This window comes from Patagioenas fasciata, chromosome 3 (assembly GCF_037038585.1).
Source record: "Patagioenas fasciata isolate bPatFas1 chromosome 3, bPatFas1.hap1, whole genome shotgun sequence".
NCBI lineage: Eukaryota > Metazoa > Chordata > Aves > Columbiformes > Columbidae > Patagioenas > Patagioenas fasciata.
The window spans coordinates 60,343,507-60,608,381 of record NC_092522.1 but is presented as its reverse complement, the minus strand read 5'-3'; the positions used below and the strand labels follow the sequence as shown (position 1 = coordinate 60,608,381).

At 39.8% G+C, this 264,875-nt stretch overlaps 1 protein-coding gene across 7 annotated transcripts; it reads right to left on the bottom strand.

Moving 5' to 3' along the window:
* Nucleotides 1-47,383: 47,383 nt before the first annotated feature.
* SCAF8 (SR-related CTD associated factor 8) lies at nucleotides 47,384-207,344 on the bottom strand. 7 transcript variants are annotated; one of them, XR_010651137.2, is made up of 22 exons: nucleotides 206,973-207,344; nucleotides 188,232-188,315; nucleotides 186,686-186,730; nucleotides 182,915-183,076; nucleotides 179,794-179,950; nucleotides 177,975-178,105; nucleotides 174,419-174,595; nucleotides 170,285-170,364; nucleotides 169,755-169,872; nucleotides 167,127-167,258; nucleotides 166,859-166,971; nucleotides 166,188-166,381; nucleotides 163,588-163,688; nucleotides 162,362-162,475; nucleotides 161,544-161,700; nucleotides 160,423-160,553; nucleotides 158,970-159,114; nucleotides 158,355-158,435; nucleotides 157,293-157,514; nucleotides 154,941-156,657; nucleotides 132,705-132,768; nucleotides 113,774-114,951 (listed from the first exon to the last, which is right to left on the bottom strand). XR_010651137.2 is itself a non-coding variant. In XM_065834588.2 (21 exons), exons 1-20 carry the CDS (start codon nucleotides 207,000-207,002, stop codon nucleotides 154,955-154,957), a joined length of 4,077 nt encoding a protein of 1,358 aa, XP_065690660.2. In that variant the 5' UTR covers nucleotides 207,003-207,344; the 3' UTR covers nucleotides 47,384-47,511; nucleotides 154,941-154,954. The 7 variants fall into 7 exon arrangements, 6 of the variants coding, with proteins under 6 accessions (XP_065690660.2, XP_065690658.2, XP_065690657.2 ...); XM_065834588.2 differs by lacking the exons at nucleotides 113,774-114,951; nucleotides 132,705-132,768 and adding an exon at nucleotides 47,384-47,511; XM_065834586.2 differs by lacking the exon at nucleotides 132,705-132,768.
* Nucleotides 207,345-264,875: the final 57,531 nt, after the last annotated feature.

Here is a 264,875-nt window from a genome sequence, read left to right as displayed (position 1 = left end):
TTATACCATTTGAGCTGTGGAAGCGCTGGAAATTACAGTGCAGGGGACAGGATTCAACTTCCCCTATATTTCTCACAGCAGCTTGCTACCACAGAAGACAACGTGCTTTTCTCTCTTCCTATGCAGAAGGAAGAATACTTCTTGTGAGCAAATGCAGCTTCTATGAATGTTTTCTGCAATTATAATCAGTATAGTTAGAAAGCAGCTCTCTGTGCCTGAAGATGACTATTAGGAGTTTATTTGCTTTCAATTATACCCACATTCCCTAAAAAAAGAAGTTTTTAATCTTTGCCCTGGTTCCCCTTGACACATTCAAAAAACACAGCTATGCAAACATACTAATCTGGGAACCCCACCATCCCCACCACACCCAATAATTAACCCAAATCATAACCCCAGAGCTAAAAATGTATTTCCCCACCTTTAGGCTTCTCCACATAAAGCTTCCCCCAGACTTTTTTTGGCTCTGAGAAACAAACATACGAGCTCAGAAGCCATTCCAGAGAAGAGCCTGCTACCTATATTCACTCATTAATATCATCACAGCTAGACTGCTTTATAAATGCTAGAGGGGAAAATGCCTTTCTTAAGATTAAGGTGAATGCACATACAAACAGAGCTCTACAATTGTGTGGGTGCTTCCTCCCTGGTCTTAAACTCTAAAAGCAAAGGTTTACGGAGCTTGACTTGCTAACCATATTCCAAGCAAAACTGAACAACAACAACATCCTGGTACTAGGTTTGCTTATGAGATACAACAAGGAGGTTTTATATTATGAATTAGTGGGTGATCTGAGTCACAGGTGACAGGCTTCCGTGCTGGTTTCATCTGCTACAAAGGTAACATAAACTGAAGTTTGCTACTGCCAGCCATCGGCTTCCAGTACAGTCACACTACCCAGGTTGAGATTCTCAAACATTACAGGTCAGAAAACAGCAAGTGTCATGCCAACAGGAGATGAGCACAAAGCTGTAAGTAGACTGAGCGCTATGTAACCACAGTCAGCATCAGACAGTGGCCATATACTTATTATTGGTTGCATCTTCCTAGGGAGGTTCAGCAGATTTTCCTGACTGGGAGTGACAATCTCACCACCCAGAATGTGGTAAGAGCTCAACTAACATAAACCCTAGCAATGTTAAGCTTTAGCCTAGATCAAGAAGTTACCATTATGAGATATGAACATATGCACCAAAGCTATCTCTCAGATGTTTTTTGATGCCTTTATTCCTCTGGATGGCTGTTAACAAACCTTCACTGGTAGATGTTAAGTGACCCACAAACCATTCAACCCCTATTGAACCTTCCCTGAAAATCTACTGACGAGGTAAAGGGAAGTTGATTTTCACTTCAGTAAACACGTCATCAGTTAAAAAAAAAACCAAAAAAAAACAAAAAAAACCAAAAAAAAAAAAAACCAAAAAAAAAAAAAATATTTGTCTAGATAAGGATAACATCATCCCATCAAATTAACACCACTAAGTGAAGACTTATTAAGAAATAAGGGAACTCATAAGAGTCTTCAGAGTTACCAGGAAAAATAACTGTTCCTGAACAGCAGAAGAGCTTAAATTTAAAATCTCCTGTCTATGAGAAGAAAAAGACTTTTAAAAGAAGAGCTAGAGTAAGAGCTAGAAATTAGGTAAGACCTGGAACAAGTTGCCTCACCCCTAAAGAATAAGAGCCTGAAATTTTCAGTTCTTTACAACAACACACCAGGACATGGTTTAAACATTTTCAGCAGGCCTTTCTTCAAGGAAAGGACAAAAAATTATTCAAGAAAGAAATAAGATAACAGAATATTTTATTCCTATTTGTAACTTCACAACTTTGTCGCAACTTCTTAAGACTTTCTTCATCAACAGGTTGACTGTTACCTGCACCAGTGCAGTACCTTTTCAGAGGGCATCAGACCAGCTCTCTAGCAGCTGCCTCTGGACACAGACACAACCATTCATATGGATATAAATGTCTGCCAAAGGCAGAGCTTCAAATCAACTTTACAGTGATTGACAGACATACTTGCGTAACAGGTCTTTATATGGAAAGGGGAGAGTATGTCCCATCAACTCACTAGTAACGAAGCAGGAGGAGAGACACAGTTTAGAGGTGGACTTGACAGTATTAGGTTAAGAGCTGGACTCAATGATCTTAGAGGTCTTTTCCAACCAAAACGATTCCATGATTCTGTTTTCTGCCGTGTTTCAAAACCCGGTTTTAACAAGGACAGGTAAGGCCTCCCAGCTGCAGAGCAGGACTGTGCCAGCCACCTCTGCCCGTGCATGGTGGGGAGGTACAGGGGGAGCAGGGGTAAGGAGAAAAGCCAAGGCCTGGGTCTGTACACTGGCAGCTGCTCTGAGTGTGTGCTTCATATACGCATCACTGGAGACTGTCATCAGGATTAGTGGAGCTGGGATAATGGAGAATCTGAAAGTATTTCAAAGCAATAAAAAATGAAACAGAAGCTCTCCTCATATGTATGAAATGACCAACTTCTTTTATCTTAATTGCAGATCTAGTTGGAAAAGTGCAGGCTTTGATGTACAGCAAACATGTTAGTGGTTTTTTATATCATGAAAAGCCTCTTCTTTTTTTTTTAATTTTTTTAATTGACTGAGCAATTCCTATTTTTTCTTTCAAACTACTTTTACATTCTCTTTCAACTAATGGTTAAAACATGATCCATTTTAAATGGCTTATAAGGTCTTAGAAATTGTATATAAATATCTTTCTGATACTAACATGTTCATAAATTACGTAAAGAATCAACATGCTCAGTAAATTCTTACAGGTTTGAAGTTTTAATTAACTTTTAATCTACTTTGGTTTTTAATATGAAAGTAATGCAGAATGCTAGAATGTGAACCTGCCTTCCCCTTCCTGTATGGCTGTATATAGATGAATATGTGAAGTAAATTCATGAGGGAGGCAGGTTAGCACAACATGGTAGCTGGATTAAATGTGGAGTTTCTTACTGGAAACAACTTACTGTATTTTCTAGAACTACACACTTTGGCCACATGCTTCCACAAATCAGAAGCAGATTTCTTATTCCTGCAATCTCAATCACATTCCTATTACAAAAATATACCATAATAATTATACCATGGTATTCTTGGCAGGATATTTTGTATTATATACCACTCTATTTAAAGAATGAATAACCAAAACACCACAAGTATGTCCTTTTTTAAAATAATAGAACTATTTTGCCTTAAAAATCCAATTTGAAGCCAGAATTTCTCAATCACTCATTAATCTCTTTAGAGTTACAGCCTCCTCTATTAGAAACTGTTTGGTAGCTCACAGATTAAAATCAATAGTTTTTCTCATTAAATATAAGTAGTCATTATGACACCAGACACATCGTTGCATGCTGTGAATCATATCTACATTGCATATAGACTTCTAATTTCACAATTTAAGCAAGAAGGGGAGAATTTCTTTTTCTGGTTCCTTCTCCTAAAGTAACATTAAGCCCAAGAGGTCTACACTGCACCACAGACATCTCGCATCAGAATTACACATCCCATACCTGGGACATGATTCCTTCTTTTATTCAACCAATACTTCTGGGTCCAAGACATTGGCAGCTTAATTAAATTATGCTTTATAGTTTTCAAGTTGGTTTAATATGGAAGGTTGAGTCAAGCCTCAAGATCCTTATCATATTACACTGGTGCTGATACAATCTAAATCTCTAGGGACTTATTTTTCTTTGGCAGGAAAAACAAATCTCACCATTCGTAAATGTTATTGAATTTATACACAATGGTTAAAGTGCACATCCATTTAAATAAAAGCCATTAAGTTTGTTGAAAAAAAACAGGAATGCCAACTCACATCTTGGCTTAATGCAGTAGCTGCAGTAGTTAAAGAGTTGATATGTCAAAGTGTTTATTTCCTGCCCGTGAAGGGGAAATGAACTCAGTGATCTGAAAGGTCTTTTACTCTCCACCTACTCTGGTTGTAAGCATACTGGCAGGTCTAGACACAGATTAACACAGTGTTTTCAAGGGATTTCAAGACCTGGAGCTTCAAGCAGGGAGGATGGTGTACCTGAAAGGAGTGGAGATGCTCCAACTGGGAGTCTGAGCTCTGGTCTCACTGCCTGCCCTGGGCTGTGGAGTAATGACACTTCAGAGACTGAGCTCAGGTTTGCAGACTTCCTGCCTGAGCTTAGACAAACTCCTGAAGAGGTCTCTGCCTCAGTCCTTCTTACTAGTGACAACAACAGGAGGTGAGACTGGGGCTTTCTGGCCAAACTGAGATTCTTAAATCCCCATCAGGAACATTTGCCCTTCTCCTCTTTTGTCTGTTTCAGTAGTAACCAGCTCATGCTATCAAATACAACCATAGTCAACATGCAGCTACAGGGATATTCTCTCACACATACCCACCCAAAACTGTAGTTGCCAAAATATCAGCTTTGGAGAGAGCAGGAGAAAGGTTATTTTTCGACTAGGACCCCCAGTTTACGTCACCATACCCTGAGCAGCCCCGTAGACCCTACCAAAAGGAGAAATCAAACCGCAGCAAGGATGAGCAATCCCAGGCAGGAACATTAAGCCATTCTGCCCCCAAAGACCCTTTTTGATGTAACACCTTCCAAATCTATTGGACCAACTCTTAACCCTTGACAACAGAGAAAATCTTCCAGTAGCAAATGGTAGGACAGCATGCTTCAGGCTGAGGGACATGGCCTGGGATGGCTGCATTACTCCCTGCCTGCCAACTCTTACACAGCTCGCTCCACAAGCAGGAGGTTGTAACCACGCTACATTTGCCGTAGTCTTTTCTACTTCTCAGTTTACACATTCATAAACACCTGAGGGTGTCGATTCCAAAGTAAATGCTTTCCCACCTTCAGCCCTGAGACTTCCTGAAGAGGATAGAGGATCTGGGAGTTAGACACCAAAAGTAAACTTGAAACACAGTCCCTTGGAAAATTAAAAGCAGATCTTGATTCTTGCATGCCAACAGCCCTAAAGCAGTAATACAGTTTAGGACCTCCCTTCTTGTACCCCTGTAGAACCAGCATGTTACTCATACATTAGAAGAATAAAAAAGTACACTGAGGATTACATTTCCCCACTAAAACACTTGCTCTTAGCTTCACAGCTACAGAGTGCCCTATTCAGAGAGTCCTCTCTTCCATGGTATGTGGATACCCCTTCCCTGTTGAAGTGACCAGATAAAGACAAAATTCCATCCCTTTCCTCTAACTACTAATTTGCTATACACTGTATAATGTTATCAAATCACCCAGCCTAAAGGGAAAGAAATGCATGATTTTCAGAATGAAGTCACCATTGTACAAAATTAACTCCGTGACAACACCAGCAACAAGCATAAATGAAGTAGGAAACTTTGGTTGCATTGCACAAGCAATTAATCATCCCTCTCTTAAAAAAAAAAAAAGGGGGGGGGGAGTGGGGAAAGGCAGTTCTCCATTTCATGGGCATTTCCCTCTTTTTCGTTTTTTCTGTGCCACAGAACATAGCATTTTCGCAATTTGTGTACAGTTATGTACTTAATATCTACGTAGTGTTAAAGCCCTATGTAGAAAGATCAAAACCTGTGTGGTACCTACCTCTGCTAGATGCAGAAGCTCCGGTTTTCCATGCCATCCCAGTTCAGCAGTAGTAGCAGTGCTGACTGAAACTTTTCCCTCTAACACTTCACACAAACATGTAACCCTTGCTTGGGTACCCTGTCTACTTGTTGCAAGTCACTTTAAGTATCAGTGAGAATAGAAAGAACAATAAAAAAGAAAAAATGCAGAGTGATTATTAATCATACTGCATTATGAGAGTCACTTCACTGTTGCAGAACCTGTAGCACTCTTAAACCTACTTTCTCATACTTCACCTTAAAAAAAAAAAAAATCAGCACCATTGTGGCAGAGCTGTAAAATGATCCTAGTGGTGGTTTATTTAGCAATTCAGGCAATTGAGTTTGATAGATGACCACCGAGAACTGTTTTCTGGAGGAAACCCATTCATCTTGGATGCAGCCAGCGATAGCAGAGACAGCATGGGGGCTGCGAGCCCTGGCACTGCAGCTGCCTGCTCTGCCCTCCGCTTTCAAAGGCTTCCCAAGTCTTTCTCTATTTCAGATCTCCAGGTCTGACTGGCAGCCGGCGAGCAGAGGACTGACTGCTCTCTCCCAGCATCTCCCTCCCTTGCTCAAGTCCCCCTTCCCGCTCCCACTTACCTTCCCCAGGGCATTGCCTTCAGCCTCACGGACACCCCAGCTCTGCTGCAGGGACACGGACACGCAGACACAGGGAGTCTCCCTACCCTGGGCACGCCAGGAAACTCTGCCTAACACTTCAGAACACTCAGCCGTTAGGAACTAAAAACAGATCCTGCGCGAGGCTGGATGTATTTTTGTCTGCAGGCTACACACCCTCCTCCCGTTCAATTTTTTCCATTGGTGGAACAGCATGATGCAGACTTAACCAGAGGGTGGTTTTCCACGGGCCGCCTGAAATGATTACGCGGGCTGGCCTGCCACTATGCCGGGCAGCCGCCAGGGAATACGCCATGACTGGGCTCTTGTCTGACCCCGCATTCCTCCGTTGTCAGGCTGCTTCCACAGGAAAGCTGCTCAGAGAGCTGCTGAGTAGAGAGCAGTTTGCTTGCCTGAAAGTAGCACCAGGGTCTCCTTTTTTCTTTTTTTTTTTCTTCTGATTTTTGAGTTTAAAAAAAAAGTAGCAAACAAACTTGCTAGGAGGGAGTAGGTATTCCTTATATGAGTTGCCCTGGCAAAAAACATCACTCCCTAAACCACAGCAGGAATGTTGTAGTCATGAAAACACACTCTTAAGAGCATCCTTCAGCCATGTTTAATGATCATGCACAATGGCATCACATATGCAACCACCAGCTCTGGTGCTCTCTTCCTTGCTGCTTTATTTTGTCATACTTTTTATACTGTCCTGTGGAGAAATAGTTGGTTTTTAATAACTGATAAAATGGGTCTCTTAAGATGCAAATGATGTCTCCAAGTTTCGATATACAGATACAGGCTGTTAAATCTGTAGTTAGATGCATGAATAATTGCTTTATTATCAGAAAGGCTCAACACTTCACTGATTGCAGCAACAGTTTGTGAATAAACTCAGTTGAAAAACAAAGCACTTATTCAAATACTATAATAAAACTGCAGGGTCACATTCAGGTACCAAGCATTAAAATATAGCCAAGTTACACTGCAGATGATGTATTCAATTGAAATTAAACACATCATGAACACTATAATAGAAATCATTAGTAAACCACAAAAGCCCTGAATCAATATATGTATGTCCACAAAAACAAAATAACTATTTGCATTGTAACATGGGAATTGCCAGCTAAAAGTGCACCTGTTTCACTGTGTCCACCATCCTGTCTCATCACAAGGGAAGCTCCATAATCCAGCAACTTTGGAGTGATTTAAAACAAAATTCAATTTCATCTCCAAAGTGCAGTTACAGTTAACTCCTTCATTGGAACATGATGACTTGGATGTCTTCTCAGACTTCACAGGTTGACAATATTAGCACTGAATACACTCTTCTCATCATGCCAAAGGTCAAATCCTTCTTTGAATTCCACTGGCCTCAATTAAGCGAGTTCCACAGGTTAGTTTTTGTTAAATTTAACAGAGTAGTACATGACTTATGCTCATTCTCCTAATTTTACACCTGAGTATGTCTGGAGGCTTCACACCTGCTTGTTCTGGTAACGACTTTGCTCACTGTGAAAAGCAGACTATTTTCTTTTCACTGTTCCCAGTACAGTTATATTCTCTTCACCTAGCATTGCTGTGGTCCAACTACTCCACTAACAGGCTAGATCCAAGACCTGGGACTAATGTGGAAGCAATGACAGCTCATGAGTCAAAGCATTAGACCTCTCTCAGGAGCAACAGTTGGCCTCCAGTCCCATCCCCCTTCTCACATGGAGTACTGCATTTCCTTCATGAGTCTACCTCTTAGTTGATTAATAAACCATGTTCAAATGATTCCTTAGATTTGGTTAGTCTCCAACCATCCCAGAAGCCCTTCATCATAGCCTATTTTGTCAAATTCATCTTTCTTAAAGGTGAATGTTAAGAAGTATAAATACTATTCTGAGAGATACCTCTCCAGAACCCTGCACAATAACTGCAATTCTTCCCTAACTCAACAAGATGTACCTGGGCTAACATAATCTAGGACTCAGCTGAATCACATTAGTGCCCCACAATCTTCCAGCAACAGATAATAAAGCTGCCTATTCCCTTCCTTTTTCATTTTGAGAAGGTGACTCCCAAATGTCAACAGGCATTCTTGCTATTAGTGCAAAGCACGCAATCCTGTACTTTCTCCTTCTTCAAGTTCACTGCATTTTATCATTCCAGTCCTAGGGGTCATTCAGCTATTTACTACATTATTTCTCATCTACCTGTGTATTTTCTATATCTCCCACTTTTTTTCAGCCAGTTTCACCAATGCACTCCCATTTGCTGTGACAAGCCAACCAACACTCATTAAGTTTGCTCTCAAGACTCCAGTTGATACTCCCCAGGTTTTTTTATTCTTGTTTCCACTTCTAACATACTGAACTGATTACTTTTAGCACACTGACATTACATGTTGAAGGCATACTTTTCTGACTTCTATTTGACTTACACAGAGCTTTAACATCCTCCATCTCACGTCTGCTGCAAGAGCTTTCCCCTGACCATGGGGCCTCCTCCTGCCTTGCTCCTTGAGAAGCTTTTTGGGGAGCAGGGCAGGGTGACAGGGCTTTGGTAAAGCCTAGCTTGTGGGTTACAGCATTAGTGCCCCTCTTTATTACACCCCCAAAAACTGAGTCTCCACACATCCACCTCATCCCCTTTTTCTGACTCACTGCCTTGTCCAACTTTGGACAATCAGATAAGGAAAAACTCTCTGGAGACCCACAAGAGATAGGCAAGCTCCATGCTGAACACAACAGATTAATCTTTTATTACTATGTGAAGTATTTATGTGCCTCACAATTTTCCACAAATATATCATCACAGCATTGTTAGAAGAAAGGTGCCATTATCTGCATTTTCTAGAGAACTACTAGGTCACATAGGAAATTAAAGAGTATCTCAATATAGTAAGAGAAGCTCTGTAGCTTGTGTTAATGCATATCTCTGCTAGCTTAACAGCCCTTAACATCTCTGTTTTGCAGTAAAAACAAACCACAGTTATTGCAGAGAAGTCCATAATGGAATTAAAAATAAAAGTCGTGCCTTGGATCACAGGTAGGTTATATAAACACTCTAGATAACAAGGATGTTATGAAAGTTGTATGTTAAACATGTGTTCTATAGAATGATTTAAAGCCAATAACTTATTTTTATAGATGGAGATAAATGAATTATCAAAATTAAGGAGATATATTTTAACCTATGCTTTATGCTACTTTTACACTACAAAAACATTTATATTTTACTTTGAAAGTGCTACAACACCCCATTGTCACCACTGTTTTGTTTTCTAAGCAATGGAAATCCACTAAGAAAACACAGAAAATGCACATGTCCCCAGAATTCATGCTAAGATGACAACACACCTCCTTCCCTAAAGTCAGCTCATTTTTATAAGCATATGCCACCCCTATAAAATATCTTTTCGTAGACACAGTCCAGTCTGTTTCTGAGAGGCCAGTTCTCAACTTTTGCCTCTCTTGCCGGGCTGACCTGACACTAATACAGCTGAGCTGTGTGAAAATCCCTGGTCCATAAGGTCCCTTGGCCAATACTCCACAGACGGGCACTGGATGGCCACACATGGAGAAATTTCAGTATCTTGCCAATCATGGCTTATCCAGAGACTGGCAGATGTGTACAGACACTTCCCATGAAATCCAAAACATGTTCCCATGTTTTCCAAAATGGGATATGTGTAGGAATTAAAGAACTCTGAAGCAGAACATCATGTTTCTCAAATCAGAAACCTCTAATGGAGTTCTCAAGAAAGCTGGGAAGTTGTGCTAGGCTAAGTGTAACTATAGTGCTGAAAAATAATTACATGTTATTGTCAACAGGATTAATAACCAGATATGAGTTTCAAAGCTTTGTTGATTTCATGACTAAAACATCTGAATCACGCAACATCTGCTAGAGAAATAGTCTCATTAAACTGTACTCGAGGTCCATCCTTGGCATATTTGGCCTTGAAGGGGAACTGCACAAGAAATACAGTGATCGCCCATTCAGCCAGTGATTAAGGGAAAACCTTAAATCACATGAAATTCTCCAGAAGACATCAATTCAATTTCTGAGAACTTCTCACCTTTCTGCAAACCAGTGTGCACATACTTGGCTTCCTGGGCTCCAAATGTTTGTCAAATGGAAAAGGACAAATATAATTGAGGTAATTTTTATTTAGTTCTGATTCAGAGGAGTATGGAAAAACAGTGAACAGAAGCCCATGTGTTAGCACGTTTCTTCTCGACAGAGCTCACAGACCCCAGCAGGACATTTCACTTCCCAAATGACAGCATCAACACAAGCCTTAACAGCTCTGGCTATAGGTCAGAATGCCATAGATTAGTACAATTTTATACCCTTAGTTATCACAGAGACTTACAATGCCTTAAGTGGCTACTACCTTCCTGTCAGAGGCTCCTGTTGTCCCTGTGAAATGCTGTAATACAGGAGATCAAAGGGATGCTCCCCATCCCCACCTCCCTGTGAGGCCAGCGTGCCCTTCCAAGTTCAGCAGAGAGACTCCTGCCCAGGCCCTCTCCACATGCACATCGTGATCCTCTCAAATGGGTTTTTCCAGCATCCAAAACAGGAGAACCCGCTGACATTTAAGGCATGCAATAAGCCATGCCTGATGTTTAAAACAAGATGAAATTTTTCCTTTATTTTTATGTTGCAGGGTTCTCTAGCACTGCTGTAGACAGGGTCTTACTATTTGTGGTTATTTTCTATTTTCAAGTGAGTTATATGGAATAGTTCGGGAGTCAAAGTGCCTCTGGTTACTGTCTTATTAATTTCAGTATAATTAAATGAAGAAAGACACAGCAAGATCATGTGATAGCAGGGCATGTGGCAGAGACATTACTGAAAAATGGGAAATCAATTAGAAGAGAAAAAGAGGTGAACTATGCAGCAAACCCACCTCCTCAGTTTAGATGACTAAGTGCACTGGATGTGAGAAGCCTGGCCTGCAATGACCAATCAGTAACCCTACACTGGGTCTGGCTGGGATAGAGTTAATTTTCTTCATAGCAGCCCCTATGGTTCTGCGTTTTGGATTTGTGACCTAAACAGTGTTGATAACACACCAGTGTTTGCACTATTGCTGAACAGTGCTGGCACAGTATCAAGGCTTTCTCCAGTTCTCACCCTGTCCTACCAGCAAGCAGCCTGAGGTGGGCAAGAGGCTGGGAGGGGAGACAGCTGGGATATCTGACTCAAACAGACCAAATGGATATCCTACACCATATAATGTCATGCTCAGCAAGAAAAATGGGGTGTTGTTTTGTCAAGGTTGCCATTGCCACATCTGAGATCAAGAAGGCCCTAAAAAGAGTCAGCCTCTGAGACCAAGGTGGCCTTCACAACCATTGGTAGCTACTGCTACAGACAGGGTCACCCTCCATGGCCTCAGAGGCTCACACTTCTTTATTTTATATTTTCTTCAGAACTAACGGTAAAAGCTTCATCTTTGAAAAATAAAGTGAGAGAGAAATACTAATACCCCAGGAAAAGATAGGAACTTTCCACAGGGTGTTTCCAAAAGATTGACTCAATTTCAAAGATACAGTGATTTCAAATTAGGTCCATCTCTTTGAAACACCCTCTATATCACTGCAGCAGAACTGATGCACCCTTTTTGACAAGCACCCTACTTCACTCTCTTCAATACATAACCAGCAGTAACAAATTTCTGTTAACTAGGTAACTGTATCTTCTGAGCTATAATTAAATGTTACTTTTGCCTCTCTTGCCGGGCTGACCTGACACTAATACAGCTGGGCTGTGTGAAAATCCCTGGTCCATAAGGTCCCTTGGCCAATACTCCACAGATGGGCACTGGATGGCCACACATGGAGAAATTTCAGTATCTTGCCAATCATGGCTTATCCAGAGACTGGCAGATGTGTACAGACACTTCCCATGAAATTCAAAACATGTTCCCATGTTTTCCAAAATCGGATATGTGTAGGAATTAAATCACGTTTCTCAAATCAGAAACCTCTAATGGAGTTCTCAAGAAAGCTGGGAAGGTATAAAAATGCTCCCAATTTAGGACTGTTACTTTGCAGGAACAAAAGGCTAAAACTTGGACAAATCTCACCAAAAAAAAAAAAAAAAAAAAAAAAAAAAAAAAAAGATAATGCATTAGGTTAAAAAATGAGAACTGATGCCTTCACACATCCTGATTAAAAAAAAAAAAAAAAAACACACACACATCTATTAAACATGTAAAAATATTTGAAGGTGGAGTCATTTGTCACAAGAATATACTAGGAGATCTTATAACATAAATATTTATAAAGCACAGATGTTATTTCACATTGCATTACTACCATAGCTTGTTCCATTAACTGATCCAACAGACCAGCTAATTGCTTGTGCAAGATTGACTATTTGCTATCACCCATTCAAGGTAGAAGAATAACCAGTTGCTGGAGGGCAGGGAAGGTTTAAGGGGTTGATTTCTAACCAAATATATTTAATAATTTTTCATTATAATACTGATCATTCTGTCATCAATTAAGTTAGAAAAATCTGCAGACATAAATAAATGCAACAGAACGATAAGTATGGCAAAGTTTCTAATAAAATTATGTCAAATTGGTGTTTGCTTCAATAGCATGCATCTAAAGGCATACAAAATAGATTTTGTTGCATAATGAATTTTAACTAAAGTACTCCTGCATAAACACATTAGTTTATAGGAAGTTTCAAGACATTAATGTTTCCCCTGAAGTTTCAGATCCTAGGGTTATATGAGTATACAGCTAATTCTGCTTGACAATACTTCTAATCCTTCTGTTAGTAGAGAAGCACTTCAAAACACAAAATAAGGAATTAACACAACATAAGGAATATTAAAAATGTCAAATTCAGGGGGAGGGGGGTTGTTTGTTTGCTTCTTTTAAAAAAGTCTTCATTGTGATTTCTCATTACAGCTAGCTGGCAAACCTACTAAAAGTGGTAAATTGCAATATTAGGAGCTTATTACAGTACCATTAAATTAACTAAAAGAAATACTGGAGTATAAAAGCTAAAAGAATTCTGGCTAACATGTGTTGATCATACCCATACACACTGCCTGAATAGAGCAACACACAGATCCCACAAGTGGCTGCAAAGCTACTTGCCTGGAGCTGAGTGAACAACGAGAACAAGCTCAACATCTGCCATGGTGTCCAACTGTTCACAACCATTTTTCTGGTCAGAGAGCGTATTGTTTAAGTTGACAGGTTCCTAATGGTCTGAATTATTTAGCAGTTCTCAAAAGACTCTTTCTACTCATTACAGGGGAAAACGCAAACCACTGCAGCCGGGGTTCCCTTGCTCCCCGGGAACTGATCATGCTAATTGAGGAGAACATCACAATGTGTCCCATTTTAATCACATGAGCTAAGTAGGCAAGAGGCTTCTATTATCCCCGTCGTACAATGAAAGAAGGAGGGCGCTGGCTTCCGCAAGGATACACACCATAGTATAGCGTCTCAACAGTTTTTAAAAACCTCATTTTAAACAAAGAGGACATATGCTGCTGATATGCACTGCATCTACCAAATGAAGTAAACAAGTAAATTATATTAAAGAGAAATTGGAAACATGCTGTTTCAAGCCTGAACACTAAGTGAACAACAGTAAGCATCTCAACATATGGGCAGTTATGGGGATGGAAAGGCAAAATAGCTGTTTATTTATTTTTCTTCTCATCTGCCATATGATAGATGACAGGTATAAACAAATTGATGTAGCAGCATGAGAGGTTACAGACAAATGACACTCATACTTAAAGAGCTAGATCATTCAAAGATATTCCCACATCTAGTATCTATAAGTATGAAGTGGAACAGTACTAGTAAGGAAGCAGAATAACAGCAGCTTTACTTATGATGGATTATTCCTTTGTCACTTATCTTAACAGTAATCAAACATGCTGCAGCAGTAACTCTCTCATGTAATCCTAGCTTTCCTGAACACAGGACAAAACACAACAGACTTACAATCAACAGGACTGTCTTATTTTCCTCACAGTACTAGGAGGCCTCTAAAATTTTTAATCCCTTCAAAATTGTAACACCTGAACAGAATTCCTCACATAAACTTTGTAAGGAATGTTAGTGTAGTAATTATGAATGCCTGCAATAGACCCCTATTACCAAAACACAGATCATGTGTGAGAAGAAAGAGATTTACAAATGCATTCAAAAGCTACAAAGGAAGACATGTAAATATTTAGTAGATTACCATATGGAACACAACAGATATAGAGAATTGCCAGTTTGATGGAAGGACAAATAGAAAGAGAAAACTTAAAAATTAATATTATTACTTCTGTTCCTAAGCAACCACAATGTGGATAAGAAATAGCAAAAATAAACTACCTCAATGTGTATTATAGGAGCTGGGGAAATTCCTTTCCTATTCTTTAAAAAGATGCTACAGAGTTAAGCCTTTCAATTAACATGAACAAAAAGACACTGGTTTACATTGAAAATCTATATTTTGTCATCTGCATATAAACATTTCCAGAAGCAGAAGATTAAGTCAGCTAGCTAAATAGAAAGACATTAAATATTTTGCCAGCATGACATTGTGAATCAATAACTAAAATCCCAAAAAAGCAAAGAGACGACATGATACCAGCCTATTCAGCCATAAAATTAATTTCCAATAACCACATTTTAGCATGCAGCTTAGATCATACGTAGCACTTTCCTGTTTGAGAGCATGCAAGATTGATTATAGCAGGCTCAATTGTCCCAAGCACAGGCAAACAACATGTAAGGAATAATTAAATCATCAAGATTCCCCCCACTGAGCCTCCTACACATGCTTACACTCAGGCAAGGGAGAGGTGGAGCACCTCCCAAGAAACAAAAATGTAGGATTATGTGAGAAGCCTAAGACCATCTGCACAAAGTCATGTGGCCAGGGATTTCCTCCTCTCCATGCTGTGCACGGGGTATCCTTCCCCACTTCCAGTCTGAGCCATGGGGAGGGCAGCTGAGATGGGTTTTATTTCCCAGATCAGGGACAAAAGGAAATCAAGGACCAGGGGTTTCTGAGGTCCTCGCTGCCCATACTTACTGCCTTCAAAGCTAAGCCATTTAAGGATGTAATCCTTACTACCCCAATCTGCAAAAATTCATCATGTCTGGTTTGTTGTGAAATTCTGCACATTCTGGTCTCAAGCCCAGCCCCACTTGCACCCCCTCCCGTGTGCTGCACTCCCCCCGAAGCTGAGCCGGCCAGACACAGTCACGCTGCTTCCATCCATCTCCTAGGGACAGTGTAATGGGGCTCTTCACAGTAACTAGGAAGAATGCAAGAAAGACACAAGCCTTTCCCCACACAGATCCCAGAGTTTAACGTGAATTAACAAGCAGAGCATCGGCATTTTCTGTTTCCTATTTTCTCTCAACTAATTTGAGTTCCTTTCTCCTTGCCTGAGGTAGAAAGCTAAGATCAGGGAAGGAAAAAAAATGTTCTTGACCTCAACAGGATATCTTGTTAGGGTATGGCAGCCTCAAGGACTCTTTCCTCTTTCCTGGCATCGGAGAAGTGGATTATAATTAACGTTTCTGATGGTTCACTTTTTCCATGGGGCCCAGAGGGGAATTCTATACCATTTTTCCATATATAATAAAACACTAACTGTATTGCAGTAAAGGCAACCCACAAAGCAATGTTTGGATGCTCTTTGACTTCAGTATCCCTAAGCAATTTGTAGAAGCAGACCTGTTTTTCCGAAGTGCTTTACTCTTTCTAAACAATGCTCAAGCCCATGTGAACAGGCTACTCTGAAACCATGATTTCTGAGTCCTGCCTGCTCTCTCACCTTATCAAGCTGCCTTTCAGCTTCCTGAAATATTATTGCTGACACAGTGGCATTACTAAAAGCCCAACCCAAGCCAACCACAGATAATAGAATGGCTCCCATTGACTTCCGTGTGCTTTGGATCAGACCAAAAGCAGCGGAAGCACACAGAGGATGAAGTCACATAGATCTGCTTTTCATTTCAGTATGGTCCTTAAAAATATGTCTAACTTGATTTAGTGTATTGTGTTTTTGATTTTATGCGGGGCTGGCAAGGTACACTGAACAAACACGTCAAAACATATCCCTTGCCTTGGCTTAAATTCAGATTATTACATCTCCGTTTTTCCACAAATTTGATATAATAAAGTAAAATAAATAAATAAAATCAAGAAAAGGTTAACTTCACATAAAGCAAACTATCACCTTCTTTAACTATACTAAATACAGAAAACGAACATTCTGCTCACTTAACACATGCTACATAATCAGTTTATCAACACTGACATTAGTTTTGCAATGTATAAGACAGTCTGCAACCTCTTCTTGCAGGACATATTTGTGAACTGCAAGATGACCCCAGGGCCATCCCCAGGAAATTCTTAACTCCTCTCTCTATTCAACAGAAATATTATGCAGTCATTACCTTCCAGGTCTAATCAAACTTTGTTAAACATCCCCAAGTGATATATAAATTGGCCAACCTTCCGGTGCAAGATTCAAGTCTGGACCTAGAATTTGAACAATATTCAAAAACTAGGAATGTCTGGATCTCAAAGTTTCACTTAATTGTGTCTGGAATAAATCAAATCCACAGTCTAGTTTGCATTTCAGCTCTATGCTTTCAAAGTGGTTCCAATCTAATATTTTAATTTGGACAAATCACTACTTCTAGTAATTAAAAGTGCTTGAAATGTTCCAAAAAATCACATGTTCAATAAAATACTTTTCTTGAAATGTGAAATTTTGGAAAAAATTATGTCCATGTAAAAAGCTGAAACATGTTTTGGTAACTTATTTTTCAACAACAAACTGCTAATGCTGATAACCATGAAACTGATAAATGAATACACAGACACACAGAAACATAGGCAGAGAACCTCATTTTCAATTCAGTGGCCTGTATTTGAAGGTTAAGATAAATTGTCAATGCTCAATGTCCCTGACAGGCAGTAAGTCCTCCCTAGTTGGGAGAGCTGTTAGGCCCACCAGCATCTGAAGAACTGAGTGAAACTACACTCACAGAGCAGCACATTGCTTTTAATAAATCAGATTAGTCTCAATTACATCGTTTGTAGCTGTTACAGCAACCAAGCTACAACACAAAGTGAAAACTCAGCAGTGATCCTTGCAGAGATTGCAAACATTTTTGAGTTTGTTCTTTGTTACTTCATCAACGTACACAGAAACAGATAATTTAAACTATAAGCAATTCCATTGCTAGTATATGAGAATGGTCAACTATTCAAGGGTCATGCCAGGTTTCAGAATCACAGAATAGCTGAGGTTGGAAGGGACCTCTGGAGGTGATCTGCTCCAACATGGAGCAACCTAGAGTGAGGTGCCCAGGACCACACCCAGATGGGGTTTGAATGTCTCCAAGGATGGAGACACTACAAACTTTTGTTTGGCAACCCGTGCCAGCACTCTGTCACTCTCACAGTAAAGAAGTTTCCTGATGTTCAGAGGGAACCTTCAGCGTTTCAGTTTGTGTCCATTGCCTCTGGTCCTGCCATGGAATATCACTGAGAAGAGCCTGGCTCTATCCCATCTGCACTGTCCCTTCAGGTATTTGTACACACTGATGAGATCCTCCTGAGCCTTCGTCAGGCTAAACAGTCCCAGCTCTCTCAGTCTTTCGTCACAGGAGAGGTGCTCTAGTCCTTTCATCATCCTTGTGAGCCTTCATCAAACTCTGTACAGTACATTTATCTCTCTTCCATACTGGGGAATCCAGAACTAGACACAGTACTCCATCGATGGCCTTACCAGTGTTTAGGGACAGAAGAGCAGAAGGACTGCTGCTTGGGTGTGTTTTGGAGGGTTTTTCTTGGTACTATTGCTTAAGAAAGTATTACTGCAGCAGAGGTAGGATTCAGAACTACTGACAGAAAAATATGCAAGAGAAGGAAGAGGACCAGAAATTTGTCAAAGAGCCACACCTACAGCTGCCAGACTTTCTGGGTTGTTTAGACAAGAGCAAGAACAGAAACACATCTTCACACTTTCTGGCAGCAGAAGCTGAGAACCCCTTAAGCCAAATGCCTATCACAGTTTGCAAGCCATAGGCTGACGGGAAAACGGAGACACCGGCCAGCCCCTTGGCAGGAGTCTGAATAGAGCTTTCTGGCCAACAGCTCTGCTGCCAAGCTCCTCCCAAGGAAAAAGCCCCTCTGCCTTGGTGTGGAGAGAAGCCCCAGCATCATTACGAACTGATGCTAGTAAATGTAATTCACTGGCTCAACAATATTTGGTGGCTTTTCCATGTCTGCTTTCTACAGGTTTCTGTGGTGGATACCTGATCATTACAGATGGTGGAAGAAAACAGTTGCCCTATTTGCATGCAGCACATCATTTGGCAATAACAGGCAAAACACCTTTCTCTCCTTGACTCATTTTTAAATACAAGAACTTATGAATAAACACAAATAGATGCATGTGCATTTTCTAAAGACAGGACTACAATTCAAGCTTCATTCCTGTGAAGAACATCCAGCTCCCTTTAAAGCAGTCTCTACAGAAGGCCAGACCTTACTGTGCAAGTGTAAGCTGGGCATCAAATTAGACCCATCACAGTACATACCACTTTCCTCCTGCTTTGTGCCAGTATAAATGAATGCACAAGATAGAAGGTTCTTGAGAGATGTTACTTGTTTAAATCACTTTTTGTTCAAGAATGGAGTGGAAACAGCAGATTTGGTCTTGCCTTCTCTCATTTATTCTTACTGGCTGAGAAAATTAGAAACAGTTATAACCAAGCTTGTCTGGAGTATGATTGGGAAGGGAGACAACTCTTCAAAACACTGGAAGCTGGGTTAAATAAATACCAGAGTTCAGAGCACAGACTCAGAGGATGGCATTTCTGGCAAGTGTACAACATGGACTAAGAAAATCATATTGTGTTGATAACCTAGGAAACAGAATTCCTGGTGACACCAAAAGTACCATTTACTAACTAAGAAATACAATTTCTGTGCAGAAAAGTGTTGTGTGGCTCTTCTGTTATGCACAAATTTATATTTAGAACTACCAATTTCTTCTTCCTTTCTGTATTATTGCATTTCTCATGCTACACTGAGCTTTATGCGTGTACTCCTAGGAAGCCCATAAACAGCAACTTTCTTCCTGTGCTTGGCTTATGTTGCTCAGTCATTGTGCTGCTTTTTCCTTTCTCCTCCCTGGGGACTAAAAGCAACAGCTCCTTTCACTTTCCCTTGTAATACAAGTCTTGCTCAGTATTATTTTTTTCTGTTTCCTATTGTTACTTTGTACTCTACAAGGTGATGCAGCCATTTAGGATTCAAACGAGGTGACAGATGAAACAGTAACTTTATCCCACAGGCTGGAGGCTCCAAGTTGACAGCAGAACTGGGGACTAAGGTAGAAAGAAGATGAACTCCTTCTCAGCAAAACTAAGCAAATGAACTCATGAATTCACATTTGGCTGACTCTAAACAAGGAGGTCATGTGCGAGATTTTTATTTTAAGTGTATACCGTTTTGTCTTTAAAAAAGAAAAAAAAAACCCACCACTTTTGTGGTATTTTAAAGCAATTTGGTTGGTAACACCTACAACACCACTCACATGACAGACGAAGACCACCATAATGATGCCTGACCAGCACTTTTACATCAGGAATAACTCCAACAAAATCAGTGTAATTATTCTGAAGCAAAGAAAGAAATGCTGAAGAAAAGGATAACCAGGGTGTTTCACTCTGTTTAATTCATCTGTTTCATCTAGTTTCATCCATTTCTCTGCTTCCTTTGTATCATCAGCTGAAGACTGAACCTGTGAGCACTCAGGGAAGCAAGGGAACCAAGAGACCTGCATTTCAAGACTACGTGGAAGATTTATGGGACTTATGTAAGTCAGTCAGGGAACAGTGGAGGAAGATCTGTTTCCTTCTAAAAAATGGTCACCTCAGAGAAATAGTGAACTCTGAGGTGTCGTCTTTTTTTTTTTTTTTTATCCCCTTTTGTTTTCAAGTTGTATCTGTCCTTTTAGAAGACATTGTGTAAAGCTGACAAATGGGAAAACAAACCCAATGCATTTCACGTACAGAATATTATTCCAGTAGGAACTTCATGAACTGAACAAATAGAAACTGCAGCAATCCCCCCCGGTCCCAAAAAACCTCACAACAGATGACAAAATATCAAAATTGTCTCATTTTCCCACTAAAAATGCCTGAAACCAGATGGGGTTCCCCAAAGACATATGGTCTGGGCTTCTACTTATATTAAAATTCAGACCTGATCATTTTAATCCACCATAGCTAATCCTATTTGCCTAACCAAGAGTTAAAATAACTAGCACACTTCTCCTTCCTCTGGTGATTCAATAGGTGGCATCTACTCTGCTTTTCCCTGCTCTAAGAATTCAAGATAAGTAGTTCTTAAGAGCCATAAGTCATTACTCTATAGGGCATGTAACATAGATATCTTTCTTCTTCAGCTTTTGGAAGGGAATTTCTCCATTTTGCTTTCTTATCTGAAGCTGTGCCTTAAGAGAGTGTGTCCCTGGGGTTTGGGGATTGTTTTTTGTTTGGTGGTTGTTGTTGTTTGGCTGGTTGGTTTTCTGTTTGTTGTTGGTTTTAGATTTTTTTTTTTTTTTTTTTTCCGCAAAAGCCACATCTATGGATATTTTAGTTCCACCAACAGGAGACAGAAGAGGAAACCCACACCTACAGTAACACAGGCCATTAATCTGTCCATAAACTGTTGTCAAGACACAGACTAAGTTCACAGACTGCTCAAGTGTTTATAAAGTTTTCACCAAACATCTGTAGAGTGTGGAGGGGAGTCTAAGAGCAGTAAAGACAATTGATTTTGCCAACATTACATACAAAAAGAAAAAACCAAACTAAACAAAACAAACCCCACACAAACAACCACAAAAACACACACTGGTTTTCAGACCACATATCTTAGTGCGCCTCCTTTTAATTTACTTCAAAAAAACATATTTCACCTAGCAAATTTTAACCTTTTTCATCAACTCTGTCCTCAAATACTCATCACTATCCTACTTGCTCCTTTTCTTCCCCAATAAACTCATCTTGGGCCAACATCACATGGGTTCCAGGCATCATTTAGTTGTCCCCATACTCAGCATCATTTGCTCTTTTCATAAGGAGCTGGAAGCCTGGCTGGTGTGGAAGGTGCTGGGAAGGAGGGCAGCATAGCTCCACTTCCATGGGTCTTTTGAACTTACTGGGTTTAGTTCAGTTAAACAGCTGCATATTTTTATAAACTTTCTTCATTCTCTTCTTGTAGCTATCACATTTAAGATGTTCTGGTCAACAAACTAAAATAAATACATTGTTTATCCATTTTATCCATTTTAAATTTAACTCAAATTTCCAAAAAACAGAACTTCACACAACTAACAGATAACAAGGTATGAAAATGTCATATGTGAATGTATACATGAAAGTGTCTAATTAAGAATTTGCTAAAACTAGGTACAATCATACAAATGTTTAAATAAGGATGATTCAGTATAACATTACTTACTGATATACAAAAAGATAAGTATGATGACAGCTTCTCAGCTGCAAACCAAAATTTTTCAAGGTAAACAGCTGAGTAGAACCCACCCAGCTCTGGGAAAACAATTAGAACCCAGTACAAAATAGATTTAACACATTAACTACATGTGTTAATAGTGAATCCTTAGTATGGCAGCACAAGACACTCCAAACCCTCCCATGCTGGTAAGTCCAGTTTCCACACACATAAAGGATTTAAACACTGCAAAAGCCTGCAGTCAGAGATACCAGACATTGATCTGGTTTTCTCCTACCCTAAAACTCTGGTTTACCACCAGGAAGATAACTGAAGGTTGGTTTGCTCTGCCCTCCCTTCTCACTTCCCTCCCCAGGCCACACATGAAGGTAATGCAATTGCATAATAAGAATCAGACAAAACGCCATTTACTGTTTCATGCTCGTAAAATCGCTGCACTTGGTCTGGAGCCTCTTTGCACAGGCTCTGCATGAGGAACCAACCCCAAAACCCTCCTTTTCCATGGCTGTTCCCCTACAACGGCAGGTAGATGCAATAGCACTTAACTTTGAGGCATCTTTTATCCACCTGAAGACTGACAGGTACAGCTGTCATTTTTCCAGAACAGAACAAACCCAATTTTGAAAAGAGGAAGACGGGTCACATACAGCCTCTCAAGGGAAAGGCAAAGTATCTTTACACCCATACATACAGGAAAGTGTTGGATTCATGGCACTGCTACTTGAAATTTAACTGATCATGAGTCACTTTCTAGACAAGAACAAATTATCAGTATGCAGCTAACTACCCAACTACAGAAGAGATATCTCAGCAGCAAAGAACATTAAAGGGCTCCGTCTTGATACCCTAGGCACCAATTTTGCTCACAGCGACACCAGCATTCACATGACAGTGATCCCATCGGAGTCTAAGGAAATGAAAATATTGTTATTCCAAGTAAAAAAAATTACCAAAATTGCTGAATAGAATAGCTATCCTTCATCCATGTATAGCTTTTGGTGCAATGCATTTGAGTAGGAAAAACCACAAATAGAGCCAGTCAGCAGCCAGGCTTCTCCAGGTTCTGCTGTGCACACAAGCACATGTAGCTCAAAACACCAAACCAGCAGATGGAGGGGGCTGCAGAAATTCAAGGTCATTGAGGGAAGTGCTTTTGTCCTGGCCCTGAGATAAATCAAGACAGTGCTGTCTCAGTAAAGTGATAGTTGAAAAGGGGACTTGGATGTTAAGGAAAAGCAAAAGATCAATCCTACTGCCTCCCACTGCTTGATTCCAGCTGCTTGCCAAAGGGGGCACTTTACATATTCATGATAAAGGAGCAATGCTTCCTAACAGAAATGCTTAATTCTTTAGGTCACTCCACTTCCTAATGTAAACAATCCGGATAGCAAACCAACACCAAAAGGCATGCCAGGATTTTACACACGAAATGTTACCGAGATCAACTGCTGACTTTCATTTAAAAAAATATATATATACCTTAAGGACTGATATGTGTTTGTCGGTCTGGCCTCTTGGGCCCTTGAATCCACTCAATTATGTCCCAAGAAAAGTCTTTTAAGGACACTTTAAAATATACTGGCACATACTTCACGATGGAAAACTATTCTTTTGCTTTTCATCCTTATGACAGACAATCCCAGGAAACTGCAACTCTTAAGATCTCTTGATCAGCTTCTCTTGTAATCACAGTCAAGCAGCAAGGTCAAAAAGGAAACAGTGGCTATAAAACAATGTTAATGCTACTTTTAATTTTTTAATATTTATTTTTGTTATCAAGACTTACGTTGTACAGAAAACTAAAGAAACTGTGCACAGTTCACAGTTTCTCTCAAAAGGGAAGCATTTATCCACTTAGATTTCTAAGCCTGTCCTTTATTTTTTTTGCTTTAATGTTTTTTTTCCTTCTAGAGAGCAAGGAGATGAGAAAAAAATAAAAATTTAAAAAAAAAAAAAAAATTGACATATCGTGATCCCAGCCAGCTTCCTGTCCTGGTTTGCATCAAGAGTGTCATGAAATGAAGAATGACATAATATGCAATAGTTCCCCTGGCTTTGAAAAACATTATGTTAGGGTGGCGCATACACTCCAGAATCCTGCAGCCAGAGTACACAACTGGAACACTCAGAGTTTCCATTTGTGAAAAACCTCAGAAAAGCATTTTAAGCACAAGTTTAACTTTTAACATGTCTTTATCCTACTGAGGTCCTGTATCCTGAACTAGTGCTTAAGGCTTCACCAATACTTACCCTCTTTACAAAAATATTTCTTTTTGATGAATTCTCTTCCACTGGTGAAACCCAGTTAGACCAAAATTAGCATGAGGTTGCTTACCGCAGAGCCAGGATTTCACTACCAGCTATGAATTTTCTTCAAATTATCTTGGGACAAACTGTGTTCCCAGAGCAGCCACGGTATTAGGTAAATGGTACAAAATCATGCCCTCACTGTACACTTCCATTTGCAGTCCCTGCAAGAGGGTTGGGCTGTGCAGGGGGCAAAGGCAGTGAGAAGTCCAAGATGCATTAGCTAAAGCCTGCAACTGCACAACTGAATGACAAGCATGTTTTTGCCCATTTTCCGTATAAGCTCCTACCCCTTTCTTTTTCCAATAATCAAAAATCATGAGGGAAGTTACATGCAAGTCATTGAAGAAAAACACAGACTCCTAATATGAACTGGTCCTTCTCCCTCCTCCTCCTCCCCAGGTACTGTCCCAAGAACATCTTTGGGGACCCAAGTTTTGCAGAAATCAGCACAAAACAACAAATTTCACTTCTGACAAACTTGTTTTTAAATTCTTTTTAACTATTCCAACTAGCTGGTGCTGCAGCAGTCAGCACACATGGGTTCTTACTTTCACCAGGGACAATCTTGATGTGTTTTTCTTTATTGATGTCTGAGGAGGCACAGGAGATGGCAAAGGTGGTCAGATTATCACTTTGCAGCCCTTAAACTGCAGAATCCCTTATTTTGGTATGGGTAAAATCATTTTGCACATTATTTCCCACATTATGCAGCCATTAACTGGAACGTGGAGAAGATGCAAACTGGGCAGGAGTCAGGGAGATGATAAGGGTGCTCCAGATGATGACTTTCGCATGGCTGCAAAAGTATCATGAACCTCAGTGCACGTGCACTATATGGGGAGGGGGTGACTGAGAGGAGGCGATAGCTTTAAGTCCTTCTCCATCCTGCCCAATAAATCTGTGTCTGACAGATCCCCACAGGCCTGTATATCATTCTCCCTTTTTGCAATTAGGAGACCAGCTGCAATTCTTTGGCCAGAACCCAGCCAGGCTTCCCATGCTCCTATAAGCTTCTCCAACAAATAGCACTAAAAAGCAAAGAAACCAAACACAAAACTTAGCATGCGACAAACTCTTCCATGTGTGACCTCTGTACCACGTAACCTGTGAATTTGCATCAGACTGACTTTCTGCGTAAGGTCATGACAAGAAAAAGAAAAATATCTGGACAGTCTATGAACTTCATTTCCCACCCAGCTTTTCCTGTTTTCCCATCGCTCTGCACATCATCTACCATTTCCGCTCAATTTGAAGGAAGAAAAAGCACAAATCCCAAGACAAGCATGTGCCATCTATAGCAGGACAGTTCTTTATTTCTAATGAAGGTGCAGCCAATTAAATATTTGTTGGATGGAAGCATATTGCCCCAGAAAACATTTTCATAGAGCATGAGAACTTAATTCAAGAAGTTGAGAGAGGTCTGTGTCAGAACTCACTTCCGTTCTGAATATCCAAGATAATGAAATATAGCTTCTCGTAATGCTTCTCCTTCCTTTATTCTCCAAGAAAAAAAAGTTACTCTTTCAGGGATTTGCTGATTATCTTGAGACTTGCCACTGGAAGTAGCAATTGCTTGCAAGAAGCTGGAAATGAAGAGTAAATCTAAGCTGTGCATGACAATCTGCCACCAGGGAATTTAGAAAAAGAGAACTTTAACTGCTGTCCTGTGTCTCTTCCACCTGATGCTCCTCCTATCTCCTCCTGGAACACTCCATTTAAAATTTTAAAAACAAAACAAAAAACAAAACCAGTAAAAGCAACAAAAACAAACAAAAACCCCACACACAAACAAAAACAACAACAATTTTTTTTTTTTTAATTGAAAAAAAAAAAATCCAAAACGGAAACAGAGATCAGCATTCATCAGGCACTGAATATCTGTTCTATATAGGCACCTGGGGTGTAGATTTGATTAAAACCACTAGCTCAAATCACCCTCAAAGCTTGACACCCTTTGAATTTTCTTTTTTCAGAGAAAATGTAAGGAACACAGCCTAAGAGCTGCTACAGCACTGTCTGGAAACCTCCCCAGCCTGAGCACTACCACTTACAGTGCTGCTCTGCTATAGTACCTCAGGAACCAAGTCCATGCTTTTTAGAAAGTGATAGCAGGGATGCTCCTAAACCCACTTCAAAGCTTATTTTACAGTAAGTCAGTATAGTTTCCATGAGAAGCAGTGTATTTCATCATCAGCCTAACTCTGAAAATACCAAACAGTGCTGAAATAGTTTCTTATCAGTGCAGCAAGCTGGCAGTGCAAACGTGAACAGCTGAATTCATCGCTCCCTCCTGCTCTCACCCCAAGTTCAACATCCCATTTCCTCACTGTCTCCAGTCACATCCCAAACATGTTCAGCAGGGAGCAGCACTTAATATTAAATTCAGGGCCTCTTCAAACCTAACCAGATGGGAAACAATGGGTCATATTTTCACTAAATCTTGAGGGGATCACTCAAAGGACATGAAAGGACAGTGGGAAAAAAAAAAAAAAAGTGTAATAAACAAACTTTGATTCAACTTAACCTTTCCAGATAGGGATCAGACAGCATGTTAATTTTGCACAGGATACAATAGGGTGTATCACGCTCCCTACTCCTACAGACTGGCTTGAAGCTCTGCTGTCACAGTGACAGTGTCAGTAGCCAGAATTACAGAAAAAAAATAAAAGAAAGGACTACTGGGAATGACAAGTCTCTCAACATGATAGGGAGCACATTAGTTTCCCACTAAATCATGTGCACTTAAAGACAGTCCATGCCATGACGCTTTGTTCTCTCCTATAACAAGTTATGGCAGATCACAGGTTTGCTGTAGACAGAGAATATTTGTAAAAAGAGTCTTTCTAGGTTTCCTGTCAGATGCTTTAACCTCTCCTCAAATCATGGCACAATGGTGAAATCATGTTGCTGTGTTCCCCCAGTAGGTCCATGCTCTGCGCTGGGGTACGGGAGCGAGCGGGGACATGGACAGGCTGGTCCTCTGCAGCCCCTGGATAGGTGACAGCCACACGGCAAAACCCACATCTGTTGGAGCTGCCTGCCACAGAGGTGCTGAGAGGGAATGCCACCATGGTGAGCCAGCCACAGAGCTAGCTGCCTGGCAGGGGCACCCTAGCTGGGGAGCAGAGGGTGAAAAGGCAGATGACTGGTAACACTGGTCTGCTTGGAGCACCAGAGTCATGTCCTCTCGCCACCACCCGGAGTCCATGAGAATGTATAAAGACTCCAGTTTCTGGTCTTTCTTACAAACCCTTGATCCATTACAGTTTTAGGCCTCTATAACTGTGTGCAGGCATGACAGATTACACAGTAGAAAACATTAACAAGAGCAGGCTCCTGGGGTGAGATCAGGCTCCACCTATGCCTCAGAGGATACCGGGCCCATCCAAAATTGCCCTCAAGAAGTTAGCAGAGGACTTAGGTAATCAATTTGGTTCGCTGCTCAGAGTGTCCTTTGCCCCCAGTTATTCATCACTGCCCTGCCTAATTCACCATAAAGGAATTCCTGAGGAACTGCCCTTCCGTCAGGAAGGCTCTGTTTACTCAAAGGAAAGACCAAAAAGCACCAATAATTGAATGATTTCACTTGGCACAGACTGCTTAATTTAAGCAGATTTCTCTAGCTTTGGGGAAAAAAATACAAAAGAGAACAATAATTAAGATCAAGTACAGTAAAGTTTGAGCTTTGGCTTTTTGTTTGGTTGGTTTTTGGTTTTGTTTTGTTTTTTAATTAGCCACCAGAAAACAGGCTCTGAAGCTAAGAGAGACCACGTGGAGTAAGTGGTGTATTTTGCTGCAGACTCATCAGCGTCCTTGCAGAAAGCACTTGCTGCAGCGAGAAGAACCGCCACTGGTTCCCTTCAGCTTTATATTACATTTCTGGAGTGCTGGGGTTAACTGGTGTAGAAACTGGTTCCTGTACATATCTTCAGATTAAATTTATATTCCTTTCCCTTATCTTCAAATTTCAAGATGAGGCCATTCCTGTCACAAAACGCCTGGAATATATTGGCTGGTACTGACAGAATACAAATTATTAAAACAACCCATACATTAAAAAGACAGTATGAACGCCAATGCATTATAGCGGTATCGCGATATTTCCCTTCCTCAACATTTTCTACCCGACTTTATCCCCGTTGCAAGAAACCACTCTACACATCAAAAATACTAGCTGCTATAAGGCAAGCTGTTTATGCTTGCAAATGGTATCAGAACTCAATACTTGCAGAGTTGTGGTATAAGATGTTAAACAGAGCTTTCATTGCTGGATGATTTCTCTTTAACTTTTTTATTCCCCCCTCAGAAATTCAGAAAAGGAGAATGATGGGCCAAAGTTGTAGCAGAGCCTCAGAAAGAAAAGTGCACATTTGAAGTATTTCAACTCTAACCCAGTGATTACAGTGCAAACCTGGCATTTTATTTCCCAAAACATAACACATGACAGTGAGACTAAAACTAAATAAGAGGACATTCGATAGAAAGCCAGAGAAAAATTGGAAGCATAGCCCACAAGTTTTGTAGCATAATGATAATATCTTCCTCTGATAATATCTTCCTTTTTCTTGCAAAGCCACATTAAAACACAGGTTGCATAGACACAAATAGATACTCCTCTACCACAGCCACTTGGCTTTATTATGTCATTGAGTTTAGCATTTGTCACTAGTCACATCTCAAAAAAGCATCACTGTAGGAGTTCTTTTCAAGAAATCCTTCCGTAATATGTTGTTCCTGGCCTGTACCATGTACTTAATGTCAGAGATGCAAAATAATCTTTTCCAAATTATTTGTGTGAAAGCTTCACACTCTATCAATTAAAGCAGGAAATGGGATGTTAAAGAAAAAGCCCACACTCAGATTTTTCCATAAAACCTTTGCTATTAATATACCCAGATACACTCCATGCTGTGTTTATGATTATAAGCCTTTGCGGAAACATCAGCTGGTTAATAATCATCTACATCTGTCACAACATCCCATTTATGCTCCAGCCTTCCATTGTTTTATTAGCTACCTTCGATAAATGATTGTCAGAATTATTTCCTCTTCATTTGTAGGAATAATCTGAAGATGAAAGAGAAGAAAAAAGAAAGTGATGCTGACATGAAGTACAATTGGGATGGCAAATAATGATTCTTCAAGGTCTCGCGTGTTGTTCCACCTGTAATGCAGAGTGTTTATTAACTAGATTTTACAGCCCAGCCCACCTCCCAAGTTTTTAAGGGTCTGACCTTACTAGCCCCGGGTGGTTTGCCCTTCCTCAGGGTTCATCCTGGGAGCAAAGCCCCCTGACCACAGCAGCACAGGGCATGGCTGCTTTACCTGGGGACCGGCCAGTGGTGCCCCCCACAGCCAGCAGGGGTTGATGCAGTAGGTTTCAGCAGCCCCTTAATCAAACCTCTGTCCTTGGAATATTTACATATAATTCCTGCTGACAGAGCTACCTAGCTTGCAACAGGGGCCAAGCCCAGAAACCTCTGCACAGCTTGGTTTGGTACTTTCATGACTGGTGTCACCAAAACCCCTGTTCTGCTGAATTCCTACATAGGGAAAAAAAACAAAAAAAAAACAAAAAACAAAAAAACAAAAAAAAAAAACAACAAAAAAAAAAAAAAAAAAACAAAAAAAAAAACAAAAAAAAAAAAAACAAAACAAAACACCACAAAAAAAACCCACAAAGCTCAAGACCTCAAGATCTCAGTTTTTCCACAGATTTAAATAAATTGGTGGACCAAAAATGCAGTCTGTCACTTTGACAAGAAAAGGGAGAGAAAAGGACAACATACATGTTGCAGGCAGAGACCTAGGACCACATTTATAGCCAAGACACTTTCCAGATTGATTTGCCCAACTGCAGTCCTCATTTTCTTTTTTTAAATGGTGCACACTACCCATTTTCTACCAAAGGTAATACCTCCTCCTCTGATCAGTCAGGAGCCTGGGGCTGTCCTGGTGGGCTGAGGAAAGCCCAGGAAGCCTGAAGGGGAGCACATAGGCACAAAGCTACAAAGCATTTGCTTTGAAGTCCTGTCACAGTCTGCAAGGACAAAAAACCCTCATGCCTACCCTGCAGGGACCCTTGCCCCTGCTTTGGCAAGAGGCTTGGTTCCCTTCCCACTGATGCCCTCAGGAGCGAATCAACTGGGGTGCTCTGCTCTAAGGGGTTTTGGGCTCATGGGTAACATTACCATTCACAAAATGCCATACGAGAACAACTAGCGCTATCAAAAGTTAATGAATAGCTATGATAATGGAGGTAACATTATGAGTGTCAGATGTTCTCTTAAAAAGCCAGATTGCAGAGCTAACCAGAGGCAAAACACATTTCCAGCCACCAGGTGAGAAGCAGAGGAAAGGTGGTTTTAAATACATACAATATGTGTCTAAGGGCGATCCACAATCTGCTGAAATTACTCAACTGATCTAATAAAAAGTTATTAAGAATGAGCAAGCATTGCTGAAAGCATCAGGCTGCTTGTTAGGCTAGCTTTTGATGATGCCTGCTGCATATTAAATCACTTGATGGACCCAAAAAAAGCACTAAAAGGAACGAAAACAATAGCAATATGCACAGTATTATCTGGGCCTTCATTTGTGAGCAAGATAAACACTGGTTCCACTCAAACTGTCTCATGCTTTGTTTTGCCATCAAAAAAGGCAGGCTCTACTTAAGTTAATTTTCCCAAGAGCTTTAATTAATCAAGTCTTAAACACAAACATTTGACAAAGAGAAAGAAATATTGAAAACAAAACAGCATTGTTTTGCATGGTGTCAAGCAAAAGAAATATTTGTAAAGTGCAAATAATACATGCAAGAAAACAGCACATTCTGTGCCGAGAGTGGAGGAGGAATTGCCATTTTCCCCAGCCAGTGTGGGATGCAGCCCACCCATCTAGCTTCATGCTGAGCAGTCAAGGTGTTGCTGTTTTCTAATGAAAGGGTATTAAGAACAGATAGTCCAACATGAGTTTTGCCCCATAAGTGGGGGAAGAAGAACATACTGCCTGGAGCTGGTTTTTGGGTAGGTATGCAGAGAGGGCAACAGTACCTTGCTCCTTGTGCAAACAAAAGCCCTCACTAAAACAAAAACCTTTGCTGACATACTTGAGAAAGAAAGGAAGGACCGAGGAGCAGCCAGAGGAGATGGAGTACGAGAAGACAGAACAATCTGAGGGTCTGGCCCCAGGACCCAGCAGGGAATGGCTGGTGGTCAGCAGATGGTCAGCTGCACCTCCAGACCTTGGCGGCACTGAGCCCTGTGACTGGCAAAGTGCTCGCCCCGCTGCCCACACCTGCAGGGACCACATGGTTGCTCTGCTCTTGTTATGTGTTGCTCCCTTCTGGCGATGTGTGAGTCCATGACAGCAACATCACATGCTAGGCCAGTAAGAATAAAACTGTACTTTTTTTTTCCCCCTCTTAATTGAGTGCATACAAATGTTCAATTCAATTTTTCATCAAAACTTAGATGTCACCGAAACAAATGTTTCTTGTCGTTCCCCATCCCTCCTCCTCTCTGTTCCTCCGCAGTTTAACTCTGAGCAGCTTCACAGCAGAAGGAACATGGTTCCCACTATACAAGAGCCAGCCCAGGCCAATCCCAGGCACAGAGAACTACCTATCAAGCCATGTGCAGGCAGCAACCTCAGAGCCAAGGCTGGCCACCACCTGAACACTGGGTACAGCCACGGCCACTTTTATACGAACACCCAAACCCAAGAGCCAGTTTTCGGAAAGCTGAAGCTGTCGCTGCAGTGCAGACTTCCCCAGGCTGGGCCTAAAAGCAACACAGACACAGTGACAGATGTCCAGTTCCTGACTGTGGAAAACGTTCTGTGGCTGGGACTGCTCCTCTGCACCTCACTACCCCCCAGCACTTCTGCATACTTGAGGTGACCCAGCCTCCCTCCAAGCTGCACAAAATTGCCCTAGGAGCTGCCTTGGGAAAAACTAGTCCATGAAAAACAAGACCTGGAGACTCACTGCCTATACCAACCAAATATTCTGCCTCTGAGCACCATAACCACATCATTTAATCCTTCTCTAGGATCTTATGAGGTAAGCAGAGGCAGATACATCCTACAACAGTTAAAGCTATTGTTTTGATCAGTATTTCACAGAAGAAAACAATAAAGCAACAGCATTTATTCAAACTCATTATGTCCTTGTAAGTCTCAAAATTACTCAGAAGAGACATCCAGATCCTGCACACCTACTCAAGTACACAGCCACAACAGGCAGCAGAAATTGCCTTACAACACAAGCACTTCTGTACAAGAGAATGAGAAAATATCAGGCCTTGGAGTGTCCTACAACAACTACCTAAATTCTGGTTTTAGATTAATTTCACTTTAATGAACCATGATTTGAGAAACCACAGTTACAAAAATGGAAAACACACACACAAAAAAATAAAGACTTACTCAAAAAGTCTATGCAGGAAGCAGCTCCCAGCTTTAAATAACATATTCAATACCACTGGTTTGCACCTTTGATTACATTCATCTTCTTCAACAGCAAATTGAAAATAATATTACCTAATCTATTTGAGAGGGGTTGTTAAGACTGATTAACAAGCAGGTCTAATGAGGCCAGTCACATAACTGGACAAGACCATTTCTTTGTAAATACATCAGGTAACCCCATCTCTAGGAGCAGCATTAGTTCAATAGATATAACATATTCTGCAAATCAAAGATAATTCATATTATAATTTGTACTGTGTTCACATCCATATTATAATTCATCATAAATATCACTAACTACTATTGTCCATGCAGTCTATCAAGAGGCGTCTCAACGGAAGTGTGATTTACAGTTTCACAGGAATGCTGGTGGAAGGTTTTTGTTATCACCGTGAATGTTCATAATTGTATTACTACTGAGAACAGCTTGCAGGAAAGCAGTGTGTAAGAATACTAGATGCGTTTTCTGCATCTGAAAAAGTAAAAGATTTCCTCTTCTGAGTCCACTGCAAATGTATGAACCTCAGTTTCTAATCATCAGGTTCTCATCACTTTGTGCAGGTGGACCTTTGCTGCTAACATGTAAACACGCTGCTACTCATAGGAAACCATTGGGAAACAACACCTTGAAAGCTTTTGAACTTTTCTTACATAAAGAAAAAATCCATGTTAATCAAAGGTTTTAATCAAACTCTACTGGTTAACCCGTGTAAGAAGTACAGAGTGATGGATCACAAAGCAGAAGTGTCATAAGAAAACTAAAGTAAGTCTTAACACAGACATTTGTGTGCAGTCCCTGTGTCAGACAAATGCTCTGCAGCCCTTCACACACCAGAACAATGTCTCTCAAAGTGACGAAAATGGCACCATACAAGAATCCCAGTAACATTAATACTGCAGTGTTTCCTGAAACCGCTACAAGCCATAAACAACCCTGGAGAAGGCAGCCTGAAATGACATTTTGACTCCATCTGTGCAGCAACTGAACAGTGCATGAGTACCAGTATTTGCTCCAACTCAGAGAGGGCCTGTGGCACCACCACAGAGCCCAAACCTTGCCAAAGGGCCACCCAGACACCCACCAAATCGCTCTTCTACACCCAGCATCTCCCTCAGCTAAGAGAGAGAGGAGGAAAATTCATCTTCTCTAATCTCAGTTAACTTGGTAAATTAACCAATAATCCACATTCTTGATACAGTTAGTGGAATGACCCAGGCATTTCAGAGACTAATTCATCTCCTTTTAAATAAGTGCCAGAGAGAACTGGGTGTTCATACTAGCTGTTCTCTTCTCAGTAATCTTGCAGACAGAACATTTGCACGCCTCCTCTCTTGCTATGAAAATACAAGATACAAGCTACTCTATGAGGTTGTTTCAGGTTTTTCTTTCCCCCCAATGACACACTCATCGACACTTTCAACTCCTACTTTTCCTGGAAATAAGCCTTTCCTCTTTTGTGACAAGTTGCACATCTTGCAGTAATTGAAAAAAGGAGAGCACTAGATAAGGGTATCCTGTCTGCCTTGAAATAACTCTCCTACTTCCTTTAGCAAGAAGATAAGAAACATCTGCACATACAGGCATTACTACACGAAAGCTATCTCTCTTCAAAGAAAATTCAAATAATTTCAACAGTTTGGAGAACCCTCACAGACGTAGCCTGGTGAAGCCATTCAGGTATGTTACATCTTGAGCAACGAGGGGGTGCCGTTGAGCTGTCCAAATTACTTGCAAGCTTTGTCTCTTGTTCAGAGTCTAATCTCATAGTTGTCATTTTGCTCACCAAGTAATATTTAAAACACCAACTATACCGTGTATTGATTTTCTTTCCTGTGCTTCCTGGATTCTTTTTCTAGATGTTGTTCTCCATCACTTCCTCTTTCCATCTTCCTTTACTCTCACATCAGCACCACAAATTTCATCCACTGAACATCTGTTCTCCAACCCCACACCATTGCAACTGCCTGGCTCTCACCACACCCTTATCTCGCTGCATCACTCTGCTTTTGTGACCTGGCCTTTAGGATATGGGTAACATTTTCTGTTACAGTTGCCTGCTACAAATCCCTTGTACAAGGAGAACTGAGGACATCTGAGCCTATGAAAGAGGCAGATGGCCATGCTGTCATCCGGCAGGTTTATGTGGGCTTTCTCCCACTCATATCCTTGGACTTCAAGTTCCTCTGCCCACCCCAACTAGCAGGAGCATCAACTTCTGTCATATTTCTTCATTCTGTGTCATGGCTTTAGAACTAGCTTTGAAAAAAAAAATCTTTCAACAGCTACTTTTTTCTTCCACAGATCATTAAAGAAAACAAAATTAATCTGTGAACATGAACTATTTATTACGCAGAGATGCACTGATGCTCTGAAATCAGACAATATATCAAGTTCCATTTTCCCCTGCAACATACAGTTATTTGTAGCTAGTTGCTTCTCTCCCTTCAGAAAGCCTCCCAGGCTAAATTCACTGTGACACCCATGCTGTTGGGTTTTTGTTACCCTGAAAATAGAGAAGACAGGTGAAAACATCCTAACCAGCTGAGATGAGCAGAGGGACTCCAGAGGTAATGCAAACCATCATGCAACTGCAGCATACATGCAGGTAGAGCAAGGTGCTGCCCACCTGCCAGTGCCCATCACACCAGATCTTTCCCCAACTGCTTCGAAGACTTGAACCTGGGAGAAGGCCATTGTCAGGCCCTTTTCTAAGAGCATTAAGAATGGCTCACCCAAAAGACAACCCTTCACGGACTTTGGTACCCTGCCTTCCAGGAAGGGTTATCTTCCCACCAGCTCAGCCCATCCAAAGGGCTCTCAAGTGGCTGACAGCCTTATGGGGGGAACCCCAGGAGGGACACCCTTTCCTGCAGCTGCTCTAACAGCTCCTGGCCACTATCTGGTGGCACAGGCAGACCCCAGCACCAGCTGCAGATGCCAGCAGGAACTCCACCCTGGACCACTGCTGCTCCCTGACATGCTTGATACTGCATAACCCATTTCTCAATGCCCTATTATCTTACCAAAAAAACATCTGAATACAATTTCATGTAGGAACTCTACAGAAGCACAAGGTCTGAGAGCCAAGCTCTCCTTCTCAAAAGTAAAAGGCAGAAGATTTGATTTGCAGAAGTCAGGCACAAAAATGCAAGACCCATCTTTCAATTAAATAGATTAACCCATAATAACATTTTAGAATTATATCCACCTGCCATCTTCCTTTCTTTAGCTACCAGTATCACAACTGTGTATTTGCACATTACATTGCTGAATTTAGGTGATAAACTCCTCTGAACATGTGACAGATTCTTGATCTTTACCAGCAAAACAACAGCTCCATACTGGTGCAACTCAAAACCAAAGTTAAGTCCACATTTTTCCATTTGGCTGAAAGGCATGCTCTGCAAATAAGTCACAGTATAAAACATCACTATGACAACAACTAGGAAAAAAAAGTTACGAGCTTTGAAAGTAGCTCAAACAATTTCCTTAAACAAAAGGAAAATAATTTGCATTCAGTCTCCTAATACAAATAATAATTTTTGTGTTGTTGGTTTTATTTTTTTCTTGTAGTAGATCTTTTCGGATGTGCATGGAGGAAGCAGGAATAACACTATGGCTAAAAGATACAGGCACAAAACAATATAAGTCAGCAATTTTTTAAACTAAAGTATTATTTGATTTATTAAAACGATCAAATATTATAATTATTGCATCAAGATTGTTGAAACTTTTAGAGAACTACTTTGTTCCATTATTTCCAAGAGAGAAGTGGACAATTTGAATAAATGGAACAGGAAAGACAAACTTTTTCAGAAAAGAACAAAAAATAGAAAGCAGAATATTCTTTCAGTATATAAAGGCTGTTACAAAGAGAGCTTTGGGATTAGCTGTTGGTCAGTCTCATCAAGAATAGACGAGAAATAAATCAACTTGATTTTCAGTGAGGAAACCTTTATACAGATGTCAGGGAAAGCTTTTTAAGTATAAGGACACCTAAGACCAAGCTGCTTTAGGAAGGTCACATATACACACAAATTAGCAAAAAAAGATAATGTGGAAATGACGTCTTATGCCTTACAATGGTCTTAAAAGCCTCCAGTAACTGGCTGTGCCAAAATGAAACAAAAAAATGGTTGTTGCGTCAGCAGGTTAGATCCATTTTTACAGGAAACAGGCAAAAGTAATCATTTACAAATAAATAATGCATAGCTTACAACTAATAGCTTTGAAATGTTTTAATACTGTATTTGCTTTAAAATAGCCTTTTCAGATTTAGACTACATCTTGGGAAAAATCATAGCATAAATTTTCCATACACTCCTTACAGAAGTGTTTGGAAAAAAACGTCCCCTAGCTAACAGTACAGATGTGCTTTTTTTTTTTTTTTCCTAATGAAAACAGATCTTCATGACAAAGTCAGTTTTCTGTATGACATAGAGAATATTTTGTTACTCTTTAGCCAAAAGGTAAGCTACCACTTCACAGTGTAACACTTGCTCTTTTCTTTCCACAGTCTAGACAGAAGCAGTGACTCTTATATAATGTTTCCAAATCCTTTGGGTTATAAAACCTTGGTTTTAAAATTTCACAACATTTTAACTAATGACACGGTTCTGACCAGGACTGTCAATAACCCTAACTGTTGGCTGCAGGAGGCAACGATCAGCACTACAATCAGATTGTCATCTCTGTCCCAGAAAGGCAGATCTTCCTCGAAGTTACCACAGGCAGGGGAAGGGGGGAAAAAACAAACAAGCAAACAAAACAAAACACACACACCACAAAAACATAAAACAACACACTACCACACAAAAACCACCACAACAAACACAACTACACAAACAGCAGTAGATGAATGCTGATCCAGATCTCATTGAATGTAAAATCCCCAGAGTGTCCAGAGTGTTCAGTGATGCCAGGACTTTGTCCAAGGAAATTATTACAATTCTCTGCTATCACAACCAGTTCAAAAAAATCAGGCTTTTCATTGCTGAATGCCACCTGTTACTGCCTGGCAATGCATGTTCAAACAATTACACAGGGTCATATAATCATAATGAACAGGGTATCATTCACAAATCAAGAAGTGCTGGACTGAAGAGGTTTCCTTATCCCCAGAGGAGGGCAGGGGGAAGAGTGGGAAAGACAGGGAGATGAGAGACGAGTGCACAGGTAAGGGGGCTTCTCCAGGCTGAATGGTGGCCAAGGGATAGATGTGGCTCAGCTACCTCAAGCTCTATGGCTTCATCTTTTCCTATAAGCTGCATACTTAATTCAGCAGGAAAGGATTTCACATTGTATGTTGTCTGTCAAAACACATGCAGAAAAGCAGCAGCTTGTAAAGCAATATATATTGCTTATTTCATCACATTCTAAAAGAACCTGGAGGAGATGTGGTGGGTCAGGCTCACAGGTTCACTTCAGAGAATCAGTCTCCAGCAGTGACCAGCAGCAACAGAGGTAACACAAGGTTTGGGGGGAATTACAAGAATACAGTAAACATGAAGCTGTCTATCAAGGACTGCAGCCTCTTTTTTTTTTTTTTTTTAATATGTGAACTGATGTGTCTTTAGAAAGAGAAAAAAAAAGAAAACTTTGGTCACGCAATCTGTGTTATTCAGGAAATCAAACTGGATGATCACAGTGGTCACTCCTGGTCTTGCAACATATTCATTTTTAAAAACTGTCAAACATCAAATTCATTCTCTGTGGTTTTTTTACCCATGAAGTCCAAAGAACTTATGAAAACCACCCTTCATCTCCTGTTTTTTACTATAAATCTTCCTTTACTGATTCTACAAAAGCCTTGGAAATCAAATAACTTCTAATTTCAAACTTCTGTGAATAATGAAAACTTCATTCAACACTATGGCTTTTATTCCAACACACATAAATAGCTTCTTGACTTGCACAAAACCTGAAACCACTTTAATCAATCGGCTATATATAGTCCGGATAAATACTGATTTTGAGATTCTGGGTATACAGCCAATCCTGTGCTATTTGCTAATACTTTGATCTAAACTCACATCATTTTAAGAAGAAATGAAAAATATTCTGGGGAGAACAAAGCCAACAGTAAAGAAATTACAGCCTGTAAGAGCTAGAGGATGTATACATTAGCTAAAAACTCAACTTGTTCCAAAAGCATTTCAGAAGACAGAAATATATTTAGACTTATCACAAAATGAGACAAAAATATCCATAAATTCGTTATTTTGCTACTCCCACTGGAATTCACTCTTGATTTTCCAGAAATCTACCACTATATTAAGTATGCTTAATAGCATTAGTAGACAGCACTACAGTCTCATTGCCTGTGTGCGTGCATAACATTCTGCTTCATTTTCTATGGCAGCATTATAGCACCGGTGATTTATGTCTGTGTAACAAAAAGGGCTATTCTGTAGAAATATCACAGGAAATGACACACAGGAAATAAACCAACACAGACATCTTACAATCATTTCCTAAGCTCTTGCACAGCTAACTGCTGAGCTCCTGAAACAACCCAGATGCTGCTGACGTGAGGAATGAACAAGCACCAAAAAGGCTTCCCTCTCTCAGCATGGTTTCTGGGTCCTGAGAGCAGAGGATAAACAAGGCAATGAGCTATGGAATAGTTGGTTATTTAACACCTGCGAATATGCTTTATTGGGTATTAACCATTCAGTACTGTCATGGTTCATCTACGGTGGCTACAGATGGACGGGTGGCACCTGTGGTGGCTGTGAAAACAAGAAAGCTGAAGATTAATGTCTGGTGAATACTCAAGTAATGGCTGGGGAAAAAGAAAGGCACATGGAAAAAAGTCACTGTAAGCCTCCTGCCAGAGCTTTCTCGTCTTCTCCTCATCCATCTCTCTCATCAACTACCCTTAGTTCCACTCGGGCACCATCCCATTACCACATCTTATTCTGCTATAATGCTCAAAAGCATCCATTCCCTTCCCACAAGCTCCCACTGCATCAAATAGAGTGGATGGAGTGAAAGTTCAGTCTCTGCCCTCAAGAGCACATAATTCAAGTTACAGCAAGATGTCAACAGATGTGAAGAAATATGTCAGCTTTGTCAATATGCAACAGAACACCATGTCCTGGAAGCCAGATGAACTTAATATCATTTTAACATGGATTTTATTAAGGAATAGAGGACATAGCTCATGAGGGTTTTAGTGAATGCACAGTATAGAGAACTGCTTTTCTTCTAAGGAAATGTCACCATCTAAAAATAGCCAGAAAATGAAGAAATATCTCAGCCTACTATCCCATTATTGCTCAATATTTTATTATTCCCACTCACCCTTCATACAGCCTTTTAATGGAAATTAAAATATATAAAAGCCACATATGAAGATATATATACAATATGTTAGAAAAAAAAAAACCTGACATTGCTGTCCTAGGCTAAGAAACAATATAAGACATCTTTATACTGTTATTTTCTAGGAAAAAATAGCAGACATATTCTATATGAGCCTGAATATACAGTGGTCTATACAAACTGATTACACAGACACACACTTCAAACGTAATTATTTCATGCAATTTTTATTCTGTACTCACTAAAGGAGTTAGGAGAGCTGTTTCAAGACAGCAATCAGGAAAAAATCCAGGTCATTCCATGACACTTTTTATTTTTGAGACAAGTCCTTTCCACAAAAGATCTCACCTGCAATTTTACCATTCAGTACACATAGTTTGTCTTAACTCAAAGTTAGTTTGCCAGTGAAACACCCTTTCCTGTAGACCTAAAAAAAAGTTTTGAGAAAATCAGTATAAAATTTCATGTAACCAGGTGAAACTTCACACTGTAAAAATAAGTATAACGTTCTTTAGGTAACCGAAAGAGATACCTATGCTTTCATTATTATCTACAAACCAAGGAATCATGAAGTACACTTATGCTGTATAAACACTCAAACCATCTTAAAACACTGTGGGTAAAATCTTGGTCCCATTAAAGCTGATGGCAAACTTCCCGCTAACTTCAATAGGGACAGTATTTCATCCATTGTGCCAACTCATGAAGCAGAAAAGGGTGAAGAAAAAGCTTTGAAATATAAAACTAAAACAATAAATAAGATTGCTTTAATCACCACTTCCGACGCCTTCAGTCTTCCATGCAGTTTCTGCCCCTCCCTCCGACATACCAAAAGCTGAAGGTTCAGTGCTTCAGCAGTTGATTTATTGGTCCGTGCGATCCAGGTTTGGACCATGCCCTGCCCTTACCATTGCTTCATGCCCAGCAAAACACAACAGAGCAGCTCTTACACCAGGCACATTTTAATATTGTGGGAAAAGATCCACAACATTAAAATTCAGATTTTCAGTAACTCAATCCAGAACATTGCACTTCCTAAAACTGCTCTCTGGTTGTTTTAAACGGTAGAGGAAAGTTCCTTAGCAATTGGTGTACAAGATCCCTTCTTAGTGATGCAGGAAAGTGGGTGGCACCATTTGGTTTCCATTCAAATTCTGCTCCAGTCCAAAAAGAAAGGCAGTTTTGCAATTATATTACCGCCTCTCCAGATATACTGCAGAGGCTTTAAAGGAAGAAAATTTCTGGAAATCAAATGGCTTGGTAGGTCCAAAGGGAGAAATATACCTAAAGGCCAGATGTCTTTCATAAGATACTGGACTAAGAACAGCTGTTACTCATATACAAACTACCCACTTCTGGACAACCTAAACAGCAACTGTATCAGGACATGAAAAGCAAAGCTTTCATGCAAGACCTTAATGAGCAAGCTGAGGTTACATTTAGTGGCCCAGCTACCATGAATGATAAGTTCTACAGCACTGTCGGAACTTCTACCAGATTAGTATTGTTACAGGGAAGTGCACTGAGCTCCCAAACTAATGAATTATTATCTATGTTTCCTTTTCTTTTTTGAAGTATTTTTGATTATGGTTATAAAGATTCTAAATCTAGCACACCTGTTTTGTTCTAATCCATCACTAGTTATTTTTTAAATATCAACAACACGCCAGACAGAAAAGTAAGAAAAAATTCAAGTAATGCAAATGTATGCAATGTTAGGACTGAACTAAACACTAAGTGTGCTTGTAACAGCAAATATGGAGAGGTAATATTTTCCTAAATGTTGTCTTATAGACAAAAAAAAAGTCCACAAATTTGTTTTTAGTATTGTCCACAATGCTTTTATAAGACACCAAAGGTTGTGCAAAGCATGAGCCTGTGAACAAGAAACACTGATTTTGTTTTGAAGTGAGGATACTCAATATCCATAATTTTATTTTCTGGGTCTTCTATTTCCAAGATCATTTTGGTATCCTGTATTACACAGTCAATTGTTTTGAAACATGTCATTCTCTAACGTGAAAGTGTAATGAAATTTTTAAGATATTAGCTCCATAAGCAAATTCAGCTGAAGACTGCAGGGAACATTTGATGTACATAATTTTAAGAAAAGAAAAACAAAACAAACAAACAAACAAAAAAAACACAACAAAAAACAACAAAAAACAAACACACAACCTCTCTGACATATCAGGATAAAAGACAATCTTTCAATAGGGAAGACAGAGCACGCTGTAAGGCTTCACAGAACACCAGAACGTGGGAACAGAAATGAGAGCTGTTCCTCAGCAGAAGAGCACATCTCTGAGCAGACAAAACACAGCAGCTGTCAGAACCTCAAGCAGGGATGTCCGCAGCCTGTTGATGACAGTGGTAAGACTCAGGTAGGAGAACAATGATCTACCCTGACAGTCAGCTCAGTTAAAATGACTCTCAGAGAAACACAAACACTCCTTCTGCTTCCCATGCTCACGCACAGAGCACCACTGTTTGTGCTCAAGGCCAGGCCATACAGACCAGGAAAAACCTGGTGTGATGCTTTCCAGGTATCAGCCATGCCACCTACACACACCAACCCCTGTCACCTCATGTTACCATGAAGGAGGATGAGCTCTCTGGCACAAAGGATAAGCTACATCTCACTGGCTGCAGAGCACGGGCAGACATCCAGGAGTCATCCCGCACTCCCCCAGGTTGTTATGCTCCCCTTCCCACAGATACCCCAGCAGTTCCACAGGGGAAAGGTGACACTTTGCTCCTTTCATCTCAGTATCTTGCCAGCAGTGCCAGCTTATAGAAGTATTAAACTGGATATAGGTAACAGAGAAAGCTGCCCTGTGGCTGGCAAGCTTCATCAGGCATGCCCAACTTTTCAGTGACATCTTCAGTAAGGCTGATGACCCTTGCTGACAGTGTAGTCAAGCTGTCAGACAGTGGAGGATGGGGCTGTGACAGAGAACACCAAGGCAACAGGGAAATTAATGTATGGCTAGAAAATAAGGACAGCCAGTGACTACAGCTACCCAGCTTTGGTGATACAAACATCATCTCAACTTGAAGTATTTATAGCCTTATCTACTCCTTCTAGGGTTATACTGCACAAGAATGCATATACCTGATTGACTAATTAGAAAATCAGTAACTGAGTTTACCAAGTTTATTCTCTGTTGCCTGTCAATAAGAAATTATCTCCTGAATACAGAACTTAACCAACAGGCCACAAGGCTTCCCCCAGTTTTCCTCCACTTCCTCAACCTGTTTCAAACCTTTCTTCCTCTAGACTACACCCAAGAACAAGTCACAGGGGCTTGTCCAAATAGCCACAAAACTTCTTCCTGCCATGTCCCTACCTTGTTCCACATGAAGCTTGAATGTACATTGTTGCTAATGACATTATAAGCTATTGAAAGAGTTTAAGATTGCTCTGTTCCACGGTTTATGTGAAGGCACTGGTATATGCCCTTCTCCCCACATTTGATTAGTTTCCCAGTCATTCTATCACAATTTTTTTTTTCCCCCTCTAGATCTATAGACTTCTCATCCTATCAGCCACATGAGGAAGACTTTCACTTGAAAAGGAGATAAAGAACTAAGCCTTGCTTTTCAGTACTTTAACCTAGGAACAATTTGTTGCATGAGTCTACAGATGGAGTTATGGTCATATCTTAATTGGACATCTGAGTCCACAGTCTTACTGCATATGCCAGTAATGCTGGGCAATAATTAAACAACTATTAAAGTAAGCACATAGTGACCTACTTATCTCAATCATACATCAGCTTTGCTTCAAAATAGGCTCTTCTGAAAAATCAGGTGTCCATGTTCCTCAGGCTACACTACCATTATAGACCCAGTGTCAACCCATTCCAAGAGGTACACTCTTACCACCTTTAATACATCCGTATCTCATGCTAACCAGTTCTCTGCATAAGCCAGGTTTTCTACACCTTGCGCAATCACAACAAAACACTCTTCAGAGTAACTTGAGAGCTGGCATGTAGCATGAGTGTGCATGCTTGTGTCTCTTGTGTAGTGCCCAAAGGCAGAGCAACACTTTGAAGCCTGCATGCAATGGACAGCAAGGAGGTTCTTCGGCTGCATGAAGCAGCAGCCCTCAGATTTGGGGAACCAGAACCCACTCCCCTGCCAAGGAAACAATCTACGCACCTCCTTCCAGCAGGAACTGCAGTCAGCCAGGATGGGCTTGCTCAGACAGAGCACAAGGAAGTGCCTCTTGCCAGGTACCTTCTTAGTGCCCAGCACATGCTGCCCCTTCCAAGCACACTTTAAGCTGGCACATCAACACAGGGCCTGAAGGGTATCAATACCTTCCTCAGGAGATCAAGTTTCAAGCTGCCTCTAACTCCAGAACAGAGTTTGCTGGAATACTTAGTGAAGTCCAAGTGGTCATTAACAATAAGCGAGTCAGTACAACCTTGCTCCTAAGGGCCGGTTGCTGTAACAGAATTCAGCTACAGCACAAACACAGGAACAATCAAACTCGTTACTGAGATTTACTGAGTAATTTCAGGTTGTAAACCTGACCAGATGGCACTTGTGAGCTTTATTCACTATCTTGGAGTTTTTAATTAGGTTCCTGTTCAAGGCAGTCTGCTGGTCTACAGTGGGAGACCTCAGGTTTCAAAGCAACCTTAGGAGTCCCATTGCTCTGTTTGATAGAAAACACTATGTCAGGGAACTGCTGCAGGCACGGTTCCTGCTGCTTCCACCCCAGGAACCTGTCAGCAGGTAATTAACAGAGCAGAATTAAAGGAATAGCCAAAAAATGCAGCTACGCCTTGACCAAAATGCAAATTAATGCTTTAATGTGCCACAGTGCTTTATAATTTTAGGATGCTCTGGGTACAATTATCATTAGGAATCTGTATACCATCATTTTCTCTTCTGTCTCTTCACATTGGTCTCATATTCACCTTCTGCCACTGACAAACTCACTCTGGGTTTTCACAGCTTTTTGAAAAACTGCAGGTGATCACAATCAAAAGAAACAACATGTAATGACTGTTTAGAAGCTGAAGAACTTGCAAGGCAATAAATAGTGCATCTACCCCACCGCACTGAAACATTGCAAAAACAACCAGCAGGCTCTGATATTTGTGGGACCAGATCCCTCAACAGACATTAGTTTCATTAAATTTCAGAATCAGGTCCAATACTTCATTTTTAGCAAAACAGATCAAACAAAATAGAACAAAAACAGCAACCACCACCACACCACAAGCCCACAACAGGTGAACCAACACAACAAATTAAGATTTTTTTTATGGATGCTGTAGTGTATAAAACCTCAGTGACACTTTCAACCTGAAGCAATAAAACACAGCACAACACACCAGAACAGTAAGTATTGTTTTATCAATCACAACAGCACAGCACCATGGATGTCCTTTTATCAAAACCAGTTAGAAGCTATTTTGGGGTTGTTTGTTTGTATTACTTTGTCTTTTTGAGGAGCAAAAACTCCAAAATTCACAACAGTTTCTAGACTGCTGTAATGATGTTCAACATAAGACTGATTACTCTTGCAAATCCATTTTTATTTTATAGTATATCCTGGATGCATAAGCTAGTATTAAAAATATCCTCTCTGTTTTAGAAAACACTCTACTAACCAAAGAACAACAAATGCAGAGTTTGTGCGTATTTATTTCTGTGGCACTGGTGACCTAAGTTCCTTTCAAGTGGCAGAACTCTAAAGTCATTACAAAAGGTAGCAACGCTCCATTATCTACTGATTTTAAGAGAGGTGAGTGGGTTACAAAATAAATGGTGTATATATGTATATGCACGTGTGTATATACGTATATGTATATATAAACTTTTTTTAGCTGTTTGAATATCATGTAACAATGAGCTCTAAGAGTCACCTGCTTGGTGTGTGTCAGTTGGAGAAAAACCTGCAACTTGGAGAGTTCCCTTGTTTATTCAGAACAATTCTGCCCCAAAGTATTTTGTCAGACAAGAAAAGCAATCCTGTCCTAGCATGGGATGAGACTGAATCCCTCTGAAACTATAGCTGTCGCCTGTGGATGTGTTTAAGATCGCGTCAGACAAATTCCTGGGGAATGAGGATGAACTGGATGCACTCAGGTCCAACCCTTCTCCACAGGACTTTGATGTGCAGAACTGCCTATAGGCCTGAAATTCCTAAAAAGTGGTTTTGTCAGCACTGCACATTAGATTCCTGGTACAAAGCTCAAACACAACTGAATTTTGTGTTAACTAGTAGCATACATGGTGCAGTAGATAGCACAACAGTTGCAACAATGTGGAGTTTCTCTAGTTAATAATGGTAAAAAATCCTGAAACAACTGAAAATAATAAATAGTTGCATACACTCTCTCATCACACTCTTATAAAACATCATGATTAAGTATCTTAAGATCTCTAAAACAACCCCTTTATTTCACATGACAAAACTAAAGGGGTTGGAGGAAACCTGTCCTCCCATCAGCTCAGTTACACCAAGTCTTTCAAACCTTCAAACAAAGTCAGTCTCTCTCTCACAAGCTGTATATAAGATTTGTGACTACAGCAGAAAGACATCTGGTGATAACCAGAAATATACTTTACTGTCGCTCTGTCCTTTGAGGACAGTGAGACATCAGGAGTAGGGCATCTCTTTGCTGGTAATTTTCTGTCTAATTTTGGAATGATGCAGTCTACACCACAAAAATGCTCATTCATTCCCTCTCCTTTGATGGACAGATACCTACCACATCATAACACTCTTGAGAGCTGAGCAGGGAAAAGCCCGAATCCCTCTTTCTCCCTCCTTAAGCATAGAAAACTGCATCTGTGCTATTTACAGATTTCAACGCTTGTCTGGACTGAAGTTTCGTAAACACAATCTATTTTGAAGTCAGAGGCATTAAGATTTGGATTAATGCCTTGAAAGAAACAATTCAGGTAGCCTACGTTCCGCCCCCCCCAGTGTTGGTGTTCACCACTGGTTGATTATGAAACCTCAAAGGCACCCAGTCAATATGAAACGTTAAGACCTCTGGACTAAAGCAAATTTTCATAGAACTATAAAATCATTTCAGTTGGAAGAGACCCTCAGGATCATCAAGTCCAGCCATAACCTAACTCTGGCACTAAACCGTGTCCCTAAGAACCTCATCCAAACGCCTTTTAAACACCTCCAGGGATGACGACTCCACCACTTCCCTAGGCAGCCTGTTCCAATGCCTGACAACCCTTTCCATGAAGAATTTTTTCCTAATATCAAATCTAAACCTCCCCTGGCACAACTTGAGGCCATTTCTTGTCATCCTATTACTCGCTTTCAGGCAGTTGTAGAGGGCGATAAGGTCTCCCTTCAGCCTCCTTTTCTCAGCTTCCTTTTAAGCTGGTTGTATCCAGACCTTGGCCTATAACTGTTTCATAATCAAATTTATACATTCAGAAATAAACAAAATGTCAAAATCAAAACAAACAAACCTTGCGTAACTCATTTGCTCTCTGCATGCCTCATTTCTCTGTTCATCTTGGGGTTAGAGCGCAGAGGGTGGTGGGGTGTATTCTCAACGCTGCCCTCACTGCTTCACCAGCTGAAGACTTTGTTGCTGGAAATCTCTATATTCGTAGTACTGGCAATCTGAAAAACAAAAACTGTTTTGTTAACATGCAAATCCCTAGATACATTAGAAATAAGTTTTGTTCTGAACCACTTCCAAACTAAATAATTAATCTGTCTCACACAAAGACAACAACTCACATGCAAAACAAAAAAAAAAAGGCAGCAAGAAACATCTCCGCTCAATTCATACCTCACTTAGGCGTTCTGCACAGACTGCTCATGCACAGCAGCTCAAAACCTCTCTATATACATAGGGAAGTTAGAAACCAGTAATGCAACACATTGCAAACACGTGCTTCAAGAGGAGTTTTTGTTAAGCTATCCACGTTTCTATCTGGGAAACACGCAACTAGGAAGAGCAGCTTGAAATGAGCCAGCACCATCACTGGCCCTTTTCTACAGTGGTGGCACCAACAATAAGCAGTGCCCGCACTACACCAGGACTGCAATCCACACAAAAGCACCTTCAGGTTTGTTACCATACATTCTTATTTAAAGCTTCTCATATCCCAGGCCTGGCTAAGCTACCAAATTCCAGCCAGGACCTCTGCAAAACAGCCACATGTCAGCTACAAAGATCTACTGTGCAAGTTTTCTTGCACCAGTTGAGCCAGGCTCTGAAAAACTGGTCACTGCTTTTGAGCAAACTGATACCGAGTAACCAGCTGCTCATTTCCCCACAGCACTTGAAAATGGTAAGACAGAAGGCATAGCTGCCCTTTTTGTTCAATGTGATACACTGAAGTTGGTGTCTAACTGAGCTCCCAAAAGCTGGCAAGAAGAACTTCATGATCTACAAAGTCTGTCGTTTTCATGCTGCAAAGTGTCAGACTGTATTACAATATTTTCTGTGATGTTTAAATTGGCACGGCTGATTTTCAACAGCTACTTCACGGCACACAGCACCTTGTCATAAGAAATATCCTTATTTCTACAACAGTTAAACTGACATGCTACAGCAGAATTAAAACTAAGACAAGAATTTTTATCACACTCATGCTTCAAAAAGCAGATCTTACTAAAAAGTCTGGTGATAGAGTCAGTATACAACAAAACAGATCGTCAATCAAAACATTACATACAAACTGGAGGTTACTCCTCAAACTAAAGCTGTCAAGCATACAAACAGGGCAGCATACTACTAGAAGTTTTCTTTTTATAAGATTACTCAGTGGAATTAAAGCAAAGTCCCAAACTTACTTCACTGAAAACAAAGGCTGTCCCATTAAAATGAAATGCAAACAAAATACCAAATAATAAAAGCTGGAAAACCGCCATACAAAAGGGACTAACAATGGGCTAGCAAAGTAAAGAGCAGTATGAGACTGCAAGTTACACCCAAGAGGAAATGTGAGTAATAAGGTGTAAGTAATATTTTGCCTAGTTGTTACCATAAAACCACCTGAAAAGTTCCAAATACAAATTAGATACTTGCTTTGCTGGTGGGGAAGGGTATGTATCTACGCAGAACATTTAGAGCACACACCACCAAAACCCTCCTCATCATCGGTTTAAGAGACACAGAGCCAAGAGCTACAGGGCAAGGCTGCAAGTACCACAATGATGGCATTCAAACAACATGGATGTGACCCATGTGTAATGGAACCCTTCTGTCACAAGTTCACAGCGCTGTTACCATGCCTGACCTGTACTTTTTGTCACACATACTTTTCCTACAAAATGGCACAGCACGGATCTGCTCCTCAGAGAGACACGCTTCCTTCACCATGGTACCCAGTTCCCAAACACCAGCATCTAAGACTCAAAGGGCTCAGACAGAAGCTTGCTCTCCCCCACATGATTGCAAAATCCCTGAACTGAGAAGGGTCCTTTCTCTTCCTGTGTTCCAGCTCACTGCAGAGAGCTGCTCTGGCATTTTCCCTTTCCTGATGGAACTACACTTCCAGCTCTTCACACATGGGGCTTCTTTACTGGTGCTTTGATAGACACAGAGTGAGACCTTGTATGATGCTAAATACAAGACTTATGTCAGTACACACATGTAATTTCAACAATGTAGAGTTAAACTTTGCCCTCGTGGGGCAAAACCTGACTCTTCTGGATTTTTGTTGGACCATAACTATAGGGGAAATGCAGCTGGCTGTTAGGTAATTACAGCTGTGGTGACTTCATGATACTAACACTCAGTCATCTCAGATTTGCAAATGTACAGCTAGAACATTTCAATCTGAGCAAGAATAGGCAGAAATGAGAGCACAATGTTTATAGCAGGCAGATGGTGTACTACTTTTGATGTGAAAGAACCAGTTTATGGTAAAGTAATAGAAAAGCTCCCTACCAGTCAGGTCTTATTCTGACATTTATTAAGTACAATATCTTGCTCTGTTTGAAGAAAATTTACTGGCCAGGGAAGAGGGTCAGTGTTTTTAAAGTGTTTCCAGCACTCTCACCAAGCTCTCTCTCAACAAGGTCACGATACAAAGTTCATCAAATGTTGAAGGAAGTTGGTCACAGTAAATAGAAATTTCCCAGCAATGCTCTGCCATCTCTGTGATACTCTTATATTAATCTATAGACCTCCAAATCAAAGGCACCATGGTCTCGCATACATACAGAGCTTTATCCATTTAAGTACCTTGATATAGCAGGCTAGGAGGAAACAGGCATTTTACACCCATGGTCTTAAACACTCCTCTTTCCCCTTTCCTAAAGCAAGCCTTTAAATGCCAAGGATTCTACCACGGGCAAAGCACTTCTGAAGGAATCCATCTGAAAAAAATCTTTCATGCATCAAGAAAAGAGAGAAGGGTAAAAAATTGAAATAATTAAGAGACAAAGATACTTTGTACTGAAGTAATAGTCACATAAACCTCACGCATCTCAGAACACAATTGTAGCCTCCTGTATACTAACAATGCCAAAATCCTGCACATTAAATGTGACAAAAACAACATAATAGAGTTTGCGATTTAAGTTACAGACAGACAGACAGTTATAGCTGTGAATGCCTTAACAGAACAGATGAGGCAGTAAGGGTTATGGTACCAGACCTTGATTTTGTCATTAGTCTTGTACTCACACTTCCATTTTCCTGCTGAACAAGGGGGTACACAAAAATAAACACCAGCAAATGGCTAGCTGGTAGGGAAGTTAAGACATTAGTACAATGCTACCATAGACCCTTCCAGCTCTGTTGTAAAGAGTGAATTACATTATATACTGTATAGCCACATTCAAGTCATGGATAGTTCCTCATTTGCTCTCTGGGAAAGGCTGTACAAACTCAGGGTAAGTGCCACCTGCACGAGCAGAGAGCAAACACCAACTGTTTGGGGTTTTTTTGTTGGGTTGCCAGACATCTTCAGTACAAACTATAGCCCCTGGTTAAAGTAAGCATACAATGACCAGGTACTGAGCAATTCAGGAACACAAGTCTACAAACATCTCCTTTCATTCCAGCTGTACTACATCTCTTATGTTGAAAGGGAGGTATGAGACACTACCAAACCTCAACAGGTCTGGCAAAAAGGAAGTAGAGAGGAGATACTTGTTCATATGGTTTCCCTAGAGGGTTAGCTGCTTGCAGCCAAGCTAAAGACAGCACAGTGCCCTCCTATAATGGGCACTGCAAACAGCTGTCCAGGATAGTTATGCACAGTATATACATGAGACCTTGGCCTCTCGATCATCAGACAGAAGAGATTTTAACTTATGTGCCATTTATGTTTAATCAACCACCAGTGAACAGCTTTCTGCAAAAATCCATCAGTTTCTGTGTGTGATTTTCTTGGATCCTCCCCCAACCCACTCCTTTCCCCAAAAGAAACTTGGGAATAGCCTGCACATCAGGTGTAATAACAGGGAAAGCTGCTCCTGCTTACAGAAGAGAAGAAAAAAATCCCATGATCTTTTTCAGCCCCATCGAACCTCTCTAAATGTGCCAGTGCCCTGGACCCACATATTCAGCATATATTCAGTGTAAGCAGCAGCTCAACTCCTGAGAGGCCAGGCTGCCCAGTGACACACTGAGCATCAGCTCTGCTCATGGGCAGAAAACACCCAGATCCACAGGAAGAGACCATTTACCAAGTCTGTCTGTCCAGCCTGCCCACAAAGGCAAGGCTCTGCCACAACGTGCAGCTCTGCCCTGAAGGAAGAAGCCGTCTGCACTAGGAAAGCTGGACTTCATTTTTCTGTGCATTGGTATTTGTTTCAGGAAACTTCACATTCCCAAGCAGCATTTCAGGATCTATCTTAACTGCTCTGCCAGATGCAGAACTGAGCCAAACAGGTATATATGTCTGTGATGATCCAAGGCATTTCTTTCCCCACTTTCTTGCTATTTTCAGAATACATTCCTGAAAGCACTTGAAAGTATTTTTTTTATTTTCGTTGATGATTTACATTTCAGAGGCAGCACATGAAAAAACGTGCTGACCTTTTTCTTAACCTCTGACTGATCCTATGAGAAAAAGGAACATCTTGTTAACATTATTTACCCTTAATTCACTGATTCTACACAAAACTAATGATCATCATCTAAAGCCTCTAACTCTCTACTCAGCAGTTTAATTAGAAAGATGATCATTGATTAATTCACTTGAGTTACTCCAGAGAAGGTGTGACTGAACAGAGATGACTCCACCCCAGAGAAATGTGCATTAATTAGTTCTGCATTAAACTGCCTTCCTCTTTACTCAACTTCAAAAGAACAAAACCCTACCACACAACAAAAACAAAATACCTTTCAGTGTTAAACTCCTGAGGTATTTTTATCTTACTTTATTCTTGAGGAAGCTGAACCTTTTTTTTTCCCTAGTTATTTGTTTTTACAAAATACACAAACCTAGACTAGAGGTTCAATACGATTTTGCAAAGCCTTGCCAAAGAAATGCATTAATGAATTAGTTGGCTCAGGCAAGCAATGAAGGATGACACTTATACTGGACGTAAACAGCATTACCTACATACCACAATCGAAACCAAGTATGCTGTCATCCCGCAAGTGGTTTCAGTATCCTATCTAGGAAGACAGTCAAATAGCAAACCTTATTTAAAGGTTTCCTCACCCATTTTTAAGCTCTCATCAAAATTTCTCCAACCACAGGCTGGTCTATAGCCTCATCACAAGTCTTTTACCCCTGAAAAAGGGGTAACCATTCCTTGACCATATCTGTGTGCCACAACTCATGCTGCCGTTAGTCTGGCAAAGGTCATGCCTCGCCTTGCCTTACAATTATAATTCCACCTGCTGATGTTTTGAACAGCAAGAAGGACTGGCTAACTTCTCTTTCCATGAAATTCCTCTCCTGGTCTCTACACACAAATAGAAAACATCTCCACAGTATGACCCTCTCCTTGCCCACTGCCCTGTGGAGGTTTTCTCCTTCCCCCCAGGTCTAGGGACAGAATGCCTGATCCCCAGGCCATTTCAAGCAAATAATCCTTCTGCTATATCTCCCTTTGTCAAGGAAGGTGTCCGGCCAGGTGGCAGTTAGAGCTGGCGACTCAGCTCTGTGTATGGGAGCAGCCCAATCCTTTTCCTGTCACCAGAAAGCAACATGAGGAAGGCAGACATGGAGCAGACCAGACAGCCAGGCTAGGGAGGACAGGGAGGGGGGAGCAGGGCTTTATCTTCCACATCCTAAATTAAATGCTTCATATCATGTCCTGGCATTATTTATCCATTTTCAAAGCACAAGCCACCACGTAGGACACACTACAGCCCCGCAGAACTCCTGCTACACAGTTAGAAAGAATTTTTCCATTGGCCTCTGCCAACTTAATATATAATCAATGTGGCATCAGCAGAAGTCAAGTGAGAAAACTGATCCTACACCAGCATGCCATTTTAAGAGCATCCAGAATCAATCATCTGTGAATCCCTCCTCTGTCGCCATTATGCATGCTGGTAGAAAGTCGTCTTAAATCCTTTGTTTCTAGGTTATTTCATTGTCATCAAGTTATGGAGAAAATAAGCCTGTGCTATTGCAAAGGATTGGAACTAATAAATCTTACTGAGGTTTCTGATAGCTTGTCAGCACCCATAGAGCAGTTCAATGGCACAGACTTAAAAAGAGGGTGACCAATGGGGAAGGAACACAGAAATACCAGAACTGAGCCTGATCTATGTGAGGTCCATCACAAAACAGCAGCTTTCTGCTGGTGAAGGGATTAGATCTACAGAAAGTGCAAGTACAGCCCCATCACCAGTCTGGGACTCTCAATTTCAAAACATTTTTGCAGCGAAGTAACTTAAGAACATAAACATTCCTAGCCAGACAGAGATCGGTCATAAACCTTTTCTGAAATGGAGATGAACTCTACTATTGTGTATTTGAAGCAACACTATAAACCAGGCCATATCTATATAAAGCAACACTGTGGGCTTAAAGCAACAGTGGCTTATCCTCTGTCAGCTCAGGCTGAATACCCCAGGAGAGGCCCAAAAACTGTGTTGCTGTTCAGGACCTAGGGGTGGGAAAGCTTTTCATTTACTAAGCAAAGTTTCAAAAGGAAATTAAAACCTTTTGCAGAAAAACAAAACAGGAAAAACAAGTAAAAAAGTTGGAGATGAGTTCTGTGAAATTCCCCATGAAGCCATCGAAGAAAGCCAAAAAAAGTTGCACATACAAAGGTGAACCTCAGATTTCCATAAAGCTAGCAACATTATCAACAGGTCAGTGCTCACATTTGATGGCATATACCAGATTTAAGAGACCTATATATCCACATTTTACAGATACCATGCTGTAAGGAACACTTCAGAATATACTGCATTACCTTATCTTTTTCAAAGTACTTTATCTTCCCTTTTCTAGCATATTCATCTTGTATAACTTTTTAGTCTATTATGTCATATACTAGAAAATAGCCTGATATTTTAACATTGTGTTTTTATCAGGACATTCCTAACTGATTAAAAGCAACAAAAATAGTGGGAAAAAGTTACTTAAAAATATTAAACTGAAAGATAGGCCACAATTCTGCCCTTTTGGCTTAAACATGTTTCTAAAAAAAATCAGCACATCAAAATAAACATTTAAGGGAAACACAGGAATTGCTTCTCCTTATCTCAGCACCCAAACTCCCTGGGAAGTCACTCACAACTAACTCCAACTTCTGGGCTGACAAACCTATAATTTGCCACACTGATTAAGTCTTATCTAAGATTTTATAACACAGAGGCCTTGAACTGCTCAATTGTTTTAGTTCACTCTACAATACTTATGTTTTTTTCCAAATTCAGAGCATGAAGTTGACTTAGATGATAACATTTCCACTTAGACATGTTTTAATTAATGGCATTTTTGTTGGTGATAGCATACTGAGATGAGCAGTCTTAGTTCTAAGGAACAAACATTACAGGACATACTAATAGCCTGAACAGGCTGAAAATGCTAAACAATGTAACATGACTACTGCAGGTTGCTAGGATATCCGTAGCAATATTCATCTTTGGGTGTGAAATGTGGATGCGAATCTGAAAGGTGACAAAACATCATGGTTAGTGGGGCAGATTAGGAGACAGATTGTAAAAACAACCTAGTCATTTACACTTAGCAGGCAATTATCTATTTGTTGAAATCCTGAACTCTTTCTTCGCCCACTAACTTGGCTAACGCTAGCAAGTGCTTCCCTCTCCCTTTTCACCTCATCTGCCCAAATATAAACTCTCCATTCCAGAAAAGCTCCTAGTGCCATTTCAGAGATCACAACTGAGAAAGCAAAGATCCAAAGCACTTCTCACTAGAAGTATTTTGTGCCTTCTGAGCAAGCTGAGTATTTTAAAAGGACTTAAGATGAGAAGCAAGAGTTATCAATGCCATTATGTGAAAGAACGAGAATGTGAAAGGAGGGAACCCAGACTACATGAAGCCTTGAGACTCTAACTGCAGCAACGCTGACATATCAGCAGCATCCTCATTTCCACTCTGCAGAATGACTCAGACCTGACTTTAGTCTTGCTATCAGCTTCAAGTCATCAGCATGTGTTATCCTGATTTCTTCAACAGCTTAAAGATAATATGCATTAGAGTCTGTTTTTGTTGGTTTATTTCAACCTTCATTAAATATCCCAGTAGTATTTTCACGCTTAGCTATTTTTAAATGAAATAGATTCATCACCTCTATAGAAGTCATGACCCCGAGAGCTGTGACTTTAAAATAACAAATAATTATTAGTAAAATTCTAAAACCCGGCAGTTCTAGAGCATCTTTGCTACCTGGGAGAAATAAAGACAGAAGACAAAGTTATTTTTCAAACCTTGTTCCCAAATTTGGGGCGTCACAATTCTCATCCTAGGCACTCCTGAGAGTGGTGGTATATGAACCAGAGTATAAATTCTACTCCCAGCTTCGTTAGAAATTAACTGTATGAATGATGACTGGTACAAGAGTAGTGATTTCAACTGCTTTTCAATTATTGTCTCAATTATGCCTTGGCATAAAGCTTTACTGAATTTGGAAGCCTATTAAACACCCAGATACCTTTCTCCCCAACAAAGCAGAGGCAGCAGAAACAGCAGTGCTACCCAATCCGGTGCTCTGTACCACCCATTGTATTCAACACCCCAGGCACAGACAGAGGCTGGGTGTCAGGGGGAGGGGGCTGAAGCATATTTTATAAAGTGGGAGTATTCAAAGATTTTTATCAGCAAGTCTCTAGTCTGCTCGTGGGCACGTGCGGGTAACAATTTTCATCGACTCTGGTAGGCTGGTAAATCTGAGTTAATTTCCACGGGGCTGCAAAAAGCACCCAGACTCCCCCCTCTACTCCCTGAAGATATAACAACTCTTTGAAGGAACAGCTGGCTAAATAAAGTTGACAAATCTCTCTTATTTTCTGTAATGCATTATTTTAAAAACAGTTTGAGTTCTTCTGCTGAAAACCTTTCTAAGAGGTTTCAGCCTGAAGAAAAAAAAGAAAAAAAAAAAAACACAAAACACCACCGTGGAGATTTTCCATATGAATGACTGAAGGTTGGCAAGAACTAAACACAGGTGAAAATATAATGCTATAAGACAATATAGGAGGCATGCTTAAAGACACTCCTACCACCTCCGCCTACAGTATTTTATATATAATATTGTATTATGCAGTTGGAAATGCAAAGGCATATTAAAACAGCTTTAAACTACTAATGGCCCACCATTTTTGTTGTTGTTGCTTCTATTTTTTAAACATGGGAAGGCAAAATTACTGCAGCTTTAACAATATAAAGTATGAAACATCCAGGTTTCTTTGCTGAAAAGCCCTCTCTTGGGATCTGAGGCCAGGAAGCAATCACCTGGTTGAGCCAGTCCTGCTACAAGCAGCCAAGCATTGCAGACATCTGGTCTGAAGGGTCTGTGGATCATATAATCCTAGTCCATCTACATCATGACACAAAAAACACTTCATGAGATCCAACATGAAGCCTGCAGCCCACAGGACAGGGCCAAAACATACAAGAGAGCAAGACAGATGAGACCTCACAAGGGTCCCACCGCAACACAGGATTTTCTATATTAAAGGACAGAGTTCCATTGCCAATCTCTATTACCCATGGAAAAAGAAAGAACAGAAAAAAAAGGCAGCCCACTAACTCCTAAAAGATAATTTTGCAACAAGTTTTGTAGGGCTTATGTCCTAAATCACATCAGGTCCTTTGCCTAACAGCCACATCCCTCTGGGTTCCTAAATCAGCGCACCCTACACCAGCCCTGAAGCTAATGGGGTTGGTAGGTGGGGAAGTCACAGCCAGAAGAAGACACTGACTAAAATCCCCTCAGGATATCACCCTCTCCACTGTGCACACTGAGGCTGGAAGACCAAGCTCCTCAGTAGGCATCTCAGTAGTAGGCCTGAGGTAAAACAAATCAGAGCCACGGCCTCTTTTTTTCACGTCTTTTTGAGGAGAAGGAAAAAAAAAAAAAAAAAGGATTTTTTTTTCAATGGAAATATAGTTTCAAAGGCCAATACCATGGTAAAATCTGAAAGTTATAATGAATTCCAGGATTCATTCAAGTACTTCATTCTTAAAAAACACAATAATGAAAGGCTTACATATGAAATTTAGTAGTAATAACTTTGGGGTCAAACTCATAGTGATTTCTTTGGCAAAGCTTCCACTGACAACACTTGCATGTAATTTCAGTGGGTGTTCTGCTTGATAAAGGACTTTGGGATTGGCCCACACTCTGTATATTTAAGTCACCCCAGTCCCAGTATTATACAGCGCCAACCAGTCACAAAACCTAGCATTATTTAAACCATTTGCATGCCAGAATCTCCAATTGCAGGGTGCAAAAGCCAGCAGGAAGCACTGATCATTCCCTTAGTAGTAAACAAAAATGCAATCTTTTTTAGTTGGCTTTCTTATTATATCATTTACCTTCTATAATAGTAATTGCTTTTTTTAAAACATGGATTTGCACAGTATTCAATTCACCAGTTTCCCCATATAGATGTAAATTTACTGAAATAGCTGTTCACAGAATCCAAAGCCCAAGGGTGGAGCCCTAAAGACAAATATACGTAGTTTAAGATCTTTTATATCCAGACACGATAAGAAATCCAGTTATTTTCTAGTGAGCCATAAAAGGGGAAGAATGGAAAAACTACAAGTAAGCAAGCAAACAAAAAAAAATCGTTATCTTTTGCCCTATTCCCTCAAAATTGCATGGATACTTTAATGCAATGACTTGGCTAAAAGTTTCAAATGTTGTTTTTTCAAAGTATTTAGCCACATAAACTACCCTTTGTTTCTGTTGGCTTCAAATATTCCTAGGCTCATGAATTCTTCCTTAGGTATTATTATTCACAAAAACACAGCCAACATTGCCTTTATGGAGCAAGAAAAATCTGAGTATCATTTTCCACTTAACTCTTCCAGATCTGCATGAAAATGAAATCAGCAACAGCAGTTTCAGGCCAGGTTTTCTAATCATTGCACCTAATCACTACCATTTTAAAGTATTTTATTTCCCAACTAGTACCATCGAAAAATCTGTACAATTGCAATGCAAACTTAAGTCACGAGAGTGATGTAGCACACTCTAAAAATTTATAATGGTCTATATTCTGAATAAAGAATAAACAAGAAGCAGCAGTAGGCAAGACTTACTGCCCTACTGAATGGCACAATTCCAGAAATATTTCAGACAGAGAGCATTTATTTTTTTAATTTGAAAGACTTAACTAAGGCTTTATACTGATCTCCCACCTTCCAAATGCAAATATTTCAGTGAATGTAGACTTCATTAGCACTTGGATGCTGTACTTTTACACTATCACAAAAGGGAACTTTATAATCATCACCTTCTTAATCTTTCAAGTATTTTTTCAGTTTTTTGTCCAGCTTCTCCAAACTGAGATATGAGTGACTAAACAAGCAATTCATTTCCAATCCATACTTTCCACTTATTTAACTTCACACTCAGGTGATAAATTTGCAGCATCACTATTGCTACAGCAGGTGAATAACTTCATAGTCAACAGCGGCCAATCATTGTCTAAACAAGACAATGAAAAGGCTGCTTCAAATACCAGCCGTCCCAGCAGGAATAAGGACAAAAAAAGCAGTGAGTTCTCCCCCCTTAAATACCACAGGTACACAATTTGCAGGTCTTTCCCTTCATTTCCCAAGACCTTCCTTCCTGTTGTGTTCTTCGGGAGCAGAAGAGCCAGGAGGAACTCCAGACGACTCCAAACAGAAACATATTTTCCCTTGCAAGCATCTAAGTTTCTCCACCCGAGCTGAGGAATGAATTCTGCAATGCAGCAGTGAAAATTTGCACACTGCTATTTTTCTGAAGAAGTGCTGCCCATCCCAAGAATTCCTGGATGAAAAAACAGTGCCCAAACTACAAAATCATAAGCTTACGACTTGACTCTTTAGTCAGAGAAACATCATTTCTTCCAACATTAAGGAATGTGACAATAACAGCAAATCTGCCCCTGCTTGATAAGTGGCAGGCAATTCTCCATATAAGGTGAAAAATGTGCTAGTGCAGCTCATGCAACACTGCTAATTCCTTGCCTGTTCTCAATATTCAAGAACATAAATGAACATATAAATCAATTTTGTAAGTAAACCCTCCGCATGCTTACAGCTATAAACCATCTAGACCACGCTCAGCGCATAAGGAATTTTGAACTTAACCATTTAATCTCTTTTAAACATAGAGTGCATTTACGCTTGGTATGTATACCGCAGTAGCACATTAATTAACGTAAATCTGAGCAGTCCGGGCCCCATTCAATTCCTAAATTCCCTTTACACGTTACCACTTCCTGGTCATCCCACACATCCCAGCCCCTGACTAACAAGCTTGCACATCCAGCATGCCACGAAAGCAACCAGGAGGGTGAGGAGAGAGCTGAGGTCTGGATGAACCCGGCAGCCCAACACAACCACCGCTCATTGCTGCACATCACAGAATCACAGAATGTTAGGGACTGGAAGGGACCTCAAAAGCTCATCTAATCCAATCCCCCCGCTGGAGCAGGAACACCTAGATGAGGTTACATGCCCCAGGCTGATCCATGGTAGAAGCACCACAGTATCAGCACAGGACTGCTGCTACTACTGTTCAGCATTTTTATCTTACTTCTGATTGTCCAATACTCTCTATGTAATAGCAACAGAAAAATAAGCAGCATTCATGAAATTGTCTGTGCAGTACAAGAAGCTCGCAAAGCATCGCACGCTAAGAGACTTCTGTTGATCTTAATGGGCTCTATACCAAGCTGTAACAGCAGAGAAAAACTACATGACCCCTTCCTCACAAAGCAAGATACAGTATCTGCAAAAAATTTATCGGACCTGGTAAAGAAATCCACTTGGTTTGAGAATTAGACCCAAGCCCCATTTCTCTGTTTTTTCCACAATGGTGTCAAAGCATTATGAGTTATCACAATGTTCAGACAAATTGGTTAATGAACCAGTGGGCACACCAAAGAACTCTCTCTTTTGTTTTTTTTAAGGAATGAAATATCAGTGGTCAATGTCCTTGGCTGCCTGTTCAGCTTTGGGGCTGGACATTTCATAGGTGGGATTTAGTAGGCCATGATGTCTGCTAAGAAGACGACTTCCTTTGCAGAGGGTCAGGAAAAATGACAGCTCTGAGGTAGCCAAGAGCATTGCTCACTGTTCTCCAACTACTGATTTAGTGGTCAGGAATACATGTCAACAGATGTCTTCTTCCTGAAGAGTCCATCAGCAAACCTGAGGCCATAAGGCAGGGGTGACTATAAGAGCGTGTAAAAGACAGGAGACTCAGAAAAAGTCCCCAGGGTTCTTTCAGAAATCATTCAAAGCTGATTGGATTATCAGGAGACAGAAGACTTAAAAACTAGTTGGTAATGGTGGAGGGGGAAATAAATAAATAAATAAATAAATAAATTTTTTAAACCAAAATCCTGAAGTCCATAAATTACTCTGCAGAAGTTGTACTCTAGAAGTCAATGACTTGTATGAGAGGAGAGGCAGAGAAGTAAAGTTTCCAAACACCTTGCACACATATGCATATAAAATGTGGGTGGGGACAGTAGGAAAAAAAAGGTTGATTTTCTTTAACCTTCATGAAAAGGTATGGAAGATTTTTATTCAATTATTTTAGCGACAGAATTTTTTCTACATCAAAGAAAGAGCAGGTGATGTTTCAGATTGCCAACACCTTCCTAGTTTATCTACATTCAGACAGTCTATAAAACTCCCAAGGCAAGAAAAAGTAACATGACCTGCTGAGGAGACATCACAGACTGTTTCATTGCTAGTATAAATGTAAGCTTCTATTGCATCAGATACTAACAGTCAAAAGGAGAACGTGGCCAGGAAAGAAGAAATGTATCTTTAGAATACATTAACTGTCCCAGTCAACAGGGATGAGAAGTGCAATCAGCACATGAGTTATATTAGTCTTTCACAGTTTTGCTTATTGCAGGTCCCATGAAGTTCAGGCTACTGGTCTGCAAAGACAGAGCACAACATTCTACAATATCACAAGTATCAAGAAACTCAGCAATCAGGGATGTCTGGCTATAGTGACTTATTCCAAGACGTTTCTGTCCATCTTTTAAACAACAACAAACACCTTGTCAAAACTCTTCCACTTTTCCTTTAAAACATTCATTGCCTTAGCCAAAGGACCAGCTTCATGCACTAGGCAGTCCAGCTTCATCCTCTCCCTGTGGCAGTGCCCTGACACACACAAACTCTAGAACTGAGAGGGCTGAAAATGAAGAAAATAATCAATGTGTATTTATCAGATAATTATCCTGCACTTGGCTAACTGCAGTACTACTACTGGTGCTGGATTACTTCACTGTTTACTTTTAAGAAACATTTTGAAAATTTTGCATCCTATTATTGACGCTTTTTTCCCTACGATGACTTCAACACCTAATCAATTCTAATTATTAAAATACTCAATCTAGTACACCTGGATTAGCAAGTAACTTTTGAAGGCATCACTTCGTTACTTGAGAAGTTCAGACCGATTTTCAAGATCTAACTTGTGGAATTCCACTTGAGGAAGCCCTAATGAGTCCATCAAAACCTCCCAAACAAAACAAAAAAGCCCAGCATCATTGATGTGATCATGCTACACATCACTTCACAACCTGTTTTTATTGCCATTTATGAAGAATTAAGAGCATGTTTCCTAATGCAGAAATTTGACCCCTCTATGGTTTTGTATTTCAGAAAGAGGCAAATACATAGTATAATAAAAATCTGTTAAAAAATTGGAAAAAAAAATAGGTTTGTACCAGATACCATTCCAACAATTTGCAAAATGGACTTTAATACAAAGACAGCCACTGTCTCAGTGGTTTCAAAGAATCATGAAAGTAAGTGCATGCAGCTTTAAAAACAAATACCAAGAAATACATCCACAATCATGAAAAGAAAAGATGCATCAGGAAAACTTGATGGAATAGATGAACAGTATTGGGAGATTTATAGGTTTAATACATTTCTGGGAAACAGAAAGCAAAGAAGAGATCTACTCTAATTATAATACTTATTTGTCTGCAAAACTACAAAACAAACCTATCAACAAGAACAACAGAACGCTGAAGGTGAAACACATTTCTTTTTGCAACATATGCACAACGTGTTTCAAAAAGATGGACCCAATTTGAAATCACTGTACCTCTGCAACCACAAGCCACCCATGAATGAAACTCTTACCACTTCAAAGGCTGGGACTTAGTGTTTTAAATTACTACTGCTAAAATGCCTCATTAAAGAATTTGTAATTTTGTGTGTAATTGTAACATGTTGCCATCGTGAAATACACTGCTTTGAAACTGGGTCCATCTTTTTGAGGCACTCTGTATAAAACCAATTGGGACTGCTAAACTGGATAACGAGCTGATATTCTTCTGTCACATGAGCTTTAAATCAGTGAGGCTAGAGAATGCAGACATAATCCCAGGCACAAGTCTGCTACCATCTAAATCACTGGAAATACTGGCATAATTAATGCTCGGTATATATTGAGCTCACTCAAACAACCGTTTCATTCAGCTAAAGACACTATTATACTTAAAAATATAAAAGGATGCATCGGAAAGAGTAGTTTTACGATGTGGATCGGCAGAGTGTGTCAACATTTACTTAAGGATGATTGACTAAAAGGCTTTACCCACAGCAAGAACTTCAAGGAATTAGCAACTTGCCTTCCGAGCAGTGACCTAGAGTCAAAGGCATCACTTCTTACTCCAAACCAGCTAGTGGACACAATCCTTACCCACTAAAAAACTTCTCCAGAGGCTTCTGGCTGTTGGGAACTCTGTTCTATTGTCTTTTTTTTTTGCATAGCACCTATTGCCTTGCTACGTAAAAAAGTATCAGCCTGTGTATTACTACGAGGCAGCAAAGCACTGCAGTGATATGCATCTGGATTTTAGGATTCAAGTTATACTGTTGTGCTCTGTAAAAGAAAAAAAAAAAAACCAAAATCAGGAGAATTAACTCTACACATTTAATTCTTACAGAATGACTCTTTAAGCATGTTTACAGTCATTCACATCTAAGGCTCATTCTCATTTCCTGGAACCTTATCTAATCTAAATGCCATAGAGAAGTTTTTAGTGGTATATGAAGATGCATACAAATTAACCACGCTCCAATTCATTCAGATGAAATAAAATAGTAATTTTAATAGGGATGAAACTAGAGCTGTCAAATTATATCCAAAATAACAAAAATTCTGACCTTTGTGTAGAAAATTTACTCTCGAAGGAGCTATTATGTACGCTTAATTCAGAGGATAACTCTGACGTGGCATAGCACGAACATGCTTCCAGTCGACTTGCTTTTTATGCAAGGAATGCAAAAGGGAATGTCTATCATCCACATGTGATACCAAATAACTCACATGGTTAAACCACAAACTTAGAGCTTAATGTTCAGCGCTTAAAGCTTCGGAGATTTTGGCTCCTGCTCCAAAATGAGTCCAGAAAGCATAGCAGGAAGCAGGATAAGATAGAGAGAAATTTTGCTGTACCTTTACTGACATGGCTCCCCCAAACTTCTCACGAACTTTCAAGGACACCATTTAATCATTCCTATCTTTTCTCTGCAAGACTATATATTAGATAGATCTATAAGTATTATAAATATGCATATATCAACAATATATACAATAATAAATATAATAAAATGCCAATAATTAATGGAAAAAACTTCACTCAAAACAATGACTAATAAATTATCAGTAATACTGTGTACTGTAATACTAAGTGCAATTTGGTAAACGACGTATTACAAATCCAGCTTCTACTAACAAGCAACCTCTACAGCAATTCTACAAAGAAATCTATAGAGAAGAATGGAAAAAGCCATCAGCAAAACATAAAAGTTCCCCATAAAAAGGTCTTTGGCTGTGGAAGATAACTGCACAGTAAGAACCTTCTCTCTCAAGAAGATATAGAAAATACAAGTGAAAAGAAGCTAATGTCAAGCTCCCATCCTGAGACCCAAAGCCAGTTTGCTCCACATAGCTGCTTCAAGTATTTACCAAACATGTTTTATTTGGGAGACTGTCTTCCCTATAACACAGAAGTCCCAGTGAAACACTGCAAGAAATAAAAACAATGTCAGCATGTGTATCAGAGGAAATAAGGAACTGTTTCAAACCAAAGTAAATTGTTTTAAAAGAAACAAAATGTTTAAAAGGGGCTTACTGGCCAAGCACAGCTCAGAATCTGGAAAAATCTTTTATTATAATCTTGCGATAGGGAAAAAAGTAGTAAAAGATAAGTATTTTAAATAACTTGGACACTTTCTGTGATGATTCAGCCCTATTAGTTACTCTTCATAGCTGGCAGGCTGAATATCTTAATTTCTACACCAGTTTTATACAAGTAAGAAGTAGCCACTGATTAAGAATTGTCTCAGTGTAAATTCAGTAAACGACAATTAATATCTTCCCTCCTGTACGACTGGGATTCAACATTCATAAAGTATAAGAGAACAAAAATAATTGACTAAAGGCAACTTTGAAAGCAGCAATAAGAGCCACACTTCACACTTTTTCTTAGCCCTCAATTCACACTGCCACTTACAATACAAGGTTTAGTGAATGATCTATCAGTACTGGCCTTGGGTGACATTCTCTCCACACTTATAACTGTGTGCATGGAGATCTTACACGACATGTTCTCTAATAAAAACGTTGGCTCAGAGTTTTGACAGTGACAGCTCATCACAGATATTTTCACCCCAAGCATTATACCAACAAAACCCCAAATGTTTTATGGCCTTAAATCCCCTGTGTATCATTCCAGGAAACATTTCATTACAACATCGCTGATGGCCAAATATTGCAGCCAATCCTCCTCCTGCCAGTGAAGGGCTGCCTCCCAGCAATGCATATTCTGATGTCCTGCACAGCCTGAATTTAAACATCACTAGGGACAGGGCTCTCTTCCTTTCCCCAGAAATGCTCTACTACTTCTGAGATCTGACTGTGAAGATGTTTTTGCTTTTGTTCAGATTAAACTTGTTACTAAGCTTACTACTTCTAATTTTTACCATTTGCAACCTCTCACATTGTCTGAGGTAATAGACCCTTCTAGCCAAGGGTTACAGCTTTCAGGTATGCCGATTAGTACAGCAGCCCTCTCCCCATGGTCATTAAGCTAAGCTATCCCACGTCTGCACCTCTGTTTACTCTACTTGAATCATCCTTCAGTACACAATCATTTGTTACTCTTCTAAACTCTCTCCAAAATACACACAATGTCCTAAACACCATAAATTTTCAGACTGCTGTGAACTGCCTGATAGTTCACATGTGTTATATTCCTTCCTACTGCTACGATGCCCAGACCTGAAGGCAATAATCCAGATATAGCCCTGCAGCAACCGCAACAGACCAGCAGTGTTATCCCCTCCCTGATTTCTGTAACTCAGTTTCTGGTGGTCAGACAATGTTTCCATAAAACACCAATTTGCTATGCAAGAATATTCCATGTCTTTACAACCACTACCACAACCCCCTGCGCCTGGTCCCGTCTTCTCCTTCCTCCAATTATTCCCAACTGTCGCAGTACGCCTCAAATTCAGCTCTGTCTCTTCAACACTGAGATCATTCTGAAGGATTCGCAGAGCATCTTGAGCTGTTCACAAGTACCAATCTTTTTTCTCATCCCTCTCCAGAGCTATCTCGCGCTACTTTTGAAGAACGCACTGAAGACCAGACGCATCCCTCCTTTGCCAACACGGAGGGCAACCAGTGCCTGGCACTGGGATAATGCACAAAAGCTCTCTCAAAGCCTTGTCTAAAATGCTTTCTGACACCACAAAATTAATAAACTCTTTTCCATTACCAGCGGTAACATGTGAAATCCAAGGCAGCAAAAAGGATCTGTGGCTTTATAATATGCAACTCAAAATATCTGCTGATGGTCATAAGACAGAAAGAATAAGCCAAAAAAACTGTATGATGTAGTCAGTTGGCAACTGGGGAAAATCACACACAAAATGAAATGCATTCAGCACTGTAAAAGCAGGGCTGTGGGAAATTGTTGGTTCTCCATATAAGGATCCAATATTTTTTCAATTTGCCAGCATAGCATAAAGCACATAAAATCTTAAAATAAAATTCTAAATGTTAACCATGAAGAATACTTTTTACAATATTTCTTAAGAATGTTAATTCTGTACACTCCTGAGTCCCCATTTTACAATTTGCAGCCAGCCTAAATGAAAAACAAGAATTTTAGAATTCTCCATATAAAAAGTCAACCACCTTTTTAATTGAGAGTTAGAAAAGCATAATTGAAAATTACTAACCTCAACACACTCATTAGCGACAAATCCTAACCCCAGTTAAACATGGCCCTAATAGGATTAAAAAGGCATGCAGGATGATGTATGCAGCCCTGGTATGTAAGAAAAGCTGAGGAAAAATCTGGATCCATCTGTAAAGCAGGGATCAGACAGAAAGCTCTTGGAGCAGCAGTAGGTCGGTGCCTGAGGTGCACACGCATCCTTCCCAGTATCTCCCTTCATTGCTGGAGCTACCAATGCTACTGACAGGCACTCTCAGGATCACAGGAGCTGGGAACATGCCCCACTGACACCTGCAGATACCACTGCTGGGCCCAGAATCTGCAAGGACACTCAAGCTCCCCTGGGAAGGAAGCAGGCAACAGCAGGCCATGCACCTCAGAAGGTGTTTAGTAGAGTTTAGCTGCCCTTTTCACATACTTAATGGTCCTTCACCACTTCCCCTGCTGCAAGAAGTTCTTTAACAAGTGGGCAGTTTGGGCCACCACAGGTACAAAAATTGCACATGCAGGTAAAGCCAGACCCAATCCAAGTTTCATGGTCTCCAGGTTCATTCGTCAGCATCAAAATCATTGAGCATGAGATTTCCTATTGATCACATGCCACTGGCTGCACATCTAAGGAGGCTCAGGAGGGCAAATAATTTTTTCCCAAGTCAGTTGTAAATTGGCTTCCTAAATTGTCTCCAGATCCTTTCCAGACAGCAGAATGGAAATAATTAGAGGTGGTTGGAAAATGGAATTTTTGTCCTGCGGGGAAAGCCTGATAGTCCTGTACTTATTTTTATCCTAATGCAGGCCAAAGTGTAAAAGCCTTAAAATATTTAGTAAAGAAAAATACTGCAAGACATTCTGATACATACTGAAACAGCATCCTGAACATACTTTGACCTATTTTGCTGCTAGAGAAGAAGTCAAACAGAAAGCACCTTGAGCTTGAATACACCAGTACCAGTTGGGGGTGAGGGGTATGAGACTTGACAGGCAATACCACAGATGAACACACCCAGAATGGGATGCAAGGAAGCCATGGGAGGAGGAAACAGGTCAGAGAAGCTCTCAAAACTTGAGGGTGACCTGCAGCACCAGGAAAGGGCAACTGGCCCTGCTCTCCAAGGGCTAGACAGGAGTCAGGGTCAGTGGCCAGCCCAGCAACACTGAAGGGCACGAGGGGTTACAAACAGGCACTTTACAGATTTGGCAGTGCACCCCCAATGTGGCACAGCACTGGGCTGCTCCCTGGCCCCATCACACAAAGTCATTTCCAAAGCATGGGAAAAAGCCACCACTGCAACGCCTGATGGACAAAGCTGCTCTCCTCTGGCAAGGGAAGAAGCCCCATCCATACACGGACTCACCACCAGCCCACATAAATGATTTAGTTTCCTCCTTGAGATCCTTTCTGCCCCCAAGACCACATGGCAGTCACTAGTACTGTCAACGCAAGCTCTCTGCACAGCACCTCCTCTTCCTTTCACTCTGAGTAAAAGACAGGAGGACAGGAGGAACCACATTCAATCACCCCTCCATTCTTAATCTTCTGAATACAAATTTAAATAACATATTCTGCAGGTTTGGATAAGGAGGTTCTGCTCATTAAAAAAAATACACAAAAAAACAACAACTTTGTTCTAGTCAGCAGTGGTCCATTCTAAGATCTGCTGCTTACTTTGCAGGCAACACTTGCCCGCCACCTGCATACACACCAACTTCTCCACAGAGAGCAGTCCCAGAGGTGAGAGCTGAGACACCATGGGGAAATCTGTAAAAGTCATGCACAAACTATGTGCAAGAGTAGACAGCAGTGATTACCCTCAACATCTCTTATGGAACAGAAGAATACATCTTCCCTCCTATTCTCCATGTATAGAACAATGTCTTCTGCTGCCTAACCAGAGAGACACTGTTGAACCAAGGCCATAGGTAGCTCTTAGGTAAAACTCTTTTTTCCTGACACCATGAAGATGGCTGCTTCGTGCAAGTCATCCAAGTAGGATGCCTCACGGGAAAACCTTCAGTGCCACCACTCTGTTAGGGTTCTTCTCTGCAGCTATTTAGCTGACAGAGCCATGGAAATCCTGAGCAGATGAGAATTCTGCATCATCTGGTACTTGGCTCCAACAAAATGCCCTTGACTAGTACTTCTGATGAGGATGACACCTCTGTCTGTAACTTGCCATGATTCCCTCAATGCAACTTTCCACTGTACAACTAAGGAGGCCTCCTTGGCATCTAAGGAGGCCTCCTTGGCATCTCTTCCTCTTCAGGTCATCTGGCAACTATTTCCAGAGGAACCTGCAATATGTTGTCTAAGTGCAGCTAAAGCAGACAGGGCCTGAAGCATGAAATGGCAAGACATAGACACCAGAAAAAATGCTTATCTTTCTCCAAAAGCTCTCTCCAAGTCCAACCAAGGCAGCAAGAAAGACAAAGGAGTACTTGGTTGCAGATGGCAAATGGAGTGATTGCACTGGGCAAGATCCAAAGGCTTTGCCTCTCCTAACCTTCCTACATGGAAAAGCTACTTCCAAGCAGCTTTATACCGAATAGTCTACAGGTATAGGACTCAAAAGAAAAAGGTTTGATGAAAAAGGTGAAACATTGTCCAGAAAATGTCTTTTGGTGTTTTGGACTTAGATGGCCACCAAACCAAGAACTAATTGCTTCTTCCTCTTTTACTATTCCTATGCATTGGGGAAAGCTTTGAAAGGTTAGAAATACAAATTAAAAAAAAAAAAAAATCTATTAACAAATTCAAAGGCAGCCAAAGAGAGGCAAGATACTAAAAGGCACCAGTTTCCTTTCATCAAAGATGCAGATTCACAGGATATTTTTATAGGTTATGATGTTGACAGGTTCAAACTTGTTCAGAACAGACACAAGGAATCCCTGCCCACACTCAGAGATAACTAAAAGTCTTTTGAACACTTAGCGTGGCTCTGGGCCAAACTAATAAACTCTGTGGAGCCGCAGGGACACCACGTTTAGCTCTGTGCCATTAGCTTGGGCTCGGCACATGCTGGCAAAGTTCACAGTGTTTTGTGCTGGCTCAGAGTTCATTCCTGGCTGCCTTCACCCCAACACGCAGAGGGAGCTGCTGTCACACTCACAGCTTTGTCTTCAAGTCTTGACTTTAGTCTTGGGGCCATTCATACCCATTATCAACCCAACAAAAACCATTTCTGGCCAGTTTTCGACTCAAGGGTCAATGTGTGACACAGAAACAAAGTTTTGCACCTGAAGGCGATGAAAAGCGTTGAAACAGGAACCTAACTAAACCAATACATTTGACTTTAGCTTTGATTTATTAATACACTGTTTTACAACAGATTTTCTACTGAACCTTAGGAATTTACACACTTAAGCAAGACTTTTTAAACAAAACAGCATTTTTATCCAAGTGTTTCTTTGGAAATACTTCCTCAGCTCTCCAAACAGGACATTTGTTTAGTGAGTTGAGGAGCAGAAGAAGGGACAATGAGACTGAGGCCATGTTTACAGCCAGTAGAGCTGCCAGGCTTCTATCCAGCTTTTAAGACTTACAGCCTTTGAAAGCCCTTGTGTCTGGTCTTTGACTTAAAAATGACATCTCTACAGACAGACGAGGGGTATGGGACTGTAAAACTAAAGCATATTTTCTTAACACTGCTCCAGAAATATCCTCTGCTAAACATGTAACAGATGCATGTTCCTCATTAAAAAAGTGTTGCTATACATTATGCCTTGGCTGTAGACAGATTCTGGCAAAGCCTGATACACTGTGGACATATAATTCATGTGTATAGTATGTGAACTCTGCACCCTGCTTCTCAACCTGCTGTGGATCTCAGGCTGTGGAAATCGGAGTGAAGGGAAAAAGCTTCTAGACATGGAGGACCAGCGTGAGGGTGATGCTGTAAACTGAGAAAACATCCATTCAAAGCTTTTTAACATACTCTTCCCCAACACCATCCCCAGGCACCCAGCTTTTATTCCCACATGTGTCATGAACTGGAAAAGCAGCACCAATTCCAGCTACCTTTCTTTGAAAGGAAAAAGAAATCATCACTTCATGGTGACCATTTTGTTCCTTGAGTCATCTCTCACCTTTTGTCGAAATTTAACTTTTGGTTTCTTGGAAAGGTAGGTCCTAATGATGAATTACAATATTTTTTTGGCTGATTGGTGCTTAAAACCAGACGATGCTAAGCATAACTTCATAATCCACAGGGGAGACCCTCAGTTTTATTCCTTGCCTGGTATTCAGACTTCCATTTAATTACTGGTTACTTAGATTTATAGGCAGATTTGCTAAAAACAGTGACTCTCTGTGTGCAGACAATAACCTTTTGATGGGTATGGTAGTAAAACTGAAATTCCTATCTAAACAGGACCAAATTTTAAAAGTAGCTGGTGTAGCTCTCTAATGAAATTGGCAGCACTGTGTGGGTACTTTGTCTTGGAGAATGCTAAATGGTGCACAGCCAGCATTTGCTCCATAAACTGTCAAACAAGAGAACCACAACTGTTCGGTGATTTGTTTTTCTAATGTAGTTCTCCACTATGGGAAATGTCTTTTCCACGACCAAATGTAGAAGCTGTCAGGATCCAAAAGAAATACAGAGGAAAAGGATGATGTCTAGAAGGTGTCTCCCAAAAGAGTAAAAAGGTGAGGGAAAACATTTCTCAAAAGACCCTGAGGTTTGGTACCGTTATGAAAAAGCACAATGCTTAGGAAATAACTACTTTAAGGATGCTAACATTAACTGCCAAGCATCAATTATGCTACTATAACACCCAAGTCTTTCTTTTCCTTCATTAGGCAGTACCAATGATAGAATTGTTGCATAACTCAACAGAAAGATTAAACAATAATACATGCATCTGGCAACTTTCTTCTGAGGGTCTTCTACTACTTTACAAAATGAAGCAGACCCCATCACCTTCATCAGGTAGAAAACACTAACATCCACCTTTGATTATGACAGAAACAAACACCCTGCAAGTAAGTGACACCTGAGCTACAGCTCAGCAAATAAAGTGGTACAGGAGCACTGTTCCCAGTTTCCTAGTTTGTTCTATATTCCTTTTGTCATTTCATTGCAGTTAAAGTTCCTGTCAGTACTACAGACAACAACAAATCAGTTTTGTTCATAATGACGGGTAAAAAGATAAGTATTTCCTGTTGATGAAGGGATGTTCCCAATTCAGATTTTAAAAATTAACTGATGTGGACTGACTCTATTTCAAATAGACCTTCTGGTGAAGTCCATCAATAATGGAAAAAGCAGCACAGCTCTCATTTTTCCTACTTCTGTTTGGACCAGACAAAAAAAAATCAAGAAAAAAAAAGCACACACACAACACGGATTTCATCACCTGAATTCAAAATTCATGTAGCCTGGTCCTTAAGAAGACGCACCGTATTTAGGTATTTGTGATGGATATTAAGGGGTTGATTCTGGAGAAGTAATCAGATACACAGTATTTTTACCAGGGTTCAGGCGTCTGCAATACCCAATGAAATAATCAAGGAAACCCCGAACAGACTGCAAGACTCCTCTGTATGCATAGATACTTCCCAATGGTGCAATTGCAGCTGTTAATTAGGCCTTGCTGCTATCTGTTGCATATTTTCAAGTGGCTGCCCACTACCCTACAACTTCCCTGCCTGCTGCCAGACTAGGAACTGGTTGTTCATAACAAGAGCAAAGGTAAGACAGGGCTACTGTGAGGAATTGGAGAGCTATTAGCGATAATACATCAACTGCAACAAATCTGCTCAACAAGAAGGGAGTGTCAACACGCCTCAGTAGCCTGTCTCACTATTGCCAAGAATCAAAGTTCACATCATTTTATGTCCCTGAAATGTCAAGTCAATGGCAAATTCAAAAATAATAGTTTTATCACTTTGCCAGTCATAAAATGAATCTTAATCTAAGTGACCTTGACCTGGCTTGAGACAAGGAAGTCACAGAAGCAGAGAAAACCAGAAGCCTACAGAGTAATTACAAAACATAAAAATCACAGCCATGATACATGCTAAAAATCTGTTCAATCCCTATTACCAATTGCAATCTATAATATCCTTGGGAGCTATTTCTAGATTAAGCTGCCTCCTAGCAGCATCTTCTTCTATCAAATATCCAATGCATTACTGGCATTATATAAATAGATAAAACCTTACAGAGGGGAAAGTATTGCAAGTGTCGTGCAGATATTTCCCTTTACTGCTGTTAACCACTGGATTGTGATACAACTTAAAAGTTGTCCCCTAATTCAGAACTCTATGAGCCCCATGTGCTTAGTTAAGCAAAAGTTTTTTTACTTTCAGCAAAAAAAATTATTCTCTCAAACAAAAAATACCAAAAGAGAGGAAAAGATTCCTAGCAAGACCATGAACATGATGTTGTGAAAACCCAGACAAAGAGGGAGTTTGGGTTTTTTTGTGTTTTGTTTTTTAAAAAAGTCGGCATAAGTAATTACACTATATATATATATATATACATATATATATATATAAAAAAGTAAAAACCCTATAATTATAAGAACTTAGCTTTTCAGCTGCTATTTGTGCTTTGTGGTAATGAAAGAGCATAATAGTACTTAGCACCACTTAGCATTTCCCCATTTACAAAGGATTTTGCAGGTACAGTATGCCAAATTGGGACCACATAAATGGTTAGACTGAAACCACTGTTGTCAGGTGACACTGATTTATTTTGTCAGTGAAAATGAATCTCAAACAAGCAGCAACATATCTGTTCTACCACCAGCTTCTAGCTTTAGCACCAGTGCCATCACAAGTGGAACTTCAAAGCTTGTATGCAAAAACTATTATGAAGTTAAATGAGCAAGTGCACTCCTCCTACAGAAATAATTAACTGCCGTCATTTTTTGAGAACCAAAGTGTTAGAAAAACTTGCTGTGCTCCCAGTGACAATATGCCCTCTTGCTTGCATGAATATAGCAGGCTTTCATTCCCTTTTTTGGCACTTTTCTCAAAAGCTGAGTTGAGGCTAACACGGAGAATGAAAAGCAGGGTTAAGCATCTCCCATATACCATATTTCTTTACGAGCCAGCTGACCACAACAGACAACTAGAGGGGACTGTAGAGCTGGTCAATACCTTTGTTTGGTAACAGGAAACAAAAGCTCGTGAAAGGGGAATCCCTTCAAACTGGATCCAATTGCGCCTCCAGGTGAGCAGCGGGATAGAGATGAACATCAGTCTGTACACATCTTGGAAGAAGTGTGAGGATCAAATTAATAAGACCCTTTGTGACACAATAAGACTAATTTTAGAAAGCTCACATTCAGACCAAGCCAAACCCAACACAGGCATGTATTCATTGATGATTTCAACTTAATTAGTTTACACTGAAATGCCTGAAACTAAGCAATGTTTTACTTAACCGAAAATGGTGAACATCCTTAAGCAAAGATTTTCCCCCCAGAGATCTGATAATATATATATACACAAAATTTAAATAAAACATTTCAGTTCAAATAAAACATTCCTGTTGGTTTAAAACCACAGAAAAAAAAAGTAAATTATTTTAGCAGTTTCTTTTTTCAAACAAGATGCCTTGCAGTCAGTTGGTAAAGCTTGAAAGCTTATAATTACTTAACAAAGCTTTGTATTCCAAATAATGGTATCTTAATGGTTCGAGTTTCTCTTCTTTTTTTGCTGTCATATATACAATGATCACACAAGTTAATTATAGGGAGTTAACACTGCCAAATATCTCACACTAAAATTGTGATATAGTTCAATTAGAAATCATGACAATTATACACTAATTATTGGTACCACTACCACGTTAAAGCCTGATCTCTCCGTATCTACAGGCAAGTCTCATCTATAAGCACACAAGATAAAATTTCCACCAGCTGGCCTAAAGAAACACACTGTGGTGCGAGCACGGCTACACCAACTTCATCTCCAGATCCAAGACTCAGTCTTTCTGCAGTAGACTGGATTCTTGAACTAGAATGAGAGGTAAATGTCCTGGTTTTATAGAGCTGCATTTAGTGTTTCCTTTTGAAAGTCATTTTATTAATATTGTGGTGCTTCATAAAGAAAACTAATTCCACATATGGTTAAGGCACATAAACATGCCTCCTACCTCTGAAGTTTTTAAGAGCATTTTCAAGTGACTAATGTCAAAACAAATCGGCAATTTAAACTTTACAGCATCAACTGAAGACGATATTTCGGCATCTAAGTACCCAAACTCCTCACAGTGTCCCTGCGGAACACATCTATAACTCTCATTTCTATACTCAGAGAAGATGCACAGAGCCTTTTGAATGACAATGATGCAATCAAAATGATTCAGTTAGAATAATATGCTCTAGTCCTTGGCCACTCTCTCGCTATAAAGTAGGAATTTCCTTTGGGCAGGCTCTGCACACAAGCCAAGCTGCAACTGCTTTTCCCAGCTCCAAAAAATGTAGCCTTACTTTCCACTTCTGCAAGACACCAGAAGGGCCTACTAACTTCTTTGACATGTTTCCTTTCTTTTCCAAGTCTAAGTCCAGCCTAAAAGTACAAGGAAGACAGAGGCAGTTGTTCGTATGATAAAGAGTTTAAAACATTAATGACGGCTACTGCAAAGCATGCAAGTTTGTACTGCCTTCTGGTTTACAAGACCAGACATTCATTCCTTTTCCCAGTATGGTTTTTCTTTTTTTAATTAAGAGACTTTAAAATCCGAATCTACTTTTTCCTCAGGAAGGCATGGGAGAAGACGACAAGATAGACTCTATTGCCATCTCAAATGTATCTCAAATCCCATACTTCAGAAATACTGGTTTCTCTAAAACCCAATACCAGTACTTTTTTTTATTATTTACAACAGAAAACTACTCTATACAACCTTTCCTCTACAGTGCTTTAATATAGAGAGTGACAAAGTTAAATTCAACTTATTTCACTTCCAAAAAGCAGTAAGGAAAAAAAAAAAACAAGCAGCAAGAACAAATTTTTTTGCTTTTAATTTTTTATTAATAATTCAGATTAATTTATTGATACATGAGAAAAAGTTGCTGAATTGAGTAAGCAGCAAATTTCTGCAACTGACTTCAGTGGAGCCCCAATTAATATCCTCAAAGAGAACATTTGTCTTCTCCTTCCTAACTGGAGATAAGAAGTTCACTGCTAAATTGCTTCCTAGAGACATTTGACTAAAACTATTTTCCTCCAGGCAAGAAGTAAACATCTATAAACATTTTATACTAACATTGCAAAGCAAGAAAAAAAAAAAAACAAAACACACAGACTGAGCACTATGAACATGCACTTTTTTTTCCTTCATCATATTTATAAGAAACAGGCAGCGATGCACGCCACAAGGCTGGGATCACATCAGACAAAGTAAGGCCCTGTCTAGACAGGCAAAAGTTGTCACCATCAGCAAGTGTGGTTGAAGAACTCCATGAAGATGCAGGCCAGGAAGTAGGAAACCACATTGGCAAACGACGCAGCACAGCCAGGTGACAAGGCAGTCAAGGGGTCTCCCAGCACCTCCACAACCAAGGCTCTCCTCCGATCGTTTGCAGGCCGGCACGTCACAGCAGCGCTCCTTCATCACCACTGAGTTTGACAGACTATCAACGAGTGAACAGTGGACAACTGTGTAACCCCACAGCTCTCTGGCCCAGCCACAGCATCACACAGGGAAAGGGAGCTCACAGGTGAGCAAAGAGGAGCCAGAATGCTTTTCCATGATGCTGTGCCCAGGCACCAGGCTGATCCAGTCCCAAGGTACCAAGGGCCCACAACAGAGAAGACACTATTTACTCAGCAGGTGAGCAGCTGGTTGAGGGTTTTATTCTCATCCTTAATCCCTTGGAATGATACCACTTCTGTTTGCAGAGAAGCATGCTTCCCTGATGTTAGGAATATAAGCACATACATCCTAGAAATAAGAAAACCTACACTAAAGAAGAAAGAAAAAACAAACTAGACAAACCATGAAAGGAATGAAAAATTAAAGATGAGTGACAAGAATTACATCTAAAGCAAAGCAAACTTGCTTCCTTTGCTGTGATCCTGCCCATGACCTCAAAAATGTTAAGGCTTCTCAATATCAACTGTTCGATTTACAAACCACCTATCATAGCATATTTGATTCAGTAGTAAATGGGATGAAACAAAAAACAAACAAGCAAACAAACAAGCAAACAAACAACACAAACAAAAAAAACAACCATGCAATTTATTATTTGAAGTAGAGTAATAAAGTAAGAGTAATCGACTTTAAAATAAACAAAGAAATAGACAAATCTAAAGAGAGAAAGGAGGAAATGAGATCACCTAGGAAATCGTTATTTCAATGTCTCCAGACAGTAGGAGCACTTCTAAATCCAGACACTCCAACATTAAACCATGGCACACAAGAAAGAGAAACAAAGCTCAGAAAAGTGCTCATATTTTAATTGACACCAACAGTAAAATCTATTTTCAGCTATGCTACCCCAAGCAACAAGTTACAAGCTTTACAACTGCTATTAAAGGTCTCACAAACCATTTGTTGAAGAGGAGTAAGCATATACTTCTGCAGTTACGCAATATGACACATACGCATTTGGGAGGGGAGAGGAAGCTATAAACTATCCACAGTCCACCCAGGAAAATCTTTCATTTTTGAATCAAGAACAGGCTTCATAATAAATTCCTTCACTATTATTCTATAATCTCATTGGTAGTATTTGTTCAAGCCTTTCCAGTGCATTACTTTGTGTCACTGCAATTTAGTTTACAGAGGGTGAAAAAAAAAAATCTCACAGAGAATGACAGTAGAACCAGTTGCAAGTTTTCTATTCCATTGTATTACTCTTAATATTATTATCATTATTCCATTTTCAGAAGCAACAAACATCACCTTGGCACTGTCAGGATCTTGCCTTTGTCTCTAAATCGTACCAGCAACCCAGAGCAGCATGAAGAATCCTTGCTGATGTGCCTATGCGTTAGCAAACACAAGATCTGAGATGAATTTGTCACTGCAAACATGAGTAGACAGCATGGGGACCTCATTAGTGCACAGTTAGTGGGCAGGTCACCCACATCACCCTCTGCAGGCATCTCACTGAAGGTTCAGCGAGGCCTTCAGCAGAGTTTGGTGGCTAACATCACCAGCTGAGCTCAGATCTGGCTAACAAATCCAAGTTTTGGAAGCCTATCTGCTATTAAAAACAAACAACAAATAGTCTTTCAACCAATTCACAGCCCCATGATGAGATGCTCTGTGACCCAAGGGGAAGATTGCCCAAACACCACAAATCAATACCATCAAGCTCTGTATGCAAACATATGGCCTACCCCTCTTCTCTAGGTAACAAGTAAAAAGAAATAATTATCATTTGCACTTGCAGCAACAGTTATTACTTCCAGATAGTCAGAATACTTACAACAGGGATCCAACATGAGACAGTGAGTGTTCCCCAGGACCTGAGCACCAAACAAGTAGCTTTTGCCAGCTTTTCAAGGGCCTGCAATAAGGGAATGAAAGAAGCAACTGCACTATCAACATCATCTAAAACTATACTGCACTAAAAGGGCTGGTCTCCCAGCACCTTCCATCTCTGACCATGGATTTCCACCTCCTCCCTTCAGGCCACACTATTACAAGTGTTGAAACAGGAGCAGTTCAGTCAGCATACTGATTTTTTTTTTTTTTTTTAGTTCTGAACACTAGTTTTCAGCTTGATCGTTGAACTGATCTGACTCATCCATTAGCACAAGAGACATGTTGGGATGGTGTCACCAGGAAGGGAAAGGACAGATTCCACTTCTTCTGTTGCAGCAATGACTCTCCTGCCTTATGCTGGGAACAAGTTTCTACTTTTCAACTAGCTCCAGGATTGAGAAACACACGCAGCTTATTTCACCCAGCAGATCAGCACCCATTGCTGTCATAAGCCCATGTGATAATTACTTATTACTATAATACAAGTGTCATGACAGCCTGTACGACTTTTGGCTCACCCTGTACACTCAGTGCTAGACAGACACACTGTGAAGAACAGCAAAAACCTGCAAGAACTTACAAACTCACACAGTTTTTATAAAACACTGCACATTGTGCTATGCTATCTATGGTGTTTACTGTTGTCCAAAGCAACAATTATGCAAACACTTGGGCACTTAACTTAATTTTTCTGTTACAAACTACTCCATCACAATTAATGGATTAATTTGCAAAAGCTCAGTTTTACCCAGGGAGGGAAGGCTCCCGGGGCTACATGCAGAAACCCTGGAACAGCTCCCAGGGGAGGCAGGGAAGGGGAGAGGCAGCTGGGAGCACCTACAGTCACACTACAGCTCCAGAAGCAGTTTTGGCAACGGTATCAAGTTTTGCCAGCTTAAAAAAAGCAGCCTTACCTTCCCCACACCCTCTTCCCTTACTCCCCAGTGAACCAAATCATGGAATTGATCCAGGTTAAAATTAAATCTGGTTTTTGCTCAGTGCCTTGATCCAGTTCACCGCAGGGCAGCATAAGCATTCATGCTGGTATGAACGGGGGAAAGAGGCAGAGGTAGGCAGAGGCTGCCAGGGCAACACCAGCTTCAACCACACGACGAACAACCATGCTCCAACATCGTATTTTCAGCCCTGCTACAGCCATCTGACTGTCACTGACAGTGAAGCAATAAGGGTAGTTCCCCCTCCTTGCATCTCCCTGCCCTCTCCCCATGGCACCGGGGCTCAGCAGTTTTTCCAGACCCTCCTCTGGGAAGCCAAAGCAGAAAAAAAGACTCCTGTAAAAAATGCTCAGGCTGGGTTAGGTTTTTGCTACATTGGCTCCCTGAGCTGGCTTTCCACCAGTCAGATGAACTGGAACAAGGGAGAAGGTGTGATGGCAGACCACAGCAGTTCATCCTAGTACAAAGGAATTCAGAGCAAGATGTCTGTATTTCCCCCAGCTACAGACAGCAAGCTTCTCCAGGACCAGCAGATGCCTCCCACAGGGACCAGTCACAAAGTAAACCCAAATACACAGAGAAATATTTGTAGGATTTTAAGTTTCACTCATGCCAAAAACCCAAAAGGACATTAAGTTAGATAAAAAAAAAAAAAAAAAAGTCATACAAAGTACTAGTTTCCCTTCACATTATTTGCATATACAAAGATCCCAATGGTTTCAGTGGGATTTTCTTGTACAGTTTTACTAAAAGCTGATTAGAGAAAATGACCATTAATCCCACTGTTAACTTAAACCAAAATGTTAAATTAATTTCAGTGGGAGTTCTGGATGTGTAGGGAACCTAGCATGGCACCCTGAGGATTCATATGTGAAGCTGTCTTGGGAAATGACAAGAGCCCTGCAGAGATATAAAAAGGCAAAATTTACTCCATGTTATTAAAACTTAGTACAAAAATGATCTTCATCAAGCCTTCTTCACCAGACTTAAAACTGTTTCTGCAAGCCTGAGCTTTTAAAATTGCTAACTACACAATTTCCCTCTTTACCTCTTATTTTGAAAGCTTGTCCTCCAACCATCTTTCAACCAAGATATACAGCAACAAATATTTTCATTTTGCTAAAAATTTGATCTGTGTTTTCTCAAACTGTTGAGCCCTGTGTTGCAACGACTACCTCTGACAGAGTCAGCTTTCCCAGCAAATACTTGTTGAAGAGCCGGGCACAGTCAGGCACACACACACACACACACACACACACACACACACACACACACACACACACACACATGTGGCAGCTGCCAGACCGGCTGCAGGGGCTGTGGAGGAGCCCAGGTGCCCCGCGTGTCGCTGATGGGCACCCCCAGCAGCAGGGACGGGGAGAGCGCCGGGACCCGACACGGGCGGCCGCTGCTCGGCGGCCGGCAGCCCCGTTGGCTGCTTGGCTCCGCAGGGCCGCCCCAGCTGCACCTCGGAGCAGCCGCCCCCGCCAAGTCCTGCGCGCGGCGCGGACCCGTGCGCGGCTGCGGCTCTTTGTTCAGCGGCGGCAGAAGCCGGAGCGGCCGCGCCCCGCGAAGCCAGGCAGGACGCGGCTGAAGTCCGGGAGTGCCTGCGGTGGGACCCGCCGGACAGGGCTCCGGGGGCCCGCGGAGCCGGGAGGCGGCCAAACCCCGTCCCGCGGTTGAGGAGCCGGCATCTCCCGGCTGCACAGACAAACAGCAGAGGATAGGTTTCACCACATAGACAGAGACACACACACAGTAGCTCCTGCTGAGGGTTGGCGCCCGGCCGCCCTCCGCCTTACCTGTCCGCGGGTGCGGAGCGCCGCAGCCCCGAGGACTTTGTTTCCGCGACGCGCCTGGCTCAGCGAGCAGAGAAGTTTCTGCCTCTACTTCGCTCCTCGCACCGGCGGCAGCACTTCCCCCGCCCTCCCTCCTGCAGGGGCGGCGGCCCGCAGCGCAGCCTGACCCCGCCCCGCGGCTCCTCCGGGCTGCGGCTGAGCCGGGCCGGGGGCGCGCAGCGGAGCACCCGAGCGGCGGGGGCTGCAGGTACGGCCCGGCAAGCAGCAAGGCTGCTTGGCTGACAGATGTGCCCGCTCTGATAGTGCCCAGGGAGGGGCTGAGACTGCTCACCTGTACCTCCCTGGTCCCTGCAAGGGTACGCAAAGGGTGCAGGATCCAGGCGTTGCTGCCCCATCCTCCTCCTCCTTGCCAGAGTAAGGCCTCCTCTGTTTTAGTCTTCGTTTATTTACAAACTTACTGTAATTTACCTACCCAGTTAATACAGCAGCAAGAGAAACCCAAGAGGTACCTCACACCTCTGGGGTTTTTCCCTACACAGACTTTTAATGGAAACCACCTGGGAGAGCTCTTCCAAGAGAGGCTCCGCACCAGAACAAACTGCAAATTCCCACAGCACAGCTGCAATTCTTGCAGCTGTTTGGAAAATCTGTGGCAGGCTGCTGCCTTTGTGAAGTTGAGTTATAAAAGCATGGAGGAGAAGGCACATCATCTGCAATTTTCTCCTGTGTTCATCTCTTCTAACATATTTATTACCCTTATTGCACTGTGCAAGCACAGTTCACTTGCATGTTGTTTTACGTAATTAACCTTTCATATGTTGGTAGCTCTGTCATTCTTTCCCCAGGGCAGTTGTGAGCTTGGGGAGAAGGCCTTTATTTTGGGATAGTCAGTTGGGTGGTTGTCTTTTTTCCCCTGACAATTTTTGTTTTGATTTATTTGGTTTGTTTACTGATCTTCAGTTTAAAAAATACCTACTAAAAGTCATACTTATCTGCTCTACTGTGCATCTGTGAGTTCCAATCCTGAAATGAGACCTGACTGCAGTTGCTCTGCTCCAGATTGCTCAGCCAGCATACGTAACAGGAGAAATGCAAGAATGTAAAGCACCAGCACATTTCTCATTAAAAGACTAGATCAAAATATGTTCTTTGCAATGGAGAACAGTGTGGTGAACATTGTGGTCTGTGCCACAGCTGGCCCTTAAAGTTTTGTCTCTTCCACAGGCAGGCTATACCTGATCTGCAGAGAGGTCCATTGCATCAGAGTAGGAAAACGGACTAGAAGTGAATCTCTATAGCAGGCTGAAGTGAGAAGCAGAGGATGTATGTTCCTGGGAGGCTCGGCTTCTTAGACAATATACTACGTTTGTTGGAGTTTTCTGTTGGCTTCCTGCCTGCAATTTCATTTCTGTAATCCAGTGAGAGACAGTCATCAGAATCACAGTCTGTCAGGAGAGAAGAGACTCCTCAGGCCAACAAGTGCTTTCTATCAGAAAACACTACCTGTGCATAGTAGGACGCTTAAGTGTACTGTGAGTGACGGATACTAGCAGCACTCCTGCCTTACAGACTAGCTTAGCCAGTTTTGGTTATGACATTTGAATGAAGAAATCTGTACAGTGCCTATGAAATCTTTAAATGTAAAGCACTGAATAGTTTTAAGACTAAAATGAGTGGCATCTCCCACGGGTATGGTTTCTCCTACTGAACTTACAGAGACCATTTAAGCAAGATATATGGTCTAGAGAACTAGAAATATACTTGAAGCCATCAGTACTGATGGAAGGAAGCACAGGAACGTTGCAAAACTGTTAGAGCATAAGCATTTTCCATTATGTGGGGAAAAAAAAAATCAGGCAAATATCAGTTAAAAATCAGGCTCTTTCATTGTGCTTAAGGTAAACATTTAGAAAAATAAAATGCAACGGACTTTCTAACATAAGATGAAAAGAGTCTGCTGAAGGTTATGCAGAGGAGCCATCGGCACCATGTCCTGGTTTAACCAACATCTCCACAGACAGGGGTCTCTGTTACATGATTAGGACATTTAATTTGGAATTGAGGTGTCCACCCTGTTCCACATCGCCTTCTCCTGCCTGGGGATGTTTTTCTCCTTTTTATGTTTGTAATTCGAATATTGCTTTGCCCATGTGCAACACCCCTCAATAAAGACTCAAGGGCCAGGCCTTCAGCTGATGTCCATGGTGCCGGCTCTATGAGACGAGCAAGAGACGGAGCAGAACAGAACCCTGGAGGCTGTTGGAAACAATCAGTGGCATTACCACTAATATGACATACGAAAAAGTCATACAAAAAGTCATACGGAAGCCCTTAAAAACTATTTGTTCTTAAACAGCTAGCTCTCGAACTTTCAGGATCAAGCCAGGGTTGTGATTCTGATTTACTTTTCACAGACCTGAGAGCTAACTACTTACTTTTAAAAATAAATGGAATCTTGAATTTGTCTCATATTCAAATGACCTCTGGAACCAGGGGTTTAAAAACAAACTGGATATCCTGAAAAATACCAATATCTGTGGTTTTGCTAGTACTGCAAAAGTAATGATGGAGGCATTAATGCCCCACTGAGCCCTACACCACTGTAATACATTGTGTTTATAGTAAACTCATATTAGTAGTAAATCCAGTTTGTAGCGTACTCCAAGGAGGAAGATCTTTACATATGCAAAGTGCTGAATCAGTTGCCTATCAAAAGAGACACAAGAAAGATTCATACCAGAAAACTTCATCTGCTGTGACAAATATTTATAGCTAGTATCACCATCAAATGCCGCACATTGTAAATTTACTCATAAGACCACCATTAAAATCCTTCAAAACATTACAAAATAGTATATCCCTTGTAGACTCGCATATTATGATGTTTTGCAGTCTCAGGCCTAGTCCTTAACTCATTACTCCCTCGAGTAATACATTTATTGAAGTAAATGGGAATTTTTGCATGAAAAAATATAGAAATGGGACAAAATCAAAATAGGGATAGAAATGCCCATGTCTTTTAAGGCAGTTTGGTTCCTTATGTGGACCCCAGGTTTGCTGTTCTGAGCTTAATTCTCATGTGAGATTACCAAAGGACTTCCGATGGGCCTTTACCCGGCAGCGTCCTGGCTAAGTAGGCTTTAGGAAACGCCATCTGTGGCTGTTCCTCATGCACACCAGGTTCCCAAGGTAGACAATAAAGTGCTATTTTTGTAAGAATATTCAGTTCATCCTTTGCCCTCTGTATTCCTTGGTTTTTCTACGCAAGGAACCATTGTGTTAGATGTTTCTTCAATCTTAAATGCTTTAATCCTTCTCCCTTTGGTTTGCTGTGGAGCAGTGTGTCTGACTGAGACAGTGCTTGCATGGATTTTCTCTCAGTGGTTGGTGTTCCTGCATGTCCTCCACATGTCTCTCTCTCCCTTTTAAGTAGTGAAATCCTCTATCTGTCCCCTCCTGACCTCCCTGCACGTCTGGCTTCTGGTCATCTGCTTTACTTTTGTTCTCTGCACTACAGCAGCTGTCTTTGTCCCATCCAGCCATGACGGCTGGTCATCAGCTGGTCTACCTCTGCCTGATCCCATGGGGGCTTCTGGGTTCCCCCATCTCCAGCACAAGAGGTAAAAACACTGGAGATGGTCATTCCCTAAATTTCATCTCATAAACTCATGGTATTCTGCCAGTCAGGAGCCTGGGACTCCTTAAATATTTGGGATCACTTCTATCCCACCTGCTCTTCTTGTCAACACAGTATGGAAGCATACAATTTCTAGCTCTGCTATTGGAAAATTATACACATGATGCAAATTATCAGATGGCCAATGCTATATATCCTCTGCAAATACCCTTTCTTTCAACATATTTAATGAAACACTGTCTCCAAGAGTATTTGTCTGTAATTAAGAGAGAACATGTTTTCACTGAGGGTAAATTAGCAAAGGTAAATGAAAGAATGTGAAAATGTTTCTCTTCTACTCTGCATGCACACACATGCATACACAAACACAAACACACTTGGGGAAAATGCCTATCTCTGATACATAACCAAACAAGGGTTTTAGCTTCTGTGCCCCCTCTACTGGCTAGCCTTCATACACCTTAACAAAGGTACTTTAGTAAGTTGTATTGGAATTATTTACGATGGTGGCACATTAACAAATTTAGCCATGCTAATAGAACTACTACAAAGGGTCAGGAACTTTACCAAGCCCACATAATTGTACTTTCAGAATTATTTGCTCCAAACATATATTCGAACTCAAAGTATTTTTAAAATATTAAGGTATGAGATGTCCAAAGCTGATAGAGCACTGTAAAAATTCCTAAGCCAGAGTATCTCCAAAATGCAGGAGATGTATGTGGTGGGATGCTGTATTAATTAGTTTTAAATTTCTAGTCTGTTGATGTAAGATCTTCCTCTGTTTTGTATTTTTTCACCATCAAAAACAAATTCTGAAAACTTATTTATTTATCACTCTCTATATACTATGTGTATACGAATATACATATATGTCAATATTTTGAGCTTATGCATTGAAACTTCAAGGAAAAATGCACTTTCAAAAATAAATCAAGAAAAATTCCAGAAAGTTTAAATTAAAGAATTTATACAAGCATAAATATATAGAGAGGAAAACATGCAAAGACATAAAACTTAGTTCTATTATGGCCATGTCCAGCATCTGGGAGGCCTATGCTGAAACCTGCACTGATCTCATTAACATCAGTGGGAATGTGCTTTATCAGCCAGAAGCTTTCAGCAGGAAAGCAAAGCCATTCAAAGCACGTTCAAATCCCAGAGAACCCACCAGTTCCAGTGGAGGGGCCGGGGGTGACCTAGGTGAGTAACATCTGCAGATCTTCTAAGATGTAAGAAGTCGAGCTGGGACAATCTGAGAGAAAAGAAGTAAAGATTGTCCCACTCACCAAGCAGTTTTTGTTAATTACTAGAAGAGAAGTGATGTGTGGTTCAAATAGCTGAAGTACAGTTTAATTCACGATATTACATTTAAAGAACTAAAAGTATCTGTCTTAAAATATACGTATATATAAACAGGGAGCTGTTCTGCAGCTTTATAACTTTAAAAAGAGCAGAAAAATCTTGAACAGAAAGAGGAAGCTGATGGGCTCAAAGAGCAAATGAGCAGCAGAGAGAGATTCAAGCTCCTTAAATCCCTCTCGTTCATGCCCCCATGCAAGACTAAGCCAGACAAGGCTCATGGCCATGGCATTATTCTCAGCAAATATTTTCCTTCTGACTAGGTATTCGAGACTGTTTCACCACAAGATAAAAGCCACTTCTTTGCATTGACAGTGCAAATGAAATAAATGACATTGTGCTCTTTAAAATAATCAATACATGGGCTAAGTTCTGCTAAACTTCATCTAAAATCTCTTGTGGTTGCTGCAAGCACGACCCCTCCTCCCCTGCACTCACCCTGCTGTGTGTGTGGTTTTGCTTGCCACCTTTCTTGTATTCCAGTGGCCCTGGCTCTTAATGTATGCAAACAATACAAGAAGAAAAATGTTTTCTCTGTCCTTTAGCCCTTGCACCAGCCAGGACAGCCAGGGAGCAGTGCACAGTGAAGTGTGCCTGGAGCCTCTCGGGGACCTCCCTGCCCGACACCCCCAAGCTGGCATACCCTCCCTTGTGCCCTCCCTCAGGCGGGAGAGGCTCACCAAGCCTGTCAGGTCCTCCTCTCATCAAACCCCCATCGCCTGCACAGAAAATGCCCTGGCCAAAGTCTGCAACAAACCAGTGCTCCAAGGCCAAACTGGGATGCTAGCAGTTTTTTGGCACATCAAATCATGCCCTGAAGCCCTTGTCTGAAGCCTGTAAAGCCAATGCAGTTTTATATTGAATTAAATCAGATTCATCTTAAGCCCAAAAAGGAACATTTTCTTTTCAAAAATGACCACCATGTGGGTGCATCCTCTGGTGAAGGCTGTTTTCTCTATTAGGCACTGATGGAGGGGGAAGATAAGGAAATGGCAGCCTCTGGTAAACACAAAGTCATGCCTAATTTCATAGTTTCCAAAAGCTCTCCTTAAAAGCTCACCATGTGCAATGGAAAGCCAGGCCCCTCTGCTCCTTCAAGATGCTAATTTCACTTAAAGATACCAATTATTTCTCTTTGAGATACCAAAACTTTGGGGTTTAGCAGATACTTACATTCTCAAAACATTGATGGGAAGATGACTGATGGGACTCCCTATCAGACTCTTTCTCAAGCTTTTATCACATAGGACATTATCATTTTTCAAGTTAGAAGTGGCAGAACCACCCAGACTGCTGACACAGGACCTCTCTCCTAACCAAAAGAGACCAACAACCAACGTTTCTGCTGGCATTGATAGCATCACTGGTACGAAAGATACCGCAGTCACAACATATCTTCCAGAGCAGAGTGTTTACAGACTCTTCACTTGCCACATTGTATTAGCACATGCCAACCCTAAAAAGGACTGTGCTCTCCATTGCTTTGTTTAGGTGTCAGCATTTAGTTTCTGTGTTCATTCTGGTCTTTTCTTCTCCTTCTATTGATTCCTGTTGTTACAGTGGGCAGTACGTAAATCCAGTTCTCCTGTGAATTCATTAGCCCCCTTACTACTAGGGAAAAGAAAAGGGTAATCTCCCCTTTTTCCCTCGGTAGCAGCAGACATAATTCCAAATAAAATGAGGGGGCAGATTTAATTTATTGTAAGATGATTTTGTTTAATATACAGTGCCTTTATAGAACAAGCATCCTGTTTAAAAGAATTTTTGCATAGGTACTTTCTTCATTGCAGTTTCAGACCTATATTTGTAAAGAAAGCGTATAAGCAATGACGTATGACTAATGTTGCAGATTAGTTTTCCTTTGAGTCCTCAATAGGTGTCAAGGAATGTTTAAGATATTAGTTTAAAATGCATCATCAATGCTTTCTTTAAAATATCTCTCTTTATAGAGACATGGCTTTGTAAACTAACTAGAACAAAGTCTGACTTCTGCATACAATCAATACTATGTGGCCGAGATTTTTGGCATGAACTTTGGGGCACTGTAAATATGTATAATATTATCACTCATTTCCATGGTTTTCATCCTCTACTCCTGTCTATCCCAGCATTCACAATAATGGAAGAGCCAGGCAGCTGTGACTCGATTTTCACAATGATTCACTGATGGTTCAAAAAAAAGGGTGTGTTCTAATCAGGTTCCAGGATTTAATAGACCAGAGTGTGGGCCTACATATTGTCCTGAACCAAGATGTCATCCAGACTCCAGGCCTGAGCTGCCAACATAAGCTTTGGTGCACACACATTGAGTTTCTTTGGAGGCCTCTGATCCAAACACTAACTGTCTCTGAACCTTATTAGCATGTGAAATGCAAAAAGCAGGAAAAGTGTGGTGCAAACTCTAACCACTTTTACATGTGAAGTGGAAACCTATGTGCATCTCAAAAGCTAATGGTTACTTAGAAAATTAAAAAGAAAAAACAAAAACACCCTGGCCACATATAGACAAGGGTTGAGAGATACAAGACTGTACATATTAGAGGACTTCTAGATATGCTGCGTGTCCTGGCTTAACCTAGTGTACATGACTGAACTTCTTCCTGGAACAAGAAAATTATGCTATTGCTCTTTCCTATGTACTGTAGCTTTTGGACACATAGAGCTACCCAGCAGTGACTTACTTCTTCTGTTTGCCAGCAGTTGCTCCAGAAGAGTGCTTGCACAGAGAAAAGGGTCAGCTTTTTGTGTCTGAAAGGCAGGCTGGTATCCTTTTACATAACAAGCCCGTACCACTGAATCCCAGACCACAAGTTTCTGCAGCAGGCAGATTTTTCATAATTGAATCCTGATGAGGAACAGAGCCTTTAAAAGGGTTGTGCTAGCCTGTGCTGTTGCTTTGCAGGACAAACAGATGACCGTGGAGCACAACAAGAAGGGTCTAGTTGCATGTGACCCACAAATCTAACTTTTACTGGTTTATACCAGGAGATCCAGAACTGGGTCAGAGATCCACTTTTCCTGGTCCTCCATTTTAAGTTCACAGTGTAGATGTCACTTCAGGCCTTTTAAGGGATGGCAAAAACAAACTGGCTGGTTTAGTTGTTTCCCTTCCTTCTTAGAGGTTTTATAGAGGTTTTCATCACCATGAAATCTGAGTACCTGTTTCCTTTTTGACTTTCAGATGAAGAGGGGGGCATGTGGATAATTCTGGTGGAAAGTCTGATGGAGTTCTTGCCAGCACAAGAAGTTCCTGGAGCAAAAGTCTGGCAGGAGACGAGGGCTGACAGTGGGTTCAAAGAGGAGTGTTTAGTAGGAAACTAGGGCTAAGATGGAAGCTACAACCAGTGCTGTAATTAGAGAACATCCTGAGCAGCAGCACTGGATCACACTTATGACCACACATGAAGGCCCTGTGAACGTGGCAGAGATGACACTTTGTGGCACTGACCACCTGCATTAGGTGACACTGTGGTCTTTTTTGCACATCAACCTCCACACGAAGGGAATAGTTTTACATGGAATGACTCACAGCCTACACTGGCCAGGTAATTGCACCTTCAGCATCTGAGTCAGGAGAAGGGGTTGGGATGAGAACAGTCCCCAAACGTTCAGGAGGGAAAATGCTGCTGCTAAATCATCAGACATAGACCTTTGGTAGGCAACTGCCTTTTATCTTTCCCTTATGTTCATTGAGCTTAATTTGCCCGGTTTTTGTCTCATTTGCTGTTCTAATCTTTCATTACCTCATTCCTCTGTCAACTAGAATCCTTTGAATAAGCAGGTTACAGGCATTCATTATCAGTTCATATTTCTTTCTTTCTGACTAAATTATGTATTCTAGATTAAATTTCTTTTCTGGTGTTTTCCCTCCCACATATTCATAGACAGCAAACATATCCCTCCTCGGAGAGAAGAATTTGAAAGAACTTCCTTTGGGAAAAGTGAGTTTTCCTCCCCTTTCTGAAAAGATTGACATTGCCATGAAGGTGCAGCCTACTTATCCTCCTGAAGTGGTAGAGATGAGCAGTGCTGCTGCATCTTTGACATTCCATCAGAGCTACCCCAAGGCTGAGAGAGCAGTTCAGGCCACTTTGAGGGCTTGTCAGTGAGAAGGCAGGTCATTGCTGCTGTGCCTCATCCAGGGCTTGCTGAGCACCCAGCATACCCAGAGGGACATGAAATAAGTACAATCGCTGGCCAGAAAGAGGAAGGGCTGAAGCCATGCATACAAGGCTTTTAGAGACAGAAGATAAAGCAAGGACAAGTCTATGTGGGCTGTATTTTACTTATGAGTCTGGACTATGTGAACGAGAGCAGAACTTGGCCTTCCTTTTGCTCCTTTTTAGGAACAGGGAGAAAGAATGGGCTGCAGTAAGATGATGCCATGTAAAAGAAAATAAATCTGGATTGGGCAAGACTGGATCCTGCTGCTGGTTCTCACGTGCCAGGGCTGACCAGCACACATTCCTTGTCTTTCTCTTAACCACAAGTCAGTTGAGCATTTTAATTTGAGATTGAAGGGTTTGAAGTCAGTATTAATTAGGGCACAACATCATATCCCTTAGACTGCATGGAAGTTGATGTGACAACCGTCTTATATCTCAGCACTCAACAGCTCTCTTTAGTACTATTATATTACGAAGTACACAGTAACAATGAACCCATAGCAACAACAGCATAAAGCCCAGATCTGTTAACCACAAAGTAAAAGTGAGAAGTGTTTTTTTTTTTTTAATATTTCTAATTTGTTTTCAGTCTGGTTCCTAAGGAGACAAGACTTATGTGAACTGCTGTCTATCTGCCTGTCCATGAGTTTTTCAGTCATCAGTGCTGTTACCTGCAATACCTTTTGAGCTTCAATAATTTTCAAACTGTAGTGAAAGATATCTCAAAGCTGCCCACATTTAGTGTAAATCTGTTAATGAGATAGATAAGTGGCCACATTAATGCTGCTAGTGATGGAAAGGTAGTCATCCCTTTGTGTTTTTTTCGCTCTGAAGGGATTTAGGAGAAGCAGTTGGCCAATTAACACTAATGTAGGTGGGTGCCTAAACAGCAATTTCTGCATGGCTTCTGAAAAAAGCCACAAAACACACTGCTTTCTGCTCAGCTTCAGGCGTAAGTAAAGGTAGAAGACCTGTGAAGGGTCTGGAGGTAGTGGCGAATGGACCTGAGGGAGCTGTTAGTGATACAGGGATGTGGAGGTGATGTGGACACAAAAAGCAGCTGGTCATACTGTTTTGGGAAGTGGGAATGAATGTAGGAAAATACAACACAAGTTTACAGGGAGTGTATGGCAGAGACACAGAAAATAACCCACTAGCATAGACAATTTCTCTCCTCCAGCTGCTTCAGAGTCATTCATTTGCAGAATTCCAGCAAAATCCTCCTTGATATGGACCACAGTCTCATCACTGCAGCTTGTAACTGCATTTGTTGAAAACACCTGTCAAGATTTGACTGCATATTTCATTTTCCATCTTGTACTCACTTTGGAAGCTCTTGAAAAGCACCAGTCCTAAATATTATACATTGGCTTGAGTTCAAAACCAAGGAGCAGTTTAGGCCCCTTGGAGTTTTTGCTTTTTTTTCCCTCACTCTTTCAGACTCACCTAGTGAAAATAAACTATCTGTCACATAAGTGTATGTTACTCACTTCGTTATAAAAGTTAGGCTTTGCTTCCGTTAAGTTCTCAAGAGGACTGTTAATAATTGCATACACCTATAAATATATAAATACTAAGATATATAAATGCTAAGATATATATATGTAAATATTAAGATATGATAGGTGTTGGCTTTTTTTTTTTTTTTTCAATACTCCCCCTCTGCATGGCTCTGAAAGGTTTCAGAAGGAGCTAACTGATTTGAACACGTTTTCCGCACATGAGTGAAGTTTGGTTTGACACAGGATGGCTTGAAGCAAAGACTGAAACGCCAAGTGTGTCAGCACCAGCCTCCTCAAAGGTACAGTCTCTGAACTGAGAACAGCAAAGGCCGGTGAGTTTTGTCTCCAGAAGACCCCAGCCACTGCCCCTGAGTACTTCTCGAGATAAAACCCAAATGGTAGGAGATGCCAAGGAGTAGGAAACAAATAGACAACACTCCTAACTATTTCTGCCCACTGAGAGCCTTTGATTTTCCCATGGTGGGGGGACCATGTACTTTCAGGGCAATTATAAAAACCATGGAGTCTAATTCTGCTTTCTGGCCATTCATTTTACAGGCGTGCATCACATCTAAAGGAACAGTCCCTGGAGACAGTCAGACTTTTAATGCTGAATTAAGAAAATCTAATGCTTCATGCATAGCACACAAGCAGCCTGGGGCATATTTCATTATCAGATCCTTTTGCAAATATTGAATAACCAGTTGTCACAACACTCTTGAAGCTACTAGGTGAATACAATCAATGGTTCTTTACAAATGCAGTTACTGAGACTGAGTGGGATTTTCCCAAACCTCAAGAATACGGTGTTGCAAAGTGTAATCTAAGCTCCAGACTGCCTACAAGTAAAGATCTCCAAGATTTGTGTGCAATTTGTGATCACATGGTAGATTTCTGACAAAGGGTTTTGCTACATCAATAACAGGAAAGGTCCTTCCCAAATATATAATTTACTCCTGTGACAAGTATAAAAACATCATGCTGATATGTGATTGGACAGAGATGGACTTAACTCAGAAATGCAGTGAAAAGAAACTGATTTCTAGCATTATTGACCTTGGGGTGTTGGAATCACTTCCTTTCTTTGCCCAAGTATTATACTGTACAACCAAGCAGAAGGATATAGAAAAACTGACTCTAATGAAAACCCAGCCAAAATTTTTCTTTGTTTAGGTAGGATTTTTTCTGTTGTCCTGGTATGCAATGCTAGTTCAGCAACATCATTATTCTTGGTCAATTCTTATTACTCATAGACCCTATGAGGGTACCGACAATTAAAAAAAAATCTGTGAATGTCCAGTTAATTATTTCATGGTGGTAGAGAAATGTGTAGGCATGACTGTGTGTGTATCGGATACCTGGCTCATTCTTTCGCCTTGTAAGGAGTGTCCGAAGTATTTTTTTTTTTTTTCATAATTCTGACTTGAAATGGCTGCTGGAAGTTCAAAGTCTCCTTTACGTACTGAGGTTCCCCTGTGCTGACTTGCAATATTGCTGCCCTTCCCTTGGCTCAGTGAGTGCTTAATATACTCTTCAGTACAATGAAATTGCATACACAAATGCCTTTAACACAGAAGGGTGGGGTGTGTGTGAAATACGTACATGTGAGGATGCAACTTTGCGTTTCAAAGCGTTACTGAAGGTACTGATTTATGGCACTCTTTATGGTTATTCTGCAACAGCTTAATGGACCATAAAAACAGTCCTGCCTGCAAGGAAGCCTTCTTCACAATTGTCTTGCTATCCAATATCCAATATCCATATTAACTGGAAAATAAACAATATTGTACACAGATAAAGACCCTTTGACTAGCCAACTTCCTCTGCAATCAAAATATTTCCATAGTTTTGTTTCCCTACAGTCTGTCCCTTCTTCCTCTTCTCCGCATGTTTTGTTGTCTCTCCTGAAATGTCATGACAGCAAACAGTGCATGAAAAGTCATTGATTTTTTTGCAAGTGCTCAGAAAATTTCACTTGCCCTGATAATTAGTTTCAATTGGATGACTAATCATAGGAAGTTCTGCCTCAAGCAGGAGCACTGTGAAAGGCTAATACAGAACTGCGAATAGAAGTGAAATGTGACTCACAGCCACACTTAGACTTTTCCTGCGAATATGTCAACACAATGTCCTCTTTATACATTAGTGATGGTGAATTTAGCTGCTAAAGTACAAGAATAATCTAAGTTATAGCTAAAGACACATACATACATCTTGTTAGGTTATGTGGCACCATAGTTCGGCTCCCTGTCTTCTAAGATCTGCTTCCCTGGTTCTGAGTAAAGAGCACAATCTGCAGTAGTACAGCAATGAAGTCCTACAATCTACATTGGGCCTGAAGTCTCAGGCCATGTAAAGAAGAACTGGGATTCAGGAGCTGTGTTTTGTCTTGTGGCAGAAATTTCCTCTGGCTGCACTCGTCCAGCTGAGGTAAACAGTGTCAGAGAACACTCAACTGCAGTTGGTTGCTGGGACTTCAGTTTAGTTTTTTTTTCATTGTTTGAGCCATGACCAGCACAGTTTTGCCTCCCAAACTCTCTCTGGGCAGTTAGGGCAGGCCAAGTACCACTCCCCATAGGCAGTTTGGGTGCAGCCAGCCTATTTTGGATGGCAGGAGAATTTAAGAATAGGGACACAGTTGACTTGAGGCCAGAGAGTGGTCCTGGGCATTAATTTGCTACTATAGCTGTAGCCCATGCCTCCCTGAGTCAGTGAGCACACAGCAGATGAAGAGTAAAGTAGTGGTGAGATTCATATTGCTTATCAACCTTACAGTGAATTTGGGGACATAATCTATTTAGGTGCTCTGAAGTTTTCTATCTAGATTTAAGTAGCAACTATTTGTCCTTAAATCTATTTCATATACATATATTATAGAATATAATGTCTGTTCCTAAGGAAAGGTCTTAAATGGACTGGCAGGTGCTGCTGCTTAACTGAGGTTTCTGACAATGCTTGTTTCCCAGATAAAAATCAAGACGTTTCCAAGCAGCCATACTCAGTTACTATCTTATCTTACATTTGTGTGAGCTCTTTTTTTTCTTTCTTTTTTTTTTCTTTAGTTCTTCCTTACCATGCAGAACTGTGCACAACAAAGCCAACAGGTAATTCATGAAATCACACTAAATCACACATACCGGCAGTCTCCAGCTCCTAGCAAAGGAAAAAGCAGGGCTTTTGGAAGCACTGCATAGTAACTGAAGTGAATTCTGCAGAGTGCTGTTATCTAGGGAGAGGGGAAGTGGAGAGGAAGGATGTGCATGGATCATGTGTTATGCTGCACCCAGGAAACTGGAGATAATAGTCACGCTCCTGGTGTTTATAAGGGCTCTGCAGCCCTAAGATAGGGCTTGGGCAAAGCAGAGAGAAAAAGGGAAAGGCTATTGAATGAAGTAATCAGATATTACAGGGGTGGGTACTAAAGAAATTTCTATCAAAAAATACTTAAAAGCACCCTAGGTTCTTTTCAGCATATTTTTTTTTTAAACAGCTGAGACCACTGTAGTTGTTCATATTTTGGCTTTGCTTAACATGGTATCTTCTATCGCCTCCATCTGCATGTGTTGCTCAGTTAATACTGTTGTCAAACCATTACAGAGGACTTTATGGGTGAGCTGGGGCTCACTGCAGGTGTTGAAAGGCTTAGAGCTCACATGCATTTGTACTTAAAAATAATTCCGTTAAAAGCTGGAATATAAACACAGACTTTGTTCCCAGAGAGAGGCAAATGGAACATACATAATTTGTCTGATTTATTTGGATTAATGTATGCCTTCACTCCCTTCTCCCCCATCTCAATTTGATTTTAAATCCAAATCGGCCTGGATGGGCAGATAGCATACTAGAAGCTGAGCAAAGAAACCACACAAGCCAGTCAAGTGAGAAATGGTCCAACCGTTTCCTCTTCCTTTATCAAGCTCACTGGCTGCATGGGGCCAGCCTGGAGGAATTTAGGAAATCAGGACAAACACCTGACTAGCTTTGCAAATCCAGACATTCTTCATTCTCAGGTGCTTTGGAGAACCACAATAAAAAAATAACTGGTAGTAGTTTGAAAGACTCTTTCCTGTTACGAAGCACCACATGGCATCTGCTTTGCATTCTCTTGCTTCCTCTCACTCTCACTCTGGACAGCTGTTTCTTTACAAGGAAACCACAGAATGGATACTGCAGAAGTACCTTCTTCCAAACACTTTGTGAAATGCTTTTATCCATGGCTGAGAGGTAAACGGACACAGAGCTGAGGGGGGACAATGCTCTAAATTGCCATCAGCTCAGTACAGCTGTGGGAACAAGTCATCGGTTTCTCTTGTAACCTGCACCTCCCAGGGTGATGCCATGGACACCTGACAGAGCCAAACCAGGACCTGCTGAACACAACTGCACAAGTATCATTACCATGTCTTTCTCTTCCTTGTCGTATAAATAACCTAGCTTCGAAATGCAGCATCTGGCTCTGCTCTCCATCAAGGCTGCACTTAGGAGCACCACTATTAATGTAGCAGGGGCTTGTACCTTTATCATCCACCCTCTGAAAGGCAAAGACCCTGCGTCTTCATGCTGTTGTGCTGCTTTTAGTCTGGTGGAGCCCATCAGTGGTCAGTAAAACTGCACCAATGTAAAACTAGCATAATGGTACAGAGTATCAGGCCTGCAGGCTTGAATTTGTTCTGACATAATAGGATAAAACTATTTGTCTTATATGTACTCTTAAGTGATTGTGCTGATGAAATGTGTCAGAATAAAGCCCTGGAAAGTGAAGTCCTTTTTCTGTCCATTAATCAGGCACAGAATGGATGGAAAAGCAAAAGCTCCACCAACCAGGCTATGTGCTGCTCTCCCAATATGCCTGTGCTGACACCCGGGTGTGCCCTCTCCCACATAACAGGGTAGTTTTGTTTCCTTGTCTATTTATTTCATGGCATCTCTGTGGAGATTGCCAGGGGGGACACCAGTCAATGTCAATGTCAGTTGTGATGCTGTTTTATTGTGCTCTGGAAACGCACCCAAGAAGCGGATCGGCACCCCTCACCCCACATAACAATTGGATAACCTACTTCCACTCCTTGCTGACCTACTTATTTGCACGCTGGTGACCTAGATATGAAAGGCCTCATATCTCGCTTAGGTCTCTGGGTTCTACCACCATGAATGAGCTCAGCATGTTATGTGTATGCAGATTTTACCAGCATAAATTTGGTGCTATTGAACCAACCACCGGGAGAGAAAAATCACATTGAGAGGAGTAGCAATCAAATGAAAGAAAACATTATCTTTGTATCTTCTTATAATTTTAGACAGAGGTCATTTGCAGCAACAGAAAGGACTAGTATGTAAAGAGCATCAGCAAATGGTAGAGAAGAATCAAGCAAATGTGAGAGAGAGAAATTGTTGATTCTGCAGTTTAGTAGCCCTTCTCTGATACATAGTCTTTACCAAATACTATCATGTAAAGTCTGAAGACCATTTGTTGTTGCTGACAACTCAAGTTTTCAACACTTGTAAATTATGAAGAGAAGTTTATATGGTGCAGTAACAGACCAGGTGTACAATTATGTCAGCCCATAGTTATATGATATCTGAAACAATTATATCTTTTGTTACATATTGGATTGATATAAATTCTGCAGCTACTGACATTCCTATTGTTTGGTGAGCTGCATCCTCGGGAAGTGCAAATTAATGCTCCTCCATCAGTTTGGATCACTGGGACAGTCTAGCTGTTGCTATATGATATGCAAGAGAATGGACCCATTCACAGACACTGACCTTGGAGTATTTGATATGAAAATAACAATCAATTCTATAGTCATCGTATGTATATCAGAACCAGACCCACATTAGGGTTCACAACATCAGAAGCACATATGTAAACTGAAGTCTCCAAACCTCCTGAAGTCTCATGGCAGGAGAACAAATAGAGGCTGTAAGCTTTACACAAACACATTTTACACACTGTAAGAAACAGAGGTTCACCCTCACCTATCTGCTTTCTAGGCCCTCATGGTCAAGGAGCAGGTTTTGTAGCTCATGATACATAAGAAAGTAGTACTGCTAAAGCATCGTGTCTGGCTACCCTTGGTGGCCCAGATACCCGCGTCAGGGCTCGCTGGGGAAACCATTCACACTTGAGTAGCAAGGCTGGCTTCGGTTTTGTGGTGAGGCAATTTCACTACTTAGTCACTGGACTTCTCACATTGCACTTGCTATATGAAATTTTTTTACTGCTTGTTTCCCTTGGGTTTGGAACACACTTTAAATCCATGTTCTCAGTAACATAATTTAAAACAGGAGCTGCAAGCAAGTAAACCTCAAGCTGGCCAGAATGACCTCAAGTCCTTCTAGCATTGTCTGTCCTTGTGGACTTCACTGGTGTCATGTTCATATGTTGTTCCTCTGCCTTGGCTCTTTGTATTAGATGAATAAGAGCTAATGAGATCTCCTCAGGTTGGCTGCTCTGGGATGTACACAGTTATCCATGCTACTCACCATCCTTTTGGGTTGAAGGCGGAAGAAAGCAAAAATGAACACTGCCTTTTCTCTCCCCATAAGGCTCTAGAGCCCAACTCAGAGCCAAATCCTGTCTTTTTCCCCCAACAGTAATATTTGCTTTTGACAAAATTCTACTCTGACTGACTTGCTTTTCCTGACAAGTACAGTTGCATTCTTTAGAAAAAATTTTAGAAATGATGAGGCTATTACAGCTTCTCACCATGCCACCACTGTGTAACAGTGAATGGGAGAGGAGGAGATCAGGTAGAGATGTTTGTCTTCCTGCTGCACTATAAACCATCATCCTGAATATATTATGCAGCACTTTTTCCATTGTTTTCATTACTTTTCCCTACTTTCTTTATCTATTTTTTATCTACAGTGATCCATTCACAGAATTTGAATGTGTAACCTGGGAAAAATGAGTTTTTTAAAAGCCATTTTTCCGAAGGCACCCGCACGTGCCTGTAATTTGATGTATGACTTTGTGAAAGCCGTCACACAGGTATCCTACATGCTCCAGCACTGACGGATCGGCATACTGGCATGATGACACAAATACAGGCTTTCACCATTGGCAGCACCTTTTGACTATGCATTTTAAAATCTTGACAATTAAAAGCTCTGGTTTTCCATTAGCCTCTCACATCCCCTCTGCCTGTGCTAGAACAGACTTAGAGGTATGATGAATGAGTCATACAGCAGAAGTCCAACATTTTGCAAGGTTCACAAGTGAGTAATGGGGTGGCTCTGCATCACATAGTGACATACTTTAGAATTATGTACAAGGGAAGTACTCCTACTTCTGTATCAGTTCACAGTAAGGACATAAGATTTTCTAAAATACTTTTTCCTGAGAAGCAGTGAGCTGTTGTGACAGCTTATGTTGAAAGGAAAGCCCAACAAGATTTCTTCTGCAAGACCAAAAGCTCATCACTGTGATCTCCTGTTGGGACTTTAATTCTGGTCACTACATGTTGCTCTGCTGTAGTTAATCAGATGACTGGTGTGAAATGAGGTTGTGCCCTTTGACAAAAACTTGATCTTCTTTTAACCAAGGTGATGTACAGTCCAGAGAAATCCCACAAATGCACTGTTGCAATGACATTCACTCTGGCTTGCTACCCGGCAGTCCCAGTCACTGCAAATAAATTAATGTTCCTGGAAAAAGAAGTGTTCCCTGAGCACCTGAGGTGAGGGTCCAGTGTGATAGTGAGACACAATGCAGGCTCCTGGTACTCCTGCTCCTGGTCCACAGGGACAGAAGCCTTCTGGGGGAGGCAAGTGTATTTTAAAATCGGAAACAGGACAGAGTACTGTCACAGTAGCTGGTTACAGATATCAGACACCAGATTGCTTTCAGGAAAAAAAAGAAGCCCCTGTTGCCAGAAAGTCTGTGGGCTGGTAGCTCACATTTGCACATGAAGCTTCTTGATATCAAATGCTACTGCATCTTTCCAGCAGAACTGGTGCAGCAGTAAGGGGTTCCCTTTGTCTCAGACAGACTTTACCACCTCACTGAACCAAACACAATTTCTTCCTTCTTTTCTTGACACACGCTTCTGCCTTTTTTTTTTTTTTTGTCCATTTATTTCAAACAGTAGAGAAGGTGGGTGCAGCTTAAGGAAAATGAAAATCACCAGTCAAGATGTCAAGTAAAGCTGGAGCATGGATACGTGAATAAACTTGGTTTCCCAAAAGACATTTGCAACAAAATAAACGTGAAACAAAAATCTGCTGAAACTTTTCACCAGGGGTAAACAGATATTAGTACAGAGTAAACCTATCCCTACTCAATGTCTGCAGTATGCCAGGGCCTGCATCCAGACCACAGGTCCACAGCTGGCTCCCCAAGGACTAAGCACTTAAGAGTTTCTCAGAAATGCAACACTGCCTTCACTGTTTCTAAATCAACACATCTTCCCCTTCAATTAGGTTCAGCAGGTTGACATTGCTGTTACAGAGCTTGATCCCAGCAGGACCAGCAGCCGCCACAGCCCTCCCATGCCTGCTGCTGGGGTCGGCAGCGTTGCAAGTCACAGCATCAAGCAGCTGCCAGCAAAAGCCAAGGTGATGTCAAAATCCTGATGAGTGCTGAATAGCACGCATGTCACCTCTCATGGGGAAACAGAATAATCCCAAATTGGCATTTGATAATTGCATTGCCTCGCAGGAGAAAAATATTACAATGCACCTGGCATTTATAGTGCTGCCTAGGAGCCAATTTATGACAGATGCAGTTGAAACACCAATTTACAGATCTGCACTGTTCTTGGGAAAGGAAGGGCAGTGTTCTAGTGCTACTCTGTGGAGCAACAATTATAATAGCATGACGAATAAAATGTGAAAGGAGAAGGTTTTTTTGCAATGTTACCAAGGAGAGTTTAGTGCTTAGACAGTGCTGTGGGCTGATGCAGGGTCTGTGCTCATAGCGCATGTGTTTTCTGAAGAGGATGGGCTGTGTTTCTTTTGCTACCTGCATTTGGCCGTCATTCTTGTTCAAAGGCAGGCAGATCCAAAGGCAAAACTTTTTACGTGGCTCAAGTAATAATGTCTGGCAAATCCTTCTGCTAATGGGCCAATTCTGACCACCTAAAGGGGTCATCATTGGCTGCGAAGGGACTTTCGCATGACATATTTGACAGAGAACTCTTATTCCTTTATTTCAGGTCTAAAGCCAGTGATGGGATAATTGAAAATGCTTTCTGGTCCTGCTGTCCTAGGGCAGAGCAGCTGAAAGTTTCAGTTACGCCATTTCTCTGTTAGGTGCAGAATTAGGTGCTGGAGTCACTGTCTGGTGTCACTACTGGAAATGCTTTAAATTGAGCACAGAAGTGGGGTGACACTATGTTTGACCTGAGAGAGAGTCAGAAAGTATTTTTGGTTGTCCTGGCTCCTTCATGCTGTGATGACTCTGCTCAGTAACAACAGAAGGATGAGACAAAGTTAATGTTACATATGTCAACTGAGATGAGCTTGGACCCAGAGCTCAAAATTCATTTCTGGTCCATTCTGCTCACATCCCTCGTTATTATAGTGCAGTGCCCAAGCAATCTGATGGGTGTTCAAACACCATGACAGTGTCTGTGCAAAATGGCCAAAAGCAGGAAAAGAGAGGAAATGAGTAAAGATGATCTACATCAGAGAGCTGAAAAATATACGTGTGTTAAAAAAGATGAATCTTAAACAGTAGTGATAAACGCGGATTCAAAGAATGAGAAAGTTCAATAGCAATGTGTTTCAGACTGCTACTAGCTGTAAATTAAAATTTTCACAAAGTTTCACTAAGTTTAGCGTGAGCAATTATTAGTATAAATCCTTACCATGGAAATCCACAATTAGGGTGCATTGAAATTGTTGAATACTAATTTTCATGGTCGAATTAATTAAAAATTCAACTAATTATTTTGTTTAAATGATTAAAAATTTCATTTGCAGTTTTATCTGAAATGAAAAAAAGTATTCACCTCTTTTTGTAAAGTTTTTTTTACTTCTCATCCATTAGAAAGGAAAATCCATAGGAATATAAATAATATTCTAATTGGGGAAAAAAAAACCTTCATGAAGAAATATATTTCACTTATTTCTTGTAAATAGTTCATTGAAGAGAATAACAAAGGACTTTTCTCTACATTTTTTTCTCTCTATTGCTATGCCAGTTTGTCATTAGAAAATTCCTGTAAATTAAAAAGTTTCAACAAGTTTGGTTCATGAGCATCCTTTTCAAATGGAGGGTAGCGCCAATTCCAGAGGTCGGAGGCCCTCAGTGCCACAATGCCAACACCGAATGGTAAGAGAACATAACTCTTAATAAGAGATGCATTGCCTGCAGCATTCCTATGGGTTACTTAGTAACTACCTGTGAATAACGAAGGTGTCCAGAGAGAATAAAGGTCACTTTGCAAATGCTATTAACAAGGGGAGGCTGAAATTTCTCGTGAAAGTGTTTGGGACTAACAAGTTGAAGAAGGGAAGCTCACAGCAAGCAATAAAATTTGTATTAATTAGACAGAGCGCAGGCTTTGCAAATGAACTGAAATAAACTACAATGAGATAGTTAATGGTAGATGAGTGGGATGTTTAAACAAAGACTTCATGCAAGATACTTTTAAAATGCAGTCCTAAAACAAACAGAGCATTAAGGAATTTTTTAGACCTATAAAACAGCAGCTGATTATGTACAGATTAAAGTTAATGAAACGGTATTCTCTGAAGTGCCTTCTTTTCTAGATATGGTTCTGTAACTTCCATTAGCATCCACAGAGTCTTAAATAGACAAATGCATTAGTCATGCATCAAATCACACCGTACATTTTGTTAAGTATCCAAAGGCTGAAGTGACTCATACGGTCAAAATTTATTTTCCCATGTGAATCAGATGCAATGCTTGACAAATCTCCGCTGAAAGAGAAGGCTGGTATCTTTTGAGTAATATCTTTTGCAGCACCTAAAGGCTGTAGGAGCTTGTCTGCAACTTAATCACACTGATTTCAAAACTGGGTTTTTGAAACTGTACAAAAAAGCACATTAAAATATTAGAAAGCACTTGTCAGTGACAGATACGAGGCCCAGCTCAGCATCGTCCAGCCCACATGTAGCCAATTTGCGCCACTAAACATGAGCACTCAATGTTACCAAATGGGGATGGCCATGTTTTGCAATCACGTTGTGGCGCATTAATGAACCAGACCTCAAAGGCCAGAATTAACACTGTCCTCATTCTTTTGCAAGGAGCCTGCTTTAGCTGACTTTTTCGCTTCAAAACCTCTCTTTGGTCTCCAGGTTGGGAATGAGTCATGTCATGACTCCTGAGGTGTTAAACAAATCGATGGATTCTACAGTGATTCACTGACAGTGGTTCTGCCATCTTCTGTATATGTTGTAAACCCAAGCAGTGACAATTATCAGAAGGTTTGTGTTTGGCTTTTGTAATTCCTAATTCTTATTTCTTTTTTACTTCCCCTTCCCCCAGCTTCTCAATCTGTTTTTAATTAAAATCAGACCCAGGGAAATGTTGAATAATATAAAAAAAATCACCATCCACATACCGTGTAAGAGCTGCAGAATCTGGCAGCCTTCAAGTGTGTCACTGTGTTTTTAAAAAGGCAACTGGCCTCCCCATGTGCACGTTTCATGTTCTTTGAGGAGCTTTGTGTTTTCTTGTGCAAACACAGCCTGTTAATGACGCATGTAACCCTTTCCTTCTGCCTGGAAGGGGGCTGTGGGCACCTTCTGGCAACACTTTCAGAAGATTCATGCAGGGCTCAGTAAAGCACAGCTGTGCTGGGGCCACCAGCTGCAGACCAGCAGTGAGACTGCAAAAGTAGATGTGGACCAGGTGAAGGAAATCCCTACCCCTAGGGTGCTACTGCATCACCAGGCTGAGCTCTGAGGAGCTCAAGGAGTTTCACCCACATGAAGAGAACTCACTTTGTGGCTATACTCAGTCTTCCCGGCCCTGGGGGAGACCACTGATGTATTTTCACAGCGGAAAATCCATTGAACCTGCCTTCATGCCTATCTGCTCGCAGCTATCCCTCTGCTATGACATGCAGTAAAAGCCACAGAGCTGGCCTGGCAGGTACAGGGGCTGTGTTTTTACTGATGAATGAGATTTTGTTTCCACTGAGCACAATACATGTGTATACTGAAGGCTATCTTGTACAAGAACTACAGAAAGCAACCAAAGAGTTTATACTCGTGAGTCCTCCTTGGAGCTGACCCACAGGCCCACAAATGAGGGGACTAAGAAAAGGTATTTCTGGAGAGAGGGGAAGGCAATTTAGATTCAAAGATGGAGGAGCAGGAGCATGGCAGAAGAAGACAGTACAATAGGCTGGAAAGAGAAGTGTGTTGAAGAGGACAGAGAGGAAGGAACACAAGATGAAGCAAGGCCTTGCTCTTGCTCAGCCATGAAGGAGACCACTGTATTTCTCACTCCTTGGCCTGTCCCTGGCTACGCAGCATGGAAAGTGAGTGCTACAGCTGCTGAGGAACATAAAGCAAAGCATACAGAGCCACTGATTAAATGGAAGAAAAAACAAATCTGTCCAAGCGTATGAGTATTACTACCCTGGCTGCCATGGCTGTTTCAGCTAGGCACTTCTGCTAGCTGTTTAATCTAGCCTTAGCTGCTTTGGCTTCAGCAGCTTGATGTTTCTGGTTTTTTTAGGTTTAATGCCAAAGGTAGAGGCTTTCTATATGAGACAAGAAACACCTGATAGAGGGCATCTCAGCATTTCTTTCTATTCTGGCTGAGTTATAATAGATCTCCTTGTCTGATTTTGTGTGTCTCTCTCATCTCCTGCTACAATCAAATTGGATGGTCTGTTATTTCAATCCGTCTTTGGATTGAATCTTGCCTGAAAACACAGACAGTTGCTAACCAGTATGCCAGGGACCTACATTCCTCAGTCGCTGTCTGACTGCAGCACTTTCTTTCACTGCTCACATTACAGCCTGAATATTCACACTGACTTCTACTTCTCCAAGTATGAAGGTCCTCAGGCTGTGTGAAGATGAGGTGTGGTTTCTCTTTTGGGCAATCTGCTTTTCCCTTTTCCAGTGTGAAGAGCTGTGTACAGTAACTCCCTTCCCAGTTCCCCTCCTCTGACTGTTCACACGGACAGCAAGGAGACAATTAAAGCTATCTACACACACTCACAGCTCTTGCTTCAGGGGACATCTTTGCTCATTCTCCAATGCTCCACAAGTGTTTGTGTGCTCTGCAACCACTGCATAATTTTGTGTCATCTCAGAAAGCTGCTGGATTTAGCTTCACATCCCTTCTCAGTCTTATTTTACAAACCACCTCAAAGATCATTTCAACTTATTATTGGACAGTTACATCTCAGCTTCTTGCCGTACAAAGATGTGGTCAAAATGGGCTCTTCTGTCAAGCTACATCTGCACAGCATGATGCCAGGTCAGTTCTGACCATGCTGTGCAGAGGCAATGGAAACAGTAGCAGACCTGTTCATGCACAGCTCTGCTTGGGCTAAGCTGTCCTGCTAGAAAGCACCTTTGTTGCTCTGCTCATACCAGCAAGCTCCCATGTCACGTTTGGATGCTGAAATAGAGACAAAGCTCGAAGCCAGCTGACCAGGCTCCCAGGTGTGGCTGAGGAAAGCTGGGCGCTAATTTACCTACACTTTGTCTTGGCTTCTGCATTAAGCCATTCCTCCATGGCCAGCCACACAGGCTGGTTCAAGTAGTAAGTGCTGTGAATGCCCCAGTGCCCAGACATAAAAGCTAATCTCTTAGTTTGCTGCTAATCCTCAGACCCGGCTTCAGTGTGCAGAGACATGTGCGGGTGTTTGCTTTCCGCTGGGCAGCCTGTGGATAGGCTCAACTACAGCTGAATCCTCAGGAATGTGAAAAATTTTTGCAATAAAACTGATAATGGTCATTGCAGGAGACTATGACATTTCCCATGGAAGTAATGATTGAATGGGCTGTAAAACAGAGGGCCAGAATCAAAATGACATTTTTCTGTTTATTTCTTCAGCATTTTTTTCTCCCTATTGCTGCATGAAAGGCTTCCTTAAATAACAGAGGAAAGGGATATCAGACTGGAGCTTGAAAACAGTAAACTTGCCTGTGTCCACCCTCTGAAGTGCAACAACGGTTAAAAACCCCTCCCTCCAGATTGTATTTTTTTCTTTTATTTGAAATAGTTTCGAGTGGAAAAGCACACCTCTGCGAGGACGGACAGAAACGACCGAAAAAAACCCGCTTCAGCCCGCAAGTCCCCCGGGCATCCCCCTCTCATCAGGGAGGGGACGGCCCCGGCCCCGGGCAGCGGCCGCCCCGGGCGCTGGCGGCTGCGGCCCCGGGCTGGCCAAGGGCTCCCTCCCGTGGTAGCTGCGGGGAAAAACCGCCGCCGGTTGCCGGAGTCTTCCCGCAGCCCCTCCTGGTCGCCCGACCGGCGCCCGCCGGTGGGGGCCACCCGCGGCAGGGGCCGGAGGAGTGGAGAATCTCCCTCAGGGATCTGGGGAAATGACCCTCTTGTAAGTGGCACTGGACACCCTGGACCACTCTGTAAATACAGGAAAGTGTGCCAGCCAAAAAAATAAAGGGAAAGCAAACACATCCAAAGTCACTTTGATTCTGAAAGGATAAAAAGGTTTAACAGTGCACAGGGATAAAAAATGCACTAGATTTACATCGGCCAGAAGGAAAATGTACTTGGGCAAACAGCCCTTGCTTTTGAGTAAGAGCTCTTTTGAGAGGTGTTTTTATTCAAGTCTCCCAAGGAATGCAATCAGTTACTCTGTCTTGTCTAAACTTTGACTGAATATATAATTTCATTTAGCTAGTAATTGGCTCCCTTCTCCCTTCATGCGGAGATCCAGGAATGCTGCCAAAGGGCCCTCCCGTCTGGAGTCTGCAGCGGCAACAACCCGGCTCTCGGGTTCAGCTTCAACCCATTAACTCTTGGCAAGCCCATTAGGACATGCTGCCTGCTCCTAGGCCCGGCAGGGGGACCCACCACCGCAGCCCACGGGCCATAGTAGAAAGGAAGACACCGTCCAACAACCTGCCCCTGACTGGGGGGGCACAAGCTGCCCTGGAAAGACCTTGTGGATACAAAGTTCCAAATACGGCAGAGTACTGCTCTTAAGCCCACCTAAGTGACAGCCGTCACCCATGAGAACGTAAAGCTGGCATTGAAAATCGTGCCCACAGCATGCGTGATACTTAGAAAGATGTTCAGAAAGAAATATGAAATGGGTCCCAACAACCTGGACTTTTCAAGAAGACTGACAAAAAGAGTTAGGCTGCCTGGAATTATATGTAACTGGGCATATGGTAGCAAAGGGAAAGGTGAAGAATGCTTTGCTGTGCTGCTGGAGCTCCAGCCTCAGATGCTCATCCTTTATTTACCCTGGAACATAGCAGCTGTTTTGCTAGGAATGTGCATCAAAAGACCAAAGGTGGCCACACACTCCCACTGGCACTGCTATGGCCAGTCGGCTTGACAGGATGTACACAGCTTTGCCACAAAGTAATGACCAGAATTTCCAGGATCAGTGACACTCATTAAAGCAGCAAAACTGGTCATTGACCTCAACTTCATTGCATGATCATGACTCACAGCATGGCTTTGCCTTTCCTGTGCACAAATAGAAACACAGCAAGGATGGGAGGGAGGACCTACAGGGGCCTGAGCCAGGTAAACAAGTCACTGACTTTGAAGTTGCCTTTACTAAACCCAAATGGCAGCATTTATCATTTGAAGGTCTATCACTGCTGAAGAGGTTTCATCTTTAAACTGATCTTCATGTGTTCCTATTATTTTTCATTCTTCTTGACTAAAAACCAGGAATCTTAGGGATAAGAGAACTCTTGTTTGGTCTCAAAGTCTAGTGTGCCCCTGGAACCACTGGGAACTCACTTAAGATAATAACTGAATTTTCCTTTCAAGTTTTTGAAATATTATTTCTGAAAAATGCATTGTGCCATTCTGTATTTCTATGCTGCTTACTTCTTTTGGGTTCAGTTGTTGCTAGCCTTGAATAGTCAGGACTAATTGATTTCCATTGACTTAACTGGGAAAGAACCTGCTACATCACTGAAGAGACTCATATGACATGGATGTCTTTGTCACCCAGGGCACTCTTTTCTCCCTTGAATTTTTATGTCTACACTGTCTCACAGCAAGCTCAATTACACAGAGATGTCATAATGAGCTTCCACGTGTGGCAAAGAATTGTGATTTTCTGGATAGCAGTTTCTGTCTCTGTTGCATGCTGATATATATTTACTATCCTGAACCAAGCCTTTGTCCCACACAAGTTTGTGCAAGTTTCACCATGGACTTCAAGAGGCAATGGAATTATGGGTATTCTGTCTGTAATTCTTAGCACAAATATATCCTACAAAAGAGTATAGACACAACTCTGTGCTATTACAGGAAGAGATAACAAAGTGATTACGTACAAGAAAGGCCCGGGACTTGGAAAGCAATTCATTAGAGAACTAATTTGCTATGTATAGGTTCTCCTATTGATTGCCTCTGCCACAGCACATGATGCTTTCCAAGACTGCTTTGATTCATCACCTAATACATGTTGCTTAGTGCTTCTGAAACTCCTGAATTCATGCCTATGAATAAAGTGGAAAAAAAAAATCCCTGTCTCTGGATTAGGAAATCTTAAAAACAAAACCAGAGAAGAACAATGACAGCACAAAAACTGGAGCCTCCTCATCCCAGACTACATTTTGTAAACTATGGCATTTGGGAAATCCAATGTTCTGGCCTGGAGATGGGATGGGATGGACTGACCTTAATGATGAGTCACTGCTCTGGTATTCCCTGCAGAAGCTGATTGTAAAACTGCCTGAGAAGTGGAGCTACAACTGCAATGAAAATCCTTCTCTTTGGAGATTACCTTAACAGCTAAGTAAATTCCATGCTCTTCTCATTGTAATAGTACTTGAAATCAGTTATGTGAAGTTAAGCTGCAATACTGAATGAAGAAATCATGATAATTCAAAGCTGTGCTAGCAAGTCTTTCTGTCACTGTGGTAAACACAGGGAGGCTGTGAGAATGCCCATGGAAAAAATGCTGGTTGAAGTACAGAATACACAATCTAAAAAAGAAAAAATACGTTTTATTTCCTTTGAGTGTCATCCAGACACAGATGACAAAAACTGCTCAAAGTCTATGGGGATGTTTTTACTTACGCTACAGGCCATCTCTACTCCCCTTGCTGTGCAAATGAGCTCTTTCACCAAACATAAATGACAGATCTCATCTCTGCCAACTTACGGCTGATGTCTTTGGAGACCCTTTTCCTCCAAGTCTGCAAGTGCTTCAACTCTTACCCAAGCTAAAGAAAGCCAAGGTGCCTAGCATCTCACATTGGCCATGGAGCATCAAGCAGGATTTTGTGCTGGGCAGGGCTTTTGTCAGAGAAACTCCAGCACATCACCCATCAGCTGTTCCATATCCCCACTGCTAGGGAGTGGGGGTATATGTGTGGCATCAGACAGGTTCTCCCATCTAGAAACCACGAAGGTCTCTGGCTTAGCTTATCTGGACTCACTTTTAGATTCTGGCATATATTTTGCAGTTGTTTGGTTAACAAAGAATAGAAACAACCCCAAAATAAACCAAACAGCAGATCCTAGTCTCGGCCTCGTGAGAGTTATTGATTAGAAAACCACCTAATAAAAACTGCTATAAATGAGGATGTTGGGAGGACAATTCCTGAAACCATCCAAATCTGTACCACACAGGACACTTCCATGTCACAGCAAAAGCAAGACTAGCAGAAATGTTTTATAGCGCTTACGTGATAAGAATCTGATATGGTTCTCACATAGATTTTAGGCCCTTTTTCAAAACAGAAACATATTGTACACTAACAAATAAACATACTTCTGGTTCTGGCTAGCTTCCAGAATTTTACTGAAGATGATAGGTGACAGTTTTGGATATTTAGTTTATAATTTTCCCGTTTAACTGGACTTAATAGGAAGCTGTGTGCCTAAATAAGGTTTTATTTTGTTCAGCCTGAACTTACTTATTTGAGGTTTTAAGGAAAATATCGTTTGGCCGACTACCACAGGTACAACTGAAATTGCCTTTTTTTTTGGTTAGAGCAGCTCTGCACTTCCCGCGTCCCATGGAGAGAAAGGGTGAACTCTAGTGCACACACCCTAAGTGAATGCTGGATTAAACTGAGGGTAGTAGGTGCAAAAGGTGTCTGGGACGAGATGAACAGAGAGCTTGGTATCATTCTGATCTAGCTTCAGTTCCCACTCACTGTCTGCTGTCACTACGAAGGCTGTGCTGTCCCTAGGATTAATGACCAGCGAGGAAAAGCTTTCCCAGTCCTGTCGGAGCTCATCTGCCATGAAACGTGCCTTGCAGCGCCATGGCTGTGCAGTGCCTTCTGCTTCTAAATTTAGGGACATTTAATTCAGTTATTTGAGTTAATACTGGATCTACCTATTTCCCTGCAAGCTGGAAGGTGGGAACCGCTTTTTACATTGTTTTTTCTTTTCACATTGATCAAACCATTTTCTACTTCTTTTTAATGGCAGCAACAAAAAGGTAGAAAGTCTTTTAAAGCTCTGTGCTGGCAATAGGGAGCCTTAGTGAAAAGCACAACTGGTGTGAGCAGCACATTCTCCATTTTCAGTGCTGCTTTGCAATTTTCTGACTTCACCAGTTCATTGTTTGTTTGTGAGAGAGTGCCCGGCTACCTTTCCTCTTCTAACCTAAGTAACCACATGGTAAGTTCTTCTTACGGATGGGGTTTTCCCCATCAGGTTTGCTATCGGCCTTTATGAGTGCTCTGTTAATTCTGCCCACTGCTTCAACTTCCAATTCTGCCCTGGGATTTAAGAAAGTGACAACATCTGTGAAATAAACTCGTAACTGACAGTGAGTATTTCATTAACTCTGTACCTCATACCTGACAGAGCGGCTGCACATCACCACTATGGAGGGCCTTGTGCAGAGCTCAGTTACACACCACAAAAACTCTCCTTCTTCGTAATGTAGCCAGGAGTGTGCTCTCTACCTCTGATGTCATCAGCAAAGACTGACTTCAAAACCAGACATGATCTCAAGAGCATCACTTATGGCTGGGAAGGAAAGGTGCCAGCCAAGCCAGAGAAGAAGACAGCCTTGAAATTAGTCAAGAACTGACCCAACACAAAGTACAAAAATGACCCTTCACAACAACTCCTGGGAGGCAGCTACGGTTGTCATAGGGAGTAATACAACCTAATTCTTTCTTGCAAGATGGAGAGGGGACAGGTACAGAGCTCCTGCAGAAGCTGAGGTGAAGTGAACTGCTGACAGAGGGGCTCTCATACATAGAAAGCAAACACAACAGGTAGTGAAAAAAACCAAACCTTAAGATGTTGCCTTAACAGGTTATTATTGTTTGTGTTTTCTTTTTTTATTGTTGATTGCTGTGCAGCAACTTCTTGTCAAATATCTGTGAAGTTACTTAGCTCTCCAGTGACTTGGCTTATCTACTTATACATTAGAATAAAACGTATGCTGCTTGGAAACTACTGTGGGACTCCCTTATTTAGTATTTGACAAGTATTTGGAGATTTCTAGATGAAGGTTACAACAGAGAATTTAAAAAGCAAGAAATATAATTGCTTATAAAATATGGTCATAGTTTCTCAAAAACTTGGGCTTTTTTGAGTAATAACAAACAAATAAGTGAAAATTTGATAGCCAGCTGTTGGGGTTTCCCTTGTATGAATAGTTTGAAACAACAGCAGCATGTGCACACACACATAGTTCAAAAAAAGGGACTTTAACCATAAGCAATCTAAAGCAGCTGATATTTGCAAAAGCCCATGTTACCACAACAATGCAGAATGGCAGCAGGAACAGAACTGCAGTCACAGGTAAGATTTGGTGTGGTGATCTGTAGCAGTGACATGCTTATACTTTGTCATCAAAATCCCAGCTGTGACCTGGAGAGTCAACTGTTTCTTAGATGTCTAATATCCGAACAATGCTGGACAAAGGAGCTGTCTCTAAATTTACTGTTTATTTCAGGTCTGGGCCCTGAACAGATGCTCTTGTTCTTGTCTGCTAAGGAAATAACTTAAGCCCATCTCATTTGAATGTGAACTACATATTCACATATTACATTCAGTCAGCAAAACCAACACTCTTGCCTGCTAAGCCACATAGTCCATATTAAGTATTTGTTCGAACTGTGCAAATACTGAATTGCTCCAAGTCGTCAGTCAGATAATACTGTTCATAAAGCCAGCACAATCCTGATTCAGATGCTTAAAGTTGCCAGAACATAATGACTTTTGAAACTTTCCTTTGAAGCTGACTGAAGAGGTGGATGCTCTGCAGGTCTCTCCATATTCATGTCCCTTCACAAAGAAGGGCTTGTCCAGATGCCAAGGGAAAGCACAGGGAGGCTTCTCAAAAGGGGAATTCATCCAAAGAACAAAAAGCTCCAACCTTTGCCCTTACCAGAGTGCTGGGAGGTTTGCCTGTTTTGTTGTGTTTTGTTTTTTAATCACTCCTTCAACAGATGGGCAACAGCCACACATCTCGCCAGTAAAGTTCACCCAACAGGACTGTCAAGCTTCCAGCAGCCTCCATACAGCACAGACAAAAAGCTGTTTTTCTAAAACAGACCCTGCTCTTGAAGAAACTCGCTTTGACATTCAAATTCAAATGGTGCCACAGTCAAGCTCAAGCACCTACAGTTCTGGTGGGTCCAGCTCGCCACATGCTGAGCACGTACCTCATTAATAGCTCAAGGTCTGCTAGCACAGGAGATTTACACTGCCTGGCACTGCTGCAGCACACCACTTTTGCTTCTTTTCTTCTGAAAAAGTTTTAGTCATCAGAGTAATTTGAAGGGCAATGTATTTTTCTTGTACCTCAAATACTGCCACTGCACAGGTAATTTTAAGGGGGTTATTAATTGTCTATGGATTTAATTCATTTCCAAAGCTTTATTTTCTTTGCAGTGTCACTGGATCAAGGAATACTTCTTAGCCATAAGAAAGCGATGTGCTTAGATAAGGTTAGTTAATTGACAGTCAGAGGGACCTGAAGGCAGGGTTCCTCCATCAGTGCAAGCCAACCTAAAACTAAACTACTGATAACAAGATGTTTGTTCCCACCCTCTCCCTGGTATCAGAGGCAGCACAAGAGCTCAACTCTTACATGGGGGGTGGGATATTTTCACTTGGACCAGGAAGCCTCACAAGTGTGCAGCACTGCTAGGGAGGTCGCAGAAAGGTGTGAGCAGGGCAGAAGAAAACAGGGCTGCCCCTCGCCGAGCAGGAGCACAGCCTTGGATTGGCTTAAATGGATCAGGAAACTGCACTGAGACGCTATTGTCTGACCCCATTCATGCTTAAATGCACTGGTATGGACTTCACAGCAGTGAGCACTCCACTGTCCCTATGCAACTGCATACAACACAGGATCGTGGTGATGCCCAACTAAGGCATTTCAAAGGTCAGGGATGCTCTGTTGACGTGAGCTCAGATGTTTGCTATAAGCTAAACATAGCGTCAGCAGGACAGAACCCTGACTAGAATGTAGCATGGCTATGGTAGCCTTGTCAGGACCACATTAATTTTTGAAATGCAATGTGCAGTCTTTGCTCTCACAAACTTAATTACTACATGAAGAACGTATTTATAGTTTAAAATTTTGTCTTCAAAGAGAATATGAAGGAGGAAGGAAAAAGAATCCAAATGCCTTTTAAACTGATGTACATATGTTCAGCACAATATATCACACACAGTGCAAATCAAAGCCAGCTTAGAATCAGCTTTTCTAAAGCTTTTTCCTCCCATACCTTTCCAGGACTACTAATTAATAGAGACCAGATGTCAAATACTTTAGTATGGCCTTAAATCCAGGATGTGAAGAGCCTAATCTCCTTACTGCCCTGAGGCCTCGTGTGCAAACTGAATTTAAGCATCACTATTGATTTGCCAACCTTTTATATCCCTCTGCCCCTTAACGTGTTGTAAATAATGATACAAAGGAAAACAAGATCCAACCATACAAATACCTTCCTCTCTAACATTTTTTTTCAAATCTTCTTCTAAAGAGTGATCAGCAATAGGCAGGATTCCAATCAAAGACTTGCAGATACAACATAAAAGTAGAGAAAATTAGGAGAAACAAAATTTTGAATTTAGATCTTTATTATACAGGCCCAAAGCTGTGGTCACCATGCAGTTACACCATAATGGGAATGATTTTGCTGAAAGAATCTCACTAAACAAATGTAAGAGACCACAGACTACAGCATTCCAAATAACTGGCACTTTAATTTTTGAAAGAGCGAAAAATAAATAAAGGAATGGCAAGTATGTCCTTTTCACATATGGGTGGGCATATACATATTCTTTCTTTTCTATAGCTATTCAAGAGACAAAATTAGCAAATACTGCCCCAAAACACAGACCTTTCATGTGAGGGCTCAGATAACTTTGCTGTTTCTCTCCCCTTGGTTATTGGATCAAACACACATTCAGATACGTGCATATGCCAAAAAAGAAATGCAGTGTATTTTTTTGTGTTTCATTCCAACTTCTTGCCCTTTCCTCCTCCTTTCAGGACACTAAGAGGAAGAATTTGGAGACATCCAGTCAAATAGAAGTCCTGAAACTTTTCCCTTCTGTTTTTTCATGATACTCTCATAATTTAAGAATTCATCACAAATCTAAAAATATTCAGGTGTCTCACAAGGAACTCATCATCTCTAGAATATAGATAGCCACAGTGAAGAGCTGCACACAGACTGCACACATAGTGTTATGTAAAAGTGGTTATCTTTAAAAAAACAAACAAAACCCCCCAAAAAACTCAACATTTTTAAAAATTTGTATTGTAGATCAAAACAAAGCATGTCTTATCCCCTACAGGATTCTCTTGCAACCTGTTCTTCAATTATCTGCACTAGGAGATGCTACAAATGGTATTAGTTACAATATACAGTCCACTGTCATCTTCTGGTCCAGCAGAAGAACCTGTCCCTTCGATGGATGCAAAACTGTTCATCTGAGCAGATCATCCTCAACAGCACAAATACGGTCTAGAAACTCATAGAGTTTATGGTTCTAATTTATAAAATTAAACCTGCTCCAGACAGGTAATACTGGTACGTAAGTTTGCCATCCCTGGGTTCTGTCAGAAACGGGGTACTGAGGTGCTCAGCGCCGTCTCAGTCTGCAGCGCTGGGATCCTTCTGGCACTTCAGACCCAAGAGGCGATGTGATGCACGCTAGAACACGGGCGCACTTCTCACTTAGCTCTGCAGAGCCCGGGACATGGTAAGCTGCCAGAACCTCCTTCATCTTGCCTGTTGACAAAAGGAACAATAACTAGTCATCACTGGTTGCTGGAGCGTAATTCCAATTCTTAAAAAGCCCTGCAAATGAGACTTTTTATTCTTTTCTTTTCTTCCAGGCAATAGCAAATGTTTCATAAATAATAGATTTGGTATAACATTTACAGTCTCTCTGTTAGTCACAGTTTGATAATAAGGGAGAAAGGTGTCTTATACTGCATGGTTCCTAAAATACTATCCAGGATTAAACACATATTTATTTTAAAAATATTATTAAGTTTCCCCTTCAGTGTTCAGTAGTTTAATACTTTAAAATTTTCATTAAAATATTATCTCTGTAAAGTATATTTTAATAGCAGATTTTCCAGCTAAAAGTGCTGTATTATCTCTCACACACACTGTACAGAAGATACAGTGTAAACAATTTAGAGGATTAGTAAACAATTTCTGAGTAAGAATCCAATAGATTAATACGTGGCTTATGTAAGTTTGGTGTACAAGTATCTCTAACACATATTGGTCATGCCCATTATGTAGTGATAACAACTATTAATCACAATAACTATAAATCCTTCACAAATGACTCAATGTATGGGCTTCACAAAACCCAGGGTCAGGAAAGACCACTAGATTATCTACTCTGATTTTCTGCCAATTATAATATTTCAGATAGTCTTCTGTCAAGTCCAGGCACTTTGCTTCTCAGAAAAACAAACTCTTAGTATCACAGACTGAGAAAAGGAAAGACCAAAAATATACCTCCAATATATATTTGCTGCAGAATGGGTAAAAGGGGAGGGAGAGGTACCTCTGGAATGTGATTTACCCACACCTTGGGTAATCTCTGAAAGGTGTCCATCTTTTTTCCATGGCCTATAAATAAACTGAAGACCAAACTTTCTTATGGCTAGAATTGAGTGCTTTGTATCCTGCCACAGCTATCTGATAGGTTCACCTATTTATTTCATGAAGACCATTCACAAAGCCATCAGACTCCAGTAAATTTCAATCAATAATGACACAGGCAAAATTATAAAAAAGTATAATTGGTTCAATCTAATGTAAATACAGAAGTAATGCAACTAATTGCAGAACTAATATTAAGTTTTTGCTACACACACTGGAGATACCCAAAGTACTTTTTGCACGTACAATTATTGTCACTATCACATAGACAGAAATCACGAAGGGAACAGGGCCAGCAGGTAATTTGAGAGATGGCTTTATCCATCCCTGACCTATGCCATGCCTGCTGATGTTTGTCCAACCTATTTTTAAGCATTTGCAAGGCTGAAGTTTCCATTAATTCCCCCTAAACAACCTATTCTGCAGCTACATTCTTCCTTGCCTCCTACGTTTTTTTCCCAATTATTATACTAAATGATCCTTGCTAAGATCGAAGCCTATTAGTGTTTTCCTGTACCGACAACATACACGGCAGCTAAATCCCTTCCTCTTCAGAGTCACCCACTGCTATACGAAGGCTGCTGTCATCTCTTCCTTTCCTCTGCTCACCTCTAGACTAAACAACCCTTCAACCTTTCCTTGAAGATTCATGTGCTTCAGATCTTTGAGCCCAGTTTGCTCTCTTGTTGGATCCGACCTGAGCTGCAACTCCCGCAAGATGGTAAAGCTCTTCCACTGAGGCCTTATCAGTGCTGAGGAGAGCAAAATAATTATATTTTATGCTTTATTACTCCCCTTTCTAGAACCCACAATAGTGCTGGCCTTCTTTGCAGGAGCAGAATTTCACTGATGCACGTTCAGCTCGGGATCATTATGGCACCAGTTCTTTTCTGTAGAACTGCTGCTTGGCCAGTTTCTTCCCGTCTGTATTTATGTGAAGATGATTATGTCGAGCTATATGTACAGTTCTGTATTTGCTCTAATTTCACTGCTCGAAAGCTGATACTTTCTGGGCTATTCTACAACTTTACCAAGGTCATTTTCAATTGCCTTGCTTCCAAGACACTTGTTCTGCTCTATGAATTTATTAAGAGTACTTTCTAACCTTTCATCCAAGCTGTCAGTGAGAATACTGAACAGAACCAGAACAAGGAAAAACACTTGCAGAACTGCACTTAATGGTGTATCATTAAGAACTACTCTCTGTGTATGCTTTCCAAATCATTTATGCACTCACATAATAATAATTTATTCTAGCCCAGTTTCCCTAGCACACATGAGAATAATAACAACTGAAATATTTTGCCATGCAGTCTTGTTCAAATAAAACAGATAATGCTAGTAAATATCTTTTAAAATGAAGTACTGTATACATTTCCTAAAATTAAAGCATTATGGAGAAAAGATTTCAAGTGACAATACAGTTTTGATGAAAACTCATTTTACATCCATATAGCTAGTTTTATGAAGTATGTGCTCTACTGGAATTTTGCTCAATTTAGGCTTAATTGAAGTCTTTCATAGCCTCTTAAGATTGCATTTTGTTCAGCAGAAACCTCTACTTAGAAAGCAACAAAGACATAACACTACGATACCTCTTTTGGAAATAAATCAGTTGCGCAGCTTCACAAAACTCCAAGCTGCAAAATTACTGTTTACTATTTATCTTGCATAAGTTCTTGATCAGAAACATATCAAATGAGGACTGCTACTACCAACAGGACTGATCACACTGAGCCTTTCAGAGAAAGGATTACCACTTACGTTATTATTTATGGAGATACAAGCCAATTCCACAAATATAGGAGGCACAGACCTCTCTTCTTACCTATTTTGGGTTACTTCGCAGATCTTTCCTGCTTTTCACTCTGTGATATATTCTGTTTATGCTATTTGAGCTACTCATAAAAGTGAAATAACTTGCTTCCTGAGATGGAGACAGATCACCCAGTTCCTCCTAGTGATGTGCAGTATTGTATTTTCAGTTCTGGACTGGAAAAATTGGAGGCCAGCAGAAGTTGAAACATAAACTAGTCACCAAACACAACACAAAGCCTACCTTCAATTAACAAGAAATTTGATTTGATTTGACATTTAGAGATACATCCCATTGGCTTTCCAGTGAAAAGAGGGTTTGACTTTCCTTTGAAAAATATGTGGTTACAGAGAGACAGCAGCATAACGAGTACACACAAATACTTCTGATTTTCTCCAGTGGAAAAGAAGGAAACAGGAGAAGGAAAGATGGAGGAGCCAGCCTGACCCAGGACTGCTTGTGATGTACAGCTGCTGTCTGACTGCTGAGGCAGAGAAGGATTCCCACAAAAAACACAGTTGTTACAGGAAGTCAGAAGTCCTGAGGCTGAGATAAACCAGATGTCTGTGCCTCTCTGAGAACAGCTCAAGGGACTTTAAATTATAAAGATTTAAGAGATTTCATGGAGAATTGTAGACATTCAGATACCAAAATTACCTCTGTCTTTTTGCCAGTCAGGGCTAGGATTTCCAACCTTTCCTGGGAACAAGACTTTTGCTAACAAGGAAAGGGAAAGACAGACAAACTGCTCAGTCAGAAACACAGCTGAGGGAAAACCCAGGCAGCAGTTCACTCAGGAGCAGAAGACCTGATACCCTGTTGACATGGAAAGAAGTACGCGTCATGGCGACTTCTCTCTTAAAAGATCATCATCCTTCTCTTTGTGATCCAGAAACAAAGTCTGCTCAGCCTGTCTACTTTGCAGGCAAGGAAAAGTGAACTGTGAAGGGGTGAACCCTGCTTTTTGTGCACCAGCATCATGACACAGCCATTCCCTGTCAGAGAAAGTGGTACGAGGAGGACCGCGCTGTCCTGCTCGGTGGTTGAACTGTCCTGTCTCTATGTGAATATGCAGATCTTGCCTACAAGAAGGGAACAGGCTGCATGTGTTTTGAAGAGCCCTGAGCTCTAACACGTGGATAGCATACTGCTTTGTTCCTCCAAGGGCACTGAAACCTGTATTTAAGGTCATTTGAGTGAGTTTCCCAACCCAGAAACACGGATCTGATGATATCCCTCTGGGGAAAAGCAAGGAAGAGAAGGGGCATTGGCCTTATGGCACCAGCTGGGTCCTGCCACCACAGTGGGACGCATTTCACATGCCCAAGGGTAGGGACAAGCTGAATGCAGCCAGAGCCTGTGATGTATGAGACAAATCTGGGCACAATGTCAGAGGTGCAGCCCATCTGCAGCCAAAAGAGACAAAGTGGATGGGTTGATATTACTGTGACCTGAAACCACCTAGGCTGGAAATAAATACAATTCCTCTGCAGTGGTCCAAAACCCTTGTATAATATTGCTGCATGTTTTTGAAACATCCAGTACATTATTTTCTTGGGTAAGTGTTGCTTTTCCATGGTGGCTAAAGTTGCACTCAGAGATGCAGTTCCAGTGCACACAAAATATCCTCTGACACCTCAAAGAACATGTAGGGGAACTGCTCCAGTCATGTGCAACAGGGTGGGATTGGGTACCCAAGGATGAGACTCATCTGTGCTTAGGGGTCTAGTGGCTTTTCAGATGACCTGAAGGTTTCCTGCCCTATCAGCATGGGGACCATCAGGACATCTTTCATGGCACTAGACATTACTGTTGAGGCAAATAAATTCATGATATCTAGAGCCAGTCGGTGATGAGAGGAGAATTTGTCCCAGGCTCAATTAGGTGTCTAACACCAGTGGCAGGAGCAGCCCCACCCCCACTATTTAGTGCTCACTCTACATGACAGAGACGAACCAGTCAGCTCTGCATTGTAAATGTTTTGCAAGGGCAAAGTGAAGTGAGACGAGTCCCATGCATTTTTTTCAAAAGTAGAAATAAGAATCTGTATATAAAGCAGTGTAATGTTGGCATGTTGACTGACGGAGGGAAAATTCGCAATTCTCAGTGTATTTAAGACTTAAGGTTACCAAACAGGGATTAATGGCAAATGTAAAACTTCTCCTGATGTTAGCAAGCAGAATAAAACCTTCATAATTTAACTGATTAAATTTCAGTGAAAGTATGCGGGTAGTGAGTAGACTACTGATAATGAAATACCTTCATTTGTTGGTCCCTTGAAGTCAAATGTCTTAGCATTTACAGTAAGAAAATGCTGATGATCGTGCATACTTGAATTAAATTAGAATGCTCTTGTCCCTGATGTTAGAGAAGACTCTGTCAAGGTAATAACAATATTTGGAACATCATGTAGTATTATGTATTTGGGTGCCATATCTAAAGAGGCAGTAGGAAATTTGAAAATTATGATGGTGTTTTATATGACTCAATCCAAGGGTTTTTATGGGAAAAAATGAGTAGTGATATTCAAAATCTGAGTTGCTCTATTATTTGTGTACCTGTACATAAAAATATTTTTGTAGTTCTTTTTTTTTTTTAAACAAATTAACAGGCAAACATTAAGGAGAATTATTAGAATTCATCTAAGAGCCTTGACATCATAAAGATACCAGGGATATAAGTATAAATGGAAGCTACAATGTGCTAAATTCAAATTATGCTTAATTACAATGGAAAACAAAATCTCTGAACTTTTAAAGAATTTAATTAGTAATATATTTTAAAAAGAACACGGATCTTCCACTTTAACAATCCCATTAAACAGTTTAAAAATATGAAAAAATCCCAGACTAGACAGAAATAGTAACATATACTATTCTTTAAAACCACTTAAAATCATCAGAAAAAAATCCTATATGACACAATTTAAAAATTTGCTTAACTTTAAAAGCTTTTCTGCATTGAATATGGTGGTGTATGTGATATCAGTCAGACATGAACAGTACAGTGGCACACTGCATTCTGTAGCTAACACTGATTAGGATACAAATTTAAAATCCAGTTGCCAGTCCTCAAAAACAGAGATTGGGACCCAGCAACTTTTTGTGGGAGTGGGTGAGTTCTGTGCTGAACGGTGAATTTCACAGGCTTGCAGCAGTTTCCCTGGCCTGTGACTGAAAATGCATGCACTGCACTGCACAAGCCAACAACTGTAGCCACCTTCGATCTCTTCACTTCTTCCCCCTCCTTTCAGGTAATCTACGCCTGTTTTGTTGTAGGTTTGTTTGCTTGTTTGTTTTTTCCCCCTCCATATCTTCCTCCAGCAAGAATTCTGTAATCCAAACTATATCCTCATTGCAGCTATACAAACTCCAGCCAAACTCAGTCCTTGGCTTTATGAAATCCAGTGTTGTCAACTCGGGAGAGTTTCTTGTGAGCTCTATGACGTAAAGTTTTTCTGTAAACCTTCTTTTGAAGAAAGCTGCTCATGTGAGAATCTTAGTTTTCATATTTTAGTTTATTTTTGTATGCTCATAGATGTGAGGAAAGGTGCAAAATGTGATTTTAAATGCTGATAGGCTCAGAAGAGGCTGAGAAAACAAGGCAAAATAAAAGGGATTTCCAGAGCCTTAATTTTAAGATTTCAAGATTTTAAAGCCAGTCTCATAATTTTTGAAGGCACAATTTTTGAATGTTTGACATTTGCAAGACAAGAAACATCCGAATCTGCTGTCTCCCAGCTTTGCAGGCTGAAGCAGTTACCCTGCCCTGCCTGGCCATGAGGGAGACAAAGATTTCTGTTCCGTTTGGGGTTTGTCTACACAGTGACGTGACTGAATCGTGACCAAAAGCCAACTCTTGACATACTTGCTAGAATACTTCATCTAAGTTCAAACCAAACAGTGTTCATTGGGTTGGCTGCAGTATGGCAGAGTGGGTAAGCTGGAAACTGCACCACCTCAAGGTGTTAACGAAGAGCAGCCTTAATCTCTCCTCAGCCAGGCCTGACTGCGGGAATGCTTCTGGTTTGCTTCAAGGAAAAGGCACATCCATAAACACAGCAGGGACAGTTCAAGTGAACCCTTTAGTGCTGCTCTGAAGCAGGGAGGACAGGCTCACAGCATCAGGCAGTGCCGAGAGCTGGTATCCATGGTGAGAGCATCCCCACCACACAGCTACACATCCCAGGAGAGAGCTGGGACCTGACTGCAGGACTGCTCCTGTGCTGCATCAGTCCCGTGGGATAAACCTTAAACTAATCTGGACCTCTTCACCCTGCAGGGTAGGGCAGCCTATGTGTGGCTGTGTCTGATTTAGGGGGCTGTTTGCTGCCAGTGCCCAGGTGAATGGAATTTGTCCCTAACTGTTGCTTTCCCCCAGCCTGAGCCAGCAGGGACAGGGAGTGCTCGCTGCCAGCACCTCTCTCGCCTGACAGGCAGGTCAAGTGTTGCTGCCTCCCAGTTGTGGAGCTGGTGCATTCCCGTAACTGGTCGCACTGGGACATAGTAGGTAAAAAATCATTGCACAATCACTGAATATCAGCTGGCATCAGCTAACAAATTGTTTGCCAGCAGCACAGAGCAGCTCCCTGTACTGTCTCAAAGCAGTAAGTGATGGTTGGGCTTCCAGCAATGTGGAGGAAGCAAGATGAAACCCAAATCAGCATCCCTACCCTGAAATGGACTTGAGCTCTTACACCTCACCAGCATTTGTCAGGCTGTATCACGCCAATGGCTTCTGGAGATCCCAAGACAACCAAAAAACCTAGATTTTTCTTCTCTCTCCCAGCTGATGTGTCATCTTGCTTTTTCACTATTGCATCCACCTCAGTGAATACCTACGAGTGTCTGGTTCCCAAAGGCCATCTCAGGAGCATACAAAACTTTCCACAGTCCTTTGCTATGTGGAATAGGAGGAGTACAAAGCAGGGGAATAGGAGAGAGAAAAGTCTTTGTGTGTGGGCTCCTCCTATTCCTTTCCATTAACTGGCTAAGCTTCATCCTAAAAGTTGTTTATTCTTTTCTTTTTTAATGTCTTTTTGCTTACTGTTCCAGAAATTAATTGCTCTGATGGCTAGAATATATTTTTCTGATTTGCAGCTTACATTTATTCATGACCAATTTGTATCCCTGAGGTTTGTGTCCACAATAAGCAGATTTTCTGGCTTCTTTTCGCATGTGTGCTACTTGAAGGCAGCTAGAGAGACCATGGCCACAGTCTATATCCCAGATTTTCTTTCACTAGGCTAAGTTAACATCTGTCACCATCCTCTTGCCTCTTAGTTTTCCTGTTCTTTCCCTAGTTTGCCTCTGAGTCTTCCAGTTTGATTTAATCTTTAACATGAGTGATGAGACACACTTTATCCTATAAAGACCTGTTCAGGAGCCTGGTTCACAGTGTCACTTGGGAGGCCATTCTGAAGGGCAAAGAAGTCCAGGAAGGCTGGACATTCTTTAAAAAGGAAATCTTAAAGGTGCAAGAGCAGGCTGTCCCTGTGTGCCAAAACATGAGCCAGCAGGGAAGAAGAGGATTCTGGCTGAACAGAGTGTGTTGTCTGGAACTCAAGAAAAATAGGAGAGTTTATAACCTTTGGAAGAAGGGGCAGGCAACTCAGGAGGACTACAAGGGTGCTGTGTGGTTATGCAGCGAGAAGATTAGAAGGGCCAAAGCCCAACTAAAACTTAATCTGGCTACTTCTGTAAAAGACAATAAAAAATGTTTCTGTGAAAACAGGAACAACAAAAGAAAGGCTAAGGAGAATCTCCATCCTTCATTGGATACAGGGGGAAAAATAGTGACAAAGCATGAGGAAAAGGCTGAAGTACTTAATGACTTCTTTGCTTTGGTCTTTGATAGTAAGACCAGTTTTCTCTTGGTACACAGCCTCCTGAGCTGGAAGACAGGGGCAGGCAGCTGAATGAAGCCACAATAATCCAAGGGGAAATAGTTGGTGACCTGCTACACCACTTAGATGTGTACAAGTCTATGGGGCTGGATGGGATCCATTCAAGGGAGCTGGCAGAGGTGCCCACCAAGCCACTTTCAATCATTTATCACCAGTCCTGGCTAATCAGGGAGGTCTCGGTTGACTGGAAGTTGGCAAACATGACGCCCATCTGCCAGAAGGGCTGGAAGGAAGATCTGGGGAACTACAGGCCTGTCAATCTGACCTCAGCGCCAGGGAATGCTATGGACCTGATCATCCTGAGTGCCGTCACATGGTATGTACAAGACAACCAGGTGATCAGGCCCAGTTAGCATGAGTTTATGAAAGTCAGGTCCCACTTGACTAACCTGTTTAGTGGATAAGGGAAAGGCCACGGATGTTGTCCACCTGGACTTCAGTAAAGCATTTGACACCATTGCCCACAGCATTCTCCTTGAGAAACTGTCTGCTCATGGCCAGGATGGGTGTACTCTTCGCTGACTGAAAAACTGGTTGGATGGCCAGGCCTAAAGAGCTGTGGTGAACAGAGTCAAATCCAGTTGGCGGCTGGTCACAAGTGGTGTTCCCCAGGGATCAGTACTGAGGCCAGTTCTGTTTAATCTCTTTATCAATGATACGGAAGAAAGGATTGAGTGCACCCTCAGTAAGTTTGCAGATGACACCAAATTGTGTGTGAGTGTTGATCTGCTGGAGGGTAGGAGGCCATACAGAGGGATCTAGACCAGCTGGATCATTGGGCTGAGGCTTGAAAGGAGGTTGTAGCATGGAGGGTGTTGGTCTCTTCTCCCAGGTAGCAAGTGATAGGACAAGAGGAAAAAGCCTCAAGTTGCGCCAGGGGAGGTTTAGATTGTATATTACGAAAAATTCATTCACCAAAAGGGTTGTCAGGCATTGGAACAGGTTGCCCAGGGAAGCAGCGGTGTCATCATGCCTGGAGGTGTTTAAAGGACATGTAGACGTGGTGCCTAGGGACATTGTTTCGTGATGGACCTGGCAGTGATAGGTTAACATTGGACTTGATGATCCTAGAGGTCTTTTTCCAAACTAAACAATTTTATGATCTATGACAAAGGTGCCCGAGGACTGGAGGAAAGCAAATGTCACTCCAGTCTTCAAAAAGGGCAAGAAGGAGGACCCGGGTAATTATAGACCGGTCAGCCTCACCTCTGTCCCTGGGAAAGTAATGGAACAGCTTATCCTTGGTGTCATCTCAAGGCATATCAGGGATAAGAGGGTCATTAGGGGCAGTCAGCATGGCTTTACCAAGGGTAAGTCATGCTTGACCAACCTCCTAGCCTTTTATGAGAATGTAACAAGGTGGATGGATGATGGCAGAGCGGTGGATGTGGTCTACCTTGACTTCAGTAAAGCCTTTGACACAGTCCCTCACAGCATCCTCACAGCTAAATTGAGGAGGTGTGGTCTAGACAATAGAGTAGTGAGGTGGGTTGCAAACTGGCTCAAAGAGAGAAGCCAGAGAGTGGTGGTCAATGGTGCGGAGTCCAGTTGGAGGCCAGTATCTAGTGGAGTGCCTCAGGGGTCAGTACTGGGGCCAATATTATTCAATATATTCATTAACGATTTAGACGTGGGAATTGAGTGTACTATCAGCAAGTTTGCTGATGACACTAAGCTGGGAGAAGTGGCTGACACGCCAGAAGGCTGTGCTGCCATCCAGCGGGACCTGGACAGGCTGGAGAGTTGGGTGGGGAATAACCTGATGGAATTTAACAAGGGAAAGTGTAGAGTCCTGCATCTGGGCAGGAACAACCCCAGGTTCCAGTATAGGTTGGGGAATGACCTATTAGAGAGCAGTGTAGGGGAAAGGGACCTGGGGGTCCTGGTGGACAACAGGATGACCATGAGCCAGCACTGTGCCCTTGTGGCCAGGAAGGTCAATGGCATCCTTGGGTGTATTACAAGGGGGGTGGTCAGTAGATCGAGAGAGGTCTTCCTTCCCCTCTACTCCGCCCTGGTGAGACCCCATCTGGAAGATTGTGTCCAGTTCTGGGCCCCTCAGTTCAAGAAGGACAGGGAACTGCTGGAGAGGGTCCAGCGTAGGGCAACAAAGATGATGAAGGGAGTGGAGCATCTCCCTTATGAAGAAAGGCTGAGGGAGCTGGGGCTCTTTAGTTTGGAGAAGAGGAGACTGAGGGGTGACCTTATTAATGTTTATAAATATATAAAGGGTGAGTGCCACGAGGATGGAGTCAGGCTTTTCTCAGTGGCAAACAATAATAGGACAAGGGGCAATGGGATCAAGCTGGAACACAAGAGGTTCCACTTAAATTTGAGATCTTTCTCAAATCTTTCTCAGATCTTCTTCTCAGTGAGGGTAACAGAGCACTGGAACAGGCTGCCCAGGGAGGTTGTGGAGTCTCCTTCCCTGGAGACATTCAAAGCCCTCCTGGACACATTCCTGTGCGACCTCACCTAGGCGTTCCTGCTCCAGCAGGGGGATTGGACTAGATGATCTTTTGAGGTCCCTTCCAATCCCAAACATACTGTGATACTGTGATACTGATAACTTCACTATCCCTCCTGGAGATAACTTGCTTGATACATCCTGAGATAGCATTTTAACTTCTTTTTTTTTTTTTTTAAACACAGCTGTGTTACATCAATGGCTCAGAGGCATCTCACAGCTAATAAACATACTTTGGTTTGCCCTCATTTTACTGTCTCCAAAAAAGTAATTGCAGAAACTGTGTTTATTTTTTTTAAATGCCTGACTTTATAGTTGTACTACTAAATTTCATCCTGGTCTTTCAGCATCTCCTTTGGCTGAAAGCTACCCATCTGCAGCTGCCTGCTAGGGATTTACCAGTCTGCAGAATAAATCTGTTTGCTGTGTCTTACACGCCCCTCTGCTAAGAACTGTGTTTTCTGCCTGGCTTTAGCTATGCAGTGGAAATCATCAGCTTCCTTTCCATGTGCTCTTTGCAGTTCTCACTCTGCAGGGGAAACACCATTTCCAATAGCTGCAGTGTAGGAATTGCCTCTCTGGTGAATTAGAAATGTATGAATAGCCATGAAAGGTGAACCTTGAAACCTAGAGCTTCCCTTAAACATCTAAAAATTGCCTGAAAATATCACTATGCATTTACATGTAATTATTTGGCGTTAATTAATCCCTTAAATAACTTTATTTTAGGTACAAGTTATGATCTGTCACTACTTGTGGCTTCTCTGTGACCTTAGCTGCTGTTGATCAGAAAGCCAATACTTCCAGTGCTGATTCTATCTTGTCAGGCCTGGCACTAAAAATATTTTGGCACCTTTACTTAAAATTTATAAATTATGTAAACAGAATGCCTCTTACTCTTATAATCTTGTTATTCTAAAAATATGTCTGTATTGATGGTAGATCTGTCCAGCATTAAACAAGCAGAAGATGCTCTTCATGTAGGTCGTTTTCCTCCAGATCATTAGCTCAATTTTCTAGTCAGCTGTCTCTCTGCAAATTCTAAAAACATTGGTTGAATCTGTATTGGTGTTGCCACACATCCATTTCAGTTATTCCAATCAAATACCACAACATATAAAAATACCCCAGATAATCATTATGGGGTGACAGAGCACCAGGACAAAGGCAAGATTCTTGTGCCTGTTGAAGACTATTGGCCACTATTATGCCAGCTATGGTCTCTCACTGACTTACTATTAAATCCATACTGGAGGTTTAACTGGATGAACTGTTCAATAGCTTTTGTTTCTGCATTCACTCATATTACATTTCAGACATTTCTGAATGCCTAAAACTAGCTCTTAAAATAAAAATAAATCTTTAATATCCTTCTTAATAAAAAACTGAAATAGTTCTATATAAATAATTAAGATAATTAGGAAAATGCTTAAGTAAGCAGTATGTTCACACTACTGCAATAATCAAAAGAAATCTTATTGGAGAAGACAAGAGAATTTATTATTTTACCAGTGTCTGAGCCTACCTTTCCCTTCTAAATACAGACCCAAGAACGCTTCAGGTCAACACAGAAACTTCTCCATCACTATATTCTTCTCCATTAACTCTGATGAACAAAGACTTTGAACTCTTTTTTTAGCAATGGTAGTTGCATTCGCTTGATATCACTGCTTTTAAAATGATCCCTTTTGCCACTTCTAAAATCCCATGAAGTTCCAAAGTTGTCAGGCATTCAATATTAGGTCCTTAAAAATCTAGCTTTTGCATACATGCTATTGTCAGTGGAAACTATTTTTTCAAGCAATGGGAAAAATAAAGTAAAATTCAACTTCAGTTGTGCAGAGACAATATTTCTTTTCCTAAAAAAGACAGTCACTAGAGCTAGAGTCTTTGTTCCTCAGATCCATCACAGACCACCCAATCTGCAGAAAGTTATCTATCAGCTCCAGTCAGCAGAGGAACGCCGCCTGCTCTGGATGCCAGGGATCTCCAGAGAGCAACGTAGCCAAATTCATATCATTCCTGTTCACCAAAGGATTTAAACCAGAAATATTCTTCCTAATTACTATAACTTTTTTTTTTTTTTACTCTAACTACCACCAACATTTCTGAAGAGATCTGATATTATGCAGTGTGAAAATATATTAACAAGTTGTTTGTGGCAGAGGAAGATAAAGAAAGTTCAGAGGATAGCTGATTTCTAACCAGATTAAGCTGTTAAGAATATCGAATTCAAAAATAATCTCAAGACCCTTAGTTTTGCCTTGAAGACATACTCTGTTTCTTCTTTTGAACAAAATTCAGCACAAAGGAAAATTCCTCTACTGTAAGCAAAGCTCTTACTAAATACAAGACGACATTGCAATAAAAGGTGTTTAAGATACACTAGAAAGAACTATCTAAATGACAAAATAACATTGAAAAACAAACAAAAAATCAAAAAAACCAAACCAACAGCAACAAAAAACCATCAACAATCAGGAGTGAAAAAATAGTAATTAATTTACTGTTAGGTTGTGCTCTGTGGCTCATAGCACTAATAGAAAAATCTTGCTATCAGTATTTCATTAGTAACTCTGCTATTATAAAATGAATCAGCATGAATTTTTTCTCTAATTGTAGAACATGTTCCTACAGTGATATAAATAGCTGGAAAAACATAGGTACTGCAGAGGAAAAACACATCTAACCAGAAGTAAATACATACAATATAATGGAGATAATTGAGTGAGAAGACTTACTCAATCCAAAGAACACTTTATCCCCATAGCTATGTTAATTATTGAATTCTTAAATATGTGTGCATAAGACTGGTGAGATATAATGTTCACCTACAGTATATACTTATATTTCTTGACAAGTTTCAGTCTAGGAAAATCGAGTCTGGTGCCTTTAAATACAACTTCTTTGGAGATTCCTAAGAATGTAGAAGACTTTCCAAAAATGTCATTTGCAAAGTTCTTTTTTTTTCTTTGTGAGTGCAGTGTTGCCAAATATTTTTACCAATAAAGAAATGCTATTTCAGCTGCATTTGAGCAGAGTAATAGTGGTAGCTAATGGCCTATTCAGTTAATCATAGTTATTCACTCCCTGGAAATGCCTCAGAATATAATAAATGTTTTGTTTTCTTTGTGGACTCTTAAATTACAGGCATTATATAATACCCAAGATATATAACCTATCAGTACCAATACAAACTGAATCCAAAACCACTCCTCCAAAATAATTCTAATATTTGGAGCCTCCAAAGAGAGAAAAATGCTGCTGTTACCCACAGAGCTACTGAAATAGCACTCATAGCAGGGTAAGAAATGGTTATTAAGAAAGTTCTGGTCTAGCTAAAATGTGGCTGTTTGTCATCCATTTACAGAGGTCTGAAATAACTTTTACAGAACAGTTTTTAAACAAAGAAAACAAGAAGCATGCTCAAATAGCTGAACCACACACATCCTTTCCCAAAGGAAAAAAAAGGCTGCTGATGTGGGGCTGCAGTTTGGCCCGTAAGAGACAGATCAACCATAAGGTTATAACTCTGAGACCAACACTCGCATTGGGTGTTCTGCCATAAAGAGTTTGGGTTTGTCTTCTTTACTGTATATATATATATATATATATATATATATATATATATATATATATATATATATATATATGGGGTTTTTTTTCATTCATAGAGATTGTAGAAGTCTCTGTCAGATTTAGCTCTACTTTGCTGCTCAGGGAAGATTACGTTTATTATGCTGCATGGTGACTACCTGTCACAAAGGTAAGGTCGTAGCTGGTTATGCCTCATCTCTTTGTGGCTGCCATTACACTGACGAGGCACAGAACCCGTTGTAGGTTCTTCCGGAAGCTTCTTTCAGATGTATTTTACAATGCTGCAGAACACATTTTAAAGCAACGTTAGGCTTCCATTTTTAGGCTCAGTTTTCAGCTGCAATTGCTTTGCAGAAAGGATTAGATTACTAGCTCATAAAAATATTCCCCTGAATAGTTCAAGGAGTGAAGACAACCTCCAAAACAGTCTTCTGTTGGCTTCCTGGATGGAAGAACACTTCCATGAAAGCACACAAAAAATCAGAAGGCTTTCAAAATTAGAATACAGACAAAGTTTGGGATTGAACACCTCTTATTTCTCCTGGAGAAAAAGATACTCAGGTATTTGTTGAAGAAGTAATCTGGCAGGCCATAAAGTGATAAAAGACATTGCACCGGTGGTGGTGTTCTTCTAACTTTAGCTTTGTAGAAGAACTGTTAAGAATTTAGCGATGAAAAAAAAAACCAACAAATGAAAGTGATTCTAAACCATGAGATTTCTGGGTTCCTAGGAAAGGAAGAGCACACAAATGCTGGGTGAGTGCAGGGAATGCATCTGCAGCCAGCTCCAGGGACTAACCCAGGACACCCCCAGGCAAAGGCAATCCAGGGGTGGAAGGGTTCAGACAAGAGGACGAGTTTACAGAAGGGCAGCGCTAAAGGCACAGCACCAAATTAACCCAGAGCAGAGTGAGTGAGCAGTATGCTATGCCAGGAGATGTTTAATTACCTTAATGTCCCAAAGGAGTAATTTAAAAGCTATCAGAAAGTACCCATAGCTTAGCACGTTGGGAGAACTGCAAAAAATTCACAATGCAAAGACACAGGGATAAGAAAGGATGAGAAGAAAAAACCCTACAAATACCTTAGAAAAAGCAATACAGCATAGAACAACATTGCTAGTTCAAAATAAGCTCTGCCTGAGAGAATACTGGTGCCAACATCTGGAGCTCCGCACAGGCTAATTCAGCATCTGAGCACTGCCTTTGGTGGCTGAAGTGTCAGCTACCTTGGGTCACTGAACACCGGCTGAGTGACAAGCTGAGAAAAGTTTGAGTACGTCCTATAACTGCTGCTTGCTCACCAGAGAGGTGGGCACAACCAAAGACGTTTCATCAAGTTTTTCAGAACACGGTAGTTGTAATTCTGATGCCTTGTGTATTTGAGGATCTTTGGTGATAAAAGAGATTTGTAAAATCTGACGCGATACAAAACTGGGTGACGTTTCAAGCAGTTTATAAGATTGGATTAGAATTCACTGTGATAACAGTAATTTGGATAAATGTTCTGAAATTAATGCATTAGATCCATAAAAAGAAATGCAAATTACCATAGAATGATAATTTAAACGCACAAGTATAAAAAGGAAGCTTGTTAGGCAATTAAACTGCAAAAAGGAGCTGCAGGGGAGTTACAGTGGTCTGTAAACAAATTATAAATCAGGATGATATCCAGTTGCAGAAAAAGGCAGCCTGATATATACTCACAGTAATATTGTAAAGAAATCAAGTAATTATTCTTCCCTTACTAGCAGTGGCAACACCCTGACTGCATTAGTGTCCAGCTTTGCCTACCAGGCTGTCAGAGGAAGGAGACGGTTGGATGGAGTCCAGGTAAAAGCCACAAAAAATGATAAAAGATGTAGAACAAGGGAAGGCTGAAAGAATTAGATTGTTTAGTCTAGAAAAAGTGAAGACTAAGAGAAGACATGATAACATATTCAAAATATGTAAAAGTTTGTTATGAGAAGAGGACGGTGACTAATTGTTCTCCATGTTGATCATACATAAAACAAGAATTATTATGCAGTTGCAGAGAAAAGCTTTCTAATGCAAGGATGATCAGCCTGCCAGTAGGTTATCTACAGGTATTACATGTAATGATGTCACCGGAAGCGATGGCAGAGATTGAGACAAACACCTGTCAAGATGAAAGATGATATGCTGATCCTTCCCGGAAGCAGGCAAACAGCCTGGGTGATCCCGTGCGAGTTCCCATCCAGCCTTATGCCTCACGCTTCGCCACAGAAACAAGGCACAGATCAGAGCTTTCCATCAAAGAGACTAAAAACCATTATGTGCATGACTGTCATTTGTCTCGAGATGCTTGCCAGGATGGATGGAGCCTGCAGGACAAGGGACAGACCTCCCAAATCCATTTCACTAATTAATTCAATAGGCTGTAAGGAGCAGAGAGAACCCACCCATTCACCACTGTGCACTCTTTGACTTGTTTAACTTGGTCATGCCCAGGCATAATTTTATTTACTCCAACTTTGCTGCTAACAGCCCTTTTCACTGTTATATAGGGATGGAAACAGAGTAACTAGGTATAGGCTGCTGTGCAGCCATTGGAGAAACGAGTTGAACATGCTTTAAAAGAAAACCACAGAGTGTGCAACCAGAGTGCAGAACGAAACATTTCCACGCTACCTTGTCAGTGTTTTAGCCTTAAACAAAATTACCTCTAAAAAAACCCTATTCTCCATTAAAACAAACAAACAAACAAATAAAATGGAGGGTGATGCAAACATAGCCAAAAGCCTGCTCTTATGCTTGATCACTTGTAAAGAATGGATAACATACTGCATACGTGGAAACTTTTTCCTCACATGATAATGTAGACTATAGATCTTGCCCTAGAAAAATCAAATTCATGCATAAACAGGATTAAACAGATCCTATCAATTACTCAGTTGTTCTTTCTGTTTTCCTGTCAAGCCTAACAGCTTTCTGAAAAAGTCTCTCAAGGTAGAATAACAAAAAAGTTCATACTTCTATGATTTTTAATGATGATTTACATGATTTTCCTACTATGATGTCAAAATTACTGTAATTACATTAGGTTTTACTTACAAATGTATACAACTAAGGAAACTGTACCGTTCACAGAAATTCAGATTTGAATGTTTAATGGTCCCTGCAAGAAAAACAAAACAAGAACAATATAAAAGAAGTAGTAGAGTACTGATACAGAAACTTTTGTAATGCAACATCCTGATTACCCTCTATTTCTTTCCGAATGTAGTGAGATAACATCAACATTTGATTCCCTAATGCCCTTTAAAATTTATTTAAATTTAACAATTGTTTTCAGCCTTAGCCACTTCTAGGGGGTGCACCTGTAATTCTAAAAATGACCAAAAAAGCAACAGTTTGTAAGAACTATTCTCTCCTTTGATTCCTCAGACACTCTAGAGACTCTGCAGACCACATTTGCATGGTTAACAATGACTCACGAAGGAGAATAACTCTGAAGGTGAGTTTTTTATACAACGGTGTAGCTAAGTGGGACATCACCAATTCTTATAAAATGCCTGCTTTTCTTAATTTTGTAAGATAGACCTTTTGGGCACCTACTTTAATCTCTCTGTGGGATGCCAGCACCAGCTAAATGCTATGTATGTAGTAAATACTCCTCTTTCTGCAATGTACCCTGTCATCTTTAGATTGCTGCAAGTTGAACAATTGTTACAGACCTTTATGGTGGCAAAAACACTGAAGAAACTACCCTAACTAGGGACTGAGGATACCGAAAACAAACATGAGCTTCCGAGGACAGAAAAGTTGCCTGTAACTTCCCAAATTACATCAACGCATCTTATCCTTGTCTTTCCTAACCAGTTCAGTTGAAGTCTCCCTGAAAGCATGCAGGATGTTACATGAGAAGGCATCACAAAACTTGCTGTTGCCAGCAGTGGCAGGAAGGGCCAAGTCTGTTCCTAGCACTTCTCTTACGAAACCTGACACATACAAAAAAGATCCTCAGCTAAAAGATCATGCTCAAAAGAGAAGCAATTTGTTCAGTATCACATTGCAAGCCTACAGTAAACCACATGCGATCTTAACTTTAGAGTGCTCAGTCCAGCTCCCAGTAAGCTGTAATTCATATAATGGATAATATTCCTGTGAATTAGTGATATATATAAGACAGGGTGTCAACACAGATAGAAATGCCCGATTCCCCTGATGATTCTGAAATTGTATCATTGATATATCATGTAAATGAGAGCCCTAGATCCCTTCCAGCAAGAAATAAAGCAGGGATGCTTCTCTTTTGAAATGGGGAATGCATAGCAAGGGAACAGGAGCACGTTAGTCAAAATGCTCAGGTGATGAGAAAAAAAGAGAAAAATAAAGATGCAATGAGGGATCAAGGTTTATGGAAGTTAATATCATACTTTCCTCTGATCTCTGCAAAACAAGGAGAAGGAAGAAGGAATTTACAGAAAACCAGCAGGCACAAAACTCTAACCACCACAAAATTCCATATTTTGTGACCTTACTGGTTTATTTTACAAATATCTTAGCATGAGAGCCTGAAAGATAAAACAACACATTGGTAAAACTGGCCATGATTCAAAGAGAACACAGCCTTCGTCAGCATAGCACTTCAACTATTTCAAGTTGAAATCTTTGGACCCAAAGTTAAGTACCAGCTTAAGTACCTTGAGAAATAAGGTGATGGTGTGTGCAAGAGCTGAGTGGATTTAGACTAAAGGGAAGCTTGAACGTAAGAGATATCAGACTTTGTGGGAACGGACAGAGACAACCAACATGAAAGACCATGTAAGTGCATATTTATAGGCAGGCACAAAATGCTTATTCTGTGATAATCTGATCCTAGATAGGCTGATTTCAGCACAACTACCAGGAACCATCAAACATTTTGATTCACAATATGCTTTACTTCCCAGGCGCAATTCCATCGGGATTTACACCCACCTGCCAGGGAACAAACTTTGTGTTTTTGAAAAACTGTGCCTTTACACTGTGCTCTGTATCACACTTGGGATGAACAGATGCCTCAAAAGGAAGGCAACGACAGGCTTGTGTAGCCTCTTAGGTTGAAATTGTCTTGTTTTTAGCACGAAGGTCAGATTGCCATGTCTTGTAACTGATTACCTTCGTAGTTATACAATTGTCAGCGAAAGAAACCTGATAAAGGTAGAAGCATTTGTTTCCTGTGTTGAATAAAAAAATTTTCAAGAGCAAGAATAAAATCGAATTTTCACATTGTAGAAAGCAAAAATAATTATTATGGTAGAGGAGTCCTTTTTTAATGTGATGACACATTGATTTTTGGAGGCAACTACAATGCAGCTTTATTTTGCATAGCTACTTCCATACAAATCATGTCTTTGTTTGAGTCTTCTTCTGTTTAAACACTGCAGTAATTCAATAGTACAGTTTCAAAGTTCATATAAAATAAAAGCAGATAGGGAGACAAATTAAGGATGCACAGCTATTTACAACTATATCCTGACTGTCCAATATGGACTTAAAAGCGCTGTAAATGTTAGTCTGTTTAAGAGAGTAAAGCTAAATATCATACTGGACTAAATCCAGTCAGATATCGGGAACACCGTAATTAAAACTTCAGGGATCTTGGTGACAAGATATTTGCTTAGACAATACCCAGGTTTACGGACACTCATTTGTAGGTAATAAAACACAGGTTAATAAACGTAAACAAAACATCACTAAAATCTGTCTCAGTTAAAAATCCTGCAACCTGGAAAACATACTTGCTTTATTAAAACCTAATTAAAAAGCCACAGAAGGTATAATGTCTCACAGTGCTAATTGACAATCTGCCTTCTGCTTCTATCAAAAATGTTCTGCTGAAAGCAGATGGGAAGAAAGAGAATCTCAAGAAATGATTTGTGAAAGATAATGCACAGTGTATTTCAGAAGATTAAACTCCTTTATGTGAAATATTTCCAAATTTGCCAAAGGTAACTCCATCAAGTAAGAGCTTGCTGGGGGGACAGCAGTTTCTGTATAACATTGTAACATGAAACTTAGGGAAATCAACCCAGTTCCATGAAATGTTGGGTTTTTAAAAAAATTGAATAGCATTGCACATTCTAGCATAGAAAAAAAAAGTTTCATTAGAAAAACAAAACAAAACATTTCACAAGCTCATCTACCTTGAACTACAGTGTCAGGAAAACAGAAAACTGGGAAACAAACATGAACTGAACAAAAGGACAAACTAGTGGTGTGTTTAACCGCATCAGACTTTAAAACTTGTCACTGCTCTACCAATCATGCTTCCACCAAGTAAACTAGCAATCAAGTTTACGTAAGTATTGTTTTTAAACTTATCTTTTATGTTTTACAACTGTTGCTTACATTATTTTCTTTTTCTCTATATTTGCCTTATTTATTGCCTTTCAAATAGGCACTACTGCAACTATGCAATCACATGTGTTTAAATTTAAGCATATAAGAAATTGCAGCTATTCCAATCAGACTAGTCACACTTTATAGACTTTGCTGGACTAGTATCTAGATTCTTAAATTTCATATTAATCATAAAAGGAGTCGTTGAAACAAACAGGACAATCAACAGGGGAAGCACTTCAATCCACTTTTCAAAGTATTAATGAGAAATCGAAAGGCACTTAAAGCACTGATGAGTGTCTAAATGAGCACCCTCACAGCTGCTCATGTCTTCAATGGATTATTTTTATGCTCTTTTTGTCAGCATTGACCTTCAACCTCTTCAAATATGGTTTGATTCTGAAAACTGTCAAAGATTAAATGTGGACGAAAGAAGGCATGAGAGCTTTAAATTACATACCATATTTCAGTAATGCTTAATTATTGCTTTCAGATGGCCACTATAGATAATATAATCAGTAGCTACCAAAACAACATCCATCAGCTTACACATAGAAAGGAAAAAAACATGCTGTCTGCTCCATAGTAGCATAATTTGAGCTGTCAGGAATTGGTCATAAGTTTTCTTAAATTCATCAACCTGCCCCCAACAAGGAATGGTCTAACACTTTTCAAACCATCTTTACTAGAAGAGAATCTAATCTAACTGTAAATACTTCATCTGGACTCAATTCTACCATACGGTTATTTTCCCAGCTACCTGTTTACATACTTGGGCAGTACATTTTTTCCTATTATTAAAAAAACACTTTATACTCTGGTGTAGGGGTGTCAAGCCCATTTTCACCGGGGCGGCCGCATCAGCCTCGCGGTTGCCTTCAAAGGGCCAAATGTAATTTTAGGCCCGTATAAATGTAAGAGTATTTACAGATTGTAGGAGTATTTACAGATTGTAGGAGTATTTATGTTTATATGGGCCTAAAATTACATTCGGCCCTTTGAAGGCAACCGCGAGGCTGATGCGGCCGCCCCGGTGAAAATGGGCTTGACACCCCTGATCTAATGAGCATGGACAGTACTGAGGCAGAGGCAACAGCTGGGACTCTGCTCCTCTGCCAGTTTGAGGGGTGTGTTCCCCACCCTGGGGGAAGACCGGCCGAGCAGGACAAGGAACTGGTCCTGACACCAGCGCTGATGGCCCCGTGTGTCACCAGAAATTACCGAGTGCTTCATTTGACATCAGGCAGGAATTTGAGGAACAGGTGAGGTAGACGTCTCAACAGTCTGAGAACAATTTCTATCATAACTAAGCCTTGCTCTCCATAGTGATCTCTGAGTTAATTTAAGTTAGTGGCCCTAGTCATGTTGGCATTGGATATTTGAGAGATGCTTTAGAACAACATATTTTTGTTAGGGATATAGAACTTGCCCGGAGCAACGATGGGGAACCATGATGCCCCAAAAACCACAAAACCCCCAGTAAAGCAGACCCTTTTCTTTACCAGTTCCTTTCATACTTTCACATGCAAGCTCAAATTTGCAGCATAACAGTGTAAAATACAAATGTTTCAGAGAAGACATACAGAGATCCTTCTCTCAAAACCTCATCCCTTTTCTAGGCAGTAAAACGTTTGTCATGTTGGAGACTGAGAACTGGATATAACAATAAGCAATTTTGTTGACTCCTTCCAAATGATACTATGATTTCTCCTGGGTGTCTCAGATTTTTATAAGCATTAAAAGAAAGATGGGAGAGCCATAAAATGAAATGAGAAGCAGCAGTTCCTTCAAGGTTTTTCATGTTGCCAGGAGAGCTGTTTCTCAGTAGGATGAGTCTGAGATTTCGTGTTTCAAAGAAACTCATTTGGGAAACATCACCTTGCTGGGGCTTTGTTATGGGCAGGTCCACTGGCAGATGAGCAACAGTAGGGTGGGTAGATCATAAACTAATGACATGAGCGTGTAAAAAAGAAGTATTTTCTTGATACCTTAAGTATCTTTAAGAAAGCTGACCTTTGAAAACTGATACTATTCACTGAGCAGTACATCCTCCCCTGGAAAATCCCAGGGAAAGCTTGTGCTTTGCTCTGACAGGAAGGAGAACTTTCTGCACCTGCATTTACTTGGCCAACAAAGAGGTAGACAGACAGCCTTCTCCTTCCTTCCCTCCCCACCACTACAGCAATGTGCACTTTCCCAGGACAGCCCACATCCCGAACATGGGTGACGGAGCTGCTGAGCAGCTGTATCCACAGTCCAGGCACCTGGAACAGGAACGCAGCCACCGGCCTGCAGGTGTCCCCTGGTATGGTGCCATGAGAAGGTGGCCAGGGAACCTCAGGTCTAGCATTTACAGTGTCAGGGCAAAACATGGAAAAGTAACATTAACTTTAGATAGACTGTTTAAGTTGAAATTATTTTAATTTTTGTTTTGTAAGTCATTTAAATTGGCAAAAAAGATTATTTTGTTCATTTATTTAATCTTGTGTTCATTTTTTTTGTTTTCTCCTGTAGCTAGGTTTACTCTTCCCAAAACGACCACCTAAACACACTGATAGAACCATTACAGTTCTTCCTCTGAGCATATTGTATATCAAAATAAATTTATTTAGCTTAATACATATTCAGGTCTTGATTTCTTATTTCTAACAGAATTTTAAATACTATGTATCTTATTTTCAAGGTGATAATTTTTAGTAATCTTCAATTCCCACCCTTTGAATCTATGCATAGTTGTTATTTGTAAGCAGTATTCGAAGACCTAATCAAATTTCCATTTGCTTTATGGTTACCTATGCAATGAAGTTTCTCTTTTGCTTTACACAGGCAACACGGCTTTCTTTGGTACATCCACAAGTATTCCTTCGCCTGCCACGTGAACAAAGTGACCGTACAAAAGCCCGTCCATGCCCTTATTCCCCTGACTCTGCTGTGGAGAGGGGGCTTTGTGCTCTCCCATTATGCGCCACCAGGCTGTCTCAGATGCCATCCCACTTGCCACCTCTCCCGTTACCATTCACTACACATTCAAAAGCTGCTTCTCTTCTGTCTCAATGGGAGTCGGGTAGCCTGACCCAGAAAATCCGGAAGCTGCAAAACTTTTCCTTCTCTCTGCTACAAGAAGAGTTCAGAAGTGGGGTTTCTGAGAGGTGGAAGGGACCATGTGAGATTTTACTGTACTGATATGCCCTCACTAACACAGTGGCCAGATGGTGAAGGAGCAGCCCAAGTGACAAAACAAGGTTATGAATGACACAGTTGCTACCGTTGGTCCCACACAGAGGGAGACCTGTCCAGACATGCTTGCTGGACCTACTGCACTACCCTGATAAAGGCAATTAGAGCACCAAACAAACAGCATAATCTCTATAGCAGGGATGTCAAACTTATTTTCATTGGAGGCCACGTCAGCCTCACGGTTGCCTTCGAAGGGCTGAATGTAATTTTAGAACTGTATAAACGTAGAAGTAGTTACATTCATAGAGTCCTAAAATTACATGCAGCCCTTCGAAGGCAACCAGAAGGCTGATGAGGCCCTGGTGCAAAGGAGTTTGATATCCTTGCTCTAGGGTATCAAATCTGGATATTGCTGTTTGGAAAGTACTCTTTGCACGTTCTTCACACAACCGATTCTAACAAAAGGAAATGGACTTGCAAAAGTTTCTTTCATTGTGGATATAAATAAAAGTGCTAAAATGCCTCTTTACTACTATTTGGGCAAATTAGGATTTCTGTTAAAAGACTCAATGGAAAAAAATCTACTAGCTTGTTTTTTTTTTTCAAGCAACAGTTTAAAAAAACCACCTTTTTGATTCTGTATTTGACAAGACTTGATGTCCACCTGCAAACCGAGAGTGTATTTATACTCTAAAAGCCCAGAAAGGTGTAAAACCAGATTATCCTTTTACTTCCTTTGTTTAATTCAGAGTAAAGAATACAATTTAATCCATACTCTGTAGCTGCAGAGAATAGTACAGTCACATTGTTCTTGAACAGACTGAGTAGATATTCACTACAATGTGGGGGAAAAATTAGAAATAATTAGAACTTCAGAGGAAAACATGGAAGATCTTAATAAAGAGATTAATAAGAAATTAGTCACTCACAATGACGGTTATAATATGAAAATCTCTATTTTTCTGGTGCTTCCTTTCACATTTCAACATTGTAAGAGTAAACCCGTGGGCTGCTCTTGATGCATTGAGTACAAAGCATTGTGAAAAAACTGAAATACAAAATCCAAATAGCATTCCAATGTAGTAAAGGGAACACTGGACTAAGGAAACCAATATAGATTCAACACTCTCTTGAAGGCAAATCTCAACTGACCCAAACTGTATTCAAACTAATTGTATTATGAATGAGATTCTGAGTTTAGTAGAGTAAGCAGACCTCAAAAATCACTTGCTTCTTTAAGATGCAAACTTCCTTTCATCACTCCTCCTTCAAACCTACTGCACTTGCAACTAGACGTTGCACTACCCTGCAGAATCCGCCTTGTTCAGTAAGCCAGGGTCAGAGACATCACAGGTTTTAGCTACCTCACTGGCACCTGAGTGTTCTTTAGGGCAGAAACAGTATTTATCTGGAAAAGAAAGAACTGCCGGCATTATATACATAATGAGCTGCCTAAGTCACTGGTTTCCAGCCTGTGCATCCCAGACCAATGGATTGTGGTTAAGAGAGAGATAAGAACTACCTAAGGAAAGCAAACCCCACCACAAGTACGCTGAAATGTGCTGTTTGACATTCAAGTGATCAATTAACTTTAAAACATTTTCAGGGATCTCAGCAGGCTGAAGAAACTTCAAAACTGGAGGCTATACCAGTTATATAAATCAATGTTCTCCAGGGCTGGTTTGAGATGTTCCTGCCTCTACAAGGACAATCAGTTGAGGTGGGGAGATGAAGAGCATAGAGCAATGTCTGTAACACCCACAAGAAAAGGCTTTTAGGGCAACTGCAGTTTTGGACTTCTGATTTCACATAGGAGTTACAAAAATAAGCCCCAATTTGAATAATTAAAGATTTTTCTTACAAGCAATAATACAAAGAATTCTTTTTAAAAGCTTTGAGATGCAAAGTAAGACATTTAATTACAGTGTAACTCAGCTAGAAAGGAGCTTAGCGTGCTAGAAACACGCAAAAATCAAGTCGTGTTTGATACAATGATCTTGATTCCAACAAGATGCTGGAAAAACAAGATGTTTTTGAAAAAAGTTACAAATAGGAGAAATTACAAAGCAGGAACATGTTAACAGGAAATGGAGCTAATGAGTGTATTTCAGTGATTTATGGCAGGCTAATTCAGAGAATTAGGCACTTATTCAAACAGCCAAGCATCAGAAACTCAGCCAAACATAAGGGTAAAATCGAACAGAGGATAAAAGTGCTTCACTGTGGCATAAAAAAAATCCTTCAAAGTAGCATTATGCAACTGTATCATACTGATGATAAATGTATAATAACGTTTACATCATGGAACTAAATGTAAAGATAATTATTTCCCTAAGATAATTCTTACAGAAATTAAGTTATGGTCACTTAGGTGCCATAGCTGTATGGTCCTACACGTTAAACTTACAAAGGCTCCTTTTTTGTCTTAATACCTATGATGTATTTTACATTAAGCTACTGAAACAATATGTAAAATGTGCTAGTTTTAATATAGTCAAAGTATTGAATATGTTATTAAATACTAATACATACATAGAAATAATTTTCACGTTGTATGATATCTTCATTATCGCAATACATTAATTGTTAAAATGGAGTACATAACGGCAATGGTTTCATTAAGAAATCTTTTAGATGAGTGTAGTAAAATAAATACTACCCATTTTGAGCAAATTTGTAACTGACTAAAGCCACAGGACTGTGTTATTCGTTACACTTCATCATATAAATGACCAAACACTACGCAAAAAAAATTTTAAAGCATTCCTAGTCTTTCTCACAGCACTGATATTAGAGACTGGCTTATAGCTGAAAATGGAAGATTACAGCTACTATCTCATTTCTGAACTGTTGCAATTGGTAGGATATGTGGATGGACATCACAACCAAGACACAAATGGGGTTGCACAGACAAGCGCTGCAACAGCTCTCAAGGAACGGCAGGAGAGCCCCAGCTCTGCCAGGAGCTGCTGCCAGGGAAGGGGAATCCCTGTCAGGGAGACAGGATTGGGAGAGGCGCTGTTACTGAGAGCTGCCGGACTACTCCAGATTAGTACTTGATTACGTGTCAGTACACCAATTTTCTACACGGCTGACAATCATAAAATCATTTTGGTTGGAAGAGACCCTCAAGATCATCGAGTCCAACCATAACCTAACTCTAGCACTAAACCATGTCCCTAAGAACCTCATCTCTACATGTCCTTTAAACACCCCCAGGGATGGTGACTCCACCACTTCTCAGGGCAGCCTGTTCCAGTGCTTCACAACCCTTTCCATGAAGAAATTTTTCCTAATATCCAATCTAAACCTCCCCTGGCACAACTTGAGGCCATTTCCTCTTGTCTTATCACTTGCTGCCTGGGAGAAGAGACCAACACCCTCCATGCTACAACCTCCTTTCACGTAGTTGTAGACAGCGATAAGGTCTCCCCTCGGTCTCCTTTTCTCCAGGCTGAACAGCCCCAGTTCCCTCAGCCGCTCCTCAGACTTGTGCTCCAGATCCCCCGCCAGCCTTGTTGTGATGGAAATACCCTGTCTGCTAAAATGTGTCATCAGAGCCACGTCATCCAGAAATATCTAAAACATATGAACATATTTACAACATTCCTAGTTTGGAAACAAATTTTAGCAATATTTTACTGGGTTAGAACACTCATATACTTGTGTCCAGAGACAGATCTGATCTATTATTCTAAATACATGGAAGCACATGAATGTTACTCTACAAAGAAAACTGCTCTTATTGAGGGGCTATGTAAATATAGGGGAATAATATACAAAACAGGATCAAAATGATCCAACTAAAAGCTGTGAGAAATCTACAAAGCACCTCAGATCCTAATCCCCAGACTAGAGCAGACAGTTTTAGGTAAAAGCTCTTTACCCAGTTGTTTCCAGTGACATACTTGATTGGTCTCCTTCCAGACATTATATATTATACTGTTAAAAAATAAAATAGAAAGTACTCAACATAATAACACTTACTAAACAGAAGTTAAAAGAGCACTTCTACATGTGAAAAAATACTCTGAAGATAATGAAAAGCAGATTCCCTCATCTACATTTCTGAATGTAGCTCTCCTGACCATGTTTCTCTGATGAGTAACATAAAAAGTGTTTCAGGATCAAGCAAAGCAGAAGCACTCTGACAAGAGGAGCCCAGGACTTGTAAAAGGAACCAAACTTTTAGAAGCTTTCTAAGTCCTGGAGCTATTTTGTCATGGGCTGTATAAAACAGGACCTGGGAGTCAGCAGGGAACACCAGCAGGTGGGAGTGAGGAGGGAGGGCGGCTGCCATCAGCAGAGCCTCTGCACTAGAGCAGTTCAGGGTCAGCAGTGTCAAAAAAGCAGAGAAATATCCAACCATCCGTTTTCACAGACCTTTCTCATAAGGTATCATAGTGATTAAGTACTAAGATTCACCAATATTTTTTAAAGTAAGCTTTGAGATGTGAAAATGATAACTGTGTAATCCCTGATAATCACACCAGGGTTTAAGGCCAGGTCTGCAGGAACTTGCACATTACCCTGAGCCTGGCAGACAACGGAGGGGAAAAATTCCCCCCCATTCGCAGGTGCACACACAAACTGGATGGAATTATTTCGAGAATCATATTCAAGTCATATGGTATCTCACCTGAAGAGGGCTTAAGAGGTTGGCTATCGAGTGTTCACAGATCAACACCACGGTGGGTTGTGAAGACACAGCCACGACTACGTATGCTCTGTGCCCCCTCTGCTGGTTTCACAGCAGCAAGCAACCACCTCTCTGCAAATAAAGCTAATATAGAAGTAAAATCTTAACTGCGAGTAAAAAGAGATACAAAAATTACTTTCAAAAATTAAAAGAACTAAATATTTGCAAAAACTTTTTATTTTGAAATTACAAAAAGAAAAACTATTGGGTAGCATCCCTTGCTCAAAGATGCAGGTTACGAATTACTGTCCCTTTGTTTTTACTGTAGCTTCTTACTAGTTGAAGTCTACTTGCACTTTCCAAAGACTTTAAAATAAGCATTTTGTTAGATTCAAGTGTTCTGTTCTTTTTCAAGAAAAAAGTCAGACTAATCTTAAAGATCTTAGCAAAGAAACTGAAGTCAGTGATTACTTTTTTTTTTTTTTTGAAAAAAAAGAAGTCACATATTTTCCTACCAGCTATTTCATCTGTTTTTCATTATGGCTTCCATCAAACTAAGAAAAACACCCTACTCTCATAAACACAGGATTCAGCATTTCTTGTTTTCAGAATCAGTTTTTCCCTGTTTAACATAGCTTTTTCAAACAGCATGGCCTGCAATGATCATTTCTCCTCAGTTTACATGACTCCTGTTGACTGTTCTCAGAGTTACACATGAACCTTTGTGGTCTGTAAAACTGACATAACCTAAACTCTTGCACATTTGAAATTACCGAAACCTAAAGCAAAACAAAATGTCAAATAGTGTTAAACCTCAACAACAGCCAGATAGCTGGGCCCCAATTCCACTTTATAACCAAGTGAAAACACACATAAAGCCCAGAAACTTCACTTAATATCCTCCATAAAGCCTTTAATTTCACAGTTCAACACCATGGTAATCTCCCTTTGGTCACTGCTGACACTTCTAGAACCATATTTAATCAGTACTAAAACACCAAAGGAAGGAACATCAGATCTCAAGTGCATTTCATCACTAAAAAAATAAATAAATAAAAATAAATCAGCAATTGCTTAGAAAATGTTTTAGAATATACAACATTTTGCATCTTTGTGAAAGGAGCTTCTATACTGTTTTAATTACTATAAAACCAGGATCTCTGGAAAGAAAAGTCCTGTGATACTGTCACATGACAGCTTGCTACTGCCCAGGGATTTGTTTTCATAGTTTTTGACTGCAGAATAAAATACTACATCCCTAACCACAAGTAAGGCGACTGAACTTTAAAGATCTCTCCTGTTTCTGCACACAACTCACTCTTCAGTCCTGCTAGAACAGATTTCTCAGTTACTGTGCTATTCTGCTGCTGCTTGGCAGTTTTGCATCCTCTTGGTACTCCATTGTGTTGTGATACACTCAGAGGGAGATAAAGGTAGAAAATGTCATTTTTGAGAGAAGAAAGCTTATAGACTACTAAAAAATATTTTCAAGGAGCACATTGTACATAGAACCAATGTGCAGGGATACAGGATACAAATAATAACAGTATAAAAGGTAAAAGAAAGAAACTAATTCAAACTCCTTGTACTGCAGTCTGCACAGTCAGAACATATGCGCTTTCTTATAGAAATACTGTCATACAGGCAAGATTTAACCACCACCTGAAGACAACCAATTTAATTGCACTAGTGTAGAGTATAGGAACTTCACCATATTGATTACTTCTGTGAGCAGGGGATATGCAACTCCTCTCACCACTATTTTATTAAACCAGCTCTATTTTATGCAAGAAAGAATAATTAGTGAAGGGGCGTTTTGGTTTTGAAAAGACAAAAAAGGTGCACATGGAATGGACTGTTTGCCTTATGTCACAGACAAGAGCCAGCAATACCCAGTATCTGTGTACTTCATGGGTAAGAGCAGAGATTAGAGCTTTGCTTGGTATTCCAAGTGTCCAGAACAAATACATCCAAACTGGTCACACTTCACAAAAGCGATAGCCAGCTGCTGGCCTTGTAATTCACATCAGGTCCCTGAGCTCCAGTACAGATGATAGTTAACTCAGGGAGCAACTCATCCAGCTGCCATTCTCATCTTCCTATAACCAGGGGCTTGCTGCAAAGAGGGGTTCAAAAACTGGTTAAGGTGTCCTGGCAAGAGAGGCTCACTCTTCTCACATGCTCCTCTTGCTGTACATACCCTGAAGGGCTGCTCTTCACACAAGGTGCAAATATCTTTTGGGGACACACTGGACCTTCCCTCTTAATAAGAAGAGCAACTAGGCTACAGTGGCTGGCTGGACACCACTGCTTTATGTCGATGGGGAAAGCATAAAGGAATAGCAAGAATACATGGAAACTGTTCCTTCAAAACCCATTAAAACTTTACTTTCTGACTGAAGACACTGGAAACCATGCTACAATAATAGCTTTGAAATGCTCATTGCAAAGGGCTTTTGCAAAAAAAAATGCAAGTACAAATTGGGGAAGTATTTTATCACTGCAGTAGAGATTTTGTGTCAGAAGAAAACATACCAAATTTCCTATTTCAAACTCTAAAAAACAGTGGCATCAGAAGGATTCAAAAGGCCACTGGAAGAGACCTAAGAATATCTTGGTTAGGAGAAGGGATGACAATGAGATATAGCACTTCTGTGCCCGCTGTAACCAAGCATGGTCAAGACCACATGAGGTACAGGAAAGCAAATGCAAGTGAATGGTATATTTGAGGTATCCACCTACTGCTAGTATTTTAGAAGGTCACTACTATAAAAAGTTTCATAATTTCACTCTTGGCCTTTTTGCAGATAAGGAGACCAAGAAGTAGGAATACCACACCTGTAATATCTTCAGATAGGATTCTACTTCAGAACAATCCAAGCAAGCACCTACAGTGGTTTAATAATCTCTCCTCTTGCTTGCTTGTAACAGGGTTCCTTTAAAGTAGAGCACCTGGTTCACAAATCTGACTCACCAGCAATGATTAACTCAAAAAACATATTAGCTAACTTTAAATACTTCTCCTATTTATAAATATTAACTATGTGACAAAGCTCACCATAAAAAGACTATCCTGCTGCCTGTAGTAATGCTGTGGCTTGGGCAGAAAAGAGAACCCTGATCCCTGGGTGAGTGGGAGCCTTGTGTGTATATGGCTCCAGCCCAGCCCAGCCCACCCTCCAGGCACCAGAGTAATTATGGTTTTCTCTGTCACAGTCCATCAGAGCACCAGAAGCTTTATACTCTCACATAACAAAATTGGTCATCAACAAGACTGAGCCTTTCCTATATATGCAGCAATACCTTGCTTCATCTTACTTAAAAAAAAAAAAAAAGAAAAAAAAAATCAGATCCTGAGCACCATATAGTTACAACAGTAAAAATGTGGTGTAACCAACCGAACGTTTCACAGGAAACTAAATTTAGAACCCTAAGTTAATGTTTAAATTTTTAAATATTCACCTGATTTTCAGAGATGATGTGCACTTAAATCTCGCAAGCACATGCATGTCTAACTTTGACTCTTTTGACACAGCAAGAGCGGAACACAAAACATGTCAGTTCCAGGGAACACCAGGAGTGTAACAGGTACAGCAAGAGCTCATACTGTACTTTGTGTTTCCTTTCCTGTGGTGTAGACTGTAAATACTGGGGCTAAGCTTTCCAGAAGATTCTATTAAAATTGATGTATACACATACAGCAATAGCTCAACAATAATAAGTTCTAATGTATTGTGTGTATCTTGCTGTATGTAGCTCAGGTCAACACTAGACAGTTACTGTAAGACAAGATGTGTAATTTCAAAGCTCTACAAAAATAGTTTTCAAATAGATGGCTTTCAAAAAATGCCAATCAAATGGTAAAACAAACCACAAATTAAGACTTTTCCAGTTCTCTAGCAGACTTTCCTTGGGTGTTATTTTCTTACCAATTAAATGCTAGAAATGTTTAGAAAATTTCTTTCACATATTTGTTCCTTCTGGATTTATGTTTGCTTGCTTTTCTGTAGCAAGATGAGAGACATATAGAACAAATTAATTCTCAAAGTTGTGAAAAGTGAAATTCATCATTTTCAGACAATTTGGTGGTCAAATTTCTTCACTGTGATTTTAAGAAAGACTAAAATATCTGATGACAAGGTAAGGAATAGGGAAGGGAAACGCAAGACCTGGGCATTCACCACAGTGTGCAAGTATTGCACGGGACAGATCCTGAGGTTGTTCTTACTTCTGTGTAACTTTTCAGGGTGCATTTCAGAGCCAGCAGAAACTGCTAGGTGGTGTGAAAAATGCCGTTTTAGTTATGTTCTTGAACATGCTGGAGCCAGACTATCATGACAAAAATACGTAATTTTGGATAAAAATTTTATTTCCTTTTTTTACATGTCATCCATTCTTATTTCTATTCTAGTTAATACAGAAATGTAAGAATTTTTAATCAGAGAAAATTTATTGAAGAGATAGGTATCACATTCTAAAATGAAATAAGAAAACTTCATTAACCTAATGCATTAATTTTTCTTTAAATCACTTGAGGAAAAAATGTTCTTTAAAAGACAACCTGTCTAAAAAACAGTAAGCAGATTAGGAAAAGAAAGCCAGAGGACCTAATGGATTCTAAACAAAGAACAGTGACCACGTATTACAGGGCTGCTGTACGTGCTGCAGTGAGAAGATCTACTTAGTGCCATCATTTTGAGAGAGCCAGCTTTAATTTGCTCGCTTTCTTTCACTCCATGAATTTCCTAGCACAGGACTAGACAACACCTGTAGTTTTTTTCAGACGTTTTGTACAATCTCTTCCACCATACTCTCAGAATCTCAAAACAATCTTTATTACGGGTGACTGCTCATAAATACTTAAACAGGGGAACGGGATGTGAAAGAAAAAAGAAAAAATAAAATTATCCCCCAGAAGGCTTTGGGCTTAAAAGCAGTAGAAAAATCAATGAAACTAGAACCAGATAACCTTCTACCACCTGCCTTTCTAAAGGCTGCTGAAGAAGAAACTGAAACACACAAGACAAAGCATTTGAAGTTCTGAATCCCATGAAGTCAACAGCAATATCCCGTTGGTAAACAAGCGAAGCCATATATCACATACTGGTTTAATACTCTATTTAGTCTGGTTTAGTACTAAGAGATTATTTTAAAGTCTCTGGAAATAGCCTGAAAGGTAAAGTAAAAATAATCATCAAGAAAACTGTATTTTCTACAGATAGCAGAAAGCAAATGATACTGTAGCTGGGACTTTCCAAACTGGGAAACTTTCGTGAAATGCACCTTTTTAACTACTGAGGTACTCAATCAGTAATTATCTCTGTACTGAGTAGACATTCCTCAACAGCAATGTTTCAGATTGGTGGTTCACCCAATTCTGTAATCTCCTCTTTTGATTTTTCCGAGGATTTTGCCCCACAGAACACCACTCCCAACTTCTCACTGGCTGTTTGTGTCTGTATTATAGTGATGTAATACATATGATGTATTACATATTAGAAAAAATACATAGACATTAATCAGAATATTCTCTAATCAGTGTTCAGAGTGGACCCCTGAATGAGGTCAGTATTTGGACTGCGAGATAACACAAATAAGGAACAAACAAAAAAATTGGCTTTTATAATACAGTGACACCTCAGTTCAGTACATTCCTTGCAAGTGAGATAGCTCTTTATCATGCTGTGCAGTATCTACTACCTAAAAATACCCAAATAGGTATATTAACATCTGTATTAAGTTATTTCTTCAAGAACCTTATCATCTTACAAATATTTGCACCATCCTGTTTGCTAATTACCTCAGAACAGTATAAATTGGAAGTAATTTTTTCCCTTGATCAACTAAAGCTACAATGATGGAGCTTCCTTGGACTAGTCAAAGGCAGATGTATTTTTAGAAAAGACTTTGAACACAAAGATTTTTTTCTACTTAATTCCTGCTATAATAAAGAAAAAGCTACATGTCTTATTTTCCCAGATGTAATTATGATACGATCTCTTCTTTAGCACAGAAGTGACATTCATATCCAAAGTCCCTGCATCTATGGCCTGCATGAACCCTACAAATCTACCTCTGATTTAACAATTCTATATCCATTTAATACTCTGGCCCTATTAAGGATTTTTTTTGCACTGGTTTACACACAATTTATAATGCTCAACACAATTCTAATATTACAATGCTTCAGTACACCAATCCATATGGCTGTGAAGTTTACCCTAGTTTTAAAACACACAGATTCATTACCTTAAGACAGAATTTTTCTGAACTTCAACAGAAAACTTGATACATGCTATGTGTGAACACATATCGCTTTATAACAGAGATATGTATACAGAAAATAATTTAAGAGAAAAACTGCAGCATTAAAGCATTAAATCAGGAAGGAAAAAAATCCTCAACTAACCTACCTATAGGTTAAAATACTGACTAGATTTTTTTTTTTTTTTATAGAGCACAAAATAGTCCCTTGTCTGAGATATTTAGTCTGATTTCAGCTGATAGGAGGCAGAGAGACTTAAAAACTAGCATTAGTGAGCTAACTTCAAGAGAAAAATGACAAAATACAGAATCAGATTAGTAAACCAGTGACACTGTTAATATCGGTTACTATGTAAGTGCTGAAATGTGCATTCTAAACTTCTTAAGAAGAGAAAAAACTTTCGTCTTCAACGGCACAATAGACCTTAACAACCTCTTGATTTTAAAGAGTGTTCAAATTGCTACTCCTTTCCCTCCTCCAATCTTTGGTAGCGGAGCAGATCTAAAAGATCCTAAGAGTAGTACATTCAATGAGACCACCCTTCTTCATCAAGTTCGTGAAAGATAGAAAGGAAAATAAGAATTACACCAAATACAATTTTACAGCTTACCATCTTCAACAAAACCCTTATTAAGAGACTTCCATACTATCTGATCACTGACAAGAATCACTTTTCATATTCTATATGCCTTTGCTGAAATCTATTACTCTTAAACAGATGTCATGAATTTTCTTTTTTGGAGCTCTAGTAAACGTTTCTTGACTATGAAGTATCATGTACATATGTTAATAAAATTCAAAATGTTTATTGAGTACCCAAAGAACTTGTACAGACTAAGTGGAGTGAACAACATCACTAAGACAACTCTTCAAGAAGAAATATGACTAGTTACAATTAAGAATGTCTTGCAATATTATATTCTCTTCGCCATTGCAAAGTTTCTGCTGACGTGAATTAATACAGTAAAGTAGCACGGTGGAAAGATGCTCTTGCCATTCTTGTTCAAATAAACAACTTCAAATTAAAAAATTATATTCTACCTTCATGTCTTTTATATCAATCTCTCAACTACACAACTAGATAGCTTCACAGTACATGCCTACTTGTGAAAGTTCAGCTCTTAAATGAAAATGTGACTAAAGTAAAATCCAAAGAATCAGAAGTAGATGTCAACAGCTAAAGATCCTTTCATTACCTGAATTAACAATAACAAAAAATCGTCCTAGTTACTCTTGATGACTCTTGATACTTTGAATAGGTTTTAAAATTATATCTGTTCAGCTCCCATCATCAAAAGATAAAAAAAGTCCCTCTTGTTGTTATGCTATTTTTAAATACATTACTGAAAATACAAAGAATTACATTTGGGATCCATTTTTACCAGTGTCAAATCGATGACCGAAAGTTTTGAGTTAGGGAAAATGAATCAAGAAAATGAGTACTTTAAGTGCTGGCTGGCATAAAGTATCCTTGCATGTGTTCATAACTGCTGACATTGTATTTTGACATAATTCTGCAAATACTTGTCTTATTTTATAAATAATTTCTATAAACAATTTATTCTATCATTTTCCAACTGTGCTTAAGTATTGCCTGTGCATGCCATATTACAAGCTTCACTACAGTATTCCTGTCTTGCCTTATTCAGAGTAAGAGTACCTTAACTTCATAAATAAAGCAATTTAAATCACTGAAATGACTTGAAGAATGGTATAGTACTCCACTGAAGCAAAGGAATCTAACAGAATCTACTCCTTGACTTTGTAATAACAATGGGAAGCACTATATATAAAAATGAAAGTGTATCAATATTTCACAGAAAAAGGCTTCAGCAAAGAAATCACCTCCTTATCGCAAATTAAGGCTACGTTTCATCTTTGTAATCTTTATGGATGTAGCTTTCTGCTCAAATACAGTACTGTGAAAGATGAGTGCCACAGTCTGCTTAGAAAGGTAACAGATACATCAAACTTACTAATGCATAAAGTTTTCAAGTAAATGTGCAAGCCTAATATATTGTGTTGCCTGCGAAGCTACCTGAAATATTTTTCAATATGTATGTTACTTATGCAAATAGTAAATCAGTTTCTTCAGGTGCCAGAATCAACACCTTTCATCCCTAGAGCAAGCTTTAAACAGGCCTAAGCCAGAACTGCTGCCCAAAAGCCTGGCCCCTGTCATCCTTCTGTCCCATTTTCACTCTTTGCATCAGCGGAAGTTACTACTACGAACTGCATCAGAGAACTGGTCTGGACCCCACGACTGTGCCTTTCAGTGCACATGTTAGTTTACGATGGCTTAATCTACAGTGAGAAAGCCTTCACTCTAACTCTGAAACATTAAAAAATTCCTACTGGCAAGATAAAGCATACTGTTCTGGTAATATTAAGTCCCTTCTGAGTTTCTGAATACAGCTATTTTGGTAATATTTGTCTGCATGCTACATTAATAGAAATAGAACAGTTCTAACTGTAAACGTGATGCAACTGAAGACTGTACAACAAACTTTTATTCTTAAAAAAATTGTTAGAAATTGATGGCGTAACACATATGTACAGTAGCCAATTTATTAATGCTTGAAAGGTATTAACAAAGACAAAAAAATCATTAAATAATACATTGTTTTATACCACTACCAACTAATTGTTCCACATCTCTCACCTGGCAATTACCATCATACTAATGAGCAATTTAGCATACTGCCAGTCCCAGTTTAGAAAAACAGATTAACTTTCGGTTTTAAAGAGGCATTTATCAAAATGTAAAGCTACTGCCAATATGTGTTTGAGTATTTATGTGGTCTATGACTGAAGCCTTTTCAAACTGCACATATCAAAAATAAAGAAAATCCCTTAAGTTCACAAAGTATCCTTATAATTATTTTGTGTGTTTGGACTTCCACGGTCATATCTGCCTGACCAGAATACTACTATTAGGTGGTGCAGCAGCATCAGTCAAATTCTTTGAGCTAGAGTCTGCCCATAAAGGTAATTTTACCTTAAACATTGCTCATCTCAACTCCTGAGACATGTTCTAGTAATAAACACATCAGCAAGGTCTATAACAAAGAAACAGTTATTTAATGCATACCTCACTATATCCTAATGTCTGCTACTTGCACAGTAAAGAATCATTCACTCAAGTCCACTCTTTGAAAGGGCTACCTTCATTAAGCTCACAGGTTGTTTACTATCCAGAATAAAAGTTACAGTAACTGAAAAACTGAATCATGACACAGCATGAGAAAAAATACCCTACCTCTCAGAGGGAGAGGGCAACACACGTGTGACCTGCTTCTACATTCAAAGGCATGCTGATGCTTTGCACTCATGGGTCATAATTTCATCCCTTCGGTGGAAGCAAAAGGGGCATTGAAACTTGCATGTTAATGCTTTAATGTTAAAGACCAAAATTCTAATCAGATACATGAGCAGTAAAGTAGGTGAAATGGGAGAAGAGCATTACTAATGTACCTAAGCAGCCAATTCATCTCAACAATTTAAAAAGAGGTTCTACTTCAATGTTAAGCCATCAAGACACAAAGTCCCCCTCATTTCTGTTAAAAACACATAGGATTTTTTTAGAACAACAGCTTTTTACTTTTCGTGCAACATTTCTGGACTTTGAGTCACTAAAACCAAATAACCACAAAATACTTAAACACTACCACCACCTATTTAGAGTACCAAATATATTACAAAATAAGACAATGCAAATATTCGTTAAGTTTTGGCTTCATGCATATCTGCATTTTAAAAAAGCTAAAATCCTACTGTATACTCTTACAGTATATCATGTTCCACCTTCTAGAAGTAGTAAGAACATCATAATAATGACCATGAAAAGGTAAAATAAGCTTGATGACACTGCAGTGAAATAATTTTATCTTATTACCTAAAGAAGGTGAAAGGCAATTTTTTACAACCTAGTTTCATTTCAATTTTATTGAACTGTCTACAATATTCTGTGAGTGCGTGCACATACACAGGCACGCACAGAAAAAGTGATATCTACAGTTTACACAAATACTTACATACAAATGTTATTTACATAAACTAACATGACTGCATGATTTTTGACGTAAAAACCATATGCTTCTTGCACATTAACTGTTGCATCTGTCTTACAAAAGTGATATAAACCTTTTGCAACAACTAGCTAAGCACATATTGCTGATTCCAAGTTTTTAAAGCTTGCATGTTTTTAAAAAAATACAATACCTAGAACACTGTTATCAAACAAATATGCTTTATTGGCATCTAAAAACAAAATGCACCCAACATTAAAATGTACTTTTTCATTTTTTTAAACCCACTGCAGTACGAGGAACAAATCACAAACACTTACTTTAGAGAAAACAGAGACTATAGTGTAGATTTTACAAAATCACTTTTAATCTCTGTATTATGCTCCTTAAATAACATGGGTCATTTCTTTTTCTGCCGAATTGAAGGAACATAAAATATCACAGCTTTGTCTATACTTTAAAATTCTGCAGCAGCCTAAAAACACGGACAACATACACCAGCACCTGTTTTCAAGTATAACAATTTCGATAGCCAGCCTAAGGGTATTATCTAAAAAAAATCCATTTTCTTCCATAGGAAGTCTTTGTTTGACAAGCTGTTATTTTATCTTTGTGAAATTAAAAGCAAGTGGGGGCAAGTTTATGCTTTATCAGAGAAATTAAAAAAATGTTTACCTACCATGTTCAAATTAAGAACAGTGTTCTATACAAGTCAGTTGTACAGTTATTTAAGTGAAAGATGAACATGAACATCAGATTAACTTAATTCTGGCAGACAAAAGTGAACTGCTACCGTCCAGTCAGCCATTTATCTATTACAGAGAGATGACAACTTTACAAAAGGTATCTTTTACCTACTGAGTGATGATTATGTCCCCTCAGTTTCTGTGCTTTCTACCACTGGTGCACTTTCTATATCAGCTTCTGTGTCACTCTTCTCTTTGTTTATCTCGACGGAAGATGTCAGTTTTTCATACAGTTCTGGATCATCCTGCACCTGTGCAGCTGGTGGCTGACTTTCTGTCTCTGTATTTTCACCGTTTACCTGGGGCATATTATCGGCTTTGCGTTGGGAAGTAGCCCCATCAAAATATTCAAAAACCCGTGGATGTGGAGGGGGGATCCAGTTGTTTGACATTCTGTCTCTTCCAAACCTGTTCCCATTAATTTCTCTGCAAAAATTAAAATCTCTGTCATCCCTATCCCTCTGTCTTTCCCAGGGTCTTCTGCGGTCATCAAAATCTCTGTGAGCATCTTGTTCAAATCCTCTGTTCCAATTGGGACCACTTCTACTATCAAACCTATAGTTTACATGCCGAAACCTCTCCCTGTCTTCATGGAAGCCTTTAGGTCCACCATAAATAGGGAAAGCATGGTGCTCTCTTTCATCATAATCTCCTCTCTGTCCCCAGTGCTTGTCTGAATTGAAACCAAAATGGTCTCTTCGACCAAGGTTATCTATACCTGGTCTTCCAAAATTTTCTCTCATGTCTACATGTGGTCTTGCAAAGTGGTCTCTTCCATCTACTGGAGGCCTTCCTATACCCTCTCTTGGATCAACTGGTGGTCGTCCAACAGAATCTCTGACATCCACTGGAGATGGTCTGCTAAGATTATCTCGGTTTTCCACTGGAGGAAAGCGATAATCTCTGTCTCCTTCCTGCTGAATGTTATCACCTCCAAGTGGCAGTCTTTTCTCTGGATTAGAAATGCCATCAATATTTTGTCTTCCTGGTGTCCCAAAAGGTCTTTCTGGTTGATTAAAAATATCTGCTGAAGGAAAAGGACCTCGAGGTGGCGGGTGAAGAGATGGATCAAGGATTGCTGGAGGAGGAATACTACGCTGCGGTGGCATTCCTGGCTGCATTAATGGAAACCTTGGTCCAGGCGAATGGGGCATTAGGCCTGGACGGATGTCTATGAGAGGCATTCCTGGCATTCTTGGACTACTAATATTTAGATGAGGCATGTTTTGAACCCCAGCAGGATGCTGCATTGCCAGTAGTCCAGAACTACTTGAAATATTTGGTGGTGGCACTCCCATAAGTCCAGAACTACTTGAAACATTGGGTGGTGGCATTATGAGAAGCCCAGAGTTGCTTGAGACACTCGGTGGCTGCAGTCCTGCCAGAACTCCTGAGCTGCTTGAGACATTGGGTGGCTGCATTCCTGTCAGAAGGCCAGGACTGCTTGAGACACTGGGAGGATGCACTCCAGCTAGAAGCCCTGAGCTACTTGAGACATTTGGTGGTGGTTGCACTCCAGCCATAAGTCCAGAGCTACTTGAGACATTAGTTGGCTGAACTCCACCAGCAAGAGAAGAGCTACTGGAGACAGTGGGTAGCTGCACTCCTCCTGCAAGACCAGAACTGCTTGAAACTGTTGGTGGTTGCACTCCTCCTACAAGTCCGGAGCTGCTTGAAACACTGGGTGGCTGTACTCCCCCTGCAAGTCCAGAGCTACTTGAGACATCGGGTGGTTGCCCTTCTCCAGTAAGTGCAGAACTGCTTGAGACGCTGGGTGGTGGCACTCCTCCAACAGGTCCAGAGCTACTCGAGATGTCACTCTGCACTAAAATGCAGCAACAAGAAGAATAGTTAACTGAAAATGTCAGCATAATACATAGCATTCAAAACAAAATGCAGCTGAACCCATGTTCAGTTAATGCATTCAGTGATGACACTGCTGACAAGGTCTGTCTCAGTTTCCATAATGAGCATACGTAATTTTAATCACATTGGAGATAAACAGACATTATGTCACAGAAATGAAGGTCTCTACATAGTAAAGAACGTACTGCATCTTAAAACTGACAAATCCTACAGCCAATTTATGCAACAGAAGTACTAAAATCTTCAATGTAATTCTATAAACGTTATACTACCCTACCCTCTTCTGCTTCTTTCCACTGCCACGGGGTGCAGTGGAATGTACTTTTAACAACTTTTCTAAAGGGCTCCCAGTCTCAGATTTACTTCTCAAGTCTACAACAAAAACATCCCTGAGCATAAACTGCTAGACATCAATGACCAAATGATGAGGAAGATGGTTCCCACCACTCCTCCAACTTAAAATGAAAGTGATACCCAGCCTAAAATTTCCTACTCTGTAGTTATTAGTGCAATGGACTATGATCTGCAAAAAAACCCTCACAAGTATCATGTTTCCTCTGTGCAACTGTATCAGACAATAAAGGCGTTTCTTACCAGATCTATTGTTCTCACTGGAAGAAATCTGAAGGTCTGTAAGATGTGATCCCTTTTCATCTGATTCTGGTTTGCTGATGGGTAGAGGATTAAAAACACTTCCAGCAGATAACGTTGGAGTAGCTAAACTGCTAGCAACTGTGCCAACTGGTAGAACAAGGCTACTAAAAGGAACATCCTTCATTGTTTCTTGTGCAATCGGTAGTGGAGGCTGTACTAAAGCTGTAGAGAAATAACAGAAGTGTATCACAGTAATCATATATTCAAGCCTTCAAGATTAGTCTGGCAAATAAATAAAAATAAATTAATTACCTTAAGTGTTACATTTTTTTAATAACATTTTCTTATCCTCAGTCAGCACAGTAATATTTACTTTTATTCTAGAGACCATGAACTGCAGGCAACCTAAGCAATCAGTACTCTTTAACAGATATTTTTAAATGTTAAATGAATACAGTTAAAAGACTAAGAAAAAATAAATTACTATAAATTATTCAGCGACCAACACCAACAGAGACACCTGTTACAGACAGGCTCAGATATTGAACTATGCATACAAATAAGAGACTGAAGGGAGACCTCATCACCATCTACAGCTTCCTCACAAAGAAGAAGGGCAGGCACTTTTCTCTGGTGACCAATGATAGGACCCAAGGGAATGGTAGGAAGATGTGCCAGGGGAGGTTTAGGCTGGACATTAGGAAAAGGTTCTTCACCCAGAGGGCGGTGCAGCACTGGAACAGGCTCCCCAGGGAGGTGTCACAGCCCCAAGCCTGACAGGGTTCAAGAAGAGACTGGACAATACCCTCAGACACATGGTTTGAACTGTGGGGTTGACATTCAGGGAACGGGAGTTGGACTCGATGATCCTTGTGGGTCCCTTCCAACTCAGGACATGCTGTGATTCCATGATTCTCAATACCTGTTAAAACCAGCTAAACAATAGCTTCTGTGTTGCCAGTTTCCATTATACAGGATTAATTTGCTTTTGATGAAATAACAAGTAGTATATCAAACAATTAAGCTTTGACAACAAACTACTATCAGAAGAATCAAACTTACGTGTTGGAACAACTGGTGGGACAACAGGTGGGGGGACCACAGGTGGGGGGACCACAGGTGGGACTGGGGGAGGCATAAAACCTATGTGGGAAAAAAAAAAAAAGGAGAAAAATTACTGTAAGGGAAAAAAAATAAAAGTTTTGCAGTAAAAGCTTGCCTGCATTATTCATCCTGAAAAACTGCATCACTGAAGACTAGCAAACAACAAATGTATGGGAAGAAGCAATGGTGGTTATTGCTTTCAAAAACAACCCCATCTGTTTATTATCTACATGTACATCTTAAAGTGATATCTGTCAACAATAGCTGAGGAAGAAAAGGGTTTCAAAATTTTCCAAATAAAGGAGATTCATCTTAAGGATTTTTAAAATCTTCATTTTTATCAAAGTCTTAAAGAAATTCTGCTGTAATTCCTATTCCTGACAAAACACACTGGTGAAATAATGTTAAGTTAGATAACAAACTTTCGTATTAGATCAAAATTGACGATTCAAAGGTCAACTGGCTCAAACAGTAACCAGTATCTGATGGAGAACTATTCAAAACATGATGTATACAGAAGCATACAAACTGAGCATACTCATTACATACCCAACTTAATTTTTACTAACTCACCTGGAGGTGGCTGTGAAGGGTTGAAACTTGCTCGCAGGAAGGGTGGGGGAGGAATTGCACTATAACCAGGAGGAGGGACAGACATTGTGACAGGAAACGCAGGTGGAACCAAGCTAACAGCAGGCACAACTGGAGCTACTGGAATCTTTTTTTCATGGAAAGGAAAAACAAGCATATTTAATACTTAACCACATTCAATGACATTAAAAGAGGGATAAACTGATTCGAGCGCAAATAATGTAAGCACTAAACGTACTAAAGGTTTTGTACACATTCTGGACACCCTGAAGAATTAAAACTGCATTCTGAAATGGTACCTACACTACAGGTAAACAAGGAAATTGGAATAATCCTATACTATCTTTATTCTAAAAAGAACATAAAGTACACTGTTAAACACTACTTACTCAAGAATAAAAATGCACCTATGGGAGAGAGGTCAATGTAGAAAGGGAGAGCAAGAAAAGGAAGGAAAATGTAGATGGAGTGGCAATTTCAGAGCACTTAAAAACAGTGATTCTGTTTTCATTAGAAAAAAAATACATATTTTAGAACAGTACTGAAAAGTTTTGTTTAGCGTATATAACTATAAGGCTAATAGTCCTAATGAAATTTTGAAATTTACTTAATATTTCTCAAACTTCTGTTTGAGCTACCCGTTTTGACACAGTGTAGCATAATTAAAAGTAATTAGCAGCAGAATAAAAGCAATATCTATGTATATTTAAAGATATACTGATCACAGTACACACTAGGAGACAGTTAAAATAAGATTTTACAATTTCATAAGAAAAAGCTTTTGTATTTATACTTCATAAACATATGTAGTTCGTGTACTCAGGAAACATGACATTGTATTCTTCCAGCATTCCCCAATACTTTGCTACTGATTGGATGTCCCAAAAATTCTGTTTTAGCGGAAGAAAAAGAAAAACACACAGCAGAGGATCAAAGACTCTCATAAATTACTGCATATAGAGTGCAACAGTTCAATACTTGAATAACCAGGTCTTTTAAAAATGTGACCGTCCCTATGAAAACCTGCCAAAAATTATGGAGAAAATAATTAAACTTATATTCAAAGCTGCTAAGAGGAAAAGCAAATAGGTAGAGATGCTTTGCTCTATAAGCAAAATACTTTCTGCAAGCTCATTTTAAATTATTCTTAAACTAATGTGCCTTTTTTTTTTTTTTTTGCAATTGCTCTGTCTTCAGCAGTCCTTCATTTGAGATGTCACACGAGTTTGGGATATATGTTGTGCATGAAACTAAAGATTTTCTCTCAACCATGGCAACTGAGTCCACTCTACAATATTTGAGAGGTAAGTCCACACGGAGGCAGAACTTAAGTAGTTTTAAGTACTTTAACTCAACATTAAAAGTTTATCTGTATTGAATATAAAGTTTTCCCTCCAGTTCTGTGGGGCTTTTGCTAACTCAGACCAATACAAACCTGCAGCATAGTGACTGGTTGTGTATAAGCTTCTGCCTGTGTTGTAACCACTGTATTCTTATCAGCTGCAGGACTCTGCGTAGTTTGAGCGTTTTCTTTAGCCGCTTCTGAGCTTCTGGCTGTTTCCCACTCTTTAAAAAAAGGTATATTTTTAATATAAAAAGAAGATTACCTGCAATGCTCTGATTATGTCTGTATACCAACTGACTTTTCAAAACTTGGTAAGTTTTTTCCACCAATCATTCTGTTAATAATTTGTAATAATGAGTATGCTCCAGTGTTCTAAAAACTTCTGTTGTCAACATATCTGAGTTATCAGTCAGCTACTCTACAGTGAAAGAGAAACCTCATCCCCATTTCTTCCTTCTATCATTTCCTCAAAAAGTTTTGTATTTCAAGTATAAAACAGTGAATGTATTTCAGTAATGTTCCATGTTTAAATTTTTCTGTCATTTATATTCAACTTTTACTCAAAACAAGACTGCATTTTGACCTGAAAAATTATTGTTGCTACTATAAAACAGTCTTACTTCAGTACAGTCCAATCATTTGGTGCCAGATTCGTTTCAAGAAGACACAGCGGTCATGAATCATTTACAAATCCAACAAACCTGTCAGTTAACTGGCTTTCAGAGTAAGGTCTAACACCACTTGCTTTTGTGTCTCTTCAACTTAATGGAGCAAATACTTTAAGATTCAGCTAAGCGGTGTAGATTTGAACAAGTTTCAACTCCAACTTCAGTCTTACACCTGAATATAACACCTTTCACAATCACAAGCAGATCATAATTTCTACACAGAATAGTATTTTCTATTCTTGGAAACAAGTGCACAGCAAATTCATAACTATTTTAAAAAATGCTAATCTTTATTAACTTCCTTAAATTAAATTTCCTTTGTCATTCATGCCTCATTGTCATGACAATCAACTAGCTACTCGTCTACAAAGACAATCTAGATTTCATTATCAGAGTGCCATTTATATTGTAAGCAAATAGCCAGTAAAATTTATGTAAACTGAAAAGGAGTATGTATTACCTAAGCAATAAACTTCTTGAAGATTTGCAATTAGCAATATAAATACATTTTCTAACTATCAGAATCATTGTTAATGTCTGTACCTGCATTTACTGTTTCCTGGTCAATCATGCCACCTTCAGCAAAGCCCTCTAAATCATCCAATTTTACTTTCTCCCAAGGAATATATGAAACTCCCAGATCTACATCCCAGAACTGCTTGTATTCCGTTTTCACACCTTTATTCAAAGCCCAGGCAATCTGAAAATAAAACCCAACCAGATAAACTAGTTAAATCATGTAACGTGTGAATAGAGTATTTCACATTATTTCCTTCATGTTTCTGTCTCTGCAGATCAATCTTCAGTGTCTATTTATGCAAGTTTTAGCAAGTTTTTAATTTTAAATGAACCTGTAGGAAGTTCACTTGGTCTCTGCAACAGGTATGTGGAAGATTAATTACATCAAAAAGGTTAGATTTGTTCTACATTAATTCTAATCTATATATGGGGAAATGAAAAAGACAGTATTTCAAGGATTCATCCTAAAGCATCAAAGAAAGCAGAAAAAAACCACAGCACTTAATCATACACTTAACTCTGTAAGAATACTATCAAATTTAATATTAAGTGATCCAAATGGTCAGGCAAAGGACTCAGGCTGTTTACAATTTTATGTTCATATCACTAGCACATACATAAAATATTCTCCAAGTATTTCCTAAGTCAAAATTTCATTGTACTATCTCTCATATTGACTGTTAAAAGCTGCATTTTACAAAGAAAGAAAACAATTTACACCTTATTGCTTCATTCTTCTATTCCATATTGTATATTTAAATGAACTGCTGCTAAATGACAAATCATATTAAAAGTGAACTGTATTTGAAATGGACAGCATCTTTAGATTAAAATCAACTTACCTTAATAATTTTAGATCCAATTTTATAGGACCCAGAACTAAGTTTCTGAAGAGCACGATACGCATCTTGTCTATGTACCATACAGACGTAAGCACAACCTCTTGGGGGAATCATCTATGGAAAAAAAGCAGCAGTTTTAAGAAGTAGGAAAACCCGTACTTCAGATTGTGTAACTACACGAGGTGAGTACCAATACTAAAAAAGGAAAGGCTTACACTTAGAACAATTGTTACCTTAATCAGCAATATTAACAATTTTGAGCATCAGCAAAACCTAAGAGTTATATTGGCAGGGTACTTCAGTTATAACACTTTCAAGAAGCAGCAGCAAGCATGACAAATGACATGAAAGATTTGAACAACATGGAACAGGCAAGAACTGGGAGCTATGTGATACTATGACAGCTCCAGAAAACCAGAGGTTGTTTCCTCTTTTTAAGCTTCAAAATCACTGCAAGCTCTTCAATAACCTTGCAGAGAGGCACAAGCTAGTACAGTCTTCATTCCTGAAGCGCTGTTTCCACTACCTTTAATGTTTTATTTAGGAAAGAAAAGTATGATGTGGTATGTAATCTTTGAAAGTTTGCAAATCATGTATTGCAACTGCTTAAACACAGTAATATAATGAACAAAAATGTTGAAGATGACAGATTTTAATGCAGTTCTTATAAAGATACGTTTAAGGTATACAGCAATGTTATTCTAGGTACTTAAAACTTCGTTGAATGTGTAGGATGAACTATTTACAATATGGTTTGCCTCCAAAAGGTAACAGGTAACATTATAGCTATTACATTATTTTCCTTTGAACTTTAATTGCTAATCCCTGCAAATCAAAATGAGGCTTAAATGTCAGTCTACGGGGCTTTTTTTGACTTGTGAAGCTTTTTAAAAGATTCTGTAAAGCCACAAAAACTATTCACTAGTCCAAGGAAAATGATAGCCACCCTGTCTCACATGACAAAAAGAGAAAAGACATTTTTATTTGTTAAGACCCTGGTTTAAAAAAAAGTCTGAAGTGTTAGTACTTGAAAAAAGCTATTCTACTGCTAAGTGTGCTGTCTTGAATGCTTCAAAAGACAGTACATGGAAACCAACAGGCAAATATGATAGCCAGTTTTTAAAAAGAGATAAAAACCAGTCTCCTGAATATAAGCTTAAGCTGCTAAAAGGAATTCAGAGGCTAGTCTGTAATCTCTGAAAATGCATCACAACATGCTTACTTACATTAATTGACTCTATTTGTCCAAATTCTTCAAACAAGTTAGTTAAATCTTGCTGTGTAGCCTTCTTGTCTACTTGACCTACCCAAAGAGTAGTACTGCAAACTGTCAAGAGAGAAAATATTAGAATGTTAGCTTATAAATTACTCTATGGCATGGATATAAAATGCTTTGTAATTACAAAGAAGCGACTGATATAAAAGCAAGAATAGTAAATCTATTACTTACTATACAGAGATTAAGAGCATTTACAAAAATGCTAAAGGGTTAAAAGTTACCAAACAGATGTTCAGTAAAAGTGTTCATACTTAGTTTCATTTTATTTTAAACAAAATAGTTGTTTTAAAATAAATGAAAAAAAAAAAATTCTGTAGATTATGAGCTAAGGTAATCTGCAGTAGAAATTACTTAGGAAAAAAACCCCATTTCTATTCCATAATCCATAAAAAACATGCCTCTAGGATTTAAAGACAGTTTTAACGAAGTAAGGCTAAATTCTAACTGGCTAGAAGCGTATTACAGAAGGAACTAACTACGGTATCATGCTCTGCATTTCCAACTGGAAGAAATGGAAACTATACTTTACCTTAGGGAACATCCCAGAAAGACAAACTTGGCTGAGGCCCACCACTGAGCATGAGATGTCCATGATACTTCTGACTTGTCAACTCCACCACAAGCCCAGATCCCTGCAATCTGTCTCCCAAACACCTGCCCCCATCCCCCCTTGCCAAATATAAACACTCTGACATGTGAGCTAAAACTTCCTTCTCCTACAGGTCCATGGTTCCCGTTCTTTAGTCTCTCAAATATGACTCAATCTATGTGTACAAGTCTTGACAAACTCAAAGCAGGTACTTCCACTTAACAACAGGTGATCTAAACCAGCAAGAGATTTGGTCAGTATTGGTGGTTTTCCTCAAATATCTTACTACCCTGAGTAATCCACCCATGATCTTAAAGGATCTAAGGCAGAACAAAACCAGGCAATCTTGATCTCTTGGGCCTGAACCAAGGAAATATTCTTTCTTCATCATCATCTTGATAGATCACACATCCTTCCTGTACCAATCCTGGTGCATCAAACTGGAAACCAGTGTTGTGTGCTCTTCTGTCAACTGACATTTTCAGTTGAGAGCAGTACTCAGCAGTACTGAGAATGACCAGCCTTCAGATTTCTCTTGGACAAAATGTGTTTCTCACATGCTTGTAGATGGCCCTGTAGGTTTCTCATGGTCTTAAGGCCTACGAAACAACTCTTCAGACCTCAGAAATTTAGAACAGTGGCTGTCACTGAATAAATTCCATGAAGTAAAATGCTTTCAGGTAAATTCCCTATTTATTTATATTCCCCCCAAGTTTCCACACTTCACTTAGCCTTTTTAGTATCTCCTTTCCATGAGCTGGCTCAGTTCGCAGGATCTCACCAGGTCACTTAACATCCCTGCCTCCCAGCTCCCATCCCTTCTAATTATAGCTCCTTGCTCTGTGGATAACTGGTGGAAGTCTATGCCATACAACTAACTTGCCCCTTTTCATGTGAAAAGTCAGAGAAGAAAAGAAATTCACACCTAACCTGTAGTACAGTCCTTAGTTTAAAGCCATCTAAGAATGATGTAAAATACTTATTTGAAGAGAACAGAACACTCCTTCATTTGCAAAAATGAATTTTGAACTGTTTATCTTGTCAGATAAACGATGTCATTTTAAGACACAAAATACGCAAAAACTTACATCAGAAACTGTGTATACACTATCTAAACAAGGCTAAATTCAGGAACACAAGTTCATTACAAAAATAAATTAAGTACAATTATGCATCCCAAGAATCCAGAGTTCTGTTAAAAGTAGCACTAGGATGTACTGACAGAGTAGCAGACAACCACACCAAACTTTACTGCTTGTGGCACTCATCTCAAAATACATTCCTTTTGATTTGTGCAACTCTGGAAAAATTTTCCTTCTCTATGACTTTCCTCCTTTTTAGTACATAAATTCTCTGTAGAAACAACAGCAGTGTGCAGCAGCACTCTGTAGAAGCAGAAAATCCAGTTGATTTTTGGATACTTTAAGACGTGACCATTATGGTCTGTTTTATGACAGCAAGTTACCTGATTCCCATTTCCATCTGACTCTATGTTCCTGTGAAAAGCTATTTTAAAAGAGCACTGAAGTTTTACCAAAACTGGCCTCTAACATATTCAGCAAAGAGTCCAAAGTGTGTACCACATACTTAAATGTCTTATCAGCCTAGCAATTTTCAGATCACGCGCTGATCATCTCCACAAGCCCCACAGAAGACAGCATTAAAGAGAAAGCAGATTGTAACTTCGGGACAACCCTTGCTACTCTCTGTTCAGAAGTAAAATCATTGGTGCAACAGTATGAGTAAGATCATCAGTGTAACAGTATGAGACTTGTTTCCCTCTAAGATTAAACCATGTACCTAAGTTGTAAGAAACACCAGAAATGAAACTTACACAAAAGAATATGGTTACTGTATTTTGTAACAGTACTCAAGCTACATCTTGTTCTTTCAACAAAAATCAAAGCCTTTTTCCCCTTAACACTACATTATTAAAACAGTAAGCAGCTGCCACTTACCACTTAGTGTTTTTGACCGGATAGGAGGCAATCCCTTTTTCTGACGTTCCTTTTCCCTTTCCCTAGCCCTTCTTTCACTGGAATATGACCGAGATGACTTTCTCTTTCTTTCTCTTGATCTTGAGCGTGAACGTTTTCTGTGTTTACGCTTACGAGAACCAGACCGTGATCTAGACCTTCGTTTTCTTGGTGACCTACAAAATACTTAATTTCAGTAAACTGATTTAAAAAAATAAATTTTTCATTTAGTTATCTTTTAATTACAAACTTCAAGCATGATACAGACATCTCTATTATATTCACTCAAACTGGTTCAGGAGATAAACTTAATGCCATTGGTACGAGAAACAGAACATACACCTTGAGCTTAAAGCACATTCAAAATGTTCCATCTATTTTTTTGGCATAAAAACCCACTTGTCCAGTTGGTTAGTGTTAGTTGTTTTTGTTACCTGAACAGGTCTTAAAAAAAATTTAAGTAAACCATAGATATGAAAAATGAACTGTCATACAGAAATCTGCATCTCATACACAAGTATGAAACGAACACTTTTCATTGCCAAAAACTGCTCATGAAAATTTTGAAAAATACACAATTGAGACTGATAATCACAAATTGCAACTTCAATCCAGAAAACCTCCATTTACTTAATAGAAGTTAATTATGAAACCTTGAACGAGATCTTGAATGAGTTCTCGATCTTGAACGAACAGCTGATTTCTTTTCTTCTTGTTCAAAAATCTCCTCTTCAGCAACATCCTGTCCTTCATCTATATCCATGTCCTGAGGTCAGACATAACAGATGTTCAATAACGTTTAATAATGTACCCACAATATATATGACTTTATGAAAGCATACATCCATATTACTCATTTTGAAATCATCTTAGTATGTGTTTTCCTTTCAACTTCTGTAATAAAATTTAAAATAGTTTCACCTGCTGTTGAATGTCCATTGAATCATCTACATTTGTTTCCACTTCTAAAAACTGCTGTTGACTACTCCCTTGTGATGGTGATGCAGAGTGCTCTGAACCAAAATTTCCTTCTTGATTCTCCTCGGGGCTCGCCTAAATAACAAATAATATATAATAAAAAGCCTCATAATTTAAAAATGCTCACTCTGTCAAAATGTAACACAACATGAAACAATTGTTCGAGTATCTTTGAAAAACTATTTATCAGGCTGAACTTTTTTTCCCACTTCTAACTGATGTGAAAGCTGGATGTCACTCCATTCCATTCCTTTTTTGTATCATCCTTAAATACAGAACTTTGAAATAATTAATATTCCTGGTCGTAAAAAAAAAACAATTTATTTACTGAATCAAAAAAAAAAAAAAAAAGAAAAAAAAAATCAAAGTATGTTATATGTTGTTTAATTTGGCTGGCCGGAAAATAAAAACTCACAGGACAAACCATAGTGCAGTGACACTGAAAGGTACCTACTGGTCACCCATGCACGTGCAGCAAAATGTAAAAATGTAAACTATTTAATATGTTGTTGAGATGCTAGAGTAAAAACTATAATGAGTCTGTACACTTGCCTGAAAGTACAGATTTGCAATAAATATCTGCAAGAGATGAAAGAAATGCAACAGATACAGGAAATGCAATGAAAATACTCAGAAATGGTTTCAGGACAATTTTGAAAAGTATCCAATATTGCAGGTAAACATTTCAGTGATTGTCACTACATTTTCATTTTAATTAAGCAAATGCTAGGCATTCTATCTGCCAGGAAAATAGTAGAAAGTTAGCACAACGACATGTAGTAGCAAGTTTTTTTCAAAACAGCTTCTAGTGACAGTTTGCAGAAAAATAAAAAATCCACTATAGTTTAATTATCTGCCTTCTAATGCTGTCTGATTTGTCTCATTTTACTTATATTCATTCTTCAATCTGTTTCTTGATATTAATTCCTATGTTTTTGTTGCTCCTTCTGTCTCTGTCTTCTATGCTCTCGTCCTCTCCCTCTGCTCCTTATAAGATACTTAACAATTTTGGTTTGTGTTTTATCTTTCCTTCTCTTTCCATTCATCTGTCTCACTGATGGTTAAACATAGAATTAAAGAAAATATTTCTCCTAACATGCTGCAGCCATTACAGAGCAGTTCCAGCAGAACTTTGTATCTTCCAGTTGTGATCAAGGTGAAAATAAAACTTCCTCTCCATACTGACAAGAAGCTGAGTGGACCCAAAGAGAAACAACTTCTGGACGTGGAACTGAATCTCAAATAATAAGGGGTGAATCATATGAACATTCTACTCATAAATGTATTATAACTTAATTTCACAGACGAAATTAAGCTCTAATTCTGTTAATTTTACAGTAAGGTAGGCAATTCAGCGTTTTTCTTTCCAAATTTGATAGTTACTTTTACATGTCACTTCGAAAGTTTCTAAAGCTGACACACTCTTCAAAGTTATATTCCTTTACAACATTTTTAGTGTTTAAAGCCAGAAATTGCTAGATAATCACCAACATTAAAAATATTTAGTCTGTAGGTATGCTGTACAAGCTTTCACAGTTACTGCACTTCAATGAGAAAAGAAAATGGAACACAATAAAACAAAGCAGTACAATAAGAAAAAATCTAATAAAAATTAAATTACTATTTTTCTAAAAAAATAAAACCTCAAAGTCACAAATTCAAAACTCAAATGATGTTCTTGATTTAAAGCTGAGCAACTGCACCTTTGCACAGCTGAAACTAAAATCATCAACAGATGTCTAAGTTTGTGGTCCTGTAGATTTTCTTTCAATTTAAGATTTCTATTTCACTGCGAAACTAGATACAAATACTTCGCAGAAAGTCCACTTGGTATCTGGTCAGTATCAAAACAGAATAAGCTTTTTTTTTTCCTAATGGGATCAAGAACTGGGATTGAGCAGGAGAAAAGAGCAGATAAATACTGAGGACAAATCTCAGCAGAAATAAACCAATTTACTTCAATGTAGAATAGACAGGACCCAATTCACATAGCGAAGGAGGAATCTTGGGCTGTCTCAAACAACAGTTCTGAATTAATAATTTTTTGGGAAATATACGACACTATTCTTAACTCTGATTCTTCAACAGAACGAGACAGTTATTAGCCAAGACTTAAAGCTTGGTAGGGGAAATACAAAATTATCCACAATGTCTATTCTGTCCTCTCGATCATTCTGCATTAGCAGCTTGCACCCTGCTCTCCCCTCACAGGAGCATAATCCCTTCAGTGCTCACCATCTTCTTTCTGACAGCAGAGAAAAAGCTTTTTTTCCCCGTATAAAGAGCTGACCAACCAAAGCACAGCCGGTTTGTAGCTCAGCTAAAGGGTGCTCTTCCTAAGAGAAGTAACATGGCCATCCCACATATTTGGTTGTATTTTTCTTTTTTCTGCTTTAGGAACTTTCTCCTGCATATGCCAGATACTTTGCAAGCTGCTGTTAGGTGATCAGATAGTGACAAAGACATCCATTGTAACAGAAGTGTCAGTAACAAGACAATTGTCCTGGAGTATGGATTTTCCTACCAGTGGAGAACATATTTATCACAACAGCCACAAGATGGAGTCCTTACCTTTTGAGGCTGCTGTTGCTCCAGAAGTTGTTGTCGGAGATGTTCTAAATTTTGTTGCTGTAGCTGTTCAGCTAGTTGGTGGAAAAGTGAGTTGTTCACAGATTCCGGTACTAAAGGTCTAAAATTAAAGCATTTAGATTTTAAAAAACACAACAGTTTTTCTCTTGGTTTAAACAGCTGGTAAACAGGTCTTCACAATTGAATTTCAAGTTTAACTAAAAATGTAACATAAATAACACAAAGCCAGCTCCACCTTCTGTTATCATCATAATCACATTAATGCTACGAATATAACTAACAGAGCAAAGAATGACCTAACTTTAAGATGAAGTCAACACAAATTCTGGCACATTAAATATTTTAAAAACATGTATGTTTCATTAATTTAATAAGCTGGGTTTTATCTTCCTAGTATTCTAGTATACTTAGGTTCAGAATATAACATCATTTTCCTTATTATTTAATCCTAGCGTTAAACTACTATGAGACAAATTTTAGCATTTTCCATTAGAAACATAGCTTTATCTTACAGTTGGGAAGTAGGAGTTTCCTTTTTCGGCTCTTCATTTTGTTCAGATTCTTCCCCAAAGTCAAATCTGTCCATCAACTTCTAGAAAAAAGCAAACTAAGCATTACTGAATACTCCTTATATGGTCCTTCATGTATATTTACTTTTCAAATGAAAAATGGTCTTATTCCTCAACTTAAAAAAAAAGGCAAATAACCTGAATAGAAAATTAAATGTCATACTGCTATTGCTACCAAACTCTTGAACACATCAAACACCAAACTTTGTCCATGGCTTTCTTGAGCTCTGGCTGCTGTTACAAGTACAACCATATGTTCTTTCCACAGTAAACAACAGCTAGTTCAGAGGAAGGCTTAAATAAAGATTAATTTTATGTAATGGTACCTTTTATTAGAAGAAATTACTACGAAGAGGCCAATTATTCAATCCTTTGGCAATCAGCAAACTGCTCTGCTCATATCAAGAGAAGACCTACAGCTTGATTACTTCGCAAAGAATTACTGTGTTTTCACACACATGTCATTTAGACAACCTGAATTCCTTCAAATATACTGCTCGTTGAAAACAACTTCTCACATAGTCTGCAAAAAATCAAAGCAAGCAGTTATCATGTAAGAGTAATAATCCTCCAGAGGGGTAAAAAGAAAGGTGTCTGACAGGGAAAAAGACAAACTTGGATAAACTTCCTGTTTTATCTGTAAAGGTGTCTATACTGTAGTTCTGCAGAACCAAAAAAGGTTTTTGTTTATTAATCTTGAAACAGCCCAAAAGCATTTCAGTAGCATTTTACTTTCCCAAAGGCAAAACTAATGAACAAGCATAGAAGAAATGCAACAAACGTCGTGTCACAGAGATTGTTTTTTTCAGTAGTTATTCATTGATAGAGCAGTGGTAGCAAACTCTGATCAGGTTACTCAGTACTTCATCCAGTTAAGTCTTAGAAACATCTTCATTTCCAACAACTGAGACTGCACAATTTTTCCAAGCAACTTATTCCAGTGCTTCACTGTGCTCATGGGCAAAAAGGTTTTCCTTGTACCCATTCTGAAACCTTTTGTTTCAATTTCTGTCTGTTGTCTATAACCCTGTGGTTGTGCCATGCTGCAAGAGCCCAGCTTGACCTTTTTGCTGACCTTTCCGTTGGTGCTAGGAGGCTGCTGTTCGGTCTTCCAAAAAGCTGCCTCTGCCCCAGGCTGAATCACCTCCAGTCCTCCAGAGGGCAAGTGCTCCAGCCCTGATAATTTTGCTAGCCCTCCACTGAACTCACTCCAGTTTGTCCATGTCTTTCCTGTAAAGGGGGCAGGGGCAGGAAAATTTGATGTGATACTCTAAATCCTGTCTGGAATGGATGGGATGTCTACATGGGATGATCATTTCTATCAATTGCATGGCTATAGTCCTGGTCACCCAGCCCAGAATGTTGCTGGTCCTCTTTGCTGCCAGGGCGCTCTGCTGGTTCATACTCTGCTGTTACAAGTACATCTGTTCACAAACCTCTTTCCTTATAAAGACTATAACCTCAGAGATTAAGCAACTGCATATGTGCTACTCAAATACAGGCTGCTAACAGTCTAGTATTACTGTTCATCATACTGTTCTGACGCCTTGGGTTTTGATACTTTTATCTCTAACAGTATTGTCACTTGCAACTGAGTCAGTTTTGTCAAATATAAAACTAGTGCAAGATCTCCAAAATGCATACAAAAACTCTAGAACTTCAGAGCATCATAAAGATCACTAACAAAGATCTAGATTTGTTGTCAGGAAGTAAAGCATTCCCAAAACTTTTCCTATTAAAAAGTCTGGTTGATAGTTTTTATTTTCTTTGGACTTTGTTACTAGTTACTTCGAAGCAGCTCCACTCTGGCCCTGTCAACTGAGTGCTCATGAGCAGCTGCAGCCCTTATCACTGGCTTTAGCTTGATCCAAATTAATGTACTCTATGCATTCAAGATTGCTCTGCAATGTAAAACGATATGTGGTACATGTAAACAATCACAAGCTTCACCTCAAAAAGCACGCTCCTGATTCAAACTAGAACACTGATGTAGATACTTCCTATAAAAGTAACTATTGCCTTCTTAATGCTTTGTTTATTAAGGTTGCCATGTCTAGTAAAAAAATTACAAATTAATTATATCATGAAATGGAAGAATCTAGTAAATAGAATTACATCATTATGACTCATGGTCTTCAGCTATTGACAAATGGGATTTAAGTGGCAGATTATATTGGTGTCAAGAAACCATTACAAAAGGGAAAATTATCCCCACTGCAAAACTAAGATTGCCCATTAATACATATATCTACTCTTCTATAATACCTAGATTCAGAAACCCTCAAACCTCTGAAAAAGGACAAAATAGGTATCTTAGCACCAATGTTGTACATTATGTAATTTTTTAAAAAGAGAAAATTCTAAAACGATATGTGATTTCTATGAAGAAGCCTAAATAACCTTTGAATAAAAGCCTCAATGGACTAGCAAGACATACATTATCAATCAGTTCATTCGTAGAGATGCTACAGAACACTGAACAAGGAATCCAAGACTTATTATAATCTAACTCTACTTGCATAATGCTTAACTGAGGTAGAGATCGCATACTATAAACACAATTCCACCACAGCTTACAAGAACAAATCAACACTACATACCTACTGAAAGCTTGCAATTTGTCACACTGCCACAATAATTCCTTCCATACCACTTACCTTCAAAGTCCCAGAAATCACAACCAACTACATTCACTCTGCTGACACTTTTCATGGCAAGATAACTCCTGCATGCTACTACTGGCATAAACCAACCAAAGATCATCAGACTGAACTCAGGGTATATAAACATCTCATCAGAACGCCAGTTCCTTCAATTTGCTCCAGTTAAGTTACGCAACATTCAAGACAGCCACACCTATGAGTACACCTATCCATATAAATGCTGGAACTGAAGTGTGTGGAATAAACCACAATACAAAAAGTAATTAAGAGCATGGCATTGTATCTAAATATTAAGGCAGTCCCCATTAACTGATGCATTCATTCCCTGTGATTATACTCTCTTCGAGCCGATGGTTACAGCCGTGACACAGCATGAGTACATGCCATTTTTCTCCTGACTTATATTTAAAGCTGCATTACTTTCATTAGAAATGACAACTCTTTATTCTTTCAGATATTTGAGTTCAGCTGAACAAATTCTAGAAATATAACATAAATTGTCCTAAAAGTTTAAAATCAGTACTTGTCAAGCTAATTGCCTGAAAATGAGATTATCTGGGTTAGGAAAGAAAAGGTTTTTTTCTTCTCTGACTTTCTTATTATTTATTCACTCCAGGACAATCCTACAGAGATTATCTACTCACAAGCTGTTCTTTCAAAGGTAACAGGACAAGATGTATTATTTATTTTTAAATCTTTGAGTAGTTTTGTGTTTTTTTTAATCTACTGATATTAAACTACTACTACTACTACTACTGCTGTAATCACCACTATAGTTATTGCGATGTGGTATTCAACTATATTAATCATCCTAAATTCCTGCATTCTGTATTCTTTATTAAAATAGGCACATACATTGCAACACACACAAAGTTTCTTTACTGACATGGTTGGGGTTTTTTTTTTTTTTTTTTTTTTTTACAATATAACATTTTTAACAAGTGTCACATAACTAGTTTAACTAGTCATAAACTTATTTCTTCACTTATTATCACTTTGTGACTAAGATTAGAAGTTTTCTTGGTCTTTATAATGTAAGACAATTACAAGTCAAATCAGATTTTACTCAATTGCTCAATGCTCACTGCTGTGTTACAAAGGGTGAAGAAAATCATAAAACAATTGTTTACCTTTGCTAAATCAAAACCATTCTCTTACTCAATGACCCTTATGGGTCCCTTCAAACTCAAGATATTCTATGAAATGCCACTTAGTCCTAAACTCCTATGAAACTCATATTTTCATTTATACTATTCTCTCTATACATTTTTTTAAACTTTCAAGATAGAGCATTTCACAGTATATTCATATATTTTTAAAATATCTGAAGTCAAACCATAAAATTCAAAAGACCCTTTCGCTTACATATATTTCAATAATAAATACTTCTTCAAATGTCTTATTCTACTTCTACCTTATTAAAGGAGACACTCTGTTCCAGTGGATTAAGTGTGTTAGCAGCAGCAGCTGCAGCTGTAAGTTGTGCTGTGAGGGCCTGTAACTGAACTACAAGACCAGCATCCAGGGCTTGAAGTAGTGATGGCTGAGGTTTCTGCTGCTGGATCTGCAGTGTCTGTATCAATTGCTGAAGCTAAAAGTGAAAAGATAATAAATGCATTAAACAAGATTAAAAAAAAAAAAAAAAAGGCAAAATGACAAGAACCAAACTAGTCTTTTTCCCTTCCAATTAGGAAAAAAATCCTCAGGAAAGCAGTATCATCTAACCTACGGCTATTAATTCGTCTTGATTTGTTTTCATTTATGGCAAATTTTGTTCCCACTTACTGGCTAATTTGTTTTCTGTGGCTGATAAGACATGCAGATGCTTCTTCCTCCTAACTTGCTCTGATAGGTTGCATGATGACTAGGCACCACACAGGATATTTCCTGCTTTCTAGGGTTCTCCCTTTTCTGTTTCTCCAGTTTGACTCCTTCTGACCTGAAAAAAATGTTAGCCTACTCCAGCTTCCTAAAGGCCCACCTACATTAGGAAAATCTGTATGCTGTAGCAACATTTGTGTAGAGAAAATAACTGCACTGTTGCAAGCTCCACTTTAAACTGATGTAACATGTCTACATGAAGAGCTTGCACTACTGTCTCTGGATTAGTCACAAAGAAAATCTTGTGCTGAAACTCAGACTTATGCTTACAGAATGCAATTCCCTTGCTATGTTAACAAAATATAAAAAGAAAATTAATCAGGATCTGGGAATATAGTTTGACTTCCTGCAATGGCACAGACTGGGCTCTGTAAAGCACTAACCTAGGATAAAAATTGCCTAGATGAAATGTTGAACCAGAAGCAGCATCTCTGGGGCAACAGATGTACAGTAAAAACAAAGTATGGGTAATGCCAAAAATAAAAAAGTTTAAAAATACTATTTAAAAATAGTGTTGGGTGTTTCAAATAACATTTAAAAATAGCTTTTGGGGGTGGGTGGTTCGTTTAAACAACTCCCCTTGCAACACAGGAGAGCTCGAGGATTATAATGGAATGAGTACTAAATATTATCAGGCAAGGAAATTTTAGAAGTGTAGTGAATGGACCTAAGACACTTCAGAATATATTGAGATACCCTGAGAGTACCTTCCTTCAAATTTAGAGGAGGAAAATAAAGAAAAACAGAATATCTTCCACAGGTTTTATTAGAATGTACAATCCAATCACCTGGTGTATCTTGATTTCCCCACTCCAAATTCCTATTTGCATCTGATTTTTTTAAAAGGAGCTGTCCCAGAAAAGGAAGTGAAAGACTTTTTCATCTGTAGATCTCTTAATCTGTTCAATAAAGATGCTCCCATAAAATTGTACAGATTTACCTTAAAAAAAAGGAAAAAAATACTATCCTTATGGAAAGAAGCCCTCCTAAAGTACCATGGAATTAGAGGAAGCAGTCCTTTGACCTTCCATGAGAGGTAAACCCTTGAAACTTAGCTTTGGGTATTTCTGGAAAAAAGGTTGAGCAAATCCAGGTAGTTCAAAATATACTGAGTTAAAGTCCCTGATTACCTTTATGTTCATATTCCACCTCCTCATGGGGCTCACCACTGAACTCTCTTATAGGGTTCAAATCCTCCCTTCTTACTAGGGCTCACTAGAAACTCTGCCTAAGCTGGTTAGGTTGATCTTTTCCAATAGACATCAAAAATGTATGATCCTTTTCCAAGACTTTTAGAGTTACCTTCTGATAACGTGAAACAACTCTTCCTAGTCTTTATAAACAGTTACACAGAATCCTTATACAATGGAGCCTCTGAAAATGCTTCAATTGTTGTTCTACCTCATCAAAAGCCTTCACTGATTATTGTAACAGGCAAAGCTGAAGAGCTCTCCTCACCCTTCTTGCTCAATCCACAAAAGGTGAGCAAATACGGCTGGTCTACCTTGTGCATTCCTCTGGGTAGGAAGGAAAGTGAAGAAGCAGAGATGGAGGCCCTAGAGTGGGAAAATCCTGGGTGGTCACCATTCTAGCTGTTTTCATATTCTTTTTGGTCACATCTTTCTTACTCTACTCGCTCCTATGTCTAGACTCTCAATTTACCTACATGCATTCTCAGTCATAAAGCACAATCTTAAAATGAAATCAAGGACTTTGGGGCTCAGCAGGGAGAGGACTGGCTTGGAGAACAGGAGAAAGAAAGAGATGGGGAGGTGGAAGCAAATATTGCCGTTCATCTACCAATCCTAGAGACCTGCATGTACATATTTATTGTGTATGCAGTGTGTCTCCCCACTTAAGATCATCTCTCTCCCAAAATCTATCCTCTTCCTCATTTTACCATTTTGAGCTAAATATCCAAATGCTAATTCTTTGTTATCTCCTGTCTTTAATTTCCTTCTGATCTTCATAACCTTTTTCTTTTCCTTCATGCCTCTTTTTTTTTTCCCCAGAATACTCTCTAGGTAATAATCTTTAAAATTCCCTCACTGACTTTACATATTTCTCACTCTCATTTCACATCCCTTCCTTAAGAGCTACCTTTCTTCCACATTTCAAAGTACTGCCACAAACTCATTTTGCTCTGCTTTTCAATGTCCCAATTTCTTTCAGTGTAATCAGATTAAAACAGTCACTCCACTTGATTTATGAACAACTACAGACAACTCTGCTTAGCTTAACACTCTTAAAACAAACTCACTAAGCTGTTATTGTCAGCATCAGTGCTTCCTAACACTGCACTGGTGACTGGTTCTCATTCATATGCATGGAATTTTTGTTTAGTACCCCAGCAGGTAAAACATCCCATTCCTCGGTACAAATATAAATTATAATGCCAAAGTTATGCTGGTGCCAGAGCTCTAACAGAAACTGAAAAACGATGATCTACATTTTCACAGAAAGCTGATTATGAACACTCAAACTTCTGTGGCTGCAGGTTAAGAGGAAGAGTAATTCAATGCATGCTGCACATCAAGCCACTCTTTTTGGACTTGAGCATTTAGAAACTGAGGAACACAGTCACTTTTAACACACTATGTTTGAATGCTGAAAAATAAAAACTATATTTAGCTGATGGAAAGATAAAGAAAAGAATAAACACACAATGCACTTCCAGAATGAGTACATTTTCACTATATGATTCTGTACAATGTGTAGCTTCTTGGAGCACCCAGCAGAGAAAATCCTTAAACTGGTGTTATATTTTATACCTATATTCATGAAGTCTTAATGTTGTGCTTGATTTAGTCATCTGCAGTACCATATAGAAAAGTATGTATTACAGAACATCTTATCTGAAGTCACATTCTGCAATGTTTTTAAGGAACAAAGAGGGTGGGTTACAAAAGGTAACAGGAAGTTTTCATTTTAGGTGGAACTTACTTGTGATGGAACAACCTCGTGGGACAGTTAACTCGGATAATGGACACAAAACTAAGCGATACTCAGGAAAACAGTATTTCTTAACTGCACCTTAAAGACACAAAGTATCAAACAGCACACAGTGTAACTGGCTACAAAATATTTACCTGCTGGCCTTGAGGACTCTGTAAAATCTGCGCAACAGCAGCAAGTGTATCTGTATTAGCAATCTGAGATACCCAAGGATCAGGTAAACTCTGCACGACATTTGCTGGAGTAACTGGAGTCACAGGTGTTCCTAAAAAAGAGAAAATTTACTATGCCAAAATATTTTAATATACAGTCTTCAAAACAGTGTTAGAGAAATGAAAAACAAAAAAAAACCCCACCCTTCATGACGCTGCTGTTATCAAATACTGAGAAAGTACCATATCAACATCAATCGAAACCATTTTTCTGACACACACAGCACACAGAAATAAAACAGACTCACATCAACATTCCCCAAGTAGCAGAATTACTTCGCCTTAGCGTAGCTCACAGCTCTTGCTACTACTGACCTACGGCGACTACTAACACAAACACTGACAAATGCAAAGTAAATAGGTTTCACACAGTAATCTAAACCATTCAGTGGAAACGATACATGTCAAATGATCATTTTTAGCAATGTGCTCAAAAATATGTTAGTCCGGAACGTGCTGAACTTGCACGTTATCTCCAGGAGGAGCCTTAAGGATTCTACTAAAAATTTTAAACTGCAGCAACTGGATTCACAAACATTGCTTGTTTTGTCATTTTTTCTCAAGAGGAACACTGAGACTAAATCAGCAATCTGATAATTAGTTTCATGCCATAATCCAGAAGAATCTTCCATCCCTGCAAATACTCCTGCTTTTAGTTCAGAAGCAGAGATATCCTGATGAATGCTAAATTACTAGATTACTGCTCTAAAAGACAATTTCCATCGGAATTTTAAAAAGCAATAATCATAGAATGCTTTGAGTTGGAAGGGACCCAGAAGGATCATCGTAAAGCTATGAATTCAACATTTTAAAGTAATCAAACTCACAGAAATAAGAAATATTCAGCTAGAAGATGCAGTAAATCCAATCCAAGAGCTGGAACTTTCATATATTTACAGACATCAACGAAAGATAAGGTGGATTTGCCAAACTCACTCCTTTCCAGCATGGGATCAATAAAAGGTGGGTGACAAAAGCAAGTCCATTTGTGACAAAAAATCCCCCGATTTCTATATGTAAAATTTCCCATACATCCCAATCTTGAATGAAAGAAATTTCCACAAAGCAAAAAAAAAAGTGAAAAGCCACTTCCCTGTCATCTAACCACGTAAGTAAGGAAGATGCTCAGAGCACAAAATGATCTAAGTCTGCATGTATGATAATGTTAGTGTTTGGCAACTTGGGACATACTCCATGAGCAGATTTTTGCCCACATGATTCTCCAGCATCATTTCTGGCCCACACACTTCAGATTTGAGGGAGAGGGAAATAGCCACTGGTTGCAGCTTATATTGTCACTGTTTTTATTCCCCTTGAAATCACTGTCTATTGGCCAGCGAAAGTACAGAAGCACTGTCTGACTTTATCCAGCAAGCTCAGTCCTACAGATTACAAAATGATAGTGTTCTATTCTCTTTAATTTTTCTCAGTTGTGGCACCACTAAATAACAATGATTGTATTAAGTGTTGTGTTGCATTTTTAACTCTGTCAGTGATCTACTCTTTCGACTTTTGAGTACAAAACTAAGCCTTATTGCACTGTTGCTCAATCTGTATATATTTATAATACAGAGTTGGAAAGGAAACACAACATGATGCCTCTTGTTTTTGACAGTTATTTTTCAACTACTGATTTGTCTAAAGGAAACCAGTGAGATTTTTCTGCATGTTAACAGCCAACATACCAAAGTTGACACAAGTGTTTTGATTCAAAATATGATTTTAACCTATTTTTGTTTACCTGGTGTATTGTTGCTCGTAGCAGCTGTAGTGCTGGGCAAGACAGGGGTCACAACTGGAGGAGGAATTCCTGCTGCCATATCCAAAAGAGGCTGAATAATTTCACTCTTGAACACATTATTCTTCTGCCATAAATTCAGCACTCTTACAATTTTACTCTAAAATGAAAGAAAGGATAACAAAAGACCTGAAGTCATGCTTATCTCTCTTGTTATTATCAATGGAATTCCTAACTAGCAATGCCAGTCTACCTAGATTGAAGCATCTTCAGGTTTGCAAACAGTAAGAGCCATAAGAACAGTTATACTGGGTCATACCGAAGACGTCTATGCTATGAACCTGAGGCTGGCCCTAAGCAACAGTAAAGACACAATATGCACATAGTGACAGTCTACTCTCAACAGAAAATGAAATATATTAAAACAAAACAAATCTGGTTCTTTTGTACCTTCACTCTTGGAAGACTTGATGGAAGAAAAACTATTTTAAAGAGGCATTTTAAAGCATTACTATAATTAAAAGAAGGAATTATTAGTCTCCTAAACTTTTATAGTCAACATCTATGAATGCAATTCTGATTACGATCCAAAATTATTTATGTCTGCTGAAAAATGGGCATATACTAATAAGATTGCTAAACACTTCTACCAGGAAAGTAGCTCAATATTTTGCAAACTCTTTTGATGAACTGAGGAATTTAAAAGTTTAAACTGGGACACAATTCCCTGCCTGTTGAAATTACATAGTAATATTTTAAAATGTGCATCACACAGAAATAAAGTGTCAAAATAAGGCTTCATACAACTCCGTCAAGATGTAACTCATTGTTCAGCTTTCGTTTCTGTTTCAATTCTATTCCACTGTTTTGATCTGCTCCCAAATCTTTTCTAAGTTTAACTTCTACCAAGAAGCAAGACTTTGCTTTATTTTGAAAAGATGGATAGAAATATGTGTGTTAGAAAAAGACACCTTGTTTATTTGGGAAAAAAAAATTAGTTGTATAATAAAGGGCTGAAAGTTTTTCAAAAAATCTTGTGTTTGCTGTCACGAAGATGGTTTCCTTATTTGAATTCTATAAAACATGAACATAGAGTACTTTAACCACAGTGTTTAAACCAAAGAAAAGTCTGCTTGCCCAGAACTCCAAAAGGATACTTAACTTCAATAGAGAGAAGTTCTGAATTTTCACTACACGGAAAATGCAATTTAGAGTTCTTTTAAAGAAATTTCTGAAGGCTTCCATGCAGCATTACAGTATGTGAGCCTTTCTTCTTTGAAATTCTTTTTTATAAGGCAGTCATTGACATGTCCATCAAAGGCTCTAACTTGCCTCTTCTATTCAGAACAGGAATATAAAACTATTTCTGTGCCTCAGTATCTATCTCCCCCTTGCACTTGCCGTGGCTGAGCCAAAGGAATCAGTTGGGATTTTTTTTGGTTACTTTAAAAGAAATGTCACTGTACTTTTGCTTGATTTAAAAACAAAACAAAACTCACATTCGTTTACATCAAGATTCACTGTTGTGTTTCCCCATTATGCCTTTAAATCAGATTAAACATCAAAATGTTAGAAAACAGTTCTCTCTGACAACAAATTTTTTTATTGGGTTAGATAGATGGTAACTACTTTCACAGCACAAAGACTTTGCTATAATACCGAATCCATATGCAACACACAAGCAAAACCTCTGACTGCAAAATACATCTTCCTTAACGGAGGTGAAAAACATAAAAATGAACCTGATAAGAGCTTCACAGATCATAAACAGATTGTTTTACTATCCCTTTTCACATCAAACACCTCTAATGCGATACATTAGTTGCCGTGCACTGATATACCACATGATAAGTGGCACTATTTCTTACATTACAATAAATTTACTATATTTTCTTTTTAAAGCCAGACAAAGTGAGTACTTGTGCTCATCCTTGTGTCAAGCTCTCCTCCTTCAACAAGTCAGGCTATTTCTGCATTCCCAGAGTAGTCAGCTAAATCATTACACAAAACAAACTAATACTGCCTAAGGAATACAACTAAATGAAGAAAAAGATAAGTTAACTATCATGCCTATCTATACATAAAACACCGTTGAATAGAAGTGGCACAACTTGATCATGCAGGTAACCCAAAACCAGACTGGAAAAATTACATTTAACTTAAATAACCTGTTCAGCAGCACCTCAGAACTCAGTGGCAGAAGACAGAAATTCATAGCAGTTTTGTCAACCACTTAAAATTTGCAGATCCCCGACTTCTTCTTGCAGAGGTCCTGACTCCTCTAAAAAGGCAACAATTCTAAAACAACTACAGGAGACACAATGGTTGAACTTGCCTTAATCACCTTCCATGCATGCCTTGGGTTTTCAGATCTTTGGTTGAAAAATACAGCTGTAGGAATGCATGTGACTATTTAAAGAATAACCCATCTTTTTCTTCCTGCAGTGTCCTGTCCTGCCTCACCAATTAATCAATCTATTATACAAATTTATATGGAAATAAAGCCCTTAGCATTTCCCATATTTTTGTAATTTTTCAATTCAATACTAAGGAACTCTAGCTATTTTAAGACCAGTGACAAATACGAAGGAAGTTAAACTGCCTGCACTCTGCTATTTCCAGCCAACCTACTATAAAGATAATTTGGTAGCAATCTTGACTACTGTAGTCCAAGCGAACAGCTGAACTACTGGGTCGAACTATTCAAGTTAGGCCTTATTCAGTTGTTGGTTTATTCAGTATCAAAGGAAAGATGTTTCAAGATACTTTGCTGTTTTTGTGTTGCTCTTTCAGTCCAAAATGCACTAGCTTACACTGAAAACACTGCTGCCAATATAGATGTTTATTCCTTGACACTATACAAAACCTGCTTGCTCATTTTCTCACTGCAGAGGGGAAGAAAACAATACAAGACTGACAACAACTGTGTTCTACCATACGCCCGCCTAATTTTTTCCCAAAAATACGTGAACTCAAATCCATCTAGCTTTCATGAAAACTTTTCCAAAAGCCTAATTAATCAAATAGTGCACTCTAGCAAGCAGAAAGTGAGATCAAAATCTTTAGTAAGTTATCTATAAAATATAAAGATCATTTTAATTAGAAAAATCTGTAAGCAGTTTACCTTATCATCCCCAGGACAACGGTACAAGTTCTGGAAAGTGCTGATGATGTTATTGCTGAATCTTGGAGCAAATACATCCTTGTCTTGTCCAAACTGATGCCGGGACTGTCTCACAATGGAGTCAATGACATACAGACCAGGTACTTTGTATTCTGGCTTGCACTACAAAGAACAATAATTTAAAATATGCATATGTGAAACATTACCATTAATGGCAGAATAAATATGAACAGTCCTCTCTAATATTTAAATGGGTCAGAGTATTACTAAAATGTTCTCTAGTTAATCAATTGTCCTGAAAGATCAAACTCTCTCAAAAATAACTAACCTTTACTGTTCAAAATTATTGCACTTGTATGTATTCTGCAAATATGTAAATGGTTTAAAGTCCTTTTCCTCTCACTAAAAAAAGTGTCAAATTTTTAGAATCTAGCTATCAGAAAACAGCACAGGAACCATATATACTTTTTTAAAAGCACACATCTATTAGAAGAGAACAGCATAAAGCATGACCGAATTCTTAATAGCACATTGGGACTAGCTGTAAACAATTTTTTTCCCCCCCCTTTCTTTATGATCAAAGTCAACATTGAAGTTAACATCTGTTTATTTTACATCTTTGTAAGTAGTGTGTGGTATAACCTCTCCCTGCCAGAATAAAAACCTATTTATGTGGATGTCTGTTTGGCTGAGAATGTATCAGTGATAGTTATTGTAGAACTCTGGAAAATTCCCATGATTTACAAACAGCATGGTATTTATAAGGCATGTCTGCTACCTACAATACTAATTAGTTCTGTAATTTTACTTAACAACTAAACCTATTTTTTTTTTTGTCTTTTAATTGCAAAGTAATTGCACCAGACTACTGCAACCAGTTTTAACACAGACTGAAAAGTGGTACAAATACACAATGAAGTTATCACCAGAAACTATGACATGGATTCTGGTGTACATGCATGAATGCTGGTTGTACACGCTTATCACACAAGGTTTCTATGTAAAATATGGGAAAGTACAAACATTTCTCCCTGGTCGAGGTACTCTATAAATCTATTATGCAACACACTAAATTCATAATCTCTAATACAGTGCCATACTCTTCAGAGCCTATTAATTTTACTATAGTCTAGGTACAAACTTCCTGTTTTGAAAAATGTTGATTTGCTAACATTTGCAATCTTGATAAATCATTTATTTAGGCTCTAAACATGGTTCAATGTATTTAAATGTGGTATTCTTTATTTTTAAGAATGTGTGTGGCACCATTCTAAGAATAAACGTGCATTACTAAACCTACGAAATTAACATCTAATTAGATATAGTGCACTGTCTTCAGAAAATAACTTCAATGTATTATAGCTACCGAAATTTTAGCTAACTTATTACCAAAAATAAGAGTATTCTGCATACAGAACAGAAAGATATACAACTTTTCACAGTATTTAAATTCATAAAATCCACAGATATTTAATGAGAAAACCCCAGCAAATATGTTAGGTGGAGTATTTAAAAACATGGCACACAGAGAAAACAAAATATTATAATTAATATAATATAGATGATAAAAATGAAAGACAATAAAATACAAGTACAAATTATATTAATAAGAAGAATTACAACTGGGGCAGTGAGCCGGTGTATCCCTAATGTCAGATCAGACAGCTTTTTCTGAGTGAGTCTCAGCAATAAGATAATATGATTACACAAAGAAAGTATTCAAGCCTTGCTCTCACAGTGGAATATCTTTACATATATGAAATCTGGCCATTTGACCCCTGAAGTGATGTTTTGGCAGAGAATAAAACAATCAAAACAACAATAGACCAACAAGTTAAGTGTCACAAACCAAAGAATGTCACTGGTAATTATTTCACCTGATGTTTCAGTAACCTCACGAGATTAATTTTGAAGAAAGAAAATACTGGAGTAATAAAGAATCAAGAGTAAACTAACTGAGACAGCACTGACATCACTCCGGACAAGCCTATGGCAGATTTTAACAGAAGCTTCAGTAGTCTTGAGCTTTAACTTGAAGAGATTGCTCCTAAAAAATAATTCAATTATCTTGCAAACCTATAATGTAAGTCCATAAATATTGAATGGCTAGCTTTCATCTGCTTACCTCCAATTCTACTAAAATACGAACTTACTATTTGATGTTATTTATAATTTGCATGTTTCACTAAATCGTTCATAAAATACTTAAAAAAAACCCCACATCAAGCCCAAAGGGAAACATCTAATCAAGAGTGATCATTAACAAGGTTATCAGTAACAACATACATCTGCTTTCTCTAATCAGTAATGAAGAGCACAGAACTGCCTCATCAAGCAGAACTGAACACAAATGTGAGAAGACAACCCATACTCTTAGTCACCAACAACTAGCCCAATTCCTGACAAACTGTCACTCTCTCATTCAGAGAATAAATCTTCTCTAATGCCTCTGAACACAGAATTGCCAATCACTGCAACTAAAAAGCAGTATTTGGAACTCAGGCAATTCCAGATTATTTTGGGACACGAAACTGCAAAGTGTTACTGATCAGAGACGGATAAAATGTACACCTGCTCTCATCCTCCCATGTCCACCTGTACTATTAAACAGGGATCAGAGGGTATTGATGCCTTTTCTTTGGGGTGGAATAACTCAGAAGTGATGGCCCAAAAGACAACTACTTGACAAAACACCAGCAGTGACAGTAAAGTATACTACCAGTCTTTCCAACTGCCAAGAAACAGACATGGCACCTTTTCCACAAAGGACTGTAGTACCTAAATAATTCATTCATGAACTGTGATGAGACAGTTAAAAACACTGGGCTGAGGCTGAATCCTGTTTACACTGTCCAAACACTACCAAGAAATAAAAGGTAATGAGGAAGACAGGTTACTGACGCAGAGCAATCCAGACTGCTCCATAAAACGGACAACAGAAGAAAAACAGCATCCAACATTGCAACACTGACTAGCTTCTCTAGCTTGTTTGTCAAAATAAAATAGCAATTTGATCATAATTTACTTCTATTTACAAAAGGAGAAGAAATTCAGTACCAAAAAGATCAACTGAACAATCATGTACAATATAGACAAGGAGGAAAGGCTCACAAATCCACACATTTCCAGCTAGAGGTAAAATGCAGTTTTACTCAAAAGTAACTACCTATTTCAATAAAACAAAATGTAATAAAATTCTTTGTTATTCAGAATCTTTACATTAATACTGAAACTTCCCAAAAAGTAATTCCAGTCTAGCCACATAAATATTTCTTGTTTTAAATTACTAGCAGGAACCACCAACTGAAATGTTCCATCCCCTGCTACACAAAACATGAGGCTGAATGGTCATCCTCCCTTCAGCTTTAAAATATATGGGAAAACCTGGCAGAAAAGCAAAAGCAACTGTCACTCACCAAACCACTGTCAATCCTTTTGCTGTCAGCTGTTCACATGGTCTACACTGAGAGCCTCTTTTAACATTAAATGAATACATACAGAAGTAGTCCTAAGATAGTATCTGCAGTCATTCAGATTGAAGTATATCGTAACTGCAAAATGAGGACAAAGTATTTATCTTACTGCATCACGGGTTATGATCAGCTACTGATTACCAGCAGAAGATGAATGTGAATAAAAACTGAAATAAACTACTTGTGATAAAATATTAATCCATATGTGTACCTAAAATCCGATGCTCTTCCATATTCTGTAATTTAAAATGAGAAAATATTCCTCAGTGCTAACATGAAATACCCATGACAGACTTACCTTTTGAATGAACTTCTCAACACTCTGTACAACATGCTTGTAGAACTGGAAAATAAAATAATATTTCAAAAGAGGAAATCTGAAGATGCATATACTTGTTCAAGGCATGCAATATTGACAGTAAAACCAGAACTACAAACTTTGGTTGATTAACCAGCAATCTAATACCTACAGCTGAGTATGCTGTCTTCCTTAGAAGATTTAACAGCACATAAGAAAGCTAACCTCACTTTTTCTTGCCTTCTGAAAGATTTTTTTTACACTGGATTTTTCTGAATATTTAGTGAGAACTAAGAGAATAATATATCTGTTCCTTCAAAAACATATGGTTATTTCACTGTACGTGACTGAAGATGTTGGCCTAATGTTACAAGCATAGCACTTCTCTGTATTTCATTGATTTTCCAAGTGTTCACTTTAATAACCTAAAAACATGAGCATAGAAAGACCTTACAGGATGTACTGCATAATTTCTCTTCAACACAATGACTCTGTACCATCTCAATAACTGCTCCACACAACTAAATGCTGTTATTGACATCATAAGAGTGGAAGCAGGATTTCTAAGTAGTTGAATACATGATTAAACATTTTGGTAGATTTGTTTAATTTATAGAACTATTTACTACCACTTATTACTTGTTTATGTTCAATATAAGTTTTTTGCATTTTCATTATACTGCAACATGCAGACTTTAATTTACATAGACTTCTCTTATTTAAGAAAGCCAGTGAATTTCACTCTTCTATCATCAATTTGCTCTCTCTTCAAATACCAGAAAACACCAATACAGATTTCATTATCTGAAAACATCTGCATTCTCAGCAGAGTAATGTAGATAGGCAAAGCGTAAATTTATAGCTTTTTTGTTTTTATCCTATTTTCTTTTTCACCTCTCCAGCTTTTACTGATTTTCCATTTGTTTTAATGCATAATACTAATGGTGCCCTTTCTTTCGTCATTTTCAATACTGTTTCCTGGTGCTCCATTGCTGTTTGGCAATTAGTTTTACTCTGTGGCAAGAGAAGTCTTTCATTAGTGTACTAATGCTACAACTTAAGAACAATTTGTACCCAAGCGACATAAAAAATAAAATCTATAAACACCACCCATGAAAAGGTATGCCAGGAATTTATAAAAATGAAATGAAACTTAAACATTTGTACTGATCCAAAGGAACACAGATCTTACACTCTGGGGGAAAGGGAGGGGAGAAGGGGGAAATGTGGAATTGTGGTTTTGTATTTATTCATCTTAGCCAATGTCAGTGTTTCCTTGTTAAACCTGTCTTTTGGATCTGATTGAGGAGTCGAGTTGGTGTAATTCTTTCTCACACATGACAACCAGCGAATGAATAGTCACACAACAACTTAAGGCTTCTTTTGCACTCTTGAAAATCCCATCTATCACACTTGATCATAACTTTCCAAGTTATGATCCTTCCAACCAGGGAGCTGAAAAGTTCTGAAGCAAGTTATTTAAGACATTCAGTTGACACAGATGAGAAATGTAAAGGAAGTCAAAAGAAGATAGCCAGTTTCTTACCTTTATAGCTTTGATTGCTGCCTTGGTGATCTGTGTCATTTTAGCTTTAGAAATGGGTGGCTTATAGTCATTTAGCGAGTACAACTGCCAAAAAAACAAAACAAAAATGAACAAAAAAGTTAGCAGAAATAGATTCTGCATTTGTAAGCAGTATATTTTATTTCCACAAGAAAACGCCACTTCTGATTTTAATTGGATTTGAAGTATATATTACACCAGAAAAGTCATTTTCACTTAAGCAAAAATAGAGAGTGCCAATAAAACGCAAGATCCAAATTATTAAAATGTTTTTCTTCGCAATGGTCACTAGGTACCTAGTTTTGCTAGCACTAAATACAGCAGACATTTGCAGGTGAAGTTACAAAGCAAATACATATGCTACGCAAATACAGTAGCTCTTGTTAAAGTTTTTCTTTTTAGGAAAAGGAAGCATAACAGAAGCTTAACCAAACAGTATATTCATCATCATATGCCTGTTGAATCACAACTTTTTATTTTCCATTAAACAAAAAAATGCAGCCCAGTGACAGTAAGCACGCGGTGAGTACAGACTTCTTTTATTCCCTGCATTAATTAAGAGAAATAGTATATGAGAAATATTACAAATGCTTAAGAAAATAATTCAGCCAGGTTCTCAATTTTAAACACAGGTTTGTAACTTTATTAACATCTAAACACCAAAACAGCCGCAGTACAAAGGCAGCAGGCTTTCGGAACAATTTTCTCCCAGGATGTAGTAATAACTCTGTTATTTGTACTAGTACATACATCTCCTAGCAAAAGCAATCTAGCATGACAGATATTCATCAAGAATTTGCTACATAGTGAAAACTGTACATGAAATAACTTCATAGCTATGACTAACAGGTGGCAATCAGAAACAACTCCTTCACACTAAGCCAGGACTCCATCGTCCGAGGCTATTTACTTGCTGTGCAAATCTCCAATTTTTCACAACATCTGGCTTTGAACAAAATGTTGCTCTTTTCTCCTTCAACACTAGGTGTTGACAAGGGAGTGGTTAACATTTGCTGCTTTCATACGTAAAGACACCAGTTACAAAATGCCAATCCAGTTTCAAGGACATTCTTCACTTACATTGTATATTTGTTTACAACGCACATTAAGCAGCACATTAGCTCAAAAACAGAGCCCTAGTAATGAGAATGACCATCCATAGACAATTTTCATTTCCTTCCTAAAGACAGGAAAAATCTGTGTTTTTCCATAAAATGGTCATTGAAACAAACAAAACCAGAAGACCTCTCTGATTCTACACACCCTGACAATGCAATATATTGAAACAGATCCATAGCCATACAGATATTAACAATAACTTTAGCTTCCTAAGATTCATTCAGCTTTTGGTAAACTGCTAGCTCAGAAAACATAATTAAGAATTGTTTACAGTTAAAGTAAAATGTAACAGTAAACATGATCACACAGTGGAAAGGATTAGATAATCTTAAATTGCTTATAATAATTGACCCCTCTGAAGATCTTCAGTCATATTTGAGTTTCCAAGAGACAAGGATTTCTTCTCCCTGCAAACGTGAGATGTTTTCTATCCTTCCTATCCTAAACTATCCTTTAACTAAAAACTTTGTACAGCTGTCAAGACAAACTGAAAAAACAGATTGTCCAAGTGTAAGTATCTGTCTTCTCAGCTTGAAAGGATTTCCATTAGAACAGTGAAATTCTAACCAGTTCACAGCCAGACATCCCCTTTTAAAACAACTGTTATTACTTGTCACTAATGCTAATTACTGTTGCAAATATTCTGTATTACTTACATGCTTCTTACATAACTAAAAGTAATATGCTTCTAGAATTCAAATATATAAATGCTCTTCACTACCACAGGGAAAAGTGAGAAGAGAGGCAGAAAATGAAGTCTCCAATCAGTTTCTTCTCAGTTTTATACTCAGCTCAGTGTTCAATTTCCAGCTACTCACAGGTGATTCACCAGACTATGGAGTCACTCATCCTGGCTACTGGCTTGGCTGGACAATGTGCAACTACAGCTAAACTACTTCTGGGGCTACTACAGTGCCAGAAACATTTTGCTTACATCCAGGCAGCGCCTTAGCAGCCAGTTGTGGCATTCCTGCTCAGCACTTTCAAAGCCCAAAATACCAGTAAATCACAGACACGTGAGCAAATACGAAATTAGCCTGGACTCAAGAAGCCACCTTGCCAATCCAAAAGCAGTCTTAGAAGAAACAGGAACAGTAGCTCCTTCACCGATGACATACACAGCTCTAAGGAGCCAGAATCGCTGACATACATATGCCGGAATCACACCTGACCAGTCCATCAGCTTTGAAATGATCAGGGAAAAAAAAAAGAATGGGGTGCTTCAAAGCATCAAGAAAGCAACGACACTGTGCTGGGAAACATGGAAGAGTTGCACAGAATTGAGTCTGAAACATCAGCTGCGCACAGTCAGGTATCTTAGTGTCACACATCCAGAACACACCGAAAACCAAGAGGATAACACAGGCTGTTGCTAGCAGCCCATTACTTTAACCCAGGTGACAGAGAGCCAAATTCAGCGTTAAGTTCAAGGGCATATAATCCAAGCCAGAAAAAGAAAAAAACGAACCAAAAGAAATAGCAAAATTAAGAACATACTCCTATAGTAACAGACTTTTTGGACAACAGAAACACCTGTTCCAGGTTTTAACAGACATTTAAAGGAATATGCAAATTCCAAATTTGATACCTGGAAGAAGCCAAGGGAAAAAAAAATAAAAAAAAATCATTCTTCTGAATTATTTTTCCTTAATAGTCTTTAGAAGCTTTTAATTTCCTATTAATACATTTCATTTTGAAAAAGTACATTCATTTGGAAAACTAGTGATTTACATCTGTCAGTACATGGCAGAAGTTTAAAGTAGTGGCATTTATACAAGGGACAAAGTGAGGGCCCAGTGTGAAATATCTACTTCCCATTTTGCAACATTTAATACCACACTTACTTTAAAAAAAAAAAAATCACCATTCAAGTTTCACTTACAAAATTAAGAAACATGACATTTCTGAAAATTTAACTCAATCTTTTAGTATGAAAAGAATTTAACTACATAAAAAACATACATTCCCAGTACAGTTTAATCCAAATGAAACAGGGCCAAAAAAACCCCATTTTTCTGAATACAGATATCCTAACATCCATAAACATCTTCCTTAACACCTACTGACAGCATACATGTTCTCAGCTTGATCTTCAGCAAATTCATACGTTACACTTATTTATAGTCAGACAGGAATCCCTCTACACTTAGAATCGTAAAACGGTTTGGGTCGGAACAGAACTTTAAAGATCACCTAGTTCCACCCCCCCTACCATGGGCAGTCTATTTCCCTCTAATCTCCAAGGCTGGCACGAAATCATCAGGGATAACGAAAACTATGGAGAAGCTTTTAAGTGAAGAACAAAGGTGGCTAGGACTCTCCAATCTACAAACAGGATTACTATGGGGATGGCAAATGTCAATACAAACTAAGTAGCCGAGATCAACTGGGAAGGATGGGAGTGGAGGAACGCACCAAATAAGATGAGCTGGGAAGTGAGCTAGTGGATGTGGTTCCAGACATCCAAGGCAGTTTTCCTCAGTCTGGGAGGACAGCTCTGGCACAGCTCGGACAGACCTGACTCACTCCTGAACTCTTACCACCAAATTCCTAAGTCTGTGCCCAGATATTATACTGAAACACACCCACTCTTTAAAATAACTGTAAAAAATCCAGTTAGCTATCGGTATGCTAGTATAAAAATGCAGCTCTCCATTTAAAAGAACTTATTCAAACAAAGTTTGAGCCTTATCACACATCACGCAGCTGCATTTTTTCCAGAATAGAAATACAGTTCATTTAAGAGGGTAGAAAGAGAAACACTGTAATCTTCAAGTGGCAGACAAAATCAGAAGTTTCAGACATTTTGAAGTTCGCTAGTCACATTTACAATATCAGCTGTAAGAAGAAAGCAAAGGAGTAGACACACAAATCATTATGCCAACTTCAAAAAACATGCTTGACAGATGAGCTACCATATGATCCTGTGAATTATGAAGAAAAGTCTGCCTAACTCCATTCACTAGCCATTTACCTGCTTTTCTAGATAAACTTCAACTCATATGAAACACTTGCCCAAAGTGACAAAAATTGATCAGTATTTCTTTAAGTATCTGACCACAAACAAAACCTGTTTTCTCTAGTTATTTTCATAAGTTTACGGTTGGAAGGACTTGCATAGTGAAAGTATTTGCATCATTTCTGATGTGAAAAACCTGTAAGTACAGAAACTTGCTGTTGAAATCTGAGGCAGAGCTGTAGTGATCACCATAGTTTGAAGTCTCTTTTTAAAATGTACACTAAGAGAATAAAAACTTCTTTCCAAACACTGCACACCTATCAGCAGTTAATGATACACATACATATCAAAATTCTAATTCAAAAACCACCTCACACATTGGATAAACTGATTTTTCTCATTCATTTAGTAACTGATTTTGCACAGGAAAGTAAAAAACATGCTAAGCTAAATAAAACCAATACTCATCTCCCAGCTATCCTAATGTCTGAGGGGGAGAAAAAGCCTCCTGATATTTGCCAGGAAAAGAGCCCTGCTGCAAAAAGCTATGTATTCACCCAGGAGTCATTCTGACTCAAAGGCTCTTCTGTGCAAAGGGACCACAACACAAACACAACATTTGGGAGAATGCTGCTTCGGTAAGACCAACTGACTTGAATAAATAGAAAGGTTAAAACCTGATAAAAAACTATAAAAATCCATTACAAAATTACACAAAGTTTTGTTTTGTACTGCTCATTCTTGAACCATGGTACATTGCTAAGAAAACTAGAGGTGAGGCATTCCTTCTCTAAAGATAGATGGCATTATCATACACAAAATTAGGATATAAAAACTTCATATACCTAAAGGTACCAAATATGCCATGTTCCTTTGCCACTTCCTTCAGAATGTCCTGAAATTGCACATAGTCTCCCTTTTTTATTTAGCCTCCACATCCAAAGCCTCACCAAATCTTGGGATGTTCTTGTCAAATTTCACTTGGTCACTTCAAGTGCCAGAAAGCGTAGGAATTCTGACAACAGGGATCTGACTGACAATTGTTTCAGGCTCCCTGTCTAACGATGCCTCTGGGCTGAGCATCGCCAAGGAGCAGGCACTCCTACTTGAAGCCCACCAAGAAATGATGGTTGCTATCAGGACTACTTTTCTTTGTCCCTCTCTGGTCCCCTCTTTTTAAATTGTTTTTGTTCTTAACATCTTTCTACCTTCTTCCTCTTTTTTTTTTTTTTTAATGTTCTCCCCTCCTGCCCTTTGCCCTACCTTCTTTTCTTTGAGATGGGGCATAGTAGAAAATGAGTTAGTTACTGATGCATACTGTTAGTTCAGAGAAAACTAAGAGAAACAGCATTCAATAGATGATGTTTATGGAAAGTAATATAAGGTTGCCCTTTTAGTGATACTTCCTCTGCATACCATTTTAGCCACCAGCAACCCATAGCTCAGTGATTCCTGAGCCAGCACTAACTGATCTTTTTCGTGACATCTCTGAATTCCCTCCACAAAGAGAATTCAAATATATTTTCAATACACGTAAATCTTTAGGATGCCCAACATCTCTAGGCAGATGCATAGTTTAATCAAAACCTGTGCAAAGAATACCCTTTTTCTTTATTTGAACTTGTGCTCATTAGTGACAATGGAGTTACCTGGCTTCTGCATTGGAAAAAACAGTGGTTTACCTTTTCTGTATCCCCAATACTACAGACCCCTACCTCATCATCTTCCAGTCATCTCTGATTTAGCCTGAAAACAACAGTGATGTTTAGTAATTTCTCACAAACACCTGTTCCATTCCTTTGTTCCATTCCTTCTGCCCTTCTCTATACATGCCGTTCTGCCAACATGGTTTTGGGAGGTACAAACTAGACTGCATGTGGCATAAGATAAAGGGGTACTAGTAACATAATGAGTCTCTATTTCTTTCCTAATAATGTCCAGGATTCTGATTGCTATTTTGACTACTGCTGAACTTTAAACGGGCACTTCCATTTCAGTTGCAAGGTATTTTTAATTACCAAATCGCGTCATTTCAGCACTCACTGTGTAAAAGCAAGGGTTCCTTTTCCATACAGTTTCCCCAGCCTGAATTACCACATTTAACCTGATGAAATTCCAGGGTGCCATCTAACAGTCCAGCAATGTTCTTTTGCAATCCTTCATGGCTAGCCCTTCAGTACCAACATCCTGAACAACTTAACACTGTTAAACATTTTTGCCTCACTGTCTACCCCTTTCCCACAGCATTTACAAATACACTGAAATGCAAAGATTCCCAGCACAAACCCCATACAAGATTCCAGCACAGAAAAAGAAAACTTGTTTCTACACATTAACTTCTCACACATCTCTCCTTTTAGCTGTCATCCATCCATCCATCCCATAGCAATTCAACTTCTTTTCAAACTTTTGGGGATGGATCTTTTCAACTATTTTTTGGAAACCCAAGTAACATCACTTGGTTCTTCCCTGTCCGCATGTTTTCTAATTCTCTCAAAGAACTCTCATGCATACATGACACTTTTTTTTTTTTTCATAAAAGTCACACCAATTCATATTCACCTGTATATTGTTTCAAACATTCTATTTACTTCTCATCACCTCCAATTGAGATATGTTTTATTTTCTTATGTTAAAAAACAAGGCTTAAGACTCACTTTTATTATCATATCCTAAAGCACACATTTTTTTCCATACCACTCTCTCCATTGCCGTAAATCAGTATTATCTGGAAATACACAGGAAATTGTCCTCACAAGGATTTTGAATGCATTTTGTGGACAATGGAAAAAGTGTTACTTCTTCATGCACCTCCTTCAGAATTAACAGGTTGCAAATACAACAAGTTACACAGATTTACTACATAAATATACATTTAAGTATCATATCCAATAAAAGACTGGGCTCGCAAATAAATCAAATTATATTCACAATTTTGTATTTTCCTCTAAACGACAAAACAATGTAATGACTTGTACAGCAAAAGTAATGATATTGAGAGCTAAGAAACTATGTAAAAGGCAATATTCCAGTATACATAAAAGTAGGCTTAACAGCATTATTAATAGTCCCTTTCCCCAACATAATTTTAAATGTATTAGGCCCTATTTCCAAATTTTGGGGAAAAAAATATAGGTTTGCTCAAAGATTTAATGAACTATATAAATTATATGTTGGGAATGGGAGGAAAGGCAAAAGATTGGGTTGATGCTATAGATAAAGCATTGAATTTCTGCCATGTATTCTGTCTTTAATTCTGTTAAGAAAAGCTGTATTCAAGAGAAGGATTACTGAAAGTCTGGGAATTCATCAGTGTATTTCAAATTTTGATTGTTCAGTAATGCAAACAACATTTTTATCATTACAACTGTAATCCAAAAAGTGCTTTAAAAGTTCATTCTATTGTAAATATCTGTAAAAAAGCAACCAATTGCAAATAGCTGTAATTTACGAGGCCGTATACTACACAATGCTAAACTATGATCTAAAGTTTCTCAAGTGAAGAGGAGGCAGAAGGCATATGAACTACATCCTCTGTGGACAGCCAGTTGCTTACAAAGCAAGTTAATAAATCTCCACAGAAAGCGATGGCACATGACACTTCCACAATGCCCAGCACTTAATTCCAAGACCAGTCTTACTCAACAAGAGAGCCAGAGAGCTGTTTCCCTACCAAAGTTTTGAATGAAAGCTAGAAAAAAGTACTAATTTCATTAAAAGGCAGCTTCATAAGTAATATATCCTTTTTCATACCTCTGGCCACATCTTACAAAGGCAAGAGAGGAGTGGCTAGGAAGTAATCTTTCATATAAGACTCATTTTACCACTAGAAGGCTTGAAAGCTATGAACACCTCTGGTCTCATGTGATCCAAAGGAACAGATATTCATAGAGATGAATTACGCTGTTAAAGCAACTAAGCGAATAAACATTTTGATACTGATACTCAAGGACTCAGACCAATTTCTAAGCATGGGATTATGACCAGAAGCGGTGTCAGCGATATTGATTACATGTATCTCTACTGAAATACTTTTACAGTTTTCTCTGGTTGTTAACCAGATGTCACATATAACAATAAATGTCTGCAATTTTGATGTGTAAAAGGCAAAATAAATACTTATAAGTCAGGTCTAATAACATATTACCTTAACAAATTAGGTTAATTTCATATTTCAATAGCATTAAAATCAATCAAATCCAATTGTATATATAGAAATAGTCATTGTATTGCTTACCAAAGATCTGTATGGCCACACAGCAAAGAATAAGAAAAAACTATTATCAGTCATTGCTTTAAAAAAGACAGAATCAACAGATTTCTATTATGTTGGATTTTACACACACTCTTGAAATTTAATGTCTAGGAAAAGTTACTTATATTACATGAGCCCATCCCTCAGCGAATAGGATTTTTCCTTGATGCTGACTAGGATCTAACAGTGAGGACTGTTACTTAAATCCAGTCAGCACCTTGTTGCTCTGCACTGCGCAGAGATATTAAAATATATACCAAAGATGTACATGTAGGATGACCAGAATGACAGATGCTCCATTCTACATATGGTATTTCAGTTTGGAGGAAAAACAATGAAGAGTTCTTTTCTTCCAGTAATCAACCAATACGAGTTGCTAAAATCCAACATTAAAAAAAAAAAACACAGAACAAGAGAGGGCTACAACTCAACAGCAACTATTTTAATACAACTGTTTTCAAACACTTGAAGCACATGATGTGGTTTAAATTAACAAACATAACAGTCAATATGCTCGATATCTCAGTCTGTGTGTCTTCCTTTTACTGCTGCACTCAATTGACTTCTAACAAATTTAAAAGCAAACGAGAACACTCAAACAAAAAGCTTACTCCCTCCATGTCACTTGTGTTATATACCACTCCTCACATATGTTTATGTCCAAAGATTAAATCTGAATATTCATCTTGAGTATATGATATAAGCAATTCAGTGAAATAAGATGCAAAAGTTTTACACCAGTCTTTCTAGCCCATCACCTTTTAGCACATGAAGTTGGGTTTTATCATCACTGCCTTTGCTCAGTCCTTCTCCTACCCCTTTCACTTCAAGTAGGTACAGTTATGATTTTCAAATTTACCAAACCTGAAAACTTTGAGATGGAACAAAAATTCCGTCTTAGTTTTTATATATTTAAGCCAAAAAGGCGTATTACAACCTATTTGCAATTTCCTTCAAACCTTCTTTATTAGTACTTTCAAAGAAAGCTTCTAAGTTGCGTTGGTACAGCCTGCTTTGTAGAAATAGACTATGAATGTTAAAATTGGAATTTAAAGAAACCACCTGGATTCAACTCTAGTCTCTGGAATTGTACACCACTACAAAACAGATGTTTGATTCAGAATAGCCTCTAGAATATACTTCATTTGCTCCCAACCCTTAACAAGCCATAAAACACAACTCCCCTTTTTCTCTTCTTAGTAACTTAGTATGTTTACTGAATGGGAACAAACAGCTTAGAAAAAACTAAATGGACCACATAAAATAACTAGGCAAGACTGAGCACTTTACCGATGCCCAAAGTCCCAACAACAGAAAGATCAAAAAGTCCAGATGATATCACCTAACAGGAGTACTTCACTTTCTGCAATTTTTTCATTGTTCCTGCCATATAGCTAATTTCCATCATTAACATTTTATCATTAATTTCTAGCTAATTCTAGATCACCAGCAGGAAAATCGATCAGCTTCAGGCACAATGGCAGTCTCTGTAGATTTCCAGAGGCAAGCTTGTGGGCTGCCTGCACTGGAGAACTACCCTTTGTTCTTGTTACAATGCACTAGTTTGGTAAAGTGCGGTGCAGTATTAAGTTAGATGCTTTAGAGAAGTCTAAGTACAATGACACATCTACAATTGTGAGCTAAAAAATGCAGGGACAGATCCTAAACATTATGAAAATCATAGACTCACACATTTTCTCTGCCAACTCTTTTTAGGGCTCACAACAAAAGCTGTACTGTCATACTGATTCAAAAATGTTGGTTTTTCTTTCCCGTAGATCTCGTTTAAAATCCCCTCCATTCATAATGAAAATTCATCATTTAAGGGTTTTTTTAAAATTATGGTTTATATTGGGTTGGATTTCTCCAACCAGTATATTTGTTATACAAGTGTTTCACTTTACTTTTTGGACTTGAACCTCTGGAAAATCCAAAGGCATTTATAAGTATGATTATTTCTCTTTCAAAAACTGCAATCACTTAAACATCAAAATACTAGAATTGTATTTTTATCTATCATACTAATTTCTAACTCATCTACCAAGAGAGCTCATTAAAGTTATGCCATGAGGCCAAGACTTTAAAAACAAAGTTTTTTAGTGAGCAGCAATTTACAGTATTTTGTACTACTTTGAAGAAAAAATGAGCTAGAAAGCAATAGGGATGGAAAGTAAAGAACGCACATAATACATTCTACTTTCGTTTTTGAAAGTAACTAACAAATACTAAAAACAGAAAATCAAACATAACGAGGAAACTCTTACCACTCAGCTCCAAATAAATGAGTATTTGGAAACACTGAATCCCAGGCCAAAATAACACAAAGAAGATGGATCTTCTGAAATATCTTTCCCAAAAATGCATGCTATTTCAATAAATTCCAATTCAAACATGCTGTTCAGTGCCTTGCATAAAACACCTTGTACAGCTGTCATTAGTGTTTACAAAATATTTATTCCAGTCTTTCAAAACTAATGTTATACACAGAACTTCATAAAAAACAAGTTCAAGGCTACCGAAACAGGTACCTTGGACCTCTCAGCTGTTGCTACCCCTCCACTGTTTTACTGCTCAGCCACCATCCACCCAAACCACCATTCCCTGCTGCTACTGCCTCCTGGATCCCAGTTCTGCTCCTCTGCTTTTATAAATTTTTGTGCCCTCGTTGTAAACAGGAACCAGAGCACCCTCTGCCAACCCTCAAAAACCATCAACAGCAAACACAGCAACAAAGGTGACAGGCCTTATCTTCCACATATGTATTTTATTATATTATGCGTATGTATTATATTTGTGGAGGTCAAGGCATCAGAGAAGTGACCACTGGCTACCTGATTGTATAATCATAAAGCTAGGAGAAAAGACAGCAATTCAGTACTATTCATTTGGAACTTTGAAGACAAATAAACAAACAAGAAACCACCAAAACTCCTACAATCAAAAACTGTACCCAGTAAAACCAGGTAAGCTCTGTAGTAAAACTCTTGACAAAAAAAATGTGGAAAGAAAATGATAAATTTTTGTGTATCAATAGTTGCCATTTTTGTACAAATGGTAGGTCAAATGCCAAAAGCATAACAGCAAAAAGAGCAGGATATTAACAAGAAACACACATTTATGGTGGGAGTCAATCTGACAGACAGTCATGATGTCAATGCAGTAATTTTCTCTAAATTCCTCCAAATTTTAACAATTCCTCTTCTAAAATGTCTCCTTTTGGTCAGTACAACTGGCAAGGACAGGCGAAGACAAGAACTACTACAGCAGTAGCTGAAGATCCTTTTAAAGTACACATACCCTACAGCACAGAAGCAGGTGCTAAATAAGGTTTATAAAATTACCTAGCTGACTGCTACTGCTGTCAGCAGTCCCACAGAAATACTGCAGAAAAGTAGCTCCAAAGAAGCAAAACAATGCAAGGAAAGAAATGCACATGCAATTCTTGAAAAGTTCTGATACAAGAACAAGGACTAACACTGTTTACTGAGCTCAAAGCCAAGCTCGCTGAACTCTGGATACTCACCTGAACAGACAACTACACACCACTGTTCCAGGCCTCACAAGGGAGTTCCACCAGCAGTTGATGAGGGCAGGAACAAGGGTTCTAACCAAGGCTGAATCAGCCATACAGGCTAAATTTCTTGCTGGCTGTCCAGAGGTAGAATGATGGACCAGTTGTACAGAGTTGGCCTTTTTCCAAGTGAAAAAAAATACTCACAAAAATAACCAAGTGTCTAGACTGTATTACTGTATTGTAAGACCTGCTTTATCAAATACTTTTGTTCTGAAAGTTTCGGGGTTTTTTTTTTTTTTTTTTTTTTTCCTATAGGAAAGCCATGTGGGTTACCAGACTCACTTTTCAACTGCCACAGGAAAACAGACTGCTGATGGCAAACTCAAGTACGGCTTGTTAAGGTAATTCCAAGTAGCGTGCCAAAGATTGTAGCCCCAGGCATCGTCTTAGTGAGTTGGTGAAAATCAAAAGATTCGAAGTCTGAGTTCAGAAGTGCATTTGTTTTAAACTACAAAATGGTTCACTGCTCTCTAAATGAACAGCAAGCAGGATCGATACTCATAACTACGCAGCTACAACTCAGAGTGTTAGCAGAATCTGGAGATCTACGTTATCCTCCCAGGTTCATAGGGATCTAATCTAGGCCACAGTTTCAGAAGAAATTTCAAGTGTATGGATCAAATGCAGAAAAATAATCTATGTCTGTCATATACTACTTCATGAAATAAGTGATGTCTTTAAGCAAGACATGCACCAAAAAAAACCCTAACACTTTGGGCCTTTAATACAGACTTTCATGATCATGTCTTTACAAGGCCAGATACCAAGATTCTGTGGTTGGCAAAAGTCAAAGGTCAGATCAGTCTTTGAAAATGTGATACTAAAACTATAAATATTTATTCAGCACAAATGGAGACAATTAATTAGGTGAACATCACTTTAATATTTACTGTATCTTGAAGAGAAATGGGCTTTCTTTCCCCATGGCCTTTTAACAAAAAGAAAACAGTGGAAAGCTAGCAAAGTTCAACTCCTGCTGGGACGAAACAGAGTGAAATATTTACAGTTCAGTGTTACTGCTCTTAATGTTCCCGACAGGAAATGGGAAATTAACAAATTCTTACATATTTTGCTGTATCTTAAAGGAATTCATATTGTTTGTAAAGATGCGGTGTTTTTTCTCTAGGGAGCACTATGACATTATAAAGCAAAATTAAACAGAAGACGTTTTTCACATCCACTCGAGAGGTTAAGAATGAAATGCAGTCAGCATTTCACATTTATGTGTCCATATGCACACACAGGTATCACCTAGCTAACTTTTTCTTCTGAAAATTAAGAAAAGGTAAACCAAAAGCTTTCACCGCAATTTGCTACAACAAAATTTACAAATATCAGACCATAAATGCAGTTATCAGACAAACAAAAAAGAAGAAAGCCTGAAGCATTTCACAGTTGCAGAATCCTTCACAACAGCAAAAGATATGAAAGGACATTGTACTTTTTTATTATTGGTAAAATATTAGTGAGAAAGAAGAGGCAACAGACACAAGTTCTCATTTTCTCAGCAGTTAGCAAAAGAGCTCTGCAAATTTTTTCAGGTGCTTGAGCATGTGAAACATGCAGCAGAATCTAAGGAAAGTATCTTGCTAAGAAGTAGCTTACATGCCCTTTAACTGTTCCTCATACGTCACTGCTAGCACCACTGCTTGCACTAATCAAAGCCCTGACTCCTCATTTCAGAGAGCTTCATTTTTTTCACGCTACTCAGCTATTCAGCATCAATCTCTATTTAGCATCTTCATGAGGCATACCATTTAACTTTTTTTTAGCATCAGCTGTCACCCTTTCACAAAAACACCACCTTGGTGACTTAGAATATGCCATTAAAATAAAGAAGTCTAAAATAAAATATTTGACTTACACTTCTGTACTTTTGTGTGCCTATACTCCAATGCTCAGTAATTAAAATGTGGGTTATTTCCAAGGATCACATTTCTGAAATTGTGGTCAACTGAACTGTTCCCCACTGCCACTTAAAATATATCTTCTAAAGAAATATCACGATAAAGGTGACCACCAGCCAATGAAGTGCAAATAGAGAATACAGACAACAGCATTGCCAGCCAATGATCAGTGACTACTATGTCCCCACCACTGATAAACTTCAGAAGAACCAGCTAACCCAAAAGTAGCAACGATCGCTTTATATACTGCTTCTCATCATCTTACATGGCTCTCACAACCATTCTGCACACCAAAAGCTCCCTGTGACTCCGCTTTATGACGAATTATGGAAGGACAACCATTTTCATTGCTAATAACAGCTGAACCCCAGCCTAGGAATGCTGCAGAAATTTTAACTGTGTCTCTCACACCCTAGAAGACATTTAGATTAACACAAGAAAATGCACGGAAACCCACATCACACTTTAAGCAAACTGTGATCAGTACCTTAATCTTACAGCACTTTACGTGCATCCTCATCTCGAAACACTAGACAAAGCATATTCCATGTTTCCATGAGGACACTTAGTTTTCATTCCCTTGTATATGAAAAGATCAGCAACCAATTGTAAAGATAAGAGGCATTGAGCTTTCTATATAAAACACCTTCATATGATCACAGCATTTCTGAAAGGAATCAGGAGACACGACTTCCTCATTCTTGGGCTTCAAGGGAAAAGCTTTGCCTTATTCTTTACTCTCTCTCTCTTTTTTTTTTTTAATATACAACTGCCCTTTCCACTACTGCCTTTCCAATATTACAATATATTGTGCTGCGTGTAATTCCCCCCCCATCCATTTAAGCTCAAATGTGTAGCACTGGATCCTAACCACTATCATTCAACAATGTAAATTCTACAGATGGTGATACTTCCAGATTTTTTTAAGCTATCAAACTGTCCTTAGTAGGTTTTACCATTGCCATTGCTAACCTTAAAAATGGCTGCGGTTCAAAACTGCAGGTGCCAACCTCAGCAATTTATACAGTACAAGCAATTTTCAAAGACTTGACCAAAGCATGCATAACTTATACATGAGATAATTTGGTTTTACATAAAGAGTATGCAAAAAAACAAAACAGTAAGGGCAGCATCATGGACAGCAAGACTTAAAAGCTCATACATGAGGAGAAATGTGCCTATATGTGATACAAGATATTGAGAAACTTTAATTTAATAGAAATGGTACGCTTAATTTCACTAGATCAGTGAATTACTATTGTCATTTTTAAAGAAATAAGCACCTAAGCTGAACTTGCCCTTTAAAGATTCCTGTTATTCCACACTTAAAGATGCAGTTAGCATGGTTAAAAAAAGTATTACTCCAAATATGCCGTTTCTGTTGTATTTACAACTAATTTGAGATCTCCATTTTCCTTAAAATACATTCCAGTCCTATGACTATTTGTGTGTCTGTAAAACTATTCACATTTATTCTACAGATTTATATAGAAACAAATCTAAAAATAATTAAATGGGTTTCAGAATTAAAGCATCTGTTGCTCTCCTTTCACAGTTGTCTGCATGCACTCTTCACATCATAAAGTGAAAATCATTTGGAAATACAAAGCCTGCCACTGCAAAAAGAAGAAGTATTGCAAGAAAACTCTGGGGTCTATAGCATCTAAAACCAACTTCAGGTACAGCACCTGAACGCAATGTGAGAATGGCTAATTTGAAGCTGACAGCAAGACTTTTAACACTGAACTGATTATATAATACTAAGCTTTACTATATAAATTATACTATATAATACTGAGCTTTAATTATGTAAGTCTGCAATTAAAACATTACCATCTGAGTGCTGGAACTGTGACACTATGCATGCTTGCCTCTAGTCCATTTCAATTCCACATTTTATAGAACATAAAATGAATTTGAAACTTTCCAGTCATTTTCTTCTGTCAAGACCTGTTCTTGACTTTGATGTTGTGCTTTTCAGAAAACAACTCAGGGCCTGAACTGAGACCTGGAGAAAAATGATTCCACAATGGTTAGCCTTCATGTCAACTGTAGCAAATGATAAACTGTTTGGTATAAAACACTGCCAACTACCTCAATGGTATACAAAGTCAGTTGTATAATATTGTACTTTTCAGTTTCCAAGCAGTTTTAACCAAATAGTAAAACATCAACCATTACATTAAAACAATACTGAACATTTCCTCATCTTTAAATGTTAGGGCTAATTTTATATGTACGATTAGATACAGCACTGACAATGTCTCACGTCATCGCTAGGCACTGAACAGCTTTCCGCAATAGCAGGCATTATTTCCAGTAGTCAGAGTTCCAATAAACTTGAGATATTTATTTCTAATCCAATTAATGCCAAGCCTATTAATCACCTCAATTCTGACTGTCATACAGGATAGTTACAATACAGGATATTGCTCAGCTCACAGCCATAACACCTAGATCGACAGCTGCCTTCATTTTAACTTCATAGCAGAATCCAAACACAACTCCTTGCTTTAAAAACAAACGAACAAAAATACAACTCCTGAAGTATCCACGCTGCAGACTTCAGTGGTTAAATGTATTTGGAATGTTTTTTTCTAAAGTGTCATCTGGATTTCACCAGTAAGTTACATAAACTTCATAACATTATTAACTGAATGCAAACTGTATTAGACAAACTATGCTAAAAGTACTTCTACAATTTAGTCTATCTCATCTGCTGCTAAATGTAATTTATATCTATTTTAAGCCAAAAATCTCTATAACAGAAATCTGATGTCATTTCTGGAGTATAACATGATCTTAAAACATAATATAAACAAAGAAAATTATTTTTAGAAGTGAAGTATAAATATTTCGTAAGTTAATCAGAAGCACTCAGGTATGGCACAAACTACAATATACAGACTCATGCACTTCGGATAGTTTAAATATTTATTAATCATTTCACAGTTATACAATGAAAAATGTGTATAGGTCAGTTATATCCGAGACAATGATGGAAAATTAAGTCAAGCTCTGCAGTGGGTGCAGAGGCCCAAGAGTGGCTAGCGAAGACACTCAGGATTCCCTCCATGTAGTAAGTTTTATGCCAATTACCTCCAGGATCAGGGGTTTAGTCATAGCATCTTTAAAACCTTCCTATCAGTGTAGCCAAACATTCAAATACATAGGTGACAACAAAATTGAAGAAGTCATAAAAGCAAGTCCATTGATAGATGCTGTCTGTTTATACAATAGGAAATAAGCTGGTTAAAACACCATTGCCTGAGCTTCTGCATTTTCTCTATCGAAAATGCAAAGTTTACTCTTTTTCGAGCACTTAAAAACTTAAAGCATGTTCTAAACCTCTTCTCTTCAGTACAGTACAGTCTTAAGTCTTCAGAGTAATTTATTTTTCCAGTACTTGAACCTGAGTGCTCAGCAAGCCAGCCACAAGTTGTTTTTCAATATGAAAGTGAAGACTTTTGCTCATGCTGGTAGTTATACATGAGAAGAAGGTTCTAATCTACTTATGTTCTTCTGTTCTTGTGACTAAACTCTTCCCCACTTTACAACAAGCAAATCAGAAAATAAAATAGGAGAAAAATTGTTTCTAGTATTTATTTTTCTTCTAGCAGCCACAATGTGATTTCTTCCACTTAAGAATTCAAACTGCATGAAGTGCAACACCTAGAACTGCACATCAGTTATGGTTGTTTAACTGCTCCTGAGTTATTAGAATGCACCTGCCCATTTTAGAAACCTATCTTATTGTGGCTTGTAGATACAACATGGTTGGCACATGGTTCCACTACAACTCAACATTTTAAAACCCCAAACCAGTGTTGTATTACTTAAAATCATTAAAACCTAAAATCATTATATTGCCTCTGGGGGTAGCAAGAGGGTAACTGGCAGCTCTAATACACGACCATTGTAACCAGAGCTGAAACTTTCTACGGTTAAAGTAAAAAACTATTTTTTAAGACATAAGACTTCCTATAAATAAAATACATATTTATTTCCCTTGCTCTCACATTAACTTCAAAATATAAATGATACGAACTCCCCCAACGAAGAGGAACAAAGCAGCGTTGTCACAAGAGCTATCTTGCAATAAAATAAACATTAAGTACTGGCATAAAAGAGAAGCCCGGTGCTGTATCAATACCTGAGCCTGTGTGCGTGTGTTTGTGGGTGCTCACTCTCAACACAGTGCTTTGCTGCAGTACTCTGGCTCTGTGTAGCACACAGGCAATGACTGTTTCCAACCTGACTACAGTGAATGTACTATTCTCACAGAAACGAGCCTCCAGGCCTTTGTAGTCTCAGCCCAGGTTTTAAAAAAGAAACAAAAAAAAATCCCAAAAAACAAAACCAAGGTGTTAAAGTGCGCACCGGCGAGGTGGGCGTACATTGAACAAGCGAGGAGGAACGGGCTGGCACTAGAGGCAGGGCAGGGGAAGCGCACAGACCCTGCTCCAGGCGACCCAGGACCACCCTCCCGCCCCGCGGAGCCTCCTCCGCCCGCTGCGCTAAGTTAGCCGGGCATCCCCCGCCGCCCGCCAGACGCAGGAGAGGCCTCCTCCACCTCGGCCTCCTCCCGCTCCCTCCTCTCCCCTCAGCCCGTCGCCAGATCCATTCTTCTCCGTTCAGTCTCCCCCAGCCCCACGGCGGAATAGCGAGTGGGGGGGGGCGTCTCCATTACCCTCTCCCTCCTCCCATTTCCCAGGGACGACGACAACGGCCCGCTCCCGCCTGACACGGGGGGAGCCCCCGGGAGCGCTCCCCCACACCCGGCCCCCCCATTCCCGTCGCCTCCCCGCGGCGGGGCGCGCACAGCGGGAGGGGGCAGGGAAGGCGCCGGCCCCGGGGCCCCGCCCGCTCCCCGACCCCGCGGGGAAGGAGCGGGAAGGGGGTTACACACCTCGCTGTTAAAGGCTTTCACGGCCTCCATGTCGCGGCAGAGGCGGGAGCCGGGCGGCTTCTCTCCGCAGATGGCGGCCGGGCCGCGGCCGGGAGAGGGCAAGTCTCGGTCTGTGTGTGCGTCTCGCTCAGGGGCCGCCGGGCCTCCTCGCCATGGCGGGTGGCGCAGGGGGCGGGCGCGGAGGGACGCGGGCGCCGCTCGTTTCCGTCTCCTACCGGCAGTGCGCGGCCTCCTCGCCCTGCTTCCCGCCCGGCGGCGCCGACGTCCCCTCCCCCGCTCGGCTCCGCCGGCAGGAGATGGAGGAACAACGCGCAGCGGCTGCGGCGCGGACGGCAATATGGCGGACACACGGGGGCTCCTCGCAAGCGCAGCTCCGAGAGGAGCCGAGAGCGGCGCAGAGCGGCTACAGCGCCGCCTGCCGGGCAGCGCCCGCCCGCCCGCGCCACAGACGCGCTGCCGGGCTGGCGCCGCGTACCGCCCCGCTCCGCCCGCCCCCTCGCCCTCCTCCGCGCCGCCCCGGCCCTGCGAGCAGGCGCGAAGCGAAGGGTTACGGGAGCAAGGTGTTAATCGCGGTGGTGTTTCGTTACCAGGGAGTTCTCGGGACACCGTTCTGGCTGTTTCCAGCTGAAGGCCGGATCCCCGGAGGGAGGCGAGCGTTTGCCTCCTCACACCTCTCCCGCAGAGCCTCACCCCCCAGAAAGGCCCGCCGGGGTAACCGGGAATGGGAATGGCATCCAGACTTGAAGAAAAACAACAGGAAAAAGAATCAGTGGGATGTAGAAAGGAAAAAAAAAATAAAAATCATCATCATAATTTTAAAAAATCATTTAAAAATCACAAGCAATTAGCAAAAAATATCAAGAGGAAAGGAGAAAAAACACAAAATCACAATGCTAATAAATCACAAGTCCCACTGCATTTAGTACATGAATATCATAACTTGAATCTGACACCAAAAAGTCTCCAAACCCAGCAGCAGGCGTTGCTGTTTCATCACACAGGGCATATTCCCAGGTGAAGTTTCCAAGAGGGTGCGCTTCCCGGGGAACAGAAGTGCCAGCCATGTCCCCCACTGAGAGCCATGCCAGCCTGGCAGAGCACCCACCTCCCCCTGAAGCACAAACCCAACCCTCAGCTGAGAAATCCCAGCAGCAGCCCTATTGAACAGGAGGACTTGCTTCCAGGGCATAGATTTTTGTTCCCTCAAACACAAAGGCTGTCGCATGACTCACCTTCATCAGAGAGCGCCTCAAGGAGGTCAGAAGCATTGAGGATGAAACTTAGGTTTGTCGTTAGCTGCCATTTTTTCAGAGTTCAGTTGTGTTCCTTCAACTCTACCAACGCAGCAGAGCTATGACAGCGTGAACTGGGCTCCAATCTGGGTTGTGCTTCATATTTTCCAGCCACGTCTCTCAGCCATGCTCTGGATAGACCATACCCTCCTGCCCTCACAAGTGTCTCTCAGACCAGCGCCACAAGGGCTCTTCAAGGACAGCAGATGCTCCCACTACAGGCCAGAGCCTTCGAAGCTGAGATGTCCCTTACTCAACGAACAAGATAACTTACAAATTAATATAAGGCCAGCGTTTGAGACAGACCTGGCATCCTACAGCTCAATTCTTACAGAAACGCAAGAGAGATCATTACATCTTATTACAAACAGGATTGGCACTCTTTCCTTCGCAACAGGCTTACTCAGATAAAACCTCATCAATAGCAATCACTGTTGTTGCAGTATCAGGCCACCCAGAGGGTCAGGAGGCTAAAGGAAATGCCCAGTTAGGGGAGGATGAAAGGACTGGGTCTGTTCTGACTGAAAAAATGATAGCCATGAGGTAGGCAGGGCACCCAATAGCATCCAATACCTGCAAAGTAAATGGATGATTAAGGGTCCTTAACATTTTTTATAATTCTGAAACAATTGAATAAGGCTCTTTAACAGAGGTACACAGCAGGACATCAAGAGGCAGCAGTCTTACAATGAAGCAGGGGAGGTTCTAACACAACCAGAAGAAAACCTATTCCATTGTGAAGATAGCCAAGCAGTGGAGCTGGTTCCCCAGAGAAGCTGCAGTCTCCATCCCTTTCTAAGATCCCATAGGAATAAAGACCTTAGTAACCCATGCAGAGCTGACAGCTGACCATGTTTTGAGCCAGTGGTTGGGCTAGAGATGTCCTGAGGTCCCTTCCTACAGCTGATTAACACTGTTACTGTATGAACTGTGTAGCTCAGTGGAACCTTCTGGCAGTCTTCTGCCAGAACTGCCCCCCCTCCCCGCCCTTCACAAATGATCCAAGAGAAGCACATTATGCTTACCAGGAGGAACAAGGCCTCTGTTCCTCTTTTGTTCTTTCTTTTCCTGTGGGAATTAAGAGTAAATAAAATGTGAAGAGAGAACTATATTCAAATTACTGTGGAGGGCTTCACTGTATTATGAGAGTAACTAGTAAAACTATTTGCTTTGTATTCCTTTTGAAAACTTACTGAAATACTGTAGTTGCAAATGATCCTTTAGGATCTGGTAGCTTTCCTTTTAGGTGAAATTGAAGCAAGTCTAGTTTTTCTTATTAAAATGGATGGAATAGAACACTGCACAAGAAAATTTTTGCAAAAACTATTTTGAAATTGGCCTCAAAGTGACCACAAAACTCCCACACACTTGCTTTTTCAGAATATTTGTTCAAGAAGCATAATTTATTCCAGTGAAGGAAGGGGAAGAGTGCATAAAGCAGAAAACAGAGGAGGAGAGGTAGGATTTACATTTGGAGATGTGTGCACAAAGCCTTGACCTCAAAAGCACAGAGTCTGACATTCAAACTAAGCTATTCCTGTCCCCCACCATTTAGCCTGTTTGCTGTAGGTCTCTAATAAACATTTAAACAAAAACATTTACCACTTAAAGAGTTTAGATAAGAAAGCCTTTTAACAATCCTATTTAGTTCCAGCAGTAGAAAAAAAGCATAGGAGCACAGTACATCCCTGATCTTGTAAGGAGCTAGTTATCATCCAAGAATAAGAAATGTGCTACAGAATGAATACTGTAATATGTCTCTGATTATAACTAAATGTTCCAAATTAAGCAAACATACAAATTAAGTAATATGAAAATGGTATTAATGCAGAAACACTGGCTCATTCTGGGGCAAGGCCACTTTGCCCCATGAGACTGTCAATGACTTGCACTATTACTCATAACATAACAAAGCTGGGAGATTTCTTACTGTGTTGTGGTGCAGAATGAGTGACAGCTTGCTGCACAACACAAGCTTCCTGCAGTTCCAACGCTCTGCACAACTGCCGAAAGTCACACCAGAAACTCCAGTTTTGCAAATAAGATCCCATGTGCTTTCCAACATGTCAATTAGTTATATATGTGGGATTTACAAGGATGGGACACACCTCCCCTGTGGATGCAAACACCTAGCTTTACAATTCTGAAAAGCAAGACTGAAGAGATCTTTAATCTGCTATTTAGTGAGCTTTTTCCATATGAGAAGGTAAAATAAGTATGTCTGCTTTTTTCCTACCTCTGACAAGGCCAAATACATACTAAATAGATCAAACAAGTATCTAACTGGCAAATGCCCTTAAATCCTCTGTCCAAGTGTGGAACTCCCAGTTGTTTCCTCTCAGCAGAGGAAACCACATACAAGGGTTAGATTTAAAACCACATGCAAGTGTCAGGAGGGAGAGCTGGTGTCCCAGCAGGCACAGAGAATAGAGGAAAAGCAGTAGTTTCAAGTAAGAGGGTGTCGCCAAGTTTTCTTCACAGTAACTCTCTCCACACATTTTTGAATGCACAGCTACAAGTCATCGCCCATGCACACTGACAGTCTCTACTTAATTTTTCAGTGTGCTTTCAAAGAGCTGCTTACATTTTTGACTGAACTTTAGCACATTTCTTTACTCTGCCCTTCTTTACTAAATCTACCTCATCTTCCTCTTTCATTTGCATGCTCAGTTGCCATTCCTCCTTCACTATAACGAGTATAAAAGCACTTAGTTTATAACTGAAAGCATAGAAATGAATTTTCTGTTGAACTTTTCCTGAATTTGTTACAGAGACATGTTCACACAAGGAGCTCTTTTCTTTCAAGTACTTAGAAATTTCAGAGATTGTAAGAGAAATTTAGAGCTGTTATGTTTGTAACCACATGTTGCCATGATAGCCTGTTAATTACGAATCCTAGTTAGTTTACGACGCAGTTCCTTCTGGTCAGGCTTGACTTACTCCGAATATCTTGTACTTGTCCTAGCATTGTGGTGTCAGACTCTCAGCACCACAGAAATCACCTTAAGACTATTGGAAAAACATGTTCAAAGGCAATTGAAGCTTTAATTTACAGGCCAGCTTCTGCTCTCAGCTGCACACTCTAAGTCTGTGTTGATTTCAAAGGGAACTGCTTTTATCAGGAAAGCAGATAAAAGAGACTTAGAGATTACCTTCAAGTAACATTTCTCAGACTTGTTTGTAGGAGGTTTGGATGACCTGATGCAAGTGAGCTGGCAATACAAGTCACACCTACTGTGGCATTTCCAACATCGCTAAAATAAGCTCAGTCAGGATGCATTTCCTAATGTTTTCTTACTCTGTACAGGATTATAATCTTGAAGTTTGAACTTTGTGCCATCCTGTTTTGGATTATAGTGTGCAACTGCAAGGTAGAGTGATCAGGGTTTCCTATAGCTGCATAGTCACCATTTAGTTCTGCTTCTAATAAAATGATTCTTTCAAAATAAAGGCAATGGTTTTGCAGCAGCAATTATAGCATGCTTATCTCATTTTAGTGTAACAGTAGAACTACAAGGATAGAACATCCTTATAATCTCGGCTTGCAAATACTGTAAAAGATATAACAAATGTTTTATAGCCAATTCCAACTACAAACATATCCATTTTTTGCTTGAAGGAAGCTCAAAATAAAACAAAATTTACAATAGGTTTTCAGTAGATGTATTAAAAATATATATGTACTAAAATCTTCTTGAAGAATTCAATTCCAGTACTAAAAAATAAGACTTTCAAAAATATACTGAAGTATTTCAAGGAAAATTCAAGGAGGATTCATTGACAGATTTCAGACATTGTAAACAGCAAACAACTGCTTATTTGGGGTGGTGCTGTTTGTAGAGCAACAGGCAAACCTAGGGTTAAAAATCCCAGCGTGAGAACATTAGAGATGATGGGCTGAGAATACTGTTTCATTTAAAAAAAAAAAAAAAGGCAAGAAAGGGTTTACCAGGTGGCTCATGTTCCTTTGGACGCACAGGCTGATGGCAAGGGGAGCAGACCTTGACCAGCAATCTCATTATAGAGAATAAAAAAGTAAGCACAATACACTAAGTCATTTCCATAGTTTCTGTCTTTACTGTAAAGCAAATAATATAGCAAAATAAAAAAATTTGTCTCAAGCTTTTTTTCCTTAATTTTACTTCAAGATTAACAAATGAGACCTAGACTATCACGTTCACTATCTTAAAAAAAAATCATCATAGGCATGAGATCAAAATTTTAGCCAATGCTTAAGATCACTTTTTCTATAAAAAGAATATGAAATACTACAATAAAGATAATAAAATCGGTAGGTAGATCTCCTAGGCATAAGCCTTTGCCACAGGGCATATATGGAACTGGACAAGGTTTTCTGCAGTGGTTGGTCTAGACTCATCACATGCATCTATATTCTGATATCTACCAAAGTCAGAATCTGTAGAAGACCAGAAATTTAGAAATAGCCAAGGTTTGTTTCATACTGATAAAGTCTGACTCTCTGTAATGATTAATTGACTACTGACAGGAAAAAAAAAAAAAATGAGGAAGAAAGTTTCCAGAGATGCAATATGGCTTCTTATCACATTGACAGTTTTCTCAACTTCAGCTGTTAAGCCTGGTTTTCCAGTTTCAGAACTTATTTTCTGGCAAGTTCGTGACCTCATTAAAGTCGTATCAATTGCACTTTTTTGTCTAAAAAGATGGCATTTTTGTCTCTTCCATAACCTTTCAGTAAACAGTAATTCCAGTTAGTGAAGTAAATGATTTTCTTTCACTTACTTCCTCTGTTAGATCTTGGACAGTGAGGCTCAGCTCATTAGCAATTCACACAGCAATAGGAAAGACACCAGAAGTCCATGGTGACCCAGACTATACCAAAAATCTGTTTTCTTCCCTAAAACATGCTTGTGCTTTGCAAAAGAACAGGTCAGTCTGAATGAAAGCCTTGCATGGGAAAAGTTAAATGGAAATAAGCAGAGCAGAGGTGATTACATGTACACATGCAAGGTGTTGACCAGCATAAAAGTCCAAGGAATTTTAAGTAGCCACCACCTTACCTGGGGTGATAAGGAAAATCCTGGGGAAAAAAAAAAAAAAATCACTGGCTACTTACAACTTTTGCAGAAGAAATAGACATAGCAATGCTTTATTTATCCTCTTTTTCCCATTCCAATGTGTTTACTGAAAACGAACACTAGAAACACAATGCTTTATTTATCCTCTTTTTTTCCCATTCCAATGTGTTTACTGAAAACGAAGACTAGAAACACAATATTTATTATTTGCACTATTAACTGTGTTTTGAACTAGTATATGTTCCTGGCAGGGCAGTTAGCTTTTTGTGTTAACACTCAGATTTCTCTCCAGATGTCCTAATAAAAATTACTTAATTCAATTACAGCATATATGGTTGGGATTTAAAAAAAAAAAAAAAAAAGGACTACTTGAATGTAATGTTGAAGTTGAAGTTCTGCATGAAGAAACGATCATCCTTCCTGAATAGTATTAGACAACACTATCCGCATGCTTCAAGCAAGGCCTGAGCACATGCTTACTGTTTTTTGCCATTAATTAGACCAGGGGTGTCAAACTCTTTTTGCACTGGGGGTCACATCAGCTTCACAGTTACCTTCAAAGGGCCAAATGTAATTTTAGGACTGTATACATGTAGAAGTAGTGACTATGTTAGGTAGTTACTTTGAAGGCAATTGTGAGGCTGGTGTGCCCCCCAGTGAAAAGGAGTTTGACACCTCTGAATTAGACCATCTGTAAGACTGGTAGATCAGAACTAAACTGAAGGAATATCAGCAAATCCCTTTCTTCCTCCTCCAAGAATAAGAATTACCTGTCCAAGCTCACAGAGGCAAACATTTAACAAAGAAAATTGCACAGCAGATGTTAAAAAAAAAAAATAAACCATAGTGTATGCAGGTCAACCAGGTATCCTCCTCTTTTGAAAGTGTAGGCAGCAGTGAGTAAGCAGAATCCCTGATGTAGCAAGAGATGATAGTGGAGCTTGATGGGAAGAAATACAGATACCTACAGTGTGTGCAGAATCCTTTGTCCACTGAAGTGGTTAATGATGTCTAGAAATACCTCTTAGTCCTTCACCTATTCAAAAGATTCAAGAGTCCAGAAACACACACCCCTTACACATCTTTGTTATTTCTTGTCCAATATCTAGCACAAGACAGCAACTAACAAAAATTATTTGTAAACTCCATCCAGGGAGGGAAATGCTTGCCACATGAGTATAGTAATTTTCAACATTCTGAAGTAGATGCTTGACTCTCATTAACTGCATATATACATATCAATATAGTTATAGCTCTTCATTATGAAGGATAATGAGAAACTGAGCAAACTAAGAGTACTATGTGGCTCTGCAAAACACCACCTAAGCTGTAGCACAGTGCTCAGTCAGAGCTACCGAACTCAGCTGGACTGAGCTGACAAACACGCAGTTATTCAGGTGTCCCAAACTCTTGTAGTCACCAGAGGGAAATTAGCTCCTCCCATGCATCCAAACTACTCAAGTCCCAAAATGCAGATCCCTGCATTCAAAATTCAGCTCAGGAGGATGACAGACCTGGGAGCTGACTGGCTTGGTCCAGCAGAGCTTACCAGTAACATTACCAGGTGTGTCTTTAAATTTGTCAAGTGCAAAAGCAAGAAGACCCTTTTAGATCTGAGTGGTCTCCAAAACGGTCTAGTTAAGCCAGTATGATACTTTAGTTCAGGGAAGTTTTTATTCTTTAGTTTTAAAGCCAAAATACAGGAGCAATTTTTATTTATTTATTTTTTAAAAAATACATTGAAATAGGTACAAAGTTGCATTTTCCCATGGTAATTTACCTATCATTTGGAGGAAAAAAACCCTCCAATGTAGTTTAATATGTAACTCATTTTGAAAACAACTCACTTGAACTAAAACAAAACAAACCAAACTCAAAACAAAACCAAACCAAGGTATGCAATTGCTACAGTTTCCCAGTCCAAAACTGTGCTTGCCCAAACACAAGCTGTACAGAAACCATCTTTCTGGTTAACCTTGACAACCACCCTCTTGTGAGCAATGAACCCACAACTGCATAAAATAATATTGGGAAGGGCACATTGTCTGCTAGTACCTGAACTAGGGGAATCTGGTACATTGCTTGGGACAGAGAGCAAAAGTTCATATTGCTTCTGTAGGAACACTGATATATACTTCACAATATAGTCCAAACCACTCTGTTTGCTTTAGCTTTAATACAGGACAACTCATAATCCACCTAACCTTTTTAAGTCAATACCTTTTGCTAACCAGGTATGCTTTGCCATGCTTGATATCCACAAGTACACTCCACCTTCGACTCTCAGGCTCTTAAAACTTAGACTTCTTAAGGGCATTTATAGTCTTAATGTAAGATAATGAGAGGTATATGGCCTAAATACTACAAGTGCACAGGTGAAAAATATTACCACTACAAGGATGTAAGCACTGAGAAACTTTATATTCACTTACAAGAATTGTGCTTAGAGTAATCAAATAATTGTGGGGTTTTTTTACTAGGTAATAACAGGTAGATCTTACATTGGTCAGAATTCATGGAATAAAGTATTTAAAAGCTCTTTGTCAGCTTTTTAAAGACTTCATAGCTGTAAGATCTGGACTGTTGACTCTCAACCATTTTTGAGAGTCACACACCAGAAATCATCTTGTCAAACTTAATGTTTCAAAGTGGTCACTCTCTAAAAGGGCAAACCTTAAGTAACTAGCACTGGTATGCTCTTCATGTATTAACTGAAATATTATTTTTGCCTGGGTAATAGTACTACTACAAGAACGTGAACATTTAAGAACATTCTGTATCAACAGACCTGTTCTTGATGTAAATGCTTTAGTTGAAGAACTGCTGTCATTAAGCAATGATAGAGGTAGCCCGAAATCACTCAGAAGTCACTAAATGATGCATTCAGAAGGGCAGTGGGGCACAGGTGAGGCAAAGTTTGGATATGCTCATGGAGCTTTTCAGCTTAACAGCAAAGCAATGTTACAATAATGCTTCAAAGACACACCTCCCAAAATTTCCCCCAGAACAAGATTTAAAAAGGAAAAATTAAACTTATCTCATCAGCCCAGGCACTGGTGGAATGAAATGTTGTGAGCCAGGTAATCCTTCTCAATCTTTTGCTTACCTTGCAAAATTCACAAGAAAAAATTCTATTATTTAAAAACTCTTACATAGCCAGATATACTGGCCAAAAAAATGCTTTCACTTGTGACCAAATTTAGCATTTCAGCTTCATATGCATCTATTCAGATATAATTAAACTGACAAGAAGCTAACCTGCAACCTGCAAGAATATCAGTCTCTCGAATGTCTGATCTAAACCCACTCTGGTGATACTATAGAGATAAGTGAAATGCAAGAAGTTGTCAAACAGCATAACTGACTAAAAAAGCATAATGCATTAATAACTTTTGCCCAAGTTTTTAAAAGTTTTCAAATGCAATCTTGCCTTGTTTTTGCTATATTCAAATCCATGTACAGAGAAGTACTAAGATTTATTCTTATGCCCATCAGACAAGAGATACTGAGAGAGTTGTCTCTGAGAAAAGCTTCCCTGAGCCTTGGTTTTCCTATCACGCCGACAATGTTTACTAAACGCGTTACAAGAGAATCCTCAAAGGAACATTTGCTCCAGCAGTTGCCACCTCACAGGTTAGATAGCTTAGAAAACCCTACACTCCCAGCTCCTGACTTCTTTGGGCACAGTCTGTAGCCTCTTCTCAAGCTTGTTTCATGCTTCTTTACCACCAAAACTTTTTTCCATATACTGAGTCTGGCTGGAATGGAGTTAATTTTCCACACAGCAGCCCCATAGTGCTGTGCTTTGTATTGATAGCTAGAAAGGTGCTGATAACACACCACTATTTAGCTTCTACTGAGCAGTGCTCCAACAGCATCAAGGCTCTTTCTAGCATTCCCCACCACCTCACCAGTAAGCTGTGGGTGGGTGAGATCTTGGGAGGGGACACAACCAGGACAGCTGACCCAAACTGACCAAAGGGATGTTCCATACCGTATGACATCTGCACAGCAATAAAAGCTAAGAGAAAGGAGGGGAAGGGTGGGACTTCATTATTTATGACATTTGTCTTCCAGAAAAATGGCTACCCATACTAAAGCCTGGACTCCTGGGTAGTGGGCAGACATCACCTGCCAATGGGAAGAGTAGAGAATAAATCTTTCATTTTTATTTGTTTCCATGTAGCTTTTGCTTTATTAAGCTGCCTTTATCTTGACCCACAATTTTTTTTGCCCATCTTATTTTCTCTCCCTGACCCCCTGCTGAGGAAGGGAGTGACAGAGTGGGTTGGTGGGCACCTGGCATTCAGCCAGCCTCAGCCCACCGCATTCCAAAAGCCTCATGAAGAAAATATCGTTCTGGGGAGTTTCATCAAGACATTCTGATCTATCAGTAAACCAGTGCAGCAGGTAACAGCCTGCACCTTGGACACCTGGCTGCAAACCGAGGGCTGAGTAACTCTGATGGCAGTTTGAGAAGCGGAAAAGCTGCTGGCAAAAGGCGTTATTACGTTTTAGCTCTGGGATTAGGCTGTATTTAGAGCCCTGCAGCCTTTTTTTTATTCCCTCCCCCTGAGATTTTGGACCTCAGCCCCGGTTCTTCGTGGAGGAATCCCCAAAAGTGGCAAACGTCGGGCCGCCCTGTTGCTCGTGGTTCGAGACGGCGGGCTGCGTAAGTGCTTTCTCTCAGAGACGCAGCGTTTTTCCACTCCACTCATAGCGGTGTTTCTCCTCTCCGGCTCCGGAGGTCCCAGCTCCGCTTCGCCCCTGCGAGCGCCGGGAGAGTCGCCCCCGGCCTCGGCCCCACCCGCCCCGGGCCCGTTCCGGCGCGTCGCGATGGCGCCATCTGGTGGCCGCGTGGTGGAGCGGCCTCGCGAGCGGCTGGCGGGCCGGGAGCGGAGCAGCCGCGGGCAGGGGGTCGAAGGGAGGTTTTCTCCGGGGAAGCGCCGCCTCTGGCTCGGGGTGGGGGGGAAAGGGAAAGGGCACCCCCCTGTGCAGCCGGCGTCTTCACACTCCTCTTCTCTGGAGGGAAATGCGGTTCCCTGCCTCTCCGCGTACCTGCGCCTCTTGCCCCTTCTCTCCCCATCCAAATAAAGCCCAGAGAAGCCCCTCGCCCCACACCACTCTAAGGGCACTTCTGCTTGCAGTCAGGAAGCAGCAGCTCCCCACCATGCTTTGCCCAAAGCACGTTGCAATAAAAACCTGGGAGACTGTACCTGCCTACTTGTCCACAGGTGCTGACCATCCTTCACTCTCCTTAATTCCCCCCAAACCAGTACCTCCTCTCTGTTAGCATGGCTTTAGGAATCCAGCTGAAAATAGATGGTTTGACATTAGCAGGCCAGCTGAGCACATTTATCATTCAGAAAGCCCTCCTATCCTCCCTTCCATTTCCCACAAGTGGCAGTGATTCGGAAGAGAAATAAACACCCTAAACCTGTCCTTCTAAAGATCTGTTACACTAATAAAGCATTGCCTTTGATTTTATATTGCTTTGCTGTGCTAGTTGTATATGCCATATCAAAACACAAGCCAAATTATTAGCAAGAGTTTTGCACTCCAGCTACAGTTTTAAACTTATTTTTATTCAGTTTAGGTATTCCAACTCAGCTGAAGTCTACATTTGGTTTAATAACAAGATTACACCTGGTGTGCTTTACATGCTGAGGACCAGAACCTGTGAAATCAGCTTTTGTCCATCAAGCACTGTACTCTTAAAGAGCTGTGCTGAAATAAATCCAAGTCATGAACCACCTCTGCTAAAGATACCCTGCATTATCTCCTCCTAGTCGTTTATGGAGAAATAGAACAAAGCATAAGTAGATATAAAATGAGAACCTAATAGTCCATTAGCACCTTCATAAAACCTTTCTCTTTCTTAATTTTAATGCCTTGGTTTCCTCTTTTTTTTTTTTTTTTTTCTTTCTTCACATTCTGAACTCTCTGATTCAGTCACAGGCTATGTAAGGATTAGGATAATGACTGCTTCTCACTCAGTGTACAGAGACAGGACTCCAGCCTTAATTTTGGCCTCTCAAAGCTCCTAGTTGTCACCACTAATGAATTTTCAGGCTTCTTTATACAACTCTGAACACCTTGATTTAGCATCAGGTAGGGCTGAAGCTGTAATAGAATGTAAAGAGGCTGAGGATGTCCATGGATAAAGTACATAATAACCACAGGCACAAGGTCTGTCAGCTGTAGCACCTGTATTTGCTTCATAAGGTCTGACAATCCTGTAATTAAAGCACTAATTCTAATTAAGGGAACTCAAGCACTAGTAGTTTCTGCCTGATGGTATCTCATGGCAGTGTGGTAGATGATGACCTGAGTACAACAAAAGAGAAAAAAATGAGTTATGTGTCTGTTAAAAACCTATCAAGATTTTGTTGATGCTAGAAAACCAGCAACAGTAACAAAAACAACAAAAGGAGAATCCTTAATAACAAATACTATGGGAGGCAACTATAAAAAGGAAATAAGCCTATGCTGCTGTCCAAAAATACTCCCAAAATAATTCACAGTTGCATATTTATCAAGTAGTAAAAAGGTAATACATGGCATTCAGATTTGCTAGGTATGCTGTGTTACCTATAAGCGATAATGACTACCAAACCAATTTCTGAATCGTTAGTTGACTAAACTTCTTAAAGAGAAAAGGAAGCACAGTATGTCTCTCACTCAACATGCTTGCCTTATTCCAGAATGCTTTCCAGACAAAGAAGAAAAAAAAAGCATTTAATAAAAAATTTGGTCCTACTAAGTCAGTACAATAATTCTTGTCAAATCTAAAAGCAAATTGTCTGCTTGAGTTCATGGGTCTGAGCAATCCTCTGAAGTTTTACATAAAGGAACAAAGTGGCATCCAATTATAGGATCAGACTCTGCATGACTGTAACTGATGTTGACAATTCCCCAGGATGTCTCTTCAAATCTGTTTGAGAAAAGATTGGCTGGACTTGGAACACCAGGAGTCAGTCATGGGCAAAGCTATATTTTATGCTTCTGTTGCTAGAGAGACTAAAACAAGCAACGACTGTTCGTCTAATAAGGAAGGTACAATAAATGCTGTTGTACACAGTTTCTTTATCACAAGTTGTATGTAGTCCTTAAAATTTTGGCAAGTTGCCAGTGCAATCCTTCCCACAGAGTTTACATACCAAGAAATTGGGACTGAGTTTTCATCTGCTATGACTAATTACATGTTGCTCTTTCTGTAATATCTGAACTACATGTGGACTTTCAGATTTGAGAGAGACCTGGAGAAAAGTAGAATGAATAACATGCTACAGCAGAAGAAAGCAGGTCAATATTTACTAAACAACAGCTAAAAACCCCACAAAACCTACACAAAAATCATAGTATCCAGGTCACTAGTTCTTGGTAGCTTCCCTCTAGAGACTACTGCTATGTAAACTTCACTGCACCAAGTAAGGGAATAAAGATTGCTTGCATTTATTTTGCAATTATTCTTAACATGGTTAAATTACATAATCTTGAAAGAGTCCTGCACTTTTATTTTAAGCATCATTACTAGCTATACAGTTCATTTCCCAAAACATGAGTCCCAAAACCACAGTGTAACACCTTACATTTCCAGGCTAGCAGAAGCCCTAATTGCACTTCAAACTATACTGTTAATGATAGGTTTTGAATTTAATTTTGAGAGGAGAAATACAACATCAGTTTTTCCATGGAGGTAAACACAATAATTACACAGGGAAATAAAAGAGATAGATATAACTTTTCATATGCAAGGAACATAATGAATAGTTCCCCTTTCTGAGCAAGAAGCCTGACTTAAAACTGAGGTAGAGAGTAAATAAGTAAATATTGCTTTAAGAAAAAAAGCATTGTTACTGTAACAAACACCTTGATTGAAAGCTACACCTAAGATATTAAGAACGTGCTACAGGATGACCCCTGCATTCCTGCTATATATTTATTCCTGCTAGATAATTACCCTTGTATTTTTTTTTTCTCCTCTTCTCTAGCAGTTCCCTAAAAATGCTGAGCACTTACCTGAAAGAAAAGTCTCCTATAATACATGAGACAATTAATACCCAATAGTAGCAGACGGACACCACTCTAGGAGGAGTGCTATTTATCCTGTCACACAGCATGTCCCTCTGCACAAACACAGCAGTGTTCACCATGAAGTATGAGGAACCAGGAGAGGGTGCTCTGGTTGATCCAGAACAGAGGAACTGTGGTGCCCTTGTTCCAGAGAGGTAGACACCAGAAAAGCTGCAACATAGCCACATAATCATAAATACAGCTTACATTAAGAAGAGAAGTAACATGTAGAAAAGCTCTCCCAGACTATTTTTCTATTTGATTGCTTTCATTTTGATATCTGTAGTAAGAATTTTTTTCCATATCTTTTTGAGTAGAGCTTCATATATATCTTTCTCCTCCCAGTCTATCACAGTGGTACAATACTTTCCTTAGTAGAAGGTAGAATAAGGAAAAGAAGTGAACCACAGCTTCCCTATTCACAGTAAACTGAAGATGCACTTGCATTCTGCCTGAGTTCCCATGAGAAAAAAATACAGGGTGCTTCAAAAAGATGGACCAATTTCAAAACAAAGTGGTTTCAAACTGAGTCCATCTTTTTAAAACACCCTGTACTTTTTTTTTCTTTCACTGTACAAAATGTGTGTACACAGCAGTGTCTTTGGAAGAAAAAAGTTTGCATTCTGCTATTTCTCAGAAGAGAACTCACTGCCTCGACATTGTGGGCAGATAAAGCATGTTCCCCACCTCAAACACTTGGATTACAAACAGCACCTGCTTCACTGAAAGCACCTTCAGTCACTTCAGTGATGTCAGTCAACCACCTCACTGACTCATGGGCAGACTTAACTCAGCAGAAATAATTCCACCCTGATTATTTGTCCCAGCCTTGGGGAAAGTACTGAGCCACAAATAAGCATCTTCTGGCCTAATAATTTATTACACTGCATATAAAGTGCTGGTTGACTTTAGCATGGCAGGCTGTAAGCTACAGCTTTTGGAAACTGGTTTTACATAAAGTTCAGCTTTCTCTGCCATAGGATAGCAACCACCAGGAGAGAATAAAGAGCTGAATTTTGTTGCTTTTCCATTTCAGTTCTACTTGTATTCTTGAGTACAACTGGATGGTAAACTAGCAAAGTGCAACATGGATTCTGTAACAGTAGTAGAATTCACATTAGTAGTGTTGGGACTTTAAAAGTTTTTCAGAAATTGAAGTACTTTAAATTATTACAATTTTATACAGGAATACTACAGTAATGAAAATAGTAAAATTTTTCCTCACAACAAAAATGCATATCATGTTTTATAGGTAAACTCTAATCTACATTATCTATTTAGTAAAAAAATATCTAAAAAAGCAGAGAAGTATAAGAGCTACCTTATTTTACTGCTTTGTTTGTCTTCTAAGTGGTGTTGTGAAAAAAAAAAAACAACACTCACAACACTTTAAATAGTTAATTTAATCTGCTTGATGAGAATAAAAGAGACAGCTAACAGGGATGTGGTAGTTAAGTAAGAGAAGATGCTAATTTCAGATAATAAGAAACTGGAAAAAGGTTTTGTTGCTTAATGTAATGATGCTTGAGGGTTTTGTTTACCACAGTGTAGGGCTTTTCTTGCTGTAAGCTTGCTCTTTTCTTTTAGATACCAAAAATCTGATTCTGATGCTAAGGGGTTTTGATATATGTGCTCCTCTTAATAAAAGATATTGGTTGTCTGTTTCTACCTGAAAGGTGTAGCTAACTCTAAGGACAAAGGAATCTCTGCTGTGGTTGTACCTAAGAATATGTTAATCTGTAAGTCCTATACAAAACAACAACAGAAAACAAACCACAACCAACCAAAAAAAACCTAAAAAAAACAAACAAAAAAAGAGACTGAGGTTTACAGCTAGTGTATTGATGATAGCTTTCTAGACTGTGCCGCTAGGTAGCCTTCTTGCTTGTCACCGATGAAGATGAATGCTCTATCTCAGACTTGCGTAAACAAAGCGTCTTATGAAAATAGAGGTATGCTAGAAAAATCAGCAAAGAAAAGGAGATTGTGCAGGGAAAGAATTTGTATTCAAGGTACAAAAAGAAGGAAGCTTGTGCTATTTAGCTAACTGGCTCTTTTATTGTGTAAATTAATCTATCTGTGGCTTGTATACTAAGTATGTTTACAAACATATAAAGTGTGAGTGTCATGAGGATGGAGCCAGGCTCTTCTTGGTGACAACTAATGGTAGGGCAAGGAGTAATGGGTTCAGACTGGAACACAAGAGGTTCCACTTAAATTTAAGAAGAAACTTCTTCTCAGTGAGGGTAACAGAACACTGGAACACGCTGCCCAGGGGGGTTGTGGAGTCTCCTTCTCTGGAGACGTTCAAAACCCGCCTGGACACCTTCCTGTGTAGCCTCATCTAGGTGTTCCTGCTCCGGCAGGGGGATTGGACTAGATGATCTTTTGAGGTCCCTTCCAATCCCTAACATTCTGTGATTCTGGGGAAAAAAAAAAAAATCTAGTTAGTATTTTCAATTTAGATGCCTATGGGAACTTAATATGGCATAGCAAACTTTTATTGTAACATTCAGGAAAGGTTTATTAGTTTGCTTTGTTTAAGCTGTCTGTGTATTTGTCATGTTCTATCATCTCTAAGAACTGAGGTGGAACTCTCTGAAGTTGTAAGTAATGAAACTTTAAACTCTGAAGTTTACAATGACCCTTTTTTTAAGAGGAGTACAAATTAACTCAAAAAACCTTTCCTTCTCTGATGTAAAATACAGTGTTTCATACAAAAGTATTGACTTATCTTCAAAGGCAGTACTATCTTTAGCCTAACTGAATATTCCTGAACCTGTGAGATTGTACTTGCTGAGAGCATTGGTGTTTTTTTGTTTGTTTGTTTGCGGTTTGTTTGTTTGTTTGTTTGTTTTTGTTTGTTTTTTATTTATTTTTTTCCAAATTTCAATTAAGATACTGCAAATGTGAATTCTGAAGTAATTAATATTCCCATGGAGAAATTTAGCTGACTACAACACAGGAGAAGCTTAGAGAAACTAGCTTATTTCAAGCAAAAACTTGTAACTGAAATATAACTATATGTAAACAAATACTTAATGTAATCTTGGTAAAAAAACCCAAACCTATATAGTCCTTGTTTCAGTTACCTTATTTTGGAATACAGCTGCAACTGTAATGTGAATTACATGGACAAACTCCTCAGAGATTGAACAGTGGATATAGAAATTTTCAAAAGCAGTGTTACTCACTTTTCACTGCAGGTTTTATATACCCAGCTTTATCTAAAACATTGCCAGTGTTTTCTTTTGTGCATTTTATTGTTCAGCTCCAGTTTGTGCAGACTCAGTAGTTCATAAAATCACTGGAAGACTTTTTGCCAGAACAGGTGGGTTTTCTTTGTTGTTATTAATTGAGAATGGAAGGCTTCTCTCTTTCATTTGAAATAAAATAACATGCTTTGGAATAGGCAGGAAGAGACTAATAAAATGTGTATTCTATTCACCATCCTCTGGTCTTCTAATGTAGCACAGTAAGCCCTGAGGAGTTTCTACAGCCTGGCAGGGTTTATTGCTAGATGGTACGTGGACTGAGCAGGACATCTTAACTCAGCACAGCAAAAAAAATAGATTGTTGTGGGCAATGGCTATGCAACTTTCCAAATAAAATAACAGGTCACCTCAGAAGTACTAATCTGCAGTAAAAACCTGTCAGACTAAAACTGTCACATTATGTTCCCTTCTCCATTGAAGTTGAAAGGGTTCTCTGCAAAACGAATCCTGTGTGTATTATCTTCCTTTAATTCCTTTACCCTTAAAACAAAAATCTCTTTCACTTCTCAGTACTTCTTGGGTATTACTGAGTGAGGTGGAGGCCCATGTTTTATAGGTGGAAAATGCTTTTGCTGTCTTCATTCTTCATTTTTAACATATAATTATGCTGGAGGTTTGTCATCTTGAGAGCTGGTTGCTTTTTCTCATGGAAAAGACAAAATGAGAGTAAGCTGTCACGAAGAGTTGTTGTAGGAACAGCAAGAGTTGGATATTTAGTTACAAATCTGCACTTTTCCTTTGGTGCGTGTCTGTCTGTGATGGGGACCAGGCTCTCCCAGGACAGTGTGGGGTGCAGGTGTCACATCTCTGCTGCTTCAGGCTGCCCTGGGGTAGGAGCCCATGTAAGGGTCAGAGGTGGCTGATCCAGTTAGTTAGTCTTGTGTAACTGAGTCTTTCTGCCAAAGCTATCAGTGAAAAATGTGTGTGATGCCTGCCTAATTCCTTCTGTAGCCCTAAAGCCAGAGGACCAACCCATCTTTCTCTCTGACTGTGCAGCTGAGAGGGAATCAATTCAGACAGGTCAGAATGGGTTGTCAGTCTTGGTTATCTAGAGCTCCTCATGCAATAACTTCAAAGACAAGGTGGCTGTTACAGTTGTGAATTCAGTCAATTTACTCTTGGTAAAACTTGTATGTGGATTCCCTTAAAAGGTCTTCTGCTCCTTTAAAATAGAAACAAGAAGAAAACTCTGTTGAATAACGCTTATCTAATAGTGAAAATGGCAAGAACAGCATGAATCTTGATATGCTCACTGTAAAAATCTAGCATAGCCCCAAAAAGTGGTACATTGGTGTGCTCCAGTTTGCTTTCACTCATCCAGCTTTGTAAGTGGATAACCTTTATTCTGGTACAATATTACTATGTTGGATGTGAAAAGGTCCCTTGACATTACAGGGCTAATTGGAACTCCTCAGTGAATAGGATTTGGCCTTTCAGCGGTATCCTGAAGGCACCACTGACTTGCTGACAGGAAGCCCTGTAGCAATAACAAAGGATGAAATGATTCAGCAATCACCGGAAAGCCTCCCTTGATTTCACATCTGTTGGTCCATCTATTTTCATGCTGGTGGAGCTGCCTTCATATGAGGGCAAAGTTTCTCATTGTTCAGTACTTGTTTCTGCTCTTTTTTTCTTTCTTTCTACTTTAAAATGTCACCTTTTCCACAGGCAGTATCAAAACCAAAATAAAACAACTGCTAGGGTGATGGAGTGTCAGAAATAATTAACTACTGCTGGCTGCAGCAGAAAATAGTTATGTGAAGACAAAGCGCTGCATTACAAATGGCAGGGCTATTTCCAAAATTAGCTTAAGAAAGTCCAAGGGATTAGAGTATTGTTTTACTGAACCCTGGCAGACCATTACTGTCTATATGGTAACTCTGCTGCAGCCATTTAATAGCAAAGTCCCAAATCCCACTTTAGATAAGTTGGTTTTGGTTTCTTACTGCAACAAAGAGGCACTATTCAAAGTTTAAAATGCTTTTGCTTTGTATTACAGTACCCAATGTGCTAAAGCAGCTAAGAAAATATTAGGAAATTTTTGTTTAAAAAAAGAAAGGAATAAAGCCAGTCTTTCTGTTGATCCATGCTGCTTGTGAGAGCACAGTGTATGCCAGCATGCTTAGCATGACTAGGAAAATTCTTTTGCTGTATTTGGGCAACATGTACACTAGAACATTTTTATACTTATCTGGATGAACTCAAAACATCAAAAGTTCTGGTCTGGACACTGGAGCACAGTCAAAATTAATAAATATGCTAGGAAGCACGTAAATAATAACAGCTGTCTAACACTGACAAATTTATTTTAAAATGTGTAACACAACATGAAAGTTACATATCCTTTTTTTAATACAGTTCACAATGTAGAAATGTACAAATTAACATAGAAATCAAAGCAGTTGTCCATATACTTCATCATTTCACCTCTTAATTAAAACAAGTGTGAGGTATCCATGAAGTTGCATCCTTTGCCTTGATTAAATCGAAAGGAAAGTACCATCTGCCTGTTCACAAAGAACACAATCCTCGTTCTGAAGGAACTTAGGTTTTCCAATTATACCTTGAGTAACTCCTTGCACTACTTCTTCTCTTGCAGCTCTTTAAATTTTTGGAAGTGTCTGTTTTTTCCGTGACGCTATATTGTTGCATGGTTTCTGGGGTTTTTATCTTAATTTAGGTCTTTGGATTAGTTTCCTTTTTGTGAGGGGCTGTAGGAAGGTTAAGGATTGTTCACTAAGTCATCCTTAAGATCTCATGTGAGAGCTTTCTGAAGGCCCAAGGAAAATTTTGGCAGACTAACTTTCCTGCAGAGGTGGCAGGGGTGCAGTTCTGTGTTGACCAAACTGGTGCACAGCTAAGGCATGGCAAATCTGAGATTAATCCTGTCTGGGGAGAGCATAAGTTGATTATATTTAAAATAATGAAGGTAAGACCCAAGTTTAGGTCATATCTTTGGAAAATGGTAATAGTCACTCACCATTGTACAACTCTATGCATGGTAGGATGGAGATGACTTAGGGGAAGGTGTATGGCCAAACATACTTTCCTCTGTGACCTTAACAAGGTGACAGTCTGTAAATTTTGACAGGGTCAATATGGAATAAAGTGTTAAACTGGTGTTAATCTACAAGAGAAAACTTCACCCACATACTCCAAAGTGACTGTGTTTCCAGCAGTTTGACATCCACTTGTGATCATCAATGGCATTTTTCTGGAGGGTGGCTATGGACCCACTTTTGCTGCTGCTGCCAGCAGAACTTGTGCGATTATTAATATGTGTTGGGAAGCATTGTATGACCATTTCAGAAGTCTTCCGAACATTTTATAGGGGAAAATGTGACTCAGGAACTAAAGCCCCCAGCTCAAGGGAATGTCAAGTTTTAATTATGGCTTTCTTGCTGTGCATAAAAAGTCAATCCCTATGTTATGGAAAGCTGGAAATAAAAATATTCACAAAATCTTAGAAGAGCATCAGAGGATGGGGAGAAGAGAGAGAGAGTGCACACTTACAGAGTAGGATGTTTCGTGTTGATCTGGAATTCAGCTGTGAAAGTGGAATAAGGACATAAAGCACCATCTTCATTGCTTAAGGAGCTTCATTTGTCATATCTATGAGAATTGTTTGAATTATCATTGTTCCTTCATCAAGTCTGACACTTTACCCTCATATATTTATGGCTGTATTGTCTGTCACCTGTGCTGATTTTAATACAAACAAAGATGAAGTAGCAATAGATTGTGCGCGTGGAAAGTTGCTTTTCTAGGGGACAAGTGTAAATACTTGGTTGGTCTATATCTCTACATATGCACATATCTAAAAATGGAAATATAAAAACATATCTTTCTATAGATATGTTCATAGACTATATATAGCTATATGAATATATATTTCTGTAGATATATTCATAGACTATATATATGGATCTATGAGCATATAGGTATGATCCCAGGAAAGACGTGGTGCGATTTCAGAGCTGCCTGGAGCCGGAGAGGGCTTGGGGTTGCTGTGCGCAGGCGGGCGCCCGGCGCTGGGGGGCACGCTGAGGAAACACATGAAGTTTGAGAATGCGAGTGATACTCTGAGGGTCTCCCTTCAGCTGCTCTGTACGGATGGCTTACACGCTTCACCCTTTTTTTTTTTTTTTTTTTTTTCCCTCTCCTCCCCTGTGAGGAATTCCATTTTTCTTTTGCCTCCCGCAGGCACTCTAACCTGCTAGAGGAAAGGAGGAGGGAGCTCGCAAGCTCTGGGCCGGGCTCTGAGCAGTTAACGTGCTGACCGTCCTCACCCCCCGGTTTTGCAGAGCTGTGCCCCTGCCGGCAGGTGACGGGACCCGGGAGGGTTTGGGAGCGCACAGCGGTCGGGGCCCTCGGGCTCCCCGAAGGCTCCCGAAAAGGCAAAGCCGGGGGAGTCGGTCCGGTTGCCCCAGGCGGCACAAGCGCTGCCGTTGTCCGATTCTCTCTAGGAAGTAGCTGGTAATAGAGTGATTAATGTTGTACTTGCGCATACTTCATCTTTACATTTCTTGCAGCTTAGTGAATGCTGGTGAGTGCCACTATCTTCTGCTGCATTTTAAATAACAGTCTATCACAGGAAGTTACAAGTTATGTTTTTTTCATGGAAACACTACTTTTCCCCCCCGTATGCTGATATCTTTTAATTAATTCAAAGTAATTTGAAAGTTGTGACTGTTGTCTGAGTATGTGAAGTGTTAGCCAATGTGACAGAAGCATCCCATATAAAGGAAATTCTTGGTCACTGGAAGTCTATTCTAAAAAAAGCTAAATATTTGTTGAATGCTGCTCCTGACATGAACCTTTTAGCTGCTGTGGGGCAAGGGGATAGTAAACAATGGTAGATATGTTCTATAAAACTGTACATGGCATCCAGCTTTTTTCTGGCTCTGACGACACTCAAATTCTTTGGGGAGTGTCTTCCTTTTTCTCTTAGTTTTTATTGCCAGATTAGTTAAGTGTTTTATCTGCTGTTTCCATGACTGTATTTATTTATTTATCTATTTTAATTATTGGTGGCTTTAATTTGTGTCACTGGGAAATAATAATTTTCTCTTGGCTACTGTTGATGCTTTCTTTTTCTAGACTTCCCTAGGAAAGCAGGTTCCCTGAGCCCCTCTTCATGTAATAAAGCACAGCAGTTACTTTTGGATTCCATTTGTGTATATAAAGATTGCTCGAAGTGCTATGAATTGCTGTAATCAAGCCGTCTCTGGTGGGATTTCTTACATTGTGATAGATAATGTCCCGCTTCTCATAGTTTATAAATGCAGTTCTTAGTCCCATGTGTAAAAATGATGTTGTGGATGAAGTGCATTTACGTGGTTTATTTTCTGATGGAAGAGGTATATATTCCTTGTTTATTTTTAGGGTGTTAGAACCACAAAAGCAAACTGTGAATGTTTTATTTGGTTTAACAATAATGATAATATCTGGTTCCTATATCATGCCGTTGGATAATGTTATTTGCATTTCATACATGGGGAACTGAGGCACAGCAAGGTAAAATGAATTCCTGGAAAACACCCAAGAAGCACATGGCAGAAGCTGGAGAACAATTATGTATTCTCAGTACTTGTCATCTGCTTTGTGCACAATGGTTCTCCTTCATTAAAACTGGAAGGGTTTTATTTTCTTGGGAATAAGGAGATCAAGCATTGTGTGAGAGGCATTTAAACTCTGGTGTAGCTCCAACTAGCTAAAAAGAAAATGCAATGATCTGCATTTTTTGAAACATAACTTTAAACAGTTTACTGAAAAAAATCAATTCATGTAATGGAGGGAAAGAAGGACCAGAAGATGAGAAGTTAAGGAAAAGGAAGAAGGAAATATCAGTAAAAAAAAAATGAAATTGCTATTATTGTCTTGCTATAATGACTAACTCATCCTAAGGTTTTGTAAACTGGATATAACGAACCTGACAGAATGCAAAACTCAGGCTAAAACACATTTCGTAGGTACTTGCAGCTATAGATTCTCGTTATTCTTTTTTACCATAGTAAACAGAGAGATGGCCTGTCCAACCTTTCTCTGCTGTAGGCGGTCGCCCAGCTACAATGTACTCTGAAAGGTGAAAGACCCTATTTACAGGACAGGTGCCATAACACACATGCTTATCAGCCATGACTGAATAGGGCTTTTGATCCTGGCCGGTCACATTTTTCCTTTGAACCTACAAGCCAGAGAAAGTGCCTTGTGATGTTGAAACTGTTTTTTATAAAACATCAAACCTCCCACTTTGGACCTCAGAAAACAGACTTGTTCTGTCTGACTGAGAATAGAAATCCCTCTTCTTCCATCATCTGCTTCTCTGATCTTGTGCCAGTAGGTCACAGCAAGGGTGGTTGTCATTAGAGTACTGATGCATCTCACTTGTCCTCCTTCTCTTGTGACTCAAGGGTGGAGTATTCCCCAGAACCAGTAGCCTACCCTGCAAGGATTTTTCAGGGGGGTGGCATTCCCTATGATACTTCATGCTCACGATAGCTCGGGCCAGGCTAATATGCCTTTTTATCTACATGGAGCAATCGTGTCCATCATGAGGTGCTTGCTCTGAGTATCCACTGATCCTCATACTGCTGGCCAGCTTCCAGCAAATGGAATTTCTGCCTGTCTGTGGGCTGATATTTTGGTATGGACAAGCTGACCAAAAGATAAGTAAGAGTCTGAGAAGAGATTCAGATTATGGTCTAGCCTTATTTCTTTTGAGAAAGAAATGCATCTGCAAAGTAGTACTCACTTTAAGGTAACAGAGGTTCAAGATTGCTCTGGGGCTACTAGAAAATATTGGTACTTCTGTCTCATGGTACTTCAGAAAGGAAAAATATATGCCAATTTCAGTGGCATTCAACAGGCAACTGATAACTATCACCTTGACGAACAAGCAATGTCTGTTCACTGAGAGAGTATGTTAAAAGAGAAGCTGAAATCTTATTTCCTTCTCATTGCTGTAATTAAAGCTGGAAGGGATCATCTGTTGTATTAGGGCCCTTCAGTCCTTTCCTGTAATGGGTCGTGGGATAAAGATAATTTTGTGAAATGAAAATTCTCATGTATTCCAGGAAGCTGAAAGATGATGCCCAAACATGCATATGAAACACCAAAGGCATGAGGATGCCATTTCTAGAACTGTTTTCTTGTGTGGCAGGTCTTATCTATGCTGTTATGGCCTTGTGTGACACTGGCAAGGCCGAAGACAAGTATTTTCAAATGGACTCAGTTCGGAACATCATAGCTGGTTGGCTGGCTGTGCTCAGGCAACCAGAGTGTGTGCTGGTTAATACTGGTGGGCCTTAGAGACAGGGAAGAGAGAGAAATGCTGATGTGTGGTCTTGCACACTAGAAATAATAGGTGACATTTGTGAGTTACTGCTTGGAAAGGTATGTGCAGCTTTCCTGGTCAAATTGAGCTAGGGGTCTATTATAGTTATTTCTGGTGATCACATGAGTTTGCTGGCAATACATTATTATTTAAGAATGTAAAAGGATGGCTGTTCTGGTGACTTTAAGAATAACTTGATCTTTGCAATTTCAGTGTTGCATTTCCTATAAGCCTTTATTTTGACTATAAAAATGTAGTTGGAAAGTTTATTGTAGTATTTTTTTTTGAAGTCTGTTTTGGGTTTTGAGTTTAAAAAAACCACGAAACTTTTGTTTTCCAATGATTTGAGTGCTATTCAGATATAATAAAAACATTAAAATCTGTGCATATTTTAAATTTATAATTATTTTTGAACAATGACTACTACATGGGAAAAATCCTCGATTTCTTAAAGATACAGTTAAGGGGGCAGTGAAGGTTTGATAGACTAGCTGCCTGTTAGCATCTTGAATAAGTTTTTTTGAAAGTATAAACTGCTGTGAGATTGTACTTGTTTTTAATCAGTCAATTTACATATGAAATGCCCCAAACCAGTGGTCTTAACTAAATCACAACATTGTAGACAGAGTTGTTAACATGGGAAGGAGGGTTTTAAACCATGTTTGTTGGGGGTAGAGAGACTGAGGGCTAGAGGTAAGAGAGGAAGCTTTGCAAAGCAGGAAAGTGTGCCTGGCAGAAAACTGTAAGGAGAACTTCGTTGTTCCCACTAAGAAAGGAGGCTACTCAGAGGCTTACCTGGCATACAGGTACGCTGACAAATTGAGCTTGGGTGGCACACAAGAAGGGCTGGAGGTCCATATGCAGTCACAGAGCTGCCTATGGATGGATTGTGCAGAGTGTCATGATACGACCACTCCAATGGTCTCTTTGAGAACAGGCCTTTGAACTGGTCAAGCATGTCCAGGTCCTACAGCCATGCCAGGTCAGCCCAGGGATGGGCAGGGTACAAGCATCGTGTAAAGCCTTTTCTCCCTGTCTCAGCTTCCAGTACAACACTGTTTAGTCAGGCCAAAGAATCTACTGGATTTCATCCAGACTTCCCTTGTTCTGAGGGCTGGATTTACTAGAGTTTAAATAACAATGAAATGTGAACTCATTTTGTCAATCTGGCTGCTCTTTTAGGTCTCAGATCCCCTTATCCATTCCTACTGCCATAACAAGCAGCCTTTTCCAAGAACGATGCAACCACAGATCTGGCAGGCCAGGATGCTGCTAAAAACAGAGCATGTAGGAGTTACATCCCAGGATGGCAAAACTGCTGGCTCGTGGTCTGTACTAAAGATCCAACAGTGGAGAATTGTGGTATCCTTGCATTAACATTGGTAACTCTGGTTGATGGCAGTTTCTATGCTCAGACCTTTTAATCCAGAATCTTTCCTAGACCAGGCTTTACCATGTGAACTGTTACAGTCAGACTTTTCCAAATCCCATATCTGCACTTTTTCTCCCTAATGTTTTGGGGTGTGGTGTTGTTTTTTCTTTTTTTTTTTTTTTTCTCAGCAGTGCTCTTGTGTTCTGAAACAATGCAAAGGAAAATTGCCCATTTGAATACCAGAAATTTAAGAGTACCCTGATATTCATAGAATGAATTGTGTCCTCCACGGAGTCTGAGGCATTAGTTAGAAGTCAGGGGGTTGCAGGAAATTGGCCTGCTATGGAGTACAAAGAGCTTACCTGTGTTTTTTGTTTTGTTTTGTTTGTGTTTGTTTGTTTTTGTTCATTTTTTGTTTGTTTTGTTTTGTTTTCGCAGCAACGGATACTTCTCAGCATGTATTAAAAGGCGTAAAATCAGAAGGGAAGCAGCACAGGTTTCAGTGAGACTTAATTTATTTATTTTAATATCAACATGTGAAATGATGCCTTAGTAGAGTATGCAAAGGCTGTAGCAGTTCCTTTGACAGAGTTTTATCTTTGCAACTTGCTCATGGTCACCAATAACCTGCTGTTGCTAGTCTAAGAACTCCTATCCACACATGCCTATCTATTGAGCAGATTGTGAGCAGGCAAATAATTTTCTAGAGCAGATATAATTCGTATAGAACTGGGGAGAGTACTTACAAAATGGAGAGGGACTAGGAATAGAAAGGGGTTTGTCTCTGCAGGGTTCTCTGGAAAACAAAAAGCTGAAGCTGCCAGAGGAAAGAGACAATCCAAAAGAACCTCCCCTTGTTCTGCAGGAGGATGGGCACACTGGCTGCTGCAGCCATGGGGAGTCCCGAGGGGTCTGTGTCTGGGACCCTCTGCTGTGAGAGGCTGTGGACACATGGTATTAGCAGACAGCAGCTATTCTGAAGTTAGAGGGATAGGACTGATCAGTGACATTTTCCTCATGTCTAATATACAGTGGATTTGACTTTTGTCCTTTTTCTCTGGATGCTTTGATCACTCTACTAATTCATACCATGAAGGTTAATATGTTATTCTTTTCTATTAGTTTATTTCTAGTTTTGAGGTCCTTAAGTTAGTACCATCTGCTTGCTGTGCACAGTAGAAAAAGCAGGAAAACTTATAGTGTAAGGTGGTTTTGAGTTGATGATCAGGAGATTTTCTGTGCTCTAAAAAGATTTTGTTCATGGTTTTGACCAGAGCAACGCAGCATGTAGAAAAAATGATGGGTTTTTTGCATAGCAGCAACAACAGTCATAATGTAGTCATGTTATCTAGAGGTATCATGTTCAGTTGCAGTGCAGCTGGGTGCAAACACCCTGCCAAAAAACCAAACAAACCCAACCCACCAACACAACAAATCCCCCAAACCAAAAAACCCTCCCTGCTCTCAGAAGTTTCCAGTCCCAATAGTTGAGGCAGAAAAGAAGGCAGTCATTGAAGTGCCTTGGGATCACTGTAAGTAGAAAGAGGAAGATAGTTTGCTTAAGCTATATATCTATCTCTTTGATGGCTAGAATAATATAGAACCTACAAGCAAGTATAAATCTGTCCCTTCTATGTTTACAAGGCCTCTCCATGACCTGAGAATAGTTTTCCATCAAAATAGATGGCACCAAGCTGAGCATCCAATTATGACACCTGTCAACATTTCCTCATTCAGTTACCACTGGATGTGGCTGATGGCAAATTAAGTGATGAGGAACCTTTATGGCCAAAGAAAAGGAAAGGCTCCTCTATAGAAACATTTTTTGTGTGGGAAAGAAATGGCAAGTATATAACTGGTTTGCTGCAACAGAAGCACTACTGTATGTTTTGTTTTATTTTTTATTTACCAAAAGTTGTCCAGAATATGAAATGACAGAATTGTGTGGGCTCCAAAGCTATGTACAAAATTTCAGCAGAAGGCTAAGAATTGTTTCGCTGCCTTTTTTGCAAAAGTAAGCTTGCTTTCCCATTCATTGTCACATGCTGGTGTGTATTTTACAATTCTTGTTTGCTCTGAAATTGGCTTGGGGTGAAGTGCTGGGGTGGGGGTCAGCAATCCACCATTGCTGGGATGCCGGCTCTGGTTTTCATGTGCCAGCACAGCTCTGTTCATAATCCTCTTCCCCAGCTCCCTCCCCTTCAGCATGGTTAGATGTGAAACTCTTCCAAACAATAGCTTCTGTATTCTGTAAACACACCAAAGGTCATAAAAATATACAGTGCTAACATTAGCTCCTGCTTTTCAGCCTTTGCTACGCCCATTTGACCCCATATGATTGCATAAAGAGGTCAGTAGTTGTCTTCAGGCTTAACAGTGAGGAAAAAGTGAGTTGGGTCGCTTCTGTAATGGGAGAAACATTTTCTCAGTAGGTGTTACTGGCTTCAGGACATTTTGTTTGCTTTTTACATTTCTCTGTCTTGCCAGCACAGAGGACAACCATAATACGCTTCTGCCCAGAGTTTTACTTGAGTGGTCAGAGAAGTCTTCAGTTACCTGTGACTAGATACAGTTGTTTTACCCCTTGGTTGAAGTTTGCATACAGTGCTGTCTGGGGTCATTCACTTGACAGCATAAGTGACAAAGGTAGCAAGAATGGGAGCTTTAGCAGAGTGTAAATATTAAACAGCCCAGACCTGCCCTCTCCTGCTCTGATAGGGTTTTTATTCTGTAGGTTTTATTCTGCAAAAGTAATGAAAGGAATTTGTGCTCTCTTTAAATATTTGATGAGCTCTTCTAAGAGAGGCATTAAGTAGCATGTCAATAAATTGAAAACAGGCCTATAAAACTGAGCTTCGGTTTTTGTGGCATTTACTGATTCCCAGGCTCTGTGCATGCCTCCCTCAAGCCTGGCAAGGCAGTGAGGACATCTGTTTCTGTGCAGCATGTGCTTGGCCTGTTAGCAGAAGGTGTGTTTCAAACTATGGTATCATGTTTTTGCTCTTGGAGCTTTGCTGCAGTTTAACCCAGCCGGCAACTAAACACCACGCAGTCACTCACGCACTTTCCCCTGGTGGGATAGCAGGGAGAACTGGAAGATTTAAAGTGAGAAAACTCATGATTGAGATGAAGAGAGTTTAATAGGTAAAGCAAAAGCCATGCACACAAGCAAAGCAAAACACAGGATTTATTAACTCCTTCCCATGGGCAGGCAGGTATTCAGCCATCTCCAGGAGAGTTGGCCTCCATCATGCCTAGCAATTACTTCAGAAGACAAACACGATCACTTCAAACATCTCCCCCTTCCTTTTTCTTTCCCCTGCCTTAGATACTGAGCATGATGTCATATGGTGTGGAATATCCCTTTGGTCAGTTGGCGTCAGCTGTTCCGGCTGTGACCCCTCCCAACTTTCTGTGCACCCCAGGCCTCCTTGCTATTGGGGTGGTGTGAGAAGCAGAAAAGGCCTTGACTCTGTGTAAGCACTGCTGAGCAATAAATATAACATCCCTGTGTTATCAGCACAAATCCAAAACATAACCCCATACTAGCTACTATGAAGCGAATGAACTATCCCAGCCAAAACCAGCACAGCTTTCAGGAAACATAACTACTGTATGATTAAGGTTGGTGGTAAACAATGTAAAAATATGGGAAGCTATTTCTGCTGTTGAGATTTTCCTCTCTCCCTCTCCCAAGTTAGGAGTGTCTTCTCTAACCTTCTTGAGAACAAGCAATGTGAAGGTGCTGACTTGCCCCAACCTATTTAAAAGGATTTAGAGATCTGTAACTTCACTGGAAGCTGATGTATCAAAGTGGGCTGTTGGAAAAAGCTGCACTGAAAATTAGCAATTAATGCTTCAGACCCTTGATTCAGTGTCTTTTGCTTGGAAATATATGATCTGACATCTGCTGTTTTATTTAGGAGTGTGAGGTTTGCCTTTTCATGTCTTGTTTCCTCTGTTTGGTAGTGAGGGTGCCATTCTGTCCCTATTGCAGTCAACAGCAAAGCCCCCATTTGATTCCAGTAAGAGCAGGATTGGAATCCCCGTACTCTGTGGCTTGCTTGCAGTGCACAGCAGGCTCCTCAGCTTTTTAAGAGGTTGATCTAATTAGAAAAAGTCCCAAAAGGTGATGGACTTAAGGACCCCCTGCCTCTGGAGTCCCAGAGTCCTAGTTTAGCAGAGTCTAATTCCCAGAGCTGTGGGGCAGGGCAATAGCCACAGGCCTGGCTCAGAACAGGGAGGTCACCTCCAGCTCTTCTCCTTCTTACACACAGCTGTGGGGTCTAGGGCTCTCCAGAGCATGTGAGAGGGTGGATGTTGTGACTGTCCAGGCTGCTGTGCTACTGAAGCTGGTGTCACTGTGGGCAGTAATGTTGTATTGTATGAGCACATCTGTAAATGAGCAGGTCTGTTCTCCCCCATCTTGTATGTTCCCTGCTCCTCTGGAATTGTGAAGAAAGAATGGCTTTGCTTAGGTTGTCTTAAACCTTGCAGGATCTCATCCCTCCTATTTGGCCCAGGTACTTCTTTCACTCTTCCATGTCCAGCTCGGTACCTCTGGCTTCCTTGTTAATTGTCTTTGTTTTTGGACTGACTTGGAATTCAAACCATCACATACTGCTGCTATTATTTAAAGATACAACACCACATCCCCTCAAAATTATTTTAATTCTTTAGTTTTGCACCAATAGCAATAATAGCTTAGAAAGAAAAACAGAATGAGTGTACTTCATGTAATCCAAACTTCAGCTCCCCCAATTGTTGGCTCCACTTTCCTGGCTTGTGATGTCAACAGAAGTCTTAAAGATTAAGAACATATATCAAATTTCACTGGCTGGCTCAAAATTACCCTACTGGGAAATGTTGCAGACCCTTTTTCCCTCTGCCAAGTGTAATCTTAAGAAGTTCAATAAAAAACAAAAAAAAAGTATGAAGAAAGTCAAGACTTCTACTGAAACGAAATGAATGTGGGCCTCCTGAAAATTAAGGGAGTGGAACGCCTCCCTTATGAGGAAAAGCTGAGGGAGCTGGGTCTCTTAAGCTTGGAGAAGAGGAGACTGAGGGGTGACCTTATTAATGTTTATGAATATATAAAGGGTGAGTGCCACGAGGATGGAGCCAGGCTCTTCTCAGTGGCAAACAGTGACAGGACAAGGGGTAATGCGATCAAGCTGGAACATGAGAGGTTCCACTTAAATCTGAGAAAAAACTTCTTCTCAGTGAGTGTGACAGAACACTGGAACAGGCTGCCCAGGGGGGTTGTGGAGTCTCCTTCCCTGGAGACATTCAAAACCCCCCTGGACATGTTCCTGTGCGACCTCACCTAGGCGTTCCTGCTCCAGCAGGGGGATTGGACTAGATGATCTTTTGAGCTCCCTTCCAATCCCAAATATACTGTGATACTGTGAGCATGGTGTAAAGTACAGCCTTCTTCTGGCCAGGATCCGTTAACATCCCACCATCAGGAATGCTGCCGCATACTGTGGTATTGCCACAGCTGCCACTCCCCACTGCCTAATCTAGACTTGGATTTCACCTGTGCTAGTTGCCTACCTAGCTGCTCTAGATTTGCACTTTCTTTGAAACTGGGAAGTCCTTCAAAGTTCCTCTTCTCTTTTCTGTCTTCTCCCCAGGCCACCAAACAAGAACATCCACATTGCTACTGTGGATCCCCTTGGGCACCCACAAGGTTTAATGTGTTGGGGATGGGTGGGGAATTTATTTTCTGTAGAAATTAAATATTCCTAACTTTTTAAGACCTATAAATGAGATTGTAATGAGGCTTAATATAGAATGGGAGCAGTGGTCTATTTTTTTTTTTTTTTTTTTCTTTAATGTGTTTATATACATCCAACATAAGAATAACTTGATTTGTTTTTAAGGAAATTGTATTGTCAAAAGAGAAACTTTCCCTGGAGCCCTTCTAACATTGTAAAAAACAGACCCAGCCTTGCTTTTGCCTGCACTCAGCCACACTGAGGAAAACAAGTGAGGAAGTTCAGTATGTGTGCGTGTTTTGACAGTGGAACCAAATCTTACACCTTTGCTGTGCAGTCACTGCTGTTCTCACATGTTACTTGTTATTTACTTGCTCCCTTACTCTAGGATCAGAATCATGCCTTTTTGAGATTAAGACACACAGCAGGAAGGACTCACCTCACAAGAGATTGGGATGGGGCCCAGGGAGCAGAGGTTCCAGCCTCTGGGATGGTTCCTGCTTTCCCTCTCAGCATGCTCTGGCTGACACTAATGGAGGGGGCAGAGCCTCCATTCCCTGTTGTATTTGCATCAGATAAAGTAGTAATTAATGACTTAACCTTTCCATGGCAGCAAACTTTCACTTCATTAATGGTGCCATCATTAGCAGAGGGGCTAATTCACCATGTGATCCAGACCCAGCTGTGACCTGCATGGAACCATGCAGTGGCAGTGCTAATTAGCACCTCAGTGCCATGTGAGCACTCGTCCACAGTCACTTTGGCTGAGGCCATAACTAATTTCACATGAATCACCAAGCAGCTATTGCCTGGTAACTAATTTTGGCCTGTAACTGCTTCGGCAAGACCTCCAATCCTGCCACCAAGGATAAATGACATCCTGTTGTTATCTGTCCTTTGGACAGCTGCTAAGTTCCCACAGCAGCTTTGGTTTGCTGTCTCCATTGCAGGATAGTGCTCCAGGCTTTGCATCATGTCGCTGATATGAACATGAATAATGAATGTAATTAAGAGCTGACTGGGCAGAGATGTGTTGGGCCCTGGTAGCAGAAGCTCAAGTTGGACCTTAGAAATATTTCTTCCTTTTTGGTCTAGTTTTTGGATCAAGGGGGAGAGGAGGGAGCAAGAGTGCTAAGGCAGGGCTAACAGCTTTCTCAAAATTCCCAGCCTGACACTTTTATGCATTTAATTCTGCCTCTGATCATTCAGCATGGCTGTGCAATATGACTGTGTGCATGACACTGTGAGGAGCTGCAGGAGAAATACCTATGATGAAAGATTGTTTGGGATTGCAGAGAAGTGCTGTGTTTTGGCAGGGGTGCAGACAAGGTTTACCCAGGAAGTGTAAGAAGGTTAAACTTTCTGATTAGCTGGATTTTGTAGTTGGGCAAGGCCTCGGAGTTAGTGGTGTTAAGTGAGCTATTATCTACAATAAGAAAGTATCTTCTTTCCTAGAGTCCAGAATATTAATTTCTCTTGTGTTGTTAAATTGTGGTTTGATGTTTATCCTCAAAGGTTGATTTGGTTTTCACCGATATCTTTTAGCTATTTTCCTAATGCCTACTGTATAGGATACTTGAGAGAGCCCCTGTTGCCTTGAGAACAGCCCCTGTGTGACTGGAGTGAGCATCAGTGTGGGCACACACAAGCTGAGAATGTCCCAGCTGCTGGGGTTTCAATGAAACCTGCCACCACCCTATCTGCTGCTGTTGACAACAGCTAAGCTTAAAGCTGTCTACATTAAACTTTTGGGGAACACATCAGAAAGAATAATGAGAAACTTTTTGTTGGAAAACAAACCAACCAGCAAAACCCTCGAACTCCCCAGAAAGCCAAACCCAGTGTTAGCACAGAAGTAAAAATTGCTAATCTAGCTCTGATTCTTAAACCTACTTGCTGTAACAAGTAGTCCCAATAATGCAATCAATATTCAGAATGCCTGTGTTGGTGGTTGGGCTTTTTCGGTGGTGTGTTATTTTTTTTTTTTTTTTTTTTAATTTTATTTTTAATATTTTTAATTTCTTTCTCAGGTGTTTAGCTTGTATTTCCTCATGCAAAACCCACACTTTTCCACTGGAAGCTTCAGAATTGCAGCACGCAACACAGTAATAAGTCAAGGGAGAAAAATTTAGCGACTGGATTAAGATTGAAATTCATAGTATCTTTTACAGACAGATTATCATGTAGAGGTAAAATAAGGTATGTTGGTGGACCCTCTGAAGTGAAACAGAAAATCAAAGCCTCTGACCATTTGCAGTCAGTAAAATTTACATGGCCCTGTTTATAAGGGGCCTATTCTGTGGTTCTGGACATATTTCAGTTTGTGTTTATGCCTGGCCTTCTTAAAATATGTTTTTCCTGATTTCTGTACTTCATTGAAAATGTGCTCTGCCCTTTGCTTTACAGACCATCACCATCTAACTTTTAACAGTTCCAGACTGATTAAGTTTAGTGAAGGACGAAGTGATCCCTATTTGTGTGTGTTTTTCTGAAGTACTGCTGACAAAAGCTGTGTAAATGGAACACATGACTACCGTTTATGGTAGATTAAGCTTGTTCAGCGTTTGTCAGTAATGTACCCAGTTTGCAATTAAAATAAAAGGATTTTGTGGTGGGGTTGTTTTTGTTATTTGCATTAATAATTAACCCAATCTGACAAAAACTACCTGGCAAAAATAGCTAGACTGGACAGATACGTGGCAGAAGGCTTCTCAGTGGGAAAAAGGTGACCTTCAGAAGCGAACAGCAAAGCTGTATGTTAAGTCTGCAGAGAATCAGAAGCAGTTTAGCTAGATTTTTTTTTCCAACAGTAAAATATAGTTTAAACCGTCTCTTTTTCTTTTGTTCCTGTCAGCAGTATGCTTTCATTTGCCTGCCTCTCCAAGAACATAGCTCTGTGTGATAGCACCCAAGCCAAACTATGCTTTGCAAGCTGTTGTGCCAAATCAGGAAATTTTAGGGAATTTGTGGACCCTGGGGAAAAAGGTCTATAAGGGCTTTGACACATGAAACCATGACAAAGCTGTTGTGTTTCTAGACTGATTTCACTTCTGTTTTACCTTTATAGTTTGCTATGACCTCCATATACGAAAGGCAAACTATGGTGGTTGATGTCTAGCAGCCTTGTGAGGGCAAACTAAGAGGGAAACTGGTTTGGATCTTTAAGCTACAATGTGAGTGGAAATGTGACTGACGGCACACTGATCGATGGGGAAAGGCAACAGGTTTGGCATTATATTTTGGATTTTCTGGCATCTAACAAATTGTCCTTGACCTGGCCCTGCATGTTGCCTTTTTGTATTTAAGAATTTAAAGGAAAAAAAAGGGGGGGGGGCTGGGCAAAGAATATCTTATGTTCTTCATTATCAAGGGCAGTGGAAAATCTGCAAAAACTTGAGACTGGAGAATGAAGTAGACAAAGTCAGTGGGTGGTCTGTGTTCACTGCAATGTATTTTCAAGTGTCTGGACACTGAATTTGTTGTAACCACTTGTGCTTTAGAAGCATATATCTGGGTGGAAAGGGAGTGGGGGAAAGAGAAAAGTAACAAATGTTGTTTACTGAGACAATATGTTCCTACCAATACTGTTTTTAAAAAAGAAAGTAAAAATGTTTCTGGAAAGGAAACATGAAACAGTGTATTGTTAAGAATCACATTGTTTATATTTTTGTATCACAGCCCAGCCTCAGTTCTTTTGTGTCACTGAATGTAATTTCACTTTTGACCTTACTTTTGTCTCTTACCTAAATGAAGCATGTTAGTTAAATACTTTAGATTCCTTTAAAAAATGCTGATCAGTTGTAGGTCCTAAACCCATGGACATTTCATCTTCATGTTGACTAGAAGAGGCAGACTTTCCTTGCCTTTGTGCTTTTTTGGGAAAATGCCTCCATTGCTGTGCATTTGCCAGTAGCAGCAGCAGGCGGCTTTTCAGATGCAGAGTTGCCAGGTAGGTGCAGCCCTACACCAGCAGGCAAAGCTTCTCATGTTACTGGGCAGATGTACCATATAAGCAAAACAAAATTGACTTTTATGTATTTATTTATTTATTTTTGTTTTTTCCCCTCTAGGAGACTTGGGAAAGCCATTTTGTAGTCAGTGTGTATCTCTGTCCAGGGCTGTCTTCACTTTCCCTGCACAGTAAATACAGGAGTATTTTTGCCCTAAGGTATTTGGTTAGTGCTCTGTATTTCTGGTAGCTGAATCTGGCTGTTGCAAAAGTCCTGCTGTAGAAAGTTCCTCAGATAATGTAATTTTGTTTCCTGTTTCTTCCAAAGAATGAGCCAGGATTTTTTAATATCTACATCCTCTGTACTCTTTCCTTTGGCATACTGAATAAAGCTGAACTGAAGTATCAAATCAGACTCCGCTTCACAGATGGGTGAGGCTTGTAGCAACTCTAACCTAATACAGAAGCCAATTCCATTATTAAATTGCCTCCTGAGATTGTTTTGTTCCTGACTACTGTGTCCCACCCTGGAGTTGATATAATTCAACTCTCAGACACTTCTACATGCCTTTTTCTTTTTTATTTTTTTTCTTTTTTTTTTTTTTTTTTTTTTAGTAGTAATAAAGCCATGGTGCAAGGCAACTTGCAGGAATATGCAGTGTACTGTCCCTGAAGCTGGGTCCATCAGTAAGAAAGACTGAGCTCCAGTTTTAAGACCATCTCCTCTAAAGGTGCAGAAGATGCAGAAGCAGCTTCTGGTTGCTTCACACTACCTTGTGCATGTGCAGGAATGTGCCTACAGACCATGTCCTTGTATGCGTACAGCAGCAGCATTAGTCCTGCTGCTTCTGAGCAAGCTGCTTGCAAGTGTAAGAAGAAACATTGTCTGCCTGGAGAACTGGTCACATTCTTCTTGGGGGAAAACGTGTTGAGCGAGTAGGAACAAACCATATTCTAGAGATAGGACAGAGGCTATTATTCCTGAATAAAAGTAAACTTAATTTTAAATCTACATTTCATTCTTTGTAAAGGTTTAATACCTCTTACGTATTTTTTGATATCACAAGGGATTTTGAGACTCAGATGCTTTTAAACTGTTGCATGAGTGAATTATGTGCTCTGCTTTACGCTGTGTATTATATAACAGCTAATTCAAGGTGTCCCACAATTTCTCAGGACCAAACAAATGGATGTGAGGCCCTGTGTATAAATCTCCTTACACCAAGCTTATACCATGTGCACAGTGTTGTTTGATTGTGGCTTTCTTTTTTTTTAAGGTGGTAGAAGATCTATCGCTTTTATATTCTGCTGTTGCATGCAGTTTGTATTAAGCGTACCTTCTTTGGTTTTATTAAGGTGTCTTTCCTTGCATAATTTATATCAGTATTCAGCCCTCTAAGTTAAAAAAAAAAGATGCAAAAGAGCCTTAAGATGAAGGAACACAAGAGAAAGACTACTTTTGCTGGACTGTACAGCTTTTCGTGCTTTGCATGTTACCACTGATTATGACAAAATTAGGTGGACTCAAATTCATATGGAGTCTTAATTGCCAGAATTGTGGATTTACTTGTAGAGTGTATCCCAGTCCTTTTTACAGTAGAAGTTTAGTTAATTGTAGAAGTAAATGACTTTGTTTTCCACTGCTGTGGGTCTCTATTGAATTTGGCACAAGTTCAAATGGCCTTGTAGCATCCAGCCTTTGCTGGATCATAAAGCAAAGATCCGCCCTAGGAACACAAATGGAATTGCTTTCCACCACTACAGAGAGATTAATGACAGTGTTAGTAGGGCTTTTTCTTCCCCTTTATCCTGTAAATCTGAGCTCTATTCGACTAAACTGCCTTTTTAAAGAAAACAAACTAAAAATCAGGCTGCCTAAATTCTCCTGAGGCACCATTCAAGGGGCAGGGTTTTGTTCATCCCACAAACCTTTCCTGGCACTGTGGATTTGGGGCAGGACATGTGTACAGGATCAGGCATTCTGGCAGTTGTAGGAGAAAGGGGCCGCACATCAGCTGATGCTGCTGATGTGATGGATTAGTGAACAGAGAAAGGTTTGCATTGTGCTAAAAATGGAAGGATTACCAGCTGCCCTTGTTGAGTCAGGCTAGAGGGAGGAGGATGAGGACAGCAGCATGCTGTGGCACTGATCTGTACTAAATTTGCTATCAGCATCCTACTTTACTGCTCATCTCCCCCCTCTTCCCTCAATGAGAAAAATAGTTCTGGATACCTTCCAGGAGAACTCTTATTTTTATTCCTTCCTGTTTGCTTATGCTTTTTTTAATATTAGTCTGCTGATTGCAGTTTTAACTTTTCATGTATTTTCAATCAAAAGTAATTTCCAGCTAGAAAAGAGTTAGAGGTGCTATCTTCACTGCAAAAGCAGATCTTAACCTGAAGTAACAACCAGAGGTGTTTGTGCATATGGATTTGTTAAATGCTACAGCTGTGTGGCAGGACAGCACGTCCTCATCGAGATCCATTCCTGTGATATGAGGTGTGAGTTCAGATCCACCTCTAAAATTAATAAGCCATGTTGTTTTCTTTTCTTTTCATCTCCTTAAAAAAAGGGTGTACTGGTTGCTTATGTCGATTTTAGCACTTGTTCCTTAGGGCTCCTGTTTCACTGTTTTGATACACTTCAGCAGCTGAGACCCTTACATTTGACACAAGATCTGTTTCAGTAATGCCAAGAGTTAGCATCATTGCTGATGGACTCTGGTGAGAACCAAGAAGCTTGCTTGGATGCTTGCTGCCTCTTGCTCTCTGCTCTCCTCTCTGCTGAGGGCTGCCAGCCCAGAGACTTAGTGGGAGCAAAGGTATTTCTATACCTGCTGATGGTTGTGTTGGAAAGAGCAAGAGTTGAACCTAAAGTTGAACCTGATTATGGCTCTGAGCTCAGTTACTGGCTTGTGAATGGGAGCAGCTGTGTTGCCACACAGATCCCACCTGCCAGCTCTGCCATGGGCCTGCAGCCGCTGAGCGGGTGGTGGGGTACACATGCACTGTGGCACATGCTGCCCAAACCTGATGCAGCTCCTGGGGCTGTACCTAGCTGCTTTGCTGAGTTAGGCTGCTGCCCCTTCAAGGTTGCCTGGCACTTTGAAATGCCATTTGGCCAAATTAAATTGTATTCCTCAAGGAAATGGATTTGCATCAGCCAGATACCTTTGATTTTAGCAGAGAACTCAGCCTAATAGTTGGAGGTGAGTGAAACCTCTCTTTTCAGAGTTGTATTGCAATCAGTGAAGCTTCTCCCTGATGGATGAATCTAGAGGTAAGGATTCGTCCGTAGAAAAAGAGGAATAAAACAGGAGGCTTAAATTACCTGGCTACCAGGTGGTAAGACAATGCAGCGGCTGCAGCACATGCAGGACTCATCCTTTCTGACCACTGCAGCTCTCCACTGGCTCAGCTGCATTGGTAGTGCTCATGGGGGCAGCAGCTTTTCCCACACCCCAAAACTTTTACTATGGGCAGCAAAATTGGGCTCATGCTAATACAGGATAATGATCTGTGGTACTTTTTAAATACCTGCCAAGAGCTTTGTGGATTAATATTGGTATTTTTAGATCTAATTATAGATGGCTTTTACCAAAGGAAAAACACGAGATTGCTAAAACATGTTTTAGTACGGTACAGCAGGACAAATTGTTCTGGACCACTTTCCATTAGCCTGTTGGCAACATCCCTTGGCATTTCAGTTGTCTTTTAATTTAAGGAAAAATACAAGCCCAAACTTAGGAGCTCAAATTCTGAAAATAGAGTATTTAACTAAAAAGCTCTATTCCATGGATTTCTTTTGTCCTAAATGGGTTAACCCTGAGGTCTTCATAAAATAGGGTAATTTGCTCCCATATCTCACTGTGAATTAAATGCTTAATTTGTGTTTTCCCATTTGAAAAGTATTGTCTCTATAAGACAGTTTGGTCATGTGAAGAACTTTGTTTAACATGATGTTCAAAGAAGGTAAAAAAAGCTTTTTGAAAATACCTTGATTTAAAAACCAAAACAAAACCAAAAAGAAACCCCTCAAAAACTAAAACTAAAACAAAAAACCAACAAAACAACAACGAACCCCATACCCCAAAGCAAAAAACAAACAAAGTGCACAAGAGAATTAACAAACATATGTGCTGTTTAGAACAGATTATTTTTCTTGTTTGAGAGCAGACCAGTCTCCTTACAGCACCTGGGGCTGCTTGCCATGTGGGATCTGCTCAGCCACATCTCTGCTGAATGAGAGCCATGAAACATTTGAAGAGGACTCCTGCTTACTTGTCAGAATCATGGTTTGCTGCTTTATTTTCTGTCACATAATTATATGGAATATTTGGCAACTCCACCTGAAAGGAGAAGAAAAGGCATTGTGGGTACATAGAGGAGCACTTAGGGGAAATGATGAGAAGACCTTGACAAGTGAGAAAGCGTTTCATCATTTGTCTTCTTAGAAAGTTGCTTGGGAATTTAGGACAGAAGGAGGCTAGGAAGAATTTGGCGACCTCTCACTTCCAGATTTTTCTTCTACTTCAGGGAAACAAATCAATTTTAAAAGCAGAAGTTTGAAAGAAAGGAGGAGTTCCTTCAATGTCATGTCTTATTGTGCTATTTTTAGACTGCAAGAATGACTTCTTCCCCATCTCTAAGCATGATTGTTGCATGAGGCTTTTATTTTGATGGGCACTTGTCATAGCTCTAAAGGCCAAACCTTATGGAGAGCTGAAATTAATACTGCAAAACTATCAAATCTTAAAGTCCTGAAAGGGATGTCTGATACTCCCTAGTTCAACCTCTCAAGCAAGGACTAGGTCATGCTACTACATTTTGTCAGCTGAGCCTATTTCTGATCAAATGTTGGACATCTCCTGCGTGGAGACTGCACAGCAGCTCTGGGTGTCTCCTCCAGCTCTCCAACACCTTCTTGAGAGGGAAGTAAGGAACTTTTGCAACATTTCATCTCATAGCAAATATGCACCTGGCATACAAGTATGTGCTAGTAGTCTTTGTCTGCAGAGAGGGAAGGTGATGGAGGAGATGACCTTTTTTTTTATTTTCTTTTTTTTTTTTTCTTAAATCCCTAAAATCACAATAAGGTTGTGTAGCCTTCACAAAAGGAAGAAACTTATTTAGAAATGCTGTTAGCCTGTTCTCACTGGAATACTATACCATGAACTTGAAAATGTAACTTAATTTACATGGATAATGTTATTGTGTTAGTTAAATGTGTGAGGGCAAAGAAAATGTCTTGAGTGAGAATTTATTTGACATACTGTTGAAGAAACAAATAGCTCTTATTGGAGACAAGGAATAAAACTCACTCTCACCCATTTAGTTAAATATACCATTGAGACCAAAGCCCATGGAGCTTTTTGAATGGAAATTAAGTTAGGGCTACCAGACTTCATATTCAATGATTCATTTAAATTAATTCACTTAGAAACCAAAACCAGAATCAGATGTTGTGATTTCCTTAGGGAGAGGGGACAACGACTGAGATCCTGATGAGGTATCCAGAGTCCTTATTATGTCCTGATATGTGTGATTTTCAGGATTGTGACTTAAGGAATGAATTTGACAAAGGAACAACAATGAAAACAGTCCTACAGCTCGCAGTCAGTAATCTGAGTTGTTTGGGAGATGGATGTGAGCCAACAAAAGTCTTTCTAGGAGTTACCCATGGGATCTCAAATTCATGCCTTCCTACAACTCAACCACTCAAATTGTTTTATAATGTACCACTGTTCCACTGTCTAAAAAAAAAAAAAAAGCTGAGAATGTGAGATATTTGATGTCCCTCCTTCCCTTCCAAGGTCCAGTATGTTTCTTTCTCCCTGTGGAGAAACAGCAAAGGAAAGAAGCACTTCAGTGGACTCTCCTGATTTGTACGAGCTCCTCTGCACACTCTGACAGACCAGACTGTGGGAGCAGCTGTTGCCAGCCTGCATGCAGATGGCTGCATCCAGTCAGTGTCTGAGTATGATTATGCTAAGATTAATTACCTTCTAATGTTAATCAACTTCTACCCCTTTAAAGCCACATGGTGAATAGCAATGAATACTGCCTCCCCAATAACTGATGGAAGCTTTTTCATGCATGGGCCCAGTGTAGCCTTCAGATAGGCTGGTAGAACATTGATGTGTTTTTTCTCTAGGGCAGGCAGGGCCCTGGACACCCAAGTACTTGTGGTCCTTTGCCAGCTGCGTTTCTTCTGTTTGCTTTGGCCATCAGTGCCTTTCACATAGCTCAGGTGCCTATGCTGCACTGCTGAGTGTGTTCATGATGTCTTGCGTTTCTGCTGACTTCAATGCAGATCTGCCCTTTTAGCAAGTGCAGTAAAAGGCTATGTTTAAAGTTGAAATAAAATTTAGATTTTATGTCCTGTATTATTTAAAGAAGAGTTTGAATTATTTTGACATAGCCTGAGATGTATCTGCCACAAGGAATGATGAAGATTTGTCCTCACAATCACCTGAGAAAATGTTTAAAATTTCTGTGTTCTGCGCGTTTGGATATGATCTTTTTGAAGAGGTGTACTTATGTACAGCCCAGGCACCAAAGCTGCTAGGATTTTATGATCTTTCACCTTCAGAAATATAATTTTGAACAACCTTGTTCAGTAGATTTATAGCAGCAACTGACATTTTCAGCAAGGGAGCTCAATTGTTCTTCTGCATACAGGTGGTATCTGTTAGGACCGTTAGGACATTATGAACACAGAAGGCCAATTTCTTTGTCAGGAAACAACATTTCCTGAATAATTTATAGCTAAACACTTCTCATAGCTGAATAAAGTATTAATACATGGATGAACCCACCATTTAGTTTCAGTGATAGTGAGTCACTTCCCTTGTTTTTGTTGGTCATTCAACAGCAAAAGAGAAGAAGATATCTCAAATGGTGTGAAGTTTCCATTTTTTTTTTATTAAATGGGCTTCTGATTGCCAGTAATCCTTCAGCATCAACACTGGAAGTGACTCCCCTTTCATGCCAGTTTTGAAGAGTTTTTTCATTTGAAATAAATTATCTCCCATATGTAATAAACAACGTCATTTGAGAAAAATATACTACTTTAAAAAAAAAAATGTAAATCTCATGCTGTCCAAAAGGCTGGCTTTCACTTTAGCTCCAGGAGTTGTTAAAGCTACAGAAGTAATGTACGTAAGTTTTTGATATGAGATAGCTACAGACATGTAAGTCTGGTTTGTGTACCTGTTGGGAGGATCACCATAGTGTCTTTGAAAACCTCTCTCTCCCCCTTCAGATAAACGTTTTCTGCAGTTACTAATCTTCAAGTACTTTAGTCATAGACAAATGGAAATGGGGGAAAAGAAGCACAAAGTATTTTTGAAAAATGTCAGTATCTGTTGGGAGTTGAACAGACTTGTAAACGCTGTTCTCATATTCCACTCAGTCAACTGCTACATTACAGTGCCACAAAGGTGGTCATTCTTTAAAGTGGGGTTACAAAACCTTCAGGACAGTGTCAAGATCCTACACCTCTGATAATAACACTGAGTCTTTGTTTTATTGACAGCCAGCCTGATGGCCTTTGAAACTCTTAGCTCTGAACAGCCTGTTTTGAAACAGAAACCAAAATCCCTAATTGTCTAGTGCAAACACCATCTAAGAAGCCCTTGTCAGCATACTTGGTCTTACTTTGTATTGCCTTTCACTTGTGAGTCCTTTGGAAGGCTTTGGAGAAGCCCAGATGTGGCTGAATGCCTGATTCCAGCCTCTTGCATTTGCCATACTGCTTTCCCAGGCTCTGCATCATTTGCTTATATTGTGCTCACACCAGGGTTCTCTGTCCTGTATAGAAGAGTTTCCTCTGGAGTACATGTCCTACTCGTGCCTATGGGATAGGGACATGTTAAAAAGTTTTCTCTAGCTTGGGACTGTAGAAGGAGTGCAAACAGATTTTCCCATGTTTGCGATGTGCAATAAGTGTATAGATCAAGACTTTGAAGAAAACAGGGAAAAGAACAGAGGAGGAAGGCAATGCAGTAAACATGCTAGGGACCTGATAGAGCTTGTGATCCCCTCCAATTGCAACCAAAGCAATTATCCTCTATTTCTGCGCTTCTGTGGTTAGAATTAAAGGAGCCTTTGGTATACAAGCTAAACTGAAACTAGACAGCTGATTTAGTAAAACAACAAAGTACTTCATCAAAAGGCAGCATGTTAATGCTTTTCATTTATCAAAATATGTGCCATTGATACATGGAGTAGGAGGAAGTATAATAAACAAAAAGTCTATATTATATATACAGATAAGAAGTGTTCAGCCTTATTATCTGTTACTAAAGACTCAAAGTTCGAGATTTTTCACCACGGCTTCGGCTAATGGTGTACTTCAACATGGACATTCTTTCAAGACAACTTAGCTCAAATGCTGTTTGGGATCTAGAGATGTTAGCTGGCTCTAGTGAGCAACCCTACTGCAGGAATCTGGCTCAGTTTCAGGTATGCAGGAACTTAAGACTGTTTATCCGAAAGCTTGAATCACCCTCACTTGCATCTGAGCAGTCTTGGCTGGCAATCAATCAGGAAAGTGGAATTCTTCACCAGCAGAATGCTGGGGGCAGGGACGTGTTTTACAGACAGGGAGGATGTGAGATGCCATTGCTGGACTGTGAGGAAAGGAGGCTGTTGCTATGAGGAAGGAACACAAACAATCAAGTCACTTTGTCTTTGAAAACAGCAGCATGGCTGCGAACCTGGACATCTCCCTAACCTGGGACATACTGTAGTTATCCCTTTGACAGTTTTATTACTTTTATTGCTTACTTGTGTTCTTGAGTGTCTGTTTTTCGTACCATTGCTTGTTTCCCAGCAAACCTATGGATGAAATAAAATTGTTGCTGAGGGTATATAATTTGTATGAATTCAGATTCCAGTACAGGATATGGCAATAGAAACTAAAATCTGATGTCTGCTGGGACAAAAGTTGGAGACTGTGAAACTGTAAAGCTCTGGGTTCTGCAAAGCTCCTTGGCATCCCAGGACCTCATTTGCAAGTCACAGGTGTCAAAAGGCTTCACCTTTTCTTTCATACTCTTCAGTAAAAGGAGGGATTTGAGTGGCAGTCACAGTGTGGAAAGAGAAGTGAAATATAAAAAAGGAGAGAAATACTGGGGCTTGAGAACTGGAATTCAAGTATTAAAAGTGTAACTTGGCTCAGTTATTGACTTTTTGTGTGGCCTTGGACAGCCTGGTTTATAAAGTGGGGAGGGGAAACTGGCACAGGAGCATCTGAGGATTAAAAGATGTTTACAGAGTGCTTTGTACTTGCATAATTTTATCTTTTTAAAGTGTTTATTAATGTTGAGCTAGTCTTTTATGTCACTGTAACAGCACTGAACTTTCCTCAACTGGATCTAATTATTTACCAAAAAAATCACATGTACATAAATAAGACACAACGTTCTGCACAAGTTCTAACCAGTTATAGAAGTCTTGAGATCATCTCAGTTGGACAGGATGATCATTGTAGATGCCTTCCAACTGAAATATCATTCTATTCTATTCTATTCTATTCTATTCTATTCTATTCTATTCTATTCTATTCTATTCTATTCTATTCTATTCTATTCTACTTGTGGGTATTCAGTGTTGAAAAGGCTTGGAATCCCAAGTGGAGAAAAAGTCTTTATGGGATAGCTGTCTCATAAAGACCTTATTTGTTAACTGCTTAGTTAAGGAAATATTTATTTGACTAAGAAATATACTTTATGTATGTTTTCTAAGTGTCTGTCATTTGAATTCATGTTAACTTAATGACGTCTTCTGTGGCACAAAGTCCCAGGAGTGTTTTGTAACAGACGTTTCTGAGCATCCAGGCCCTGCTTTTCTGTGTGAGAACAGAGTGGAAGTGGGTGCTACTGCATTGTACTGCCTGCAGGCTTGTTTCAAGAGACAAGAACCCACGTGTTGATCATCATCACAGTGTGAAACTACTAGCTGCAGTCAGTTTAAGAGTTTGTGCAGATTCCTCTAAACCCACTAGACTGCATGACCTGGGTGTGTTCCCTGGGAGACATTGGCTCCCTTGAGCCACTCTGGTAAGATAGACTGTGAAGAGAATATAAAAGGGAGGAAGAAAACAAGCTGAACTAATGATGATTATTGATATTATGGTGAACAAGATGCAACAGGTCAAGGGGCTGAAAAGATGTAGAAAGATATATGTTGTCATAAATACATATTATGAACACATAAGAAAACCAGAATTCAGTCATAAAGTAAAACCTTTGAACAGAATGAACACTTTGTGAGCAGCTGCACAAATGTGGTCTGTGACAGAGATGACACTACAGGTACAGGAGATCATGCATGCATACAGAGAACACCTGGAGTTCTCCATGCAGTGGCTATAAAGGAAATGTTTCGGTGCTCATTTGAATGGCTTGTGGAGTTCAGGAGCTCTGGAGGGTAGCTGCCTTCAAAGTCTGAGAATCACAGCTAGTATCTTCCATTGTTAATTGCATTGTATAACTGTTGGCTTTTGCAAAGCAGCTCTGAATATTCAGTCACGTGGCCTGTGTTTTGGATGGCTGGAGCCCTTGGTGGATTCGTGGCACCTTCTTTATATTTCACTAACTGCAAGTCCATTTTCAATAAGCTTGGGGGTGAACCTAGCAAGGACAGGGAATGAACATACTCATGGAGGAGAAAGGTACATCCAGTTCTTATCCTTGGATTTTTCAGTCATGAACTTATGAGAAAGATCTCTTCAGACTCACATGTCTTGTGTCAGAGATCCACATTCAATGATGATGTATACAGATAAGGAGTCTGATTTCCAGGAATGGCAACAGGCACAGCAAACTACAGACATAGGTGAGATTTGTGTGACAATCAGCAACTCTGAAAACCAGGCCCCTCATATTAAGTGCTTACTGTCAGGCACCTAATCTTGAAAATGTTGGCTGAATGCCACAAAACCATGCTTCTTTTAGAAAATGGAACCTATATTTTTAAAACTCTAATCTGTAGTGCTGGAACTTTGTAAACAATCTCAGATATTTCCACTATAACATTAATGAGTAAGTCATTTTCCAATGGAGAAACAGATTGGCTTGATTTTTCTCTTTGCCCTTTCTTCTGCAGTCAAGGTTGAAAGACTAGAGCTGAAATGATTACTAGAGCAGAATGCTCTCTGCTTTTACCTTTACAGCTACAACCCTTCTAAGAGAAAGTGCTTCTCGTTCCTGGCTCTTATTCCTGGGGGTTGGCTGTTCTCACCCCAAACTATTTTTCAATTTGCTTAAAGTGCTTCCCTTGTGCATTTTAATTTAGTGTCTATGTACAACTGGGATGAAATGTGTTCTTAAGTTCTTAATGCAGATTGCTGTGGGCATGAAGGGAATGAAATCTTCATGGTCTAATGGTGCTCAAACACAGATTGAGTGAGATTGTTATGAGGGAAGCATGGCACTTTTATTCAAGAGTGCTGTTCAGTCCCTGTGTTTGTTAGTGTTAGCAGTGATGATGGATCCTTGTGAAAATTATGGGATTTCATGTGCCAAAATTTAGAAGTAGAAATTGAAGATGTGCATTTATTTACTTTCTCAATGCATCCCATGAAGACTGAACCCTGGTCTTGACTGCAAACTGTCAAAATGCTCACCTATTGCTTTCTGCCACTGCTGCAGTCCTGATCAACCCTCACACTGCCACAGAGGAAGAGATCCAGCTGGTGTCTTTGCAGAAGAAATATTCTAACAACAATAACAATTCCTTTCTGTTGCATAACCAGTGGTATTAGATGCTCTAATAGCTGGACTTAATGATCCAATGAGGCTTAAAACCTGACTGGGTGTGCATATGTTTGTCTTAGCATTTGGCACTAAAAGCACTCTGAAAAGCTAATTGCCTGCCTTTCTTTGTAGTTATGAGTGTAAAAGCTGTACCTTGACAAGAAATTTGCAGTATGCATAGGTGATGTTTACCACCAGCTCAGTAGTATCAGCAACATCTTCATCTTAGCAAAGCTCTCTGGAAAACATTTTGGGTGTACTGCTGTCAGAGACATCAACGTTCATTGCTCACAAACATCCAGCATTTGGCAGAGCAGGTTAGTTAAGGAAGGAAAAGGAATGAAGAAAACCATTCTGCCCAAGAAAAGATGAGAACCTGCAAATGGAAGCTTCAAGGTCAGCCACAAAAGGGTAACCTGAGCATTACTTCTTTGGGCTCCCATGTGAAAACAAATGGGCTGAAGGGAGGCACTGCCCTAATGACTGGAATGGCAGATGGAGGAAAGTCCCCAAAGCCTTTACCTTTCTTGCCTTGTATTTATCTCATGTTGACCACCACAGGGGAAGGCTTTTGAAGGCAAGGATGTCTTCGTGTAACAAGAAAAGAAATAAGCATAAGCAAACCCTTGCCTGGTGACTGCTGGTATGGCTCAAGCAAAACTGAGTACAGCTTCTGACTTGCTGGCATACTAGAAGTTAGTACATACTAATATATAACAAGAAGCTATTTTCTTCAACTGTTTTCTTTCCCTGAAGCATATACCTCAGGGGGCCCTACTCCATTTCAACATGTAGACTATGTGTGACTGAAGTGAGCCACTATGCCCACATTCCTGTGACTACCATATAACTATATTTTTCTCAGTCAGATCCTCCTTTTCTATCCTTTATGTACCATTGAGTAAAACATTAATATTTGAGTCCCTGCCTGCTATTTATTTATTATTTCTTGCCAGCCTGACCCAAGCAAAGCAAGTTTAGGAGTACCAAGCTGTTCTCAGACAGATAGGAGACTGGAGGCAAGTGTCAATGTCCAGGAGTAATATGACAGATTGAAGATGAACACTTCATCCTTGTACAGCCAATGCACATGATCTGATTGGGAGCCTAACAACAGGCCAGAGGACCTAGGGATTGGTAGAAATAGGGACGCCCCAGGTTGTGGGGTGAGAAGGGTTTGTGGATGGGAGGTGTTTTGAGGCAGGAGTGAGGACAGCAGCCTGGAGAAAAAGCAGGAGTTGGGAAGCTGAGAAGTGGGAGGACAGCAAGGAGAATGGGGGTGTAGGTCCATAGTGAGCTTGGTTGGGCTGGGAAAGGGCATTAAGAGGACTAGAGACTTTTGGGGATGGTGAGGTTGTGTATGGAAGGAACACTGAGAAAAAGGTGTGGGAGGATGGATATCCACCTTGGGAAATACTGGGAGGTTCTGAAGTAAGAACAGTGGGGATATTTGATCTCTGGAGTACTCTGGGACACAAGAAAAAAAATCTGTCAGGCAGGAGAAGCGGGACTGAGCTCTCTGGAATGTGAGGGTCTTGCAATTAGGAGAGGATATCCTGCCAAATTTCTCCTCAGCTTCTGCTGTGGTTTGATAGAAGGAACCTCCACTGAACTGTTCTCCACGTGCTCTCTCTGTTGCAGGACTGCAGGACACTGTCCTCCTGAGTCTTTCCCATTTTCATTAGTATGGCAGCCCAATTCATTTTCAATTATGTAACATCTCTATGGCTAAAAGAGTGGTAGCTTCCCTGTAAAGAGTTAGAAATTCCTTTTAGCTGTTACCATATGAATGTAATATAATGTAATATATTGTGTCATTATATAAATAGAGTTCAGCTATATGATTTAGCCACTAGAAACACAAAGTGCCAGCAAAATATCCCTCATGTAGTGGAAGAGGAGCCCTTCTTCTCCTTCCCCAGTCTGTCCAAAGGCAGTCTAAGAAAATTACAGAAGTTAATCTCTGTTTCACTGGAAATAAAATTGCAGGCAAATGCCCTTCATTCATGCATTCAGGTAGATTTCTACAGATAAAACTCAGCCCTTGGAAGCAGAAAGTCCATTTTAGAGATGTTTGGAACACCATATTGATGTTGCCTCCTCCCCTGCAGAGGCACCACCTACCAGCCAACAGCATTACCTGAGAAGATAACATCAGTTAATAGAAAGCCTGGTTAGTTTTCAGCAAATTTTACTGGTTTTGTGGAAGACAGTACTACTTAGAGAAGAAAGGTTTGTAGCACTGTTAATCGCTATTTTTCTCAGGAACAGTTCCCTTCCCAAAGACTGAAGGCCTTTCTCCGTACGAATGCGGCAATGCTGTCTCTCTCTGCACTGGGAAGAATGAAGCTCACCCTGAAGCAGCAATCTGCAACCCACTTTCTGAAGTCTCTTCATGGTGGTGGAGAACTGCTGAGGAAAATGCTTTGACAAACAGAGAGGGGAACACGCCATCGTACTGCTGGTACTCAGCCTGTAACCAGTGTGTGCTTCTGTTTTTTTGGCTAATCTGTAGTCTCTACACCTCAAGTTTATTTATACCTAGCAAGTAGGTTTATTGCTTGTTTTTGCTTCACTTACAGTTTGTTTGCATCCAGATTACAGTAAGTTCGCTGTCAAATTGTACCCAATTTGCAATCTTCATTTAATTACCTTATTTGTTAATACCTTGTTTGCTATCTGTTTACAAAACTTGACAGAGAGGCATTTTTTGATATTATGCAGGTCCTGATGAGGAGGAGAGGAGCTTGATACAGGTTCAAAAAGTACATGGACTGGGCCTTGCTTGCTCAGCTCTTGAACAGACTGCCATGTTAGTGGCATTAAAAAATGGGCCATATGTTTTAAGTGGGGAGAAAATGAATAATTCAACAGTAAGGGTCAAATAATCCTGCCAAGAAAAACCTACCGAAGAGGAAGTGCACTGAGTTATAATTATTTGCATTGTAGATAATAATATCAATTATAGCTTCCAGCTGGAATCAAGCCTCCATACTTTTGGCTTCCGTACAACCACAGAGTAACGTTTCCAGTCACAACAAGTTTCAGCCAAATTAAGACAGACTCAGTTAGCAAGAAAAACGCAAATTTGCAGAAGAACAAGGTTGGACAATTAGGGACTGATGTTTGGATACAGTTCCATATGGCAGTTCAGTGACAATTAGTAGTACTAATAAACATTTATAATTAATGCCATTTTGCAAACAAAAGTTTTAACCCTTCCCAAAAGCCGGATCAAAGAAAATCTCTAGCTGGGCACACTAGCAACCATCTGCATAGGATTAAGTCTATGTTCTAAGTGAAATTGCCAACCCACAAGGCTTTGTTGTAAATGTAATGCTATCAGCTTCTTCTAAAAGCCCCAATTTCTGCAATTTGGTGATTACGTGGGAATCATATTTTCGTTAAAAGAAAGGAAAAAAAAAGATAAATCAGTAGCAAGGAGCATGCTGGCAGGTGCTTGGGCAAAAGGGGATCAAACTGGTTTGAGGCAAATGAAGCAGCTACATTTGCAGACTGCTGTGGGGACTGTGCCTGGCACAGAGCTCTGAAACCCAGGCTGGCACTGCCACTGTCCAGGCAAAACATCCAGGTGTACAGGGAAGAAATAATAGCAATAGGGCTAACCCCCTCCAGCGCCTCCAATCTCCCCTCCTTCTGTGGCAGCAGGACCAGCAATCCTGGCTTTCTGAGGTTCTTCCTCGTTTTCCTTTTCCTAGTTTCCCTACATTTTCTGTGTCTTCCTCCACCCCTCTCCTCCCATAGAAGTAGCTTGGGTCCCTCCCACCTGGGGTTGCAAAATTCAGTTTTGCCTACACAACTGAAAAGCTTCATGCAGTTTCTGTCCCAGATGAGGTGACTAACTTTTCCATGGGATTGAGCAGTGACGCTCTCACAGCACTGAGGAGGCACAGAGCTGGATGAAACCACCAGCCTCCTTTCTGTAAATGAAAATGTGAAAGTGGGAACATCAACCTCCTTGGGTGAGTTGTCAAGCATTCATGCATGTCACCGATCTCCATGGAGATGGCAAAGGCCTTGGCACTTCTTGAACCACTGCTTGAAAGAAATAATCTGCATACACTTCAAACAGCTCTGATGGTCCGACCATCCTATACAGAGTTCTCAGGTCATGGGGAAACCCAAGTATGTGTCACTAATGGGACAGAGGAAGGTACCAGGGTAAGATGAAGAAAGAAATAATGTAAGTGCCCCTGTGGTAGCCCATACAACTGTGGTCAGCTTTCCGGAGTAGCTAGTCTTGACTTTATCTTTGCAAGACAATTTTTTTATTTCAAGGCAAATCCATCCTAAAAGGTGGTAGCAGTGGAGCCAGCCAGAGGCTTCCTGCTTTCTTGTCCCACCTGACCCTGCTCATTGCACAGTGTGTTGGTTCACACCACGCTGATTCTTCTTCACCCTCCCTGTGTTGCTCACACCTAAAATGTTCCCTTTGTAGGACAATAATCCATGATGTGATTACAATGGATTGCTATTTAAATAACTGAGTGACAGATGAGCAGAAACACCTCTTAAGCCTTCCTTTTCTACTGGTAGGAGAAGATATAGCCTTCTCTTCAACTTCCCACCCTTTAGGAAGAAGAAACATTCTTTTATTCTCCCACCTAAAGCATACAGCAAGAGGTCTCACTTAATTTCCCTAGTGTGGTTGTGGTCATCCAGAAAGGTGACCTATTTTTGTCTCCCATTAATGCACCCTTTGGGAGACAGATGTGTCTGGCTACCTCATCTTTCTTGGGGGAATCATGCATGCTCCCACTTTCAGATTACATCTCAAGGCTTCAACTCACTTGTTTACTGGAAGGGTTGACTTGACAGGCCTAACTGGATTTGACACATACACACCCTTTATCTCTGTTGTGACAGCAGTTAATTAAAGTGACTCAGAAAACAGCTGCTCCAAAACAAAGTAATGTTTATTTGCCAAAGGAACATCCAAAGAAGTGCCCTAAACAGCAAAGAGATGCAGCTTAGCTTGACCTGCTGGCAGGTCTGGCCCTGCCTCATCTTGGTAGGAAGCCTGCTACCTGCTACCCTGCCTGACTGCCCAGATCTCCTCTCTGCTCAGTATCAGTGTCAGCTTATCCCTCCTCCTTGCCAAACCAGTATCTTTAATGTGTAAAATCCACCTTGACCTCAGCTCTTGGTGTGAAGAAGCACCAGTGTGCTGTCTGCCTGAGAGGAGCAAGCCTAGGGTAGACCACTTTTCTTCAGAGGCACTTATATTGCCCCTTCTCTCCTTTCTTACACGCTTCCTATTAGCAGTTTCATTGCATTTTAGCTTCTAGTGCTCAGAAAAAATAAGACACGTCAGACGCAATGAGACCTACATGATACTTGTGAAACAGTACACGTTTTTCTTATCCAACCTAATAACGTTAGGAAAAAGAGGAGGATTCTCTTTCTTACTCTTAAGAGTAGGTGGAAAAGCACATCTTAGTGTAAAAACCACAATGTAAACAACAAAAACTCTTGAAACTGAGTCTCCTTCCACTTACATCCACTTAAATGCCATGGAGCCAGATGAACTCTGTCTTTGTACAGTCCTTTAGATCTGTGAAAGATCTGTGCAAGTTTGCTACTGCAGCTGTGTCTGGGAAATCTGCAGTGAGCGGCATTTCCACTCATGCAGCTCTGACACCAGTGGGACCACAGCAGGAATAGCGGTGCTGAATCACAGTCACCAGGGAGCGTGGAATTACTCACAGGTGTTTACAAGATAAAAATCAGCCTTCTGCATCTAAGGTGTCTCTAAAAGACATTTGCATTAGTGATGGGCCTACTCTCTAATTCTGGGCATTTGACTGCCACTGTTTTGCCCATCACTGATGGTAAGCACAGGGACTGAGAGGAAACACCACCTCTTTGTTAGGAAGATATGATGCCATCCCTAATCACTGCACAAATAAAACTAATTGTAGTACAGAAAATGCAGTTACGAAAAGAAAACATACCATTTCCTTCACATGAAGAATTTAGGTCTGGAAACTCGAACAGGTATTGCTGAAACTGCTTTGATGACTGTAACTTCCGCACATTGCGAAGCAAGCGGATCAGGGACTGTGGCTTAAAATAAACAGGCCCAAGCTGAAGAAAAGGAAGGTTCATTAAGCTCCTCTTGGTATGCCTACCTAGTCCTGTGAAGCTTTGGCACAGAAATCTGGAGGACCAAACTTAAGAAATATTTCTGATTGTATAAAATGAAATAGTAAGTCTGGTAGTTTCTGCCCTGTTTATTCAGTTTGATAATCAAACATAAGAAGAAACAGAGAGCCAACAGCTAAACCAAGACATGTCAGGTCACTGAGAAAGAAACATGGTAAGCATATAGCATGTTACTGGTGATACTACATTTGAGACCCCAAGATTAGTTTGATGTTTGATGGATGATTGCTGCATGTTAAAGAAATAAAAAGTTATTAAGGATCTATTTTCTTTGTCCTTCTCCTGTATAGGTTCCTTATATATTTGGCTCACAAATTTGTAGAGGGAATGTTTCACCCATATGAAAGACCTTAGTAAAGTTACTAAAAGGAAAAGCTTTTTAATTTTTTTTCAACATATGCCTTTTAATTATTTTAATTTTTATTGTTCTTGCTGTATTTTCATTGTTTACACTTTTGGTTTTCAAATGTTAATACCAGGTTGTGAAACAAATATTCTTTTTATATTCCAGTAGTCAATAAATGCAGTTTACTTATTTCAATTTCTTTTTTTTTTTTTTCATTGTGCAGTTTTGGGCACAGAGTATGTGAAAACTGTTGTTTTAGTATTTCAAGCATTTTTGTATTCCTTATATAGCTGCGAATTCTGTATGCATACAATTAAAAACCATTTTTTGTAATGTTCACAGTCACACCATCTTCAACTTATGACATGGGAAATGCTTGAATCATGATTCTTTTGTCGTACTTCAGTCCCTGGTTCTCTGAAATTCTGTAAACTCCTACTTTATTCAGGTGTTAGGGAATGCTCAGAATCATCTTGAGCCTCAGTGGTAATTAAGACCCATTGGGGACATGACAACACTCTGAAAACAGATAAGATTATGGAAAAAAATCCCTACAGAATAATGATTTTTGCCTGAAAAAGAAGTTTGTAGACAGCAGTTGCTCTATGCCAAGGTTACTGTGCCTGACTGGAATCTCAGAGCAGTGTTTGGGCATCGGGGAACTGCACGGGCTGACTTCAGCTTCAGTTTCTGGAGCAAGTCTTTAAGTGATTAGCTTCTTTGAGCTTTGTAGATGTTGGAATATGATGCTTTAATATATATATATATTTTTTTTTACAGCTTGCCTTCCTACTAAAACACAACTAAAATTTGTATCCTAAGCTAACAGCTGAATATTAGCTCTTGATTGCCTTCTGGTTCTAAAGAAATGCCTTCTAATACTACTTTTTTTTTTGTTTGTTTGTTTTGTTTTGTTTTGTTTTGTTTTGTTTTGTTTTCTGTTGCTCAGGAATCTGCTGGCATTTAAAATCATTTAAGAGGTGATGTCATTTGTCAGAGAAGAAAATAATTCTTGCCTGAAATGTCATATGGAAAGTGCTGGTGCTGCAAAACCATAATTTTTATGTTTGGACTTTATTTTCACATTGATTTTATTATTTTTTTTTAAGAAGGAAATAATGACAGAAATACCAAAACCCACATAATTTATATTACAGTTTCTAAAAAAAATAGCTTTTATTGAAACTGAACACAGAATTGAAATCTACTGTACATAGTGATCAGGAAAGGCTTATTCTTATAGGACACACCCTCAAAAAAAAAAAAAAAAGCAGAAGAGGGATTTTATAAATGCTATCAACTAACATTTTATCTTCAGTTGATCGAAATGCAGTTTATCTTTCTGATAGAGAAAGAAGACGCCCTTCCTCTGCATCCTGTGATGTGCACGTATTTCATGTCAGGACAGCTTTCTTGTGCAGGTCAGCATACAGCTGATGTATTATGCTCAACATGTAATTAAGATTCAGGTAAATTAAGAGACTTTCTATATTTTAAAAGCATCTAAAAGTAAAATAAAGAATACATTTCTTTAAGAGCTGAGAAATCCTGATCTAAGTTTTTTGCTTCCCTGCTTCTGAGCAACTGCACAACCATTTAGGCTTCCTGGTTGCCCAAACATTATCTACAAACTTGTAGCAAAGCTGTTGTGATTTATGCACTTTGGATGAGTCACTTCTATGAAATTCCACTTTAACGTGGGGGTCCCATGCTGAGACAAGAGAACTTCATGTGGCATGAGAGATGTGCAGTAGTAAATGAAGCTCTTTTCAAATATTCTTCCCAGCTATTTGTGATGAGGGGTTCTCAGTGTCTGTCTATGTGAATGTGCGAGTATGCTCATGTGTCTGTATATATTTATGCATTAGATATTATTTATGTATTAGATATTTCTCCCATTACTATAATGTGCATTCCAAAATCAGTACAATACAGGTTTTTTCTTTCAGAATTCATTGCTGCTCTGAAACCATTATTGGTAATTGGAGGAAGGTGCTATTTTCTCATTCTTTACAGATCTCCTTTACAGGCTGCAGTGGATTAAAGTTGTTATGGTTATGGCCTGATAGCTAAATGAGATGCTTACTCATTTAATATTAATCTACACTGAAGACAGTAAGAGTTTTAAAAAGGTTTCCTTCCCTCTTTGTGCCAGGAAACTTCTCTGTCAATAATTTAAAAAAACATTTTTGAAATAAAATTTAAACAGAACATCACTAGGTATGCAATAGTAGGCCTAACAGTTAATCTGAGTAGATATTTCTGATGAAGATTTTCTGTTTGCCAGTTTCAGATTCTCTTCCTATCAGATACCACTGGGACAATCAGTGACATTTCAGTTTGTAGATTGGGCTTTAAAAAATTTATTTATTTCCTTTCTCTGTACATGAAAAAAATACAGTGAAATCTGGTTTGTGGGAATATAATTTAAAGCAAATATTTATAGATATATATTTCCTTGTCACTTCAGAGGTAAAACATTTAATTATCCATTATTATTTATGAGGCAGACTAGTAATCAGAAGAAAAATCTGCAGGAATTAGTTATTCTACATGAGAAAGTTGCCAGAAAACTGGTTAGGTTTACCGGTCTTTCTGTAGTGGTATGTCAGAAGTGGCACATGAGAGCTGCCATTCATTGTATCATAAGAGTTATGAAAAATACTGTTTTTCTAGCAAATTGAACTTACTCCTAGACTGAAGATTATGCTAGCAATAGCTTTCCCCCCTCTCAAAAGCTTCCCACCATAGTATCAGCTAATATTTCAGTGGTGGTAGTATTGAAAGCAGTAGCATAGACCAAGTTCAGATGGTTTCCAGTGCTTGACTTAAAATATTGCCAGTATGTTGCCTAGATGGGCAGGTCATCACTTCAAAACAGTTCTTCTTCCAAGCCTGTTAAGTAGTAGAATTGTATCTTTTAAGTATATTCATGTTATAGTGATCTAAGTCTGGTTATGCTTTGCTGTGACATCTTCAGTGACAGCATTTTCAGCATTTTAGGTATTGATTCAACCCAGTTAGAAAACAGTTCCCTGCAACAAGATCTTGCATCTTCAGTTTGTGCCTGGCCTGTGCATCTGTCATACAGATTATCTCCAAAGTCCCCAGCACGTCACTCGCTAACATAAGGATTTTGACTGGTATAGGAAGAATTCAGGACATACTACAAACATTGCAATATATTAAACCTATTGCTGAGCCTGCAGAGTTCTTAAATTTAGATTAATGAGATTACTGCATTTTGACTGCAATAATCCTTTACCATAAGATTAGGTAACTAACAAAGACGTAAAAAAGCATTTGCAGGGCAGGGAGAGCGGTTGGGCTGTCTCTTAGAGGCTCTAATGAAATCACCTTCCTACAGCTCCAGCTCTAAGGCGCTCCAACCACACTAAGGTTCTCCTGGTCTTCAAACATCTGTCACACCACAGAGGAAATACTACCGTTTCCAGGAAACTGACATGCACCATTGTTTCTGTCAACAGATGGGACATTGATGGGATCTAGCCATGTGCTACAGGGCTGTTTG

What these genes read in the sequence shown, in the direction of transcription:
- SCAF8 (XM_065834588.2), bottom strand. Translation starts at nt 207,002, where the DNA reads ATGGAGGCCGTGAAAGCCTTTAACAGCGAG. An exon ending in AGCAACAGCAGCCTCAAAAG is followed by an intron (nt 167,259 to 169,754) that starts GTAAGGACTCCA and finishes TTTGTTATTTAG; the next exon opens with GCGAGCCCCGAGGAGAATCA. An exon ending in CCCTTCACAGCCACCTCCAG is followed by an intron (nt 158,436 to 158,969) that starts GTGAGTTAGTAA and finishes TTTCCCACATAG; the next exon opens with GTTTTATGCCTCCCCCAGTC.